Here is a 231,746-nt window from a genome sequence, read left to right as displayed (position 1 = left end):
GACCATTCAGGGGGCGCACTGCAATACCCCCCAGAGCGGGTGTCACTGACAGTGGTCGCATGCTGCACTCTCCACAATCTGGCACTGGAAAGGGGCGACCCAGTGGAAAAAGAGGATGTTGACACAGCTGCGTAGGACACACAGATGATGAGTCCAGTAGTGAGTCCGAGGACAAGCACGGTCAGGAGAACACTGAGGGCATGGACACTGACCTGGGTAACCTCCAGGGAGGCAGGGACACCCGGGAGGCTTTGATCCAATGCTCCTTCAGCTAGCCTACCAAATACGAACCACCACCACATGCCAGGGCTGCAGGCTCCATACTCGATCCCTGACAGGACCAGTTCATTGGCCACCAACATACACCCTGTGCCTGTGCAATAAAGTTTCAGGAGACACACATCCATCATTACATAATGGCTTACCCTGCACATACAGAACAAATGAAGCATACAGAGGCCAATAGCACAAAATAAAATCTCATTTAATTGTGCATGTGAAACATAGCTGAAATAAACATTAACCGGTGCTGTTTATCACACCATTAAAAGAATTAAAGCAAAATGGGGGAACAAAATATCACCTGTGATAAGGCCACCTTGTGCTTAAGGTGCTTTACATTTACGTTTGCGGGTGCTATGTCTAGGTGCTCCCCCCATCGCTGGCACCGGCATTGGAGACAGCCTGCTCACTCTGCTGTCCTGTTGGTCTTGATGACCTTGGCGGTCGCCCTCTGGTCCGTGGAGCCTGTGCTGGCCCTGCCTGGGACGGAGCGGCTAGTGCCAGGGCTGGTATCTCCCCAGTCGCCGCAGTCTCATCAGATGCCACGGCCACTGGCAGAGGGGCGGAGGAGCTGCTGCCGTCATCTATAGAGGAGCCCGCAGAGATGACAGGCAGCTCGTGTACCAACGTGAGGTTGCTTTGGACCTCCCTGCTCACCATTGATGGACAGGCACCTAGCTAGGATACTGGGTGCCCAATCCATTTCGCACATGACACTGACCAGCTGAGGTCGTTGCCGGTGTGAACATTTGCACATTCGAGCGCATCCCCAGGAACCCCTGACTGTGTCCCTGGAGGAGCCTCTCCCTGAGAGTCACCACTCTCTCTATGGAGGAGGCATTGCGCTCGGCCATGAGAGTCAATGCAGTTGACGTGCTCCGCAGGGACTCTTCCCAAACCGAGACCATAGCATGCATTCCCTCATGTATCTCCGCCAGATACTCCCGCACACCTTGCTGGACTTCCAGCACCTGCTGCCTCATGGACAACTCCAGAGGCTTATCATCAGCCACTGACTGAGCATGTTCCGGGTCCCCTCCAGCTGCTGGCGCCCTGGGCACTCTCTGCCTCCGCCTGCACCTCAAGTGAGCGTGAAGTGCCCTCACCAATGTGCATCGAGATACTAGACGGCAATCTTATGCCCACCGAGGTGCTGGTATCTGCACTGGTGCCTGCTTGAGAGAGAGGATGTGACGCAGGTGCATGCTGAGCATAGTGGTCCTCCGGGGTCAGGGGTGGGCCTTCAGGGTCCTTATTGCTGGTGAAACTAAAAGGGAGAAGAAGGACATGTCATTAGTTTAAGTCATGACACTGTCACTGTGCATGCCAAGCACCCTGGTGAAACAACAGAGATCAGCATCATGGTGCCCTCATCTTTCGATTATCAATGGAGACTCCAGTTTCAAAGCTCACATCAATGTAGCGATTACACTACAATGGGTGCAATAGCCGACATTCTCGCCTCAGTGCACTTACCTTCATCTGGCACCCCAACCTCACCACAGCCGGTTGACCGAGGTGCATGTCACCTCTCGAGCTCCAGTGCCTCCTGCTCATTGCGGGTGAGGGTTAGGAGGTGTGGGGATATCCCGCCAGTCCGCGAGCTCTCTATGTTGTTATGGGATGTCTTCTCCTGAAAGGACAGAGGAACATTGGTTAGCCCACCCTGTACCTGGATTGCCATTGCAGCCTGGCAACCCCACCTGAGGAACACCTGGCAGGGCTCAGCCGTGGCCCTTGAGCCGCAGTGTATTCAGTGCAAGCAGCCAGGGTGCACACCCTTGGCCAGCTCCGATGTCATTGACAGTTGCCACTCAGACTCTAATACCCCTCATGTCCACAGGGAAGTGGCCAGCCATTAACTGTTCTGCACACTGACCCATGCCAACCCGGTACTCACCCTTCCCGATCACAGCAGATCATTGAAGCGCTTCCGGCTCTGCGTGTGCACCTCACCACGTTGTGGCTACTCACCCTGGATGCCACCTCCTCCCAGGCCTTTTTGGTGAGGTGCGGGTGCCTCCTCCTCCCGTCTCTGGGGCAAGGGTTTCCCTTCTGGCTGCCACCTCCTCCAGGAGAGCAGCAAGGCACTCATCCGAGAAACACGGGAACCCCGCCTCTGCCCTCCCACCTGCCGTGTCCAAGCAACTGGAATCCATTAAGACTTCAGCGTCCTTCCATGACAGCCCTCCAGGGGCTGCCTGGGCTGCTTTTGAATTGGCTGCCGGGTCGCCATTGGACCCAGTGGGCATCATGCCCTCCCCCCCGCCTGCCCCTTATTGGAGCTTCCCCAGCCATCTTTCAAGCTGGGCAGGCCTTAATTGGCCCGCCCAGCATGAAATCGCGGTGCCATGCCGATCGCGGATGGCAGTCGGCTTCCCGACCACCCCCGCCAATCCCGCCCGCCAATGGCAAAATTCTGCCCTGTGTCTATTTCTGAAGCATTCCTCAAGAGAGACTACAGACCTCTCCATGAGTGTCTGGTATCAATTAACAAATGTTATGTTGAAGGTGGTGGCAGATAAATTAGAAATAGATTTTAAAGTAAGTGCTGGAGAGACGAAATTGTTGAGGTATTGGCTCAACATCTGATTCTTGGGAAGAAAAGATTCCGATAAGTGAAGCAACTCGAATTGGAAAGGGATAGAGAAAAACAAAAATTTGAGTTAGAGAAACAAAGGGAAATGCAAAAAAACTTGAATTAGGATTCTAAAGAGCACAAGAAAAAGAAAACGTTGCATTGCAAAGAGAGAGAAGCCAGACAATTTGAACTGGAGGCTTCAATTACATGAACAGGGAGTAGTAAGGAGACTTGATGATGAGTCTCCCTGGAGGGGGAGAGCAGAAATGAAAGGCCCGAGGCTCCTCAGAGCAGTAAAAAAAGAGACAATATGGAAGATAAGTATGATTCAAGGGGGCCAACATGTTATTTTTGCCATACGAGAGGTCATGTGAAGGCAGATTGCTGGAGTTTAAAACCCCAAACTGCAAAGCATTTGTGAGCACGCAGAGAGTGACTACAGAAAATGTTGCACCAGTAGGTGGCGCTAGCAACAAACCAAGATCTTCGAGTGTATTTACTTTTGGTAAACATCAGAACATAGAGGATTAGAAAAATGTTGTATTCATAGGTGAGGCTTCCACATCTTTAGCTGGTGAAGCAGGCAAACAAATAAATATTCTAAGAAATATGGAGTCAGCTCAATCACTGACCTGATATTGGAAGGAAGGTCATTGATAAAGCAGCTGAAGATGGTTGGACTTAGGACACTGACTGGTGGAACTCCTGCAGCGAAGTCTTGGGACTGAAATGATCGATTTCCAACAATCACAACCATCTTCCTTCGTTCTAGTTCTCACTCTTTAGTCCATGCTTGGACCATGAGGTCTGAAGCTGAGTGGCCTCGGTGGAACCCAAACTGAACATCAGTGAGCAGGTTATTTCTGAGTAAGTGCTGCTTGATAGCACTGTCGACGATATCTTCCATCACTTTACTGATGATGGAGAGTAGACTGATGGGGTGGTAATTGGCCGGGTTGGATTTGTCCTGCTTTTTGTGACAAGACAAATCTGGGCAATTTTGCACATTGCTGGGTAGAAGCCAGTGTCGTAGCTGTACTGGAACAGCTTGGCTAGGGGCGCAGCAAGTTCTGGAGCACAAGGCTTCAGTACTACAATTGGGATGTCGTCAAGGCCCTTAGCCTTTGCTGTAACCCGTGCCTTCAGCTGTTTCTTGATATCACGTGGAATGAATCGAATTGCCTGAAGACTGACATCTGTGATGCTGGGGATGTCAGAAGGAGGCCAAGATGAAACATCCTGGGGGTTACCATTGACCAGGAGCTGAACTGGACTAGCCAATGCTGTGGCGACAAGAGCAGGTCAGAGGCTGGAAATGAACAGGGAGTAGCAAGGAGACTTGAAGATGAGTCAGCTTTAATCCTAGGAGGGGGATAGCAGAAATGAAAGGGCAGAAGCTCCTCAGAGCAGTAAAGAAAAAGATAAGTATGATTCGAGGGGATTTGAGTGATTGAGCTGACTCCATATTTCTTAAGAATATTTATTTGTTTGCCTGCTTCACCAGCCAAAGATGTGGAAGCCTCACCTATGAATACAACATTTTTCTAATCCTCTATGTTCTGATGTTTACCAAAAGTAAATACACTCGAAGATCTTGGTTTATCGCTAGTGCCACCTACTGGTGCAACATTTTCTGTAGTCACTCTGCGTGCTCACAAATGTTTTGGAGTTTGTGGTGAGTAACTCAGCTCCTGACTCCCCGAAGCTTGTTCACCATCTAAAAGGCACAAGTTAGGATTGTGATGGAATACTCTCCACTTGCCTGGATGAGCGTGGCTCCAACAACACTCAAGAAGGTTGACACCATCCAGAACAAAGCAGCCCACTTGATTGGCATCTCATATACCACCTTAAATATCGTTCCCTCTTCCACTGCTGCACAGTGGCAGCAGTGTGTATCACCTAAAAGATGCACTACAGCAGCTCAGCAAGGCACCTTTGACAGCACCTTCTAAAGCTGCAATCTCTACCACCTAAAAGGACAAAGGCAGCAGTTGCATGGGAACATCATGGGAACAAGTTCTCCTCCAAGTCACACACCATCCTGGCTTGGAACTATATTGCCATCCCTTCACTGTCACTGGGTCAAAATCCTGGAACTCCCTTCCTAACAGCACTGTGGGTGTACCTATACCATATGAACCGCAGCAGTTCAAGAAGGCAGTTCACCAACACCTTCTCAGGGGCAATTAGGGATAGGCAATAAATGCTGACCTAGCCTGCAATCCCCACATTCCATGAAAGAATAAAAAAACATTACATGCTGTTTGGCATACACATGCTCCTGTGTTGTAGCTTCACCAAGCTGGCATCTCATTTTTAGGCATGCCACATTCTTCTCATGGCATGCTTTACAGTATACACAAAAGCTGTGTCTCATAAATAGATCATAACAAAACTTACTAATGATTTGAATGATTCATAAAATGATCACAGTTAGAATACCCTTTCAATCTCTTTAAAATTGAAATACTTATTCGTTTTGCATTTTATATCAAAGCAATGTGCATAAAATATTTAAATATTATTAGGAGACATTCCATCTTTTTATATTTAAGCAAAAAGTAATAGTGTACTCTCCTGATTATTATGATAAACACATACTATGTATAGTATCTCTTTGCTATTTAAAACTTTAACTTGGCTCTAAGTTTGAGTGAGCCTGTGCAGAACTGTCAAGGTATCAGCAGTCATTGTCATGATATCAAGATAGTTTAATAAAACACAATTTGCATATTACTGCACTACTGTCTTGTGGGGGCTGTGAATTTGGCAAAAGTTATTATGTGTAGTTCTATTTGACGTTGTTTGTTTCAATTCGGGTTAAAGAACAGTTCTTTCTAAATGTCAGTGTCCAGTGAAGCAGCTGTTTTGGATGTGAGTGCTGACAGGTGTAAGTTTGGAGAGAAAGAAAGAAGATAGACAGCAGCTCTGGCAGTCAGTCTCATTCGGTGCCAGTTTCATATAAGGACATAGCAGTGCAAGGCAAACATAGCAACGGCTGACGTACTGTTGCTAAAAACAACACCAAATCCACCAGTCCAATCCAAGATACTGTGACCCATGCAGAAACAGTGAGAAGTGCTCTAGTCTCTCAGGTCACAACCTCAGTCCAAGCCAGGAAAAAAGGGAAAAGAGAAGCTGGACACGGTTTAATTTCTGAAGTTAAATTTAGTAGTTAGACCTAATCTTGGAAACTTCCTGACATGACCACTTCCATGGACTACAACCTTTTGACCAATGATCGGCAAACCATGGACAACCTGGAAAAGCAACTGATTTGTCCGATCTGTTTAGAAATGTTTTCCAAACCCGTTGTTATTCTCCCATGCCAGCATAACTTGTGCCGGAAGTGTGCGAATGACATGTTTCAGGTAAGCTGATGGCTGCTGGGACTGTGTATATATCACTTGAAAGAGAAAGCACTAAATTAACTAATTTGTAGAGCTGTGATCACAAAGTAAGCTTTCTATTGTTGATATAAAGGAGAGAATGGCCTCCCATATCAGACAACAGGTCTTGGGGAACATTTATCCCAGCAAAGGCTGGAGTGGGATGAGGTGCTAGCCTATGTTCTGTGCAAGATCTTTTTCTTTACCCAACTTTTTCAAAGGAATTCCATAGGAAAATAGCTTTCATGTGGAACGTAGTTTAAGGAAGCTTTTTCAAGGAGTTAGAATGATGAGCAAAGGGGTTAAGTGATTTAGGCCTTTCTTAATGATCCATGCTTTAGTTACCTCTAGATTTGACTATTCAGTGCATGCCTGCCCTGCCTCTCAACTTCCGCCTTTCATAACTTGAGGCATCCAAACACCCGCTGCCCATGTCCTAATTCATACCAAGTCGCGTTCACCCATCACCCTCATTTTTGCTGACCTATGTTGACTCCCGGTTAAGCAACATCTCAATTTTAAAATTCTCATCCTTGTTTTCAAATCTCTACATGGCGTTGCCCCTCCTTATCTCTGTCATCTCCTCCAGCCCCACAATCCTCCAACATATCTGCACTACTCCAGTTCACACTTCTCATGCATTCCTGATTTTAATCATTCCACCATTGGCAGTTGTGGCTTCAGCTGCCTAGGCCCCAAGCTCTGGAATTCCCTCCCTCTACCTCGCTGCCGCTCTACTTTGCTTTCATCCTTTCAGATGCTCCTAAAAACCTACCTCGGCTGCTCTCGCACTCCCTTATGTAGCTCGGTGTCAAATTTTGTTTTATAATGCACCTTTAAGCACCTTAGAATGTTTTGCTACATTAAAGGCACTATATAATGCAAGTTGTTGTTATTTACTTTTTTGAAAATCTTCATTAATATTCATGTGAGTTGATAAGATATATTTTATTCCACCTTGACCATAAAGCTTGGCATCACATCCCTAATACTGATCCAAAAATTCCGCAGGACTTGACCCCAGCCTTCAGAATGGGATTGTACCTCCAATGCATTCTTGTGCCTTCTCTGCCAGAGTTACAGGATCAGTGGGAAGCACAAACTCCATTACAATTGAATCCCTGGTGCAGTATACCCGTTGAGACGGAAATCCTACTGCCACCCTCCAGGCTTTGAGCCAGCCCTGGCTAGTTCCTCCCCAGTTCCATGTATAAGGGGGCCAATTTATTTCCTGCTCCATTTTCTTCGGTGGGGGTTGTGAGGGGTAGTGGCAGGAGAAGGTAATCCAAGTCATATCCTTGACATGAAGCCCACCCATTAGGCCAGCATGGCTCAACACACTATGATCACTAGTCTCTGAAGATGCCAAATCACAACCAAGCCAGTGGATGGGAACTCTTGGCATGGGGCTTCCCTGGCCCTGTCTCTTCTTCACAATAATAATTGTCTTGCAAGCAATGGATGGAGCTACCACCCCTTACAAACCTTTGTAAATGGTGGAGACCTGGCAGTTAGTTCTCTGCCATTTTCTGGGAGATTTTGTTAGGCTTTAGGCCATAAGACAATAAGACGTAGGAGCAGAAGTAGGCCATTCAGCCCATCAAGTCTGCTCAGCCATTCAAAGAGATCATGGCCGATCTGATCTGATAATCCTCAACTCCACTTTCCTGCCTTTTCCCCATAACCCTTGATTCCCTTACTGATTAAAAATCTGTCTATCTCTGTCTTGAAAATACTTAACGACCCAACTTCTGCAGCCCTCTGCAGTATAGAATTTCACAGATTAACTACCCTCAGAGAAGAAATTCCTCCTTATCTGTTTTAAATGGGCGACCCCTTACTCTGAGATTATGCCCCCTGGTCCTAGACTCTCCCACAAGGTGAACAACCTCTCAGCATCTACCCTGTCAAGCTCCCTAAGAACCTTATATGTTTCATTAAGGTCACCTCTCATTCTTCTAAACTCCAATGAGTTCAGGCCCAACCTACTCAACTTCTCCTCATAAGAAAATCCCCCCATACCTGGAATCAGCCTAGTGACCCTTCTCTGGACTGCCTCTAATGCCAGTATATCTTTCCTTAGATAAGGGAACCAAAGCTGTTCACAGTATTCTAAGTGTGGTCTAACTAGTGCCTTGTGTAGTTTTAGCAAGACTTCCCTAATTTCATACTCCATTCCCTTTGAAATTAAGGCCAACATTCCATTTACCTTCCCTATTACCTGCTGAACTTGTACGTTAACTTTTTGGGATTCATGCACAAGGACTCCCAAATCCCTCTGTGCTGCAGCCTTCTGCAGTCTTTCTCCATTTAAATAATATTCAGCTCCTCTATCCTTCCTGCCAAAGTGCATAACCTCACATTTTCCCACATTATATTCCATCTGCCACTTTTTCCCACTCACTTAACCTGTCTATACTCCTCTGTAGACTCCTTGTGTCATCCTCACCATTTGCCTTCCCACCTATTTTTGTATCATCCGCAAATTTGGCAATAGTGCATTCACTTCCCTCATCCAAGTCATTGATATATATTGTAAATAACTGAGGCTGCAGCACTGATCCCTGTGGCACTCCACTAGTTACAGGTTGCCATCCTGAAAATGCCCACTTATCCCAACTTTCTGTCTTCTATTAGTTAGCCAATCCTCTATCCATGCTAATATACAGCCCACAACTTTCACTATAACTGGTAAGAAACCACTGGGGTCTCTGAACAATTTTATCACCACAAGATCTTAAATAGACTTTCAGTGCAGCCCACAGCACAACTCACAATTCCTACTAAATCTATTTCCACCATTAGATCTCAAGCAGGGCAAGAGAACGTCTTATACCCCTGGTAATTCCTGCATGCTTACAACTCACACCATGGACATGCCAGCTTCTTACAACTCAAAAAATGAAAATGAAATGAAAGTTGTCATAATCCCAGGGGGCTATAAACTGCTCCCTCATTAGAGAGAGACAACTGGTGGTGAGTTTAACCTGAGGATCACCACACCTCAGGTGAGGAGCGAGGTTGAGAAGGTGGGGCCTTCATGGATGACCTCAGCTGGTACGGGAATTGAACCCATGCTGTTGGCTTCACTCTGCATCACAATCCAGCCAACATAAGTAATATAAGCACCTACATAATTTTATGTAAAAACTGCCAATGCTTGACATATTCTTTGTGTTATATTGTCTCTTCTTCCCTCTTTGTCCTTTTTTAGGTTTACTGTCTTGTAACTAATATATCCTATCACACCTATTCTAAACTTCCTGTTCTTTTCATCTTCCTGCCCCAACTCTCCATTTTGAAAATGAGTGTAACTTTGCAAAATAGTCCCGTATGTCTGGCCAAAATCCATCTCCAAATGTTCATTCTTCAGCCATTCAAAAAGTGAAAAATTGACAGGGTCACATCATAAAGACTACTAAGTAGTCCGATAGTCCCAGAATGTCCGGCCACATAGACTTGTCTACAATGCTTCTAGAATTAATACACTGATCTCTTCCTTATAATTTTATTAATGTTGGCAGTGTTTTCAAATGAATGCTTAAAGTGCTTGTATCAAATTTCTGTCTCCACTATTTTACAGGAGGTATTAAAACATTTCAAATAAATGGGTTAAAGCATCGTTAAATTAATTGGAAGAGAGATTTAAATAAGCACAGTAAATTCTCATACAATTGCCTTACCAACAGTTAATTTTATTCATAATGCCTTTATGTTAATTGTGCATAATAGTTTTCTTTAATTCATGTCAGCTAATCTGCCAAGAGGGAGTTATTAGCAGTAAAACAGGAATATATCCAGTCCCCTGTTGTTAGTATTTGCAGTTTCATGATTACTTCTTTTCTTCCTATATAAAAAATATTAAAAATTAAAAGAGGATCTTGAAAATGCATAAGTGTTTCAAAGCCTGCACAAGACCTTTAATAGGAGCCAATTCTGGTAGCTGCAGCTACATTTCTACTCCCCGACCTGAATTTCCCTGACAGTTCATAGTGTCAGGACAATTGCCAAAGATACACTACCAAGTGTATCAACATGCCTGACTACTTTGGAAGCCAGCAATGTCAGCAAAAATGGGTGTATGCTGAGCAGAAAACAGCATCTTCTGGAGTGCCTTTAAGAGAAGTAGCTTTTTATATTTTTAAAAAGTAAAGTACTTTACTCTTTTAATAATCTTTATCCAATCTGAAACTATAGCAATGATTTATTAATTAACTTACTCAACTTGATTCCAGTATAAATTGACTATTTTTAGCAGGTATGTCATATATTGCACAGCCTCTCCTTATGCTTGAAGCAAATAATCTGACATTCAAAAGAACAGATGGTGTAGCTTTCAAGTAAAAAGACCACAATGGTTTTCCTCTATATGTTATCCCATTTTCACCCTCATTTCTGAGCAGGAAGATCATGGGTTGAAGCCTCGCTCCATGGTTTGAGCATATAATCTAGACTAACTGACACACAGTTCTCAATTGACAGAGTGCTGCATTACCAGATAGGTCAACTTCAACATCAGATATTAAAGCCAGCCACTGCCTTTCTGTTCAGGTGGCTGCAAAAGATTGCATGCTGCTATTCAAAGAGTAGAGAGTTCTTCTGGTGCCCTGATCAACATTCCTCCCTCAAAAAAAAACACCAAAATTGATTAACTACTCATTCATCTAATTTGTCGGATCTTGCTGTGTACAACTGGGCTGTTGAGGTTGCCTGCAAGTCACTATATTTTGAAAATAATACTTGGGATTTGTTGTACTTTGGAATGTGATAACATGCCTTCTAAACTCAAAATCTTTCTTTACACCTACATTTTAAGTTAAAAACTATGGTGGTCAATTTTCTAGCCTCTGCTTAAGTGTTGGGCAGAAAGATCACACTTGAAGCTGGGGTGTGGGGTTTATGGATCCTGCAAGAGTGGGAAATGTGCCATGCAGAGTGTCTGAATTAAGGGAGAGATGAAATTTCAATTTCCCGATGAGGGGTTGAGTTGCCGAGATTAAGGGTGGGATTTTCCATGCCTGCCGGTGTCAGGCGTGTTCGGTGGCGTGAGTGGATAATGTGGCGCAATTGGTTTCATGATGGCGTGAAACCAGTTAGTGATTGTCCGCTCAGCCTGCCAATGACGTGTCGCGTTCTCCGCCATCGGATGTCAGGAACTTAATCGGAATACATCGGCATATCATTATTAGGCTTGCCACCGGATCATACCCGCACCACCCCCCCCCAACCTACACCACCCCCCACCCCACTGGATCGTCCGCCCACGTTGGCGGGAAAACACACCAACATGTTTCACAACAGCACCTAAGCAGCATGCACCTGGCGGGCTGCACTTCGCTCAGGACTTCAAGGTTTGTTTGCCCACCTTACTTTGGGCAGCACTCACAATCATCAGCACCAGGCTTCACAGACAGCACCACATCACTTCTGGGAGGCTCACAGGCAGGTCTCTACCTACCAGATCAGTAATATGTGGGTGACTTTTCAATGATTGTAGAGCTAGGGCTTTCTTGGCAAAGGGGGTGAAGTGGCCTCAGGCAAGGGAAGAAGCTGCAGGACGAGAGCTGTGCTGGGGAAGGAGGGTATCCCAGGGTGTGTGTGGGGACACATGTTGATCTTTGCAAGTGGCGTCAAGATGGTGAAGGCTGAGGAAACAGTGAACAGAGGAGATGAGGCCAGATGGACATGTGAGGGTAAATGTGTGAGGATGGATGGTGATGTCCCTTGAGCTGGCAGTGAGTGAGATGCCAGTGAATGTGCGATGGGCTTAAGTGTGTGAGAGAGTGTGAAGAGATGGTTGCCATACCCTGGCTGCACAGATGAGATCATTCATCCTCTATCTGCATTGGATGGCCAACCTCTTCTGTGCCGCATTGGCACTGATCACCACTGCCACCGCCTCCCAAGCCTGGCTGCTGCCCATCCTATGTCCAGAGCTGGGTAGAGGACATTATTGCAGGCCTCCACGGCATCCACAAGGTGTACCAGTGACCCGAGACTAAACCTGGGGGCTGCAGTCTTTTTGCCTCATGTGGACATCTTCCCCGCAGCAGTCATGGGCTGAAAACACTTGAGATGTTTGCGTGCGGCTGGACTTTAAATATGGCACCCGGCGTGATGAAGCGGCGAGACGATGGCATGATGGCGTCCACTATGGAAATGGTGTTTCCCGGGAATGCATAACTTATGCGGCAGGTTTGGGATAATACAGCGTGAAAGCCTGCCATTGCGGCAACGGGTAAAACATCATTTTACCCACTCGCTACCGCACTTAGTACAAATCTGGGACGATTCCGCCTTAAGTCAGCGGTGTTTTTGTGGTGAGTCAGGCCTCACCCTGGCCTGTGGCAGGTTCCCACTTGTAATACACTGCATACCATGAATACTCATTAGCGTAAAACATTTTTAAAATTACGTCCTACCTTCAGATAAAGTCAGCGCCGCACGAGAATCTCATGGCAACCAATTAGTGTTTATTTAAAGGTGGCAATTAACCAGTTATAGAATCATAGAAAAATTACGCTGCAGAAAGAGGCCATTCAGCCCATCGTGTCTGCACTGACCAAAAAGAGAAAAAAGAAACCAGCCGCTCATTTTAATCCCACTTTCCAGCACCTTGCCCGTAGCCTTGCAGGTTACAGCACTTCAGATGCAGATCCAGGTACCTTTTAAATGAGTTGAGCATTTCAGCCTCAACCACCAACTTAGGCAATGAATTCCAGACACCCTCCACCCTCTGGGTGAAAAAGATTTTCCTCATGTCCCCCCTAATCCTTCTACTAATCACCTTAAATCTATGTCCCCTGGTAATTGACACCTCAGATGGGAAAACAAGTCTCTCCTGTCTATCCTAACTAGGCCCCTCATAATTTTGTACACCTCAATTAAGTCACCTCTTAGCCTCCTCTGTTCTAAGGAAAACAGCCCTAGCCTATCCAATCTCTCCTCATAGCTACAATTTTCATGCCCTGGCAACATTGTTAAAAATCTCCTCTGCACTCTCTCCAGAGCAATCATGTCCTTCCTGTAATGTGGTGACCAGAACTGTACACAAAATTCCAGCTGTAGCCTAACCTGCATTTTATACAGTTCCAGCATTACATCCCTGCTTTTGTAGTCAATACATTGCCCAATAAAAGAAAACATTCCATATACTTTCTTGACCATGTTGTCCACCTGTTCTGCCACCTTCAAGGACCTGTGGACATGCACTCCAAGGTCTCTCACTTCCTCAACCCCTCTCAATAACTTCTCATTTCTTGAGTGTTCCCTTGCTCTGTTTGCTTTCCCCAAATGCGTTACCTCACACTTTTCTGGATTAAATTCCATTCGCCACTTCTCTGCCCACTCAACCTTTGTATTGATAACATTCTGGAGTTGACAGCTACCCTCTTCATTATCAACTACACGGCCAATTTTTATGTCATTTGCAAATTTCCCAATCATGCCTCCCACCATCACCTTTGTGCAGTTGTGTCTGGGATCATAGCTTTTCCTTGTTTAATTCTGTGCCACAAGGGAGAGGAACAGGAGAATAGTTGCTTGCCTGGAGGCTTGGGTCCAGCAAGAGTAAGTCAGTGGTCAGGGGGGATGCATGTGAAGTGGGGTGGAGGGCACGAAAGAGTGGAAGAGCGATTCAAGGGAGGACAGAAGATGGGGTCAGGGGCACGGAGGAGGGGAAGAGGGAAAGTCTTGGCGTCCTGGGTGTGGTGGGGGGCAGTAGTGGGAACCGTCACTCAAGGTAAGAATATTAGAGGCTTAAAGGGTGACGTAAGTACTGTCCCAATGTGGGTCCATCTCAGAGTGTTGACTGACAGAGTCCTTCCACGGCTTTGAGTTCACCTACAACATTTCAATTACCCCCACTGAGTGTGATCTTGGACAACGTCCCTTATAATGCATGAACGGATGGCCAACTGAGCCTACAAGTTTAACCATGTCCCACAGAGTGGTGAGTTCAACACTGGACACTAGCATGAACATTCAATACAGAATGAAAGTAAAAATACAACATTGTTTCTTCCACAATAAAGGAAATATTGTGAACATACAAACATATGGGCCAGAATTTTACACCTCACGCGCCAGACCTGAATGGACGTGAAATATCGCGAGATGATGCCAGGCGAGCGTCCCGACGTCATCACGTGCTTGCGCAATATTTCACTCGGCAGGCGTGCACGGCAGTTGGAACCGCGCCCGCCAACAATTAAGCGGCCAATTAAGCTCATTAACGATGCAATCAACAGCGTTTTACGTGGTCCGTCCATTTTTACAGTTGGCGGACGGGCCACTCTCCCAGGCGGCATTCACATTTTTGCTGAAACCTCAATCCAGAGCGGGATGAAGTCTCTGTGGGGAAATAAAATAAAAAGAGATATCTGGATACTGTTTTTTTATGAGGTTTGCTTTCAGATACTTGATTGTGCTGCATGGACGTATTTTGCAGCATTTTTGTCGTGTCCTTTATTCTGTGGAGGTCTGCAGCTCCCTGGGGCAGCTGTCTGCCTTCCGGGGGCTCTCTCGAAGCGCTCACCCACACCCTCGGTTACCTCGGTGCCCGCCCTCTTCCCGCCCCCACCCCAGCAGTGCTGAGCATTAATTGTCCAGCCAGCATGAAATCACGGTCGGGGACCGATTGTGGCCGATGGCCCATTCCCTGTCCGCACCAGGGCCCACCAATCACATGCGTCCGAAGTCTGAAAAATTCAGGCCATGTATTAGGAGCAGGAGTAGGCAACTCAGCCCCTCGAGCCTGCACCACCATTCAAAAAGATCATGGTTGATCTGATTATAAACTCAGCTCCACATTCCTGCCTACACTCGATAACCTTTCACACCCTTGCTTATCACGATGCTATCTACCTCTGCCTTAAAAATATTCAAAGACTCTACTTCCACTGACTTTTGAAGAAGAGAGTTCCAAAGACTCATTACCCTCAGAGAAAAAAATTTTCCTCATCTCTGTATTAAATGGATGACCCCTTACTTTTAAACAGTGATCCCTAGTTCCAGATTCTCCCACAAGAGGAAACATCCTCTCCACATCCACCCAGTCAAGACCCTTCAGGATCTTAAAAGTTTCAATTAAGTCACCTCTTACTCTTCTAAACTCCAGGGGATACAAGCTTAACCTGTGCAACTGTGGTAATCCGATGTGAAATATACCTTTAAGAAGAATGTTGTAATGGAAGATCATATGACCTTAGTATGCAATAGAAGAGTAGCGCGGGCTACCTCAGTTGTCAGTAATCCATAGTTAGAATCTGTAGTGTAGAGACAGGGTTTGAGTTGAAAGCACACAAATGTAGCTGCTGAATACCTTTGTAAATAAACATAACGTGTTCCACCTAAGAAGTGTCTGCTGACCGACTCTGTCTATTATACTAACTCGACCATCCCAAAACAAGCGTGCAACTTGGATCCATAAGTCCCAACAAACTGGTGACCAGGGCCCAACAAACTGGTGAGGATGAAAAAGCAAGAAAAAGCGAGGAAAACAGTGAAGATACAATAATCTAGCTTCAAGAATAAAACAAGTTAATGAAAGAAATCAAGAGAAACGAATTCGGGCTGTACCTCGCACGACCATTGTGAATAGAATTTCTGTTCTAATCATCGCAGCAATCCCCTCACAGAATGCCGCAATGCGGAAGAATTGATCCTTTTGATCCTGCCACGGACGATAGGCCTCATTTCACTGAACGCCTCACATTCTTTTTCCAAGTGAACGACATTGCGGGGAAAGAGAAGAGGCGAGCGATCCTCTTAACCACGTGTGGGAGTAAAACCTATGGATTGATTCAAAGTCTGAAAGCACCCGGTGCTCCTGATTTAAAAGTTTTAAGGAACTGGTGAACCTTGTAAAAGGTCATTACCAGCCAAAGCCCTCGGTTATGATGCAATTGTTCAAATTTAACTCAAGAAATAGAGCTCTGGGAGAGCCAGTTGCTTGTTATGTGGCAAGTTTGAACCAATTATCAGAACATTATGAGTTTGATACATCTTTAATTGACATGCTCAGAGATCGTTTAGTGTGTAGTGTAAATGCGGACACGATTCAGAAGACTGAAACAAATTTGGATTTTAAGAAGGCGCTAGAGATAGCACTGGCCATGGAAAGCGCAGTAAGGGATTCGAAAGCCATACAGGGAGCACAAAATGGCGCCATCCTCCATGTTGGGTGGGAAGCTCCAGCCAGAAAGAGCGGGAAAATGCAAGGCTCTACTGAGAAGCGGGAAACAGCCACCGCTAGCAGACAAATAAAAAGAAACGACTTGGCAGCGAAACATGGAATAATCGCAACAGAGGTGGAAAAAGACAACCTTATAATGATCAGCAGTTTAAAAAAATCGTATGTTTTTATTATCATTGACACAGACTTCTAATGAGACAGTGCAAGGAAAGAAGCAGGCAGACTTTCAAACAAAAGGAAAAACCCTGTGAGATCTACAATGTAGAAGAGCCTGAGTAACAGATTCAGATATTTATTCATTGTATAACATGAAGGTTGGGAAAACAGAACCAATATATGTAATAGTAAAGGTAAATGACAGACCTATTAGAATGGAAGTGGACATAGAAGTTCCACTATAGTGATTGGTGAACGCACCTTCAAATATCTGAATTATGGTGAACAAAAATTAAACTTGGAAGAAACAGATGCCAAATTAAAAACTTTCACGGGAGAAGACATCCAAGTCAAAGGCATAAGCAGAGTTACTGTTCATTACGGAAGCCAATCGATAAAGCTACCCTTGACGATGGTAGCAGGTGAGTGGCCAAGCCTCCTTGGATGAAACTGGCTAAAGGAGATTAAGTTAAAATAGGCTAAAATTTTCCAGCTGAAAGAAAGTGGGTTACCAAGGCTATTACAAAAATACACCTCAGTCTTCAAGGATGAACTTGGGAAGATCCAGGGGCTGCAAACAAAAATTCATGTGGACCCAGAGGCAACCTCCCGGTTCATGAAGGTAAGATCGGTACCTTATGCATTGCGGGAAGAAGTTGACAGCGAATTGGACAAATTAGAGAAACTGGGAGTTATACAACCTGTGCAGTTCTCTGAATGGGCTGCACTAATAGTCCATGTTCTTAAACCCGACCAAAGCGTTCAAATTTGTGGAGATTACAAATTGACAGTTAATAAAGTGGCTAAACTGAACAGACACCCCATACCAAAAATTGAAGATCTGTATGCTAAGCTGGCAGGTGGAACCGCCTACACGAAGCTTGAAGCTTGAGTCATGCTTATCAACAATTAGAGTTAGAGAAGGCCTCACGGGAATGTGTCACAATTAATACACACAAAGGGTTGTACCAATATATCCATTTGCCTTTCGGTGTCTCCTCAGCTTGCGCCATATTCCAGAGAACAATGGAAAGTTTACTGCAGGGACTGCCCCAAATTCTGGTTTATTTAAATGATGTTCTGGTGACAGGACTCACTGAAAAGGAGCATTTGGGAAACTTTGAAGACGTCTTAAAATGTTTCTTGCAGGTTCCAGTGCATTTAAAAAAAGAAAAGTACACATTCCAAGTGAGGGAGGGAGTCTATTTGGGTCACTGGGTAAATTCACAGGGCCTCCACCCGGGTTGAGGAAAAAGTGAGAGCCACAAGAGAGGCACCTGCGCCAAAGAACACCTGCAAGCTCAAAGCATTCTTAGGGATGATCAATTACTATGGGCATTTCTTACCTAATTTGTCTACAGAATTGGCACCTCTGTATTACCTACTCAAGAAAAATCAACATTGTTCTTGGCAAACACCACAAAAAGGTTTCATAAAGATAAAAAAATTGTTGCACTCATTCAATCTATTAGTACATTATGACCAGAGGAAAGAATTGGTGTTGACATGTGATGCATGTCCCTATGGAGTTGGGGCAGTGCTCTCTCATCGAATGGATGATGGCACGGAAAGGCCTATAGGATATGTATCAAGAATGCTCATCACAGCGGAAAAGGGATACTCACAGATAGGAAAAGAAGGCCTGTCAATCATCTTTGGTGTCAAGAAATTTCACCTTTACGCACACGACTGTTATTTTATTATCATTTCAGACCACAAGCCATTGCTAGGATTGTTCAGCGAGGACAAGGCTATACCCATAGCCTCAGCAAGAATACAAAGATAGACGTTGATCCTGGCAGCATATGAGCGTACTTTCATCCACAGGCCTGTAAGTCAAATTGTGAACGCTGATACACTTAGTAATTTGCCCTTACGAGAAAAAGATGAAGATGTCCCAGTCCCTCAAGAACTCATTTTATTATTGAACATTCTTAGATTCATCACTGGTATGTGCTAGAGAGATCAGAGACTGGACAAGTCGAGACCCAGTCTTATCCAAAGTACGAGAGCAAATTCTTCATGGTTGGTCAGAAGAGCAGGTATCTGACAAAATGAAACTGTGTTTTAACAGAAGGCACGAAATAACCAGCCAGTATGGTTTCTTAATTGTGGGGAGCATGAGTGATTGTTCTGCCAAAAGGAAGAAAGCCATTGTTAATTGAACTACATAGTGCATCTCCAGGAATTTCCTGAATGAAGACCATAACATGCAACTATCTATGGTGGCCTGGAATGGATAGAAAAATAGAGAGCTTAGTGAAGAATTGTATGCTGTGTTAGCAAGTGCAAAAGTTACCTTCAACTTCTCCATTACGCACTTTGGATTGGCCAAGAAGGCCATAGGTACAATTACATATTGACCTTCCATGGGAACAATGTTTTGCTTATTGTTGATGCCCACTCAAAATGGATGTACCTATATGAGGTGAAGTTACAAACATCTTCTGCTACAATTGAGAAGCTACGTCAAAGTTTTGCCATTCACGGATACCAGAAGTGGTCGTATCTGATAATGACACAGCATTTATGAGTGCTGAGTTTCAACGGTTTATCAGCCTCAACAGTATCACCCATGTAAAAACTTCACCATACCATCCTTCTTCAAATGGACTGGCCGAAAGGGTGGTTCAAGCATTCAAGTCTGGCATGAAGAAGTCAACTGGAGATTCCATAGCAACCAAGCTAGCACGTTTTCTTTTCCTTTACAGGATCACCCCTCACACAAGGACAGGTGTCACGCCTGCGGAATTATTGATGAAACGCTGTTCTCAGAGCGAGATTGAGCTTAATAACGCCACATTTAGGGGGAAGGTGGAAAGAAATCAGGGAAGTCAGGAAACAAGACATGACTGGCATAGTCATGACAGAAAGTTTACCACAGGAGAGATGGTATATGTGAAGAATTTTGGAGAAGGACCAAAGTGATTATCAGGTGAAATAAGTGCAGTGACTGGACCTCATTCTTACTACGTGAAGGCGGAAGACTGAGTCATATGGAGATATGTGGATCATATCAGGGGGAGAGAAATCATTCACCAAGAAATGATTCCACCAGTGTTCACGACCGAGTCACCATTTCCTGTTGAGAGAACTCAACCAGGTACAGATGTCTGAAGGGTCCGCTGTATCTGCAAGAGTTGAGGAAACAGATTTGCAGGTACCCACTGGAGAACCTAATGTTCAGAAAACTCTAGAAAAGGAGGTTCCTGACAAAGCATCTGAAGTTCTAGAACTGAGACGTTCTACACACATAAGGAAACCCCCAGAAAGACTGAATTTGCAAATTACTTATCTGTGTAAATAATTTGATATTTTGAGAGAAATTGTAATTGTAACTGTAAAATATATTTCTCAGTAAAGGGGGAGGGATGTGGTAATCTGATGTGTAATATATCTTTAAGAAGAATGCTATCGTGGAAGATCACTTGATCTTAGTATCTAATAGAAGAGTGGAGCGGGCTACCTCAGTAGTCAGTAATCTATAGCTAGAGTCTGTAGTGTAGAGACAGGGTTTGAGTTGAAAGCACATAAATATAGCTGCTGAATGCCTTTATAAATAAACAGAATATGCTCCACCTAAGAAGTGTCTGCTGACCCACTGTATTGTACCAACTTGGCCATCCCAAAACAAGCATGCAACCTGGATCCATAAGTCCCAACAAACTGGTGGCCAGGATCCAACAGCAACCTTTCCTCATAAGACAACCTGCCCATTCCTGCTTTTGGTCTAGTAAACCTTCACTGAACTGCTTCCAACTCATTTACATCCTTCCTTAAATAAGGAGACCAATACTGTACACAGTATTCGAGATATGATCTCACTAATGCCCTGTATAACAGAAGCATAACCTTCCTACTTTTGTAATCAATTCCCCTCACAATAGATGATAACATTCTATTAGCTTTCTTAATTACTTGCTGTACCTTTTGTGATTCATGCACTAGGACACCCAGACTCCGCTGCATCTCACAGCTCTGCAATCTCTCACCATTTAGATAATAAGCTTCTTTTTTATTCTCCTTGCCAAAATGGACAATTTCACATTTTCCCACATTATATTCAATTTGCCATTTACTTAACCTATCTATATCCCTTTGTAGCCTCCTTACGTCCTCTTCACAACTTACTTTCCTCCCTATCGTTGCGTCATCAGCAACCAGCCATACCTTTGGTCCAAGTCATTTATATAAACTGTAAAAAGCTGAGGCCCCAGCACTGATCCCTATGGCGCACCAGTCATTACATCTTGCCAACCAGAAACTGACCCATTTATGTCTACTCTCTGTCTTCCATCCATGCCAAAATGTCACCCTCTACAACGTGAGCTTTTATTTTCTGTAATGACCTTTGATGTGGCACCTTTTCAAATGATTTCTAGGAATCTAAGTACAGTACATTCACCAGTTTCCCTTGATCCACAGCACATGTGACTTCTTCAAAGAACGCCAATAAATTGCTTAAACGTGATTTCCCTTTCACAAAATCATGTTGATGCTGCATGATTACCTTAATTTTTTCTAAGTGCCTTGCTATAACTTTAATGATAGCTTCTAACATTTTCCCTCTGATAGATGTTAAGCTAACTGGTCTGTAGTTTCCTGATTTCTGTCTCCCTCTCTTTTCTAATAAAGGAGTTACATATACTATTTTCCAATCTAATGGAACTTTCCCTGAATCTAGGGAATTTTGGAAAATTAAAACCAACACATCAACTATCTCACTAACCACTTCTTTTAAGATCCTAGGGTGAAATCCATCAGGACCTGGGGACTTGTTAGCCCGCAGCTCCAACAATTTGCTCATTACCACTTCTCTGGTGATTGTAATTTTCTTGAGTTCCTCCCTCCCTTCTATTTCCTGATTTATAGCCAATTCCAGGATGTTACTTGTAGCTCCTGGAGTGAAGATCGATACAAAATACCTGTTCAATTCATCTACCATCTCCTTACTTTCCATTATTAATATCCCAGACTCACTTTCGATAGGATCAATGCTCGCTTTGTTAACTCTTTTCATTTTAAGTAGCTATAGAAACTCTTACTATCTGCCTTTATATTTCTAGATAGCCTTCTCTCATACTCTAGTTTTTCCCTCCTTATTAATCTCTTAGTCATTCTTTGCAGTTTTTTATATTTTGTCCAGCTGGATTGACAGACCAAGTATTTAATTGAAAACAGCTTTAGAGTGCGGACATAAACAGGCCTCCCACTTTCTCCAAACTAACAAGTTGAGTCAATATTCCCTTGCCCTTACTCCATATTCTTTCTAAGAAGGAATCATCCTGAAACGCTCAAAAGAAGGTGCAGTTTCTTTTTCTACCTCATGGGCAGATTTTTATGGTCCCCAATGGGCTGGTTTACAACTGGGGATCCCGTAAAGTTCTGCAGGTGACTTTCCTGCCACCTACTTGTCCACCCACAACCTGTCTGTAATTTTACGGGAGGCAGGCAAGGCCTAGTGCGGCCCTCCTGCCTCACCCCAATTGTTGCCTTTAAATATCCATTAAAGGCCTACTTCATGTCCCAGCTGCAATTTTCCAGCTGGCCTGTGGAGATCAGGTGCCCCCTCCCACCTTGGTCTTTGCACCCCATTCCCAACCCCAGTCGCTACCATTCCCCCCACCCCCACCCCACCCGGGGCCTCCTGTCTTGGCCTCACTGAGAAGCCTTCAGACCTTGCTTCTGGTTCCTGGTTCTTCTTCACTGTGATTGGATGCAGTCCAAGCAGTTGTCACACTCCCAGTGGCACTGCAAGGACCAGGGAGCTGCCGGCTAATCAGATGGCTGTTAACTCTTGGAGGCAAAACCTCTTCCCAGGATGGGAGCAGAAAGCCAGTCGTCAGCCAATTAGTAATCCATAGAGTGGGCGTAAATTCCCACTGACTTTTTCGGTGGTGGGATGGGAAAACCTGCCAACTATTAAATCCTGCCTCACGTGTCTCAAGTCAATGTTTTCTTCTCTGCTGCTTTCCCTTGGGGAAAACTTAGGGTGTTTATTGCCTACTTAGCAGCCTTTTTTTTCCTTCTAAGAGTGCGACCTCAGTGATTGATGCAGGTTTGACACTGCTGCTCATGAAGTGAATCCTTTGACTCAGCCATTCACTACAGTTGGGTCTTTCTGCTGGGTCAAGAAATGGTCCTTCTTTCACTGTCAGCAATTTGGCATCTGTGCTGGTTGATAGGTGCTGACCCTCTTCTACAGTCTTCTGAGACAGCCAATTCTGAGGACTGAAATTCTCCCAACTCTCCACCTGCTACATCCCAGCTCTCAGCTTGTCGATGTCCAGAAATCCACATTAGGACAGACCTTTGTGCAGTATAAGGGTCTGGCTTAATATAGGGCTGAGTACAGTACTGCCCATACAGTGTGTCAGAGGACATACGCCCGCATCTAGGGGTCAGTCTATTGTTGGACAGAGCCATGTGCACAAGCAAGCATGGAGTCATTTCCTAGCTTGAACCCTTTACTGCATATATGTACATAGTTCTTGTAGTTAATAAATACATACAGTTAGCCTACTTAAGACTACAAAGATTTCATTAAGACCTACTGAACAGTATCCAACACCCTACAGCATGGTGGCAGTGAATGGAAAAACCCAAAGCCTCACAAAAATTGCAGGGAAGAACTAAAATCCTGCAAGACTAAAGAAATATTCAAAGAAGCATTCTGACCTTAAGAAAAGCTCGAGAAGCAGACGTTCAGAAGCAGATGAGGAAAGTGCTCCGATGAAAGGCTTGGAAGCTGAAGGCAGAAATTTAAAATTCCTCACTGCAGCAGAAAACTCCATGGGATCTCTTGCAACTCCAGCTTCAATCCCCAGAGTGCAGAGTCAGCAGGGGTGAGCGAAAACTTTTAAATTCCAGGATAAAGCAAGCCTTGAGAAATTTTTAAATAGTTCAGTGGTCAGAAATTGTTATTTAAAATTTCTGTTGGAAAACCCTGATTCCCGAGTTGGCACCAGAAGACATGGCATCCGAGCTCGCCCTGAAAAAAGAAAAGAAATTAATTAATTCAGAAGAATCGCAACTAAGGAATCAGCTTTAAAGACTGGCAAAGGTCAGGATTTGACGCTTTTGTGACCCTAAAGCATAGCGCTGAAGCGGAGAAGTCTGCAGCTCATCGATCCAAGCAGCCTTTGGCTTCAAGCAAATGATTGTGCCATCTTGAATTTCAGCAACTTCTAACCTACACTTTAAAATTTTTCAACCATGGATCATAAATCCACTCTTCCAAGTCAATTTGGATTTATCCTAGCCCAGATCAATCACAGGATTGGAGACTTTGGAGAAAAAGATTCCTTAGATACAAGATTGCTTCAGGTCTGGATAAAAGACAGAGAAGCTGAACAAGTTAACACACTACTTTATTTGGTAGGTTCGATAATGGATGACATTATTGCTAGATAAGGAATCAACGAATCATCTGCTAAATTTGAAGAAGCACTAAAATCTTTGATGTTCATTTTAACCTATGATGCGCCAAAGTCCTCAAAAGGGCTAAATTTAATAAGCGTGTCCAGCAGCCAGGAGAATCCGTCAACTCATTTATTAATGATCTGTACAGGATGGCTGAAGGCTGCGATTACAGAAACCTAAAATCTGAACTTATCAGGAACTAAAATCTGAACTTAACAGGGATAGAATAGTTGTAGGAGTAGCGGACGACGCACTCTCAGACATGCTGCAAGCGAAGGAAGATCTAACCCTCGAGAAAGCTTTCCAGATTGTTAGGCAGTCTGAACTCTGTGTGCAGCACAGGCCCAATTTAAATGGAGAAAATAAACCGTGGTACAAAGGGCACCTCACAGGTCCAGTTAGTGAAACAGGGAAACTCCAGGACAAGGGAAGCCGACCAGTAAAGCGACCATGCCAGCGCTGTAGAGCAAGGCGCCCCCACAGGCAAAATCAATGTCCTGCAATTTCAACCCAATGCTTTCAATGTAAAAGAATTGGACACTTCAGCAAACTGTACAAGGCCAAAACATCTACATGCACAGAAGACCCAAAGATGATTCATGACACTGAGACTTCACACTAAGAGGATGCACAGCCATGCTTCTTAGGCGAGGTCAAAGATCCAGGACTTTTGCATTGGAATGACATTTCGGTTAACTGCCATTTCACAAACTTTAAATTGGATATGGGAGCCAGTGTTATGGTTCTATTGGACAAAGAACCATGGCTGAGAGACCTCTGGCTTTGAACAACAGGCTATGGGCCTGCAGGAATCTGACCTCCAGTCATAGGCATGATTCTGGAATCGCTAAGATAGGGCAGCAAACAATTATTCGAGCTGATGTACATCATCCATAACCAGTCTTTTTCTCTCTTGAGCAGAGATGCCTGTGTAGCTGTGAATCTCCTCAAAACGGCAGAAGATGTTAAGACAACCACTGTCATAAATTATACAGAACTGCAAGTTCAGGAGAGCTCAAACAAGAAAGGGTATCCTGACTGGGACTTCAGCTCTGAACTGTCTTCTCTCTCTGCAGGGCAGGTTTGTCCATTTTTGTTACAGGTGCTGGAAAGCCCTTATTGGTCAGGGCAGCCTCGCACTCAGATGGTAACCACGACGCCTCAAGTGAATGATAGACTAGCGAACAACCAACAACCAGAAGAGCCTCAACCTCCGGTTCAACTGACTATTGATGAGGTAACACTGCGACCACAGGGGAAGTACTGCACCAACCAATCAGAATGACACTGCTACAGATGTTGCTGGAACCAAGTAGCAATCATCAGTTGGTGCTGACAGCGCACCACACGGCCAAACGCAAAGGTGAGCTTACTAAAAAAAAACCACATCCTCAGAACAGGAAAGGCCAACTTCTGTCACAGAAGACATCGCGATGACCCATACGATGAAGGAAGAAGAGGAAAAAATGACATGGAGATGAGTACAGCATTCAACAACCCCGAAAGAAACGGGATTGGAAAACAACCACCCATCACCACAACTGCTGAATCTACAAAGAGTGGTTTAATACCAAAGAGGGCGAAAAGATACCCAGATGTCAGAATGACCTCCAAACCAACAGGGTTTACCTGCAATGACAGAGCCTGCCATTTCTCTGACAGCAGTATGAACAAGATATGAAAGTGTTACAAGTGTTAGACCGCCTAAACCTATGAACTCAGAGACTTGAAGGGGGCGATGGGGTAGTAACAAAGATGGAACTACCTGAGTAAACGAGAATAACTTGAAATATGTTGGATAAAGACTTGGGGGGAGGTGTAGTATAAGGGTCAGGCACATATAGGGTTAATGTGGGACTGAGTACATTACAGCCCACACATTAAGATAACACATGACCCACACCTAGTGATCAGTCTAGTGTTGGACATAGCCGTGTGCACAAGCAAGCTTGAAGACAGCTCCTAGCTTGAACCCTTTACTGTCACAGTTCTTATCGTTAATAAATGCATACAGTTAACCTACTTAAGACTGCGAAGACCTCATTAAGATCTACCAAACAGTACCCAACACCCTACAACATTTTGCCTACCCTTGATGAGCAAAGTGCCTGCCATAAAGATCATCTCAAGCCAGTCTCCCAGTCTCTTTAGATCAGAAGTGAGACCTTCCTGTAAACTGAAGCCCAGACTGTCAACAACAGGCACAGCCTTGTTGAACAAAATCCCATCTGCACTTTGGCTCTCTATCCTTGGGGGATCCTTAATAGGATGTCCTGGAGTTATCATTCACTCTATTGGGCTTACCAAGTCCATGAAACCCTCTCAGGTGCCAACTCAGATGTTGGAGCTGCATTGTCGCAGATGCATCTTTCCATGACAGTATCGGTAGGAGTGACCACCGCACAATCCTTGTGGAGGCAAAGTCCCGTCTTCACTTTGAGGTCACCCTCCATCATGTTGTGTGGCACTACCACCGTGCTAAATGGGCTAAATTTTGAACAGATCTAAGAACTCACAACTGGGCATCCATGAGGTGCTGTGGGCCATCAGCAGCAGCAGAATTGTCTACATCCACAATCTGAAGCCTCATGGCCTGACATATCCCCCACTCTACCATTATCAAGCCAGGGGATCAACCCTGGTTCAATGAAGAGTGCAGGAGGGTATACCAGGAGCAGCACCAAGCATAACTAAAAATGAGGTGTCAACCTGCTGAAGTTACAACATAGGACCATTTACATGCCAAACAGCAGAAGCAGCATGCGATAAACAGAGCTAAGCGATTCCACAACCAACAGATTAGACCTAAGCTCTGCAGTCCTGCCCACATCCTGTCATGAATGGTGGTGGACAATTAAACAACCCACTGGAGGAGGAGGCTCCACAAATATCCCCATCCTCAACGATGAAGGAGCCCAGCACAGCAGTGCAAAAGATAAGGCTGAAGAATTTGCAACAATCTGCAGCCAGAAGTGCAAAGTGGATGATTCATCTTCTGAGGCCCTCAGCGTCACAGATGCTAGTCTTCAGCCAATTCGATTCACTCCACGTGACATCAAGAAATGGCTGAAGGCACTGGATAGTGCAAAGGTTATGGGCCCTGACAATATTCCAGCATAATAGTACTGAAGACTTGTGCTCCAGAACTTGCCGCGCCCCTAGCCAAGCTGTTCCAGTACAGCTACGACACTGGCATCTACCCAGCTATGTGGAATATTGCCCAGGTATGACTTGTCCACAAAAAGCAGGACAAATCCAACCTGGCCAATTACAGCTCCATCTGTCTGCTCTTGATCATCAGCAAAGTTGTGGAAGGGATTGTCGACTGTACCATCAAGTGATACTTACTCAGCAATAACCTGCTCACTGAGCTCAGTTGCATTCCACCGGGGCCACTCAGCTCCTCACCTCATTACAGCCTTGGTCCATAAATGGATAAAAGAGCTGAACCCAAGTGGCAAGGTAAGAGTGACTGCCCTTGACATCACGGCAGCATTTGACCAAGTGTGGCCTCAAGGAGCACTGGCAAAATTGGAGTCAATGGGGATCGGGAGGAAAACTCTCCACTGGTTGGAGTCATACCTAGCACAAAGGAACATGGTTGTGGTTGTTGGAGATCAATCATCTCAGTCCCAGGACATCACTGCAGGAGTTCCTCAGGGTAGTGCCCTACGCCCAACCATCTTCAGCTGCTTCAGTGACTTTCCCTCCATCATAAGGTCAGAAGTGGGGATGATCGCTGACGATTACACAATGTTCAGCACCATTCCTGACTCCTCAGATACTGAAGCAGTCCGTGTCCATAACCAGCACGACCTGGACAACATTCGGGTTTGGCTGACAAGTGGCAAGTAACATTTGCACCATGCAAGTGTCAGGCAATGACCATCTCCGAAAAGAGAGAATCTAACCATCTCTCCTTGACATTCAATGGCATTACCATTGCTGAGTCCCCCACTATCAACATCCTGGGAGTTTCCATTGACCAAAAACGGAAATGGACTAGCCATATAAATGTTATAGCTACAAGAGCAGGTCAGAGGTTGGGTGTCCTGCAGTAACCTACCTCCTGACTCCCCAAAGCCTATCCACCATCTACAAGGCACAAGTCAGGAGGGTGATGAAATACTCTCCAATACCTGGATGAGTGCAAATCCAACAACACTCAAGAAGCTTGACGCCATCCAGGACAAAATAGCTGGCTTGATTAGCACCCCTTCCATGATCAATGCACAGTGGCAGCAGTGTGTACCATCTATAAGATGCACTACAGCAACTCACCAAGGCCCCTTCGGCAGCGCTTTCCAAACCTGCAACCTCTACCAACTAGAAGGGCAAGGGCATCAGATATATGGGAACAGCACCACCTGGAATTTCCCCTTCAAGCCACTCACCATCCTGACTTGGAAATGTATCGTTGCTCCTTCACTGTCACTGGGTCAAAATCCTGGAACTCCCTCCCTATCAGCACTGTGGGTGTACCTGCACCACATGGACTGCAGTGGTTCAAGAAGGTGGCTCACCACCACCTTCTCAAGCACAGTTATGGATAAGGGCAATAAATGCTGACCTAAGCCAGAATTGCCCACATACCCATGAACATGAATAAATAAAAACAGTTAAATGCTCACTGAATTGGCAAGTATATCCTTTTAAAAAAAAGCCCTATTGCCGTCAAATAAGGAGTGCGAAAGCGGGGTGCCAATGTGCCCCTCCTCACCTGATCATAACAATGCGAATCATCCAATTTAGACCTGAGATTGTCAGAGATATCAGTGCATTGTTGGAATTGCCTATCATTTTCTGACCATTAAAATTAATGAAAGATTTTATTTAACGTATTATTTAATGTATGCTGAAAGACAGCAAGGTAATCTCACAGTGATATGTAGCACTTTACCATCCAATAGTGCTTTACAAGCAGTGCATTACTTTTGAAGTGTGGTCACTGTGATTCTGTGGACAGATATAACAACCAACCGTCTGTATATATTTGGAAATACTGTGTAAACTGTAACATATCCTGACAATGAGCTTCCAGAAACAGCAAAAATGATAAACGGCCGGTTAATTTGTTTTGAATGCTATAGTCGAGAGATTTAAAGGTGTCTTCCAGCTGATGCTTTCTTGGTGTGCACTATCTGAGAGTACCTGGTTGTGGTTTAAGCTCAGTGGACACACACTATCCTTGAATTTCCTTGGGCGTTTTACCTGCCGGAAGTAAAGCGAGAATCGTGTGTAACCAAGATTCCCACTGCACTTTTAGCAATGCTGTGCAAAAAAGTCAGAGGAAATTCAGAACCTTTGAAGTTATTCTGCCTTGTCTTTCTCCTGCCTATTTTGAAGATTATACTTGCTTCATTATGTTTTTTTTCAAACCACAGTATACATCAACTTTCAGGAAAAAAAATGCCATGAAATCATACTTCATCAGGTATTCATTTTTTCACGCAACGGCATGGAATATCCTTGGGCTTATGCTGCTTTGTTGCGTATGAAGCAAAGGTACAGCTGTGCGACAGCAGGATGTCCCAGGAAATCCAAGGCCATTACTGTAACTTCAATAGTAAATGTGACAGATGGCATGCTTAATTTGTTCATTCAAAAATACGTATGTTTTATTTGTTCATTCCAAAATACATTTCTTTGAATTGTACTGAGTTTTCACACTTTGTTAAGTCAGGATGTGTTACAGATTACACAATACTTGCAAACTATTTAAAGAATACCAATTTGTATCCCATTGTGCATATTTGTGTAGCATTGCGCATGAGCACAGTAATATTTGTTCCTTGGCTTAGCTCATGCAGGGGTGCATGAAGAGACACAGTAACTAGAACAGAAGTAGTACATAAGTGTATTGTGCTTGTCTTTATAAAGACAGGCAATGTACCAATAGAAGTTTTTGATTCTTACAATGGCAGCAGTTTGTTCTGATAGAAAACTCTCAGTTCCCCCTCTAGTGTCCAGATGAATACACTACATTCCTTCCCTACCTTGAATGCACACTAATTTTTAATTAAGTAGACTTTCCAAAACATTCAAACTTTCAAACAACATAGTCCTTCAGGTACAACAAGGGTCACGTGAACAGGAGGTGGTTGATCTGTTGTCAAGGATTGCATCACCAGACTCCCCAAAGCCTGTCCACCATCTCCAAGGCACAAGTCAGGAGTGTAATGGAATAATCTTCACTTGCCTGGATAAACACAGTTCCAACCGCAGCCAAGCAGCTGGAGACCATCCAGGACAAAACAGTCCATTTGTCTGGCACCCCCTCCACCACCTTCAACATTCACTCCCTCCACTACTGGTGAATTATGGCAGCAGTGTGTGCCATCCATAAGATGCACTGCAGCAACTCACAAAAGCTCCTTTGACAACACCTTCCAAACCTGTGACCTCTACCACCTATGACTCTATGTCACCTAGAAGAAGAAGAGTAGCTGGAGCATGGAAACATCATCTACACTTTCCCCTCCAGGTCACACACGATTCCAATTTGGAACTATACCGCCCTTCTGTCACTGTCACTGGGTCAAAATCCTGGAACTCACTCCCTAACAGCACTGTGGGTGTGCCTACACCACATGGACAGTAGCAGTTCAGGAAGGCAGCTCATTACCACCTTCTCAAGGGCAATTAGGGATGGGCAATAAATGCCTGCCTAGCCAGCGACACCCATATTCCATGAACGGATAAAAAAAAACTTCTTCATTTGTGACTTTGCATTCTGATCTTATTCATGATCATATCATTGTATTTGGAAGTGATATCTTGTGGTTCTCAATTTGTGATGCCATGTTGAATGACACCAAAATAGCCAGACACAAATTCTGTGAAACCTATTAGCCAGAATTTTTGGCTCGGCGGGTGGGCGCGCACCTGACCCAACTGAGGGTGAAATGACGTGCGATGAAGTCAGCCGAGCATGCCAATGTCCATGCGCAGTTGTGCGATAGCTCAGTCAGCTGGTGCGTGCTCGCCAACAATTAAAAGGCCTGTTAAGGTCATTAAGTTATCAATTCACGTTAATTTTTCACTGCCCATTCAACCCAACGGCTGGCGGGCAAACAAATTGTTTTGGGTACCTCATCCACGGGCAGGATGAGGTTTCCAAAGGCAAATACAAATAAAATAAAAAATTATACTTTTTAATTAAAAACATGTCCTTGCTCATGTGACGGAGTCACATGAGGGGACATGTTTCATTTCATTTTTCTGCTCTTTATTATTTTTAAAAATATATTTTCATCTCCCTGAGGCAGCTACGTGCCTCAGGGAGATTATTCAGCGCTCTCTCAAGCGCATGCATGAAGTTCGCACTTGGCCTGCTCGCCCTCCTCCCCCCGCCCGCAGAGGTAGCGCTCAGCACTGCCGCTCGCATATCACGCTGGGTGGACCTTAATTGGCCCACCAGTGTGATATGGCAGTGCACTGTCGATCGCGGGCGGCTTCCTGACTGGCTCCGCTTGCCCCTGACGATCCCGCATGCCAAGGGCGAAATTCTGCCCCTTAAGTAGTAGGTCCAGTCTGCTCAGTTGGATGGCTTATGTTGACAGCAATGATTTTGTGCATTCCTCAGTAACTGCAGCATTTGGCTTTATTCCACTGCAGATGATAAGACATCAATTTCTTGATCTGAAGGGTGGGTGTGATCACGTTTGGCTTTCCACTTAAAGGTGCTATCGTCAGCTGTTAGATCTCACAAAAGTTTTGTAACTGTAGGCCTCAAGGCAATTAAATGGAAACAGTAAGTAACCATATCTAGAAGACTTTGGCCTGCATATTAACAGGGCCAGGTTATGTAGACAGGGAGGTGGCAGATTTGGAGGTGGAGTTTCAGACAAGAAATTGAGAGTTCCCCGCCTGCTGTGGAGTCTTTTGTATTTGACCAGTTCCCCATTATGTCAACCTGATTGACAGGCTTGCCTTACAGGTGGATGAGGAGTACTCTGAAGCAGACGATAGGAGCGGGTAGGTTCAATGGGTAGGGTGGGCAGGGGTTGTGGTGTGGTGGGGGTGTGGTTGTCCAATCTCAAGCTGTGGGGAGTTTCCAATTCCTGAATTTACAAGGGGGAGGAGGTCTGATTCTGGGCCTGGGTCTAATCCCAGGGTGACTGTTCCCTGACCTCAGGTGGGCTCTGGCTGATGCCTTGGGGGTAGGGCCGATTCCTGGATCTTTGTATTGTTGTGGGGGGTAGGGTAGGGGGGGTGCGGGGTGCTGCTCAGCTGGAAGTAGGAAGATTGGGGCCTTGGTAGAAGCATGCCTGCTCCTCCTGGTCCACCTGTAAAGCTGTAAAAGCTTTTTCCCAAAGCAGTCCTCACTTCCCTTCACCTGCCAAGTTTCCCAAAGTCTGGAGTACCTGGTCAACCACTGCAGAATTTGCAAAGCGGGTTAAACCAAGGACTGGCAGCCTCCTTAAAATAATCCTGGGAGCAGGTAGACTCCCCATCCCTTGACCCACCTCTGTTACGCCCAGTGGGTGGGTTGGAGATCTGTTGGCGTTGTGTTTCAGATTTTGAAAATTTTCGTGTCTGCCCTGACGCTAACCCACCTCTTCTCAGCTGCTAAAATTCAGCCCTCTCTGACAGAAATTCACAAGGGGAAAGGGTACACCCTACTGTAAATAGTGACACTTCCGAATTGATCTCTTGGACATTTCTAAGCTCTGGGGACGTCCCTTCATTATCAATAGCAGGGGCTTACACCATTAAGGATGCATCTAGTGCACCTATCTTGTTGTGGATGTTGCACACTGTGCTGCAAGTTACCAGTGCAGGATTTTCCACCCCCACCCTTTGTCCCCAACCCCACACCTCCCTCACCCCTGATGAACATCTGACTATTGACCCCAGGGGGGAGCAGATGTTCAAAATATTTATCTCGATCTTCAAAGCTCCAGGCATATTATGGGCATGGCCCACAAGCTGGTCCCTACATTTGCCATTCACCAGGTTTCACCAGGTATAACATTACCTAAGATTTGCTGGACTTCTATATGGCCATGGACATGAGAACAGGTGTTGGCTGACCTTTCCTTTCCCTGCTTCCTTGGGTCTACGGTCCTCCCCACCCTCCTATATGAATAGACATCTTTTGGGCAGGCAAAGATTCTGCCCTTTACGAGGCCCCAATGTAGGGCTGAGACTTGGCATATCCAGTTCATGCCTGGAAAGATTTAAAGAACTGGTCAGATTTCATAATGAAGCACCTCTGCTACAACAGATATATTGAACATTAGAGATTTGTATTATTTCAGACCAATGATGGTAATTTTAGCTTTTATCGCTGGGCATAAAATGAGTGCTCCCAAATCCATTGGGGTTAAAAAATCAAGGAGGTATCAGGTAGTCTGCTGATTCTTGAAAATTATCCCTAAAATATGCATTGCCTCCCCATCCTGCTGGTTTCAGGTTTCTGGCCCAACTTTGAGACAATGCTTGTTTTCCTCTTGAATAAGCTCATCCAGACTTGGAGCATTAAATTGTTTACTCTTAATTGTTTTGCTTGCTGCTAGCATATCAACATAAGTCATTAAGTTTCATGAGCTTGAAGTTCCAAAGTATTGGGTCATATGCATCATAGGATTACACAGGATATACAGCACAGATATAGGCCATTCGGCCCAACAAGTCCATTCCAGTAATCATTTATTTATTTGTTCATGGGATGTGGGCATTGCTGGCTAGACCAGCATTTATTGCCCATCCCTAACTGCCCTTGAGAAGGTGGTGGTGAGCTGCCTTCTTGAACCGCTGCAGTCCATGTGGTGTAGGTATACCCACAGTGCTGTTAGGGAGGGAGTTCCAGGATTTTGACACAGCAACTGTGAAGGAACAGTGATATATTTCCAAGTCAGGATGGTGAATGGCTTGGGGGGGAACTTCCAGATGGTGCTATTCCCATGTGTCTGTTGCCCTTGTCCTTCCAGGTTTTTATGCTTCATTCAAGTTTCCTCCTATCTTTCCTCATCTAAATCTACCAACGTAACCATCTATTCCATTCTTCTTATGCTTGACTATTTTCTCCTTAAAAGCATCCATACAATTTGCTTCAACCTCCCCCTGTGGTAGTGAGTTCCACAATCTTTCCACTCTTTGGGTAAAGAAGCTTCTTCTAAATTCCCTATTGGATTTCTTGGTGATTATCTTATATTGATGGCCAATAGTTATGCTCTTCACCACAAGAGGAAACACTCTCCCTGTATCCACTCCATTAAAACCTTTCATAATTTTAAATACCTCTATCAGGTCACCCTTCAGCCTTCTTTTTTCAAAAGAAAAGAGACGCAGCCTGTCAACCCTTTCCTGATATGTATACTCACATATTTCTGATATCTTGTGAATCTTCTCTGCACCCTCTCTAGTGTCTCTATATAATATGGTGAGCAGCACTACATGCAGTGCTCTAAGTATCATTTAACCAAGGCTCAATGTAGATTTAGCATAACTTACTTACTTTTCAATTCCAACTCTCTAGAATTAAAGTCCAGTGCTTGGTTTTCTTTTTTTATGACCTTGCTAACCTATGGCACAAATTTTAATGATTGTTGTATTTAAACTTCGAGATCTCTTTGTTTCTCTACCCCACCTAGATTTGCACTTTCCAAGTAATAAGTTACCTCCCTATTCTTCATACCAAATTGTACTACTTCACAGTTATCTGTGTTGAACTCCATTTGTCAATTATTTGCCCATTCTGTAAGTTTATTAATGCCCATTCTGTAAGTTTATTAATGCCCTTCTGTAATTTATTGCAAGTTCCCCCCCATCCCAACCATCCACGAATTTAGAAATTATGATTTTGATTCCAAAGTCCAAATCATTAATGTAAATTGTGAACTACAGTGGTCCCAGCACGGATCCTGTGGAACTGCACTTCCCATCTTCTGCCATTCTACCTTTTATTCCCACTCTCTGCTTTCTGTCTTGAAGCCAGCCAGCAATCCATTCTGCCACTTGTCCCCCAACTCCACATGCTGCTAACCTCCAGCCTCACTCAACTCTCCGTTGTGGAGAATATGGTATTGTGCAATGACACTGAGCAACAGGAATAACAGAGTTAAAAACAAAATACTGCAGGCGCTGGAAATCTGAAACAAAAACAGGAAATGTTGGAAAAACTCAGCAGGCCCAACAGCATATGTGGAGAGGGAAACAGAATTAACATTTTGAGTCCATATGACCCTTCTTCAGAATAACAGAATGGCCAGTATGTGCTCTGACTTGAATGTCCTTCAGGTTGCCTACACCATCAAATACTTGAGTGAATTCACTGCAAAAATTACTCTATGATGTCGGCACATTGATGCGACGTTCTGCCAAGAGTAAACTAATGAATTGTATTGCTTGAGCTGTATGTTGACCAAGTAGATGAATACACTTCATTCACAACAAGTGTATCTGCTAAATTGATTGCTTGTCTTCAAACAAAAAAAGCACCCAGAGATATCAAAGGGGAATAATTGGGCCTGCATGTAGTGAAACTTTATGTGAGATTCAGAATCAGCAACAATAGATTGGTAACTGGATTCAACAATAATATCCCGTAGAGACACAGAAACAACAAATAGTTTAAATTCAAAGCCATTAAAAATGTACGACTGATATTCTGATGAACTGCCCGACATAGGCCAAAGGTTGTCAATGCATGAGGGGCTACATAAGATCATTGATGGATTTGTGCAACAAAATGCTTGGTGCGTTGGCAGGCCAGTTTGAAAGCCTACAGTCAATGTCAGGAGCATGGAAAGGTCGGGATACTAACTTTACGCAGAGCTTGGATCCCATCCTTTCCAGCATGGGAGCATTAGTCATTCTGTTTGCACAGTTGTGGATCCCATGATGCAGCCTCTGATGACCATGACCAGTGTTGCAGTTTCCAGTGGAGCAGAAGCAGAAACCACTTAATATATGGATGCTGCAGTGGGATCTCAGACTGCTGCCGTCATGGCTGTGAATAACAATTTTAAAAGGGACTGACTGATGCCAAAGGCTGTCCTCTCATCATGGTGAGGTTGTCCAGCATACAGTAGACCACAAAGAATTTTGACACCCATTTGGACTCCTCCAGCATGGTCTACAAATTATTTCAGTATGTTAATAAGCTGCTCTATATGTGCACCAGCATAGCTTTCATTGTATCCAAGCTACCCATGTGTGCGCGGGTTACGCACCAGAGTCTAGAGCCATGTTGTCAGCAGGCGGCCCTTCTTGCCTAATAGTCAGCCTTTGGGTTGCTGTGATCACTCAAATGCAGTTAGCATAGCAGACCACTGCAGAATGAAGACATCACAACAGCTGACGTGATACCAAGCATTGACCTGCATGATTTGCTGCCTATATGTACTCACCAGCTGGAGGTTGAGAAAGTGGAATTCCTTTCAGCTCTGGTACAGGGCAAAGTTGGCATGCGCTGCCTGCAAAATGATGTACATGTAACCAATGGCACCCTGCACCATGGGGAGGCCAGCAATCCCAGTGAAGCCACATGCTCGCTCTACCTGCTTCTCTCTGGCAAGAAAGAATGAAATGTACTTAACTCTCATTAAGTAGAGAATCTCAGTGACTTCCTGTACACAACAGTGGATGGAAAACAGCAAGACATTGCAAATATCTCCAGCTTGGAAGAGATTAGACACATTCAAATTCGTTGCCAGGGTCACCTTCACAGCCACTGGTAATGTGGGCCTTGTCGTGCTCTGAGGTTGCATTTGTGGTTGCAGCAGGTGGCAGATTTCAGTGAAGGCATCCTTACTGAATTGCAGATGTCTCACACACACTATTCCTCTGAGAGCCATGATGCAGCCTCTGATGACCAATGTTGCTGCTTCCAGTGATGCAGTGGGATCTCAGACTGCTGTAGTGCAAGCTCAGACTCGGGCAGGTGAATTGCTCTCTGGACACTCTGGATAGATATAGCCTCCTGCTGAGAGCCCTTCTCCTCTCCTCCTCTTCCCTCCTCGAGCAGCTTGTCCTATCTGAGTGACCTCTGTTCATTCTCCAAGTTATGCTGTATTCCAAGGGAATGCCAACTGGTGTACCCATATCTGGGAGAACTAGTTTGTGCAGAGGACTTGAAGTTAGCAAAAATCTGTTTTGCACCTGTCACTCCACTCCCTGTAATCTTAGGCAACTTGAAACAGCTATACAAAGTACCAATCACTTGTCATATCACAGAAACAGTCAGAAGAAATCAACCAGCAACTAACCTGTATGTAGTTGATGATTCCTTTAAGTAGCACTGGTGAGGGGACCTTCCTGCTGCTAAATATATGTCCAGCTACACAAGGTTAAGAGAGCATGTTCGCTGTAGTGTTGAGATCGACTAGTGTCAAACCAGCACTGCATGCTAACGTTTGTCATGATTTGTTTGCCCTGCACAATTGCAGCAGATGTTCACTCCACGGTCTAACATAGTCACCAATATGGCTGAACTCAGGCACTTGTAATGCACTAAACAACGGACACTAACAAACTCAATTTCTCTTCCTATGATTCTATAACACAAAAGCAATGCTGTCCTACCATAGCATTAATGAAGTTGTTTTATTGGTCACCTCAAAACTTGTGACGGCACACTCAACCCACTTCACCCACTGCCCTCAACTTGAATGTACTGAAGTAAGGCCATAGCTAGCATCAAGAAAACAAGAAATTGTAATATTTTCTTCTGGTAATAACCTTGGATTATTTTCTTATGTACTGGAAGTCAAGCTGTAATTGGATTCAGGGTTATAGTGACAGCAACGGTCTAAAGTCAACGGTATGAAGTGGTTTTGATATGTTAATGAACCCAGAGGAACTTCAATCAGAGTTTTACATAAAGCAATAACAAGAATAGTTTGAATTAAATTGTTTTAGTTCAAAGGGGGATATTTGCAGGTTATAAAAAGGTGTAAGGGAGTGAGGTAAAGATAGGGTAAGTTTGTTTTTACAAGCCTAAGAGCTAAAGTTAAGAACAATTTAATCAATTCTGGAAAGAAAGCATTTCTGAAGAGGCTGGTTGAAGCAATAGAGAGATCAAAGGAAGAAATGCATTTAAGGAAACACTGAAGCCGATGTGAGGGGGTAGCTGCTTAGATCATCCAGAAGACAGTGTGAACAAGGCCAGACTGAAAGAACCAGTTGCTGTCAGCCTCAGAGAACACCCCAAGGAGAAAGCACAGTGTGGTATAATTACTGGACTTCTATAGATTTTAAAATCTATAAGGATAATTGCTGAACAGAAAAGGGAAAGGTTAGCTCTGAGGTTAGTTATATTAAGATTTGTGGAACTGTTTTAAAGCACTGTTTACTGTGTGAAGCAATTCTTAAGTTTAAATGTAATTGTGTTTTTATTTTTTTCCTTTCGTCTTTTAATAAATGTTTAATTTACTATAAAATCATTACAAGTAGTTGGGGAAGACATTTCCTGGGCCAGAATTTTGCCCTCACCATTTGGATTCGGTGGGGGTGGGCAGGAGTGGCCGGGGAGCTGCCCACCGCCCGTGATCGGAGCCAGAGCGTAATTTCACACTGAAGGGCCAATTTAGGCCCACCCAGTGTGAAACGCACGTGGCAGCGCTGCCTGTGCGGTGGGGGGAGGAGGAGTGCGAACCTCCGCACATGAATGCAGGTGCATGTGGGAAAAGCTCCCTGAGGCACAGAGCTGTTTCAGGGAGATGAAGATTTTAAGAAATAAAAATAAAAACTTTTAAATTGTTAAAAAAGTCTCCTCATGTGACTCTTATTAATGAAATGTTTAAATTTTGATTTAATTTTTAATAGCTGTTGGGAACCTCATCCCGTCCATGGGTGTGATTTCCTAAAAAATACAAAGGCCGCTTGGCCTTTCCGCCTGCCCGCCAACCATTAAGGTTGAACGGGCAGAGAAAGATTTCTTTCGATTATGACTTTAATGGCTTTAATAGGCCTTTAAATTGTCGGTGGGTGCACTGCTAACTCCCGCACATGCCCGCTGACTGAAATACCGCGTGTCATTTTAAGCTTGTTCAGGTCGGCGTCGTGCCCACCTGACGAACATAATATTCTGGCCCTGATTTCAGAACCACTCCTCATACTGTACAAATTGCAAAAACCGTTTTGGCAGCTGTTTCAAGTTTCCCTCTGGGATTTAAGCAGCCTGGCATTTACCATCTGCCATGCCATAACACTAGATTGAATGAACATTAATTCAGTCAATCTGGGCAATATTATTAGTGGAACAGTATTGTTACTTAGACAGATATAGTGAATTTATTGTTTATTGACTAATTCCAGAGACGTATAGGGCCTACAGCTAAGCAAAGTCTGTGTAAACTATAGGACTAATTAATCCTGCCAATACCTCTTGGATTCATCCTTACTTCCATCAAATTATTTACAAATCTTTTCAATTTGCTTGAACAAGAAAATTAACTTGAGGTTCTTACAATTCCAGTAAAGTTTTTGTTCCAACAGAAAACTCTCAAATCACCTTCTACTGTCCAAATGAAAACGCTATTGGGTTAACAGCTGCAAAATGGCTGATAAATTTAAACAAAAAAAGCGCTGGGAAAGAATTGTTGGTCTGTTTTTGTAAAATACCTAAGGATCATATCACAAGCTAAATGTAAAATTGCAGCAGATACAAAAACATGCACTAAAAAATAAGTAGATATTGGTCAGGATTTTTCCTATGGCGGGCAGGCTGGGCGGGCAGGCTGGGCGGGGGCGGGCACGGAGCCAATCGCCGCCCGCGATCAGTTCCACGCCGCCATTTTACACGGGTGGGCCAATTAAGGCCTGCCCAGCATAATGTGCAGCCGGTAACGCTCAGTGCTACCCGTGCGGGCGGGGTGAGGAGGGAGAGTTGGGGCCAGCGCTCTTTCATACATGAAAGAGCGCAGAAATCTCCCTGAGGCATGGAACTGCCTCAGAGAGATTGAATGGATAAGGATTGAATAAATGATTTAAACATTTATTTAAGCATGTCCCCTCTTGTGACTGTCACATGAGTTGGGACGTGTTTTTAAATTTATGAAAATCTATTTACTTATTTAATAAAAGCTTCAGGAAACCTCATCCCACCTGTTGATGAGGTTTCCTGAAAAACGCGAAAGCCACTTGGGCTTTTCGCCTGCCCGCCAACCTTAAGTTTGGACAGACAGTATTCTTCAGTGATTTAATTAATTTCTTAATGGCCTAATAAGCCGTTTACATTTCAGCGGGCGCGGAGCCGACTCCGGTGCGCGCGCGCCTAACGAAATATCGCGATGCCACGTGATGATGTTGGGATGCACACCCGACGTCATCATGCATCATTTTACACGTTGGCGTGTCGGGCCCGCTCCCGCACGCTGACCAGAAAATTCTGCCCATTGTATTTAAATATTTTTTTCAATTTTAATCAGGCAACTAATCCATACTGGTCAACCCGTGGCTGTACCACAGTAGGGTCAGGGGGTCGTTTCCATTGTCCTTCCTGTCGACATGAGGTGATTCTGGACAGACATGGTGTCTACGGGCTACAAAGGAACCTACTCGTTGAAAACATAATTGACTTATACAAGCAGGAGTCAATCAGGTAAAGCTCCAGTATTAGTGTCAACTCGTTCCATAAATCATCATTAAAACCTGACACTTGAAGTTGAATATAAAAGTAATGTATTTTTTAAAATAGATTTGTCATTTCAATTTGGAAGTTACGTATCAACAAAGCTTTCAGTGAAATACACAAGAGCAAGATCAATGGTGTCTGTTGCTGTTGATAGCTAGCACATATAGTGTGGTTCCATGTAAGGGAACTTAATTAATATACACAATTTGAATGAGAAAGATAACAGGAGTTCTCAGGTTAATGACAAAACCTGCTGATGATGGTTCTGTTCCCTTACAAGGTTGGACAGATATTGTTTCCAGGCCATATTCCCCTTTTTACCCTAATGAAGTTATTAAAAGTTGAGTATTGCTGAAAAAAGAGACACGTCGAAGCTTTTTGTCTTGCATTCATCAAGACATTTCGCAAGAATACTGATGTAAGATAAGGGGAAAACAACAATTTATACTGTATGTGAAGGGAATGTTGATTGATTAGCAAATGGACTCTGATTTGTAGAGGCATTGCCATGGAGAATGTACCAGTGATGGTGACTGACAGTTAACAGCCAAGCATCTTCTTCACATACAGTATAAATTATTTCCCCCTTATATTGGTATTCTTGTGAAGTGTCCTGATGAGTGCAGGACAAAAAGTCTCCTTTTTCAGCAACACTCAAGTTATGTACCGCCAAACAACTATTTATCGAAAGCTGTTGAATAGCAAAAATATTTTTTTAAATCAACAAAAATAGCCAAAAATGTTAGTATTAATCATATTTCTCCCTAGCAATTTGATTTTTTAAAGAAAATATGATGACAGTGAGATACACAATCTTTTGAGAATAACCGATTTTTAAGATAATGATCGCAAAGTTGATATTCAGCCCCCCGATAAGTTTATATATTAAGTATCGGAGCCACTCAGAACTGATCTACAGCACGTTCTGTGTTTACTAATCTCAGCTGAGGTGTGACAAGGGTCCTTAGCACCCTGGGATTAGCAATTGAAAAATCATAAAATGTTCATGCTCTTAATATCTGCTGGAAAGTATAAGAACCTCAGGAATGCCAAATTAGATTTGACTGTGATGTATCCCATGGTGGAACAGCCTGTTTAAATTGACTCAAGGTGAGTGAGGTCTTGAGGTGCCAAGGCCTGAAACATTGCTGAGGGCAAGTGGGATTGCCATAGGGGTGATGTTGCTGCAGGAGGCCTCCTCATGGGCCAAAGAATGCACGAATAGGAGGGCACCGCTGAACCTGTGGTGAAATGTCAGTAGCAGAGGGAAGAGGCCCTTAATTGGCCACTTAAATGGCTCAATTGGCTTCTGGGCAAGATAGCATCGTGGCAGGAAGACGATGGGAACTGTAATAACACAAAGAGTTGAAGTTGGAAATTTCTGCCACCCACAGCCAGCCATCCATTTAGCCTGCATCATTCAGCACAGGTACAAACATATTATGTTTATTGCTAATTGTACATTAGGTAAGAGTATATGCTCCAACACCTCTTCGCCAATTGCAAATTATTTCTTACAATACAACTGGAAGTCGAGGTTGAGTACTGTTATGTATTTGCTGGATTGTTGTATATCTTATTCATCTCAGAGCAATGCAGAGATGACTCTGGTTCTAAATCTTTATTTATAATACTTTAAAACATCTCAGAATTTACAGGATTTGTATGTATACATGGTCTTTTCTAGATCCCAGATGCTTTCCAGGACATTCCCAGTCCAGTATCAGTACTTAACTCTCTACCTCCACCCACAGGCTTAAACAATCAAGCAAGTGTACAAGGATCAGTTACCAGACTGGCAAAATCAAACACAGATGAAACCATTGAACACTACATTTTTCCCCATTTTTAACTAAAGACCTTGTTTTGAATTAAATCATTCTAAATAACAAGCATATATACATCAAGTCATTTCTTAGAGTTTAACTTGTTTGTTTCTTACAAGTACAGAAATAGTCTTTGAGGTAAGAAGGCCTCTTCAATCTGCAATTAGATCTGATGTTGTGATTCTGTGTGATCAGTTGATAAGGTGGATGATCAACATCACTCACAGGAAAAGGAAATATATCCTCATCACCACTGTCCTCGAAATATCCTGGTCTGCTTGCTATCAAGCGTCTCACCTGTTGTCATCCAACACATAAGCGTTGCAACGGTTGATCTGCCTTGGACCTGATAGAAATGATGCTGTCAATGCCAGTTAATGAGAATGTCAGAGCATTGCAGAGATGACTCTAGTTCTAAATCTTTATTTCTAATACTTTAAAACTCCTCAGAGTTTACAGGCTTTGTACACACCCATGATCTCCTTTCCAGAATATTCCCAGTCTGGTATCAGTACTTAACTCTCTACCTCCACCCACAGGCTCTAGGAATCAGCAAGTGTACAAGGATCAGCTACCAGACTAGCATAATCAAACACAGATGACATCACTGAACATGACACGCACCATGATAGTACTGAGTTAAAAAAGTCTTGTTCATGGATTTGAATATTTTCCTGTAGAAGATAACTCAAAGGGTACATTAGTTAGACGATCCACTTGCTTGAAGTTCTTGTGCTGAACTGCTTGAGGAACAGTAAAGGCAGCAGCATGTTTCCCTTCCCACTCCCACCAACCAGTCCAGCCCAGCCCAGCCTGAGCAAATTCCCTGTTGTATTGGTACCACAGCCTTAAACGGGGACAGTTTATTTAAAACCAGCTTACTTCAGAAAAATGTTCTACAGGTTGGCATGAGCTCAGCTTATGTTACTGACATTTCAAATGTGTGACAAATTTACTAAAAATAATCAGTTTGCTACCAGTTTTATTTAGGGTCTATTTTTATATGTTGCTGTTAGCATCTCTCGTCAGCACAATGTGTATGACGTGCTAAAGTAAACTAGACAAGGTGCTAATTTGGGCATCTGTCATGTCGCTTAAGCTCTCCTACATTTCTTTTTCTGAACCAGTTCACATTATTTCAGAATCACTCAATAAAAAATTGGTTGAAGGCAGTCTATTGAATTTTCAGGGTAATGATGGCTTCTCACTTAGTCACAGCCAGGTTTGAGTTCCCAAGCTGACTTAATATTCAGATTTCCCTGCTGCACTTGTGATATAAATGTATTAACTGTTGTTGGATGCTCTTACCATAGTGCCTGCAGAAAATTTTTGAGTACAAACTGTGTACTCTTAAGCTTGTTATAATGTACTTTCAATCCTCAGTAAATATAACAGTCTCAAACTCCTGACGGTAATTTAAGGTTAACTCAACATTGGCGGGGTCTGAGAGCACCCATTGGCTTGAGGAACGTGCCTTGCTGAAATGGGTGAGCAGTCTTGAGTGTGGAAGTGTGAGCTGTTCAATGAAATAAGGCAAAATATTTCTAAACTTTTGGAGGGCTTTCAATGAGTTTACTGATCATCCATGATTCAATCCTCCAGACTTTGAGAATTTGCATCTCAAATATGGGTTTGTACTGTTGAATAGTACTGGCTCTAAAGGTCTTTTTTGCCTTTTGGATATAATTTCCTGCCTGATCATTACTAAATTAATTCCTGCTGCTTTAGCACCATGAGCAGAATCATCACAGGTTTGCACTAAGTGCAGTAGAGGGCGGGAAAAAGAACATGTTACCTGGCAGCCGCAGTGGCGGTTTTCTACGCCATATCGTCCCAATCCCGCCACATTAATCATGCATTCCCAGGAAACATGCCGTTTCACTGGTGGGCGGCCTCCATTTCACCCACCACGCCATCACCTCGCCTCTTCCCCACACTGGGCGCCATATTTAAAGTGCAGTCATGTGCATACCTCTCAATGCTTCCAGCCTAGGACTGCTGCATGGAAGACATTGCCCCAAAAGGCAAGAAGACTGCAGCCCCCCTGACTCAGTGACGTATCTCTGGAGCACCTTTTGGACACCGTGGAAGCCTGCCATGATGTCCTCTACCCCCGCTCTGGCCACAGGAGGGGCAACAACATCATCAATCCGGCTTGGGAGATGTTGGCAGCAGTGGAAAGTGCCAATGCCCTGCAAAAGAGGACAGCCACCCAGTGCTGAAAGAGGATGAATGATCTATTCCATTCCGCCAGGGTAACTCACTCTTCTCATCACTCTCAACTCACACACTCACAAACCCATCACACATCCACAGGGATCTCACTCACTGCCAGTTCAAGGGACATCACCATTCACTCTCTCACACATAAATTCATTGTCTTCATCCCATCCATGGCACCACTCACCACCCACACATGCCAGGCATACTTATCATCTGCCCTGGCAGAGTCCTGCTTACACTCTCTCCATCTGTCTTCATGCAGGACAAGCTGGCACACAGCAAAAGGGGGAGGTTGCAGACTGGTGGAGGAACGCCTGAAATCAAGGTCCTCATGGACTTTGAAAATAGAGTCATCCAGCTGGCTGGCGAAGATCTGGACCATTCCTCTGCTGACAGTGAGGTTGGCGGTGCTCAATCAAGGGAGGGTCCAGCAGTGCAAAATCCATCAGGCAACAACCCTGTGAGTGATGTATCCTGCTTCACAAGCCACTGCCATGCACTAATTATCTCTCCTTGCTTTCGCAGACACATCTGGGAAACAGCCGACGGAGTCCATGACCCAGGTCCTCAACACAAGCCCTGAAGACACCTCAAAAGAGGAATCTGCTGAAACCCTCATTGAAGACCCATCACAGTACTCACCCACACCCTCCACCAGTGCAGAAACACATGCCTCAGTTGGACCAAGCTTTAGAGTAACCTCAGGGCCTAGTGAGCACAACGCATTGTCTGACTCACAGCAGGTGGAGGCAGGGAATTCTCAGGTTTCCGGCACTCGGAGAACGGCTGGAGACCAGAAAAATACCAAAACAGAGTCAGATGATGAGTCTCTGGACTCGGTCATGTCACAGTTGCTGGAGCTGCAAAGGCAAGCTCGGGAACATCAGGAAGAGATGTCTGCTGCACTCCTCAGATTGCAAGGCACAATGGAGGAGTCCATCCGCCTTAAGTCTGAGGTGATAGTGCCGGCATGCCAATGCACTGAGGTCAACACTGGTAGGATGGCGGCCTCCATGAGACTTTGGTCCAGGACATTTGTCCTGTACTGCTGCGTGAGCTGAACTCCATCGCTGACACCATAGTTGGCCTCCAACGTTGTCAACGTGAGAGGGATGCGGGGCAGCTCGATCTCACTCCAGCTTCTCTTTCTCCTCAAGGAGTCAGCCAAGGGCCCTTGGGCATCCATAGGGAGGAGGATCAGCAGATACACACCTCAGGGCCATCCATCCAGGTGACTCTGGGAGTGTTAGGCTCATCTGAATCCCCTCTTCCTGTGACCCAGAAAATCCAGCTCCACAAGCCGAGGGGAGTGCCACTGCCACACAGGAGGGCCCTCAAAGCAGGCTGAAGCTCTCCAGGTTTCATCCCACCAGAGGACGCCCATCCAGGTCATCACAGATAGGGCGTAGCAGTCAGCAGGCTACCTTCACCTCCGCCGTGAATGTCCGGGGTGCACCAAGACTTAGTGACAGGGTTAGGAAGGTTAAGGAGATGTAACTCTTTTGAGTCAACCGATTAGACTAAATCAACAAAAGAAGGGATAAAGCAAATACAGCCCCTAAGTCAGGTCATCTGTAAAACCAAGGACAAAGTTTAAAGGAAACTTACAAACATTAAACCAAAATGTGATTAAAGGGGTCGATAAAACACCCCAGTCCCCATGGTTCCCACCGGGCACGGAAGGCCTCGATGGTGCCAGCAGACACCGTGTGCTCCCTCTCCAGGGACACCCGGCCGCGAACGTAGCCGCGGAAGAGGGACAAACAATCGGGCGAGATTACCCCCTCGATCACCCGCTGCCTGGACCTGTTAATGGCTAACTTGGCCAAGCCCAGGAGCAGGTTCACAAGGAGGTCCTCCTCCTTCCCGACCCCCCTCCCCACCGGGTGTCCGTAGATCAGGAGCGTGGGACTGAAATGCAAACAAAACATTAATAAAAGGTTTTTCAAGTAACTGAAAAGGGAGTGCAGCCTATCACACCCTATATATACGTGGTCCATGGACTCCACAAGACCACAAAAAGGGCAGGTGTCTTGGGAGTCCGTGAACCTATACATTCTTCGATTATAGGGGACTGCTGCGTACAACGCCCTCCAACCCAGGTTCCCGATGGAAAGTGGGAGGACACCTCCGTAGAGGGCCTCCCAACGGGGACCTCCGCCACCGGATGGCAACAAGGCACGCCAGGGCGTGTCCGGGCGGCGGGCGAGGGTGAGAAAATGAAAGGTGTGCAGCAACAGTCCATATAGAAAGCGCCTCCGCACCGTGCCAAATGGCACGGAGGGCATGTCCCCAAAGCGACTCATATTGCGGGGCACCGGCACCCGAGGGAGTGTTCGGGGCTGGGGCCAACGTGCAATTCCGTCTGAACAAGGGAACGTTCAGATGGAAGACCACCGCGCACCTGGGCCACCTCGAGACCTAAAATTACATCAGGTCCGAGCATGACCATCCTTAGGTCTCGGATGGCTTCAGCCGCGAGCCGGACACTCACAGACGCGCAACGCGCCAACTCCTGTGGGAGCATCCAGCCCAGTCCTCTGCCACCCAGCACGTCCCCGATCCTGGTCACCCCGGCAGCCACAGCCCTCCTCTCCGCCAGCCACTGAAAAGGACGGAGGGGTGGATTCCTGAGCAGCGGCTCTCTGATGATAGCTGCTACTCCTGACGGGGGAGAGCTGCATCGCGAGGCGACCATGTTCCAGACTTTGATCAGGACCTGGTAAAAGACGGGCAACACCTGCAAGGAGCCACTGAGGCCCCTCTGCTCTATAAACAGGAGCTGCACATCATAATTCAGGCCATGCACCTGGCGGAAGAAATATGTCGCCAGGGCACACCATCTCGGAGGAGGCTCGACGTAAAGGTATCGCTGCAGGGTCTGAAGACGGAAAGTCGCCATCTATGTGCGTAGGCACCCTAGTGCCTGACCGCCCTCCTTAAGCAGGAGACTCAGAAACTCTGCAGCGACCCAGTGTAGCCTTTTGTCCCAGAAGAAGTCGACGAGCATTCTCTGGATTTTTGCGACAAAGTCTGGGGGAGGGGTCAAAGTGACCAGCCGGTACCACAACATGGCGGCGATCAGCTGGTTTATGACTAGAACTCGACCCCGGTAAGACAGCACACGGAGCAGTCCTGTCCAGCGCCGCAGGCGAGCGGTGACTTTCGTCTCCAGTTCCTGCCAGTTCGCCGGACAGGATTCCTCAGCAGGGCAGAGATGGACCCCCAGGTAGAGGAGGCTGGTGCTGCTCCAGGTGAAAGGCCTGAGCTCCTCGGGTAGGGGATCCATCTGCCACAGGCCGACCAGGAGTCCAGAACATTTATCCCAGTTGATCCTGGCAGAAGAAGCGGCAGAGTAGACCTCCTGGCACTCACGCATCCTCCGCAGGTCAGCCGGGTCGCTAAACATAAGGAGCACGTCATTGGTGTAAGCCGAAAGGACCACCCCAATGCCCGGCCCATGCAGACAACCTCCTCCGCAAGAGGCGCAGGAAAGGCTCCATGCAAATAGAATACAACTGGCCAGACAGGGGGCAGCCCTGACGTACCCCTCTCCCAAAGCGAAGGGGCGCCGTCAGGGACCCGTTAACCTTAACTAGACACTCCGCGGCGGTGTACAGAAGTCGGATCCGGGTGACAAAATGCGTCCTGAACCCGAACGCTCGCAGAGTCCCGAGTAAATATTTGTGATCCACTCTGTTGAACGCCTTCTCCTGGTCAAGAGACAAGAAGGCGCTTGACAGACCAGCCCTCTGGGAAAAGTGGATAATGTCCCGGACCAGATGGATGTTATCATAAATTGTGCGGTCCGGGACGGTGTAGGACTGGTCAGGGTGGATCATGTGGTCCAGCACGGTGCCGAGCCGAGAAGACATGGCTCTGGCAAAGATTTTATAGTCCGTGCTGAGGAGGGAGACCGGGCGCCAGTTTTTAAGGTGTCGGAGATCCCCCTTCTTCGGCAACAGGGCAATCACGGCCCTGCGCCACGAAAGGGGCATCTCCCCGGTAGCGATACTCTCCCCCAGGACCCCCGCGAAGTCGCACCCCAGAACGTCCCAGAACGTCCTGAAGAACTCCACAGTCAGCCCGTCTAGTCCCGGGGATTTGCCCCTCGAGAGACCGTCGAGGGCGCTGGTCAGCTCCCCCAGACTTATAGGGGAGTCAAGCTTTCCGGCGCCCTCCAGGCCGACCTGCGGCAGGTCCTCCCACAAAACTCTGCAAGCATCCTCGCTGGACGGATCCGAAGAGAACAGGGCAGTGTAATAGTCTCGGGCGATGGCCCTGATGCCCTCTGGATCCGAGACAAGGGATCCGTTGTCAGCCAGCAGCTTAAGGAGCTGCTGACGGACCCCGTGCCTTTATTCCAGTGAGTAGAAGAAGGGGGAGCCACGGTCCAAGTCCTTGAGGAACCGGATCCGTGACCTCACATACGCGCCACTCAACCCGACGAGTTGCAGGTCCCGCAGCGCACCCTTCTTCTCTTCATACACCGACCGCAGGGCCGGGTTCCACATCGGGCTGACGGAAACGTGCCTCCAGGTCGAGCACCTCCTTCTCCAACTCCTCGACCCTGGATTTCCGCCTCTTTGTCGACCCCCTCGCGTACTCCTGACAGAAAACTCGGACGTGAGTCTTGCCCACGTCCCACCATAGCCTCAAGGAGGGGAAGCCTCCCTGCTTCCTTCTCCAGCCGGCCCAGAAACAACGAAACGAGTCCAGGAACCGCTCGTCCTCCAGCAGCAGGTTGTTAAAGTGCCAGTACGCGGACCCCGCCCGAGCGCAGAACGGAGTGAGCTCCATCCACACCAGACGGTGGTCCGTGCACGGCACCTGCTGCACAGAAGCCGACCGAATGCAGGACACGTACGCCTTCGAAACGTAAAGAATGGTCGAGTCTGGACGCTCCGACTCCAGGTGACACAAAGGTGAAAACGCTGGAATCGGGATGGAGATTTCACCAGACATCCACCAAGTCAAAGGACCTGACCAGGTCCCGTAACTTAATCGCACCTAGCATGCGCTGCTGGGTACCGTGATGGTCCCGGGCCTCGAGGGTGCAATTAAAATCCCCTCCCAAGGATGATGCACTCGCCCGCGTTGATGGAGCCAAGATGAGTGGACACTTCCTCAAAGAAGCTCGCTTGCTGCTGCGCGCCCAGGGGAGCATACACATTCACACAGTGAAGCGCCGCGCCCCCCAGGCGCACAGTAAGGTGCAGCAACCGGCCTGGCACCGGCTCCTTGACCTCCAAGATCTCCGGCTGAAAACATGGGGCCAACAAGATAGCCACCACGCCAGAATTGGAGGCTAGGTGACTCATGTAGACCCTCCCTCGCCACTCCAGGAGCCACGTAGCTTCGTCTCCCGGAACGATATGGGTTTCCTGCAGGAAGCACACCACATACTTCCTGTCCCTGAGGACCGAGAAGTTCTGGAACCTGCGCTGTGTGTCCCTGCTGCTGTGTATGTTGAGGCTGGCTATAGTTGTCTTCATTGTCAAAAGTATGTGCAACCTTCACCTTAAGTAAAAGGAGAGGACTTTTAATCCTTCCTCTCCTTCAGGAGCCCAGCAAGAAACGTATGGACCCTCCGCCGAGCGTTCCTGTCCAACTCGGGAGCCTTGAGAGCCTCGCGAGTGGACCAGAACACCAGCGGAAAAGAATGCCGCCAGTCCATGGCCAACTGGACTGTCTCGGTGACCGCGATTACTCGCTAGAAAGTCCTGGAGTTCCCGTGGGGGGATGAGGGGAGAGTCAGTGGAGGGCACCAGGGGATCCATCACCTCACCCGATAACGACTCAACATCGTCCCCGGCGCTCACCACCGAAACTCTGTCCTCCTCCAGGTCGTCGCCTCCGGCTTCCAACCCCTCCCCCGCATTGAGTACGGGGTCTGGTCCGGAACTGCCAGTTGGCTCCACCTCCACCTCGATCCCACCCCCAGGATCAAGGCCAGAGGGGTCCTCTCTGGTCTCCAATAATGGTTTCGGGTCAGAGGGTTGCGGCATCTCGGATACTCACTCTCCGCCCGGCACCGGGTCATCCAGGGAGCTCAGACAAGCTCCTGACCTAAAACTAGGACACCCGGTGCTAAATTTTGGGAGGGAGCGGGAAGGCCTTCCTCGCCACCACCACCCAATGACCCAGACAATTTTTTAAATTTGGGGGTGCTGCAGTCCCCCGACGGGCCAGAGGATACCTCGGGGGTATTTAATGTGTCCAAGGTTAGCACCCCCACAAGGGAGGTGCCATCAGCGACCCCCGAGGGGCCCTGCTCAGGGGACTGCAGCAGGTTCATGGGGGGAACAATGGGTGTGGGGGTAAGTGCTTGGCTTTCCCCCAGAGGGCAGAGCGAGGTTTTACTAGGCGGAGACGCCACCACCTCTTCATCAGGGGAGGGGACAGACCCAACCTCTTCAGATTGGGCATCGCCCTCCCCCTCCTCTTCCTCCTCCGAGAGGTGACATCTCTTCTGGGGTAGGCTGGGGGCTAGAGAGACCTCCATCTGTGAGGCCTCCTCCACCTCATCCAGCCCTCCCGGACGCCCCACCCTCTGGGGTTTGGGTTTATCCACCGGCTCAGGGGCACGAGTCTCGCCCCCGCCGGCCCCGGGAACCCACGCAGGTACGACGCCGGGCCCAGCACATGGCGCCTCAGCGCCCACGGGCCCGGGAGCTCACGGGGAGACGACGCCGGGGCCGGATGTTAATATTTCCCCCGAGCAAATGCCAGCAGGGGTTTGGGGATCTTGGGTGGTTTGGGGAGTTTGGGAGGTTTGGGGTGTCTCAGGGGCCGCCCCCGGGTTGCGGGTCTTCCTCCACACCTCCTTAAGGCGCGGAGGCTCTCCCCCCACTTCACCGGCAGCCGAGATGGCAGTGGCTGCCGGCGACGCCTCCCCTTGCGGGGAGGGAGATGGAGTAGTGGCGGGGGGAGGAGGGGCGGTGCCAGCCGCGGCCGCTTGGGTGGAATCAGCGGCCTTGGAGGACGGGGCAGTTCTTCCTCACATGCCCCGCCTCCTTACAAGCATGGCACCGCACGCCTTCCGCAGTCCAAAACACCCGGTAGGTGGTCCCTTCATAGTTTATTGTGAAGGCCCCCTCCAGGCACTGCTCCTGGGCCAAGCGGATGAATACTTGGTGCCGGAAGGAGTACACGTGGTGGAGGGCCGTGTCCTTGAGGCCGAGCGGGATCGGTGCTATCCCTGACCTGACCTCCCCCAGTTTACAGAGGTTGGGGAGGAGGAGCTCACTGGATAAAAAGGGCGGGACGTTCGAAATAATGATCCTCTGGGCGGTGGCCTCAAGGGGGTCCACCGCCAGAAAAGTCCCGCCCACAGTGAGCCCCTTTTCCAGGGCCAGGCGCACCGCCCGCTTGGACCTCAGGAAAAATATGGCCCCATACATTTTCGAGGCTGCAACTATGGCCGAGGGGCCAACGACCCCAGCCATAGCCTTCACGCAGGCCTCGATAGTCATGTCGGGGTGAGCATAGCTCTTTACCCCCAGGGCCCTCGTGAGGAGGCGGAATGGCAACAGGGCCGCGGGAGCAGCAGGAGCCGCAGAAGCAGCCACCCCCGCATAGGTCTTTTTAGGAGGCCCTGCCACCGGTGACAACACCGCCTCCACATTTACCCTCGAGGGCCCGGCCACAGGCAATGGTGAGCTGGCCTTTGGGCCTGAGGCACACCCACCCTGAGAAAGATTGGCCATTATTTTATGTTTGTTTTTATTAATTTATATTATTTTTTTAAAGCTCCTCCCTGGGGAGGGATAAAGGGGGAGAAAGGTGAAAATAACCTCCCCCTTTTAGATATGTATAGAGGAGAAGAGAGGAAGGAGAGGGGTAGAGGACAGGGAGGCACAGGAGGGAAAGGGGAAAGTCTAGGTGGGTGTCTCTGGGTGGAAGATGGACGGTGGATGGGGGCCTTGATGATCTTCTGGTAGGGGGAGGGCGATGTCTTCACCAGCCAACACTGGCCACTGGGAAAAGGCTGGGCGGGGGAGGGGTGGCAGCAAGATGGTTTTAACACACACACACACCTCCCCCCACCCTTTTTCTTCCCCAAGTCCTTTGGCAGTCTTCTGCCCTCCCCCTACAAAGCACAGTCTTTAACAGCCCCCACCTGAACAAAATAGAAAGTCCAGACACCCACTTAGGATGTTATAAGTCACAGCCGTGGCCTCCTGGCCTTCCTGTCCTGTAGCAGCAGCAACAGCAGCAGTTGTTCTTCCTCTCCCTCTCTCTCCTTCTCCTCTTTTGGCCCCTCCAAAAGAAGGCCCTCTAACTCCCCCAGGCAATGGAGGAGGACGATGATGAAATGAAGCCAAGGGTACAGGAACAGCAGGAGCAGCAGCAGGAGCAGGAGCAGAAGCAGAAGCAGCACACAGCCTCATCTCCTCATTCCCTAGATCCAACTGAAGCAACAACGATTCCAACGAGCTCGTTAAGAAGATGAAACTTCTTCGAGTTATCAACAGTCACAGATTGTAACTCTTTTGAGTACATTCACAGTTCTTGGTTTCCAGGAGTGGGACATGAACCCACAACCTGCTGATTCAAAGGCGAGGGTGCTATGAACTGAGCCACAGCTGACACCTCATTAATAAATGCTGGGCTGTCCTGCCCCATCCGCATCCTGTGAATGAATAATAAGTGAAGTGGAGATGCCAGGGATTGAACCCAGGACCTCACACATGCAAAGCATGCACTCTACCGCTGAGCTACATCCCCAGTTTACAAAGATGTAGCTTGCACAGCCTGGGCATGGGTGTTAATCATTTGTACATAATGTTCACTTTGTTAATAAACTCCCAAGAATGTCTCCCTACCTATGGCTCCTTGTTCTGATGAGCAGTGCTCGTGTCACTCAGATGTGAAACCATGGTCTCTGCACAAGATAAAGGCAGGTGTCTCAGTCCAGGACCTCTTCCCTGTGCTTTGTGCAACCTTCCCAGCACACTGATGGTGTGCCTTCACTGTCACTGGTCACATAAGTCATGCCTGCACCTCAATGGGGCTTATCAATGCTGCCAGAATGTCCTGGACCAGCGGCACAGAGTTTCATCATTGTGTGTGTGCTCCCAGCACCTTCAAGGTGCAGCTGGCTCCCAAATCTTCAGCATCTGTATCCGGTGACAGTGAGGTCCTGAAGGGTTCAGCTCATGAAGGATGCCATGGGAATCAGGAGAAGTTAAAGTTTCCCCGCTGCATCTCCATGATATGACCCTGTTCACAGAGCGCAAGTGAGATGCCATCAGCCAGGCAGGAGTCAGACATTTACATAAGCAATGTGAGGATCTATGGAGTGTCGCCACTGCACATTGTCATCATCCTCCAGGAATGCCAGGACTATGAGCATCTGCTGCGTCTCCATGACATGAGCCTTATCACAGAGGGTATGTGCACTGCCATCAGCCAAACAGGAGTCAGATGTTCACAGATGCAATTTGAAGATCTATGGTGTCTCCTCACTGCATGTCATCATCATCCTCCACAAATCTAGCAGCTATGAGGGCCTCCTGAGCGTGCCTGCCTCATCTGGCCAGTGCAATTGCCTCATCACCAACATGCTCGCCTTCGAGGACCTCCTCAAGCTCATCACCATCAATGTCCTCATCGGAGGAGACGTGCAGCTCCTCCAGCTCCTTCTCAGCCAGCTCCTCTCCCTGTTGCAGCACCAGGTTGTAAAGGGTGCAACAAGTGACGATGATGCGTGACACCTTCTGCGGACTGTATTCCAGGGTTCCACCAGTCCGGCCCTGGCACCGGAACTTCATTTTCAACATCCCAATGGTTTGCTCCACCAAAGCACGAGTTGCAGCATGAGCCTCGATGTACCTTCTCTCTGCTGCAGTCTGAGGCCGCGGGACGGGTGTCATCAGCCACATCATCTGTGGGTAACACTTGTCCCTGAGGAGCCATCCCTGCAGCCTCTGTGGACCTGGTAGATGTCAGGGATCTGAGACCTGCTAAGGATGTAGGAGTCGTGGACGCTCCCTGGGAACTGTGCGCAGACCTGCAGGATGCATTTGCGGTGGTCGCACACCAGCTGTACATTCAGCGAATGGAAGCCTTTGCGGTTGACATAGTTAACCACTTGTTGCCATGGAGATCAGAGCACCACGTGAGTGCAGCTGATTGCACCCTGCGCCTGTGAGAAAGCTGAGATCTGGGCAAATCCCAGCACTCTTGCATCCTGGCTCTCCTGATCTCGGACAAAATGCACAAAGTTGTGTGCCTTTGCAAAGATGGCGTCCATGACCTTGTAGATGGATTTTTGGGTGGAGGCTTGTGATATCCCACGGAGGTCACCTGTGGGGCCCTGAAAGGAGCCACTGGTGTAAAAATTGAGTGCCACGGTCACTTTCACAGGCACTGGCAGTGGATGCCCTCCATGTCCCTGTGATGCCAAATCCAGCAGGTGGCAGTTGTGACTGACCAGTTCCCTAGCCATGCGCAGTCTATGATGACACTGGTTCTTGGTCATCTGCAGGAATGACAGGTGGTGTCTATAGACCCTGAGTCTAGCTAGGTGCTGACCAATGACAGCTCACTGTGGCTTTTCAGCGGTGTGTGCAGGAGCCCCAGCGACCCCTTCTTCCTGAGGGTACTGCTTCTCCCTCTGCGCAGCCAGGCACCTCCGTCACTCTCTTTTCCTTCATCTCTGCTCTCTGTAAGCCACAAAGCATACAGCTAGGTCACCAGGTTCCATGTTCCTGATGTACTCCTCCTGCAGCATGAAAGACAGAGATGCATGGGTTAGCTTGGGTTTTCTGAGAACCTTTCTTTGTTACATCTGAAAGCCCCTTAACACACCTCGGAGAGTGCTGGCCACCACTTGGATGGCCAGAGTTTAGTGCGCTGCATGGCTGCCCAAAACCCCACCTTCCTCCGCCCCACTCCACCTGATCGATTGGCAGCAGCTTTGCCCATTGGACTGCATACTGTGCTCTTGGCTCAGGTGCAGTCATTCTCCTAACCCGTACTGCAAGGCTGCACTGTTAGCTTGAACCATGGGGGAGACTGGTCCAAACCAGGATGATGACTTTGCAAGGGGCTGTGAGCACCTCTAGCAGTGACTGCTCCATGGCCAGCTTTAGCAAGGAGATTGTACAACGTGCCCAGTCAACCAATTGTTCTGCAGTCCACTAAAGCATTCATTAGTTTGCAGTCTGTTCGCAAGAGGTAGAAAGATCTGGAGCACTTGGTGGCACTTTCAGCCAGATAAGCTAGAGGCCTGACTCCCAGCACACCAATGTGGCTGCGCCTGAACTTTCTCAGCTGCGAAGAAATGGTCATTTTATACAGGGTTTCCCTAATGTATGGTCGCTTCCCTCCCGCCACCCCCCCACACGTGCTTGTGCACTACCATCAACCTCAGTGCAGCCCTTGCCCCCTAAACTCACCTCAACCGCAGGGTAGCCCTTGCCCTGGCACCACACTGTCAGCCAGCTGAGAAAACGCGACTTGCCTGTGCCCTCGCCAGAGTGCGTGATGCCTCAACCTTGAGGTCCAACAGGCGACTCTTGCGAGCACTGCACAATCTTACTCTGCACTTACCTCCCAGTTACCCTCGCCAGGGGCACCCCTTTCTAAATGCTTTTGTGAAACATGTTGGTGTGCGATCATGCCGACGTGCTCGATTGATCCAGCATCGGGGGATGATTCCAGCAAGCTGGTCTTATAACGATATGTGGATGTATTACATTGAAGTTCCCAACATGCAGCGGTGGGAAGCATGGCCTGCCATTGGTGGGCGGAGCGGGCGATTACAAACTGGTTTCATGGCATCGTGAAACCGATTTTTGGCCTTCCCGCCATATTTTCTGCTCACACTGCCGAACAAGCCCGACACCAGTGGGCACGGAAAATTCCAACTCCATGTTTTTGATTCACAACTCTATTCCCACAACAATGGTGCTGACAGCTGCCATTGCAGCAAGCAAATTGCTCAGCATGAGTTTCATTCGGACAGGCTTATGGCACTCTTGGATTTGGAGAGTTAAAAGAGGTTTCTATGGAGGGAGAAGTGTAAGTGTGACTGTGTCTGAGGCATTTAGCACCTCCTCGTGCTTGACCCAAGACTCACATGTTCAGTCCTAGGTACACCTACCTGGGCATGTCAAAGTTTTTGTTGGTGTTTTTTGAGGCAGGTAGTCACCAAGTTGTTGCCTTCCTCTCAAGCCTGACTTCTTGACTACTTCCATCCCAGGTACAGCTGCAGCTGTAAAGTTCACCTCAACACTGAAGTTCTACACTAACGTTTTTTCCCGAACTACCACCAACATCATTTGTCAAAACAGTCTTCTGTGCACCAGCATTCAAACAAATACCAGACGCTTGTTTGCCAGTGGAAGCACTTTCACCACTTTTCCCATGGAAAGGAGGCAGCAGCAGGAGAAGGCAGAACATTTCTTCCAAGTGACAGGTTTCCAAAAACACTGGGTGTTATCAATAGCACAGCAGCAACAACCCATAGCGTACACGAATAGGAAAGACTTCAATAGCATAATGGTGGTCCCAGATCACCAGAACTGAATTATTCAAATGAATGTGTCTTAACCTGTTATCAGCCACAATGATTTCTTTTGATAAAAACAAAAAGCTACTGCGGATGCTGGAAATCCAAAACAAAAACAGAATTACCTGGGAAAACTCAGCAGGTCTGGCAGCATCGGTGGAGAAGAAAAGAGTTGACGTTTCGAGTCCAACATGACCCTACAACAGTTCTGTTGAAGGGTCATGTTGGACTCGAAACGTCAACTCTTTTCTTCTCCACCGATGCTGCCAGACCTGCTGAGTTTTTCCAGGTAATTCTGTTTATGATTTCTTTTGAGTCAGTACACCATGGCTCCACAATTTTGAAGGAGGTTGGCTTCTAGACAGCAAGGGTATCACCAGGCATCTGGCTGGTGACCTATGCATACCAACCTAGGCAACTAACAAAAGCTGATCAACAGCTTCAAAAAATCTGACAAAGCCCCAAAAGGCTGACAATTCCGAATACCCTTGAAAAAATGAAAACAATTTCACCTCCTGCTCAAGTTGGTGATTAAAAAAATAAGCAGGCGAAAGCCTGAATGGGAAACCCAAATGTTGAAGGCCTCCCTCCTGCCACCCCAGAAAATAGTATTTCTATTTGAAATAATGTATTATTGTTCATTTTAAGCACTTTCAAATATTAAAACTATACAAAAGAAAGGCTGAGATCAGTAGATGTTCCAACCCTGAAAGAATTGGATATGAGGATCAGACAGGAAAGTGGAGTTGAGATCGAAGATCAGCCAACTTTCTATCTGCGAACTTGTTAACGGTGAAGCAGGCACATGGGGCCAATTGACCTATTCCCTTTTTTGTATTCTTATGAAAAAAACAAAATGATGTTTTGATTTTCAACTCAGCCACCAAAATATTTCCCTGAGTTTTACCTCAACATTTACTACCTCACATCCAACTCTCCACTGCTTCAATTCACAAAGGTTCTCTACTCCTTGGGTTCAGTTAATAAAAGCAGTCTTTCCCACCTAACTACCCACATTTGTAGCATGACTCAGCAATGTGGAGTCCTCACCAAGATTTTGTAAAATGTTGTTGCAGCCAATTTTTTCAATGCTTGGCATTTAAAAGGGAACAAGGCTGTTGGTGTACACCTTTAATTGGGTGTGGTTATGGTTTCTGTATACCTCACTAGAGGGGAAATGAAGCAATGTATTATCTGATTCAGACTTAGGCTGGAATCACCCGGCCCTGTTGCCGTCGGGCGTCATGGTGGGCGTGAGCGGACAATATGGCGAGAATGCCAAAAATTGGTTTCACACTGTCCTGAAACCAGTTTGCCATTGTCTGCTCCACCTGACAATGGCGGGCCGCCTTTCCCACTGCTGGATGCCGGGAACCTAATTTTAATACATTTGCATCTTATCATCTTGCCTGCTGGCTGGAATCACCCCCTCACGGCAAATTTACTGCCCACGTTGGTGAGAAAACACACCAGCCCAGAACACGTCTTGACAAAAGTGACGTGCAGAAGTTGGGATTAGCATTAGGGCTTTGCTCACATCGCAGACATCCGAGGAGCAGAAGATGCTGGAGCCCGACAGCTACCGGACCCGGGAGGAACACTTGCAACACATGCTGGGTGGATTGTCATGGATATGGCTCCGCCAAGAAGCAGCTCACGGAGGGTGGGAGGGCTCTGTTGATGCCTGGGGTCTGCTTTGGGACATCAGGGTATTGGCCATTGTCTACTATGGATGATCATCAAGGGGGGGAGAGGAAGGTCCAGATGTGAGTGGGAGAGGAAGGTGTACTATGGTGGGGGGACGGGTGGGAGAGGAATATCTAGGTTTGACTGGGAGAGGAAGTTGTACCAGTGGGGGCGGGATGGTGAGATTGGGAGAGGGGGATCGATGGTGTCCGGGGTGGGGGTGTGAGGTTGGGAGGGGGGAACAAAGGTGTCATGAGTTAAGGTTGGGAGGGGCGGATTAGGGTGGAACAGGAAGAATGTGGCAACTGGGGAGGTAGATGTTAGGGGGAAGGAAGGTGTAAGGGAAGAAGTTCGGAGGAAGTAAGGAGCTCGGGGGAGGGAAGGACTTCACTGGGAGGAAGGAGTTTAGGGGGAGAAAGGAGTTTTGGGGGAGGAAGGAGTTCAGAGAGGGGCAGGACTTCAGGAGAGGAAAGAGTTCGGAGGGGGGGAAGGAGTCCAGCTGGAGGAAAGAGTCCAGGAAGAGGAAGGAGTAAGGGTGGAGGAGGGAGTAAGGGTGGAGGAGGGAGTAAGGGGGGAATGTCCAGGTGAACATGCAATGGAGGGGCCTGTGGAGTCAATGACTGCCTCTTGTGGAGCGAACTGAGGGTGGGCGTGGTAGCAGGGAATGGTGAGTATGAGAAGGGGCAGAGTGAGCTGGAAAGGTGGGAGGGTAGAAAAGATAGCGAGGATGGTTGGTGGGGGCTTGGAGGCAGACATGGTCCCTGGGGGTGGGAATGAAGAGGTTGGGGAGGCCAACGTGGATGGGGGTGGGATTCTCGAAGATGTAGGGAATGTACACCTTCACCCAGACATCCTGGAAAGAAAAGGGTTCTGGTTGGTAGAGGACAGTAGAGAGGTGGAAGTTGCTGCCCTGACATCTGCAGGAAGGGTGGAGATAGCCTGTGCAATGGTTGATCCTGTTGCCTCTTATGACTTTGGCATGGGTCTTCTGGACAGCCGAGGCCATGAGGGCCCTGGTTTGCTTTGGCTGCCCTCCTGTGGGCCAACTGCTCCCTCTGCAATGACAGAGGACGCGGTTGAGGGGTCACTGGCAAAGGGGACTCGGAAGGAGAGGACAGCCTCTGAGATTCCTGATTGGATGACCAGGGGTGTCTAGCTGTCACTTCCTTCGGGTGCCCAAGGGCCCCAGTCTGACTTGAGGAGAAGGAGCACCTGGAGGGACATCGAGATGCCCAATTTCCCTTTCACGTTGCCACTGCAGGAACTCACCCATGGCTACTGCGATGGAGTGCAGGTCTGCGTGCATCTCTACATTCTTCTGGATCAGGATCTCCATGGCGCCTGCCATCCTCCCCAAGGAGATCTCAATGTGCGCACGTCAGAGAGCAGGCAAATGCACTCCTCTGACTCACTTGTTACTTTGTTGAGGGCTTCCAATAGCTCTGTTTGATGATCCCCCACCTTCTGCTGAATCTCCACGATGAGCTGTAAGGCCGAATCCAGAAGCTCGTCATCTGACTCAGACCTCACAGATGCCTCTTACCCAGCAGTCCTCCCAGTGCCGGGGAGCTCACATGAACCTGCCTCCTCCTGCTGCGGACACGTGTCCAAGTGGTGACCAGCAGATTGTGAACCTAAGTCTGCTCCAGATCTAGGCTGCACCGAAGTGTGTGTCTCTGTGCTGGTGGGGGCTGTGGGTAAGCACTGTGATGGATCTTTCAGGCTGCTTATTTCCAGCTCTTCAATAGAGGAGGTGTCCTCTTGGCTAGAGGTGAGGACCTGGATGGAGCTGGGGGACTGGCTGGCTGATGGTGTTGGTTGCTTGGTAGAGCTCCCTGTGAAGCAGAGTAGAGATAAGTAGTGCATGGCAGCACTGTCAAAAGCAGGAGAGAGAGCACTCACAGATGCGTTGAGAGAGGGATGATGTGGTGCAGGATCCTCATATGGGTGTTTGCCGCCGGCATCTCCGTCGCCACCAGCATGGTCTGTGTCCTCACCAGTCAGTGCGATGGCATGGTCCTCAAATTGAGTGAGGGACCTAATGTGGGCCACTCCACCCCTGGCCTGGGACCTCTCCCTGCTGATGTGAGCCAGCTTCTCCTACACGAAAATACATGGAGAGTGTGAGCAGGACACATGGCAATGCGTGGAATTTGGTGTGTGGTGAATGGAGCCAAGAATGGGATGAGGACACGAGCTCCAGAGGACATGAGCCTGATAGAGATGTGAGGATGTAAGTGAGAGTTAGTGGTGTTGCCCCTTGAGGTGTGAGATCCCTGCGGATGTGTAATGGGTTTGTGAGTGTGTGAGTTGAGAGTGTCAAGAAGAGTGACTTACCTGGGAATGAATGACACCATTCATCCTCTTTCTGCAATGGATGGCTGTCATCTTTTGCAGGGCGTTGGCACTGGCTACCGCCTCCCATGCTGAATTGGTGACCTTGCTTGCTGGTCTTCCTCCAGAATAGGGGTACAGGAATTTGTGGCAGGCCTCCACTGCATCCAGTAGGCACTGGAGGGAGGTGCTACTAAATTTGGGGGCAGCATGATTCCTCCCTTTGGAGGAATCAGTCATCAGTTCCCAGCATCTTCCTGTCCCTTGAAGAGCGCTCACTCTGTACATGGGTGGCCTTTTAAGTATGGCACTTGGTTTACTAAAGGCCTGAGGTGACAGCGGAGCAGGCAAATCAGAGGCCATCCCACCAGCGACCCGGCGTGTTTCCTGAGAATGCATTATTAATGAGGTGTGACACGCCTGGAATGGGACGATGCAGCATGAAGAGCTGCCATTGAGGCTGCGAGTAAAATATCCTTTTTCCCACCCGTTACCACACTTATCGCAAATCTGGGACGATTCCACCCTTAGTCTCAATTTGTTCTGAAGAAACTAGCAGCTCAGACATGTGTACAAGTTCTTCAGCTGCGTAATACTGCTAACAACTTCTCAACTCCTTAATAAATAAACTGGTGTGTTTTTGTATTAACCAGTCCCTTATGTATTCTTTCACGGGTTGGCAAGGCCAGCATTTGTTGCCCATTCCTAATTGTCCTTGAACTGAGTGGCTTGCTAGGCCATTTCAGAGGGTAGTTAAGAGTCAATCACATTGCTGTGGATCTGGAATCACATGTAGGCCAGATTAGGTAAGGATAGCAGATTTCCTTCCCTAAAGGGCATTAGTGAACTAGATGGGTTTTTACAACAATCATTGATAGTTTCATGGTCAGCATTACTAAATTTATAATTCCAGATTAATTAATCCACTAGTTGGTGGGATTTGAACCCATGTCCCAAAAGCATTAGCCTGGGTCTCTAGATTACTAGTCCAGTGATATTCCCATCACACAACCATCTACCCTTCATGTTTAGCTACTAAGTAAGCACAACAACACAACATTGTGCCAGCTGTGGAGATTGTTTTCCATTTTCAAGCACATTGTTGTGCCAGTGCTGATGGAGGAAGCTGGTAAGCAGATAAGTCTGAAGTTTAAAACCCCTCAATCAATGCAAAGGGTGTGATTTCTAACCGAAGCTTGTTGTGCACAGTCTGTGTGTTAAACAGGCAGATAAAGCACATTGAGAGGTTCAGCACTGGGCAGTGCTCAGTCGGGAAAGGCAAGTAGCTGAGATGCAGCTCAGATCAATTGTGGGCAAGGAAGAACCAAGAAACACTGCAGAAATCAGGCTGAGAAATGTTGCAAAAACAACAGGAAAAATTGAGAGTTGATGAAAGCTGGAAAAAGCCTTCGGCACCATTGTTCGTTTTGTGGACTCTTGTGGTGTGTTTCTGCAAGAACTCAGCTTCATGGGCAGAGTTTCAGAAACACACGCATAACTTGCAACAGCACCACTCATCCCAAGTGCTGTGTTGAGTAGAGGAACTGCAAACAACTGACACGTTAAAGTGAAGTGTTCACTGTATTCAAATCCTGATCAGTGAAACAGCAGGAATATTCATTTAAATGGCAGAGAAGAAAAAAGGTCCAGAAAATTCCCAAGGTTAAATTGGAAGGTGGCTGACCTACTCTTTGAGTTTAAATGATTTAAACAGCGCACAGAATTATAGTTTGTCAACTCGGGTGCATTTGATCCAGACAAACTGACCATAAAGATTCGTTTAGCCATTGGAAATGAAGGTTTACATAGGCTCAACACATCTGGGCTCATAAAAAAAATCCCAAAAAGATTTGGACAATTTTGGAAGACCAATTCAGAGTCAAATTGAATTTCTGTATCCAATGCCTGGAGTTTACGTCATACTGTCAACAGCCTAGGGAATCCATTGATCACTTTATCAGTTGATGCAGAGTAAAGGGTGCCTATTGCGATTTTTCAGAAGCAGAACTGGCAGAGAAAATCGTCAAATTGCATCAACTCCAATTGACACACTTCAAAAAGATTTGTTAGACAAACCCAAAAACTACAGCAATGAGTTACTCAAAGATGGACAGAAGTATAAATCGGTTATTGCAGGCTGACAAATCTTATAGGTCCTATATGCAACCCCGACCACCAACACAGTGAATAGAATAGCCAAATACGAGAAGACATGTGGAATGCAGACTTCTACATGCACCAAAGAGATGTTCATCATTTCATGGGACAGGATCTTCCGGTCGGCAAGCGGGGGTGGGGCTCGCTCGCCAATGCGTAAAATGACGCGGGATGTTGTTGGGTGGAACTCCCGACGGCACCCTGCGTCATTTCCATTTTCAGGTCAGCGGGGGCGCAGCTGAGTCAGCTATGCACCCGCCGACCTGTCAACGGCCTATTGAGGCCATTGATAAACTAATTAAGGTAATTAATGGACCTGCCTGTCCAACCTTAAGGTTGGCGGGCAGGCCGGGACCCTTGGCGGGCTTCGGAAAAAGCATGAAACCTCATCCACGGGCGGGATGAGGTTTCATGAGGGTATTTGAATTTTAATCAACTCTTTCAATAAAAGTTATGGACATGTCCCAACTTATGTGACAGTGTCACAAGAGGGGACATGTCAGGGAAATGTTTTTATCATTTCTATTAAAAATTTTAATTTCAAGCCGATCTCCCTGAGGCAGCACTTAGCCTCAGGGAGATCTGTGCGCTATTTCGCACACATGCACGAAAGAGCGCACACCCGGCTGAGGGAATCACCCCCGCCTGCACAGGGAACACATAGCGCTTCCTGGCGGACGTCACGCTGGTTGGACCTTAATTGGCACGCCCACGTAAAATGACGGTGTGCCCCCAATCGGGGGTACCGATCAGAGGTGCGCCCACCCGCGCCCGCTCCCATTCCCGCATTTCCCCCCCAACGGGGGGATAATTTTTCCCATGATTTCTGTAATGTGTCAAAAAGGGTCACTGACAGCGGCAATGCAGAAGAACAAAGGCCGAAGGAGCTATGAGAAGTTGTGCAAAGGCTCAAGCAGACCATAAAGAGGCCACACCTTCGAGCAGCAACAACAACCATATCAGACCTTGTAGGAAAAGCATACACGAGCTGGTGGAGGAAACGGACAATGACGATGATATTTAAGACAGTGTGAGGCACAGTGAGCACACATTCCACACTGTCCATACAGCAGAACATATAGATGCCATTACATTGTCAGAAGTATTTGCCACGCTTCAGAGCATCTGCCTTCAGAAAGCCGGTGAGCATTTGTTATTGGCAAAAGTAGCCACAGGGGCAAGTGCCAACATACTACTTCTGAGAATTCCGCAAGAAATATACCCACAGAAGTGGAAGGCCATGGTGAAACCTTCTACCATGATGCTTTCAGCATATAATGACTTGGTAATTCCATCTGTAGAATCAATCATGGTACAGTGTAAATACAATCAACCACCCTGGGTGTCACCGATATTCTACATAGTCCGAAGCCAAAGGCCTAGCGTTTCCAGGTCTACCGGCATGCCAGGATCTCACGTTGGCTATCATACATGGAATCAGCCAGATACTGCAGGGTGGATCAGCATCAGAAGATACGCCCGTCACTTCAGTTAGTGATCTGACATCATAATATCCTGAGTATATTGATAAAATTGGCAATTTTCAGGGAGATGCAATGTTATGCTTGAGAGAGGATGCTATACCATCGATTGATCTACTACACATGTGCAATGAAGATGTTCTACACTGACCTGTGTTGACCTGATGAATTTCATACAACAGAAGTGTCAGTAGCTATAGGGAGAGACAGAAAAAGATCCAATGCTGCAGGAACTCTGAAAGACTATTAGCAAAGGTTGACCAGACTCCATTCAGGATGTCCATGAACACAAGAGGCAGTTTTGGGCTTACCAGGACAAGCTAGACATATCCGGGGGAATCATCTTTAACGGCAAGGAGGTCATCGTACCAGAGTCATTGCGAAGTGACATACTACAGCAACTTCATCAGTCACACTTGGGCATAGATCATACAAGGAGGTCCACAAGAGAAACAGTTTATTGGCCGGGTATGAACAATGACATTGAGGTCACAGTTAAGGAGTGTAAGGCATGTCAGGAAAATATGCCAATTCACGCCAAGGAACTGCTTTTACCACAAAAAGTTTCTACTCATTTTTGGGGCAAAATTGCTTCCAACCTCTTCCACATCCACAGGAATCATTTCTTAGTTGTCACTGATTATTTTTCTAAGTATCCTATCATCCATCAATTGTGCAATATGTCCAGCACAACTGGAGCACCCATTCTAGGTGCTATTTTCAGTTTATTTGGGACACCCAGGGAAATAGTCTCAAAAAATGATCCTCAATTTACTGGTAAGTCACTCAGGGACATGTGTGAGAAGTGAATAGATCACACTACTTCTCCACACTACCCCAGATCTAACAGAATAGCCAAAAGAATGATTTGAATGGTGAAATCTTTAATCTTAAAGTGCAGACAGACCAAACATACCAAAGCTGCACCTTAGGGCAACACTTCCGAGTGCAGCCATTCCATGACTGCCGGAACACGTGTTTGGCAGACCAGTGTGGAACAAATCTCCCTGGTTTTTATCAATCTGCCCTGTCAGATGCCAGAGAAGAACTTTTGAAAAAAGATGGGGAGGGTGAAAGATGTGCATGACAGGAATGCAGGTAAAGCTTTGCCAAGTTTAAAGATAGGACAACAGGTTTGAATTCAGGATCCCAAGGAAGGTACGTCACAACCAGCCAAAGTGACAAGGCTCTGTCCAGAGCCAAGGCCATATGAGGTCATCACACCCTATGAAACAGTGAGACAGAACAGAGAACAAATCAGGGAAGTACCAGTCCTCATGCAACTCCATTGCATCCAGGACAGGATCCAAAGCAAAATCCAAAGCAACATCCAAGCACGACACTCCCACAAACCGCTGTGAGAAAATTCAACAATCTCAAGCTAACCTTATAGTTACTAAGTCAGGGCATAAATGCATATCACCTCTCCACTTCAGGGACTTATAAGTCTAAGGGCAGAATTTTCTGCTTGTCGGGCAGGCAGGCCCGACCCAATCTCCGGTGAGCGGGGAGCCGATCCCCACCAGAGAAGCGGGCCCCGCCGCCATTTTACGTGGGCGGGCCAATTAAGGCCCGCCCAGCGTGACGTCCGGTGGGAAGCGCTATGCGCTTCCTGTGCGAGCGGGAGGGATTCCCCAAAAGCAAGAGTGCGCACGAAAGACCGCACATCTCCCTGAGGCTAAGTGCTGCCTCAGGGAGATCGCTGACACTTTTAAAAAGATTAAAAATAGAAAAGAAAAATCCCCAACATGTCCCCCTCATGTGACAATGTCACACAAGATGTGACATGTTCATAAATTACAGTAAAACTTTATTAAACTTTTTAGAACCCTACATGAAAACTTATCCCGCCGGTGGATGAGGTTTCATGTTTTGTCTATTGCCCTCTGGGGCTCCTGGCCTGCCCATCAACCTTAAGGTTGGACGGGCAGGTCCTTTAATTGTTTAAATGATCCTGTCAATGGCCTCAATTGGCCATTGACAGGTTAGTTGCCCCGCAGCTGATTTTGCTGTGCCCCCGCCTTCCTGAAAATTTAAATGGGGCGGGATGACATTGGGGGTTCCGCCCGATGTCATCCCAGGTCATTTTATGCGTCAGCGAGCAGGCCCTGCCCTCTGCTCACCAATGGCAAAATTCTGCCCTAAGAGTTTCTTAATTCATAACTCTGTCATGTGTAATTGAGCATTTCCATGTATTATACAAAGTTATGGCTATTGGTAAGAGGGATTTATTTATTTGTAAAAGGGAGATGTTATGGTACACCTTAAAGTGTGTGGTTATGTTTTCTGTTACATCATTAGAGGGGAAATGATACAATGTATCATGTGATTCAGACTTCATCTCAGTTTGTTCTGAGGAAGGCACCAGCTAAGACATGTGTAAAGTTCTCCAGTTGTGTAATACTGCTACCCACTTCTCAAATCCTTAATAAATCAACCTATGTATTATTGTGTTAACCAAGCCCTTCTGCGTGGTTGGTGCCTTGATGTTTATCTACTAAGTAAGCACAAGGAGAAGAAAAACACAACAAAGGCCTATATGATATCTTCTAGGTTGCTGCATGGCTGTGTACATGTGCAGCTCAGTGGAAACATTGGTCACCATCCCTTGTCCTGGTCAGAAACATTCCTCCAAATTCACTCAAACAATGCTGATGCAAAGGGTATGCGAATGTTGCTGGTGTACAGCACTGGTGAGAGATTGGGGGAGGGAGAGTTCGAGTTTAAATTTAAATAGACTAGTGACCCAAAAGCAAAGCATTGTCTTCCTCATTGGTGTGATGCCCCCAGGTAACATTGGGAAGAATTTAATGTTTGCAGCAGCGGACCTGTCCACTGGCTGGAGAGCCAGGAGTAATCCTGCCATGTCCATTCTGTTCCTGCTGACCTGATTTAGTGCCAATCAGGCATTTAGCTGGTCGGCGTCAGGATCCTCATTGTGTTCAGGGTATTACACCTCCGAGAGTTACTGGCCATTCAGAAGCCAGCAGTTCTCTAGTACTGGCTGCGCTACCGGGAGCAGTGGTCACTGCCAGTACTGCAGAAGGCTCAGGCTGGAGGATTGTTGCCTGGAGTGACATTAGGTAAGGCAGTCTGTGAGTGACCCTTGCCTCAGTGGGCCTTGCCATTGGGCATGGGCTATCAAACTAGACACCCAGTTTACCTGGCAGGTTGCCCACATGGCCTGGCCTGTGCCCGCCACTGGTTGGGTGAGGATCTCAATTAGCTTCTGGGTGGGAAGACCATCCTTGAGCCTTCCTTCACTGGATTTAATCAGCCTTGGTAAGATAAATGAAAACTGACAGAGACTCCATGAGTTTTACTGCTACCAAAAGCTTTGTGTAATAGCACCTTCTTTCAGAACAAACCGTGTCAAAGGGTGTCCTGAAGACATCCAAGATCAGAGCATTGACAGCAGCTGAAGCTGATCATCACCAAACATGTCTCTTTGAATGGCATTCTCAACACATGTGGTTACCACAGCACTGACTATGACATAGATCACTCACCTGGTGTGCATTCAGGTTAGGATGCACACTTGAAGTTTTTTCTTTCAAAGCAGGAATATTGTCCTTGTATCAACATCAGCCACAGTGCCTACCCAGATAAAAATTAACAGTTCCTCAACTTGATTAAGCAGACACTCTCGGCTATGACGGGGCAACATCGCAACACTTGAGATCCATTGATGGGATCAAACAGGGTTGTGTTCTAGCATTGGCATTCTTTGGCATATTCTTCTCTTTGCTGCTGTCATATGCCTTCAGATCATTTACAGAGGCTGTCTACTTACATACCAGAACTGACAGAAAGTCTTGCTCGCCTGAGATCCAAGACAAAGATGCACCAAGTCCTCATCAGAGAGTTGCTGTAGGCTGATGATGCTGCCCTAATGTTCCACACCAAGAAATGCCTTCAGCGGCAAATGGACAGGCTCTGTCATGCCAGTAGAGAGTTTGGTTTGACCATCAGCATCAGGAAGGCAAATGTCATGTACCAGAATGTTGCCATACCATCATCTATCAGCATTGCCAATGTGACACTGAAGGTTGATGATAGCTTTGATGCTGAAACAAACACATGAATCACAAAAGCTGCAGATGTTATGTCCAAGCTGAGTAAGAGAGTATGGGACAAGAGATCTGACTGAGAAAACCAAACACGAGTCTACCGAGCCTGAATCCTCAGTGCACTTGTCAACCATGGTCAGACCTGGACCTAGGCAAGAGAAAAGGCTGAACAGTTTCCACCTTCAGTGTTTCAGGTGTATCCTCAGCATTTCTTGGTAGGACAAAGTCACCAACTCAGAGGTCCTGAAGGATGCTAATTCACCAGCAGATGCTCATTATTAAGCCAATGACATTTGCGCTGGCTCAGCCACGTTCATCAGATGGCTGATGGACTTGTACCCACAGTTCTTCTGTACAGTGAACTGGCCACTGGGTCACAAACTGTTGGATGTCCATACCTTTGCTGCAAGGACACCTGCAAGTGACATATGAAGACGGGGAACATTGACACTAACAACTGAGAGACAGTCACTGATGACTGTAACCTCTGAAGGCTGATCATTTGGAAAGATATTGGAAGAGGTGAACAGGAATAAAAAGCCCAGCTGGTCGAGATGAGAGCCCAGAGAAGACAGAGGCCAGCAAATCCTGTACCTTCTCAGCCCTCTGTCTTACTCTGCAGAAAATGTGGCAGAGACTGCCATGCCAGTGTGGGGCCTCTGAGCCACACCAGGGAATGGTTAACACTGAGTTGACCTCCACAGCGCAAACCATCGTCTCATGAGACAGAAGGCTGCCACACTGATTTTATATTACATCTCCTTGTTCTTCCTACCAAAATGTATCATCTCACGCTCCTCTGCATTAAATTTCATGTGCCACCTGCCTGCCCATCCCACTTGTCTATGTCTTTTTGAAGTTTATTATTATACTTCTTACAGTATAATAATTTCAGGTTTTGTAGATCTGCAAATTTTGAAATTGTGTCCTGTACACCTAAGTCTTGCCCGTAAATATAGATCAAGAGAACAAGTGATCCAGTACTGACTCTACTGGAAACTCCACTGTATACATTTCTACAGTCTGAGAAACAACCATTCATCACTACTCTTTGATTCCTAACACTCAGCCTGTTTTGCCACTGTCCTTTTTTATTCCATGAGATTTAACTTTACTAACAAGCCTGTTATGTGGCACTTTACCAAACACCTTTTGGAAGTCCATGTACACCACATGGTGTACATGGACTCTCAGTTTTCTCATCAAAAACTGAATCAAGTTAGTTAAACACAATTTACCTTTAACAAGTCTGGCTGGCATCATCCACACTTGTCTAAGTGACTTTTAATTTTGTCCCGGATTATTGTTTCTAAAAGCTTTCCTACCACCAAGGTTAAACTAACAGGCCCTTTTTTTTAAACAAGGGTGTAACATGTGCAATTCTCCAGTCCTCTGGCACCACCCCTGGATCCATGAAGGATTAGAAAAATATGGCAATTTTCTATGCAATTCCCACCCTTACTTCCCTCAGAATCCTTAGATGCATCTGATCCTGTCTTGGGTACCTTATCAGCTTTAATACAGCCAGTCTTTCTAATACATCTCTCTATCCATTTTTAGCCTGCCCAGTGTCTCAACTTCTTGCCCTTTCATTATGATTTTGGCAGCACCTTCTTCCTTGGTATAAACAGTTGCAAAATATTCATTTAGTACTCAGCCATGCCCTCTGACTTCATGAATAATTCAGGATTGTTCAACAAGTACTGCCCAATCACAGAATCATACCTAACATAAGGCATTGTGTTTTGGGTTTTGCAAACACGGGCTGGTTAGCACTGGGTATTCTAATATATACACTAACAACCAATTTAAGGTAATCAGTCGAGCTCTTAATATGGGTCATGCTATCTGACCTGCTGAGTATTTCCAGCATTTTCTGTTTTTATTTCAGATTTCCAGCATCCGCAGTATTTTGCTTTTACATTAGAAAAATATCCTTGCCAAACATTTTATATGGAATAGGAATTAATATGGGAAATTTGTGCCTTTATACATACTTAACATTTATGTACGTACATAACTATATGTTCATACTTACCTGGTGTATTGTTAAGGGGGAATATACTGTATCAGGCTGATTTTCTGAATGTACCGTCCAAGAGGGGAGAGCCTTACCACTGAAAGTACATTGGAAAATCATAGGTGGATTGTCTGTGATTATTCAATCCATTGATTTTAACATATAACCAGGGATTTCTGGCAGGAAGCATGGATTTTGAAAATCATCCATTAATGTTAGGTCCCCATTCCATTTTTTAATTTCTCTCTCATGCATTCTTCTTGTGTTATGTAGTGTTCCCAGATATAATCCATATATTTCATCCTGGACTGAACCATTGCTACTCTTGATCCGGTCAGAAGGCGTTATATAAAAGTGATTTGAAGTCATTTATCCATCATTTTCTCCTGCATTTTCTGTCCAGGTTTTCTCTAAGCTTCCGCATATTGGAAAAGTGGGGCAATTTCCTAAATTGTTCCATCAGGAAATGTGCCAAAGAAAGTCCAGCCAATTTCTAGGAGGAAATGAGATGAAATGATAGGTTGTGTCATGTTGGGGCACCCACCTAGTAACTGGAAAAGGACAGATCAATAAAATGATCAGTCAGTGTTGTGGGTTCTATGTATTGTGTTGAATCAAAGAGTACGAATTCATTCAGTTTTGTTTGCAGACCTGAAAAGAAGAGTGAGCAACCCATGTGTGAAGAACACGATGATGAACGAATCAACATTTATTGTCTGACATGTGAAGTGCCAACATGCTCCATGTGTAAAGTGTTTGGTGCTCATAAAGACTGTGAGGTGGCTCCACTCAATAATGTTTATAAAAGGCAAAAGGTATGACTTATTTTCTCTTCTCCGCAGATTTTTTTAAAGAAAGGTTTCTTCTTTCTAGTGATTCTGATAGAATATAGAAAAATTCTATAATAGGATAGAAAAATAACCAGTTCCCAGGACTATTTCAGTGTAATTTTTGTCACTCAGTGGAGCAGCCAAGGGTTACCCATTTCTTTACCCAGTTTTCACTTTAATGCTTGTCCTTCTTAAGACAACAATGGTGTCACATTTTTATTTGCTGGTTGCTGTTTATTTTTAAAGGGAAGTAAGCAACACAAGCACAAATGTTTGAATGGCTTCTGTTTGGAGCTACAGCTTCTAAGTGGAATATCAGGCATTAACCAGTCCCTCCTTTGACAAACCACACTGCTGTTTCAGGCCTGCACATAATTGTGGGATTATCACTGTCAATTGCCACAGCACTGCCTACCCATTGATGAGTTACTAACCCATTATAATATACCTGATGCTAGAGACAGCAAGCATATGTACAAAGCCTGTATTTGGGTCACCATTATGAATCAACCCTGAATTTATTTTGCTACTGCTTCAGCCAAGTGACTGTTTGCTCAGAGAGACTAACAACAATCTCACAAAAGGTTTATGATTTTGTTTTTGCTCTGGTCATCACAGAGTCATTGGTTAGAGTTGAACCAAGCTAAGTTCAATCACAGCAAGGAAGCCTTTTACCTACAAGTAATTAGGTGCCTAGGCCCATTGTATTGTACCATTGTGATAGCTGCAAAGTTTCAAGATATTGGTGATATTGACATAAACAATCCTTGGAAAAACTGTATAATCTGAGATAGACATGGGCATAAATGGCTCACTGTTCCTCACATTGATTAAAATGCAATTAGTGCATTTTATTACCTTTATAAATCATTAATTACTGCTGCTATCCCTGATGCACCAAACATATTTTTTTTGCAGTTGTAATGATGGCAAAACTATCAGTGCTCACTGCTGTTACAACTGTGAAACTACTGGTGTCCACTTATGCAGTTAAACACAGATCCAGAAGTTGTTTGCAGTGATTTCCTTCTTCTCTACAGGGTGCATTGTCTTAGAAATCACTCGATTTGACTTGACATTCCACTTTTCATGCTATTAGCCTCACTGTAAAAATCTTTGAAAAAGTTACATCTTGTTGAATTAAGTGTAAATGGGTTTGTAACAATGTACTAAATTACAAATACTTATGAAAAGCTTCTCTGGCCCTGAAAACCTAATTTTATATTTGTGGAATGTCAAATTTCTCCATTATGATTAAACAATTCTATAGATTTTTAAAATATTTAAAAATATTTTATTTCTTTTTAAAGTTTATCTATGACATTTCATCTTCTACCTTAATCCCATCAGTATGCCCCAACTTTGATTTAGCTTTCTGTAAAATGATTAAAAAGTGAAAGATAATCAGTGCTTTTTATTTTCTGGTTTGCTGACTCTGAGAATTCTTCAATGTGATTGGCTACTTAGCCAGCTTGATGAGATCACTGTTCTAGGGCACCAGAAATCCCATATAGCTGACACTTGAATGAAAATAATGTTGGGAAAGATGAAACCCATACCAAAGGTCTTCTAATTCTTGATTAACTAATTTAGCATTTTCTGATTTCTTTTTTGTTCAGTCTGAGTTCAGTGATGGAATTGCGATGCTAGTAGCAAGCAATGACCGGGTTCAGACAGCAATCACTCAGATGGAAGAGACATGCAAAAATATTGAGGTAATTCTGATTTTTGTAAAGTTGTATCATAAATACAAACAGCTAAAATGCAAATATGCCAGAAGTATTACGAAAATACATTTTTCAAATTTTCACCAAATGTATTCAGAAGTTAAACTCTTATTTTGTCCTGTTTTTGGGGCACAGTTCAGCTGTCCCTTGGAGACCTATTATCAAGCCTCCTACAATGCTGCTCTGAACTATTAGAAAATGCAAAAGTTATCTCAGTATGAGTAGCTCATCGATCCTCTTATCTTTATGAGGGAAGAACAACCCTATTTCTGCTCAAGATCTCCTGACAACATGAGATCAAGAGCTCAGCGTGTGGCCAATCAAACCTGCGTCCACCACACTATGGCATGTGTGCTGGTGCTCCAATGTACTAAATCCCCAGATTTTCTGCATATGTCATAAAAATAACTTTTTACCCCTGAATATTTTCATACTGATAGATGTAATACATTGATCCAATAGAAAGAAAGAAGATTTGGTCTCTGAAGCCATCCCCTGCAAATATTAGCAAGCAAGCCCTTAAGCCTTTGTATAAAATAAAGTGTTTGCCCACTTAATAAAGTTATTAGCATGTTTGCAATAAAAATGTTAACACTTCTGTTAAAATTGCAGGCAAAGGGTTAATATTCACACAACATAATTCCAAGGTATTAAAAGCCAGGAGTCTTTTGTACATTGTTTTTTTGTTTGTGGATGCAGATAGTTAGAATTTGAAGAAGTGTGGCTTGTGAAAAGTAACTAGTGCCTCAATGTTCCAGGATAACAGTCGCAGGCAAAAGGAACTGATGTGTGAAAAGTTTGATAGCCTGTATGGGATGTTGGAGGAAAAGAAAAAGGATATGATGCAACATATCACAGTGGAACAGGAAGAAAAGACACAACACATTCGCTCATTGATGAGGAAATATGGAGAATATCTTGAGGGGGTATCCAAGACCATTGAGTCTGGATTGCAATGTATGGAGGACCCTGAAATAGCAATCTTCTTACAGGTACTGGCTTAATCAATCTGACTTAGGCAACAGTACATATATGTAGGCATATCTCAAGAGTGATACTGTACATTTTTTTGGCAGAAAGTGCTTAGTACTACCCCTCCGTTTATTATTAGCGATAATAATTAAAATATTCTGGTATAATATTTTGTCAGATTTGGAGTTCTTACAAAAAGTAGCATTGCCATTTTAAATGTTTGTCTATTAGTCCTGAAGGCAACCTTGGAAATCCATAATAATGTAAGAAATGTAATAAAATACCTTCTGATCCAAAAAGGTAGGCAAGAGCACACATTGTTCATGTGTAGCAGACAAGCATTGGTGCACATAGAATTTGAGAAGTAGCTTAATATAAATGTTGACTTTAACATTTCTGTGGAGTTACAATCACATAATCATAAAATGGTTACAGCATAGAAAGAGACCACTCAGCCTGTTGTGCCCATGCTGGCCTCCTGCAAGAGGAACTCGGCTAGTCCCACACTCCTATCCTTTCCCCATAGCCCTGCAAATGTTTTCTCTTCGGGTCCTTATCTAATTTATTTTGAAAGCACAATTCAATCTGTCTCCACCACATTCTCAGGCAATGCATTCCAGACCCTACCCACTTGCTGCATAAAAATGTTTTTCCTCATGTTGTTGTTGCTTCTTTTGCCTATCACCTTAAATGGCTATCCTCTTGTTCTTAACCTCAATGGAAACAGTTTCTCTCTATCTACTCTGTCTAGACCCCTCATGATTTTGAACATCTCTATCAAATATCCCCTCAGCTATCAGCGTATGTCCTCTTGAACTCTATCACTATCCTCCTCACAGATCATTTGTGAATTTTGAAATTGTGCCCAGTGCATCCAAGTCTAGGTCATTAATATATATCAAGGAAAACGGTGGTCCTAAGTACTGATCCCTGGGCCTATTGTATACCTTCCTCAGTCCAAAAAACAACACTGTGATTCTGTTTTTCTGTCACTCAGTCAAAGTTGCATCCATGCTGCAACTGGCCCTTTTATTCGAGGGACTTCAAATTTCATTTTAAGCCTATTATGTGGCACTTCATCAAACACCTATTGGAAGTTCATATAAACCACATCAGCCTCATTACCTTCATCGATCCTCTCTGTTACCTTATCAAAAAACTCAGTTAAGTTAGTTAAACATGACTGGCCTTTGACGAAGATAAAGGCAAAACACTGTGGATGCTGGAAATCTGAAACAAAAACAAAAAATGCTGGAAAAGACTCGACAGGTCTGACAGCATCTGTGGAGAGAGAGGCAGAGTTAATGTTTTGAGTCCATATGACTCTTCTTTGGAGCTAAAGAGAAGTAAAAATGTGGTGAAATATATACTGTTTAAGTCGGGTGGAACAGATGAAGCTGGACAGAAGGCCAGCAATAAGTGGAGGCAAAGGAGAGATTGCAAAAGATGTCATAAACAAAAGGTCAAAGGGATGTTAATGGTGGTGGTTCTGGCTAAAGGAGCTGCTACTGGTAACATTAAGAGTAGCAAGCAGAATGTGATAATAGCTGGACCAGGGTAAGCACTCTGGAAAGAACAACATGAGAAAGTGACAGATGGCCCTAGTGGGGGTGGGGTGGGGAGAGGGGACAGTAGTGGGAAAAAAGATCGAAAATAGGCTAAAAGCTGGGGATAAAACAATGAATAAAAATGGAAATAAATATTATTTATTAAATTATATTATTAATTATTAATTATATTATTATTAAATTATTTCCATTTTTATTCTCTTTAGCTCTAAAGAAGGGTCGTACAGACTCGAAACGTTAACTCTCCACAGATGCTGTCAGACCTGCTGAGTTTTTCCAGCATTTTTTGTTTTTGTGACCTTTGACAAATCTGTGCTGCCTTTTCTTAATTAATTTACAGTTGTCCAAGTGACAGTTCTGTCCAGGATTTTTGGCTCTAGAAGCTTTCCCACCACTGAGGTTAAACTGATTCACATATAGTTGTGGGATTTAGAACCTTTTTTGAACAAGTGCACAACATTTGCAATTCTGCAGTCCTCTTATACCACTTCCATATCTAATGTGGATTGGAAGATTATGGCCATTGCTTACGCAATTTTCATCTGCATTCCCCTCAGTTTCCTTGGGTGCATTCCATCTGGTCCTGGTGACTTATCAACTTTAAGTACAGCCAACCTTTCTTTATCAATTTTTAGCCCATCCAGTATCTCAACTAGCTCCTCTTTCACTATGACTTTTGCAGCATTTTCTTCCTTAGTAATGGCAGATACAATGTATTCATTTAATAGTTCAGCCATGCCCTGTATCTCCATGTGTGGATCTTTGTTTTGGTCCTTAATCAACCCACTGCTCAGCTTACTACCCTTTTACTATTTATGTGCCTATAGAAGACTTCTGGATTTCATTTTATGTTAGCTGCCAGCCTCTTCTCATACTTCCTATTTGCCTTTCTTGTTTCCTTTCTCACGTCCCCTCTGAACTTTCTATTTTCAGCCTGCTTCTCACTTAAATTATCAACCTAACACCTATCATATGTCCTCTTTCTCTATTTCATCTTATTCTCTAACTCTTTCGTCATCTAGGGAGCTCTAGCTTTGTTTGTTCTATTGTTCCCCTTTTACAGAATGCAGCCCAACTGTTCCTGAACCATCACCTCTTTAAAGGTAGCCGTTGTTCCATTACAGTATTACTTGCCAATCTTTGATTCTAATTTACCTGGGTCAGGTCGATTCTCACCCCATTGAAATTGACCCTCTTTCAGTTAAGTATTTTTACTCAAGGTTGCTCCTTCTTCTTTTCCATAACTAACCTATAATTATGATACTATGATTGCTGTTCCCCAAATGTTCCCCTACTGACACTCCAATTAACCCACCTCATTCTGCAGAACCAAATCCAGCGACATCTTTTCATCATTGAACCAGAAATATGCTGATCAAGAAAATTCTCCTGAACAGACGTCAGAAACTCTTCCTCTCCTCTGCTCTTTGCACTATTACTTGCCCAGGATAATTAAAATTCCCTAATATCACTACTCTATAGTTTTTGCATCTTTTGCATCGTTCTGGAATTTCCCTGTAAATTATTCCTCTAGATCTTTCTGAATAGTTGGTGGTCTGTGGAATACACCTGGTAGTGTCATGGTAGCTCTAATGTTTTTAACTCTAACCAAATAGATTCTTTCCTTCATTGTTCCAGGACATCCTCTCTTTAAAGCACTAAAGGCACTATAATATTCCCCTTAATCAATACTGTTACCCTTCCTTCTTTCTTCTCTCCCCTATCTTTCTTGAACACTTTGTACCCAGAAATGTTTAGTACCCAGTCCTGTCCTTTTTGAGTTAGGTCTCTGTTATTGCCAGAACACCATATTCCACTGTGACTATCTGTGCCTGCAGCTCACCAACCTTTCTTACCATGCTTTGTGTGTTTACATAAATGCACTTTAAACCTAATTTACATCTTATTGCATTCCAAACACTCTGACCCCACCTAATATCTTACTACTTTATACTCAAATGCTATCTGTCTCTCCCAATTCGTCATGCACCGTGCTAATGCTACATCCAGGTTCCCAACCCTTGCCAAGTTTAAGCCCTCCCCAACACCAAGAGCAAATCACCCTGCAGGGACATTGGGAAAAATTTTGAAATTAAAGTAGAGAATGCTGGAAAAACTCAGCAGGTCTGGCAGCATCTGTGGAGAGAGAAACAGAGCTAATGTTTCGAAACTGTATGACTCTTCTTCAGAATCGAAACATTGGGCAGAAATTTCCACCTGTCGGGGGGGTTGTGCGGGGGCGGGTGGGGGCGGGGCCAATTAAGGCCCATCCAGCGTGACGCGCACCCAGAAGCGCTGAGCGCTCCCTGTGCAGGCGGTGAGAGAGATTTCCTGAGTTGGGGCCTGCGCTCTTTCGCGCTTGTGCACGAAACAGCTCAGAAATTTCCCTGAAGCACAGAGGTGCCTTAGGGAGATTAGTTTAAGGATTAAAAGTTTAAATAAAGAAAAGAAAATATTTTAAGACATGTCACCTCATGTGACAGTGTCACATGAGCTGGGACATGTCAAGGAACATTAATGAAAAAATGTATTTAATTTATAAACCCTACATGAAACCTGATCCCGCCCATGGATGAGGTTCCATGAAAAATGCAAAGGCTGCCAGGGCTCTTCGCCTACCCGTCAACCTTAAGGTTGGACGAGTAGCTCAGCTAATAACTTTAATTGATATATAAATGGCCTTAATAGGCCTTTGACAGTTCAATGGGTGTGCGCGCCTGCCGAACTAAAAGTCTGAATGACGCGCCGTGATGTTGGGAAGCACGCCCGACATCACCGCGCGTCATTTTACCCGTCGGCGAGTGGACCCCGCCCCCGCTCGCCGACCCAAAAATTCTTCCCATTAACTCTGTTTCTCTCTCCACAGATGCTGCCAGACCTGCTGAGTTTTTCCAGCGTTCTCTGTTTTTATTCAGATTTCCAGCATCCGCAGTATTCTGCTTTTATTTTAATTTATTATAGTACTAGAATTTCAATGTGTTTTAACAATTGAACCTGAAAAAAGGGAAATCTTGGTAATAACTTTATAATATCAAAAGCCTTGTGACTGTGTCAATATTATCTATGTAGTTTTGTAAGAGACTCAACAATCATTTTAACTGCAGAGTCAATTAACTCTGTTCACATTCTAGGACTTCAACTAACACAGTTGCCAAGACCAAGGTCAACAAAGGTCTCTGTCAGTTATTTCACAAAAGTGACCAATTATATTCTACCAAAAATAAAATTTACCCCAAACACCTTCTATGTCATTTCCTCACTAAAGCTACTATATACTCTGAAAGTAATATTGTGGCCATAAAATTCAATAAAGCCTATAAATGGGTGTGGAGATCAATTAAGATGAGCCAATTGATTCTGATGCAGGCAGATCACAAGCTTCATAATAATGAGCAAAATACTGTGGATGCTGGAGATCTGAAATAAAAACAAAAAATTATGGAAAAGCTCAGCAGGTCTGGCAGCATCTATGGAGAGGGAAACAGAGTTAGCTTTTTGAGTTCAATATGACTCTTCTTCAGAACTGCCTTCACCAGCTTCGTGCTGCCTGCTCATTTACTTGATTCCAGTGCGCAGCTCAATTTGAAACATGGGGCAGCATTTTCCCCCCATCGGAGGGTGTGTGCAGGAGCGGGCACAGGCGCAGGTGGGTGAGTTCCCGATCGGCGCCCTTGATTGGGTGCGCACCGCCATTTTACGTGGGCGGGCCAATGAAGGCCCGCCCAGCGTGCCGTCCGCCAGGAAGCGCTCCCTGTGCGGTCGGAAGGGGGAGTGATTCCCTGAGCCGGGAGTGCGCTCTTTCACACATGCGTGCAAAGGGCACACAGATCTCCCTGAAGCAAGGTGCCACCTCAGGGAGACCACTGGAAGTTTTAAAAATTTGTGGAAGTGTGGAAAAAAAATTCCTGACATGTCCCCTCATGTGTCACTGTCACATGAGCTGGGGACATGTCGATTTCTTTTATTTCAACATTTCATAAACCTTTTAAAGCCCTCATGACACCTCACCCCACCTGTGGATGAGGTTTCATCTTTTTCCTAAAGGCCGCCTCGCCTGCCCACCATCCTTAAGGTTGGACGGGCAGGTCCTTTAATTAGCTCAATTATTTTTTTAAAGGCCTTAAGTGGCTGTTGACAGTTCAGCGGTTGCGCAGCCGAGTCGGCTGTGCACCTGCCGACCTGAAAATGTAAATGACGCGGGACAACATCGGGACACCCGCCCGATATCACCCCACATCATTGTGTATGTCGGCGAATGGGCCCCGCCCCCTGCTCACTGACTGGAAGATGCAGCCCATGATGTTGAGTGACTGCATCCCTGAACAGGGGGTGCAAAATTGTGAGAGGCTAGCCCAAGTTAAAGCTGTCCTGTACCACTTGAAGCCAGCCTGCACTTTTTAAAGGAGAGGTGCATGTTGACTGGAGCAAATGCTGAAAACCATTCTAGTAGTGATTTTCCCATGAGAAAGAGATAAGAACGGCACAACATTGAAGAGAGTGGGCTCCAAGGTTCTCCAAAGCAGCAGTGGAGACGTCAGTGCAGGATACGAGGCGAGAGGTCCTCTATCCACAGGAATGCAGGTGGTCCTCCATACAGATACTGAGCTAGGCAGCCGTGCAGGTCAATACCAGCACTGTAGCCCCAAGAACCTGGTTGAGCTGCTGCAAAAGATTCAGTGACCGCACACAAATGGTCAAGGTCAGAGAATGTATCTTCCAATGCTATATCCCACCAACTGCACCACCACCCTCACACACTGCACAATGCACCACACACCCATCACTCGCCTACTAACATTTCTATCAATCATGACCCATACCTCACATTCATAGCTCCACCTCACCCTCATACACTTATTACTACAAACCTCACACCCACCTCTCACAGCTTGTGCACAGTACCAGCTATTCAATCATGACATGCACCTCAGCCAAACACAGTGCACCACACTCACTGACCTTCCCTCTCTCTTGCAGGACAAAGTGGCACATAACCCACACAACCACAGCTGCATGTCTTCACCACAATGTTGGAGACAGTGCTCACCATCACTGGAACCGTCATTGCTGAGGTTTTTGTCAGTGGCACGGCCAAAACCATTGAAGGTGATGATATCCTCACACCTAATCCTGCTCCTCACATCTCACTGACCCCTCGCTCTAAAATCTCTTTTGCTTCACAGACTGCAACTGGTCAAAGCACGTTTCTCCCCCTCCCCTTATTGCATATACCCAATGACTGTGACCTGATCAGGCAGTGGTACAGGAGTAAAATGAAGACAAGGAAGATATTGATGATGAAGAAGCACCGTCATTTACTCTTACACTTGCAGCCACCAGCTTGGATACTAACACTGCAGATACTTTAGAGCTTAACTTAGATCTGCACGTAGTAAGACACTGGATGAGAGGCCTGCAGCCAGGAACAGGGGGAAAGGGTAGTGCAGGTGCCAACTCCATGGAGGGTGAGGTTGCAGACAAATTCTGCTGCAGAGGACTCAGATGAGGACTTCAGTGGACTGGTGAACAGAAAAAGCCTGATGGGTATGCACATAGAAATGTTTGGTGCATTGACAGGTCCGCCAGAAGGGCTGCAGGCATTGTCAAGAACCACGGAGGAGTCCAGCACTAACCTAGCACATGGCAGTGTCCATCCTTTCCAGTATGGAATTGGTGACCAACATCATTACCATACTTGTCGACCCAACCATGATGAGTGACTGATGGCCAATGTCTCAGTTTGTACTGCAACACAAGAAGCCACACAAAGTCTGAGTGCCACAGTGGAAGCTCACACAGCTCCTGCATTGTTGCGGTACCAGCAATGGCCATTGCTCCTGGTGGTGCTGCTGGGTCTGAAAAGCTGCCAGCCCTCCAAGTTGGCAGCTCTTTGTGAGTGGGACATCATACCTTAAAGGGATGCCAGGCAGTTAATTTTCAGCTGCACATAAAATCAGGTCGGGGCTCCCATAACTGGCTGAGGCAGGGTTGCCCTCGACTTTCTGGTTTGTCGACAAGGCCACCACTGCCCCATAAGATCCAGGCCCTCCAGTGCCCTTGCTGTTGCTGGTCAGACCTACAGCTCAGGCTGCTGTCTCTCTTACCGAGCTGGAGCAGCCTAAAGCTAGGCCCTCAAGGCCCAGAGCTATGTGGGATCATCCTGCAAGGCCACCTTGGACTCCCCCATTAAACGTCAGCAGTTTTCCACCAGCCATCCTGCTGTAAATGAGGTATCACTGTGTAGGAGCACAGGGATAGGCAAAGGCACATGAAAAATAGGGACTATCGGAATTCACAAGGGTAATTTAGCTAACTTTCGTATGGCATATTGCATGATTTGATTGTTCAAGTTGGTTTGGAACGTTTGCTCTGAGCTGGATTTCATTTCAGCATTGTGGTCAAGAGGACACTGTGATGGTCAATAACTGGGGACGATAAGGCATGACACTGTTGGTGAATTGGGAATTGGGATTACGTTCACTGTAGTCGGATGAAGCGATCATGGACTCACGACTGGAAAGGAGCCTTGTTGGTTGCCTCCTCTCTCTCTCCTCCTCCTCCTTTTTCCTCCTTCTCTTCCTCAGCTGCTTGAAATGTACCTGGTGCCTTCACAATGCCAAGGTTGTGAAGGATGCAGCAGACCATGATACATACTCTGGAGAGTACTGCAATTCTCCTCCACAGCAGTTGAGACAGCAGAAGGTTTCCTTAAGCACCCCAATGTTCTGTCCTCATTATATACATACTGCCCACTTGTACAAGGATTGCACACCACAGTCATGAGCCAGGTGGGTTAGTGGTTGGTCTTTTGATGCTCAGTAGCCACCCTCTGGTTTCTTGTGGTGGTTCAAACGCTGATGGTGCAGTGGACCGCCACAGAATAAAGGCACCATGACTGCTGCCAGGGTACTAGGCATTGACCTGCATGATACACTGAGCATGGTCACACACCAGCTGCACATCATGGGAGTTGAACCCTTTGTGGCTGTGATACATCTCTAAATTTCCATGCCTGTAAAGCAAAGTGTATGCAGTCAATGGCACTTCACATCATGGGAAAGGTTGCAGTCCTCACAAAGCCATGTGCTCACGTCTCCTGCTTCTCGCTGGAAAGAGAGAATGCAACATGTTCCCATCTCTTTGCATACAGAGACCTCCCTCATACAGCAGTGGACGACAAACTGCAAGCTGTTGGAGATTTCTCCTGCTCCAACCTGGGAAGAGCCTGATGTAAAGAACTTGAAGGTCATGATCGTTTTCACAGCCACTGACAATATTGCCCTCATCCTGCTCTGAGGCGGCAGCTCAGCCTATAACAGGCAGCAGATTTCAGTGACAATCTCCTTAGTGAAATGGAGATGGCTACACTGTCTCTTACTCAGGGTGTGATAGGAAAAATACCTCTTGAAGAGCCTGGGTAGATACGGCCGCCTGCTAACGGCCCTTCTCCCCCCCTCCTCCTCCTCCCTCTTCCAGCAACTTATCCTCCTCTATGTTGCCTTTGGTCATCCTCCCTGTCATGCTGCAGGCCAAGGGGGATGGAAACAATAGCACCCATGGCTAGAAACAAGGGGAATGCGCTGAACCCTTGAAATGAGAGCCAAAGCCTTCACCAAGTGCCATACCATCCCCCGTAGACTTCAGCAACTTTAAGTCGCAGTAAAAACCTCGCCGCAATTCTACTAACTCAGCAACAGCCAGTAGAAATCAATCACCAACTAAAATATTTGATGATCCATTTAGATAATACTAGCAGATGGGTCCTTCCTGCTGCTGAACACATGTTGAGCTGCACGAGATTAAAGGAATGTGTAGCTAGAGTTAATATTGTGATTAAATTAAGAGAAGAAAAATGTGAAAATGAAAAGCAAAAGAAAGGAATGCCAGCAGAGGAAGGAGGGAGAAATAACAGTGAAGCAGGAAATGGAAAGCAAGTAAAGAATGGTAGAGAGAGAGGGCTGGATTTTCTTGTGGCACCAAATGGGGGTCCCGTGCCCATACTTGCCAGCATAAACACCACCTCAGCAATCTTCCGGGAGGAGATCTCACAATAGGCTACCTCTGAGTTTGCCGGGTGGTCTCTTCAAGCTGTTGGCCCAATCAGGGCTGGCAAGGATAGAGCGTACCATATTTCTACAATCTCTGCTCCATCTCCCTGTTGTGTTAAGGACCCAGAGGCCTTGCCACTGCTGCCCCCATAACCTGTTGCAGTCATTGTGTGTTCAGGTCACCAAATCCTCTGCCCCCTCCCAGCGATGATGCAGGAACACTCCCTGCCAAATCCTCTTCCCCCCCCACAAGGATACAGGAACATTCCCTGTCAAATCCTCTGCATGCCCCCCACCCCCACAGCGAGGATGTAGTAACACTCCCTGTCAAATCCAGGAACTCACCACAACAGCTCCAAACACATTCCATAGGACTTCCAGAGACTTTGCAATAGCAGAAGTTATTCTTACTTACCTTACCTATAAATTGGGTCCCAGGCCCTTTAAATAACATTAGTGCTGGGTCTCTCTTGCAGTTGAATGGATTTTCTTTAATGAATGACAAGCAAATGTGTTGCATGGACCTGGTTGTTTCAAATTCGCAAATAGAGCATCAAATCAGTCAATAGGGCTGAGTGATATTATGATGGCGCTAGCTCTGAGTCTTCTGGTCGGGATGCCCATGCAAGCACCTTCCCAACATGGGGTGCCACATTGGCCACAGTCTAAAGTATTCCTGCAGGACCTCATCCCAGTGTTTAGAGACCGTACTCTAGTCTCCATATTCTGGGGATGCCTGAAATGGGCTGAAACCTTTCAGGGGTGGGAATCCCACCAATAAACCAAAGGCTCACTCCATACCCTATGGTAATGTACAACAAAGAAATACATAGGCTGGAATTTTCTGGCCCCATTAGCATCAAGCATCATGATGGGCTGACGGGGGACAATATGGCAAGAAGGCCAAAAATCGGTTTCACGCCATCGTGAAATCAGTTTGCGATCATCGGCTCCACCCGTCAATGTTGGGCCGTGTTTCCCACCGCCGCATGTCGGGAACCTCATTTTAATACATTTGCATCTAAGTATAAGCTCCTTTCGCCAGAATCATCACCCACACTGGATCATCTGGGCACATTGGCGTGATTGCACGCTGACGTGTTTCACAATCGGATGTATGCGGCATGCACCTGGCGAGCTGCACTTTGCTCGGAACTTTGAGGTTTGTTTGCCGACCTTGCTTCGGGCAGCACTCACAGTCATCAGCGCCAGGCTTCACAGACAGAACCGCGTCACTTTTAAGGGGGATTCAGGGGCAGGTCTCTACCTACCAGATCAGCTGTAAGGCGGGGGTGGCTTTTCAATGGCTGCAGGGCTAGGGCTTGCTTGGGGAAGGGGGAGAAGTGGTCTCAGGCAAGGGTAGAGGCTGTAGGGTAAGGCTGTACTGGGGAAGGGGTGTATCCCAGGGTGTGTATGTGTCGAGGCACATGTTGATCAGTGCAAGTGGCCTCAAGATGGTGAGGGCTGAGAAGGCAGTCTCCAGAGGAGATGAGGCCAGGTGGAGATGTGAGGGTGTGTGTGAGAGAGTGAGTGGTGATGTCCCTTGAGCTGGCAGTGAGTGAGATGCCAGTGAATATGTGATAGCCTTGTGAGTGTGTGAGTTTAGAGTGATGAGATGTTTGCCTTACCCTGGCAGCACAGATGAGATCATTCACCTGTTTTCTGCACTGGATGGTCTACCTCTTGTGTGCAGCGTTGACATTGACCACCACTGCCACTGCCTCCCAAGCCGGAGTGGTCAGGTGAAGGGCCTCCTGTAGTTGGAGCAGGGGTACAGAACATCGCAGCGGGGCTCCACGATGTCCAGAAGGTGTCCCAGGGATGCATCACTGAATTGGAGGCTGCACTCTTCTTGGCTTTAGGGCCATGTATTCACTGGAGCAGTCCTGGGCTGTAAGCATTGAGAAGTGTGCAAGCAGCTTCAGATAAATATAGCACCCTGTGTGAGGAAGAGGCGAGGTAATGGCATGGTGGGCAAATTGGAAACCACTTGCCAGCGAGAGTATTTTCTGTGGCTGCATAATTAATGAGGTGGGAATGGGACGATACTGTGCGGGGACCCGCCACTGCGGCCGGCGGGTAAAGTGACTTTTGTCCTGCTCCTACTGCACCTTGAGCAAACCTGGGACAATTCTGCTCATAATCTTAACACGAAGAGTGTTTCCTCTTGCCTGCTGATTTTACTTTTCTCTTTATCCTTAGATTGTGGGCGATGCTGGTAAACTCACATTTGTTGCCTGTCCCTCATTGCCTAACAAAAAATGTTGGGCCCCCAGTGCTGACTGTGGCACTGTGATGATGCTTTGTAGGGAGTGCCAAGATTTTGACTCAGTGGCAGGTGAAGGGAATGTAGTATGTATCCAAGTTAGGGTGGTGTGTAGAGAACTTAAAGGTGCTGGTGTTGCCATGGTGCAACTGCTTTTGTCCTTATAGGTAGCTGAGAATGCAAAGGGCAGTGAGGTGCTGGTTGAAAACTTTTCTAACGGATGGTGACTTTTTGGCCAATCATATTTGATGCTTTGCTCCAAAAATATTGTATAGGAATATAAACGATCTTTTCTTCAGTTCTGTTCTCCTCTATCTTGTTTGCCATATTCTTCTCTGTTAAGTTGTCATTGCTCAAGGTGATGCATCACGATGCTCCAGCCATTGTGGTGTGAGGCTAGGTTGATGTTGATGTTGAGGGCTGTAGAGGCTGGGTCGTTAAGTATATTCAAGGCTGAGTTAGACAGATTTTTAATCAGTAAGGGAATCAAGGGTTATGGGGAAAAGGCAGGAAAGTGGAGTTGAGGATCATCAGATCAGCCATGATCTCACCGAATGGTGGAGCAACTCGATGGACCAAATGGCCTACTTCTGCTCCCACGTCTTATGGTCTTATGAACCTGCTACCTGTCAAGTTTGTATGCTTTACAAACAGGCAGTTTCAGGTTTGAAATGATGCTGTGGGATACAGGATACTAGAAGCTTAAGGTTGGATTCAGTTAAATTCCTCTTCCATTATTTTAGCAGAGGTTTAGTGCCACCAGTAAAACAGCAGAGAAGGAACTTCTGATAAACGTTAATTGATCACCCTCTCATATTTCACAGCGTCGTTGCAAGTCTATCCTTCTTGATGAGTTAAATGTTTGTTTTGAAGGGGTATTTTGAATATTTAACAAAAATATATTTTCTTTTACAGAATGCAAAACCTCTTATTAAAAAGTAAGTACCCAGCTGCACAGGGCTGATATTTAACAATTTTCTTATAAAATTTGGATTGTTATGTTTAAACCTACTTTCAATGCAGATATACAATTATTATATGACTTTTCTTAGGATTTCTGAAGCATCGAAAATATCGCACATGGAGAAAATAGAACACGGCTTTGAGAATATGGATCACTTTTCAACGGAATTTAAGAAGGAAGAAAGGCTTCTCAGGATGATTGACTTCCAGAAATGTGAGGACATGCTCCATAACAAAGTTAGATCATTTACTTCTCATGGTAAACAATAGGCAGCCTAAGTGTATTTTGTGCTCATTAAGATTTTGGTGCCAGAAAATGATCAGAAAACTAGTTAGTCAATACTCATTTTGTTACAACCAGAATGGGGGGAGTGCACAGTTTGACTAGACCACTACTCCAGAGGTCACACCATAAGTTTAAAAGTTTGATTCACTCACCAAAATGGCCAATTATTTATCTTCGCTACTGCGACAAATAATAAAAGAGACTTTAACCAGGCTTCTTTCAATAAGCAACAAATATATTAGTTTATCATAAAACCAGTATTGTCAAACAGGAAGGCAAAGCATATTACATACAGTATGAAAAATGAAAGTATAGCAATTGCGCTTTCAAGATACACTAAGTCACACATGCATGCACGCACAAGCACACATACACACTCTCACCAAAATAAGAGGAATTCTGCCAAAGATTAAAAGTCGATGGTTATAGGGAAAAGGAAAGATGATGGAGTCCTTGAAATGGCATCTGGGTTATGCCTTTGGTCTCTCTGCACTGATCTGCAAAACATTCAGTGATTCTTGCATTGCTTTTCAGGCAGACTCGAGGAACACTTGCTGGTACTCAATTCCAGCAAGTAGAGCAACTTAGAAGCAGCTTATATTCTATTTTGGCTGCGGACTGGCTCTGGACTTCAAAAAGGCTGCTGTCTTCCTTCACAAGCAGTTGGTTCTTCTTAAAGCAAAACAAAACCAACTTTTAAACACAATTCCAGACCCCTTTTGTACACAGTCCACCAGGGTCAAGAGGTTTCCAGCTTCTTTACAACTGCTTAATTACCTTTTCTTGTAAATGGATGTCTCTTCCAAGAAAAGCAATCAGAGTTCTTGCTTTGACCCTTTAAGGAATAGATTTGCACTAAGTGCGGTAGCGGTGGGAAAAGAGTGTTTTTCATAATCCCACCTCATTAATTATGCATTCTAGGGCAACGCACCATTTCGATGGTGGACAGGCTCTCATTTGCCCGCCACTCCATCACCTCACCGCTTCATCACGCCAGGCGCCAAATTTAAAATGCAGCCACATGCAGAGCTCTCAGTGCTTCCAGCCCAGGACTGCAGCACAGAAGACATGGCCCTGAAAGGCAAGAAGACTGCAGCCCTGCTATTCAGTGATACCTCCCTCGAGCACCTTTTGGACACAGTGGAGGCTCGCCGTGATGCCCTGCAGCCTCCGCTCTGTCCGGCCTCACACTTACTGGACACATCAGTGATGCCTGCACCTCAACAGTGCTTGCCATTGCTGCCAGAATGTTGTGGGCAGGAGTCACAGAGTTCCGTCATTCTCTCTGCTCTCAACATCTTTGAGGTGGGGTGGGCCCCATGTAGTCAACATCTGTGACCAGTGCTACTGTGTTCCTGAAGGGATCAGGTGCTGAAGGCTGACAAAGTATCAGGGTGCATTTAAAGTTTCATGGCTGTGTCTGATCACAAAGTGCAAGCGAGCTGCCCTCAGACAAAGAGGAGTCAGACATTTACAGAGGCTATGTGAAGATCTGTGGAGTGTCCTCACTACATGTCGTCATCATCCTCCTGGAATCAGGTGACTATTAGGGCCTCTGCCACGTCTCCATGACGGGAGCATTCTCACAAAGGATATGGGTGCTGCCGTAAACCAGACTGGAGTCAAAAGTTTACAGATGCAATGTGAGGATCTATGGTGTCTCCTCACTGCATGTCACCATCATTCTCTACAAATCTAACAGCTATGAGGCCTCCGAAATGCCTGCCTAATCTGGTCAGTGCAAGGGCCTCATCCCCGTCATTGTCACCTTCGAGGACCTCCTCACCCTCATCCAAGTTAACGTCCTCCTAATCGGAGGAGACATCCAGCTTCTTCATCTCCTCCTTAGCCAGCTCCCTTCCCCGTTGCAGCGCCAGGTTGTAAAGGGCACAGCAAGGAATGACGATGCGTGACACTCTCTGCGGGCAGTATTGCAGGGCTCCGCCAGACTGGTCCAGGCACCGGAATCTCATTTCCAGCATCCTGATGGTTTGCTCCACCAAGTTGCGAGTTACAGCATGAGCCTCATTATAGCGTCGCTCTGCTGCAGTCTGAGGCCGCTGCACACGTGTCATCAGCCACAGCCTCTGTGGGCAGCCCTTGTCACCAAGGAACCAATCCTGCAGCCTCTGTGGACACTGGAAGATGTCAGGGATCTGAGACCAGCTAAGGATGTAGGAGTCATGGACACTCCCTGGGAACCATGCGCACACCTATAGGATGCGTTTGTGGTGGTTGCACACCAGCTGAACATTCAGCGAGTGGAAGCTCTTGTGGTTGACATAGTTGACCATGTGTTGTGACAGAGATCTAAGTGCCACATGAGTGCAGTCGATGGTACCCTGCACCTGAGATCTGGGCAAATCCCTGCGGTCTTGCATCCTGGCTTTCCTGATTCCAGGTGAAATGCACAAAGATGGCATCGTGACCTCTTGGATGCATTTGTGGGTTGAGCCTTGTAATATTCCACAGAGGTCACCTGTGGAGCCCTGAAAGGAGCCACTGGCATAGAAATTGAGCGCCATGGTCACTTTCACGGCCACTGGCAGTGGATGCCCTCCATGTCTGGTTGGCACCAAACCCTGCAGCAGCTGGCAGATGTGACTGACCAGTTCCCTAGACATACGCATCTTTGGCTACACTTGGTTCTTGGTTATCTGCAGGAATGAAAGGCGGCATCTATAGACCCTGGGTCTAGCTTTGTGCCAACCAGTAATGGCTCGCTGTGGCTCTTCAGTGGCGTGTGTGGGTGCACCAGCCACCCCTTCTTCCTGATGGTGCTGCTCCTCCCTCTGCCCAGCCAGGCACCTCCATTGCTCTCTTCGCCCTCATCTCTGCTCTCTGTAAGCCATGAGGCATACAACTAAGTCACCAGGCTCCATGCTCCTGATGTACTTCTCCTGCAGGATGAAAGAGGGAGATGTGTAGGTTAGCATGGGTGTGCTAAGAACCTCTCTTGGTTAAGTCTGAAGGCACCTTAAACATGCCAGAGAGTGCTGACCACCACTTAGATGGCCAGAGTTTAGTGTGCTGCATGGCTGCCTGAAACCCCACCTACCTCCACCCCACCCCACCTGACTGATTGGCAGCAGCTTCACCCACTGGACTGCATGCTGTGCTCTCTGCTCATGCACAGGCATTCTCCTAACCTGCACTGCAGTGATGTCACTGTTAGCTTGAACCATAGGGGAGACTGTTCCAAAACAGGAGATGACATTGCAAGGGGCTGTGAGTGCCTCCACCAGTGACTGCTCCATGCCCAACTTTCGCAAGGAGATTGTACAATGTGCCCAGTCATCCAACAGTTCTGCAGTCCACCAAAACGCTCATTACTTTGCAGTCTGTGCCCAAAGGATAAAAATCTCTGGAGCATTTGGTGGCACTTTGATGCCTCTGCATTGCTCGAGTGGGCAGATAAGCTAGAGGCCCAACTCCAAGCATGTCAATGTGGCTGCACCTGAACTGTCTCAGCTGCAGAGGAATGGTCACTTTACGCAAGGTTTCCCGAATGTGTGGCAGCTTCCCTGCCCTCACCACCCTGCCCATGCTTGTGTGCTACCATCAGCCACAGTGCAGCCCTTGACCCCCCCAACTCACCTCAACTGCAGTGCAGCCCTTGCCCCCACCCCATCAAGTCATCTCAACCTTGAAGTCCAACAGGCGACCCTCGCGAGCACTGCGCAACGTTACTGTGCACTCACCTCTGAGTTCTCCTCGAAGTGCAGACCGCCAAGCGCAGGCCTTATATATGCTGTTGTGAAACACGTTGGTGTGCAATCATGCCGACATAGGTGGATAATCCAGCGTGGGGGGATGATTCTGGCGGGCTGGGCTTATAATGATATACAGATGTATTACAATGAAGTTCCCAATGTCTGACGGTGGGAATCGCAGCCCACCATTGACAGGCAGAGTGGACGATTGCAAATGGGTTTCATGACATCATGAAACTGATTTTTGGGCTTCTCGCCATATTTTCCGCTCATGCTGCTGAACACACCTGATGCCAGCAGGCACAGAAAACTCCAGCCAGTGTTTTTTAAAACACATTCTTCCAGCATGTTCTTATCCTTAAAGATGAACCATTTTCTTTGATTAAAATGTTCATCCCAGTTTCATTTAAAATTGGAACTGCTCTCAAGTAAAATTAGAAAATACTGCTCAATCAGATCACAGCTTGTATTGTATCTAATCCTTCAACTAAACACTGCGGGTACGTTTTCATCTTCACCGCATGGGTGGTAATCCAGCAGAGCAGATCCTCTGCCTGTTATAGAATTCCAATTCACCACCACCCACCAACCCCTTCCATTTCATTCCATTGAAAACAATGGAGTGATATCAGGCGGGTTCTGCAAAGAATGGGTGTTCTTTTTTTATTCATTCATGGGGTGTGGGCTTCGCTGGCTGGGCCAGCATTTATTGCCCATCCCTAATTGCCCTTGAGAAGGTGGTGGTGAGCAGCCTTCTTGAACTGCTGCAGTCCATGTGGTGTAGGTACACCCACAGTGCTGTTAGGGAGGGAGTTCCATGATTTTGACCCAGCGGCAGTGAAGGAACAGCGATATATTTCCAAGTCAGGATGGTGAGTGGTTTGGAGGGGAACTTCCAGGTAGTGGTGTTCCCATCTATCTGCTGCCTTTGTCCTTCTAGATGGTAGTAGTCGTGGGCTTGGAAGGTGCTGTCAAAGGAGCCTTGGTGAGTTTCTGCAGTACATCTTATAGATGGTACACACTGCTGCTACAGTGCTTCTGTGGTTGGAGGGAGTGAATGTTTGTGGATGGGGTGCCAATCAAGTAGGCTGCTTTGCCCTGGATAGTGTCAAGCTTCTTGGTGTTGTTGGAGCTTCACTCATCCAGGCAAGTGGGGAGTATCCATCACATTCCTGACTTGTGCCTTGTAGATGTTGGGCAGGCTTTGGGGAATCAGGTGGTGAGTTACTCACCGCAGGATTCCTAGTCTCTGACCTGCTCTTGTAGCCATAGTATTTATATGGCTAGTCCAGTTCAGCTTCTGGTCAATAGTAACCCCTGGGGTGTTGATAGTGAGGGATTCAGCAAATGTAATGTCATTGTTTGTCAAGGGGCGATGGTTAGATTCTCTCATGTTGGAGATGGTCATTGCCTGGCACTTTTGTGGTGCAAATGTTACTGGCCACTTGTGAGCCCAAGCCTGGATATTGTCCAGGTCTTGCTGCATTTGGACATGGATTGATTCAGTACCTGAGGAGTCACTAATGGTGCTGAACATTGTGCAATCATCAGTGAACTTCCCCACTTCTGATCTTATGATGGAAGGAAGGTCATTGATGAAGCAGCTGAAGATGGTTGGGCCCAGGACACTACCCTGAGAAACTCCTGCAGTGATGTCCTGGAGCTGAGATGATTGAGATCAAACAACCACAGTCACCTTCCTTTGTGCTTGGTATGACTCCAACCAGCAGAACATTTTCCACCTGATTCCCACTGACTACAGTTTTGCTCCACCAGATTACAGGCCAGGCAGTGAAAATAAAAATTTACCTGTTCTTTCAGGTGTTGATTGACTTGTATATTTTATGTAGAATTTAGGCAGAATTTTTCCCTCGCCGGGCCCGCCCACTACACCTGCCCACCACACCTGCCCAACAAGGGGAAAATCCTCCCCTATAACACATTCCCAGCGCAGGGTGAATGCACAGACCTGTTCCCCTAGTGGTGAGCCAAGCTTGGAGGGAAAGTGGGTTGGCAATAGTGCTACAACACTGCAACATTTTTCCTCCAACCTGCATACCCTTCATGGTCAATTCTCTGCACAGAGTAATTGAAGTGCAAAGTTTACAATTATGTGCATTTTCTCCTTTCTATGGAATGGCTCTTTTCATAGAGCTTTCTTTTTGGTTATAATGAATTTTGTAGAGGATGTCAGTGTTAGGGAAGAGAATATTTGCACTATTTCCAGGCAATGGTAACATTAAACATTTTCAAGTTTCATGCAGTACAGGTGAAAGTTCCTTTCACACTACTCAAACAAGACAACATAACTCCATTTGATTTTCTATTGCCCTGGACTTTGTAGACTTTCTAGGTCAGGTTGAAAATTTAGTACAAGTCAGTGCTGGGTAATTTTGTATTGCAGAGATGGAACTGCTAAAATCATTTCATGTTAGGCTCTTATAGTCATCAAGATCTTGTCAGGTAATGCAGAATTGCAGCCCAGGTCATAGGGCTGAAAGGATAATGGATGAAGAAAATTATGTTTCTCATATTGCATCTATAGAAGTTGATTATTATCTCAATTTTCCGGTTAGGTTAATAGATTTTTATTGAAACGATCAATTGTAATTTGCCTTAGAATATGCAATACAATATACAAATGAAGATCCAATAATTCCAAGAATAAAATTCTCATTTAAAATACACATTGCCACTTCACTAAGAAACTCCTCCTTGCGTAGCTTGTTTGGTTTGTTGATCTACACAGGGGCAGATGGGGACATTATAAGTCATTGATAAGAACATAAAAAATAGGAACAGGAGAAGGACATACACCCCTCAAGCCTAAGTTCATGGCTGACCTGATCTTGGCCTCAACTCTATTTTCATGCCTGTTCTCCAGAACCCCTGGCTCCAAAATAGTTGAAGAATCTGTCTATCTCAGCTTTGAATATATTCAATGACCCAGCTCCACTGCTCTCTGAGGTAAAGAATTCCAAAGATTCACGTCCCCCGATAGAAGAAATTCCTCCCCATCTCCCATTTTAAATGGTTGATCTCTTATTCTGAAATCAAGCCACCCGAGTTCTCGATTCCAACACAAAGGGAGTCATCCTCTCAGCATCTACTTGTCAAAACCCCTCAGAATCTTATATGTTTCAATAAGATAACCTTTCATTTTTCTAAACTCCAGAGTATAAGGTCAACCTGCTCCACTTTTCCCCCTAAGACGACCCCTTCATCGCAGGAATCAACCTAGTGAGCCTTCTCTAAGCTGCGTAAAATACAAGTAGATTCCTCCTTAGATAAGGGGACCAAAACTATATGCAGCACTCCAGATGTGGTCTCACCAACACCCTGTACAGTTGTAGCAAGATTTCCCTACTTTTATACTCCGTTCACCTTGCAACAAAGGTAGACATTCCATTTGACTTCCTAATTATTTGCTGCACCGGTATACTAAGTTCTTGTGTTTTATTTATGAGAACAACTGGATTCCTCTGGTTGACAAAGAAATTAAAATGTTGAGTAAATTATAAGGAGGGAACATGGAGCAGAATGAGTCAAGTTCAGAAATAGACCAATGTAAAGCACAAAAAAAACCAAGAAGTGCAAATCTAGGAAATAGAAATAAAAACAAAATTCTTCAAATGCACAGATGTCAATCACCACCTGAAAAATAATATTTGTTTAAAATTCTGGAGTAGCCTCCCACCAGAAATTTTAGCATTCTCTTTAAGATGTATCACTGGGCTGATGCAGGAACTACAAAACATTTAAGTACTGTGCAATGGGCTTCACATTTTCTTGCTTTCGGCAAGGTATAGGTCTCACTGAGCCTAAACAGATAGTGAACTGGGCTGAAGTCCCAGGGCATCCTGGGAACCCCCTCAGACATGACCCCACAATCCTCCATCGACTTAATGGGGAAAGACTAAGAAGCACCACCTTACACCGAAATGCATTTTGGGAGGGAAGATACGAGGGATGGAAACCTGGTAGATCTGTGTTCCTGCTCAGATTGCAGCCTGTTGCTGGCATCTCAGAGTTGCACAGGTTAACTGCCCTTACCAGGCCCTGGAACTTTGGGCCCAATGTCTTGTTGGGCAAAATTCCTCTGTTGTGATGTGGATAGCAAAATTATAAATCACTTGTAAAGATCATGTTCATGATTTTGCTGGGCATAGCACACAATGAAAATTATCCACCAATATCTCGGAATTGCTGATTGTTTACTCAGCTCCAAGCTGATTTTATATTATGCTGAGTGTTATGTTAGTGCCACCTGCTCCTGATGTCTGGATTTTGTGCAGCTGGCGGCAACACTATGACAGGATTTGCTGCGGCCACTGCCAGGGAGAGCCAGCAATTTTGCCAAGTTGTTGCTGCCAGCTGATTGATATTCATGCATCAGGAGGTGACAACGCTAGCACAGCACTAAAGTAGTATAAATCAGGTCTATGTGAGAACTTGTATTCTTTAAACCCATAGTTGAAGAGGAGGCAACTGAACTCGAAGAAGAAGAAGTGGAAGCAGAAAACACTGAAGACATTCACGCTGAAGTGGAACAACCTCAACAACAGGAGGATGCTGCTAGAGCTACATCACCATCCATAAATCCAACAGGTCCAATACCCCCAAGCACAGCTGCATTGGCATCAGAAGAGGGAACTGATCCATTGCCAACAGATACTGTTCAGCAGGTAATATTTATTCATTTATTGATGTTAACAACTCGTGACAAACATTAAAACTTTCCAGAAACTGTAGATTATTTTATTGGTATATTTTCTTAGGGACAGATGGATGCTTTCTTTAGCTAATAAATGTTTTAATGTTTTCAGTGAAATGAGTTTTCCTTTACATCAAGATTCCTCAGAAGAAAAAGGATAGACTATAAGCAAGGACAAAAAGCAGTCATCTAAGCCCTGTTGATCCCTAATTTTTATATTATTTCGGTAGGCGTTTCAGAGCTATGATAAACTCATAAAGATGGAAACCACTTGGCTGGTCTACCTTTCATTTTGTAAGTTTCCCCTTCCTATAGTGATTTACAAAGCTCAGTGATATTGCAACTTCAATAAAAACCTAACCAGTTGCTAAGTACAAGGGATAATGTTTCTAGGAAAAACCTTGCATATGCTTGGCATATATAGCCTAGAATTCTACTAATGGCACAATTAAAGTGTTTTTTGCTGTTGTACTGAAGCAGAGCCAGCCAGTGGAACATGTTTCTTAAGTTTCCTAACTGCATTTGAATAACTATTTGCAGTTGCAAATGCAGCTTTAGCCTTGCTCATGGAGCAAGCCCAATGTGGCAAAAGCTGAAAATTTAGAATGAACACTCAAGTCAAAAGCATATGCACAATTTAAGGTTCTACCGGATATACAGGTGTGCATAGCAATGATGTCGTACAATTAGCAACATTTCCCACATGGTGGGAAATATGGGACGAGAAAGTCCCAACTCAAGTCCTGTCAAATTATTCCTTTTAAAGAGTTTAGTGTCCTGGAGCAGCCCAAGCCTGCTGTTCTGCCAGCATTGTCTTGCTGGATAAACAATACTTATAGAGCACAAGGTCTTGGTCCCGATTTCCGTTCCCTGCCTTCTTGCCCAGAGTAGACATGCTACTTGATCAGAGTGTGGAACTCAATATGATTTAATATAAACTAAGGTTATATGCTTGTATTTTAGTTACCTGCCTTGGTACTTTGATTGGTCTGTTAGTAATTATTTAAATTTGTAATATATATGTGAAACTTAGTTTTGATCTCACTTTTACAAAGTAACTGTAAGATAATTCAGAGCAAGTGACTATTAATTTCTAGCTGCAATTTTCACAATTTTTATTACCACAGTAAGAAATCCCACTATGTCAGTGGTTCAGTGGCAACCCACTAAATACGACCCAGAATGATCCTAGGGCAATCCCATACCTGTGTTGAGTTAGCTGACATCAATGGGACAGGCATTGGGGGATACAGTTGGTCCTTCGAGTCCCTCGGCTAAGGAGGGAAAGTTAGATGGAATCTGCCTTCCTAACTGGAGTGATCTAGCTGGAAAGTACACATGCATGGGCGTTGGATGCAGTTTGGGCTCAGCTATCATAGCTTCCCTCTGCAAAATAGAATAACTTCCCATAAGTCTGGACTTTCCTCTCTGATGGGATCACTATGATGGAATAGACTTTCTGATCATCTGACTGTCCCAATGTTGACTCTGCCAAATTTACCAAGTTTCATTTACATATTATAGGGTTTATCAACTCTATTTGGGAGCTCACCATTATGGGATGGGAAATAGTTGTAATTTCTTTAAAATATTTGAGGAATCTGTAGTTGTTTTAAGAATGGTTGAAAAAGACGTTGACGAGTTTGCATCAATTGTAAAGGCATCAACTGTAATTTTCTTGGATAATAAGAAACACTGGTCCATGTGATCTGGTGACCCTTGACCTGGAAGCAGCACCAAACAGGAAGGAAGTTAACTAAAAAGCTGTTTGACCAAACACAGAGAAGACTGACAAAAAAGCTACTGTTGCAAAGAACAAAGGAGACCTATGCAGAGGGGAGAACAGAGAAGGTACATTCACAACCCAGAACGAGAAAACAGTAGAAACTTGGAAACAAGAATATTGGTCTGAACTGATCTTGTATACCTTAAAATGGCACACCAGTAAAAACTCCAAAATAAGAGTATAGGTCCAAACTGTTTTTTCCCGCTGAGTCCATGTGGATATCAACTACATAGTTGGGACTAAGAAAGAGGTTCTGCTGAGGGAGTATGAGCAGCTAGGGGCTAAATTAAAAAGTAGAATCACACAGTTAATAATCTCTAGATTACTAACTAGACCACGAGCAAATTGGCATAGGATAAATAAGATCAGAGAGTTGAATATGTGGTTCAAAGAATGGTGTGGGAGAAATGGGTTTCAATTCATGAGGCACAGGCACCAGTGCTGGGCAAGAGAAAGATGTACCACTGGGACTTCCTTTCACCTGAACCATGTTGGGGCCAATAACCTGTCAAATCATATAAGTAGGGCTGCAGAGAGGGCTTTAAACTAAATAGTTAGGTTCATTTTTTTTATTCGTTCATGGGACGTGGGCATTGCTGGCTAGGCCAGCATTTATTGCCCACCCCTAATTGCCCTTGAGAAGATGGTGCTGAGCTGCCTTCTTGAACCGCTGCAGCCTATGTGAGGGGAAATTTGGAAAGTTAAAGTGAAAGGACAAGGCAGTAGTGCAGGATAATGTTATGGGTAGTGATAACCGCAGTTTAACAGGAAGGGACAGAGTGTACAAACATAACAGTGCACCAGCAAATAAGGTCAGAATAGGCAGAATTAAAGACTCCTTATCTGAATACGTGTAGCATTCATAACAAGATGGATGAATTGATAGCAAATGGAAATAAATGAGGATGATATGGCAGCCATTACAGAGGCATGGTTGCAAGGTGACCAAGACTGGGACCAGAATATTCAAAGGTATTTGACATTTAGAAGGATGGGAAGAAAGGAAAAGGAGGTGGGGTAGCTCTGTTAATACAAGATGAGATCAGTACAATAGTGAGAAATTATCTTGGTTCAGAAGATCAAGATGTAGAATCTGGATGGAGATAATGAATACCAAAGGAAAACATTACTAGTGGAAGTAGTTTAAAGGCCTCTAACGGTTGCTACATAATAATGGGAGATTTTAACCCTTGTTCCGATTAGATGAATCAAATTGGCAAATTTAGCTTGGAGCTTGAGTTCATAGAGCATTTGGGACAATTTTCTAGAACAGTACATTCTAGAATCAACCAGGGAGCTGGCTATTTTAGACCCAGTAATATGTAATTAGACAGGATTAATTAATGACCTCATAGGAAAGGATTCTCTAGGCGAGAGTAATCATAACATGGTAAAATTTCACATTCGGTTTGAAGGTCAGAATGTGGGTCTGAAACTAATGCCTTAAACTTAAATAAAGGCATTTAGAAGGTATAAATATAGAATTGATTAATGTGGACTGGGAAAATAAATTAAAAGGTAAAACAGTAGAGATGCAGTGGCAGACATTTAAGGATACATTTTGTAACTCTCAATATATATTCCAGTGAGAAAGGAAGACTCTAGAAGAAGGATGCACCATCCGTGGGTAACTAAGGGAGCTAAGGATGGTATCAGATTGAAGGGAAAGATGTACAATGCTGCAATGGGTCGTGGTAGGCCAGAAGATTGGGAAAAGTTTAGAAACCAGCCAAGGGTGACTAAAAGAAAGAGAGGAAACTAAAGTATGAGAGAAAACTAGCAAGAAATATAACAACAGATATTAAGAGTTTCTACAATTATGTAAAAAAGAAGAGTAGGTAAAGTGAGCATTGGTACATTAAAGGGTAACACTGGGGGCTAATAATTAGAAACAAGGGAATGGCAGAGATTTTGGACAAGTATTTTATGTCCGCCTTCAGAGTAGAAGACACAAAAAAAACATCCCAAGATTAGAAGAAAATCAAGAGACAAAAAGGAGGAACTTAAGATAATCACGGCTGCTGGAGAAAAAGTGCTGGGAAAGCTAATGGGACCAAAGGCTGACAAGTTCCCAGCATCTGATGGCCTGCATCCTAGGGTCTTATAAGAAGTGACTGCAGAGAGAGTACATGTAGTGGTTGTGATCTTCTAAAATTCCTGAGATTCAGTAAAGGACCCAGAGGATGGAAAACCACAGATGTAACACCTCTGTTCAAGAAAAGAGGGAGGCAGAAAGTAGGAACTATAGGCTAGTTAGCCTATTGTCTATCATTGGGAAAATGCTGCCATGACCCCCCCTTGCACTGTAGCCCTTATCCCGAGGTTTCCTTCCCCAATTGGCACTGTCGCCCTTGCCCCACCACCACAAGCCAGCCATGGCAAAGCCGATGTGGAGTCATGCCTGTGGTCCCCACAGAATCCACAGAGCCACTTCCTTGAATTGGGATCATTGTGAGTGCTGCGCAAAGTTCTGTACGCTCACCTCCGAGTCCCCCTCGAAATTCAGGTCATCAGGTGCACGCCTTTTAAAGGTAGTTGTAAATCACGCCTTCATAAAATCACACTGACGTGGGCTTTAAATTTGACTGGGGGGGGGGGGGGGGGGGGGCGGCGGTGGGGTGGGGGGGGGGGGGGTGTTGGGGGGGTGATTCAAGCATGTGGCCACAATAATGGATGCATTTCCCAATGTTTGACTGCGGGAAACATGGCCTGCCATTGATGGAGGGAGGGGACAATCGCTTCCTGGATTCACATCACCAGGAAATGCGCTTAGGGTCTTCTCGTGAGATTTCCCGATCCTGCCACCAAGCCCACCCACCACGATTGAGCACTGAATATCCTTGTGGGACGTTCGACGGTGGAAAACGCAGCCTGTCATTGACGGGGGGAGGGGACAATCGCTTCCTGGATTTAAAAGCGGACTGTTATTTAAATGGGGAGAGATTGCAGAATGCTGCAGTTCAGAGGGACCTGGGTGTCCTTGTACATGAGTCACAAAAAGTTATCATGCAGGAACAGCAAGTAATTAGGAAGGCAACTGAAACGTTGGCCTTTATTGCAAAGGGAATGAAATATAAAGCTAGGGTGAGACTTCACTTAGAGCACTGTATACAGTACTCCTTACTTAAGGAGCGATATACTTGCATTGGAAGCAATTCAGAGAAGGTTCATCAGGCTGATTCCTGGGATGAAGGGGTTGTCTTATGAAGAAACGTTGAGCAAATTGGGCCTATACTCATTGGACTTTGGAAGAATGAGAGCTGATCTTATTACAACAAATAGGCTTGGATTTTTATAATGGTGAGGTTTCTCTTCCCGCCATTCGAGGAGTCAGTGACAAACACATCCCTACCAATACTGGCTAGCCTACAGCCATTTAAAGCTCCTACAAGCACTAATTGACTGACTATAGGACTTCCACCCTCACTCTGGAGAAAGTCCTGTCTCATAGAGCTGCTGGCCAATCTTGTTGGTCAGCCATTTCTAGCCCCAGCAGTGCCAGAGTTGCAGTGGATAGGACTGGGACTGCAATCAGTCCTCAGTGTCTAAGTCCCGGGAGTCCAGGACCAAATAAATTGTGGGCTCTCAGTGAGGAGGGGTGGTGAGGCTTGGGGAGGGCTGGTGGGCAGAGGGGTGTGGGTGGGGTGTTGTTGGAGAGATCAGGGGGTGAGGGGGCGCCTGCAGGTGCCAGGCCTTGTGTGGAGGTGGGAAGGGCAGCCAATGTTGAAAGGAGGTTGTTGATGGAAGCGCTCCCCCTCCTCCCTGCCCGAGGCCTGGGCTGGGTCATTTTCTGAGTTAAACCTGCCCCTGAACTCCTCTCGCCAGCCTGAAAATTTAGGCTGGGCAGAAACGGTCGTTAGATGGTCATTAAGGCCTCTTAAGGGCCTCATTTGGGGCAAGGGCGGGTGGGCTGGTCTAGGCCTTGCCTGTGCCTCAGTAATATTACGGAGAGATCGGGGCAGGCAGGAGTCTAGTGGGAAGGAATTGTACAAGCTCCTGCCCGACCACCCACTGCCTAAACCTGCTGACAGGGGAACATAAAATTCTTCCCATTAGATTCTGAAGGGGCTTGATAGGGTCAATGCTGAGAGGACACTCCCCCTCATGGGGGAATCTAGAACTAGGGGGTACAGTTTCAAAATAAGGGCGTGCCCATTTAAAATGGATATGAGCAGGGATTTCTGCTTTCAAAGGACCGTTATTATTTGGAACCCTCTTCCACAGACAGCAGTGGATGTCATTGAATATATTTACTGCTGAGTGAGACAGATTTTTGATCTACAAGGGAGTAAAGGGTCTTGGGGTGATGGGGGTGGGGGGTGGGGGGTGGGGGATGGGGGCGTGCAGGCAGGAAAGTGGATTAAAGCCACAATCAGATCAACCATAATCTTATTAAATGGTGGAGCAGACTTGAGATGCTGAATGGCCTATTCCTGCCCCTGTTACTTATGATATCACGATCCATCCAAACATTTGTCTTGCTGGACCAAGGAGAATGAATACAGTTGGCTACCTTAAAATAAAAGAGTTTTATTAACTTCCAGAAGAATGAGCATTCACTTTTATGATTTGGTACTGCTGGTTTTGAAAGTGTGAAAGCTTTTTCTATTGCTTTAGATGATAGACTTGATCACAAATGGCCATATGGCCACAATCTAAAATTCCTGGGATATAAACAGAAAATGCTGGAAATATTCAACAGGCCTTCCAGAATCTGTGGAGAGAGAAACAAAGGGCTGGATTTTTAAACCGGTCAGAGTCCAGATCAGAGGCAGGGTTGGGGGAGTGGGGGGAGTGGGCATGCAATTTGGCACGCCCAGCCTCTGTACCAGATCCCTGCCACGATCTGAACCCTGAGTGATTTTGAAAGAGGTCAACTTGGGGTTGGAAGAGCTACTTTCTGGCAAGTAGTGGGTAGTCAATTGAAGCCAATTAGAATGAATTAAGGGGCCTCTTAAGGCCTGTTCCCATGCTAACTGGAACTTCCAGTCAACAATGAGGCATTAAAATTTTGCCCAGCATGACCGGGCGCTGCAATTTCAGAGTGGCAGGATTCTCTGAAGTCCAAAGAGCTTGGTGAAAGGCCACAGGCCTGAAACATTAACTCTGGGCTGAATTTTTAATCATGGGTCAGGAAACAGGAATGGGTCAGGAGGCGTTAGTGGTGATCTTTCAGGAATCACTCGCGTCAGGGAGGGTCCCAGAGGACTGGAAAATCGCTAATGTAACCCCCCTGTTTAAGAAGGGGGTGAGGCAAAAGACAGGAAATTACAGGCCGATTAGCCTGACCTCGGTCATTGGTAAGATTTTAGAGTCCATTATTAAGGGTGAGATTTCAGAATACTTGGAAGTGCATGGTAAAATTGGGCAAAGTCAGCATGGTTTCATCAAGGGGAGGTCATGCCTGACAAATCTGTTAGAATTCTTTGAGGAGGTAACAAGTAGGTTAGACAAAGGAGAGCCAATGGATGTTATCTATTTGGACTTCCAGAAGGCCTTTGACAAGGTGCCGCACAGAAGGCTGCTCGGTACGATAGGAGCCCATGGTGTTAGAGGCAAGGTATTAGCATGGATAGAAGATTGGCTGTCTGGCAGGAGGCAGAGAGTGGGGATAAGGGGGTCCTTCTCAGGATGGCAGCTGGTGACTAGTGGAGTTACGCAGGGGTCAGTGTTGGGACCACAACTTTTCACTTTATACATTAATGATCTAGTTGAAGGAACTGAGGACATCCTGGCTAAGTTTGCAGATGATACAAAGATAGGTGGAGAGACAGTTAGTACTGAGGAGGCGGGGAGGCTGCAGAAGGATTTGGACAGGTTAGGAGAATGGGCAAAGAATTGGCAGAAGGAAAACAACGTGGGGAAGTGTGAGGTCATGCACTTTGGTAGGAAGAATAGAGGCATGGACTATTTTCTAAATGGGGAGAGAATTCAGAAACCTGGAGTGCAAAGGGACTTGGGAGTCCTAGTCCAGGATTCTCTTAAGGTTAACTTGCAGGTTGAGTCGGTAGTTAGGAAGGCAAATGCAATGTTGGCATTTATTTCGAGAGGACTAGAATATAAAAGCAGGGATAAGCTGCTGAGGCTTTATAAGGCTCTGGTCAGACCACATTTAGAATATTGTGAGCAATTTTGGGCCCTGTATCTCAGGAAGGATGTGCTGGCCCTGGAGAGGGTCCAGAGGAGGTTCACGAGAATGATCCCAGGAATGAAAGGCTTAACATATGAGGAACGTTTGAGGACTCTGGGTCTATACTCGATGGAATTTAGAAGGATGAGGGGGGATCTGATTGAAACTTACAGAATACTGAAAGGCCTGGATAGAGTGGACGTGGGGAAGATGTTTCCATTAGTAGGAGAGACTAGGACCCGAGGGCACAGCCTCAGAGTAAAGGGAAGACCTTTTAGAACAGAGATGAGGAGAAACTTCTTTAGCCAGAGAGTGGTGAATCTATGGAATTCATTGCCACAGAAGGCTGTGGAGGCCAGTTCATTGAGTGTGTTTAAGACCGAGATAGATAGGTTCTTGATTGGTAAGGGGATCAAAGGTTATGGGGAGAAGGCAGGAGAATGGGGTTGAGAAACTTATCAGCCATGATTGAATGGCGGAGCAGTCTCGATGTGCCGATTGGCCTAATTTCTGCTCCTATGTCTTATGGTCTTATGGTAACAGAAACCAGGACCAGGTTGATATGGTGGGCTCGGGGCCGGAAAGGGGGCGTGGCACAATGGATCAATGAAGGAGCACCCCCACTCCCTCCACAACACCACAACATGAATGGTAGCTGGCCATCCCCTGGAGGAGTTGCCCCTCTGGGATCATGGCCAAGGAGACATTTAAAAAACAAAATGACTTACTGGCATTTATCCCTCGCTCTCTGCACCCTCACATTCGCAGCTCCCACCTCAGCAGATGGGAATGCCAATCTCTGAACGCTGGAGGACCCCCATTGGCCTTCCAGCATCCGGAGCCTGCATGCTGTCCCTGATTGGATGGCAAGACCACTCCCCGGCCTTTAATTGGTTGGAATATTGGAAATTGTGATGGGCGTGTTTAAAGCATGTTGTGAGGGATGAGAACCCAGAACCCAAAACCAACCACCATTTCTGTTTCCTGACCCCTGATTAAAAATTCAGCCCAGAGTTAATGTTTCAGGCCTGTGGCCGTTAACCAGGCTCTTTGGACTTCAGAAAATCCTGCCACTCTGAAATTGCAACGCCCGGTCATGCTGGGCCAAATTTTAACTCTTTTAAAATACACCCAATTACACAGCATTAAAATTGGGCTCACTGTCTCAGGTTGTCTGTAGAAAACATAACAAACTGACAAACAATGCATCTATCACCCGCTTTATACAAATGCGCACAATGGCTAATGGTACAGATGCTTTGGCACCACCAATTGGTTTTCAATCAGTTTTCATCCTCGCCTGCTCTGAAAATCAAGCTGTAAATATACTTTTAATTTCATGGAAGTAGTGTGTGCTCACTTCTCAGCTACTGAGAACATTGGAATCTGCTTCATATGTCAGTTTTTAATCAGCAAACATTGAGCAAGCCCACCTCCCTTCAGAGCATGCCTCAAGTACTACTGCTAATGGAAACTCCAGGATAACCATGGAGGGTTGGCAACACTAAGAGGCAGAGACTGACATCTGAAGATAAAGGGCTCGAGTCTATTAATTGCAAGATTTGGGGAGGGCATGAAGGGGAGCAGTGCTCAGTCTCGGTGCATTAGTAACCACAACTGTGTTGGAGCTGCACTGAAAGCAGAAAGGAGGGGAAAAATAAATCATAGAAAAGGAAAAGAAAGAACCTAGGGTGGCATTTTAGGGCTGGTGGTGAAAGGAGATGGAATAGGTAGGGAGAGTGTCAGCATGAACTATGGCTGACAGGTAGCATGGAAGTAGTAAAATATGGATTGGGACATAGAAGGATGACAAAATCACCAGCTTAATCTGGATCATAAAAGGAACAGAGTGCCAGCTTGAATTGAATTGAAGGAAAACAGTGTCGGTGTGAACTGGGATGGTTGAAACATGATTCTCCGTGAAAGAGTGGGTAAGTTTTTTTTTATTCTTTCACAGGATGTGGGCATTGCTGGCTTGGCGAATATTGAGTGCCTAGCCCTAACTGCCCTTGAGAAGGCGGTGGTGAGCTGCCTTCTTGAACTGCTGCAGTCCATGTGCTTAGGTACACCCACAGTGCTGTTAGGGAAGGAGTTTCAGGACTTTGACCCAGTGATAGTAAAGGAACAGTGATATATTTCCAAGTCAGGATGGTGAGTGGCTTGGAGGAGAGCTTGCAAGTGGTGGTGTTTCCATGCATCTGCTGCCCTTGTCCTTCTAGGTGCTAGAGTTCATGGGCTTGGAAGGTGCTGCAGAAGAAGCCTGGGTGAGTTGCTGCAGTTCATCTTGTAGATGGTACATACTGTTGCTACGGTGTGTCGATGGTGGAGGGAGTGAATGTTTGTGGATGGGGTGCCAATCAAGTGGACTGCTTTCTCCTGGATGGTGTAAAACTTCTTGAGTGTTGTTGGGGTTGCACTCATCCAGGCAAGTGGAAAGTATTCCATCACACTCCTGCCTTGCGCCTTGTAGATGGCGGACAGGCTTTTGGGAGTCAGGAAGTGAGTTACTCACTGCAGAATTCCCCACCTCTGACCTGCTCTTGTAGCCACAGCATTTATATGGCTGATCCAGTTCAGTTTCTGGTCAATGGTAACCCCAAGATGTTGATAGTGGGGGATTCAGCAATGGTAATGCCATTGAATGTCAAGGGACGATGGTTAGATTCTCTTTTGTTGGAGATGGTCATTGCCTGGCACTTTTGTGGCACAAATGTAACTTGCCACTTGTCAGCCCAAGCCTGGATACACCAAGTCTAGCTGCACATGGGCATGGACTGCTTCAGTATCTGAGGAGTCGCGAATGGTGCTGACTATCGTGCAATCATCAGCGAATATGCCCACTTCTTACCTTATGATGGGTGGAAGGTCATTGATGAAGCAGCTGAAGATGGTTGGGCCTAGGACACTACCCTGAGGAACTCCTCCAATGATGTCCTGGGACTGAGATGACGGACCTCCAGCAGCCACAACCATCTTCCTCTGTGCTAGGTATGACTAGGTGACAGTTTTGCGAGGGTTCCTTGATGTCACACTTGGTCAAATGCTGCCTTGATGTCTAAAGCAATCACTCTCACCTCACCTCTTGAATCCAGCTCTTTTGTCCATATTTAGGCTAAGGCTGTAATGAGGTCAGGAGCTGAGTGGCCCTGGTGGAACCCAAACTGAGCATCAGTGAGCGGGTTATTTCTGAACAAGTGCCACTTGATAGCACTGTCGATCCCCTTCCATCACTTTACTGATGATCAGGAGTTGACTGATGGGGTGGTAATTGGCCGGTTTAAATTAGTCCTGCTGTTTGTGGACAGGACATACCTGGGCAATTTTCCACAAAGTCAGGTAGATGCCAGTGTTGTAGCTGACTACAACAACTTGGCTAGGGACACAACTAGTTCTGGAGCACAAGTCTTCAGTACTATTGCCAGAATGTTGCCAGGGCCCATAGCCTTTGCAGTATCCAGTGCCATCAGCCATTTCTTGATATCATATGACTACCACCCTGCCACCCAATTACACCCCCCCAACTAGACATGACTACCCCCACCCCCAATGACCTGGATCCCTCGGCTACCTGACTAACTCCCAACCAGACTTGACAAACCCCCCGACCACCTGACTACCACCCCAGACCAGACCCAACTACCAACCTGACCATTCGACAACCCCCAACCATCTAATTAGCCCCCAACCAGACCCGATTTCCCCCATGTCTCAACTTATCATTCTTTCCACCTCACCCATCTCACTCACCTCACCCCCTATCCACCTCACCCACTCACTCATCTACCCACCTCCCTCACCTACCCACACCATCCACCTACCCACCTCACCCACTCACCCACATACCAACCTCACCTCCTCAGTCACCTACCCATTCACTCATTCATCCATTCACTAACCCAGTGCAAGATTTGGACCTGAATTTTCCCCTCGTCGGGTGCGCGCGATTGGCGGGCCCGGGAGCGGTCGGGAAACGGCCCCCCAACCACAGTCAACCCCCCCACTTCAATTTCACATGGGCTGGCCAATTACCGGCCAGCCAGCGTGAAACACATACTGAAAAGCTCAGCGCTGCCAGGGTGGGGGCGGGAAGAGGGCGGGTGACGACATCACCGCGGGTGCTGGCGAATGCTTCCAGTGAGCTACCTAAAGGCAGACAGCTGCCTCAGGGAGCTGCAGAGCTCTGAATAATAAAATGAAGCATGAAAAAGCTGTAAAAAATGTCCATGCAGCGCTATCAAGCACCTGAAAGCATACCTCATAAAAATGCTGTCCCCAGGCATTTCTTTTTATTTTACTTCCTAATGGAGATTTCATCCCACCCTGAGGGATTCATCAAAAACATAAATGCCACCTGGTCGACTGGCCCATCTGCCAACCATAAGGTTGGATGGGCCACGAAAAATCGTGTTCAATTGTGCCGTTAATGGGCTGAATTCCCTTTTAATTGTCAGCAGGAGCTCTTCCCACTGCCGTACGCACCTACCGGGCGAAATGTGATGTCGGGATATTCGCCCAGCATCATTTCGTGCAATTTTACACCCGATCAGGTTGTGCGTGTGCCCACCTGCGGAACATAAAATTCTGCCCTTGGACCTTTAAAAACTTACCTGAAGCTATTTGTTGTGAAAAGGGGGCATTTCCCCCCCTTTTCCAAATCTTCTTGCATCCAACCAATCTTCTCCACGAATGGCTGAGCAGACCATTCAATGCTTCAGACGGAATCAGAAGACATGGTTGAAAAATCGTTAAAGTGTCAGGTCGCAAAAATCTTCATGGGCAGCAAGAGTGTGAACATAAGGACATAAGGAATAGGAGCAGGAGTAGGCCATTCGGCCCCTCAAACCTGCCCCACCATTCAATAAGATCATGGCTGATATGCTCCAGGCCTCAACTCCTCTTTCGTGCCAGCTCCTCATAGCCCTCAACATCCTGATATTTCAAAAATCTATCTACCTCCTCTTTAAATACTTTGTGATCTAACCCCCACAACTCTCTGGAGTAGAGAATTCCAGACATTCACTATCCTCTGAAAGAAGAAATTCCTTCGCATCTCAGTTTTAAATGAGTGTCCCCTTATTCTGTAACTATGTCCCCTATTTCGAGATTCCTCCACTAGTGAAAACATCTTCTTAACACCTACCCTGTCAAGCCCCCTCAGAATCTTGTACGTTTCAATAAGATCACCCCTCATTCTTCTAAGCTCCAATGAATAAAGGCCCAATCTGTTTAACCGTTCTTGATAAGTCAACCCCTTCATCCCAGGAATCAGTCTAGTGAATGTCCTTTGAACTGCCTCCAATGCCAGTATATCCTTTCTTAAATACGGGGACAAAACTGTACACAGCACTCCAGGTGCTGCCTCACCAACACCCTGTACGGTTGTAACAAGACTTCCCCATTTTTTAACTCCAACCTACCTCCTAGCAATATAGGCCAAAATTCCATTTGCCTTCTTAATTTCTTTCTGCACCTGCATGCTAACTTTTTGTGTTTCATGCACAAGAATACCCAGATCCCTCTGTGCTGCACTTTTTTGGAGTCTCTCTCCATTTAAATATTAGTCTGCCTTTTGATTCTTCCTACCAAAGTGCATGACCTCACATTCTCCTATATTAAACTCCATCTGCCAAGTTTTTGCCCAATCACTCAACCTATCTATATCCCTTGCAGATTTCTTATGTCCTCACCATAACATACCGTCCCATCTATTTTTATATTGTCAGCAAATTTGGATACATTACACTCTGACCCCTCCTCCAAGATAGACATAGATAGTAAATAATTGAAGCCCTAGAGCTGATCCTTGTGGCACTCCACTCGTTACGTCTTTCCAACCTGAAAAAGACCTATTAATCCTGACTCTATGTCTCTTGTGTGTTAACCAATCCTCAGTCCATGCTAATGCGTTACCTCCAATACCATGATCTCCTATCTTGTGCAATGACCTTTTATGTGGCACCTTATTGAATGCCTTCTGGAAATCCAAACACACTACATCTACCAGTTCCCCTTTATCCATTCTGCTTGTTAAATCCTCAAAAAATTCTAGCAAATTTGTCAAGCATGATTTCCTTTTCACAAAACCATGTTGACTCTGTTTGATTGCGTTAAGCTTTTCTAAATGTCCTGCTATTTCTTCCTTAATAATGGACTCTAATGTGCTCAGCGTCCACACTGACTGGAGGTTTTGGGCCTACATCTTACATCAAAATGTAAAATGCTGTAAAATACACCCAATGAAGTATTATAAAGGAATACTTTCTAGGGGATTTTACCCCAAACTCCAAAGCGTACAGTACATCTATTTCTAAAAATGCTAATACACTATTGTGAGGCAATGCCTATGAAGTCATTTCCAATCTTCAGGAGAGAAAGGGTGAGCATTGTGGCAACAATTTATAACTATTAAAGGTAAAGCTAATAATCTGGACAGCTGTAATAACCTCTGAGCATCAAATGATGAAAACTGGTGACACAATGACTGATTTCACACCATATTCATTTTGTTTGTATTTGTCCTGCTGAAACTCTTTCGAGTTATCAACAGTCACAGATTGCAACTCTTTCGAGTACAATCACAGTTCTTGGTTTCTGGGAGTGGGACATGAACCCACAACCCTCTGATTCAAAGGCGAGGGTGCTATGAACTGAGCCACAGCTGACACCTCCTTGTCCTGCTGAAGATATGCAAGTGTTTTGTTCCCATTAACAAGTCTAATAATAGGATTAAAAAAGAAATATTAACATAACAAGAAGGACCTTTTACTCCTAATTCTTTTAAATATACATTTCCTTAAGGAACAATTTAATATATGAATGGTAATCAATTAATTGTATCCTAAATTCTTGTTTTAACAATTAGGTTGTTAATATTGCAATTCCAGATTACTTTGTGAGGCTTTGTAGGAATCTGTTTCAGCAATGACACAGTGGTATAGTTGTGATCTTGACCATGATATGCTCGCTTTTTATCATGGACATCATTTTGTAGATCTTAGGCATTTTTGTTCAGTGAGAATTTACACATTTAGTTGATATATAGTAGAAACAGAAAAAAAAGACAACTCATGATTTGGTGCGTACACATAAGACTCAAGTATTTTCCAAAGAAGGTTTTGGTAACTCAGGACTAAACAAGGAGTAAGCATTTATCACTAATGTTCCCTTAAAAATAATACAATGGTAAATAATCCATTTATTATAAACTAAATGTTAATTCTTATTTATAATTCATTACTATGCATGGATAACAGAATATTGTCTATTCTCTGTTCTGTCCTGTTTGTCCCTATAAAGGCCGTGGTTGAGTTGAGTGAGGCTCGTGATGCTCAGAAGTCTGAAAATCAGTTGCTATCAACAGCAACAGCTGCAGATGCCCTGTTTTACCCAGCTTGGCATACAACTCATACATTGGACAAGATCAGCCCCAATTTGAACCTAATGAGCAACAGTTCAGGTGATAGTAACAGTCAGATTGGATCAGTAGTTTCCATTGACAAAGATGCAAAGAAACCGGCAGCAGACTACAATTCAGCTGCATTGGAGGTGGATGGTAATGAAGCTGGTTCAGCTGCAGCTTTGTCACAGGTCAGTGGAGATTTAAATGTTTGAAAAAGAATTCTGCTCTTATGGTAGACCAGCTTGACCATAATATCATGCACCTCACTGTCATGCTCAATCATGCATCTAAATGAGTTTTGTGCATGGTGACAGTAGACTGTATTTTTTGCTTGCTACTAATGAAGAATTTTTTGGCAGTTGGATGTGTTTCCTGATGGCTCAAAGGATAAGTGCATCACATGGCGTGGAACTGAGCCAAACAAATTAAGAAGACCATAAATTTATTCCTTGTGCTAAATTAGTCGATTTCAACCTAGGACAGCAGGACTGGGGAGGGTAAAAGCCAACTGGTATTCCACTTTGATAAATCTTAAATTTTAATAACACATTTTACAATATATATTAATGACTTGGAAGAACAGACAGAGTTTAATGTATCTAAGTTTGTTGATAATATCAAGCTAGGTGGAAAGGTAAGCTATGGGGAGGATACAGAAAGGCTGCAAAGAGATACAGGCAGATTAGGTAAGTGGGCAATAAGATGGCAGATGGGGTGTAATATAGGGAAGTGTGAAGTTTTCCACTTTGGTCGTAAGAATAAAAAAGCAGAATATTTTTTAAAAGGTGAGAAACTTGTAAGTGTTGATGTTTAAAGAGACCTGGGTGTGCTTGTACAAGGAACGCAGGAAGTTAACATGCAGGTGCAGCAAGCTGAGGAAGGCAAATGGCATGTTGGCCTTTATTGCAAGGGGATTGGAGTACAAGAATAAAGAAGTCTTGCTACAATTGTACAGAGTTTTGGTGAGACCACATCTGGAATGTTGCATGCAGTTTTGGTCTCCACATTTAAGAAAGGATAGATTTGCTTTGGAGGCGGTACAGCGGAGAGTCACTAATTTGGTCCCTGGGATGAGGGGTTGTCCTATGATGAGAGACTGAGTAAATTGAGCTTATATTCTCTGGAATTTAGAAGAATGAGAGGCAATCTCATTGTATTCTACAAAATTCTGATTGGGCCTGATAGGGTAAATGCTGAGAGATTGTTTCCATTCGACAGGGAATCTAAAACATGGGGGCACAGTCTCAGGATAAGGGGTCGATCATTTAGGACTGAGATGAGGAGAAATTACTTCATTCTTTAGAATTCTCTGCCCCAGAGAGCTGTAGAAGCTCCATCGTTGAATACTTTTAAGGCTGGTATAGACAGATTTTTGGTCTCTCAGGGAATTAAGGGATCGGGGGGTGGGCAGGAAAATGGAGTTGAAACCCAAGATTAGCCATGGTGGTATTGAATGGCAGAGCAGGCTCGATGGGCCACGTGGTCTACTTCTGCTCTTATTTCTTAGGTTTTCATGTTCTTATGACTATCTAATGGTTCCAGTTGAAAAGTGCACATAAACGTTTCTTGTGTGAGGGTAAGATCAGTTTGGGCTGTGATGACCCACATAGTTAAATAGGCTGCTGACAAATTAAGTCTAGGTTTTCTGATTATCAAGCAGCAGTAAATGGGTTGACACTGATGCTTAAATAATGCTAACCATAAAATCTAGACTTTGCTGTCTTTGTTCACAAAGGGGAAAACAACACGTGGGCAAGGAAGTGGAGGGCTGCTGGTGCCCATGAAGCTTCATGAATCACTGTCTTTAGGAATGCTGGGCAGTAGGGGAGGGTGAGGAAATTCACTGTCACTCTTCCTTTGATACCTAAAGGATATCACCCTAAACAGATCAGTAGATAGAAAGGCTATTCTGCCTTTGAATGAATAATTTCATGTTATCTTCATGTACTTACACAAATGCTTCACTAAGGATAACATTTTTGCATTATTTCATGTAATCGCCTTCTCACCACTCTGCACAGTTGTGCATTGACTAAACTATTTAAAGGATAAGTTATGAACAAAAGTGCAGACCCAGTGTATCTTATTTTCTCACAGGGTCTAGCGCTCTTCATTTCAGTTTTGGGTTTGATGATCGTACTTCGCCATCTTTGGAATCTGATTCAGTACATGATTTTTTCTTTACTGGGTAGGAGGAATATTTTTCAAATATGGTATCTTAAAGACACAAAGTAGTTTCTCATACTCTCAGCTGGTTTAAAGAATTATAACCAGTCAATTCTAATATCACTGAATCATTTTTACATCAAACTTGGAGTAAATAAATTTCCTCCACAATGGCACACTTCCTCTGACTGTAAGAGATTGCCTAGGCTGCCTTTTTACTATTACTGCTTTCAATGTTGCACTACAATTGACTAACTGAAATTCTACATCATTGGTTCTGATTGGTTCTATCATATTTTTCTTCACAAACTTGAAATCATAAAGCAATGAGAGGAGATGTGAATGAATTTCTAACCACCTGGATTGGAAAACCATTTATTTGGCACCAAGGCTGCCTGGCCATTAAACAGCCAAGTATAGAATATGTATTCAATTGCAAAGATTCAGGATTTAAGTTTTCATAAGCTGACAACTGCTGTCTTTTAATTTCTTGCTAACTACTTTTCTTTCCATATTTGCCCAGCTATTACAGAGACACTTGGAAATCTTGCAGCTGGCATGTTGATGAATAATCTAACTGCTGACGTTTCCTTGGTTTAATTTCTTCATAAATTAACTGAGTTACTCAGATTCTGTTACTGATCTTAAACCCTGAAGCTCACTTTTCATTTCAATTCGCACTTGTGAGAGTGAGAAACTACTTTAACGTGGCATATAAGGCAATCCCAAAATTTGATGAGTGAGTGGTGAAATAAAGTCCTAAAGATCCTCTCTGGATGAAAAAGTGTTTTCTTTTACAAAAAAAATCAGCATTTTATAATCAGTGTTGCTCATGAGATTCACATGAATTTGGAAAATGTCTCACATGAGTATGAGTCACTAATTTGTTCATTAATTTTGATAAATATAGAACATATTAAAAATTATGCTTTTAAATCATACAAAAACTGGTTACCAGGAAAACACGCTGATAACACAGTAAGGTGAAGGCTAACTGCTAGTTTGTGTTCTTTCTCTTCATGCTTGAAAAATTTTCCGTAGGTAATTCTTTTTCTATTCATTTATTTTCTTCCTATCTGTGTAAATTTCTTTTGCTAGCCATGCAGCTGGATTGGGTAGGTGGGTGAGCAGACAAGTTCTGCTCAGTCTGTGATGTTTCAAACTCTCTTCAAGAGCACATGGAGATGTCCAAGGGCAGCCTTTGAATGATACTCCTAGTACCCTTTATACCATTTATATCACAGGTTTAGCACAGATATGACCTGTTTTCACCTCCACATACATTTTTAAAATTAGGGAACAGGCAGCAGTAGCACTACTACTTGAACATACAAATTTAGTAGAATGGAGAATAGTGCCAGAGGACTAATGGATAGCCAATGTTATTCCTATATTTAAGAAGGAGGATAGAAAGTCCAAGAAACTGTAGACCAGTTAGTTTAATGTCAGTGAGAGGAAAGATAATGGAATCTTTACCCAAAAATGTATTAGAAAAAACACCACGAAACTGAAAATATAATGGAGTAGTCAACACAGATTTAAAAAAGATATCATACTTGACTAACCTTATTGAATTCTTTAAAGAAGTAATAGAAAGAGTAGACATGATTAATTTAGATTTCCTAAGAGGCCTTTGATTAGGTACTGCAGAGTAAACTCATGACTAACGCCGGAGCATATAGAGTTAAGGAGCAAGTTGAATACATAGTAAGCTGGCTGCAAAACAAAAAGCAAAGTGTAGGGAGTAAGGGTAGCTGCTCAAATTAGCAAAAGGAGAGAAATGGCATTCCACAAAGATCAATGGTGGGAACATTGTTGTTCACAACTTACAAGCTTACTAAGTTTGGGCTCAGGAATCAGAAATGCAATTTGAAACTTTTCAGATGATACAAAATTGGGGAAATAGTTAATACTGAGGATTCATGCACCACAATACTAGACATTAATAAATGTGTGGATTGGTAATATGATTGACAAATGAATTTTGATTATAGATACGTGTGAGGTGATATATTTTGCTGGAAGAACAAAGAGGCCACTTACTGCTTGAATAATAAGAGTCTAAATGGGGAAGAAAAGATAAGGAATCTAGGAGTACAGATGCACAAATCACTAAAAGTAGCAATGCAGGTTAATATGGTCATAAAAAATAATGTTGTTCATTTCTGGAGGGATAGAATTGAAAAACAGAGAAATTATGTTAAACTTGTATAGAACATTGGTTAGAGAACACTTTACTGTGCACGGCTCTGGTCTCCATATTATAAAAATAATATAGAAGGACTAGAAAAAGTGCAAAAATATGATACCAGAACTAAGATGATATGCTTATCATAAAAGGCTGAACAGGCTGGAGGTCTTTTCTCCGGAACATAAAACACTGAGGGATGATCTGATAGAGATCTTTTAGATTATGAAAGGGCTTGATAGTGTAGACATAAAGAAATTATTTCCACTTCTGGGGAGTCCAAAGCTAGAGGTCATATACCAATAGGGAGTTCAAGAGATTGTTTTTTCTCCAAAATGTGGTATGAAAGGAACTCCTACCACAAGGAGTAGTTGAGGTAAATATCATGAGGAATTAAAGAATAAGTTAGATAAGTATGTGAGGGAAAAAAGAATAGAGAAAGATACTGATAGGGCTAGATGAAGAGGAGTGGCAGGAGGCTCTGGTGGAACATAAACACCTTATAGATCAGTTGAATGGTTTCTGTGCTATGAGCTTAATCTAATTCTGTAATGCCAATGCTAAACCAACGCAGTGTACATCATGTATTAAGGTCCAAACTGACTCCAAAGCAAAATGAAGTGAGATTCATTTAGCCAGGGAGTCTCACTGTGCCTTGCTCTGAACTTGAGTTCTGACTCTCGATGCACACTTCATTTACACTACAATTGTAGTTTCAATAAAAAGTGAAACACTTATGCAACCACACTGCTGTTCTCATGTAAATATACCCTCAGGTTATTCTTCGTTTTCAGTTGGGAACTTCCTATCCTCAATTTGACTCTTCCTCATAGATAAAGCATATTGGAATCATTGATACAAATTTACCTGTATTGATAGTAGGTTAGGATTCCAAAATGCTATATCAGCATGCTATCTTCCATCCTGTGGATAATTTACTGGAAAAGTCTTGTTTAGGGGAATGGAATAGTACAGAAGATTAGGAGCTGGTTTTTCACCTCTAGTTGTTACTTTCAGTAGAGAACATTATGGATAAAGAAAACCCTTTTCTTTAGGACTTTGGTATTTTTGGATGCACTGATATAATAGCAGTTAAATGTTTCAGAGATTGGTTGTTTGCTTAAAAAGCTGTTGTGCTTCATCTTGTCCTCAATTATAACATTATCTGCATTATTCTAATAAAACGTTCAGGATAATTACCAGAAGTTGCATTTTCACTTGTTTCCTATGACAAAGTTTTCTCTCAAACTATGTTGACAATCATTGACATGTGCTTTGTAAATTTTCTAACACAATGAACTTAAAAGGACTAAACTTATGTTGATGTTGAAAATTTCACTTTGATGCTGACTAAATGAATTCACAGCAAAACAATCAGTTAAAATATTGATCTGCTTAGTGTATTAGTAGAGAATGCCATAATAATCAATTATCCAACAATTATATAACAATGTTTGTCTGAAATTGTACTTTGAGAGAGGCAATGTTAATTATAGCAAAGCTTTGAAAATTGCTTGGTTGTAGCATGTTTGCATCACTGAAATATCAGTGTGATTCTACATTGAATAATAGCTCAATGAAAGTGTTTTTACATGGATGTCTAATATTATTTGACCTCATGAAAAGTTTGATTTTTTCTATCCCATTAAACGCTGAAATATCCTGCTCAACAATAACTGATACATTCCACTCCATGGCTCCTTCTCAGACAATCCAATGGAGGGTTTTAAGGTATCATATATAAACTAAGTTATGTTCGACTTGTTGAAGTTGAACCTGCAGCTGGCAGTTTACAGGTCTGCCCTAATAATAGACCTAAACTTCAGATATTGAAGTGTTTACAAGATGTAACGAAAGAAGTCACTTCACTGCTGGAATACTGTTGATCTTTGACTGCTTAGCTCGCAGTTGCAAATACCGATCTATCTTCATTCAGTATTATCAGGGGCTCCATTCCCTATTCTGAGCTTTATGTTTTAGAATCCATCGTGGATGATTTAACTGTCTGCTCCATTAATGTATCTCTGCAGTGCTTCTTGTTATTACTGCCAAAAATTTGTTACATTGAAAACGATACAACCGCTCAGAGTCACAAACACTGTGCCAACAAATAATCGCAGGTTGAGAATAAAAATTGACTGTTCCACAGACAGATTCCATTACCCAGACTGAGTCATGAGGATATGTTAGATTAAAAGCAATAGGATGCAACAATTAACATAGTGACACACAGCTGGGGAGATGACTCAGAAAAATGTGTCTCAGAAAATCCAGTATTAATAAGAGAAAACATGATCAATTGATTTGAGAATTGTGAGATGATCAGTCAAAGGGCAACAGAATTCCAGCAGTGAACTGACTTCTTTCATTACATCTTGTAAACACTTCAATATCTGAAGTTTAGGTCTATTATTAGGACAGACATGTAAACTGCCAGCTGCAGGTTCAACTTCAACAAGTTGAACATAACTTAGTTTATAACACATGTTACTTTAAAACCCTGTATTAGATTGTTTGAGAAGCAACCATGGTTTGGAATATATCTGTTATTATTCTTCTCCTCTAGGGGTTCGTCAAGATAATGTCTGTCGGTGGCATCAACATAGATTGTCAACATTTTCAAAATGTTTCATTTCTCCTTGTTTAATTGTATTCCTTAATTTTTCTGACTGTTTTCTTTCCTTCTTCCCTCTCCTGAGGATGGTTTGTTCTGAGCTATTTTTCCATGGAGGTTAGGGGGTATTTTAGCACCTCTGTCAAAATTCCTCATAATTTTAAAGCCCTTTATAAATATGTTCTTAGTTGTTGCTGCTCAAATAGAAATAGTCCCAGCTTCTCACCTCTCTGCTTCTAATTATATTTTCCTGTCCTATGTATCATCCTGCTCAATCTATAATATGCATTTTCTGTGGCTTTCATGTCCTCGAGTATATGTCCATTACATGTATATTCTCATTCCTGTGTTTTTTTTTCTCCTAAAATGCTTGCCTCACACTCACCCACATTAACTTGCATCTGCTGTCTGTCCATTCCCCTGATACGTTTATAACTTCCAGGAGTATTTTACACTCCTCAAAATGTTTGCCAAATGTCCTACTTTCATATATTCCATAGATTTTAAGATTGTGTTCCCTGTGCTCAATGCAAATAATCTATAAAGACCATGAACAAAACTGAACCCAACACTGACCCCTGGATCCCTTCAACCCATCCCTAGTCCGAGTGAGCAACATCCATTTAGCTTAACCCTGTCCATTTGACAACATTCTCTCCATGCTGCTGCATTTCCTCTTGTAGCATACGCCTGAATTTTTCCAACACCCCTTTTATGAGATATTTTATTGAGCAATTTTCTGAAAATTAATATACACTACATCAATTACATCCCCTTAATCGGTACAATCTGTGACTTCTTAAAAAGCCCTATTAAAGTTGTCAAACATCACTTCCCCTTAACTGCCTGGCAACATTTGATTAACCAATGTACTTCTAAATGTGCACTAACTTTATCTCAAATTATATGTTTTTTTTTCCTAATCCAAGGGCTCTGAGGTCAATTTTCCACACCACAATGTTACCTCCACTGCCTTAGAGGGACTAGAGTAGTACAAGAGTGGGATTAAACATTAAATCCCTCTGGTCTGCATGACTCAGCTACTCAATGGAAAAATTCAAGAGCCACAGTGGGTTAAGCAAAACATTGCTGATGAAGTCATAAAATTGAAATTGCACGGAGGACCACTTTGGTTTGTTTACATCAAATCTTTCCGTTTGATATTTTAAATGGGTTAAGACTTTTGTAAAACTAATGGACAAAATAATTTCATAGGAACAATTTGTTCATCTCGCACAGTGTGATTTCACTCTAAAATAATGAGTGCTTGCTAAAAGAGGTGGAAAAGTTCCTCCATTTAAAGTACTGTATCTAAATATGAATTGGATCATTAGCCAGCCATGACTTGCAATTCCCAATCTATAACTGCTAAAGTATTGTCCGTTTGGCCATTCAGTTTAACAGCAGAAGTGGAGAAGCCTATAGAAACAAACATTCCAGAGAAAATTAACAGTCACTTGGACAAGTATGAACAAATAAAAAGACAGCCCAGATTTGTTGAGAGAAAATTGTGTTTGACTAACTCGATTGAGTTTTTTGATAAGGTAACGGAGAGGGTGGAAGAGAGCAGTGCAGTTGATGTGTATATGGAATTCCAAAAGGTGTTTGATAAAGTATCACATTTTATACTTGTTAGTAAAATTGCAGCCCATGGGATAAGACGGACAGTAGCAACATGAATACAAACTTGGATAAGAGTTAGAAAGCAGAGAGTTGTGCTAAATAATGTTTTTCAGGCTTGAGGTGGTATATAGTTGAGATCCCCAGAGGTCAGAACTGGGATCACTGCTCTTTTTCATTCAATAAGGACTTGCATTTGGGGTTACAGGGTACAATTTCAAAATTTGTAAATGACATGAAACTTGGAACTGCAGTGAACAGTGAGAAGATTATAATAAGTTCAAGAAGATGTAGACAACCTAGTGGAATGGGTGGGCACATAGCAACTGAAGTTTAAAGCAAAAACGTATGAGGTAAAATATTTCGGAAGAAAGAATGAGGAGAGCTATAGGTCCAGATCTTCCGGGTCTCCGGATCGTTGAAGACTAGATGTACTCCCCAAAATGCGCGTTGGGAACTCACAGAGGTCCTGAGGCGTTGACCTACGTGGGTATTGCCTGGGAGCTTCAGATGGGCAATTTCCCTGCTCCCTAAGATCCTAAGCAAAAGTCTCCAACTCTGAGCTAGAGTTGGAGACTTTGGACAGTTCTGCTGTACTTACCTGAATAGTTACCTTGGAAATGTTAGATAGAAAACTCCTAATCTAACTCCTGGGTAACTACACAACTGACACCGCTAATCACTCACACTGACTCCTTGACTCCCTACTCAATACTCTGACTACTCCTCCTGACACCTAGCTACCCCTCTGACCTCCTGACTACACCCTGACCCCCGACCAACCCACTGACCTGACCCAACCAGACTCTACTAGCCCCCATCTCCCAACTACCTCCCCGACCAGACCTGACTAACCCCCGCCACCCAACTGCACCCCCCCACCAGACATGACTATCCCCCAGCCACCCAACTAATCCCCATCCTGGCCTGACTACTCCTCCTAACCCATCCCAACTACCCCCAACCCACCTACCCACACACCCACCTATCACACCTGACTGCCACACTAATCACCTACCACACTACCCACCGGCCACCCACTGATCTACCACTGCACCCACTTGCCACCCTATTCACCTGCCACATTACCCACCTACCACCCTACCTACCTGCCATCCTACCCACTGACCACTGCACTCCAATTGCCCTTGAGGAGGTGGTGGTGAGCTGCCTTCTTGAACTGCTGTAGTCTGTGTGGTGTAGGTACACCCGCAGTGCAGTTATGGAGGGAGTTCCTAGATGTTGACCCTGCAACAGTGAAGGAATGGCGATATAGGACATCAAGCAGCCCTAGCAAAACTGGAGTCAATGGGAATCAGGGGGAAAACTCTCCGCTAGTTGGAGTCATACCTAGCTCAAAGGAAGATGTTTGTGGTTGTTGGCGGCCATCCATCTCAGTTCCAGGACATCACTACAGAAGTTCCTCAGGGTAGTGTCCTCGGCCCAACCATCTTTAGCTGCCTCATCAATGACCTCTCTTCCATCATAAGGTCAGAAGTGGGGATGTTGACTGATGATTGCACAATGTTCAGCACCATTCCTCAGATAGTGAAGCAGTCCATGTCCAAATGCAGCAAGACCTGGATAATATCCAGGCTTGGGCTCACAGGTGGCAAATAACATTCGTTCCACACATGTGCCATTCAACGGCGTTAACATCACTGAATCCCCCACTATCAACATCCTGGGGGTTACCATTGACCAGAAACTGAACTGGACTGGCCATATAAATACTGTGGCTACAAGAGCAGGTCAGAGACTAGGAATCCTGCGACAAGTAACTCACCCCCTGACTCCCCAAAGCCTGTCCACCATCTACAAGGCACAAGTCAGGAGTGTGATGGAATACTCCCCACTTGCCTGGATGAGTGCAGCTCCCACAACACTCAAGAAGCTTAACACCATCCAGGACAAAGCAGCCCATTTGATTGGCACCCCATCCACAAACATTCACTCCCTCCACCGCCGATGCACAGTAGCAACAGTGTGTACCATCTACAAGATGCACTGCAGGAACTCACCAAGCCTCCTTAGTCAGCACCTTCCAAACCCACAACCACTACCATCTAGAAGGACAAGGGCAGCAGACACATGGGAACACCACCATCTGGAAATTCCCCTCCAAGTCACTCACCATCCTGACTTGGAAATATATTGCCATTCCTTCACTGTCACTGGGTCAAAATCCTGGAACTCCCTTCCTAACAGCACTGTGGGTGCACCTACACCATAGGGATTGCAGCAGTTCGAGAAGGCAGCTCACCACCACCTTCTAGAGGGCAATTAGGGTTGGGCAATAATTGCTGGCCTAGCCAGTGATGCCCACATCCCGTGAACAAATTAAGAAAACCTCCCTGCCATCCTACCCACCTAACACCCTAGCCGCCCTACCCATCTCCTATCCTACCCACCTGCCACCTCACTCACCGAGCACCTCACCAACCTGCCACCCTACCCATCACCTCACCCACCTGCCATCCTACATACCTGCCAACCAACCCACCTGCCACCTTACCCTCCTGCCACCCTACCCACTTACCTCACCCACCCTACCACTTACCCACACTATCAACTTACCCATTCTCCCATTCATCCATTCACCCATTCATTAACATTCACACTCGCCCTTTAAACTTACCATACAGCAGTTATGGGATCATGTCCTGTTTTCCCCCAATGCTACAGCGCTGCGATGGAACTCTCCATGGGACACTGTGCTCCACATCTCAGGAGAAGCCAGGCTCGGAAGACCCGGTAAGAAATGCAGAGCAGCATCGGGGTGTGGAACAGTTCGAGCGGAACGACAACCCAATGCTGATCCTGCTCCGTGGAAGAGTGATACAGTTTTTAATAGGGGTGCAGAAAGAGAAACACCTGGAGGTGCTTGTACATGAATCATTGAAAGTAGGACCGGTTAATACAGTACTTACTAAAGAATAGTGATCCTAGGCTTTATAAATAGAGGTTTTTGGTGAGAAATGTGGATCATGGTGGGCACTACACGTGTCCTGAGGAGTTCCAAAATGGTTTCTGCAACACGCACAAACACTTTTGGGGCAAATCAGTCCGGATATTGTATTGACCAGTTAATGCGCATGATGAACAACATTCAAAGCATGCGAAGCAGGTAAATCGTCTAATCAATCAGCGTGTAACCCAGGTATGACCACAGCGGTGCCATTTTAGAGCTGCTTGTCCCAGCGAACACCCTCTCTCAACCTCATCATCATGAGGGAACGGCCCTTGCCACCAGCTATGTGGCAAGCAGCTGAGAAGCAGGGGGAGGAGGAAGACGAGGATGTGATGAAGCAGCCTATACAACTCCTTTCTGGCTGGCTGTTTGAAAAGAACTCATTTGAGTGCAATACCATTAACCACAACCCCATTCGTCACCTCACCGTCTCCCTGTCATTGACCATTACAGCATCCAACTGGCCACAATGCAAAAAGCTGGAAAGGATGGGCTGCAAGTTTTCAGCAAAACCCTGGGCCAGGTTGATGCTGGACACCTCTGTGCTCCTTGACATAGACCTCAAGCTTACTAATATACTTCCTAATGCATCAATCATTTCAATGTGCACACCAACAGCATTCTTCTGTAGGCTTCCCCCATTGAAGCTTTCATTTGAGTTCTTGGCAGCAGAACCCCTGTGTCACCTCACTGTCCAATGAGCTGGCATCTTTCCTACCCTTGCCCCTTGCCCTGCCTGTAAGCCATTATTGCCAGTGTTTCACCACACGCAGAATCCAGCTCTATGCAAGCCTCTAAGTTGCCTGCAGAGTCGTTGGCTGCAAATGTGAAATCTAGTGATGCTGAATCTTCATATCACTGTCTTCTTGGTGCCCCTTAACTGCCTGTCCCATGTTGCTGTTCTTGAATATCTGAAATGAAAGAGGCACAAGGGTATGGTTGTGCCTATGTGAGGGAGAAAATAAGAGCTACTTGCTAACACTAATATGTAGCTAGTAAACCAGAACAATATATGATGAGGGGGGAGATGGGTTGTGAGAAGAAGGATTAAGTATGAGGATACCATCATCTTCAATGGTTTCAGACCCATTGCTGGCCACAGTCCCAGCAATAGATGTTCCACTAATGGCCAGCACTGTCTCCTCCATGGGCTTAGAACATGTAGGTGCACCTCTATTCCTCCAGTTAGCTCCTGGTACATTTGGCTGTACACCAGCTTCTCTTGGAAGAGATAGGGATGTGTGTCAGTGAATGTGGTACAATCTGTTTGGCTGATGTCATAGTTGAAGAGTGACAGTGTGTACAAGCTGTGAGATGTTGCTGTGAGATTGGAGTAACTGAGGATGCAATGGAACATATGAATGTCAGGAATGAGCCCTGATTGATAGAGATTGTTGACAGATGAACGATGGGGGTGTGGTGAATTGACCAGTGTCTGAGGCTGGCGGGGTATGTCATTCTAAGATGAATTCACTTAACTTGACCATTAATGTGAGGCCACTGAAATTCTTGTAGCACTGCGTGCAGGTCTTCAGAGCCTGACTCCTGGAATTGTTCTCTTCAGCTATCAATCCCCACTGCCTTCTGAACATGAGGTCCCCGGAGGTCTCTGGGGATCACTAGCGGATACCGGAATATTACCTTTTTCCCACTTTCTGCAGCGCCCAAAAACCTTGGAGGCCAGTCTCTCCACTGTCGAGCCATTCGCCAATGTTTCCCAGGTCAGCTTCACTTCCTGTACATATTCCAGCCAATAAACACCTCGCCTTTAAGAGGTGCATGTTAAGCCATTCCCTGCTGATGAGTCCAGATAATTAATAGTATTGTTGGCACTGGCTGGATGCTAAAAGCGATGAAGTGAGCAGGCAGCATGAAGGTGGTGTGCTGCCCGAACCCAATCAGCAGGCGTGGGCTATTTGTCCATCTTGACCCCCATGCTGTTTTTAGATGCCGTCGAATTTAATCTCCAATGAATGCAAAAGGCAGGAAGTCATATCAACCTATAAACGCACTGGTTCTGTCCCAGCTGGAGAATTGTGTCCAATTCTGGACACCACACTTCAGGAAGGATGTCAAGGGTTTGGAGAGAAGGGATCCACTGGAATGGCCCTGGGGATGAGGGAAAGACTGAAAAAACTGGTGTTGTTCTCAGAGCACAGATGACTGAGGGGATTTGATAGAGGTGTTTGAAATCATGAAGGGATTAGAAAGAGTAAATAAAGATAAACGATATGGCTGAATCGTCTCGCACAGATTTAAGGTGGCTGGTGAAAACCTTTTTGCACAATGAATGGTTGGGATTTGGAATGCACTGTCTGAGAGAGAGCTGGATATAGATTCAATAATAGCCTTGAAAGGGGAATGAAAGTGCAGGAGTAGGGGAAAGGGGAGAAGTGGGGCTAACTGGATTGCTCTATGAAAAAGATGGAAGGGGCATGATGGGCCGAGTGGTCTCTTTCTGTGGTTATACTGTTTTATGATTCTATGGAGAGCAGAGCACCCTGTGACAAACCTCAAGTAATATTCTATCCCGGTGATCTTTCAATGCCACCTCCAGCATCCCAGCCACCCAGCAGTGGCTGTTTATTGACTGGAACATGTAGGTCAGGGGATGAGGGGCGCGGAGGAATGGACACAGGAGTTTTTTGCAAAGCGGGAACGTGCCGCTGAAAAATGCCCCCTCGCCTTTTGGAAATTCAACTTCGTTACTTGTGAGGTGTCTACAGATGACAGAGAAGAAGCTTAAGTATTTGAAAAGTGTGCAAAATTATACAGAAATGAGAACAGGGATCGAAAAAAAGCATGCTTTAAATCTATAGTTTTTTCCCTAAGAAAACCGCGGTAGGAAATTAGCAGTCGGATTTTTGAAGTAAGCCGAATGTGTAATTTTAACGAGAGGGGTTGCTGGATCTTATGACACATGAACGTTGGGTAAATACACAAGTTCCGAGCTTCTCAGAGAGAAACGAGCCGCTATCCTTTGCTCAAGCAGGTACGTGGATTACGTGCGAGTCAAACATGCCAAAAACTTCCTCTCCCTAGCGCGAATTCTCCCAGGTGACGGTTATTCGAAGCCCCCGGTATAAACTATGAATGAAGCTTTTAGCTTTTAGCTTTTTAGCTATGAATGAAGCTGTGCTAGTGTTTGTTAGAGCCAAAGGGATTGTGACTGGTGTGGTTGGAGGGGGGGTGATCAAATTGCAAGGCTGCGGGGGAGATTTTAGTGTCACGTTTGGAAGTAAGTGAGCCTCTTTGTGTTTCCTTCTTGCAGGCTGGTTCTGAAAGTTCCGCCCCCGGCCAAACTGAAGATGAAAGCGGCGGCGGAGCAAAGAGCGGCGAGGCAGCGCGCCACGTCTTCTCCTTCTCCTGGTTAAACTCACTGGCTAAATAGAGAAATTAGACCCCCGATAAAGTCAAAGAGAAGCATCTTAACCCTTCCAAAATAACATCAACAATTGGTTGAAGATATGGGATCTCTGGATTTCTATTCAAGCTTTGAAACTGTTGATCTTTGAATTTGAGGATTATTTATTTCATTCTGTGCCCTACTGAAAGTGGACTCATTTCACTACAGGCAGCGTAGGTCTGCAAACGATTACAACATGTTAATGTGATTGTGATGGCAATTTCCTCTATGGTTTCGGATCATGTCCAGTGAACTGTGGCGTCCGCAAATTTTAACTATTTTAATGTTAACCCCTAACACGAGCCCGGTGAGACGGCGATGTTAGGGTGGGTGAGGTAAAGGCTTACGGTAAAACGTGTAACATGTGAGTAGTGACGGGTTGTATTCCCAATTAGCAGTGATCTGGGCGCTTTACTGTTTCATGAATGAATGCCCGACGGCGTCTTCTTGTGATCTGAGCAGCAGGCGGTCCGAGGGGTTCCCGCGTTCTCACTTCATTGATGAAAATTGTTTGCCCCACACAAGTAAAACACACAATTCCGGCGCAAGAATGTACGAAACGGTAACACAGCAACACGCGATGTTTATTCAGGGTTTTTTTTCCCGCGCCTCGTGTGTTCGCAGACAATCCCCTTTGACATTTGAGTAACTGAACTATCACTGTCTCCACAATAAAGCATAAAGCAAGCATCACTTTGCAGCTTTTATTAAAAATATAAATATTAGACAATCTCTTACACAAGAAAAATGATTGGCACCGATGTGTTTTTATTTAGAATTCTACAATGTAAATTGACCGTTAAATACAGTGTTAACTTGGTTGAAATGCACACCTTAATAATTTAGCGCTATAAAAATAAACGGCTAGTGCCAGAGCAGCGCTATGATATATGTGTTTTTGAAGTGATCGATGTCAGATCTTTGGTGACTGCTATCTATTTGCCGATTAGCTCCATTATTTTCCTGTTGCTGTGTGCTTGCTGCGCCAGTTGCTCAGCTCTGGCCATCTCTAGCACTTCTCTTAGAAGGTGGAATGTTAGATCCAGGGAAATGGGGGGGTCGTCTAGCCTTTTTCCTCGTTCTAACATCTGATCCACTTCATCCTGGAATCCACTGTCAACTTCGTCCAATTCTCCAACTTGGTCTTGCAGAAGGCGCTGGAGCTGGGCCGGTTGCATTGGGAACTCTCGGTCGGAAAGGGCCATTCCCCGCGGGCTTGGAGCAACGGGAGAACGATCCTTGGATGTTTTGCCCAGGTGCGTAAGGTATTCCTCTCCAATGCGAATCCAAAGTGGTAGAATGGACTGTTGGATTTTTGATTGTGGATCTGGGCCGTTTTTAGCTGACGCTGGGCTCTCAAAGGCTCGACAGTCACCGCTGGGTAGGAAAGCAACAAGACAGATAGCAGTGCACAGCAACATGGGGGTCTTCATAGCAGGGGAGCTGGGAATCTGCAAGACAAAACGACAATACAATTGCACAAAGTTCTAGCTCTCTATAGAATTTATGCAACTATTAAGAAGAGTAACTAAGAAAACATTTGGTTCGAGTAGTTTTTTTTTGGTTATTTGGCAACTGGTCGTTAAGGGGCGCAAATAGCACAGGACGTTGGAACTGGAAATGCAAGTCAGAGAGTAAATTAAATGAACTTCTGAGTTTTCACCATCCAGCGTGAAAATGTTTCAAAAAGGAACAACGTTTTACTTCTCACTCCTTGTCTGCCCTGGACTGGTATGTTGCTTTGACCATCAAATCAGGAGATGAAATCATTCATACTAAATTAAACAGGATTCATTCCCAGTGAGGACTCATTTCCGTTTGATGTTATATGTATAGGAAGTTAAACGCAGGATGAACAGGGCATGGCACACACACACACAGACACGCGTACAGACGCACACACAGACAGACACCGACGCACATACAACAGACATAAACGCACACAGGCACAGACACAGAAACAGAGAGATAGAAAGATACATACACAGAAAGACAGACAGAGACGCACACAGACGCACGCAAACAGAGGCACACACAGACATACACACAGACACACACAGGCACATCCGACATGGTCAAGGCTTTGTGTGGCTTTACATCCAAAACTTCATTTTTAAATAAATTATCTGAACCATCTTTATATATAATATACCAATATTTATATATAATGCATATATACATCATATTCAAAACCGCAACCAATTCTGGAATCCAATGTAAATTGTAAGACACAATGGCATCATCAATCTTGTGACACAACACGAATCGAAGTCATAGAAAACAAAATACTCAGAATGCTGAGAATCTAAATACTAAAAATGCTGGAAACACGCTGAGTGTTTCTGATAGAAAATGCCATTTAAATTATCTCATCGATTTCCTCCACATAAAACCTGCTTCTTTTTAGCAATTCCCTAATCGACTCTGGTAATCGACTGTGTCCTGTAACATTAAGGTAGAATAAGATTAAACTTCAAATGACTGTACATGTTTTTAAAAAGTAACAACTCGTTAGCCGCTACGGAGGGGACACCGGGAGTGGGTAAAAAATACACACCTCAACGACAACTGGTGGCTCTGGTCAGTCCCGCAGCCTTGCTCCCTCCAGACGAGATTGCAAAGTGGTAGGAAGTTATTTGGGGTACAGACTGGCTCTTGCACTTTTATACTTCCTTCGGAGCTTTGGGTATCACGTCCACAGCCTGGTTAGTGACGCAGAGCATTGGAATATGGTGTCGGCGCACTTATGAATGAAGAGTGAGGGGGAGGAAGCCACAGACCCCACCCCCCAACACACATACACAAACATACACACAAAGTACTCACACTCACGACAAGCTACGGGTGACTCAGCTCCCGAACAATCGGTGACCGTGAAACCGAAAGCTGCATCTTTCTAACCAGCGGCCCCGCTCTCACTCGCAAGACGGCTGGACCCAGCTCCATCCTGAGGTTTTTCCCCAAAGAAATATCTCAGAATGACAGCAGTACTGGACGTCAATTCATGGTTATGATTTCAATAGTGTCCTGTATAGAATATCCTCCATTTAAAAGCGTTTGGGATTTCTTTGAAGGAATGTCACTAGGACTACGAGTTACTGAAACTGGAACCAGAAAGGAAATCGGGTTGTTATGGAATTGGACTTTGATCGGAATTAGGACAAAGTTAGGATTGGAGTCTTACTGTGCTTATAACTGGAGGATTATTGGGGTTGTATTAGTTGGGGTTGGAAGTTAAAGTTGTTTGAGGCCGGATAAAAGCAAAATACTGCGGATGCTGGAAATCTGAAACAAAAACAGAAATGCTGGAAAAACTCAGCAGGTCTGACAGCATCTGTGAAGAGAAAGACAGAGTTAACGTTTCGAGTCCGTGTCAAACGTTAACTCTGTCTTTCCACAGATGCTGCTGAGTTTTTCCAGCAATCTTTGTTTTTGTTTGAGGCTGGGTGGAATTGGAATAAAGTGTAGGAGCTGTCCGACGTGCTGAAAGTATAAATCAGCCGCCTCTCCCTGACGAAAATTAATTCAGAAGCCGCGGGTCGCTATTTCCCTCATTTCGATTGATCCCGAAGCCACTCGGTTCTGTATATAGTGCCTTTAAAAATATATTTGTATCGAGACAGTTACCTCTCTCGCGGGGTGGGAGGCGGGGGGGGGGTGGGGGTTGGTGGTAAACTGAAGCTAGGGTTTGGTACCAAAACAAAAAGTGCTGGAAAAACTCAGCAGGTCTGACAGCATCTGTGGAGAGAAAGACAGAGTTAACGTTTCGAGTCTGTATGACTGTTCTTCAGAGCTCTGTCTTTCCACAGATGCTGTCAGACCTGCTGAGTTTTTCCAGCACTTTTTGTTTTTGTTTCAGATTTCCAGCATCCACAGTATTTTGCCTTTATCCTAGGGTTTTGTACGAAAGGGAATTGTACATTCCGGAGGAATTCAGTGGTAGGTGGTGTGCAGTACTATTGCTGCTGCAAGGCTATTGATTGAAGACGAGGAACCCGCCTCTGACAGAGGTACCAAGAGTTTTTCCCATGCAGTTTGAGATGATAGTGGCTTGAGCCAGTTTGGCGGTGATCTCTTGGAAGATCTCAAACGTTTACTTGAACTCTGCTCAACTGATGCAATAGTGTCAGGAATTACTGTTTGTTTACTTCAAATCGTGGAGTTTCCCCCCTTTAGGGCCGAGCACATTCCAGCACGATATTCCCTTTTCACCTGTAAATCAGGTTCACATTCAGTTCGGGAGGTTTTTATTTGGACGAGTGAATCAACCCGAACATTCAATGCGGAGGTTTCAAGATTCAGTTGAGAGTTTAATTGTAGAGACAATGATTGATCTTAAAATTCTGTTTGTATCATTAAAACACACGGGTGTATGGCACATGAAAGAGTTCTGCGTTTTTCTTTCAATAACTTTTCCTCTTTATGATTTTTATTGCTTCCATAGAACATTTTGCATATTTCCCAGTGATGATTGCCAAGTTGTTGCCGAATCTTCCATGTTGCAGATATCTGACACACTTTCTAATGACCTCTGGAAAAGGCCAATGTTCCACTGCTTCTTCATCATGGAGATCGGTAGCGTTGCTCCTAACTGGAAAACGGTAGTAATATCACTGCATCACGGACTTCTGGCACGAGGCAGGCCAGATACAACAGAGTCCGATTGAAGCTGTAAAAGTTGTGATAGGGCTACTGAAAATTAGGATCCTAGAATAGTTACAGCACAGAAGGAGGCCATTCACCCGTCGTATCCCTGCCGGCTAAAGCAATGCAGCTAGTCCCAGCCTCCCGCCCTTTCTCCTGTAGCGGGCAATTTCTTTTTCTTCAGACAATTATCCAATTACCTTTTGAAAGCTACAGTTGAATCCCCAGCACCGCACTCCCATGCAGAACATTCCAGATCCTAACTATTGGCTGCATAAAGAAATTTCTCCTCATGTGGCCTCTGGTTCTTTTGCCAATCATCTTAAAACAGTGTATTCTGGTTCTGGGCTCTTCTGCTAATGGGAAGTTTCTCCCCATCTATTCTGACCAGACCCCTCATGGTTTTAAACACCTCTATTAAATCTCCCATCAATCGCCTCTTCTCCAAGGAGAACAGTCTCGGTTTCCCCAGTCTAACCACATAACTGAAGTCTCTAATCCCTGGAACCATTCTTGTAAATCTTTTCCACAACTTCTCCAATGCCTTCACATCCTATGGAGCCCAGATCTGGACACAATTTCCAGTTGAGGCTGAACCAGTGTGTTATACAGGTTCACCATAGCTTCCTGCTTTTATACTCTACACTTCTGTTTATAAAGTTCATAAGAATATAGAACATAAGAAATAGCAACAGGAGTAGGCCATTCAACCCCTCAAGCTTGTTCTGCCATTTAGTAAGACCATGGCTGATCTGTTTGTGTTTTGAGTTCCACATTCCCATCTATCCCCGATAACCTTTGATTCCCTTGCCTAACAAGAATCTATCTACCTCTGCCTTAAAAATACATAAGGATCCCGCCTCCACCACCTTCTGAGGCAGGGAATTCCAAAGTTGCACAACCCTCTGAGAGAAAAAATTCTCCTCATCTCTGTCCTAAAAGGGTAACTCCTAATTTTAAACAGTGCCCCCAAGTTCTGCACTCACCCACAAGAGGAAACAACCTTTCCATGTCCACCTTGTCAAGACAATTCAGGATCTTGTATACTTCAATCAAATCACCCCTCACTCTTCTAAACTCAAGTGGAAACAAGCCCAGTCTGTCCAATCTTTCATCTTAAGACAACCCACTCAATCCAGGTGTCAATCTAGTAAACTCCTTTGAACCACCTCCAATGCATTTACATCCTTCCTTAAATAAGGAGGCCAAAACTGCACACTGTATTCAAGATGCGATCTCACCAATGCCCTGTATAACTGAAGCATAACATCCTTACTTTTATGTTTGATTCCTCTTGTAATAAAGGATAGCATTCCATTAGCCTTCTTAATTACTTGCTGTACCTCCATACTAACTTGTTGTGACTCATATATTAGAACAGCTAGATCCCTCTGCACCTCAGAATTTTGCAGCTGTTCTCCAATTAGCAATACTCTGCTTTTTTTATTCTTCCTGCCAAAGTGAACAATTTCACATTTTCCCACACTATACTCCATTTGCCAGATTTTTGCCCACTCACTCAACCTATCTATATCCGTCTGCAACCTCCTTATGTGCTCTTCACCACACACCTATCTTTGTGTCATCTGCAAATTTAGCTATCATGCCATCACTCCCCTCATCAAAGTCATTGATGTAAATTGTAAAAAGTTAAGGCTCCAGCAGAGACCCCTGCGGTACTCCATTCATCACATCCTGCCAATCAGAAAAAAAACCATTTATGCATACTCTGTTTTTTGCCAGCCAGCCAATCTTCTATCCTTGCCAATATGTTACTCCTTACACGATGAGCTTTTATTTTCTGTAATAACCTTTGATGCGACACCTTATCAAATGTCTTCTGGAAATCCAAGTACAGCACATCTACAGCCTTCCCTTTACCCTCAGCGCATGTCACCCCTTCAAAAAACTCCAATAAATTGGTTAAATATGATTTCCCCTTCACAAAACCATGCTGACTCTTCCGATTACCTTGAGCTTTTCTAAGTGCCCAGCTATAGCCTCCTCAATGATTGATTCTAGCAACTTCCCTGCAACAGACGTCAAGCTAACTGGCCTAAAGTTTCCTGTTTTCTGCCTTGCACTCTTCTTGAATAGAGGGGTTATATTTTCTACTTTCCAGTCTGATGGAACCTTTCCAGAATCTAGAGATTTAACACCAGTACATCTATTACATCATTAGCCACCTCTTTTAAGACTCTAGGATATAGTCCATCAGGACTGGGAGACTTGTCAGCCTGCAGCTCCATCATATAAGTTTGCTCAGTACCGCTTCCCTAGTGATTGCAATTTCACCAAGTTTCTCTCTCCCTTTCACCCCTTTGATTTACAGCTATTACTGGAATGTTTTTTGTATCCTCTATAGTGAAGACAGAAGTAACACATTAGTTCATTTCTTCAGCCATTTCCTTATTATCTACTATTAACTCCCCATTGTTACTCTCTAGAGGACCAACACTCACTTTACTTACTCTTTTCCTTTTTAAATACCTGTAGAATCTTCTGCTATCCATTTTTACATTTCTAGCTGGTTTCCTCTCATATTCTAATTTATTTCCCCTGATTAACCTTTTAGTCATTCTTTGCTATTCTTTATATTATGAGCAATCATCTGTCCTTCCATACATCTTTACACAGTTATATGCTTTTTCTTTAAGTTTGATGCTTTCCTTAACTTCTTTAGTTAACCACAAATGGTGGGTCCTCCCCTTCGAATTTTTCTTTATTGTAGGAATATACTTATCCTGAATATTCTGAAACCTCCACTTAAATGTTTGCCACTGCTTCTCTATTGATCTATCCTCTAGCCCAGTATCCCAGTACACTTCAGCTAGCTCAGCTTTAATGCCCACATAGCTGCCCTTATTTAAATTTAAGATACTAGCCTTAGACCCACTCCTCCTTTTCAAACTGGATGTAAAATTCAATCATATTGCGGTCGCTGCTACTCAGGGATATCTTTACTCTGAGGTCATTAATTAATCCTGTCACATTACACAATACCAAGTTTAGTATAACCTGCTCTTTGGTTGGTTCGACAACATGCTGCTCTAATAAACTATTTCAAAAGCATTCTAAGAACTCCTCATCCAGGCTACTGCCAATCTAATTTTTCCAGCTAAAATCACCCATGGTTATTGCTGCCCCTTTATCAAAAGCACCTAATATTTCTTCCTGAATACTTTGTCTTACATTTTGGATACTGATGGAGGCCTGTAGACCAATCCCACTAGTGACTTTTTTCCCTTGCTATTCCTCATCTCTACCCATACCAATTCTACATCCTGATCTCCTGAACCAATGTCATCTCTAACTATTGCACCAATGCCATCTTTGATTAACAGTGCTACCCCTCCACCTTTACCTAGCTTCCTATTCTTCTTGAATGTCATATACCCCTCAATATTCAGGACCCAATCCTTGTTGTCTTGCAGCCACATCTCCATAATGGCTATCAGATCATATTTATTTACTTCAATGTGGGCCATCAATTCATTTACTCTGTTATGAATGCTATGTACATTCAGATACAGAGCCTTCAGCTTTGATTTTTAGTTACCTTTGTAACATCCAGTCTTGACTGTTGGTGTATTCTTAGGTTTTTTTCCCTCTGTCCCTTCCTGCCATTCCCTGACCCCCATTTCCCATATTATTATTTTGCTCTCCTGTCTTGACTCTACCCCTTAATTTGCTACATCTACCCAAACTTGACCCCTCACCCCTCTTGTTTAGTTTGAAGCCCTCTCTAGTTCCTGAGCTAAGCGATTTGTGAGAACACTTCCCCAGAATGGTTCAGTGTAAACCATTCTAACGGTACAGCCCCCACACTTTCCCCAGTACTGATGCTAGTGCCCCACAAGCTGGAACCCACTTCCCCCAACACCAGTCTTTGAGTCACGCATTCATCTCTCTAATCCTATTTGCCTTATGTCAATTTTCACATGGCTCAGGTAATAATCCAGAGATTATTAGCTTTGAGGTTCTGATTCTTAATTTGATACTTAGCTCCTCATACTAACTTTGCAGAACCTCTTTCTTTGACCTGCCTATGTCATTGGTACCTACATGGACCATAACAACTGGGTCCTCCCCCTCCCACTGCAAGTTCCTCTCCAGCCCTGAGCAGATGTCCCGAACCCTGGCACCGGGCAGGCAACATAGCCTTCTGGACTCTCGCTCTTCATTACAGAGAACAGTGTCAATCCCCCTCACTATACTATCCCCTACTACCACTACATTCCTTTTTGCTCCCCCAACTTGAACAGCTTCCTGTACCATGGTGTCATGGCCTGCCTGCTCATCCACATTGCAGACCTCCCTTTCATTCACACAGGTTGCGAGTACCTCAAACCTGTTTGACAATTGTAAAGTCTGAGGCTCCACCATTTCTGTCTGCTTGGTCCCATTATCTAACTCATTGATGGTCACATCCTCCTGTCCCTCACTGCTGACCAAAACAGACGACCCTATTCCAAGAGGTGTGACCATCTTCTGGAACAAAGTGTCCACGTATTTCTCCCCCTCCCTTATGTTGTGCAGTGTGTTTGTAGTTCAGCTTCCAGATCAAAAACCCTGATCTGAAATTCCTCTAGCTGCTTACTCTTCCTGCAAATGTGTTTGTCATGGATCGCCTTGGCATCCAAAAGCACCCGCATTCCACAGCTGCAACTTAACACCTGATCCGCCATTTTAACTTACGTTATTTAGTTAATTTATTTTAATTACTTTCTTCCTATATATGTTACAATTTACTGTGCTTATTGAATGCTAGTACCACTGACTACTGTAAGTTAAATGCTTCTTAACTACACAGGTGTGTGTCTAAGATGCTTGTCTTAATTATTTTATTTTCATTGCTTTTTATTTTTATTGTTATATTTTAATTTTAAAGTTTTAAGTCTTTTTTTTTTATTTTAAAGTTTTAGTTCTTTTTATTTGTAGATCTACCTTTTATTTATAGATCTACCTTAACTCGGGTGTCCCAAGCTGGTTTTTCACACACTGTCCCTTAGACTGAGCACTTACCGGCCAATCAACTTGCTAGCTTCCTGTGACATCACAGTTGCTTTTTTCCACCCCCCACTCCTGCCTGACAGTAGCTGAAATGGTGAAACAATGCACTCTTCAGCTCCCGACTATCTCCCGCAGGCCCGCGCCGACTCTCAGCAAGACAGACCACTCTGCCATGCCCGGTCTTTATTTATAGGCGCTCCTCAGCTCCCACAGGTCCGTGCTGACTCCCAGGATCCCATATGTCTTATTAAGCATTTTGTCAATCTGCCTCGCCACCTTCAACAATTTGTACACACATACCCCCAGGGCCCTCTGCTCCTGCACCCCTTTTTAGAATTGTATCTTTTAGTTTGTATTGTCTTTCCTCATTCTTCCTAATAAAATGTATCATAGAATCACAGAAAGTTTATGGCATGGAAAGAGGCCACTTGGCCCATTGTGTCTGTGCCAGTCGAGAAATGAGCCACCCAACCTAATCCCACTTTCCAGCATTTGGTCCGTACCCCTGCAGGTTACGGCACTGGAGGTGCATATCCAGACACCTTTTAAATGAGTTGAGGGTTTCTGCCTCTACTACCCTTTCGGGCTGAGAGTTCCAGACCCCCTCTGGATGAAAAAGTTTTTTCTCATCTCCCCTTTAATCTTTCTACCAATCACTTTAAATCTATGCCCCCTAGTCACTGAACTCTCTGCTAAGGGAAATAGGCCCTTCCCTTCCACCTATCCAGGCCCCTCACAGTTTTGTATACCTCAATCAAATTTCCCCTCAGCCTCCTCTGTTCCAAGGAGAACAACCCCAGCCTGTCCAATCTTTCCTCATAGCTGCAATTTTCTAGTCCTGGCAACATTCTCATAAATCTCCTCTGTGTCCTCTCTCGTGCAATTACATCCTTTCTGTAATGAGGTGACCAGAACTGCACACAGTACTCATATTATGGCCTAACTAATTTTTTATACAGTTCCAGCAGTGCCTCCCTGCTCTTGTATTCTATACCATGGCTAGTAAAAGAAAGGATTCCATTGGTCTTCATAACCACATTATCAACCTCTTCTGCAACCTTCAGGGACCTGAGGACATTCACTCCAAGGTCCCTCACTTCCGCTACACCCATCAATATCCTCCTATTTACTGTTTAATCCTTCACCTTGTTTGACCTCCCCAAATGCATCACCTCACACTTCCCTGGGTTGAATTCCATTTGCCACTTTTCTGCCCACCTGACCAGCCTATTGATATCCTCGCTTCACAATTCTTTGCATTAAATTTCCTCTGCGATGTGTCCACCAATTCCACCAGCCTGTTAGGTCCTCTTGTAGTTTACCACTATCCTCTCACAATTCAAAATACTTCCAAGTTTTGTGTTGTCTGGGAATTTTGAAATTGTGCCCTGCACACCCAAGTCATTAATATAGATCAAGAAAAGGTTTCGTAATAACAACTCCTGCTATATAGCTTCCTCCAGTCTGATAAACAGCCGGTCACCACTATTCCCCATTCCCTGCCACTCAACCAATTTCATATCTACTGTCCCTTTTATTCCCCGTGCTTCAACCTTGCTGAGAAGCCTGTTATGTCGCATTTTAACAAATGCCTTTTGGAAGTCCATGTACACCGCATCAACCTTATTGCCCTCATCAACTTATCTGTTATCTCATCAAAAACTCAATAAATTTAGCTAAGCGTAATTTGCTCTCAAGAAATTGATGTTGGGTTTCCTTAATTGATCCATCCTTGTTCAAGTGGCTGTTAATTTTGTCCCGGATTATCATTTATTAAATCTTTCCCTTCACTGAGGTTAAACTGTCAGGCCTGCAGTTGATGGGTTTATCATTATAGTCTTTTTTAAACAAGGGTGTAACATTTGCAATTCTTCAGTCCTCTGTCACCGTCCCTGTATCTAAGGAGCATTGGAAGATTGTAGCCAGTGCCTCTGAAATTTCCAGCCTTACTTCCTTCAGTGTCCTTGGATGCATCTGATCCAGTCTTGGAGACTTTTCAAGCTAAGTGCAGAATGCCATTCTAATACCTCCCTTTTGTCAATTTTTATCCCATCCAGTGTCTCAGCTGCCTCCTCTTTCATTATGCCTTTGGCAACATCTTCTTTCTTGGTGAAGGCAGATGCAAAGCACTCAATTAGTACTTTGGCCTTGCCTCCCCCTCCATGCTTAAAATCCCTTTTTCATTCCTAATTAATCCCAGTTCTCATTTCACTACCCTTTTACTACTTATATGTCCACAGATGACTTTTGTATTCCCTTTTATGTTAGCTGCCAGTCTCTTCTCGTACTCTGTCTTTGATGTTCTTTTCACTTCCCCTCTGAACTTTCTACATTCAGCCCAATTCTCAATTGTATTACCAACATGATACCTGTCATAAGCACACTATTTCTGCTTCATCTTACTCTCTGTTACAGTCTTCATCCAAGGAGATCTGGCTTTGCTGGTCCTATCATTCCCCCTCATGGGAATGTACTTCAACCGTGTCTGAACTATCTCCTCTTTAAAAGTACTCATTGTTTCATTATAGTTTTTCCTGCCAATCTTTGACTCCAATTTATCTGGACAAATCCATTCTCACCTCATTGAAATTGGCCCTCCATCAATTTTTTTTAACTCTGGATTGCTCCTTGTCCTCCCCCACAGCTAACCTAAACCTTATGATGCCATGATCACTGTCCCCTAAAAGTTCCCCCTACTGACACTTGATTCACTTGACCCACCTCATTCCTGAGAACCAGATCCAGCAACCCTCCTTCCTCACTGGGTTAGAAACATACTGATGAAGAAAATTCTCCTGAACACACTTCAAAAACTCTAACCCCATTCTGCCTTTTATGCTGTTACTATTCCTGTCCAAATTAAGATAATTAAAGTCCCCTATTATAACTACTCTATAGTGTTTGCACCTTTTTGTAATTTCCTTGAAAATTAGCTCCTCTCTATCTTTACCATTAGTTGCTGGTCTATAGAATAAAATCAGAAGTGTAATGTTACCTCTATTATTTCTTAACTCTAATCAAATAAATTTTCTTGTTGATCCCTCTGGGACACCCTCTCTGTCCAGCATTGTGTTATTATCCTTAATCAGTGCCACCTCCTCCTTTTGTTCCTTTCCTATCTTTCCGAAATATCTTGCAGCTACAAATATTTAGCATCTAGTTCTGCCCTTTATTGAGCTAGGTCTCCATATCGCCAAAGCATCAGTTTCCCAAATGGCTACCTGTGCCTGTAGCTCACTAACTTTATTTACCATATTCCGTGGGCTCACATAAAGGCATAGTACACCTAATTTAGGCCTTATTAGATTCCCTCCTACTCTGGCCCCATCTAATACTCGACTATTTCTTACTCTATTGCTAATTGTCTCTCCAAGATGGTTCCCATCTCACTACCAAATTAATTTAAACCCTCTCCAACAGCACTGGCAATTTGCCATGCAGGAACATTGGTCCTGGCTCTGTTCAGGTGCAATCCCTTCTGACCTGTATAGGGCCCATGTTCCCCAGATCAAGTTCCAATATCCCAGAAATCTGATACTCTCCCTGCTTCACCATTTCTTCAGCCTTGCATTAATGTTCTCTAGCCTCTTATTTCTATATGCACTAACACATGCCAGAAGGAGTAATCCGGAGAAGACTACCTTTGAGGTCTTGCTTGCTAGTTTCTTTCCTAGATTCCTAAAATCTGCCTACAGGACGTCACTCCTCTTTCTACCTATGTTGTTGGTCCCTTTATGAACCACAACCACTGGCTAGGAGTGCTCTTCAGCTGTTCAGTGACATCTTTGACAAGGCAACATGGCATATATAAACAGAAAAGGCTGGGAATTCTCAGCAGGTCAGGCAGCATCTGTGGGGAGAAACAGAATTAACATTTCAGGTCAATGGCCCTTCATCAATGTTCTAAATGTTAACTCTGTTTCCCTCTCCACATATGCTGCCAGAACTGCTGAGTATTTCCAGCATTTTCTTTTTTTTATTCCAGATTTCCTACATCAGCAGTATTTTCCTTTCTCATTTTGCAAACTAGCATCCTGGATTCATGTCAGCAGCTGCAGAAATGCCTGTCTGTTCCCCTAACTATCAAATCCATGGTCACTATTGCTTTCCCAATCTTCCTCCTGTTCAGTTGAGCCAGCCATGGTCTAGTGGGCCTGGCTGTGGCTGCACACCCCAGAGGAACCATCACTCTCAGTCATATTCAGAACTGAATACGGAGTGAAGAGTGAGATAAATTCAGGGAACTCCTGCATATCCTGCCTGGTCCTCCTTGATTACCTCTACCTGCATTTCCTTAAGCTGCGGGGTGACCGCATCCAGAATGCTATCCACATAGCTCTCAATCTTGTGGATGCACTGCATTGACGCCAACTGTTGCTTGAGCTCCAAAACCTGGAGCTTGAGTTGCTCCAGCTGACAAAATGTCATGCACCTGTGTTTTTCCAGGACACAAGAGGCATCCTGGAGTTCCTACATGGTACAGGATGTACATTCCACAGGACTGAGGATTCCTACAATGCCTCTATATATTAGGCTAACTAAACTGAACAGAAATAAACTAAAGACTTAAGTAATAAAAATTCCAGTCAGAACCCTCTTTTGCATTGATGATATTTTTAGTTAGTTTCATCGTACCCACTGATGCTCAGTCCACTCTATTGCCTGAACTCCTAGCTATGTGCTCCTCATCTCAGGGCTCTCCAATCCCCTACTTGCTGCCCTCCTTGATTTTTTAATTGATTTGCTCTCTCAATTCACTGTCTTCTGCTCCACTGCCGTCCTGCCGTCTGCCCCCCTGCCCCCCACCGCCCCCCTGCCGTCCTGCCGCCCTTCCCCCCCAGCCGTCCTGCCACCCTTCCCCCCTGCCATCCTGCCCCCCTGTCATGCTGCTGACCTGCCCCCCTGCCACCCTTCCCCCCTGCCCTCCTGCTGCCCTGCCACCCTGCCAACGTGCCCCCTGCCCCCTGCCCTCCTGCTGCCCTGCCACCCTGCCCCCTGCCCTCCTGCCCCCTGCCGCCCTTCCCCCCTGCCCTCCTGCTGCCCTGCCGTCCTCCCCCCTGCCCCCCAGCCCCCCTGCCGTCCTCCCCCCTGCCCCCCCGCCCCCCCTGCCGTCCTGCCATCCTGCCGTCCTGCCCCCCTGCCCCCCGCCGCCCCATTGCCGTCCTGCCGCCCTTCCCCCCCAGCCGTCCTGCCACCCTTCCCCCCTGCCGTCCTGCCCCCCTGCCATGCTGCTGTCCTGCCCCCTGCCGCCCTGCCTCCGTGCCCCCTGCCCTCCTGCCCCCTGCTGCCCTTCCCCCTGCCCTCCTGCTGCCCTGCCACCCTGCCGTCCAGCCCCCTGCCCCCCCTACTATCCAGCCCCCTGCCCCCTGCCCCCCTGCCCCTCTACTGTCCAGCCCCCTTGCCACCCTGCTGTCCTCCCTCCTGCCCCCCTGCCCCTGGCCCCCTGCCCCCCTACCGTCCAGCCCCCTGCCCCCCTGCCGTCCTGCCATCCTCCCCCCGCCCCCCCGCCCCCTGCCCCCCTGCCCTTCTGCCCCCCTGCCCCCCTGCCCCCGCCCCCCTACCGTCCAGCCCCTGACCCCCTGCCTTCCTCCCCCTTCCCCCTGCCCCCTGCTGCCCTGCCATCCTCCCCCCTGCCCCCCTGCCCCCTGCCCCCCTACCGTCCAGCCCCCTGCCGTCCTGCCATCCTCCCCCTACCCTCTGCCCCCTGTCCCCCTGCCCCCCTGCCCTCCTGCCCCCTGCTGCCCTTCTCCCCTGCCCCCTGTCCCCTGCCATCCTGCCCCCTGCCCCCCTGCCATCCTGCCGTCCTCCCCCCTGCCCCCCGCCCCCCTGCCCCCCTAGCGTCCTCCCCCCTGCCCCCCTGCTGCCCTGCCGTCCTCCCCCCTGCCCCCCTGCTGCCCTGCCGTCCTCCCCCCTGCCCCCCTGCTGCCCTGCCGTCCTCCCCCCTGCCCCCGCTGCCCTTCTTCCCTGCCCCCTGCCCCCTGCCGTCCTCCCCCCTGCCCCCCTGCTGCCCTGCCGTCCTCCCCCCTGCCCCCCTGCTGCCCTGCCATCCAGCCCCCTGCCCCCCTGCTGCCCTGCCTTCCTCCCCCTGCCCCCCTGCCCCCTGCCCCCCTACCGTCCAGCCCCCTGTCCCCCTGCCGCCCTGCCATCCTCCTCCCTACCGTCCAGCCCCCCTGCCCCCCTGCCCCCCCTACTGTCCAGCCCCCTGCCCTCCTGCCGCCCTGCCGCCACTTTTATCTGTTGGTCTCAAACTTTGTTTCACTCAAGCTCCCTCTCTCCCTCTCTCTTTCTCTCTCCTTCACATGGGATGTTGTTTTACAGGTTTTTATATAGAAACATACAATTAAGTGTGGGCCATTCAGGCCCTCTAGCCTGTTCTATTGGACTACGCTGATCAGTATTTTAACTCCATCTACCTGCCTTGGTTCAATAAAACCCTGGCACAAAAAATCTATCAAATTTAGTCCTGAACAGCCTAATTCTAATTTGAAGGTTCTGGACTTTCGCACCAGAGGGAATAGTTTCCCTCTATCAACCCTGTCAAATCTTTCAATCATCTTAAACACTTCAATTGCAGCATTCCTCAATCTTCTATAATCTCTAGAATTTAGAAGAGTAAGAGGTGATCGAATTGAAACATATAACATTTTTAAGGGGCTCAAGAGGGGAGATGCTGGCAGGATATTTCTCCTGGTTGGGAGTCTAGAATCCAGGGTTACAGTCTCAGAATAAGGGGTAGACTATTTAGGGCTAAGATGAGGACAAATTTCTTCATTCAAGGGGTTGCGAATCTTTGGAATTCTCTACCTCAGAGAGTAGTGGATGTTCATTCATTGGGCAATTCAAGGCAGAGATTAACAGATTTTTGGGTACCAAGGGAATCAAGGGGTATGGAAACAGAGTGGGAAGGAGGAGTTGAGACAGATGATCAGCCATGATCTTATTGAATGTCAGAGCAGGCTTGACGGGCCAAATGGCCTTTTTCTGCTCCTATTTCTTATGTTCTCATGTTGAGAGAACGCCAGCCTCATCTATACTACCTGTCTTCATAGTGTAATCCTTTTAGCTCCATATCATCCTGGTGAATCTGCACCGCACCCCCTCCAAGGTCTGTCTATCTTTCCTGAGGTGCAATGCCCAGAATTGAATGCAGTGCTCCAGGTGCAGTGAATTCAGAGCGCTGTACAGCTGCAACATAACATCTACTATATTGTATTCCAGACCCCTTGAGATAAAGGCCAACATTTCATTAGCCTTTTAAATTACATTTTACACCTTTCAACTCTCTGTTCATCCACAGTTCCTAACTTCACACCTTTTAGAAAGTGCTCTGGTCTATCATTCTTAGGTCCAAAATGGATGACCTCACACATTCTATGCTGAACTCCATCTGCCACTGTCCACTTACTAAATCTATCTATGTTCCTTTGCAATTTTCTGTTCCTATGTACACGATTTAATGTGCCACCTAATTTTCTGTTATCAGCGTGCATACTTAGGTTTATGGTTCTCCATTTATCCAAGTCATTTATAAATATAGTGAAAAAAGTTTTGGCCCCGGGACAGATCTCCAGGACACCATTAGTCACATCATGCCCACCTGAGTACATATCCATTATTTGCTCTCTCTCTTCTACCTCCTAACTAATTCCCTACCCAAGCCAGTAGATTGCCTTCAATTCCACGTGCTCTCATTTCCGTCTCATTCTAGTCTGTTAAGTGGAATTCTGTTGAATACCTTCTGAGAATCCATATAAATAATATACATAGGCACTTCCTTATCTACCACATTGGTTACTTCCTCAAAAACTTCACATTGGTTTGTTTGAAATAATTCACCCTTTGTAAAGCCATGCTCGCTCTCTCTGAAATGCTCACATTTGTCCAAATGCTTAGTCAACCAGTTCTTAACGGTAGATTCTAATACCTTCCCTACAACTAACATTAGAAAAATAGGCTGATAGTTTCCTAGTTTATCTCTCTTACCCTTCTTACGTAGTGAAATGCCATTGTCAATTTTCCAATCCAAGCAATCAATTCCTGCATAGAGATAGTTTTGAAAGTCTAATGTGTCAACAATTTTCTCACTTGCTTCTTTCAATACCCTGAGATAAAAACCATTGAGTTCTGGAGACTTGTCGTAGAGGCAGATGGTGGCATTTGAATTCAATTAATTAAAAGAAATCTGGAATTAAAAATGCAAAGATGACCATGGAACCATTGTCAATTGTCATAAAAACCCATCTGGTTCACTGATGTCCTTTACAGAAGGGAATCTACTGTCCTTACCTGGGCTGACTAACATGTGACTCCAAATCTACAGCAATGTGGCTGACTCTTAAATACCCTCTGAAATGGCCTAGCAAACCATTCACTTGCATCAAAACTGCTAGAAACTCTGTAAGGATTGAAACTAGACGGACTACCCTGCATTGCCTAGGCACCAGAAACGATAATGGCAAACTCAGCCTTGTCGACCCTGCAAAGGCCTCCCTCATTCACTGCCACTGGGTCAAAATCCTGGAACAGCTCTGTGGGTGTACCTACACTACATGGGCTGCAGTGGTTCAAGAAAGCAGCTCACCACCACCTTCTAAAGGGCAATTACGGAAGGACAATAAATGCTGGCCTAGCCAGCAATGCCCAAATCTTATGAGAGGATTAAATAAATTAAATTCCACATGCCATTGTCTGCCCATTCTGCTGGCCTATGTCCTGTTGTAGTTGATTTGTATCATCCTCATTATTTGCCACACTTACAAGTTTGATATCATGAGCGTATATTGAAATTTATCCAATTAATTTAAATATATCCAAACAAAGCACAATGATCCTACAACTGACCCTTGGGGAACACCAATATCTACCATCCTCCAGTCTGAAAAACAACCATTTAGCACAACTTGTTGTTTTCTGTTGTTGGGAATACCTAGGGAAGAATTTCCCCCCTGTCGAGGGGGATGTTGAGGAGTGGCACGCCGCCATTTTATATGGGTGGGCCAATTAAGGCCCACCCAGCGTGACATCTGCCAGGAAGCGCTATGCACTCCCTGCGCGGGCAGGGGTGGGGAGGATTCCCTAAGCCGAGAGTGCGCACTCATCTCCCTGAGGCTACGTGCTGCCTCAGGGAGATCGGTGCCAAATTCAAAAATGTGAAATATAGAAAAATAAAATTCCCCTGACATGTCCCCTCATGTGACACTGTCACATGAGTTGGGACATGTCCATCAGTTTTAATTAAACTTTTATTAAATTTTTAAAAACCTACATGAAACCTCATCCCATCCATGGATGAGGTTTTCATGCTTTTTCTGAAGCCCGCCAGGATTCCTGGCCTGCCCACCAACTTTAAGGTTGGACGGGCAGGTCCTTTAACTACTTTAATTAGATTTTAAATAGCCTTAATTAGCTGTTGACAGGTCGGCGGGCGCACAGCTGATTCGGCTGCGCCCCCGCCGACCTGAAAATTGACATGATGCGGGATGACATCGGGAATTCTGCCCGACGTCTCACATGTCATTTCATGTGTTGGTGAATGGGCCCCGAACTCAATATCCTGCCCCTAGTTCATGGTTCATTTGTTTTAGAAAATAACTTCTAGTTTTAGGAATTAAAGTTTTAACTGTAGAAAATGGGGTAAATACAATTAAACAAACTTGCAGTCTGTTACACTTAGGAGGTTGGGGCCATGTTGACTTAAGAGGCTAACAGCTAGAAAGATAAGATCCTAAAATAGTAGGTGGAGAATCTTAAACAATGCATGAGCTATCTCCGGGCCTTTGGGTAGAGACATGGTATCTGCAATCATTTCAATATGGGCCATCCAGAGAGATGTTTTTGTTTTGGGAGTTAGAGCTAAATTAGTTTAAAAGCATTCAGTAACCCCTGAAGATCAACTTCTTTCATCAGATAAAAGAAGGAAGTTTAAATGAGGAATACATAACCTAAAGGTCTGTTCGAGGACATCCCAGAGCATGCTACATTGTCATGGAGGTGGGAAGAGCTTAAGGAAATTCTCTGATTTCAACTTATCTGGGTGTTTGCTGAGAGTTAGGTGCAGCTTGGGCCTTGTGTCACAACAATGGGAAACTGTGACTGAGTGAGTCACCTACTTATAATTTCACCAGCTAACCAAAAAAAATTGAACTTTTTTTTTAAATAAAAGAAAAGACACTAACCAAAGATGGCTACCGCCAGTCACCTGATTCTGGTATTGTAAGTTGACCACTTTTCTGGAAAGTTCTTATATGGATTGCACCGCAGACCTGCCCTGATATGTTGCATGAAATTTCAAACCTAATCAAGGTCCACTTCAAAAAGGAACCTTTGAAAGGAAGGTATTAAAAATGCAGAGTGCTGAATTTTAATAAACAGTAATTCTGTCAAGATAATGGGAACTACTAACCAGCCAGATATACCCAACAACACCCTGTGGAGGATGAAATAACCCCACTTCTTGTTGGTTTCTACTATTTTGAAATGTGTTAAACGTTCCTGAGATGCAAGATCAAAAATGTGATTACTTGTTCTACAACAACGGCGGCAAGACATTTTAATCAAATTCCTTTCATGAAATACACAGACAGGTTGTTTAAGAACTGGTTTTTCCAAGCCAGGCACAGAGAGAAGTCATCGAAGTAATCTGGGGAAACTGGTGAAAGAAGCAGTAAGGGGCCTTTTTATTTATATTCATTTAAGGGGTGTGGGTCTCGCTAGTTGGCCCGCATTTATTGTCCATCCATAATTGTCCTTGTGAAGATGGTGGTGAGCTGCCTTCTTGAAACGCTGCTGTCCTTGTGGTGTAGGTACAGCCACAGTGCTGTTAGGGAGGGAGTTCCAGGATTTTGACCCAGCGACAGTGAAGGAACGGCGATATATTTCTGTGTCAGGATGGTGAGTGGCTTGGAGGGGAACTTCCAAGTGGTGGTGTTCCCATGTACCTGCTGCCCTTGCCCTTCTAGGTGGTAGCAGTCGTGGATTTGGAAGGTGTTGCCTAAGGAGCCTTGGTGAATTGCTACAGTGCACCTTGTAGAGGTGGAGGAGGGAGTGAATGTTTGTGGATGGGGTGCCACTCAAGAAAGCTGATTTGTCCTAGATGGTGTCAATGTTCTTGACTGTTGAGTTCTGAAGAAGAGTCATATGGACTCGAAATGTTAACTCTGTTTCTTTCTCCACAGATGCTGCCAGACTTGCTGACTTTTTCCATCATTTTCTGTTTGAATTTCAGATTTCCAGCATCTGCAGTATTTTGCTTTTATCTTCTTGAATGTTGTTGGAGCTGCACTCATCCAGGCAAGTGGGGAGTATTCCATTACACACCTGACTTGTGCCTTGTAGATGGTGGACAGGCTTTGAGGAGTCAGGAGGTGAGTTACACACCGCAGGATTCTTAGCCTCTGACCTGCTCAGCACAGTTTCTTCACAGCCTCTCATCTTAGTCTCAGCCTACTCAGTCATTTCCAGGTAGCTCTCCCAATAGGTTGCATGTGCTAGAATTGTGTGTGAACTAGAATTAAATAGAAATTCTGCCAATGTCTGTAGCAGTAACACAGAGGCTCAATGTTGCTGAATAGAGAACTTGGGGCTGATTTTGACTGACTCACACCCACACCTGCTTTGAAAAGGAAGATCTGGCCTCTTTAGCATTTGGTCAGGGAACTACAGGGTACCAAATAGACATCCCTTGTGCAGCCTGCTGGTTTGAGGCCTTCCAACATCAGGGGTGCCAGCAAGTTAGGTGTGAAGTTAATGGTGGAGATTCACAACTCAGACAGCAGCTTTTGGAAATGTAATTGAACCACATATCTGCTTCTTACCTGAGTTTGCTGTACCATTCATGCTTAAATTTCAGTAAATGCCATTAGTCTCCTCGTTATTTTGACAGCAAAATCTTGCCCATTTTAAGATGCCTGTTCTTTCCACAGATAATAAGCATTTCCATTATTTTTTATTTCAAATTTCAAGCATCTTTTTTATTCACATTAACTTTGCTTCCATCTATTTGTTACAAATGTTAGAGTTCTATAAGTACACTTTACAGACAAATTGCAATAATATGGAATAATAATATGCAATATGCAATAATAATATGCAATAATCAGCTCTGAAGAAGGGTCATACAGACTCAAAACGTTACCTTTGTTTTTCTCTCTCCACAGATGCTGTCAGACCTGTTGAGTTTTTCCAGCATTTTCTGTTATTGTTTCAGATTTCCAGCATCCACAGTATTTTGCTTTTATCTTAGTGTTTAATTCACTGCCACTTCTCTTCCAGGAACGCCTATCTTGAAGAAGTACTGCTCTTCTCTCCGACAGGATTTCCACTAGTCTCTTTCGCCCTGTTCACCTTCATTGCTTTCCATTTCCCTCCAGGTGTTTGACAAGGTGTTTACCGAAACTCGCTTTCACAGCCACATTTCCTTCCTCAGCAATTGTATCCATCTCCAACTTACCCCACATGTAGCAGGGCATCTAATGGTATCTGCCATTAATTAAGCTTTCCCTTGTACTTGTGGATTCCAACTGACGTTCCATCCCTCATGTTTCGAATCCACCCAGGATTATAGGTATCTACGGGGCATACAACGTTCCTCGGTCTGCTGTTCTCACCTCATTCTGAGATCCACACTCAATGCCATGCACCGTCATATTAACACACTCGACCTCTCTCTCCAGCAGCACTGACTCATCCTATCTCAAAGCTGTCCTTGTCTCCAGTTTCATTTTATTCTTCATCTCATCCGATGCCTTAACAGGAAACATTTCCTCCTCCAGCTCTGAAGAAGGGTCATATGGACTCGAAACATTAACTTTGTTTTTCTCTCTCCACAGATGCTGTCAGACCTGCTGAGTTTTTCCAGAATTTTCTGTTTTTGTTGCAATAATAAGGCTTCTTGTGTCTCTAAAAACAATTGATCCTAAGGTATATTAGTCATTTGAAGACTAAACAAAAACTTCATAATTGAACCATCATATCTCCTTATTAGATCTAAGGCCCAGAAATTTGTCATCAATGCTAACGGTGATGTGATGGTTCAATAATGAACATTTCTTTTAGTCTTCAAATGACTAAAATACCCAAGGAGCAATTGTTTTACTGCTGCTCTGTTTTGAGTTATGGCAAGTGATTTCTTTTGAATGCTTAGAGCTTATATTTTGTTCAGTTTTATCACACCTGTCTTATAAAAGTACTTTGAGCATGAAGGAGTTAATTTTTGCACAAGTGGCTGTGCACTCGTTGACCAGCTCCTTGCGCATTGTAGCCCAAGAGACCCGGTCATGGTAAATTTGGATTACTTTTGTGGACTCCCATAAAGATAATTGGGGCCGCTGCTATACTAATTCCCATCCTCCATGATAGCAAAAGTCCACCCTGCACTTCAATCTGATTAGTTAAGGATTGTTACATGCCCAGTTCACCCAGGTCCCAGGTACCCTGTACCCTCACTGCACCATTACTAGTTCATACTTGCAGCAATTAGCCACTCCAAAAACTTAAAAACCACAAGTACAAGGGAAAGCTTAATTAATGGCAGATACCATTAGATGCCCTGCTACAGCAAAATTTGGCTCAATATTTGACTATAGGTATGAATACAAAGTATTCATTTAATATTGAATGACTTCAGTCATTTTCAATCATCTTAAAAGAGCCTTCCTTGTATATTTGAAAAATCTATGTGATCATCCTAATTGAGAAATGAATGCAATCAAGACCAATGCATAACCTGAGTATTATTCTGCAATTTGGTTTCATCGGAATGTACAAAAGCAGCTTATTTCCAAAATAACATCATATCACAACAAATTGAAAAGCATTGCTGAAAAAAGAGACTCGTCAAAGCTTTTCATCTTGCACTCATCAGGACATTATGCAAGAATATCAATATAAGGGGAAAACAACAATTTATACTGTATGAGAAGGATGCCTTTGATGGGCCAATGAGTATTGTGGTATATGAATTTCAGTGCCAGTGTGATGCTAGATATGTAGGCCATATGTCCCAAAGGCTGGCAGATCATATCAAACAGCATGTCCCAGCCAGGACATTCCTCAGGGCAAAACCTTGACCAGTCAGGGTCAAGCTGCCTGGTTTAAATTTTAAACAATACTTGGCAGTTAACTGTCAACCACCATCACTAGTGCATTCTCCATGGCAACACCTCTACCAATCAGAGTCCACTTTCCAACCAATCAGCGCTCTCTTCTCATACAGTATAAATTGTTCTTTTCCCCAATATTGGTATTCTTGAGTGGTGTCCTGATGAGTGCAAGACAAAAGGCTTTGACATGTCTCTTTTTTCAGAAATACTCAAGTTCTGTACTACCAAACGACTATTTGCAAATTGAAAAGTCATGTTTTTATAACTTTCTCATTTTGACTATTGCAGCTAGGATCCAGTTCGTATCTACTGTGCAACTACAGCAACATCATGCCAGTTAATGGGTGGAATTTTCCCTGAATTGCACTAAGTGCAGTGGTGGGCATGAAAAAAGAGATTTTTTCCATCAGTTGCAATGGCGGGTTTTTGTGCCATATTGTCCACTTCCCAGTGTGTCCCACCTCATTAATAATACACGTACAGGAAATACGCTGGATCGCTGGCGGGCAGGCTCGGATTTGCCCTCCGTGATGTGACCTCAGTGCTTCCTCACTCCAGGTGCCATAACTAAAGTGCACCAGAGCACAGCCTACTTCATGTCTACAGACCAGAGGACTGTTGCAGGTGACAGATGCCCCGAAGGAAGACAGCAGGACCCAAATTTAGTGACGCCTCTCTGGGGTGCCTGCTGGATGCAGTGGAAGCCTGCTGCAACTCTTCTACCCCACTTTGGGCAAAGACCAGCCACCAAACTCACCAATCCAGCATGGGAGGTTATGGCAGTGGTGAGCACCAAGGCTTTCCAAAAGTGGACAACCACCCAGTTCCGCAAGAGGATGAATGATCTCCTCAATCCTGCCAGGGTGAGTCATTGTTCTCATCACTCTCAACTCACTCACAAACTCATCACATGTCCACAGGGTTCACACTCACTGCCAGTTCAAGGGACATCCCACTCACTCTCTCACAGACACCCTCATCTCCCTTGCCCATCATGTCCTCATGCTGTCTATGGCACCATTTACACTTCACACATGCCAGGCTTCCTTCTCAACTGGCCTAGCAGGCATCTTTCTTACACCTCTCTCCATCAGCCTCCATGCAGGATAAGCTAGCCCCCAACAACAGGGAGGCATCCCAGATTGGGGAAGGAATGCCCGACATCAAGGCCCTCACGGCCTTTGAAAATAGAGCCATCCAGCTGGTTGGTGAGGATGTAAACCATTCCTGCACAGACGGTGAGGTTGGTGGTGCTCAACCAAGTGAGGATCCTGCACTGCAACATCCATCAGGCAACCATATTGTGAGTGATGTCTCCTGTTTCACTGTCCCCTGCCATGCACTAATTATCTCTCTTTTCTCTCACAGACACATCCGGGAAGCCACCAAGGGCAGCCACAAGCCAGGTCATTGGCTCCAGCCCCGAGGACAATTCAGAAGAGGAATTCACAGACACCGACATTGAAGACTAGTCATAGCGCTCACCACACTCTCCACCAGCTCAGACACACACCTTGGTAGGACCAAGATTTGCAATCTGGTGTGCAGGCTGTACTGTCTGATCCACAGCAGGCGGAGACAGGGAAATCCAAGGGAGCCAGCATGCAGAGGACAATTGGAGGACAGGAATCTGCTGAGTCTGAGTCAGATGAGGAGCCTCTGAACTTGGTCATATCTCAGTTGCTGGAGCAGCAAAGACAAGCTCAGGAACATCAGGAAGGATGTCTACTGCACTCCTCAGATTGCAAGGCATGATGGAGGACTCTGAGGTGATAGCATCGGCATGTTAATGCACCGAGGTAAGGTGGCTGCCACCATGGAGACTTTGGTCCAGAACATTGGTCCTGCACTGCTGCAGGAGCTGCACTCTATCACTGAGGCACTTGCTGGCATCCACCAGTGTCAAAGCAAGAGAGAGGTGGGGCATCTTGAACTCATTCCAGCTGCCCCTTCCTTTCAAGGAGTCAGCCAGGGACTCTCGGGCACCCACAGGGAGGAGGACCAGCAAGTGAATACCCTGGGACCATCTACCCAGGTGATTTCGGGAGTGTCCGGCCCATCTGATTCTCCTCTTCCTGTGAGCCCTGCAGCTCCAGCTCTGCAGGGTCCTGCCATTCAGCAGGACTCTGAATGCCGGCCGGGCCCTCCAGGTCTCAGCCCTCCAGAGGACACCCTCCAAGGTCATCACAGGCAGGGCGTAGCAGTCAGCAGGCTGCCTCCACCTCCACTGTGGATGTGAGAAGAGCACCAAGACGTAGCGGCAGGGTTAGGGAGGTTAAGAAGATGTGGTTGCACAGCCTGGGCATGGGCATTGATCACTTCTACATAACATTCACAATTGTAAATAAACTCCCAAGGATATCTCCTTGTTTATAGCTCCTTATTATAATGGGCAGTGTTTGTGTCACTCAGAGGCGAAACATTGGTTCCTGTACAAGATGAAAGCAAGTGTCTCAGTCCAGGGCCTCTTCCTTGTGCATTATGTAACCTTCAGAGCAGAGTGATTGTCCAGCTTCACAGTCATTCGACACATTAGTGATGCCTGCACCTCAATGTGCCTTGTCATTGCTGCCAAAATGTCGTGGGCAGGGCATCACAGAGTTCCATTGTCTCTGTGTGCTCTCAGCACCTTTGAGGTTGAGTTGGCCCCCCCATCTCTTCAACATCTGTGTCTGGTGCCAGTGCAGTCCTGAATTGATGAAGGCGGCCAAATGATCAGGTGCTCAATGATCATCACTGTGTCTCCATGATATGAACCTGATCACAGAGCACAAGTGAGCTGCCCTCAGCCAGACAGGAGTCAGACATTCACTGAGGCAAAGTGAAAATCTAGGAAGTGCCCTCACTGCGTGTAATGTGCAAGGTTGTATTCACTCACCCCTGAGTTCCCCTTGAAGTTCAGCTCACCAGGTGCACGCCTTTTAAAGGCAGTCATAAATCACTCCATTCGGAAGTCGCACTGATGTGGGAATTAAATTTGACATGGAAGGATTAAGTCTGACATGTGGGCACAATAATGAAAAGCAAATCATTAAGATTAACTTCCTGACATTGGACAACAGGGAACATGGCCTGCCACTGATGGGGGTAGCAGGCAATCACATCCTGGATTTATGTCGCCGGGAAGCGCAACTAGGGCCACCTCACGACATTTTCCACTGTAAGGAACATATATTTTTATTTTCTGTTGGACTGTGGATTAGAATTACAATGGCTGCAGTTTAAAGGACATGTCCCCTGGAACAGGATGAGAGATATATACAGTGTTGCAGTCATGGAACAGAGAGTGCCATGAAAGACAGGATGGTGCTGGAAAGGAGTCCTGGATCAAGGGACCTGCCTGACAACAGCATTTTAATTGGCTCATGACCAGGTGACCAAGGTTTTGTGTGAAGAGCAGGGCTGCAGAACGCTCCTGGCCTGCAAAGAGAAAACATCTAAAATCTCTTTTCCTCATATCTCTCTCTGAGGAAACCTCTGTAAAAAGGAAAAGGGGAAAACCACTGTTAGAGGCACTGAAAAGCAAGTTCTGAACCAGTGAACTAAATACTGAAACTGCTGGAAGACCATTTCATGTCATCAACAGGAACTGAAAGGAATTTAGAAGACATTGATCAAAATCATCCCATCGGATCCTGTACTCCGGATTGGTGCTATTGAACTGATTTATCTCACCCTTAAAATCCATGTTTTGTGTGTCTTGTGTGTGCGCGTGTATATATAGGGATTTAAGAAGGGGGTAGAGTTTAAGTTATAGATTTGGAAGTTAGCCGTTCATATTTCTTTCTTTTGCCAATAGTTAAAGATAATTTGTTCAATAAAACAGTTATTTACTTATTAAGTTTACAAACCTGGTGCTAATTCTGTTAACCTAAATTAAACAGTTCGGTAGAATTGGGGAAATCTGTTGGTTTGGTCAAACTTTTCACATTTCTCGCGGCTTGGGGAACGTTGTGGCTTAATATTACAGCGCACTATCCCCAGTGAGTCCTGACAATGTTTGGGGGCTCAGATCTGGGATATTTTGGAACAAAAGACAATGGCGATTTGGGTGTAGATTTAGTAAGTAATAAAAGCTAAAAGGAAACATCAGGTTTGTACTGTCAAAAAATAAGATGGCACTGGAAACTGCTAAAGCTTTCCTGCAAGTGGAAGAGGTGTCCCTGACGATTTTACAAGGGATCCCAAAAGCCAGGTTAATTGAATTGGCAAATAAATGAAGAATAAGATTGTCTGCTAAAGCTAAGAAGGCAGAGATAATCGAAGAGGTGGCACAGCATTTGAAATTGGAAGGAATACCCGAGAGACCTCCAAGGGGCGGTCCATTGGAATGGGCTCAAATCCAGTTGCAAATGAAAAAAAATAGAACTAGAGACATCAGAAAAAGAAAGAGCATTTCAAAGGGAACAGGCAGGAAGGCAGGGGAGAGAAATAAAACAAGCAAGGGAATTAGAAATGGTAAGGTTAGAAAAGGAGGAAAAAGAGAAAGAGGGAGACAGAAAATTCCAGCTTAGAATGCTGGAGTTAAAAAAGAGACACCAGTAGGTGAGGCAGGACTTATTTCCAGATCAGAGCCCAGTGGGAAGATGTTTAAATTTGTACAAGCTCTTCCAAAGTTTGAGGAAAGGGATGTTGAAGCATTCATTATTTCATTTGAGAAGATAGCTGAATGGATGAACAGGCCAAAGGAAAGCTGGACATTGCCCATGCAGAGCAAGTTGACAGGAAATTTATGTTTCACTATCAGAGGAGGTTTTTAGGGATTATGATGTGATGGAAAAGGTCAGTTTGAGTGCATATGAGTTGGTCCCTGAAGCATACAGACAAAAGTTTCGAAATTTAAGGCAACAGCCTGGGCAAACTTACATTGAATTTGAAAGGATTAAGCAAAATAATTTTGACAGGCAAATACAAGCAGTAGGAGTTGAAACTACCTATAAAGTTTTCTTGGAAGAGTTTAAAAACTCCCTATCTTCTGTAATAAGAACCCATGTTGAAGACAAAAGGATTGCAACTGCTAGACAGGCAGCAGTAACGGCTGACAATTATGAGCTGATCCATAAAAGTAAATCTATTTTCCATCACCCCCATAAATTTGAAATGGGTGGGAGAGTGAAAGGAAGGCGAGTAGCTAGGGCAAAGAATGGATAGTTGGGAATACCATGAGATCTCCTCTCCAGATCAGGAAGGAAAGTATTGAGGGTGGAGGTGAAACTCGAAGACATAAGTGTTTCCATTGTAATTAAGTGGGACACATTCGTTCAGAATGCTGGAAGTTGCGAGGGAAGCCCAAGGGACTTATTGGAGTTTATAAGAGTGTGTTTGAAAAGGGAACTCATAAAGAAAGTGCTAAAGATCAAATTGTAGCTTTAACTACAAATAAGGGTCTGGAGGTAAACGTTGCTGTGAATGCAGGTGAAGTGGTTAAGGAAGATGAAAGATATAAAGGGTTTTTGGCTAAAGGAAAGATAACCCCCTTTTCATCAAATTATGCAGCTAAACCCATAACTATATTAAGGGACACAGGAGCTACTCAAATTCTCTTTCTGGAGAAGGACCTAGTTTCCCCTCTAAAGAGTTCAATGAAAGCAAAAGTATTGATAAATGGGATAAGTGGAGCGTATATCCCAGTTCCATTGTACAAAGTGCAATTGGAGTGTGATTTGTTGTCTGCATCGGTGGTTGTAGGAGTGGTTAAGAAATTACCCGTGGATGGAGTTGATTTACTCCTGGGGAATTATTTGGCAGGAGTGAAGGTTATAGCTTCTCCCATGATTATGAAAAGTCCAAGAGAGGCTAAAGAGACAGACAGAGCAGTTACAAGAACAAGTTCCTGGTATTTTTCCATTGTGCATGGTCACCTGAGCAATGGCTAAACAAAGTCCATCACCAGAGATCAACGTAATACCACGAGCAGATGTTAGAGTAGTTGAAACTTACTTTAGGGATAAGGATAATTCAAAGGAATTGTTTGGCAGGTCTTCATTAATTGAGGCTCAGAAAGCAGATCCAGAATTAAACAAGTTAACACAGTCAGCTCACACTGAAGCTGAGGCTGAAGAAGTTCCAGAGTGCTATTACATCAAAAGCTGAGTTTTGATGAGGAAGTGGAGACACCCTCACAGACCTGCAGATGAAGAATGGACGTTTGTTCATCAGATAGTGGCACCACCCAAATATCGTAAGGAGATATTGTGGGTAGCGCATGAAATTCCTATGGCAGGACATGTAGGAATACAGAAAACCCAAGCATCGAAAGAAAGGGATTTTACCTGGCCAAGACTTCATAAGGACATAGGACAATTTTGTAAAACGTGTCATACATGTCAGGTAGTAGGTAAACATCAACATGTAATCAAACCAGCACCTTTAATACCCATACCAGTTTTTGAAGAACCATTAAATCGGTTATTAGTAGATTGTATAGAACCATTACCCAAAATGAAAGTAGGACATCAGTGTTTCCTTCCAATCATGGATATGACAGCCCGATTTCCAGAAGCTGTTCCTTTAAGAACAATTACAGGTAAGGTGGTAGTGGAAAAGTTAACTCAGTTTTTCACTTGTTATGGCCTACCAATTGAACTACAATCTGACCAAGGTTCTAACTTCATATCTAAAATTTTCCAGGACATAATCAGCAGTTTGGGTTTCAAACAAATAAAGTCTACCCCTATCATCCACAGACACAGGGAGCTTTAGAGAGATACCACCAGACTCTCAAAACCATGATTAAGACCTATTTCTATGAATACCCAAAGGACTGGGACAAAGGATTAGACTTCTTACTATTTGCTACCAGAGATTCGCCAAATTAATCTACTGGATTTAGTCCTTCGAATTGATTTATGGTCATGAAGTAAGAGGTCCATTAAAAGTGATTAAGGAAAAGTTCCTAAAGCAGAAAGATGAATGCTCCATGTTGGATTACATGTCCATGTTTCTAGAAAGACTCACAGGGGCGTGTAAAGTAGCACGAAAGCATTTAAAAATTTCAGAAGCCAAAATGAAAGAATGGACAGACAAACATGCTACAACTGGAACATTTCAAGCAGGAGATGAAGTATTGGTATTATTGCCTTTGCAGGGTGAACCCCTGAAAGCAAAATTCAGTGGCCCCTACAAGATCGTTAGGAGAGTTAGTAAAGCAACTCATCTGATAGAAACTCCAGAGTGTAGGAAGAAAAAACGGTTATGTCACATAAACATGTTGAAGCAATATCATCGTTGAGAAGATGATAGGACAGATCAAGTGTGTCAGATGGTAGGTGTAGTGGAGGATGACATAGACAGTAAGGGCAAGGTAGAAGGAGAAGTAGACAGTGCCCAAAGTGAACCTTCTACAATTTGACTAGCCAATATGACAATACTGGGACAGTTAGACACTGTGCTCTCATATTTAGAGGAAGGACCAAGGGAAGATCTACCAAGGTTACTGAGGAAATATAAGGGAATTGGTAGGGATACACCTGGATGTACTATGTTAGCTAAACATGATGTAAACGTAGGAGACTCAGTGCCGATACAACATCATTATCAGTTGAGCCCAGAAAGACATGCTCAGTCAGAAACAGAGATCCAATGTATGCTGGACAATCAATTGATTGAGCCTAGCCAAAGTGGCTGGAGTTCACCGTTAGTATTTGTTCCTAAGCCGGATGGATCCACTGGATTTTGTATAGACTACCGGAAAGTGAATGTAGTAACGAGGACAGATTCGTACCCAATTCCTCGGTTATAAGATTATATCGATAGGGTTGGCAGTGCCTCATTTCTTTCTAAAATTGATCTATTGAAAGGGTACTGGAAAGTTCCATTAACATCAAGGGCTAAAGAAATATCTGCCTTTGTTACACCAAGTGGGTTGTATCAATGTCCAGTCATTTCGTTTGCATTTAAAAACACCCCAGCTACATTTCAGAGATTTATGAATCAAGTCGTAGCTGAAGTATCTAACTGTGTGTTTTATTTATACGATGTCGTAATAAATAGTAACACATGGGAAGAACATATAAACCAATTAGAGGACCGGTTTAAGCAATAGCAGTTGGCTGGCTCACTCATAAATCTGGCCAAAAGAGAATTTACAAAAGCAAGGGTCACTTACCTAGGACACATCGTATGACAAGCGCAAGTGTTGCCAAGAACAGTAAAAGCGAATGCTTTAATAGAATTTCCCATTACTAAAACTAAATGAGAAATCATGAGGTTTTTGGGAATGTATGGGTTTTATAGGAAGTTTGTGCCTAACTTCAGCACAATAGCAGTACCTCTCACCAATTTGTTAAGAAAACAGGCAAAAGTGGTATGATCAGCAGAATGTCAAGCAGCCTTTGAACAGCTGAAGGCAATTAGTGCTTGCCGCCCCTGATTTTACCAAACCTTTTAAAATGGCAATTGATGCTAGTGGCTTGGGGGTAGATGCGGTCCTATTACAAGATGATAAATTAGGGATAGAGAAGTCGGTGGGGTACTTTTCCAAGAAGCTAAATCAATATTAGAGGAAGTATTCTACAGTAGAAGAAAAAGCTTTAGCATTGTTGTTGTTTCTTCAACACTTTGAAGTTTATGTCTGACACAACACCAAAGAAACACTAATCTACATTGAGCATAATCCACTGGCGTTCATTAAAAAGTTTAAAACTTGAAATGCAAAACTGTAAAAATGGAGTCTATTGTTTCAATGTAAAAATTGTTCATATTGCTGGTAAAGATGATGTGAACGTAGGTGCATTGTCCCGGGTGTAAAATACTAAAATAAGTTAAAGGGGTAAGGAATGCTGAAGATTGTATAAGGGGAAGGAAGGATGAATGAAAGTAAGTCTTGTGGTTTGTTGTCCACATGTCACATACCTTGTGACGAAACACATTTTTTAAATGGTGTTTCATCTCTTTTAAGGGTGGAGACATGTAAGGAACATATCTTTTTATTTCTGTTGGACTGTTGTAAAGAATATATCTTTTTATTTTCTGTTGAACTGTGGATTAGAAGTACAATGGCTGCAGTTTAAAGGACATGTCCACTGGAACAGGATGAAAGATATATACAGTGTTTCAGTCCTGGAACAGAGTGTGCCATGAAAGACAGGATGATGCTGGAAAGGAGCTCTGGACCAAGGGACCTGCCTGACAACAGCATTTTAATTTGCTCATGACCAGGTGATCAAGGTTTTGTGTGAAGAGCAGGGCTGTAGAACACTCCTGGCCTGCAAAGAGAAAACATCTAAAATCTCTTTTCCTCATATTTCTATAACCTGTTCTCTCTCTGAGGAAACCCCTGTAAAAAGGAAAAGGAGAATACCACTGTTAGAGACATTGAAAAGCAAGTTCTCAACCGTGAACTAAATACTGGAAGACCACCTCGTGCCATCAACAGGAACTGAAAGGAACATTGATCAAAATCAACCCATCAAATCTTGTACTCCGGAATTGGTGCTATTGAACTGTTTTATCCCAGCCTTAAAATCCATTGTGTGTATGTGTGTGTGCGTGTGTATGTGTATAGAGGGATTTAAGAAGAGGGTAGAGTTTAAGTTACTGAGTTAGAAGTTAGCAGTTCATATTTCTTTTGCCACTAGCTAAAGACAATTAAAGACAATTTGTTCAATAAACACTTATTTACATATTAAATTTACAAACCTGGTGTTCGTATTCTGTTAACCTAGATTAAACAGTTCGGTAGAATTGGGGCAATCTGGTGGTTTGATCCAACTTTTCACATTTGTCGCAGTTCAGGGAATATTGGGGCTGATATTACAGTGCATTATCCCCAGTGAGCCGTGATACCGCTCACGCTGCCAAACATGCCTGCCACAAACGGGAGCAGAATATTCCGGCTATTGTGTTTCAATGGTGAGACAAACAGCGAGATGCTGTTTTCACAAAGCTAACAACACAGCAATACAACTTGGACAGCAACTTTTTGGATATTGGTATTTAACCATGCCTCTGCCCCTCACCTGAAATTACTGTACTACTTGTGCATAAATAACAGCAAGCATGATTAGCCTCACCATAACTTTGGCAGGAAAATCTGAGCTATCACTTTCCCTAATGTGGGCAATATTAAAATGTAGCACTTCGATCAATGTTCATATGGTTGGGTTTTTAGCATTTTCTCCTACATTTTCTTTAGGTGCCTGATTTGTGAACACATAGCACATGGCCCAGAGCTTCTGATCTCTGAATGGTCATACCCTGGAGGCATCCCCCAAGATGCACTAGGGGACCCCTTGGATATCCCCATGCACTGACTATGTGGGACTTTCCTGGGAAATTTGGAGTTCCAATGGGCAATTCCCCTGCATCTGGAATTCTCCTAAACTCTGAGTTAGAGTGAGAGAATTTGGATGATGCCTACTCATTTACCAGAATAGATACACAGGAAAAGTTAGAAGGATTAAGGCCAGTTCTAACTCCTGGCACCACACCCCCCAACTCCCCATTGGACCCCGAACTATTCCCCCAGACCCGACTACCTCCCGGCTCACCTGACTTTCCCCTAAACCAACTACCACCTAACCACCCAACTATCCCCTGACCCCCCTGCTACCACCAGACCCGACTACACCCCAACCAACCAACTATACCCCAGCCATCTGATTACACCTCCGACACAATTAAATCTCCAACCCTCAGGCTACCCCACTGACCCAGTTACCACCTAACCAACCAACTATACGCTGACCACCTGAAAACTTCCCCTGATAACCCCCGCAACTTCCCGCCTACCCCACTGACCCCCGACCCACAAAACCCCCTTACCCACCCACCTGCCATCCTACCCCCTCACTAACCTACCACCCTACCCCCTCACTCACCCACCTGTTACCCTACCCCCTCATCCACCCACCTTTTACCCTACCCCCTCATCAACCTGCCAGCCTACTCCCTCACCCACACACCTTCTACCTCACCCCTCACCCACTTACCTGACACCCTACCCCCTCACCCACTTACCATATACACTTAGCTTTTCTCCATAGGTTCTCAAGTTGGCTTTGGGACATTTAAACTTACTGTAATATGGCAGCTAGCGCTGTAAAAAAGGGGTGTGACTTGGCTTCCCCTTACAAGCCTGCACTCCAAAGGAAGGACTTCCAGAACAAGTAAGATCCACATTTCTAAAGAGGCCCAGTTGGAAGTCAGGGTGAGAAATGCTGAGTTCCAGTGTCATTTAAGTAAATAGGTGCGGGATGGCAATCCAACAATGAAAATTCTTTAGTAGCAGGAAATTCTTTAGTAACCTGACCAACATTCCTACCTCACACATTCACACCAAAAGCAGATTACCTGGTTATTTATTCATTTGTTATTTATAAGACCTAACTGTGTGCAACATTGACAACAGCATTAGCCTAGCTAACAACAGTGACTATATTTCAAAAGTAATTTGGTGGTTATAAAGTGGCTTTCCTTTGAATTCGTTCATAGGATGTGGGCAACGCCAGTGATGCCAGCACTTATTGCCGTCCCTAATTGCCCTTGAGCTGGTGCTGGTGAGTCTTCTTGAAGCATTGCTGCCCATGTGGTGTAGGTACACCCACAATGCTATTAGGGAGGGAGTTCCAGGATCTTGACCCAGTGCCAGTGAAGGAACCATGATATAGTTTAAGTCAAACTGATGTGTGACTTGGAGGAGAACTTGAATATGGTCATGTTCCTATCTGTCCGCTGTTCTTGTTCTTCTCAGTGTTAGAGGCCAGCAGTTTGGAACATTCTGTGGAAGGAACTTTGGTGAGTAGCTGTAATGCATTTTGTTAATGATACACATTGTAGCCATTGTGTACTGGTGGTGGAGGGAATGAATGTTTAAAGGTGATGGATGGGGCTGTTTTGTCTTCTATAGTGTTGAGCTTCTTGAGTGTTGTTGCTGCTGCAATCACCCAGGCAAGTGCAGAGTCTTCCATGACACTCCTGACTCCTGCCTGAGAGATGGTGGACAGTCTTCGGGGAGTCAGGAGGTGAGTTAATCGCCGCGGAATTCCCAGCCTCTGACTTGCCCCTGCAGTCTTAGGTTGTATGTGGCTGATCCAGTAATATTTCTGTTTAACTGCAACTTCCAGGATGTTAATAGTGGGCGATTCAGCGACGTTAATGCCGTTGAATGTCAAGGGGAGATGGTTAGATTCTCTTGTTGGAGATGGTCCGTGCCTGGTATTTGTGTGGTGCAAGTTACTTGCCACTTATCAGCCTAAGCTGATAACCCACATAGAACCAATGTTGTGATGTCCTGGGGATGTGAAGATGCTATAGGATGCAATTTTCTTTCCCTTAGATTGCTGAAAGGGGCAAGTGTGGTCAAGGCAATAATTAATTTCAAAGGCTGACCATATCCATGTTTAACTTGATTTTTGTCCCACTCCAAAGAATGTACCCACAACAAATATTAAAAACTGCTCTTTATTTCTATAGGGAGTTAACAACTTTTATGACACAAAATGGAGAATGCATATTCTTCTATACATCTCAGTCGATATTTTAGTAAAAAGCGCTATCAGACTTAAAACATGATTACGAAATATTTGCCTCCTTCATTTCTTTTGTTATGCACCATTTCTGGTCAAGAGAAGGTGATTTACTCCAGGTTTTACATCCACTCTATATTCAGCTGCAAGGAGAAATATAAAAGTTATCTGGGTGATTGGATGTCCAATTATCAATCATTCTACTTGTGGAATGATCCTAGCTGTGTTCATATATCACTCTGCAAAGAATTCTGAATATAAACCTGCAGCATAACATATCTGCAGGTGGGACTAGATGCATTGGGGAACAGATCTATCAGCGGCATGTCTTACAGTGTTGGCAAGTGAAGTGTAATGTGTTTGTGCCATGGTAATTCTGGGCTGCTGAGTGGACGGAGGACCTGGGTTGTTGTAGTTCATGAAATTTGAAGATCCATAAAGTGCATCATGAGAATGTTGCAAAAGAGGTTAGGATGTGTAACTAGGATAATTAAATATGAAACTAGAAGGCCAAATCTTACATTGTACAAGACTTTTGTTCAGCTGTATCTCGAATACTGTGCCCAATTTTAACATGTGAGATACCAAGACCTTCAGAAAGGTCCAGAGGAAGGCTACTTGGTTGCCACATAGTTAAGGCCCTTAGTTATCATGATAGGCTTGGAAGACTGGAAATTTTTACTGTAGAAAAGTATAGCCTTCAATGGGATATGATTTATGTCTTTAAAATAGCTGCAGTCTCCCCAGTGTCCTACCCAATATTTTCCCTTCAACTAACTCCATCAGAACTGATTATCTGGTCATTATTGCATTGAAGTTTGTGGGACCATGCTATGCATAAATTGACTTCTGCATTTTGTACATTACAGTGGAGTGAATAGACTCGAAAATACTTAGTTGGCTGTACAGCAGTGGAGGATATCCTGAGATCCTGATAAAGGTGACAAATGCATTTTTTTCCTTTTTCCCTTTTCCCTTTTTCCCTTTTCTTTAATATAGAGGGATTAGATTCGGTCCAAGTTTAGCAAGAAGGTTGGAGAAGGATGATCTGGGGCATCACGACTAATTATTAAAGTATAGAGTTAGTTTAAATGCTAGAAAGTAATTTTTTTGCAAAACATTGATAGTCTTTTGCATAGGTTGCATATATGCAGTGAGCCATGGATTCAATGCACGCTTCCAGAGGGAGCTGGATGATTAGTGAAGGTATCTGTGTTAATTTGAATTAGTGATATCAATCACAATGATATCCTAGAATTGCTCGATTACCTTTGAGAGTTAAGAAAATTCCCAAAGCTTGCTCCAAAACTTGCTTCATGCTTCTACTCTAGATTTTTTTTGCCTTTCCTGGTAGATTGACTGACTTGGAGGTATGTGATTGTGACAATGTAAACTATCACTCCTTACTCTTCTTGACCTGTCTGCAGCTTTTGACATGGTTGATCACACCATTCTCCACAAATGCTTCTCCACTGTCCCCCAGCTGGGTGGGACTGCACTTACTGGTTCCATTCTTATCTACTAATCGCAGCCAGAGTATCACCTTCCTGCTCCTGCATTTCCACCTCTGGTGTACCTCAAGGATCTATCCTGGGCCCTCCACTATTTCTCATCTACATGCTTTCCCTTGGCGACATCACCTGACCGCACGGCATTAGTTTTCAATGTATGCTGATGACACCCAGCTCTAACTCATTATCGCCTCTCTTGACACCTCCACTGTTGCTAAATTGTCAGACTGCTTGTCCAACATCCAGTACAAGATGAGTAGAAATTTCATCCACTTAAATAGTAAGAAGACCAAAGCCATAAACTCTCTTCCCCAGCTACTGGATCCACCCCTTTCCCTGGCAACTGTCTGAAGCTGAACCAGGCTTTTCACAATCTTGGTGTCATATTTGATCCCAAAATGAGTTTCTGACCATCCAGCATAATCACTAAGACCATCTATTTTGACCTCCATAACATCATCTAATTCTGCCCCAGCCTCAACACATACATCTAGACTTGACTATTCCACTTCACTCCTGGCCAGCCATTCAACACTCCATAAACTGGAGGTTATCCAAAACTCTATTACTGACACCCAGCCACACTTACCATTTCCCCTGTTCTCGCTGAACTACACTGGCACCATGTTAAGCAATGACTCAATTTTAAAATTCTCATCCTTATTTTCAAATTCCTCCATGGCCTCGCCCTCCCTGTCTCTGTAACTTCCTCCAGCCCCACAATGCACTGAGATCCCTGTATTCATTTAAGTTTGACCTCTTGAGCATCCCTGATTGATCCCCTTGTTTTCAGCTACCTAGGTTCAAAACTATTCCATTTATTTATTCATTGGTCACTTATGTATTATAAGTCAGATATGCTCCTCATTGACTTTGAACAGGAAATTTGAAGAAACATGTCCTCCATTGATATTTCCAATTCAGTATTAATCTTACAGGATTCATTCTTGATCCAATGCATGTGACTGATTCCTTTGAATTTTAACACATCTTCAAAATTCATTTAAGAGCATCATGCACAATGATGAACTACTACATGATTCATGAATTTAATTGCATTTACGTGAGCTATCAATCCCCTGGGAAATAGTACAGCTTCTTTAGTGATGTAAGGAAATGAATAGAAGAAAGAAATAGGTGTTTTTGCCCACCCTTTGGTAAATGCACTGATCAATATGGAACTGAGTCATACAGAGAGAATCAACTAGAGTCTATGATTAAGGTTAGGGTGACTGAACACCTTGATAATTTTTACCTGGTCAGAGTGAGCCAGCATAGATTTGTAAAGGGTTGGCCAAACCTGACAAACCTGACTGAATGTTTTTAAGAGGTGACTAAAGCAGTGGACAGAGGTATGTCTATGGATGTTATTTATATGGACTTCCAGAAGACATTTTTTAAAGCCCTTCATTAGAGACTCTCAGCTAAAGTTGAATGTCATGGAATTGAAGGCAATTAAATTCCTTCAATTCTGGTTAGGGAACTTGCTGAGCTGCAGGAGACAGAGAGTAGGAATAATGGGCAGATACTCTAATTGACAGGATGTGACTAATGATGTTCGCAAGGATCTGTGTTGGAGCCTGAACTATTCGCCACGCTTAGCAATGACTTAAATGATGGGATAAATGCCACATATCCAAATTTGCTGTTGATCAAAGATAGGTGGCATTATAAGCAGTATAGGTCAAAACATAAAATTACGAAGTGATATGAATAGATTAAGTAAATGGGTAGAACTGTGGCAGATGAATTTAAATGCAAGCAAATGTGAGGTCATCCCTTGTGGACTTCAAAAGTATGAAATAGAGTGCTTTCTAAATGGTGAAGAGCCAAAAACAGTGAAGGTCCAAAGAGACTTGGGGATCCAGGTCAACTGATGAAATGCCATCAACCTATAACATTGGAGTGAGTTTTACATTTTGTTTTAGTGGGTGCAGGAAGCCAACCCAGAAGTGCACGGTCCACCGGCTCCCACTCCCAGCCTTCATACATGCTGAATAAAGAGTGTGGCAGCCAATTAGCGGGCTGCCCAGTGGGAATTATAGCCACTTAGGTATCTTGCTTCCCAACTACAAACCCTTCTCCTTGCTCCTTACAAGTTTGCAGTCAGTATCAGAGCCAGTTTCTCATGCCTGTTTTTAGATGCCACAATATAGTCAGCTCTTGTGACTTTGAGTTAATATAAAAAATAATATGGTGTTGATTTTTACTGCAACTACAGTCACATTGTAATATGAATGACACTTTGTTGTGAGGCTTCTGAGAAATTGGCACTGCAGGCTGGTATGTCATGCGGCAGAGGGGTAATGCCGTGGTCATGGTTAGAGAGCCCCTGCTCTCAGAATCAGTCTTAATTAATCATAGATAGATTTTTTAAAATGTCATTGAAGGTCATACTGATGCTGCCATCTTCCCCAGTAAAATCTGCTGGTACATTCAATCTTGGGCCCATGTGGCAGGCTTTGTCTGTCACCTTCATGTGGCCTAATTTTAGCTGGCATAAAAGACTCCCAAACAATTTTAGATCTGACACCCGAAAAACCCAGCAAACGATTGGGTTGCTAACAAGCTTAATAGATTGTTAATTCATTTTTTAAAAATGGCTGCCAATTTCGGTGCCTGTCCCACTTGCATATTATCGAAGGCATGATGTCATCAAGCCGGATTTTACGTAAGGATGGGGCACCTGATTTTGGAATGTAAAATTCACCCCATTAACTCCATTTCTCTCCACAGATGCTCCCTGACCTGTTGAGTGTTTCCAGCATTTTTTGTTTTTATATTAAAATGTCATGAACAGGTACAGAGAATAATCAAAAAGGCTAATGGGATTCCGGCCTTTATATCTAGAGGACTAGAATAGAAAGAAGTAAAAGTCATGCCTCAGCTATTCAGCTGGTTATACTATATTTGCAGTACGGCAAGCAGTTCTGGGCACCACACCTTAGAAATAATATATTAGCTAGGGAGTGCTATATAGATTTACCAGAATGAGACCTGGACTCCAAGGGTTAAATTGTGAGAAGAGGTTATACACATTCGGGTTATATTCCATAAATTTTCAAGGTTAAGTGATGGTTTGATCCAAGTTTCGAAGATATTGAGGGGAATTGGGTAGATAGGCCAGGATTTTTCAGTTGGCATGCGGGGGCGGGTCCAACACACCGATGTGTAAAATGACGCACGATGACATTGAGCATGTGTCCTGACATCATCACGCTGTCTCACGATGTTTCGTTCGGTGGGCATAAGCCAGAGTCGCCTGCACGCCCGCCGACAATTAATAGGCCTATTAAGGCCATTAACGAAGTAATTAATGTCCAGTTTACGCTGACCGTCCAACCTTACGGTTGGCGGGCAGGCAAAAAGGTTAAGCAGCCTTTATGTTTTTTAGGAAACCTCATCCACGGGTGGGATGAGGTTTCCTAAAGCTTTTACTACTTAAATAAAGAATTTTTATGAAAAATAAAAACATGTCCCATCTCATGTGACACAGTCACTCAAGGGGACAAGTTTCATTAAATTTTTAATGTCTTTAAAAAATTTTTTAAAAACCTCTTCAATCTCCCTGAGGCAGCTCCGTGCCTCAGGGAGATTGAAGCGCTCTTTCACACGCATGCGCAAAAGAGTGTTGGACCCGACTCTCCCTCCTCCCCCCGCCCACACAGGTAGCGCTCACCACTCGCATATTACGCTGGGCGGGCCTTAGTTGGCCCACCCATGTAAAATGGTGGTGCGGAGCGCCCGCTCCCGCCCCAGCCTGCTCCCGCCCCCGCCCACATCCGTCGAGGCTGCCGGACACGGGAAAAATTCAGGCCATAGAAATCATTCCCACTGGTTTCAGAGACTAGGACCAGGGGGTATAGAGTAAAAGTTAAAGCCAGACCTTTCAGGAATGAAATTAAGAAACACTTTTACCCATAAAAGGTGGTAGAAGTTGAGAACTCTCTTCCATGAAAGGTAATTGATGATAGATCAATCGGTAATTTTAAACCTGAGGTTGATACATTTTTATTAGCCAAAGGTATTAACGGGATATGGGGCAAAGGTGGGTATTTTGAATTAAGTCGTAGGTCAACCACGATCTCATTGAATGGCAGGACAGGCTCGAGGGGCTAAGTGGCCTACTCCTGTTCCTATGTGCCTAAGCATAATGGTCAGCCCAGTCTGTGCTGAGTTAGATGATAATAATAGGAGTAGCAGTATGACACCTTGCACAAGGGATAGAACAAAATCGTATGAGAATTCCATCTCTTGATTGCTCTTCAGTGAATCATGCTCACATGTTTAGGATGTATCAGTAGATCTTTTTCTGTCCATCATTTTCCTACCTTCCCATGAATAATCCATTCACAAAAAAACCCATTAAATTGCATGTTCCACACCTCTTACTGAACCACGAGTTATGATGTGGCAGAGATGTGTGCCAGGTAGACCAAATCCACAAGAAAAACTTGGCTGCGCTATCACAATGTTTTTGCAATTTAATTTATGACGAGATGCATGCACTGAATTCAGAAGTAATAAGTCCATCAGGACCTTTAGAGATTTAAAAAATTAAATTAAAATATTTATTGACAAAAGATTTCAAGTACATACTTAAGAATACAATTACATACTACTATAATAACTCGTAAAAATCCTAATTAACCTGTCCCCCAGTTACACCCGCTTTAAGGCAACAGTCCAAAATAGATTTTAGATTTATAACAGAACCAGCAAGTTAACACATTACCCACTTGACAGTGGAATTCCAAAGCGCTTTTCCCCAGCTTAAGTTTTGTTATATAGCAGACTTATGAACAAATGGCTGGAGGCTTCATTAAGGCTATTTCACACACACCTGTTAGATCTTACATTGCCTTCTTCCCACATAGCTTTTCATTCTCCTTGATATAAAGTTCTCTCTTTTTAATATGTAAATTCTATTGTTCCATATGTCTTTGAAACTGTACCTTCCTCATGATATAAAAACTGTTAATTCATGTTGCCAATATTGTCAATAGCCTATGGGAATAATAAATACACTCCTTAGCCTTGCTGATCTGGCTAGTTTTAAACAGACTAAGATCCCTTTGAAATCCAAATCCCTTCATTTATCTAAAAATGCAAATTCCCTTCACACCTTACATGCTAAGCTAGCATTTACTCATTAGCATGTCAAGATATAGCTTCTTTTGATGATTTAAAGCTTACAGTCTACTTGACTCCAAATGTAATTAAATCACACAGACAGACCCAACTATACTTACCCTCATAAACCTACTTCACAATAAACCAGAAAAATATTATGAAAATTATTATACTTTAATCACACATGGACCAACATTGCTCCTGATAGGGCAATTAGCTAGCTTTTACTTGTTGGGTATACCAATGATATAAAATTATGCAGCCCAGCAAGAATGTTAGCTGACCTAGCTTCAGCTATTCATCCAGGTTAATCACCTTGCTGACTGGGTTAGATGAAATGGGATGGGAGGAGGCTCATTTACAGTGTGAATGGTTGAAGTTGGGCCGAATGGCCTTTCCTTTGCCGTAGCTTTGTTGTAATTCTATAGAATTGCAGCGTTTTGTCCCGTTCACTATCTTCTCAATAACAAGTTGCATGATTTATTTAAAAAGATGAACAAAGTCACAGCAAGCAGAGGTAATTATCACATGGAGAAAATAATTCACAATTCAGATGATGTTTAAAAGATGTATGAAATTCTTTAATGGGATGTTTTACAATTTCACCAATGTTTTTCACAAATGAATACTGATAAGTGAAAAAAATGTAGAGGCAGATTGATCCCTTAACAACAGTTAAAGGGATGATTTACAATCTGGTGCTTTCAGCTGGAGTTGTGCATCCCAGGAAGTCGCAGATACATAGCCAGTGATTTTTCTTCCATTAATTTTAGTTACGGGCAGCTTCTGGCAAAAGATGGTGTTTCACAGAGATTGATGCTAGCACTACTGTTGTTCACAATTTGACCAGGATGGGAGTCAATTAGAGGAGACAGAGGTGATTGATAGAGGAGAGGAAAGGGAGGTCAAAGGCAGGAGGGGAGGCAGTGCACTCCTGACCCCGGGGTCTAGGGGGAGGGTAGAGGCCTCGGTGGGTGGTGGTTGGCACAAGATGAGCAGTAGCCTTTTAGGTAGGGGATGGGGTTGGGGGCGTGAGGTCAGTAGTCTGAGAAGGAGCTCGGAGGCTTGGGGCATCAAGGTCTTTGAGGGGGGGATGGTGAGGGAGGGATCAGAGACCATGGGAAAGGGAACTGGAGGCCTAGTGGGGAATAAGGGAGATCTGAGATGGGGACTCAGAGGCATGAGGTCGTTGAGAGTGGGGGTGGGGTGGGGGGGTGTGAGGGGGTGTGGTGGTGGGTTGGTCGAAGGGCCCAGGGGAAGCTGGAGGCCTGGGTGAAAATCAGAAACCCAGGGGAATGAGTGAGATCAGAATCCTCTTGGCAAAGTTCAGGGGTTGGGGGTGCAGTGGTACCTGATCATGGGCAGGGTGTGTGTTGGTGGAGGGAGGCTCTTCGGACAGACAGGCTGGATTCAGGAGATGAGTGCCACTGGATCAGCCAAGTCCTTATCTGGTTGTAGATGTCAGGTTTCCCAAGCATTAGGAAACCTAGCTATCTATAGTTAAAGTCTGAAAGCTGAGTAATAATGAGGCTCTCAGTCTCATTATGATATTTAAAGTACCAGCCAGCCTTCTTTAAGCATATTCTTTGCTCACTCTGCTTTGCCGCCTCAGTTAAAGCTGGGGGCAGGTTTAGGTCAGAATCCGATTTTTACAATTTTAATGCCCCTCCTCACCTAAACCAAATCTCCCCCTTTTTTGGGTAAAAATTGCCCCTTAGTGTCCAAATGGGGCAAAGGAGCAAAGGGAACTAGGGGTAGAGACACACAAATCACTAAATGTGGCTATGCAGGTTAATAGGGCCATATTGTCGATGGTACACACATCTGCCTCTGTGAGTCAGTGGTGGAGGGAGGGAATGTTTAAGATGGCGGCAAATGGGGTGTTGATCAAGTGGGCTGCTTTGTCCCGGATGGTGTCAAGCTTCTTGAGTTTAGTTGGAGTCACACTCATCCATCACACTCCTGGCTTGTGCCTTGTAGATAGTGGACAGGCTTTGGGAAGTCAGGAAGTGAGTTACTTGCCATAGAATTCCCAGCCTCTGACCAGCTTAAATAGCCACAGTATTTCTATGGTTGGTCCAGTTCAGTTTCTGGTCAATAGTAACCCCCTAGGATGTTGAAAGTGGGGGATTCAGTGATAGTAATGTCATCGAATGTCATAGGCAGATGATTAGATTCTCTCTTGTTGGAGATGGCAATTGTCTGGTACTTGCGTGGCGTGAATGTTACTTGCTATTTATCAGCTCAAGCCTGAATGTTGTCCAGGTCTTGCTGCATATTGGCATGGATTGCTTCAGTACCTGAGGAGCCACGAATGGTGCTGAACATTGTGCAATCATCAGTGAATATTCCCACTTCTGTCCTTATGATGGAAGGAAGGTCATTGGTGAAGCAGCTGAAGGTGGTTGGGCCTAGGACACTACCCTGAGGAACTCCTGCAGTGATATCCTGGTACTGAGATGATTGGCCTCCAACAACCACATCCACCTTCCTTTGTGCTAGGAATGCCTCCAAGCAGTGGAGAGTTTCCCCCCTGATTCCCATTGACTTCAATTTTGCTAGGGCTCCTTGATGCCACACTTGGGTCAAATCTTGCCTTAATGTCAAGGGTAGTCACTCTCATCTCACCTCCCCCCAATTTTATTTCTAGCCAATGGCGGCTCCCAGGGCTTTAATGATGGGAGATTCAACTTTGGTAATAACATTAAATGCCAAGGGGAGATAGTTAGATTGCCTCTTGTTGGAGATAGCCATTGCCTGGCACTTGTGCGGCACAAATGTTACTTGACACTCTTCGATCCAAGCCTGGATGTTGTCCAGGTTTTGCTGCATGTGGACATGGACTGCTTCATTATCTGAGGAATTGCAAATGGAACTGAACACTGTGCAGTTTTCAGCCCACATCCCCATTTCTGACCTTATGATGGAGGGAAAGAGCTGAAGCCACTGAAGATGGTTCACCCTAAGTCACTGCCTGTGGAACTCCTGCAGTGATATCCTGGGACACTGATGGAGTCAAAGCCTCTGCAGTGCACAATTGTCATGCTGTCACCTTAATTGGTGCAGATGGCTACATGGCACTGGTCAGTAATCACCAACCCCCACCAACACCACTCCCACCCCACCAACCCTGCACCAGATTTCGGAGATGCCTGCCGTATGAAAGAATAACTATTGCCATATACCAGCAATGAAACAATAACTTTAAATAGACAAAAACAATAACTAATCCAAAATACTCAATAGTTAAATTTGTCCAGGCCATGATTTTTCAAAAGTTGTAAGCTCACCTCTGTAGTGTTTCCTAACCACTGAAATTGGCAGAGGGACAATAAAAAACAAAAATGAGCAAACATGACATACTTTTCTGTTTTCTGGTCTTTTCAGTTTGCTGCTTTGCTTTGTAATAATTTAAAACATAAGTTTATCTTGAGTTTCAAAAATATATTAATATAAAGCTGTCTGAACTTATAAATTTTGCAAATCCATGATGCAATTAAGAACTGATTTAACTTTATAATTTTTGTCTCCTTCAATTTCCCTTTCCTTAGCTGAGAAGGCAAGTGCACTGTATACTGCCAAAATCTATCAATTCCTACTTGTGACCACTAGGAGGTGCATGAGAGCAGCCTGTATTGGCTCACCTGTAGTTTGCTTTCCTTCTCTGTGGGGAACTCTTTTCAAGTTACCAACAGTCACAGATTGCAACTTCTTTCGAGTACAATCACAGTTCTTGGTTTTCCAGGAGTGGGACATGAACCCACAACCCTCTGATTCAAAGGCAAGGGTGCTATGAACTGAGCCACAGCTGATGATATATACTCCCTTGATTTCTCTGCTAAGGAGCTCGTCATGTGGAATAGTGCATGTGAAGCTGAATCCTAACACTCTGTATTCACTGATAGAGGACAGAAACAGCAGTTGATGTTTTAGGAATATTCCAACCCTACCACACAAACACTGGAGAATAGTGAAAAGTATTAATGTGTTTGTGCAATGTTTTTTTTAAAATAAGCTACAAATGCTGTAGAACTTGAGAAATGATCTATTTTCCAGAATCCCTTATGATAAATAATTACATAATAATAATTACAGAAGTTCTTTATATGTGCCAGAGAAATTCAAGCGGGTCACACCAGGACTTTATTGATTTATTCAACTCTTTACTATGTAAAGCAATGTTTTCTAAACTGTTGATAAAATATAATATTTTAGTTTCACCTCACCTCTGACATTCTACATTATCATGTTTTAAAATGTACAGAATGTAACACAACATTTCTGATATAAATATGAAATGATTTCCCTTTCTAGAAATCTGTGAATCATTTGCTAATGTACATATGCAAACTATAACTAAAGGTCAAATTGAGACTAATGGATTCCTGGGACCAATGATGGCTAGAGCCATACCAAGAGGATTCAGAGCTTAAAATCAATGGACCTGAGCAACAGCTTGGGCCACTCTGCCCCATAAATGGGGGAGGCTGGTGGCATAGAGGTATTGTCACTGGACTAGTTATCCAGAGGCCCAGGTTAATGCACTCAGGGATGTGGGCTCAAATCTGACCATGGAAACTGGCGAAATTTAAATTTACTCAATAAAATCTGGAATTGAAAACTAGTCTCAATAATGATGACCATGAAACTGTCATTGATTGCTGTTGGTAATGCCCTTTAGGGAAAGGGAAATCTGCTGTCCTTACCTGGTCTGACTCCAGAACCAAAGCAATGTGGTTGACTCTTAACTGCCCTCTGGAATAGTTGAGAAAGTCACTCAGTTCAAGGGCAATTAGGGATGGGCAACAAATTCTGGCCTTGCCAGTGATACCCACATCCCGTAAAAGAATAAAACATGAGAACAAAGGCTTAGAGGGAGCAAAAGAATGAAGCATAGGGGGTACAGTGGGTGAGTATCAATTGAGAAAGGACAGGTACAGGAATGCCTCATGAGCCTGGAATTGTCCAAAAGCTGAGGTTGATGAAGCCAGGAATAGTAACCACGTGTAACTGTGCAACAAGTTATTAACCATGGAGTTGAAAGTGAAGGCACTAAGAAGTATTTGCGAGTGGCAATTATGAATGACTAGAGGAATATAAAGTCTCTTGCAACTCTGACTGAGAGTTGTGTGTGTTGTGATGCCTCCCAGGCAATAGGGTAAGGAAAATACTGGAGTGGGTTGAAATATTTCTGGAAAAGATGTGATAAGACCCAGAAGTGATTGGATCAGTGACATAGTAAAGAGTTGAATCAAACTCTTACAAAGACAATTTGAAGAGTTACATAGAATTTACACCACAGAAACAGGCCATTTGCCCCAAGTACTTTTTGCCGGTGTTATGTCCCACATGTGCCTCCACCCACCCTACTTACCTAATCCAATCAGTTTATCCTTATATTCCTTATGCAGATAAGCGGAAGTTGACCATATAGTAGATAACATGGCACTGTTCCTTTTTAATTAGTGTTTTTTTTAACATTACAGTTGAACATAAGAAATAGCAACAGGAGTAGACCATCTGACTCTTCAAGCATACTCTGCCATTCAACAAGATCATAATAGATCATCTATCTCAATTCTTCCTTCCTGCACTAACCCCATATCCTTTAATTCCCTTATTACTCAAATTCTATCGACATGTACATGGATCACAGAAAGGTTACATGCAGGTACAGCAAGCAATTAGGAAGGCAAATTGTATGTTAGCTTTTGTTACAAAGGAATTGGAGTATAAGCTTAGTAAAGAAGTCTTAGGCCTGGATTTTTGCCGTGATGGAGAGGCTCTATGTCAAGACCAAAATCCAGGAAATGGCCAAAATTCTAAGCCCCACCCGTGATCCCAGCAGTTCCTATCTTCACGGAGGTGAAACTGGAATTGGGGCGGGTTTCGCGCATGTGCAATTCACGTAGGCAGCTGGCCATTTAAATCACCAACTGCCTCCATTGAAATGGGAATTTGGAAGAACAGGAGTGTGGAATACAGAGTGTGCCGATTAGAACAGATAAGAAGTGCTTAGTGGATTCTTATGGATAGCCAACGCCGGTTTGGAGAGGTAAGGTACCCCTTTGGATAGGGTTCCGGAACATCTTTGGGAGTGGTAAAGCATCCTTTGGAAGAGGTAAGGCACCCTTTGGGGGAGATAAGGCGCCCTCCGAGATTGTTAAAAATGAACATAATTATGCACTTTTTACTCATTGAACAAATTGAGTATGTACAAAATCATTGGAACTATCAAGCTGTAAAAGAGCTATACATCTTTCAAGGAACTGTCCAGCTGCTAAAAGACTGTGAAAGAACTGTCCAGCTGTCAAGGAACTGGCCAGCTGTCAAGAAAGTTTCCAGCCATCAAGGAAATGTTAAGGAGCTGTCCAGCTATCAAATCTATCAAAGCTATCCAGGAAGCGTCAAAGCTGTCAAGCAAATGTCCAAGGATACTAGGTGAGTTGGCATGGAGAGGGTAAGGGTAAAGGGTGGTGGGTGAGGAGCATGGGTGACATGAGTTAGTATCAAGTTAGCATGGGAGTATGGCAGTGGGTAGAGCAGCAGTAAGTTAGCATGGAGCGTATATGGGCCATGAGGGTGAGTGGGGAGCATGTGTTGGCAGAGGTTGGCATGGGTGGAGCATAGGATGTGCATGAGAGGTGAGGGCTGGAGGAATGTTTTTTGTTTTATTATTATTTTCTATTTATTTAAACACAGTGCTGGAATACAGAGGCAGGCCTTGCGCCCATCCTGCCTCTGCATCCGGCAGCTTTCTCACTCATTTTGGGATCGCCTGCCATGACTCCTACTTCAGCCCACCCCACCCACCACCGCCAACAACCCCCCAACCCCGACTGAAAATCCGGCCTGCGGGCGGACATTTTTGAAGGTCGGGTTCACCAAGCTGGGAAATCTCCCAACTCTGTGAGCCCAACTCAGGATGAAAATCTGGGCCTTACTACAATTATACAGGGCACTGGTGAGGCCATACCTGGAATACTTTGTGCAGTTTTGTCTCATTGGTTCCCTCATCCTTCCTATTAGTTACATCCTCAAAAAACTCAAATTTATCAAACACAAGTTCCCTTTCATACATCTGCCTGTGATCTGATTAATCATTTGCTGATTTCCTAAGTGCCCTGTTATCATGTGCCTAATTCTAGCATTTCATCTTTAGTTATTAAGCTAGCTGGCCTATCATTCCCCATTTTCTCTCTTCCTCCTTTCTTAAATAGTGGAGTTATGTTTGCTACCTTCCAATCCTTGGGATCTGTTATAGAATTGAAGGACTTTTGAGAAATGAAAACCAATGTACCCACTTTCTTCGCAGCTACTTTTTTTATAAGCAAAACACTGTGGAAGCTGGAAATTTGAAGTAAAAACAGAAATTGCTGGAAATACTCAGGAGATCTGGAGGCATCTGCGGAGAGAGAAACAGAGTTAACATCTCTGGTCATCACCTTTCATCAGTACTGCAAAGTTTTGATGAAAGGTCACAGCCTGAAACATTAACTCTGTTTCTCTCCCCACAGATGTTTTCGGGTCTGCCAAGCATTTCCAGCATTTTCTCTTCTTATTACTTCTTTCAAAACCATAGGATCCAGACCATCAGGTCCAGGAGTTCTGTTGTCACCCAGTCCTATTACTTTCTCCAGTATTTACTTAGATTGATTTCTTTAAGTTCCTCATTCTTGCTAGACCCTTGGTTCCCCATTATTTCCAGAATGTTTATATATCTTCTACCATAAGGATAGATACAATAATGTCTCTGCCATTTTCTTATTCTCTATTATAACTTCACTTCTTTCTGCCTCTTATGGACCCACATTTACTTGCACTAATTTCTTCCTATTTATGAACTACAGAAATCTTTACAATCTGTTTTCATATATCTTGCCAGTCTACTCTCAAATTCTCTTTCCTCATCAATTTCTTGGTCCTTCTTTGCTGAGTTCTGAAATACTCCAATCCTCAAGTTTACAAGGCTTTTTGACAAGATCATATGCCTCTTCCTTTGATCCAATCCTATCTTTAACGCCTCTTGTTAGCCATAGTTGGACTACTTTTTCTCTGTGGTTTTTGTTCCTTCAAAGAATGTCTATTTGTTGTATTTTATGTATTAAATGTTTATATGTTAACCATTGCTTGTATACTGTCATATCTTTTAATGCAGTTTCCCAGTCTACCTTAGCCAACTCACCCCTCATACCCACATAGTTTCTTTTGTTTAGATTTAAGAGAGGTTTGAGATTTAAGTCTCAAACTTTACTCAATCACTTTCAAACTCAACATAAAGGTCACTCTTCCCTGGAAGCCCCTTTACTACAAGTTATTAATTAACCCTTTCTCATTGCACAATACTAAATCCAAAATAGCCTGTGTTCTCTAGTTAGTTCCTTGACATACTGATCTAGAAAACTATCTTGTACACATTCCATAAACTCGTCTTTTGGTGGACTCAGTCCTGCTGATGTAAACGGCCCTTTCGTGTTCATTTACGAATAAAGCATTTGATTCAACCAGGTACAAATAGGATTCAAACATTTATCTATAAAAAGGCATTATAAAAGGTGATGCTGAAAGATGACACCCGAGGTGTACAGGACAGATACACATATGACATGCATTATTATATGAAGACTGGTAGATATACAGATTTTTGTCTACATCTCTGAATGGGGATAAATATGCTGCAGTGAAAACATTTCCCCTATAATTGTATTAAGAGTCATAAATAGAATATGTATTTCATGAGTTTCCTTAAAAAAAGCAAACAAAACATGTATTTTTGTTAAGTGTTTGATTTTGGCACAGAATTACTTCCGCAGACCTCAAAGCAACTTTCTACACAGATTAAACAAGTAGTTGATGAATCTAAGTGACAGCTACTGAAAATCCAACCCAATGGCTATTTCAGACTGTCATTATGACTTTCTTTCTTTCTTTCTATAGATTGCTTTATGTGTGTTTCATCTGTGATTGTGGGCATATTAACTGTTTTGATACAAACAAAGACCTTATTTAAAGTTGTAGCAAACTCGCTAATTGTGAAAAGAAGGAAACTGACCACTTTTGGTCAAGTGTGGCCAAATTTAATTATGAAAATACATGTAGATAAGCACAAGACAATAATATCTCATCACATCCATAAGAAGCAGAGCATTTGTTATCATTTTATGATGTACGTCTAAAAATGATTGAGGATAGAGTATTACCCCATCACTGGTGTAATGATACTTCTTATTTAACAAGTCTGCTCTTCTGCTAACTTGAAGTTACTTAATATCTGTTTCAAAACATTACTTTAGTTTGGAATCAATTTTCACTAGTTCTCAGACTAACATCTATGCAATCTTTGGTTATTATTCCTTGCCTTTTTCCCTTTCCACTTTTTCTGAAAATATTGCCTCCTTAGTAGGGTAAAGCTCCACTGGTAATGGGCATGCTTCAATTTCTTGTCCAAATGGTTATTATTCATTGACAATCAGTACAGTGTTTGACAAGGGCACCGCAGCCCAGCCCAACATTGTCTTCACCCAGCATCCACACTCTTTTAGACAGTAGTGAGTAGAAAGTTTGCCTAATTTTCAAAGTCCCTACAGCAGAGACACTAAGGACAATTTTAGCATTGCTACTTCCACCTCAGTTCAGATCAGCAAATGCAGCTGTGGATCAAACCAATGACCTTGGTGGTTCCTATGGTTTAGATTAGCTGCTCACTGGATAAATTTAATGAGTAATGTAGCTTTCTAAACTCCATCTGCAGCAAGCAGTATACTTATCATGGATGCTCTAATTGCTCTCTGTCAAAATCAAAGAAGATTAGAGCTGTTGTGGTTAATTTGAGATGGGCCTTGAGGATGATGGCCCTGTGCAAAATATCTTCCTGTAACTCTCTGAAAAAGAGTGACATGGGACTAAATTTAATGTTGCCACATCCATTTTGTGCAGCAAAATATGATGACCAACAATCAATTTAGGAGGACAAAGTTTGCACCTAATCTGCATAGGCATCTTGGCCACTTCTAAATTGGCCAGTGACTTTATTTTTAAGCATCCTATGCCAGCTGTCTGACATGAGCACAATTCTCATTTTAGTATTGAAATGAGGTTACTGAGGCCATTTCAGATCAGAATGGCCAAATCTGTTAGCCCTAGTAAGAGCTTGCACTGAACAAGCTCTGACTAGTATTTCTAGGCGTTAACCACCAGTCCCTCGAGGTTCCTAAAACAAGACCCTAAACCCTAAACTTATAGGAGAGCAGCTTCTTGTGGAATTGAGAAGAGCATGAATGTTCCTCTTGGCTCCACAAAACAACTGCAGGCAACTGTTGACCTGCCTTTGCTTCTCTCCTGATTGCCTCCCCAGGCCCATTCCAGATTTATCTGTGGGTTTCAGCGTAGGTTATGTTTATAGTCTGCATTACTAGTAAGTTTCAGTATTAAGAGTATCCCTTAAGTGTCACCTGTGGCTCAGTTGGTAACACTCAGGCCTCAGAGTCACAGGGCGGAATCTTACAGCCCCGTTGCGGGGGTAGGGCTGTAAAATGCGGCAAGCCATTCAAAACTCAATTGACTTTGGTGGAACTGGAAAATCCCACCTTCGTAAGAGGCTGTAAAATTCCGCTCATAATGTTCTAGGTTCAATTCCCACTTAAGGACTTGAACACAAAAATCTACACTGACACTCCAAGCAGTACCGAGGGAATGCTGCACTGTCAGAGGTTCAGTCTTCCAGATGAGATGTTAAACCAAGGTCCCATCTCCCTTCTTGGGTAGATATAAAACATCCCATGCACTAGTTTGAAGAAGAACAGGGGAGTTATCCCTGGTGTCCTAGCCAATATTTATCCCTCAATCAACATCACAAAAAATAGACTGTCAGGTCATTATCACATTGCTCTTTGTGGGAGCTTTCTGTGCGCAAATTGGTTGCTATGCTTCCGACATCACAACAGTGACCACACTTAAAAAAAAGTATGTCATTGGCTGTCAAGCACATTGGGATGTCCAGTGGTTGCGGGAAGCACTTTGTAAGTGCAAGTCTTTCTTTACGATTTGATCATAATTAAAAAGATACAAAGTACTACAAAGTACGTACAGCACAGAAACCATTTGGCTCGACAGGTCTCTGCTGGTGTTTACAGTCCACATGTCCTCCCACTATTCTCCATTTAATCCCATCAAAATATCCTTCTATGCTTTTATCTCTCATGTCTTTACCTAGCTTGTCATTAAATCCATCTGTGCTGTTAACCTCAACTACTTCTTGTGGTAGCAAGTTCCACACTCTAGCCACTCTATAGGTAAAGAAGTTTCTCCGGAATTCCCCGAGCTTATATTAATTCCAGACTTAACATTGAGTTCAACAACTTCAGGCCATGAATTTTCTCCTCTATCCTCACCCCTCTTTTAATCATTTTTTCAACATTCATTTTTATTTTTTATCCACTTACTTTTATTTTTAGTTTTATTCATTAATTTATTGTTTTATCCCCCTTTTTTAATCCCCCTTTTATCCCATTTTTTTATCCTTTTGTCCCCCACCACTGCCCCTCCCCCAAAAGGGCTATCTGTTACTTGTTCCATGTTGTTCTTTCACACAATGCTTACCCTTGTTCTGCTTTTATCACGTTCTGCTTTCTTACCTTAATACCGCCATCAGCACCGTTTTTAGCCCTTACCACTGCCATTAACACCCCCTTTGTTCTTTTGTTCATAACATCTTTGTCAATCTCTCCCTTGTCCCCAACTATCACTGGCCTCCTATCCAGCTTCACCTCCTCCACCTGCTTTAAACAGTGTAAATTTCATCACATTTCTACTTCTCTTTAGCTCTGAAGAAGGGTCATACAGACTCAAAATGTTAACTCTGTTTCTCTCTCCACAGATGCTACCAGACCTGCTGAGTTTTTCCAGAATTTTCTGTTTTTGTATCTTATATTAATGGCTCCTAGTTATGGTTTTGCCTGCAAATTGGAACAACATGTCCAAACTTAATGAACAAGCTCCCTTTTAAAAGATTAAAAACCTCCATCAGGTTACCCCTCAATCTCTTCTTCTGGAGAAAAGAACACCAACTTGTTCAGCCTTTGCTGATAAGTCCAACTTCTTAGTTGTGATATCATTCTAGTTAATTTTTTTTGTATCTTCTTCAGTGTCTTTATATCCTTTTCATAACATGGAGACCAGAATTTTTCACAGTACTCCAAGTGTTGTCCACCCAAAGTTCTATAGAAGTTTAGCATAACTTCTCTGTTTTTCAACTCTATCCCTATTTGTTTGTCAATCTTGTAAACTTCGATCAAGTCATCCCTTAGCTTCCTAAATTCCAGAGAATACAATCCTAGTTTGTGTAACCTCTCCTCACAGCTTAACCCTTGGAGTCCAGGTATCATTCTGGTAAATCAAAGCTACACTCCCTCCAAGGCCAATATATCCTTCCTAAGGTAGGGTTTATAGAACTGCTCACAGTACTCCATAGCTCCCCAAAGCCTGTCCACCATCCACAAGGTACAAGTCAGGAGTGTGATGGAATACTCTCCACTTGCCTGGATGAGTGCAGCTCTAACAACACTCAAGAAGCTCGACACCATCCAGTACAAAGCAACCCGTTTATTGGCACCACATCCACAAACATTCACTCCCTCTACCACCAATGCACAGTGGCAGCAGTGTGCACCATCTGCAAGATGCACAGCAGGAACTCACCAAGCCTCCTTAGGCAGCACCTCCCAAACTCATGTCCACTGCCATCTAGAAGGACAAGGCAGCAGACACATGGGAACACCATCACCTGGAAGTTCCCTTCCAAGCCACTCACCATCCTGCCTTAGAAATATATCACCATTCATTCACTGTCGCTGGGTCAAAATCCTGGAACTCCCTCCCTAACAGCACTGTGGGTGTACCTACATTACATAGACTGCAGCAGTTCAAGAAGGCAGCTCACCACCACCTTCTCAAGGGCAATTAGGGATGGGCAATAACTGCTGGCCTCGCCATCGAAGCCTACATCCCATGGATGAATAAAGAAAAATGTGTGGCCTAATCAGGACTTTGTAAAGCTGTAGCATAATGTCTACCCCATTGTATTCTAGTCCATCTAGATATAAAAGGCAGGATTTTCTCAGCCTTTTCAATTATTTCTGTACCTGTTCATGACATCCTAATGATCTATTTACCTGAACATCTTTTTGGACCTTCACTGTTTCTAACTCTTCATTATTTAGGAAATACTCTGTTCCGGAAAGATGGCCTCACATTTGCCTACATTGAAATCCATTTGCTGCAGTTTTGCCCATGCACACAATCTATTAATACCTCTTTGTAATGTTATGCTTCTATCCACACCGCTTGCCATCTATCTTTGAGCCATAGGCAAACTTAGGTATGTGGCTTTCTGTCCCATCATCCCTTTATAAATCCATGCTGACTTTCTCTGATCAGCTAAAAATGTTCAAGGTGCTCAGCCACCCTACCCTTAATTGTAGACTCTAATAATTTCCTGACAACAAATGTTAGGCCAACTGTATTGTAATTCCCTGGCTTTCCTCTGTTGCCTTTCAAGCTAGAGTGTTTATTTGAAGTAATTTTTAATGTTGTCATGTTACCCAGTGTATTCCTCATATTAAAATGCATTAGATTATCATGAAAAGGGTTTTTTCCATTGTTTAGAAACACATAATGGTGAAATGTATTCTTCTATCATGTTGACATTATGCCATCATAAATGTCTCGCATTAGCCTCAGGTAATGAGATTGTATTTGAATTTGTGACTATTTTCGTTTAGGAGCCACAGTGTTGAACCCCGAGACTCCAAATGTTTGTCAATTCTTAACACAAACAATATGATATTGGTCTTAACATTCTCTATTCTGCAACTCAGCAAATACACAAACTGATCTATGGTACAAATGCAAAAGAAAAGTGTTGATCTATTTCTTAATTATAGAATATTAAATTTAAATTGTTATCAATTGGGAGGCAGATTGTACATAAAAGAAATTAAGTTTGGTCATGGAAACACCTCATTTCTCCCCTTGAGAAACATTGAAATGCCTTTCATGTATAATAGTTACTTTGGGGAACAATGAATGAGTAAGTAAGGTAAAACTCAGTGCAGCAATACTCTACACGGAAGTTCTTTCAATTATTCAGTTGTATTAGTAATGAAGGGGCTTCTAAATAGTAGTTTGAACTTCGTTAGTAGGACCACTCTACATCACGTGGAGACCTGATGCCATGTGCAAACGTAACATAAATTATAAGTTCCACCTTGAGGGCCATTATTGATAATCTTATGTCAGCACTGAAAAAGAGTTTTAGAATTTATTCAGTATGGAAGGTGAAAGGTAGGTTATGAAATTAAATCGTTTAGATCAGCATGGTGAATAATAGTCTTTTTCAATCATAATCACTATTGTTATGGTAGAATACTAATCACTCAAAAAATCAAAGTTGAAGAAATATGAAAAAGCCACCAAAACAGTTAAAGAAGTTGGCGAACAGTCTGATTTAAGAAAACAACAGGCAATGAAATGTGACAACAGTAATATAGATGAGTGTGCGTTTAATAGATAAATCAGGAGAAATGTTTCTGCAAAATAATTATAAATTAAAAGGCCTGATAAAAGGCACTTCAGTTTCTACAATAACTAAAAAGCAGTACTTAATTGTGTACCTGCAGATAGAGAGAAAATAAATTGTTTTCTAGGTACCCTACTCAGTATTATGGAGCTTGAGAAAATGAAAAAGTGTGTGGGATTGGTGATGTCGTGATGTGAAAGGTGTACAATTTAAATGACTTTCTAATGGAAGCCAGTTAGATGAGTCACACTCAGCCTATCATAAATACTTCTCGACCACTTAAACTCTTTACTTTAAATTGCTTAATGGGCATTGAAAGAATTTTTGTATCTTTAAACATGAAATTACATTTTGCAAATATATCCTTGAAAGAATGGCTGTCATTTTCCTCAAAGTGAGGAATTCTAAATAGTATAAAAATGATTGAGATATGAGGAGCATTAATCATTGCAATTTGCACATTGTTGGTAAAAGAGAGTCATCAGAGCACATCCCAGTAACTACAATGGTAAAACTTATGCTGCACTCTGTGTGGCAGCAATACATATTTGTCCTGAAAACTGACTTTACTATTTCATATCTTAAAAGTGTGTAGGAACCATTTGCTATCTTTTCGCTGAAAAACAATGGTAGCATTTATTAATGTTATCCCTTATCCATATCTCCTTCAAGGATAATCCACCATATATTATTGATCAAAATGCTTCAAATTATGAAAATATGTCCTGAATCATAAAAAAGTGCATCACAAGCCTGAGTAGACTTGCACCAGTGCATGACTACCTTTGTGATGCCTACAAATCAATGTAGTTCCACATATTCAACATAAAGTGAACTGGGACTAATTTAGTAAAATCTTTCCTAAATATAAATGTGATAGACTTAAGTGTCAAAACAAATTTAAGGAAAGAAATAGCCAAAATGTTTGTTATTAATGAATCTGAAGACGTTCAAGTACGACATAGCTCGACTCTTGACAGTCTATCAACAGAAAGCCTGCTGACCTTTAGGTTTGTCTGAAATCAACAATGACATTTCGATGCTACAACTCTATTTGAAACTAGGTGTGATCTAAATGTGTGGGAGAGATATCTCCCATTAAACAACTTCATAATTAGTATGCTAATAATAGTAAAATATATTTGTCCCTGGGCTAAATAACAGTAATAATCGTTCTGAAATTTGAGTCGTAGTTACACATTTTGACATAACTGATTTGAAGCCTTTGGCCTGATTAGGCTAAATTTTACTGTGAAGATTAGTGGCAGGTCAGAAGATTGGACAGACTATAAATACAGCAAAGAATGACTAAAAGAATAATGAAGAAGAAATTAGAGTATGAGAAAAAGCTAACTAGAAATATAAAAACAGATAGTAAGAGTTTCTACAGATATTTAAAAAGAAAAAAAGTAAAGTTATCATCGGTCCTCTAGAGAGTGAATCTGGGAAGTTAATAATGGAAAATAAGGAAATAGTGGATAAATTGAACAGATATTTTGCATCTGTCTTCACTGTAGAGGATACAATTAACATCCCAGAAATAATTCTGAGTCAAAGGGTGAAAGGGAGAAACTTAAAACAATCATCAGGGAAAGGGTATTGAGAAAATTATTAGAACTAAAAGCTGACAAGTCCCCAGGGCTTGATGGGGCAGAATTTCCCCCCCGTTGTGGGGGAAGTTCAGGAGCGGGCACGTGCAGGCACGCCTCCAATTGGCGCCCCTGATCAGGGGTGTGCTACTATTTTACGTGGGCGGGAAAATTAAGGCCCGCCCAGTGTGACGTCCACCAGAAAGCGCTATGCGCTCCCTGTGCAGGCGGGGGGAAGGATTCCCTAAGCCGAGAGTGCGCATGCGCGAAAGAGTGCACTCATCTCCCTGAGGCTAAGTGCTGCCTCAGGGAGATTGGCGCCAAATTCAAAAATGTTAAATATAGAAAAATAAAATTTCCCTGACATGTCCCCTCGTGTGACACTGTCACATGAGTTGGGACATGTCCATCACTTTTAGTTAACCTTTTATTAAATTTTTAAAAACCTACATGAAACCTCATCCCGCCTGTGGATGAGGTTTCATGCTTTTTCTGAAGCCCCTCAGGGTTCCTGGCCTGCCAGCCAACCTTAAGGTTGGACGGGCAGGTCCTTTAATGAGTTCAATTACTTTTTAAATGGCCTCAATTGGCCGTTGACAGGTCAGCGGGTGCACAGCTGATTCGGCTGCGCCACTGCCGACCTGAAAATTGAAATGACGCGGGGTGATGTCGGAAGTTCCGCCCAATGTCATCCTGCAACATTTTACGCATCTGCAAGCGGGACCCATGCCCCCCGCTTGCCGACCTCAATATCCTGCCCATGGACCTCATCGTAGAGTCTTAAAAGAAATGGCTGCTTAGATAGTAGACACATTGGTTTTAATTTTCCAAAATTCCTTAGATTCTGGAAGGGTCCCATCAGATTATAAATTAGCAAATGTAACTCCTCTATTCAAGAAAGGAGGGAAACAGAAAGCTGGAAACTGCAGGCCAGTTAGCTTAACATCTGTCATAGGAAAAACGCTGGAATCTATTATTAAGGAGGTTATAGCAGGTTATAGAAAATCTCAATGCAATTATGCAGGGTCAACATGGTTTTGTGAACGGGAAATCATGTTTGACTAATTTATTACAGTGCTTTGAGGAAGTAACAAGCAATGTGGATAAAGGGGAACCTGTGGATGTGGTGTACTTAGATTTCCAGAAGCATTTGACAAGGTTCATCAAAGGTTACCACACAAAATAAAAGCTCATGGTGTAGGGGTACAGTGGCGTGGATAGAGGATTGGTTAACTAACAGGAAACAGAGGGTAGGCATAAATAGGTCATTTATATGGAGATGGTGGAGTAGTGGTAAAGTCATTAGACTAGTAATTCAGAGGCCCAAGCTCAATGGTGACCATGAAACTATCATTGATTGCCATAAACCCATCTGATTTACTAATGGCCTTTAGGGAAGGAAATCTGCCATCCTTACCTTGTCTGGCCTAGCTGTAACTCCAGACCCACAGCAATGTGGTTGGCTCTTAATGCTCTCTGAAATGGCTGAGCAAGCCACTCAGTTTAAGAGCAATTAGGGATGGGCAACAAATTCTGGCCTTGCCAGTGGCACCCACATCTCAAGAAAGAATAAATACGTTTTTGGGTTGGCAAGATATAACAAGTGAAGTGCCACAGGGATCAGTGCTGTGGCCTCATGTATATCTATATTAATGACTTGGATGAAGGGACCAAATGTATAGTTGCTAAATTAATTGAAGACACAAAGTTAGGTAGGAAATTAAATTGTGAAGAGGACATAAGGAGTCTGCAAAGGGATATAAATAGGTTAAGTGAGTGGGAAAAAACTTGGCAGATGGAGTAAAATGTGGGAAAATGTGAACTTGTTCACTTTGGCAGGAAGAATAAAAAAGCAGCACATTATTTAAATGGAGAGAGATTGCAGAATTCTGAGGCACAGAGTGATCTGGGTGTCCTGGTACATGAATCAAAAAAAGTTAGTATGCAGATACAGCAAGTGATTAGGAAGGCAAATGGAATGTTGTTGTTTATTGAAAGGAGAATGGAAAATAAAAGTAGAGATGTTTTGCTGCAATTGTACAGGGCATTGGTGAGACCACATCTGGAGTAATGTGTACAGTTCTGGTCTCCTTATTTAAGAAAGGACATAATTGCAATTAGAAGCAGTTCAGGGAAGGTTCACTCAGCTGATTCCTAGGGTGAGGGGGTTATTATATGAAGAAAAATTGGATAGTTTGGGCCTGTATCCATTGTAGTTCAGGAGAATGAGAGGTGATCTGACTGAAACATCTGAGATCCTGAGGGGAGGGCTGCTGAAAGGATGTTTCCCCTGGTGGAAGAGACTAGAACTAGGGGACACAGTTTAAAAATAAGGGGTCTCCCATTTAAGATGGAGATGAGGAGAAATTTTGCCTCTCAGAGGGTTGAATCTGTGGAACTCTCTACCCCAGAGAGCGGTGGTGGCTGGGTCACTGAATATTTTTAAGGAAGAGGTAGATATGTTCTTGATTAACAAGGGAGTCAAAGGGTATCGGGGGTACGCAGGAAAGTGGCGTTGAGGCCACAATCAGATTAGCCCATGACGTATTGAATGGCAGAGCAGGTTTGAGGGCCTGACTGACCTACTCCTGCTCCTAATTCATATGTTGACATGATCACTGTCGCTTTCAGGGTCCAGAGCTACTGAAGTTGAGACTGCTAACACCAACCACACTCCATGTTCAACTCCTCTGAACAGTGTTCATCACTCATACACTGGGAAACCACCTGCAAAGCAATAACAACAGGCTCGCAAACAGAGTTGTGAATTGTCCAAAAGATGTTTCCTGAGCAGTGGTGCTTACCCACACCAGACAGAGTGTCCTGCTACTGGCATGCAGTGTAATGCTTGTAGAACACCCAACCACTTTGCTTGTGTTTGTTACCCATCAGCAAAATCAACCACTAAGACCAGTGCCAGCAAAAAGGTGCCACGAATGTATACAACAGCAAAAGGATGAGAAAGTGTAGCCAGTGAAGAGGAAGGTGACCCTGAATATATTTTTATGCCCTCTTTTGGACACAGGAATCAGTGAGGTGTGACAGTGACCATTAGCTACTCAGATGTAGATGCTCTCATAGATTCTGAGCATCTGTCAATGTCATGGCCAGACAAAAGGTTCAACAAACTTCAGGATTGCTCCATTTTCTGCAAACCAGGAAATACAAAAAAATTTCCCTTGGAAGAGCAACAAACCAATGAAAGTTCTCGGGACTTTTGAAACCCAGGGCAGAACCTTCTGGTCGGGGCGCAGGGGCGGGCCTGACACACCAACATGTGAAAAGACGTACGATGACGTCGGGCATGCGTCCCAATGTCATTGCATGCCATTGCGATATTTTATTCGGCGGGCTTGCGCCAGTCAGCTGCGCGCCCACCGAATTGTAAACAGTCTATTAAGGCCATTAAGAAATTAATTGAGCCACTTGAAAATGTGAAAAGCCTTAAGATTGGCGGGAAGGCGGAAAGCCCAAGTGGTCTTCGCGTTTTTCAGGGAACCTCATCCAGGAGCGGGATGAGCTTTCCTGAAGCTTTTATTAAATAAATTAATTAATTTTCATAAATATAAAAACATGTCCCCACTCATGTGACATAGTCACATGAGGGGACATGTTTAAATAAATTTTAAAATCATTTATTTAACCGTTTAATCTCCATTCAATCTCCCTGAGGCAGCTCCGTGCATGCGTGCGGAAGAGCACTGGCCCCGACTTTCTCTCTTGCCCCCGCCCGCACAGGTAGCGTTGAGCGCTACCGGCTGCGTATTATGCTGGGCGGGCCTTAATTGGCCCACCCGTGTAAAACGGCGGCACGCAGCTGATTGCGGGCGGCGATTGGCTCTGCACCCACCCCCGCCCGCTCCCGCCCAGCCCACTCGCCATAGGAAAAATCCTGGCCACAGTCTCATTCAAAGACAGTGGTATGATTGCTGCATTCTATGTCATATCTGGAGAAGGTGACATTCTTGTCAGTTTCCACACAGCAATAAACCTGCAAATGATTACAGCCACATAAGTGATTTTTATGCATCCCAACAACATTCTTGAATTGCATGTTGACTGCCTCACTGGTGTCGACAAACTGAAAGGTCTCACATACAAGCTGCATGTAGACTCAGTGTACCCCCAGTAACCATCAAAGGCAACAAATACCATTTGATGTCAAGAAATGGACAGAGAAGTAACTTCAGCGCCAACTTGACTTTGACATTAATGAGAAAGCTGGGGATGATCCTACTCCTGGGTCTCACCCATACAAGAAAAACAAGAGAGAGAACCAGATTAGAATCTACTTTGTATGTGGTCAGAAAATCAAGCCATACAGCGAGAAAGACACTTGACAGCAACAATTGATGACATCATATAGATATTGCATGGTGCTAAATTCTTCACTAAACTTGACCTCAATGCAGGCGACCATCAAATCTAGCTTGCAAAAGATTCGAGGTATCTTACAGTATTCTCCACTCACTTTGGACTTGCTCAATACAAGGGCTCACTTTGGAGTCAGTTCAGCAGCTGAGGTATTTCAGCACATGATTCAGTCCGCGCTTCATGGCCCTGAAGGCACTTTGAACATCAGTGATGACATTCTTGTCACACTGAAAGTGAACTTGAGTCATGCATTCCTATAACGTCTTAGAGAATGTGACCTCACCGTTAACAAAGACAAGTCCCTGCTCAATGAAAGCAGAATCAAATTCTTTGGTCATGTGTTCAGTGGTGAAGGAGCATCACCTGATCCATGGAAAATTGAAGCCATTGCAAAAGCTACAGATCATACAAACATGCAGGACATGTGGAGTCTGCTAGTACGGTAGTCTGCTAGTCTGCACGTACAGTAGTTGTTTCATTCCTGACCTCGCCAACCTATCTGCCCCCCTACACAATCTGACAAAAGAGATCACCAAGTGAGAGTGGGCTACATCACACAAACAAGCTGTACACCAGATCAGACAGTGGTTTTCAGCAAGTTGCACAAATGCCCATGAGAAAACTGCCCAGCTGGTCACGGATGCATGCCCGGTTGACTTATAGGCGCAGTTCTTGTGCAGAAAGTCAAGGCAGGCAATCCATCAATCATTGCGATGGCAAGTGGATCGCTAATGCCAGTAGAGCAACATTATTCACAGAGAGAGAGAAGCTCTCTCAATCACATGGGGTATCTTACACCTTCATCCCTACTTGTAGGGAAGCAAGTTTGAAGTCATAACTGATCATAGGTCATTAGTAAGCTTGTTCAACAATCCACATTGCAAACCACCTACTTGAATAGAGCGTTAGATAAGTAAACTATAAGCATAAGAGTTCCATGTTGAGTATTAGCCAGGCAAGCTCAACCCAACAGACTATCTTTCATGGCAGCTGTTACCAAAAGTCAGTCCTACTAGTCGTGAGGAAAAGGTTGCTGAACAACATCTTAACTATGTAAGACTAAACGCGGTGCCAAAGTCGCCAAAACTAGCTGACATCAAAGTGACAACAAAACAAGATGAGGCATTACAACTATGTATGACAGCTATTAAATCACAAAACTGGAAACTCATAATCAAAAGAGCATCTACAAATGAAATCGCTCACACATTAGAAGGTTTTCACCATGTTCGAAATGAGTGCACCATTACAACCGCACTTGATCTCATGTTACACAACCACTGTACTGTTGTTCCACAATCATTGAGGGAATGTGTTGTCGATGTAGCACATGAAGGTCAGCAGGGAATTGGTAAAGCCAAACAACTCCTTGGGGCAAAGGTATGGTCCCCAGGAATTGACCGTGTGGTAGGGCACAAAATCAAACAGTGTTTGCCATGTCAAGCAACCTCAATGTGAAATCTTCATGATCCTCTCAAGATGTCAGAACTAGCTCCAGCTAGATTCATCTTTGCACATCCTACGCATACACGTTTTCCTAAGCTACCCCACAGTGCTAATGATCAACATTTATATGAACGCAACCAAGAACAGAAGGATCGAGTGAGGATAAATGCAGAGCGAAACATGAGATTTAGAGATACACCAGTAAAATCAGGAAATAAAGTGCTCGTGACTCATCATGGTTATGTTGGAAAACAAACAACCCCTTATGACACCCAGTGATTTGTTGTGACCAACACAAAATGATGAATGATCACTGCAAAGTGAGGTTCGCAAATCATCGCACAGAACGTGTTATTCTTCAAAGCACTGAAAACACCATTCATAGGCATTGAATCCAATTCTGACATCAACATCTCAGGTGAAGAACATGAGTTAAATAAAACCACTCCTGATGTCAGATGATGTTCCACCCTGAGAGAAAATGTACTTAAATGATTGTGTTAAGGAGTGAAGTATTGTCAGTTGGTGAACAAATCTTTCATCCAATCGTGTGTAAGTAAGTGCATTGTGAAATTAATGCAAAAGTTAGAATAAAAGGTGAATGTTCAAATTATTTTTAAATGTATTGCTTACAGTTGGGAAACAAGCCATGAAATATACTATGGGCTGAATTTTATGCCCCCCGCCCCTGCCCTCCACCGGGCGTGTTTTGAGTGGGTGGGTGGCACATAAAATATGTTGGGTGCCTCACATTCTTGTCCAGCCTCACCCCCAACTAGGTCCACATAATATGGGGGCAAGGCGGGGAGTAGCAAGGCGCCCACTTAAGGCTCTGTCTCCACTGCCACAAAAAGCTAAACAGTGGCAGGCAGGCAAGAGTGAGAAAGTCGCTTTTTAACAAACTTTGTTGAAAAGGCAGGATAGAAGGAGGGAAACACCATTTTGGGGGTGCCCTGTGCACATCCCCCTCCACCTTGGTCCTCCCCACATTGCCTACAAAGCCCAGTGCCCACCACCCTCGCACAACCCTGTCTAGGCTCCCCAATCCCTCCCGTCCATAGCTCCAGACTTAACTCTCTCCAATGGTCATGTCCTTTACTTCCAGACCGGCTTGCAATTCCAGCACTGTCAACCACTGAGTTCTGGTGCTGCTGGGGCTGCTAGAGCTGCCACCAATCAGATTGGCCTGTAGGTCTTGAGAGTGGGACTTCCTGCCACTGAGGGGTGGAAGTCCAATCATAGTTTGTTTAGGCCACCAGCATCATGTTATCACTGTGGGGCAGCCTTTTATAAAACCAGTCAGTTTGAAACCAACTTTCCTTCCGGAGAGGGGGGCAAGCAATATGCACTGTTGCCACCCTGTAAAATCCAGCCTTATGTCTGGAGTAGAAATCCTGCCTGATTTTCCCTCCCTCATATAGGAATGGAGCCCAATTGTAGAAATATCAGACTGAAATCAGCTAATTCTGCATAGACCAGGAGTCAAAACATGAGGCCTTCCAGGTTGATATGGCTTACTTGGTCACGTAATAAACTCACTGGGGAGAATTTTCTGGGGACAGGAGCGGGCATGGGCGGGTGCGCAGCTGATCTCTGCCCGCCATCGGCTGTGCGCCACAATTTTACGTGGGTGGGCCAATTAAGGCCCGCCCAGTGTGACACGCACCCAGAAGCTCTGAGCGTTCCCTGTGCAAGCTGGGGGAGGAGGCTGAGTCGGGGCCTGCTGGCATGCACGCGAAAGAGTGCAGAAATCTCCCTGAGGCACAGAGCTGCTTCAGGGAGATTAGTTGGATTTTTTAAAGTTTTAATAAAGGAAAAAAATGTTTTTAAGACATGTCCCCTCATGTGACAGTATCACATGAGCTGGGACATGTCTATGAATTTTATTAAAAATTTTTATTAATGTTTTAAAACCTTCATGAAACCTCATCCCGCCCGTGGGTGGGGTTTCATGATAAATGCAAAGGCCACTTGGGCTCTTCGCCTGCCCGTCAACCCTAAGGTTGGACGGGAAGCTCAGCTAATTATTTCAGTTGGAATTTAAATGTCCTTAATAGTTCTTTGACAGTTCAGTGGGCGTGCAGCCGACTCCGGTGCGCACCCACCGAACTCAAGATCTGGATGACATGCGGTGACATCAGGACGCACCCCCGACGTCACCGCGCAGCATTTTACGCGTCGGCGAGCGGGCCCCACCCACACTCATCGACCTGAAGATTCTGGCCACTGAATTATTTGCGAACACTTTCAAATTAATTATTTTGAAATACCTGACTATTAAAACCTCATAAAATTGAACACAAGTTTTTGTTGCTCTTTCATGCCTTAAGTGATATTCTGCGAGTTCGATTTGAAAAAAAGAGATGAGTTTTAGGGCGTGATTTAGTAGCTAGCTAGATTAAAGCCATTTGCACCTAGGAATATTAACTATACAGGCTACTGTTTCTGTGGTGGATTTGTAAACGAATTGTATCAGCTACAGCAAATTCTCTTTGGCTTAATTAGAAAACACAGTAGATTTACACACAAAGTGATGCCAATGTAGATATTTTTCGATAGAATCTGTTTCTAGTTGTGGATTAAATTATTGATACGAAAAAGACATCATTGATTCAACCTGCTTAAATGATTGAAGAGCCATTATTCCTTCATGCATTGCTGCAATTAAGCCATTGCACTGCATTACTATATTGAATTAAATAGAACACCTGTTTTAAACAGCTATTTCACATCAATCACATATTCTCAATAAATAAAACGCACTGAGATAAGAGTTCCTCGAAGTAAGATAATTCCTTTCATTAAATCCATTGCATTTGAAATGTGTTAAAGAGCAGAGAATAACAGACTCTGATAACTCTTATAAAAACAGAAAGTTCTGGAAAAACTTGCAGTTGGCAGCATCTGTGGAGAGAGAAACAGAGTTAACGTTTCGAATCCAAGGTGACTCTTCTTCTAAGCTTATGACTTGAAATGTTAACTCTGTTTCTCTCTCCACAGATGCTGCCAGGCCTGCTGAGATTTTCCAGCATTTCCTGTTTTTATTTCAGATTTCCTGCATCCGCAGTGTTATGCTTTTGTTTTACTGATTACTGTTATATAGGCTATATTTGATGTATAATTCTTCAATAATAAAAACAACCAAAGTAATTTATATTTTTGTTTTTTGAATGAGCAAGCATTGCGATATCGTAATACAATGATTGAAACTGAATCCATAAAAATACCAAAAATACTTTCACTAATATCTGTATTAAAATTAAACAACACCTCTATATGAAGGCCCATTAAGAATCAGGTAACAGAGTCTGTGACTTCCAGAAAACAATGCAAACATAGTTATGTGCATAGAACAGTATCCATAAGCATAATGCTCAGCATGTGTCTGTCCGGACTGCTTTGTTTGGTCAGTTTAAGGGGCATGTCTGTTGGTGGGTATAGTTGGTGGATAATGCCTGGCACACACAGAAGCATGTGGGGCACAGAGTCTTTGGTGAAAGAATGACTAGAAATCCTGCATTTAAAGAAGTACTTTTGCAATAAAGGGCAGAAATTTTCACGTCGACACTTAAAATGAAGCATGGCGACGTCGGGCGAGCTTCCCAATGTCACCTTGTGCCATCACGATATTTCAGTGGGCGGGCACGCGATGATCTACAATGCACACCCGCCATTAATTAACGGTCCTTGAGGCACCAATTGATGCAGATTATTCGAGGCCCGTGCGATCTTCGGGTTGTCGCACGGGCGCAACGGGCAGGCAGGTAGGAGACATTTGTATAAACCTCATCCAAGGGCGGGATAAGAGGGCTCAGTGGGGTTGCGAGTGTGCTCTGTCAAATATTTAATTTGTAATGTTACTGATACTTGCCTGTGTGATCTGTAATACTTCAAAACACATACCAGCTGCTCGGACTGGACTCACAACCTTCAGGTCAGCACTCTGCAGTGAGGAATCTTTTTTGGGCCTGCAGGTTTCAGGAAACCTTCCCTTAGCCTGGGAATGGGAGCTGAACTCTCCACTGGAGGCACCTCCTCTGCGGAGGAAGGGAGTGCCAGAAGGGGGAGGAGGCCAGAAGTGCACATTCAGCCTCTAGGGAAGCCACCTTTGGGAGGACAGGTGCAGGCACAAGGGGTGCAGGGCCAAGAGGTAGTCCAAGGCAGAAGGGGCCACAGAAGACGCCACTATCCTGCTGCCAGGGTATACAGGTGGCGAAGCAGCTACCTGTGGGTGGACACCCCAGCCAGTGGCTCTGAAGGTCACAGCTGCCCTCAACTTCTACACCTCTGGCTCCTTCCAGGGCTCGGTGGGTGATCTTTGCGGTGTCTCCCAATCAGCTGTCCACACTTGTGTCAAGCAGATAACAGACACTCTGCTCACACCTTCAAACACTACCGCAGGGACGAGGCCAGCCAGACAGTGTGAGCCAGAGGCTTCACGGCGATTGCTGGCTTCCCCCACATCCAGAGTGCAATAGACTGTACACATGTGGCCATCAAGGCGCCAGCAGGTGATCCCGGTGCCTTCGTCAACAGGAAGGGCTTCCACTCCATGAACGTGCAGATAGTGTGTGATCACAAGATGCTGATTCTACAAGTCTGTGCAAGGTACCCAGGCAGCTCCCACGATGCCTACATCCTCAGACACTCCCAGGGGCTGGAGCTCTTCAGTGCTCCAGCCCGGCTGGATGGTTGGCTGCTGGATGACAAGGGCTATCCCCTGCGAAGGTGGCTCATGATGCCTCTCCACCATCCAAGAAAAGAAGCTGAGGAGTGCTACAATAGGAGCCACACTTCCATAAGGGCTGTGGTGGAGAGAGCCATTGGTCTTCTCAAGATGCGCTTCCAATGCCTGGACCGCTCAGGGGACGCACTCCAGTACCCCCGAGATCATGTGTTGCTGATAGTGGTTGCATGCTGCACTCTGCACAATCTTGCGCTGGAAAGGGGGGGATGCAGTGGGCAAAGAAAATGTAGGCGCAGTGGCTGCGGCTGCACACGATGAGTCCAGCAGTGAGTCCGAGGATGAGCACGCACAGGGAAATGCTGAGGGGGTAGACACTGACCTTTTTCCAGGGAGGCAGGGACACACAGGAAGCTTTAATCCAACCAACTTTCAGCTAGCACACCACATATGAACCTCTAGGACAAGCCTGGGCTGCAGGCTCCATTCTCGATTCCTGAGTGCTAAATCTGCCTGGATAGGAACAGTAACTAAGGGCCTTGTTAATAAAGCTGAATGTCCCACAAATCACTCATAACATTATTGGAAACCATCCACCTGCAGAAGAAAAGAGGCACCCTCAGCCATGGTGACATGTCTGAATTTAATATTACAACCAAAAGAACTTAAGAAAACAAAATGACAAAGGTGTTAAAAATCACACCAACTCATGAAGACCTCATTGCGAGCCAACACAAAAGCACCAGCGATAAACCCATTGTGTGCCTAAGGTGCCTTGTGTTTACATTTTCCGGTTCTACATCTTGGTGCTGCCCTATCACTAGAAGTAGCATCTGAGACAGCCTGATGACTCTGCTGTCCTGTTGGCCTCGATGCCCTTGTCAGTTGTCCTCTGGCCCGTGGAGCCTGTGCTGGCCCCGCCTGGGAGGATCTGCCAGTTCCACAGCTGGCATCTCCCCAATTGTCGCAGCCTCATCGGATGCAACGGTCACTGGCAGAGGGGTGGAGGAGCTGCCGCCCTCATCCGGAGCGCCCTGAGAGGTACCCGCAGAGACGACAGGTAGCTGCTGCACCGACATGAGGTTGCTTCGGACCTCCCTGCTCACCATGGACGGATGGGCACGGAGCTGGGAAACTTGGTGCCCAAACCATCTCCCACACTGGCACTGACCAGCTGAGGTCAATGCCAATGTGAGGGATTGCTGATCCGAGCACATCCCTAGTAAGCCCTGATTGGTCTCCTGGAGGAGCCTTTCCACGGGAGTCACCACTCTCTCCATGGAGCACGCACGGCGCTCGGCCATGAGGCTCATTGCATCAACAATGGTCCAAGTAGATTCCTCCACCACGGACGCCAAGCCAAGCATAGTCTCATGTATCTCTGCCAGATGCTCCCGCACACCCGGCCGCATTTCCTGCATTTGCTGCATCGCGGACAACTCCAGAGGCACATCATCAGGCACCGACTGAGCATGTGCCTGGTCCCCTGCTGTCCTCCGACTGCTGGCACCATGGGTACACTCTGTCTCCGCCAGCTCCTCCAGTGACTGTGAAGTGCCCTCACCGCTGTGCCCCGGGACACTAGCTGATGTTCAAATTCCCAACGAGGATCTAGTATCTGCGCTGGTGCCTGCCTAACAGAGATGGTGTGACGCTGGTGAGACTTCAGGGCCCTCAGGTGTGAGATGGGGCCCCTGCTGCTCCTCCTCCTCCTGGCCCTGCTCCGATGATGCTGAAAGGAAGAACAAGGACGTTGGATCAGTTAACATGGAGACAATGACAAAGTGCATCACCTGCACCACGTACAGCAACACTGAGAGTGCCTCACACCCGATGACCAGGTTCTTACCCGCAATGGAGAGACCCCCGGATCATTATGCGCTCATCCTTCCATAAGCAACGGTCAAGCCATGTTGCAAACTTCAATCACTGAACATTCAGCACTGCCATGGCTATTGGGAGAACAATGGTGACCTAAGTGCTGGGCAAACATATCTGCCCGTGGCACCCCAGCCTCACCGACACCGGTGGACCTGGGCGCATGCCGCTTCTCCAGATCTAGGACCTCCTGCTCGAACCGGGTAAACATCGCCACCTGGGCCGGCCCTCCGCCAGTCCTCACCCGCTCGGCAGCATTATGTGCATTCTTCTCCTGAAAAGGAGAGAAGAGCATTGATTAGTGCTACTTGTACCTGGAATCTCTTGGCGGACGGCCCAACCCAACCAGAGTGGGACATTGCAGGGCTCCAGTGCCTCCTCACCCTGCTGCTGCCGAACACTCTCACAAAGATGCCAGGCCTGTCCGCTCCCTTTCTTTGCCAAATGCTGCCTACATCACATGTGGCACCACATGATATATCCTTCCACAGCAAGGAGGTGCAAGCACGTGGAGCGCAGAGGGCAGCAAATGGTTTGGTGACACGCCACCTTGAAGCTCCCCTCCCAGCATGTCATCACCCTGACTTTGACATGTCCTGGAGTTCCAGCACTGCGCCTGGGTGCAGCTCCTCCAGGTTGCCCCCAAACCAGTCATGTGACTCTCAGTCCACTACATGCTGCGGTGCAGAACCCATCTCTTCACCCTCTCAGGCTGACCTCGGCCTGGGCAATATCTGCTGGCCCACCCAGCGAAGGACACATGCCATCAATGATTCAATGCAGTCACTACTCTCAGGCTTCGGAGGGTGCCGCCAGCGGGGGAAGCCTACCTGCTGGGTTAAGTGACCAATGCCAACATGGTACTCACCCTTAAATAAAAACAAAAAACTACTGCGGATGCTGGAAATCCAAAACAAAAACAAAACTACCTGGAAAAACTCAGCAGGTCTGGCAGCATCGGCGGAGAAGAAAAGAGTTGACGTTTCGAGTCCTCACGACCCTTCAACAGAATTGAGTATAGTTAGGAGAGGGGTGAAATATAAGCTGGTTTAAGGTGGGGGAGGGGGGGCGGTCCGGGGAGAGAGAAGTTGAGGGGGTGGGTGGTTGTAGGGACAAGCAAGCAGTGATAGGAGCAGTTAATCAAAAGATGTCACAGACAAAAGGATCAAAGAGGTGTTGAAGGTGGTGATATTATCTAAGAAAATGTGCTAATTAAGAATGGATGGCAGGACACTCAAGGTACAGCTCTAGTGGGGGTGGGGTGGAAAGACTGACAAGGTATTAGTTGTAGATTTAAAAATAATGGAAATAGGTGGGAAAAGAAAAATCTATATAAATTATTGAAAAAAACAAAAGGGAGGGGGAAGAAACAGGGTGGGGATGGGGGGAGGGAATTTAAGATCTAAAGTTGTTGAATTCAATATTCAGCCTGGAAGGCTGTAAAGTGCCTAGTTGGAAGGTGAGGTGCTGTTCCTCCAGTTTGCGTTGGGCTTCACTGGAACAATGCAGCAAGCCAAGGACAGACATCTGGGCAAGAGAGCAGGGTGGAGTGTTAAAATGGCAAGCGACAGGGAGGTTTGGGTCTTTCTTGCAGACAGACCGCAGGTGTTCTGCAAAGCGGTCGCCCAGTTTGCGTTTGGTCTCTCCAATGTAGAGGAGACCACATTGGGAGCAACGAATACAGTAGACTAAGTTAGGGGAAATGCAAGTGAAATGCTGCTTCACTTGAAAGGAGTGTTTGGGCCCTTGGATGGTGAGGAGAGAGGAAGTGAAGGGGCAGGTGTTGCATCTTCTGCGTGGGCATGAAGAGGTGCCATAGGTGGGGGTTGAGGAGTAGGGGGTGATGGAGGAGTGGACCAGGGTGTCCCGGAGGGAACGATCCCTACGGAATGCCGCCGGGGGGGTGAAGGGAAGATGTGTTTGGGTACCATGCGGGTACCCATAGCCACACCTTTTCCCCAGCTATGCCTGTCTCTTTATGGGGTATGTGGAACATTCCTTGTTCCAGTCCTACTCCGGCCCCCTCCCACAACTCTTTCTCCGGTACATCGATGATTACTTTGGTGCAGCTTCATGCTCTCGCCTGGACCTGGAAAAATGTATTAATTTTGCTTCCAATCTCCACCCCTCCATCATTTTCACATGGTCCATCTCTGACACTTCCCTTCCCTTCCTTGACCTCTCTGTCTCAATTTCTGATGATAGACTGTCCACCAATATCCATTACAAGCCTACCGACTCCCACAGCTACCTCGACTACAGCTCCTCACACCCCGCTTCCTGTAAGGACTCCATCCCATTCTCTCAGTTCCTTCGCCTCCGTTGCATCTGTTCTGATGACGCTACCTTCAAAAACAGTTCCTCTGACATGTCCTCCTTCTTCCTTAACCGAGGTTTTCCACCCACGGTCGTTGACAGGGCCCTCAACCGTGTCCGGCCCATCTCCCGTGCATCCGCCCTCACGCCTTCTCCTTCCTCCCAGAAACATGATAGGGTCCCCCTTGTCCTTACTTATCACGCCACCAGCCTCCGCATTCAAAGGATCATCCTCCGCCATTTCCGCCAACTCCAGCATGATGCCACCACCAATCACGTCTTCCCTTCACCCCCCCTGGCGGCATTCCGTAGGGATCGTTCCCTCCGGGACACCCTGGTCCACTCCTCCATCACGCCCTACTCCTCAACCCCCACCTATGGCACCTCCCCATGCCCACACAGAAGATGCAACACCTGTCCCTTCACTTCCTCTCTCCTCACCGTCCAAGGGCCCAAACACTCCTTTCAAGTGAAGCAGCATTTCACTTGCATTTCCCCTAACTTAGTCTACTGTATTCGTTGCTCCCAATGCGGTCTCCTCTAAATTGGAGAGACCAAACGCAAACTGGGTGACCGCTTTGCAGAACACCTGCGGTCTGTCTGCAAGAAAGACCCAAACCTCCCTGTCGCTTGCCATTTTAACACTCCACCCTGCTCTCTTGCCCAGATGTCTGTCCTTGGCTTGCTGCATTGTTCCAGTGAAGCCCAACGCAAACTGGAGGAACAGCACCTCATCTTCCGACTAGGCACTTTACAGCCTTCCAGGCTGAATATTGAATTCAACAACTTTAGATCTTAAACCCCCTCCCCCATCCCCTTTCCGTTTCTTCCCCCTCCCTTTTGTTTTTTTCAATAATTTATACAGATTTTTCTTTTCCCACCTATTTCCATTATTTTTAAATCTACAACTAATACCTTGTCAGTCTTTCCACCCCACCCCCACTAGAGCTGTACCTTGAGTGTCCTGCCATCCATTCTTAATTAGCACATTTTCTTAGATAATATCACCACCTGCAACACCTCTTTGATCCTTTTGTCTGTGACATCTTTTGATTATCTGCTCCTATCACTGCTTGCTTGTCCCTACAACCACCCACCCCCTCAACTTCTCTCTCCCCGCACCCCCCCCCCCACCACCTTAAACCAGCTTATATTTCACCCCTCTCCTAACTATACTCAGTTCTGTTGAAGGGTCGTGAGGACTCGAAACGTCAATTCTTTTCTTCTCCGCCAATGCTGCCAGACCTGCTGAGTTTTTCCAGGTAGTTTTGTTTTTGTTATGGTACTCACCCTTCCTGAGCGCAACAGGTCGTTGAAGCGCTTGCGGCTCTGGATCCATATGCGTTGCACCACGTCGCGGGTGCTCACCACCTCCGCAAGCTCCTCCCAGGCATGTTTAGTCATGTGGGGGGTTCTCCTCCTCCCGTCCCTGGGATTGAGGACCTCCCGCCATGCTGCCACCTCCTCAAGGAGGGCAGCAAGGCAATCGTCCGAAAAGCGAGGGGCACAGTGCCCCCCTGTCCTACCCTCCTGCCTGGTCTGCTCACCAGCAGCGCTCTGGGGAACCCTTCCAGTAACCATGTTTCACAGCTTTGAAAGGCTGCAGCAGTTTTTTCAAACAGGCCACCGGGTTGTCATTGGACCCAAAGGTCATTGCAGTCCCGCCACCACCTGCCCTCTCCCGCTGTCCTCGGGAGCCGCGATACATGCTGGGCGGGCCTTAATTGGCCCGCCTGTGTAAAATGGCAGTGCGGACCTGATCACGGGTGGCAATCAGGTGTGCCCGCTCCTACTCTGCCAACCCAACAGGCAGAAAATTCTGGCCAAAGATTCTAATTTGACGACAAATATTTTACGGGTATCTGCTAATTTCTAATAATAGGTACAATTAATAATGTTGATGTAAATCAACAACTGTAATGGCACTGTGCCTTCCACCTCTCTCCATATCTCTTTTTACACAGAATCTTCTGGGATAGAATTTTCTCCCCGTCGGGTTGTGCAGGGGCGGGCACGGGGGAGTGGGGGGGCACAGACCCGATTGGCACCCCCAATTGGGTCCGCGGCGCCATTTTACGTGGGTGGGTTTTAATTGGCCCGTGACGCGCACCCGGAAGTGCTGAGCGCTCCCTGTGCAGGCGGTGGGGGGTGGGGGTGGGGGGGGGGGGGGGGGTGGGGGGGGTGGTGGAGGGGGAGGGATGCGGGTGTTCCCTGAGTCAGGAGCGTGCTCTTCCACAGAGGTGCCTCAGGGAGTTAAGTTTTAAATTTTAAAACTTTTAATAGAGAAAAAAAAATTAAGACATGTCGCCTCATGTGACAGTGTCACATGAGCTGGGACATGTCAACGAGCTTTAATGAAAAAATGTATTTAATTTATAAACCCTACATGAAACCTCATCCCGCCCATGGATGAGGTTCCATGAAAAATGTGAAAGCCGCCTGGGCTCTTCGCCTGCCCACCGACCTTAAGGTTGGACAGGCAGCTTTCTCAATAGGGTTAATTAGTTCATTAATGGCCTTAACGGGCCTCTAACAGTTCGGCTGCATACCTGCCAAACTGAAAATCTAAATGACGCGTGGTAGCATCAGGACGCTCGCCCAATGTCACCCCGCATCATTTACACCTTGGCGAGCAGGCCCCGCCCTCGCTCGCTGAGCCGAAGATTTAGCTCCTGGGGTTTGGCCTACATGCCCAATTTTCAGCTTCCCTTTCCTATGGGAAAGAGGAACCACAAACTTCACATTCCTATGGAATCATTAAAAATGTCATGTAAGTTTTCAGTGTCAGTTTGGCTTAGCCTGTAGCACCCAGTGTTAAAAGGCCAACTTCAGCTTTTGATCCACACTGCCACTTCAGTACAGTAATTGAGGGTGAGCAGCATTGTCAGAGATGTTGAGCTGAATTTTCCCCCCAGGGCTGGGAAACAAGAGTTTGGAATGGTTTCAGGGTCTCAAACCTGCCCCCAGGGGGAAGCAGTTACTCATTGTGATTTACTTAATTGTTCTGGAGGTGGGCTTGTCATCTAATTAAGGACTGTGGATGGACTCTCGAAGCTGGAGGGTGCTTCAAGATGGAGGTAACCTCTCCCCAACGTTTCTAAACTTTAAATTTAAAAAATGGGTTTTACAGGCGGGTCACCACTGTGGGAGGTGGAGCCCCTTAACAGGGAGGCCTGCACCCTAGCGTTGGGGAGGCTACCTCCAGACAGCTAAACAGGCCCTCACTGTCTGCAGGAGCCTGGAGGAGGACTGGAAAATCCCAGTCATCTCCTTTAATTGGATTTAATTGACCCTTAACGAGACATGTTGGCTACCCGCCACGTGCAGCTGAATAGACCTGCCGCCCCTCATCCTACCTCCATGAAAATGACCCAGAGCCAGAATGGAGCTGGGGAATCAACATGCCGACCAGGGGTGCTATGTTTGTTAACTCCCACCTGCCTCCAATTCCAGTCCCGTGAATTGGGGGTTGAGGGGGTGGGGTGGGGTGCGTGATGCTGAAAATCCAGTACATTGTCTTTTGGGTGAAATGGTAAACTGGGCCTCATTATGTTCAGGTAGATGGAAAAGATCACAACATCATTATTTGAAGAGGAGTAGGGGGTCCTGGTCTTTCTTCCTTCAGCATCACCAAGACCTGAATATTTCGGATGGCGGTGTTTCGCTTCCGGGGAACACATCCCTGTCGATTCTGACTGCCCTGCAGCCATTTCATGCTTGAATGAGTGTTGATTGGCTGTAGGCGGGGCTTCTGCCCTTCCCTTGGGAGGGAGTCCTGCCTTAGAGAGCTGTCAGCAAATCTAATTGGCCAGCAGTTCTCTAGTCCCTGCAGTGACTGGAGCTGCAGTGGACAGAAGAGGAAGTGCTTCAACGTGCCAGAGCCTAAGTCCCAGGACCGGATCGCAAGGCAAGTTTTGGGTGTCCCAGGGCGGGCAGGGCATGGAAGGCCCGGGGAGTAAAAAGTGGGTGTTTGGGGTTCTGGGGGAGAGCCGGGGAGAGGGAAATCCAGCAGCCACTGGACCTTAGTTGAGGGAGGGGTGCCCAAAGTCAGAAGGGGACTTCTGATAGAGGCACCCCCACCTTCCCGCCTGAGATCTAGTCCTGTTCATTTTCCGGCTTCCCCCATGCCAGGTAAATCCTCTCGCCAGCCTAAAAATTGAGGCTGGGCAGGGAACGTCCCTTGAGTGGCCAATAATTGGAGCAAAGGCGAGCAGTCTGCCTAAGGCCTTGCCAGCCCCAGCATAAAATCACTACGAGGTTGGGGCGGACGGTAACCTAGAGGGAATCCCATTCTTTCAATTTCACACTCCCCCCCCACACCACCTACAAACCTACTGGTGGGCGAGCATGAAATTCTGGCCCAAAACAGATTACCTGGTCATTTATTCCATCTGATATTTGTGGAACTGGCTGTTTACAAATTGGTATTACTTTCCCTACATAGCAACAGTGATTATAGTTCAAAAGTAATTTATTAGTTTTGAATCATTTTGGGGTGTCTTGAGAACATGAAAGGTGACACTGTATTTGAATAAAATTCTTCTACTGAGGGAGTGTTTACAAAAGGGCTTCATTAGCTCTAAAGTGCTTTGAGATGTCAGGTGGTTGTGAAAAGTGCTATAAGAATGCAAGTCTTTCTTTTCTTACAGGACAAGCTGGCAAGTAAGATTTCAAAAAGGTTTATCACTTTCCTGGATCACACAAATGCCGATATATGAATTATCACCCATACTTGAGCTTATAATACCTTTCTTTAGCAATCTCTTTCTTACTCTACTACTCATTTAAGGTGCTCCCCCAGTGCCTACCACATGGAAAGTGGAAGTCTGCTGTGAACATAAGCAGATCAAGGAACATTGCAAGCTCTAACATTAATAAGTGACATGGTCATCAGTATCATTGGTAGAGAGACAGCACGCAGAATTGAGATGGTGGGAGAAAGGCCACATGCAGCAGGGTGTTTGGCCATTTTTCTTTCCTTCACTCTTTCTCCTTAACTCTCATTCAAATATGCACATGCACATATGCACATGCGCAGATGCACAGATACACACACACATGCACACGCTCACATGTACACATTTGAGGCAGAATTTAATGTTGGTGACAGGGGTCTCGCCCAATAGCTGGAGAACCGACAGGAACCCCATGTCACCTCCATTGGGGAAGGCCCGAAAGAATTAAATGCCCATCAAGCACTTAACTTGCCAGCGTTGGGCCTTTACAGAATTTAGCACCCCAGACGTGGAAATCCTGCCCCCGAGAGCTATCAACCAATCAGAGGCTGGAAGCTCTCTATTGCCCGTCAGTGCCACCAGGAGCGATGGCTGATGCTAGTAATGCACCCACCAGAGGCCTAGGATCATCGAGGGACCCAGGCCACAAGTAAATGAGGGTGGGGCGGGGGTTGCGAGGAGGAGTTCGCTGGCTGCAGAGGTAGGAGGTTGGAAGAAAGGGTAGGAGGTGGCCCTCAGCAGGCCTTCCCCACCCTGATACTGGGTCCTTTGATCAGGCAATGAGTGCCTTTGAATGAGGGACCCCCACCCCCTTCCCCCAGAAGCCCACAAACAAATCCAACAGGGCTGGCTTTTTGGGCTCCCCATGTGGCGATTCCCCCACCCGCCACTAGTTGAATACCAGTAGTGATGAGATGAGGCCCACAAATGGGCATTAATTGCCCACTTAGGGCCTCAGTTAGCATCTGGATGGGAAGGCCGTCCACAAGCTTTCCCGCCTGGACTTAATCGGGTGGAGGCAGAAAAGCAACGGTGTTTCCACTCCGCGTCCCCCCGCCCAATTAAATGCCTCCCAGCTCCAGATTTGCTGCCGAGAGGACATTAAATTCTGCCCTTGGTTTCTTCCCTCCTGCTATTTTTCCAAAAGTTCATCACCATAATGATGGAAACACTTGAAAGGGGGACTCAGGAATAAACAGTAAAGTATTCTCAGCAAATTGGACCTCCAATTTGATTTTAAATTTTAGTGTTGTCTCCTATTTTCCTTGGATGCCTTGCCAAGTAAATTTTCAATAACTTGTTCTTTGGTACTTTGTTGCCTGGCTGTTAGTTTCTTTTTCACAGAGGATAATATTGATGCTTATCTATCATTTTTAAATACTTGTAATATTGCAAAAACTGCTAATTTCGCAAAGGCTTAAAAGGCAAGGGGTTGGATGCATCCACTACCTCTAGGCTGCCACAATATTGTATTAAATAAAACAAACAAATCAAACAAATGGGATGGGACCAAACAAATAAATAGAGTAATAGAAGAACTATCATCAGAAACACAAGGGCCAGAATTTTCCCGTTGGCGTACAGGGGCGGGCCCCACACGCTGACACATAAAATAACACGCGGTGACCTCAGGCGAGTGTCCCGATGCCACCATGCGCCATCGCGATATTTAGGCAGGCAGGCACGTGATGTTCTTGGATGCACGCCCACCATTAATTATTCATGTACTTAAGGCCCTTGAGGCAGCAATTGACTACAATTTTTTGGGGCCTAAACGGTCTTCTGGATGTTGCATGGGCGCCATGGGCAGGCGGGTAGGAGACATTTGTACAAATCCCATCCACAGGCGGGATAAGAGGGGTGAGTGGGGTCGTGAATGTGACCTTTCAGGTATTTATGTACGAAAGTTACTGATACTTGCCTGTGTGAGCAGGAATACTTCAAAACTCATACCAGCTGCTTGGACAGGAGTAAAAGCCTTCAGGTCAGGACTTTACACTAAAGATCATTTTGGGGCCTGCAGCTTTCAGTAAACCTTCCCTTAGCCTGGGAATGGGAGTTGTGCTCTCCACTGGAGGCAGCTCCTCTGAGGAGGAAGGGAGGGCTAGAAGGGGGAGGAGGCCAGGAGTCCACATTCAGTCTCCAGGGGAGCCACCTATGGGAGGAGAGGCACAGGCACAAGGGGCGCAGGGCCAACAGGAAGTCTAAGGCAGAAGGGGCTTGCTCGGCCATTTCAAAGGGCATTTAAGAGTCAACCACATTGCTGTGGGTCTGGAGTCACATGTAGGCCAGACCAGGTAAGGACAGCGGATTTCCTTCCCTAAAGGATATTAGTGAACCAGATGGATTTTTACAACAATCAACAATGGTTTCATGGTCATCATTAGGCTTTTAATTCCAGGTTTTTAAAAATTAAATTCAAATGTCACCATCTGTCATGATGGGATTCAAACCCGGGTCCCCAGGTCACCAACCTGGGTCTCTGGATTACTAAGATAAAAACAAAATGCTGCAGATGCCGGAAACCTGAAACAAGAAGAGTCATACAGACACAAAACATTAACTCTGTTCTTCTTGCCACAGATGCTGTCAGACCTGCTGAGTTTTTTGAGCTTTTTTTTGTTTTGTCTCTAGATTACTAGTCCAGCAACAATACCACTACACCACCACCTCCCCAATGCCTTGTCCTTTATCTTGCATTCTTATGTTACTTTTCAATTCCAAGCAGTACAGGCAGACGTGATCTGATGGAAAGTCATCAACCTGAAACATTGTGAGCTCTGTTTCTCTCTCCACAGATGCTGTCAGGTCTGCTGACTATTTCCAGCAATTTCTCTCTTTAGTTCAGATTTGCAACATCCACAGTATTTTGCTCTGCAATTAATTTCCGTGTGTGGGAAAGATATTTTGAATTGCACGCTCATTCTAATTTTAATTAAACAATTTTGTGCAAAAAGGGCATTTTATCATTTTTTTTAAAAAAACCTTTGAAATCAATGTGTCATCAGAAACATTACACAACATGCTTTTTAATGGATGCTTAACAGTAATAGGTACGGTAACTACTATTCTTACCATTGTCCGAGTTTTACATAGAAAGCTAAAAGAGGGTGCTGAGAGCTCTGTTATTATGATTGTCCAATACACCAAGAGTGCAATTAATGTAATTTTTTTGACAGGTTTAAACGTTATCTGCTCTTTATAAATTTTAAGAACACAATATAAATAATTTGGGTCAAATGCACTCAAAAGAGGCAACTAACTTTTAGAATACTCACTGAGCACATTGGACTTATACTGAAGAAGTTATCCTAGACTTAAATTATAATTGAGTCACAGATTTTGTGTACTTTATTAGAACCTTGCAATAATGTGCAATATTTAAAAGCTGCTGTATCTTTGACAATGCTAATTTGGGCAGCAAATTAAAAATAGTTCAATTGATAGACTTGGTTGTTCTTTTGGGATTACTTTGTAAAGAAGTTTTAGTAACTTTATTTATTTAAGTCATTAAATTTGATAGAAAATACTCAAGATAGATATAGCTGATTGCTCAGTGCCTGGAAAGAGAAAATATAAAGTCACATTTCCAGAGCAAGAATGAATAATCCTATACCCAAATATTACCCCGTCTTTCCTCTCTGCAGATGCTATATCACCTGTATTTTCTGCTGTTGTTTTAGACTTCCAAAATTTTCAGTGTTTTTCCGTGAATTTGTACTGTTGAATATGACAGCTTAATATTTACTGATAAGTAAAGGAGGCGTGGCAAGACAAACTGTTTATATAATAATAAAAATAAAATACTGCATGCTGGAAATCTGAAAGAAAAACAGAAAATGCTGGAAAAACTCAGCAAGTCTAGCAGCATCTGTGGAGAGAGGAACAGATGTTTCAAATCGAATACAACTCTTCTTCGGAGCTTTATGTATGATTTTCTTGTGAGCAGTGATTGTGAATCACAAACCCATTCATTTCTACAATATATTAATTTTTGGAAATATAGTGGGCCTTAACTTCTGAGCTCCCCAGCATCAGATTTTGGGTTGGGGGGGGGGGGGGAGCGGGGGATGCCCCGACGATGCGCTGGGGAATTCCTTTCGGAGGTTCACAGGTAAGGTTTGAATGGCAATTGGACAGAAGTACAAACTTCCCCTGGGCAATGCCCTGCACTGGGAGCCATCTGAAAATGCAATTTAAATCACAAACTTCAGTCCGACTGGGTTATATCGATATTTAGCCAGAAAAAGTTAGAAGGATTAAAACCACTTCTAACTTCTGTGCATCTGTTGTACAAACCCAGGCTGACCCCCTACAGGAGTCACTCCATTCCCGACCCCCCAGGGGAGACCTCCCCCACCCCCTAACTACCCCTTCCACAGGACTTTCCTGTGCCCCCTGACCCTCCAGGGGTCTCCCCTCGCCCCTGACTGTCCCATCCACGGAACTACCCCCAAACCCTTAGCCCCTCACAAGACTCTCCCCATTCTCTGACTACACTCCCCATGAGAATCCTCCAGTCCACTGACCCCTCCCAGGGGTCTCTCACAGCCCCCCCACTAGGGTACACCCCCCAACCGCACGGGGCTTCTCCAGCTCTCGGTGGACCCAACTTTCATCCCCACCCTGCCCCCTGAGGCCGACACCCTCTCGAGGCCCAGCCTCTCTCCCCTGAGGCCCGACACCCTTCCCCTAGGCCTGAACCAACCCAAAGCCCTGCATCCCATCCCCGAGGCCCAAACACCCCCACCCCCCCACTTCCTCCCCATACCCCCAAGGCCCGACACCCTTCCCCCACACCCCTGAAGGCCCGACCCAACCCGAGGCCCAACTCCCCGACCTCCGAACTCCCACTCCCAAAATCCTATCCACTTACCTTAGAGACTTACCTTTTCCCTGGCCTATCATGGACCTTTATATTACACTGGACCTTTAAACTTACCTGGTTTACAGCAGCTATTGCCGTAGAAATGGGGGCTTGGCCTCCTTCACTTTGACTGTCCTGCTCTTCGAGGCTGGACCCCCAAGGATGCGCTGCGCTGCCTGGATCTCATCCAGCCTGTGTCGGAAGGTCAGGCGAGACAGGATCGAAGAAAAATTGTGGTAAGTAATTGGGCACGGAGTGGCAATCCAACCCTGACTGCCAGTCCGAGGAAGCTCAGCTGTGTTTGCCATTTTAGAACTCAGAGAAAATTAGCTGTTCCTTTAGGATTAATAGAATTTTCTTTTCACTGTTTCATTTGCCTTTTCACATCTTAACTTAATTTAATCATAATGTCTTTAGCCCAGTGGCACAGAGCATCTTAGTTGAAATTCAAGAATAGTTTATGCATTTAGTACTGAGGACTTTCAAATGTATTCCCTTTGTTTATCGTGCAGAGGGCACACGAGTTGCTTCAGTGACTCATTTCCACCAGTTCATTTGAAAATACATCATTGCTGCTGTCAATCTGCCGAACACACGTAAGTTAAAATCTTTAAAGCTGTGTATTTCTTCGCTGTGGGTTTGGGTCTATTAAGAATATTTGAATTTGTTCTTCTTTAAATTATGCAAATTCTACTTCTCCCTTCAGTCTGAATCTTGAGGTCTGGGAAATGCAGTGACGTAATACCTTTGTGCTCATGCATTTGAAAGAGCAATAATCAAAGAGGGAAAGACTGAGCTTATTTCCTGAAGGACAAAATTCCAAGCCAAGTAAAGCTCGTTAACGTATCAGTGATTTAGTAATGCTATCAGGGGGCAGCTTCGAATGTTTTAATGCAGAACTGGATTTAAAACGCTGACCTCCGTTAACTAATATGTACAGACACTGAAAGTACTTTTAGAACTCCATATTCCAGCTTCACGAAGCAAAGATTATACTTTATTGTAAATGACACGTTAAATGAACAGCGACCTTAATCATGTCTAGCATGCTGTTACGTTCTTTAATGATGTTCAATTAAAAAATAATTTTCAAACTCTTATTTACAGATGCATAAGAATAGCAACTGATTTTATCGGTCAGATTTAGTGATAATGTGACAAATAATTGAGACCAGTATTGATCGATTCATGTGTTTATTCCAAACCTGTCCTCATCTGAAAATGCTGATTCTTGCTGCAGTACTGTTCCACAAGCATTGGCAGTCCTCCGGTATTTAGTTGAAGAGGTTATTCTTCCTGGTAAACTCAAAAGGGAGGACTTTAATCTGGATAAATGGGTTGGGTGTTGGTGGAAGGTTAAATGGGTAGAGAATGGAAGCACTTCAGGAAACCTGCTCCACTGTCTCTGGTTTTACTCAGGCTGGACAAGGAAGGAGCAGTCAAACTCTTCCCAAGGGGGCAAGTTGGGATTTTCAATATGTTGTAGATTTAACATGCTTTGCAGATTTATCATGGTTTCCTGGGCTTCAGAAACCCAGCAGTTGCAGTGAGGAAAAGGCAGCCTCCGGACGAAGGCAACTGGCTTCACAGCATCGCTTGTGGGCCGGGAGGAACAGGAGCACTCTCACCCAGACCCCATAAGGCCAAAAACTCCTCCATGTTCAGACAACCCCCACATAAAAACAACCTAGTAGCGCCCCCCACCCCCACCCCCACCACCCCCACCCCCAGCCCCCTGAATCCCCTGAACAGACCCACTCCAGGATCACTGAACAGATTTCCCAACCAGAGGTCAGGGATCAGACACCCCACTGAGAATGGACAACCCCTGGGGTCATGGATCAGACACCTGTTGTGTTGTTGGCTCTTAGCACAAATGTACCAAACAACGTAACAATGATTGTTAAACTAAATGAAGGGTTCTTTATTAAAGAATAACAAGGTTCAGGAGAGCCCTTCTATGTGCTAGCTGCTGACGAACACTGCTCCAACAACTGTATCACATGTTAGCTTGCATCGCTTCCTGTGATGATGTATATTAAACTATTTACATATTCAGTGGTATGTTAATCAGTATTAAAGAAATAAAAACAATATCACAACAACATCCCCCTTGGGATTTGACAAGTCCCCCTGGGGTTAGGGGTTGAACCTCAGGCAACAGGAATCTGCCAACCCACCCCCCTTTCAATCAGACCCACTTTAGGCTCAAGAATCAGTTCCCCTCTTTCGATTGTACCCCAGCCAGGCTCAGCATTTAGATCCCAATTGGGTTCAGACGCCTTTCAAAATCATGATTTAGACAGTCCTTGGGATTGGACACATTTCCCTGCCCCAGGTCGGCAACTGTGCCTACCTGGCCCTGTATCCTTCGCCACCTGACTGGAAACCAAGCTTGTCAATCAGGCTGGGCAGGCAACATGCCAAGCAGAAAGATGCATGCTGTGGATTCTGGAACTCCACAGCATGAGGGAAAACCCAGTCTTTTGGATTTCCCATGAATTACTGGGGCCCACAAACACCCAGCATCAGAATGTTAAAATTCCATCTAAGGTGCCAGAGGACATGGAGACATCACAAACAGGTCATAGAAACATAGAAACATAGAAAGTAGGAGTAGGAGTAGGCCATTCGGCCCTTCAAGCCTGCTCCACCATTCATTATGATCATGGCTGATCATCCAACTCAATAGCCTGCTCCCGCTTTCTCCCCATACCCTTTGATCCCTTTCGCCCCAGGAGCTATATCTAACTCCTTCTTGAAAACATACAATGTTTTGGTCTCAACTACTTTCTGTGGTAACGAATTCCACAGGCTCACCACTCTCTGGGTGAAGAAATTTCTCCTCATCTCAGTCCTAAATGGTCTACCCCACATCCTCAGACTGTGACCCCTGGTTCTGGACTCCCCCACCATCGGGAACATCCTTCCTGCACCTACCCTGTCTAGTCCTGTTATAATTTTATAGGCTTCTATGAGATCCCCCCTCATTCTTCTGAACTCCAGCAAATAAAATCCTAATCGACTCAATCTCTCCTCATATGTCATTTCCGCCATCCCAGGAATCAGCTGGGTAAACCTTCATTGCGCTCCCTGTATAACAAGTACATCCTTCCTCAGATAAGGAGACCAAAACTGCACACAATATTTCAGGTGTGGTCTCACCAAGACCCTGTACAATTGCAGCAAGACATCCCTGTTCCTGTACTCGAATCCTCTGGCTATGAAGGCCAACACACCATTTGCCTTCTTTACCGCCTGCTGCACCTGCATGCTTACCTTCAGCGGCTAGTGCACAAGGACACCCAGGTCTCATTGCACATTCCCCTCTCTCAATTTATAGCCATTCAGATAATAATCTGCCTTCCTGTTTTTGCTACCAAAATGGATAACCTCACATTTAGCCACATTATGCTGCATCTGTTATGCATTTGCCCACTCACTCAGCTTGTCCAAATCACACTGAAGCACCTCTGCATCCTCCTCAATGCTCACCCTCCCACCCAGCTTTGTGTCATCTGCAAATTTGGAGATGTTACATTTAATTCCCTCATCTAAATCATTAATATATATTGTGAATAACTGGGTTCCCAGCACCGATCCCTGCGGTACCCCACTCGTCACTGCCTGCCATTCGGAAAAAGTCCCATTTATTCCTACTCTTTGTTTCCTGTCTGCCAACCAGTTTTCTATCCATCTCAATACACTACCCACAATCCCATGTGCTTTAATTTTACACCCAATCTCTTGTGTCGGACTTTGTCGAAAGCCTTCTGAAAGTCCAAATAAACCTCATCCACTGGCTCTCCCTCATCAACTCTACTAGTTACATTCTCAAAAAATTCCAGTAGATTTGTCAAGCATGATTTCCCTTTCATAAATCCATGCTGACTCTGTCTGATTCTGCCACTGGTTTCCACGTGCTCAGCTATTAAATCTTTTATAATTGACTCTAGAATTTTCCCCACTACCGACGTCAGGCTGACTGGTCTATAATTCCCTGTTTTCTCTCTGCCTCCCTTTTTAAATAGTGGGGTTACATTAGCTACCCTCCAATCTGTAGGAACTGTTCCAGAGTCTATAGAATCTCGGAAGATGACCACCAATGCATTCACTATTTCTAGGGCCATTTCCTTAAGTACTCTGGGATGTAGATTATCAGGCCCCAGGGATTTATCGGTCTTCAATCCCATCAATTTCCCCAACACCATTTCCCTACTAATACTGATTTCTTTCAGTTCCTCCCTCTCACTAAACTCTCTGTTCCCCAACATTTCTGGTATGTTATTTGTGTCCTCCTTTGTGAAGACAGAACCAAAGTATGTATTTAGTTGGTCGAAACCTGTCTTTGCTAACCTTCGCACAAACCTTCCAGAAGAGGTCAGGATTCAGGACCAAGAACACTATTTGTTTCAACCAGGTGAGGAACTATAGCTATGAAGAGAGACTTAATCCATGGGACTATGTCCAGTCAGAGAAGTGTTTTGACACAGCAGTTGGTAAAGGCTGTTATTTAAAATCCCAGAGGGAAACTTTAAACAAGTCATAATCTATATTTTCAATTGGTATGTTTGAGATGCAGCTCTAAATTCAGGAATAAAACCACCAGGCCTCGAGAGGTTTTTTAATATAAATTAACTTAAACAATAATTCATAGACTTTAAACAGGCATCAGGCAAAGTACATTTTATCTTACAAATTCAAAATGAGGTTCCTTTCAATTTGTTCCTTCGCAGACACAGTGGTAGGGCTTAGAGACCTTTAAATATTACGTGCCTCTGACCCACACCCAAAACTCTTTTCTGTATATTCCTAGCCTTCCCTTTGAATGCAAATTCTCATTGTATCACCAGGCCCTTTGAACACCATCTCTTCTAACAATAAAACCCCTTTCATTGTACCAATTTTATTAGTAATATAAACATATTGCTTGGTGTCTCCTAGATAGGTACAAGATTTCACACCCAGTCTTTGAATGGTTTACTCACAAAATGCAAACGTACCCTCTACTTTACTGTTTAACATCTCAAAACTACTACACATCAAAGCATCCAGACTAGCTGTCTTTAATCCAATTAAGACACACACTCATACTCACAGGCACAGACCCTACTACAAGTCCAATTTAAAATTACTTTCAATAACATTATAGACATTAATATCTTCATGACAAGAAGGTTAAGAGGAGATTTAATGGAAGCATTTCTTTACACAGAGCAAGGCTGATTAATTTGATTGCAAATTGATGCTATTTTTGCTGCTAGATATTCATGAATGGGCTGCCAGAGAAAAGAACAATAAATATGCGTTGCATAGCACCACTTGTAACGGTACGTCAGATACATTGTACCACGCTACCTGTCTGCCCCTCGCTCATGGTTGCTTCCTACAGGCTTTGTGGCATTGTTGAATAAGAAGGGCACATGCAGGGGCATCTCCTGAGTGTACCAGAGGACTTTGGAAAGACACTATCTTGATGTTACACAGACCAACCAGCTGATGTGATGCCAGGCGTCCAAATTTGGCCAACAAATGTGCAGGCCGTCGCTTTGTTGTTCAATCTACCAACAACAAGTGCCAAGCTGAAGATGAGCCCTTCATTAGCATCATTAACATTATTTAAAGGGACTTGCACCAACTTTCAAGGAGGTTAACTTTTTGAAATACATCCTATTGTAAGGTTTCTGGACATGTTGTGGTAAGTTCCTGGATTTGCCAGAGAATGTTGCCGAATCTTCACGGATTAGCATAGGATTAGGTGACCTGTCCACACAGGGACTGCTCCAGGTAGGGGGCAGCAGACACAGTGCCTCTGGGTCTGCAGGATGACAAAGAGATGGAGCAGAGGGTGTGGACAGGGAAAGCTCTGCGCTGTCCCCTCTGCCAAGTTGGAGCTAGTCATAGTCATAGTCATAGTCATAGAATCATAGATGTTTACAGCTCAGAAGGAGGTGATTTGTCCCATTGTGTCTGCACCAGTCAGCAAAGATCTGACTACACTGATCTCTTTGTTCAGCGCGTGGCCCATAGCCCTGGAGGCTATGGCAATGCAAGTGAATATCTAAATACTTCTTAAATGTTACGAGAGTTTCTAACTCAACCACCCTTTCAGACAGTGAGTTCCAGACTCCCACCACCCTCTGGGCAGAATTTTGCCCTTGATGTGCAGGCGGACCCCACCGGCTCAGCGGCAGGCGGCAGCCGATCGCTGCCGCCGAACTGGGCCCCGCCGCCATTTTGATTGGGCGGGCCAATTAAGGCCTGCCCGACGGGAAGCGCTATGCGCTTCCTGTGCAGGGGGGGACAGATTCCTCAACTGTCAAAGTGCGCTCATTCGACATGCGCGCGAAAGAGCGCACATCTCCCTGGGACTAACTGCTGTCTCAGGGAGAGCACTGACAGTTTGATAAACTTAAAAAATAGAAAAATAAAAAAATTATTAACATGTCACTCTCATGTGACAATGTCACACAAGATGGGACATGTTAAAAAATATCACATAAAGTTTATTAAAGTTTTTTAAAACAGACATGAAACCTCATCCCTCCAGCGGATGGGGTTTCATGTTTTTTCAGAAGCCTGCTGGGGCTTAAGGTTGGACGGGCAGGGCCTTTAGTTGACTTAATTATCCTGTCAATGGCCTCAATTGGCCATTGACAGGTCAGCGGGCGGACAACTGATCGTGCTGTCCGCCCGCCGACCTGAATATTTAAATGGGGCGGGATGACGTCGGGGGTTCCTCCCAACGTCATCCTGTGTCATTTTTGCGTCAGCGAGCGGGCCCCACCCCCAAATCGCCGACGGAAAAATCTGGCCTCTGAGTGAAAAAATTTCTCCTCAACTCCCCTCTTAGCCTTCTACCCCTTACCTTAAATCTATGCCCCCTGGTTATTGACCCCTCTACTAATGGAAAAAGTGCCTTCCTACCCAGCCTATCTATGGCCCTCATAATCTTATATACCTCTTTCAGGTCCCTTCTCAACCTTCACTACTCCAAGGAAAACAACCCCAGCCTATCCAATCTTTCCTCATAGCTCAGACCCTCCAGCCCAGGCAGTATCCTGGTAAATCTCCTGTGCAGCCTCTCCAGTGCAATCACATCCTTCCTATAATGTGGTGACCAGAACTGCACGCAATACTCTAGTTGTGGCCTAACCAGCGTTTTATACATTTCCAGCATAGCCTCCCTGCTCTTGTAATCTATGCCTTGGCTAATAAAGGCAAGTATCCCATATGCCTTCTTAATCACCTTATCTACCTACCCTGCTACCTTCAGGGATCTGTGGATATGCACACCAAGGTGCCTCTGATCTTCAGTACTTTCCAGGGTCCTACCATTGTTAGTGTAATCCCTTGCCTTGTTAGCCCTCCCCAAGTATATTACCTCACACTTTTCCAGGTTGAATTCCATTTGCCACTGCTCTGCCCACCTGACCAGTCCATTGATATCCTCCTGCAGTTTACGGCTATCCTCATCACTGTTTACCACCCGACCCATTTTCGTGTCATCCGCAAACTTCTTGATAATGCCCCCTACATTTAAGTCCAAATCATTTATGTACACCATAAACAGCAAGGGCCCCAGCACTGAGCCCTGCGGAACCCTACTGCAAACAGACTTCCAATCACAGAAACATCCCTCTACCATCACCCTCTGCTTCCTGCCTCTCAGCCAATTTTGAATCCCACATGTCACTTTGCCTTAGATCCCATGGGCTCTTACTTTCTTGACCAGTCTGCATGAGGGACCTTATCAAAAGCCTTGCTAAAGTCCATGTAGATCACATCAAATACATTACCTTCATCAATACTCCTGGTTACCTACTCAAAAAATTTGATCAAATTTGTCAAACACGATCTTCCCTTAACAAATCCGTGCTGACTATCCCTGATTAATTCCTGTCTCTCCAAGTGTAGATATATTCTGTCCCTCAGAATTCTTCCTAGTAACTTCTCCACCACCGAGGTTAGACTGACTGGCCTGTAATTTCCTGATCTATCCCTTCCTCCATTTTTTAATAATGGGACAACGTTAGCAGTCCTCCAGTCCCCTGGCACCTCAACTGTGGCCAGACAGGATTTGAAAATTGCTGCCAGGGCCCCTGATATCTCTTCCCTTGACTCCCTCAACAGCCTGGGATACATCTTATCCAGGCCTGCGGATTTATCCACTTTTAAGGCCACTAAACCCACTAGTACATTCCCTCTCTCTCTGTGATAACTTTCTCTAATATTTCACAGTCCTCCACACTGATGTCTATACCTGCGTCATCCTTTTCCATTATGAAGACTGCCACGAAGTATTCATTGAGGACTGTACCCATGTCTTCCGGGTCCACACACAGATCACCTCTTTGGTCCCCAATTGGCCCTACTCTTTCCCTAGTTATTCTCTTGCTCTTTATATATTTAAAAAACCCCTTTGGGTTTCCTTTATTCTACCCACCAATGCTTTTTCATGCACTCTCTTAGCTTTCCTAATTTCCTTTTTAAGTTCCCCCTGCACTTTTTAGACTCCTCTAGGGACTCTGCCATATTGAGCCCTCAGTATCTGCCATAAGCTTCTCTTTTTTTCTTAATCCTAATCTTTATATCCCTTGACATCCAGGGTTCTCTGGACTTGGTCCCCCCCCCCCCCCCCCCACCCCTTGTCTTTACGGGAACATATTTGCCCTGTACTCTCGCTATTTCCTCTTTGAATGCCTCCCACTGCTCTGACAGTTTCATCTGCAAGTAGCTGCTCCCAGTCCACTTGGGCCAAATCGTATCTCATCTTAGTAAAATTAGCCTTTCCCCAGTTTAGAACTTTTATTTCTGGCCCAACCTTATCCTTTTCCATAACTATCCTAAATATAACCGAGTTATGGTCACTATCTCCAAAATGCTCCCCTACTGATACGCCTTTCACCTGCACGAGCTCATTTCCAAATATTAGGTCCAGATTTGAACCTCCCGTGTTGGGCTTTCTACATACTGGCTAAAAAAGTTCTCCCAGATGCAACTTAAGAATCTTGCTCCCTCCCTACCTTGCACACTAAAACTATCCCAGTTAATATTTGGGTAGTTAAAATCCTCTACTATTACTGCCTTATTATTCTTACAATTCTCTGAAATTTGATTACATATTTGACCCTCTATCTCTCCCTGATCTTTTGGGGACCTATAGTACACACCCAACAGCATTTTTGCCTCTTTTGTGTTTTTTACTTCTACCAATATGGCCTCATTTGATGATCCTTCTAAGATATCATCCCTCCTCACTGCTATGATTGATTCCTTGATCAATATTGCGACCCCCTCTCCTCTTCTATCCCCCTCTCTATCTCGTCTGAATACCTTACAACCAGGAATGTTGAGCTGCCAATCCTGCCCTTCTTTTAGTCAAGTCTCGGTTATAGCTATGATATCATTCTCCCAAGTGCCTATCTGTGCCCTCAGCTTGTCTGTCTTATTACTCAGGCTCCTTGCATTAAAATATATTCCATTTAACCTTGCTGAATTCACTACTTTCTTATCTAGCCTATGTTTCCTCTGCCTTCCAGACTCATTTCTAGCATTTTAACTTCTAATTCCATCTCAACTTCTCTCCCCTCTGAACTATTTTTCAGGATCCCAACCCCCTGCCTGCTGGTCTCATCCATGCTCTTTCACAGTGACTGGAGGCTGCCTGACAGGCCAGCCAATGCACCCAGCATCTCAGTATGCATGCCCATCAAGTGCTCCCCTGTGTGCCTCCTGATTTGAGGTTCCAACCTGAGACCCCTGTAGCTCTGTGGCTTTGGCCTTTGGTGAATTGGAAAATGAACCATCCTTTACCCCTTGCCTGGTTGCAATCCACTCATGTCCAGATGACTCACCACGTGCTGATCTCAACCCCAAACTAGCCTCCAAGGGTATGTGCAGTGTCAGTAGCTGAGCCAGTGGCTGAGTGTCAGGTTACATGACAGGTGTGGTAACTGGATATATAGTCACTCCTTCCTGCCAATCATAGCTCATGTGATGTATTGTGGGGGCTCTGACCAGTGAGCTCTTAGCACGAGCAATCCACAGGGCAGGGCTTTTCCGATGAGAGATCTGGTCGAGCGCGCAAGCACTGAAAATGTCTCTGGAATAAATTTTAATTGTTTCTTGACGAATCCAGTCTGCTCCATAGAGTCATCACATTCGGCGACGAGGGTAAAATCAACTTTGACCCTGCACCTCACTCTGTTACTGTGAGTAAGCTGAATTTTAAAAAAATACTCACCAACCATACTGCTGTTTGGAGGAATTGCTCCTTATGATGCTATTATTGAAGACTGGAGCCATTTTGTTGAGCAACTTGGATTTTACTTTGTAGCAAATGAAATAACCACTGAAGAAAAGCAGAAAGCAATCTTCTTAAATGTGTGTGGCAGTAAAACATATAACTTGATTCATAACCTGATTGCCCCAAGCGCACCCAATTCCAAGTCATATAGCGAATTAGTGGACCTAGTGAAAACACACTTCCAGCCGAAGCCATCCGTGATAATCCAGCGCTTTAAATTCAATTCAAGAGTTCAGGCCCCGGGAGAGTCCATCACAACCTATGTAGTGAACCTCAAGCAGTTGAGAGAATACTGCGATTTCAGAGATGTGTTAAACGCTATGCTGCGGGATCGATTGGTATGCGGAGCCAAGGACGACTCTATTCAGTGCCGATTGCTTGCCGAGGTCAAAATCGATTTTAAACGCGCCCTAGAAATCTGCCTCGGCATGGAAAGTGCTGCGAGAGACTCGCAGGCTTTGCAACACATGGATATTGGTGCTGTGCTTCATGTTGGGTGGGAACCTGCTGGCAAGCGTGACGTGAAAGCCAGACATGTAGAATTAAAACACAATTCAATAGCCACTGTGCGAAACATTAAGAAGCCTAATTGAAATGTTTCATCATCGGTTTCAAGACAAAATTATTATAGATGTGGAGATGACCACGGAGCAGATACCTGTAAATTCAAAGAGACAGAATGTCATTACTGTCATCAACAGGATCATGTGGTTAGGCAATGGCGGGCAAAGTTGAAGCAGTCTGAAAACAGTAAAGCTCCATGAAGGCAGCGAGCTGCCTCAGGGAGCTGACAAATTTAAAATCAATAAAAACAGAACTTAAAATCCGGAAAAAATGTCCTCATATCAGAATGTCTCACTTCAACATTCGAATGCTGAAAATTCTATCCAAACATTTTAATCTTTCTTTAAATTAATTTCAGAAACCTCATCCTGAACTTGGATGAGGTTTCCTCAAAAAGGCAAAGGTGGCAAAGGCCAGTTTGCCCGCTCGCCAACAGTAATGTTAGACAGGCAGCAAAAAATCGCCGTCAATCGCTATTTTAATGGCCTTAATAGGTCTCTTAATTGTCAGTGGGTGTGCTGCTAACTCTCATGGTGCCCGCTGATCAATGACATCGGGACGCTCGCCTGAAGTCATCACGTGCTATTTCACACTTGAATGTGTCGGCATGCACCCGCACACCAATTGAAAAATTCTACCCTTGGTGTTTCCGAATTTAGAGGGGAAGGTAGCAGAGAACCAGAGTAATCAGAAATTTAACCGTGACATACACAGTAAGGCTTGCACATTCAGTGTAGGTGACATGGTATACATACAAAATTTTGGCAGTGGGCACTGCTGGGCTCTGGGAGGCATTGTTTCAGAGATTGGTCCATTATCTTTCCAGGTACAAGTGGGAAATAGAATCGTCCATAAGCATGTAGATCACATGTGCCAGAGAAACATTCCAGATGTCAACCTTTGATTAACGTTGAACTGTCGGCTTCTGGGGTGTGTGATTGACCTAGAATAGACATTCCAGATGTTTCAGAAGAGTTGCCAAGTCCTGAATTGCCAAGTTCCAGTGATGTGCCTCATAGTGCAGCTTCAGATCCTGTCCATCCTGTTCAGGAACCTCCAGTGGTAGAGCTACATTGCTCTAGCCATATAAGAAGAGAACCTCAGAGACTTGATTTCTAATCACCTGAAATTGTATATATGTTTGTTGGATTGTTTAAATGCTTTTCTGTAAAGAATTATTGTAAAAAACTAAAGGGGGAGGAAATTTGGTAACTGGATATATGGTCACTCCTTCCTGCCAATCTCGGGTCATGTGATGTGCTGTGCGGGCACCAACCAGTGAGCTCTTAGCACAGGAAATCCACGGGGCAGGCCGTTTCTGATGAGAGTTCTGGTCGAGTGTGCAAGCACTAAAAATGTCTCTGTAATACAGTTTAACTTTTTCTTGACAAAACCAGTCTACTCTGGAGACTGGCTCCTCAGCCCTCACCACCTTGAGGCCACTTGCACAGCACAACATTTGCCCCCACACACATCCTGGGATAGCCCCCTTCCCCAGTCCAGGCCTCGCCCTGCAGCCTCTTCCATTGCGTGAGGCCACTTCTCCCCATTCCCCAAGCAAGACCTAGCCCTGTAGCGATTGAAAAGCCGCCCCCACCCTACAGCTGGTCTGGTAGGTAGAGACCTGCCCTTGAGCCCACCTAAAAGTGATGTTGTGCTGTCTGTGAAGCCTGGCGAGTGCTGCCCGAAGCAAGGTAGGCAAACAAACCTCAAAGTCCTGAGCGAAGTGCAGCTCACCAGGTGCACATCGCTTATGTACATTTGTGAAACACATCAGCCTGCAATCACACCAACATGCCCAGATGATCCAGCATAGGGAGATGATTCCAGCGAGCAGGGCTTATAATGAGACGCTAAAGTATTGAAGTTAGGTTCCCAACATGTGGTGGCAGGAAACGCGGCCCCGCCATTGACAGACGGAGTGGACAATCGCAAATTGGTTTCATGACAGCGTATGACCGATTTTTGGCCGTCTCGCCATATTGTCCACTCGTGCCTGCCATGACGCCCGCCACAAATGGGATCGGAAAATTCCAGCCTTAAAATTCCTTACTGCAGGAGAAGACTCCATTGCATTTCCTTTGGGAGTCCAGCTTCAGAGTGCAGAGCCGGCAGAGATTGCAAGGGTGAGCTAAATCTTTAAAAATTCTAGGCTGAGAAATCTTTAAGGTCATTCGAGGTCAGAAGCACAGTTTGAAAGAAACCCATTGCTAAAACCCGATCCCCAGGTCATAGCCTGAACATGTGGTGAAGAAGCATCTCTGAAAGAAAAGAGAAAGAATGAATTGAATACTTTGGGAACATCGTGACTGTTTAGCACGATAAAAAGCAAGCAGAAGCTCAAATTCGATGGATTGAACAAGAGAACTCTGCAGGGAGCTGATCCAGGCAGTCATTGCTAAATATTTCTTTCAAGCTAAGTGACATCGCCATTCTTGTGGAGCCCACCAAAACCAGCAAGCGTGCGAAATCCTTTTGTCTCTAAGTGAATGGCGACACCATCTTGAAATTCAGACAACTCTTAAAGCAGAACATACACTTTTAAAATTTTGAAAATGGATCAGAATTCCATACTTCCAAGTCTATCCGGGCTAATACAAGGCCCGGCTCAATCACAAAATTGGGGACTTTGGAGGAAAAGATTCTTAAGATACAGCATTGCTTTAGGTTTAAATAAAAAGTCAGAAGAAGAGCAGGTGAACATGCTGCTTTACCTGGTAGGCCTGATTGCGGACGACATTATTGCAAGACAGGGAATTAATGAATTAATGACCAAAGCAGCCCCACAGGCAAGATCAATGTCCTGCGAGTTCAGCCCAATGCTTCCAAAGCAACAGGATTGGACACTACGGCAAACTGTGCAAGGCAAAAACTCTGGAATGCACAGAAGGCCCAAAGATTAACCACAAGGTTGAGATTGCAAGCTCAGAAAACACACAGCCATGCTTCTTGGGTGAGGGCAAAGATATTGGTTTCTCATTTTGGAATGCGGACATTTCTGTCCATGGCCATTTAGCAAATTTTAAATTGATACAGGAGCCAGTGTAACAGTCCTGTAGACAAAGAACCATGGCTAAAAGACCTCTGGCTTCAAATAACGGACACACCACTTTACAGGCATGATTCTGGAACCACTAAGGCATGGCGGCAAACAAATCTTCAAGCTTATTTATGTTATTTGTAATCAGCCTTTCTCTCTCTTGAGCAGAGATGCCTGTTTAGCCTTGGATCTCTTCAAAATGGCAGAAGATATCAAGACAACCATTGTCGTTAATCATACAGAACTGCAAGTTCCTTGGTACTCAAACAGAAAAAGAGAACCCTGACTAAGACTTAGGCCCTGAATTGTCTTCTCTCTTCGCCATGCAGATTTGTCCATTCTCGTTATAGGTGCCAGAAAACCTTCAATGGTGTTAGGAAATAGAGATAATTTAAGTAAGTTATATTTGTATTTTTGAGTGCTAAGAATGAGTTTTAGCTTTAAAGTTTAAGTTTGATTTGTATTCTGTATCTGTGTGTTAAGGAAAGGTCAAGTTGAGTTTTAGTTTTACTTTAAAAGGTGCCTACATTTCTACTGAGAGTTTTATGACTGTTGCAGCAAATTAAACAAACAAGAGTGGAGAAAGTGGGCTGTTGCCTAGCAACAGGGGCCCAGAGTGGCAGGTCCCTCCCACAGACACACACAAAAGAAACTAAAGACAGTAGTTTGATTTGCAAGCTGTTTGAGTTCAGTTGATTTTGAAAGTAGCTGTCAGGAGAGACTGGAGCAAAGGGGACAGACAGCCAGTCCCAAGCTAAAGAAAAGGCCCAAAAACCCAGGGGAGTGGAACAGGAGAAAGACTTTCTAGTCAAAGGAAGGACAGGAACCTGGGAAAAGTTTCTGTTAAGTGAAGTTAAGAATGAGGGGCAGAGAAAGGTTCCAAGCTTCAAGTTTAAAGCTTCAAGCTTAATAAGTTAAAGGCTTGAGAAGTCAGAAGGTCCATAGAGACAACTGAAGGTCTGTAACTCTTTGCTACGGGCATGTGAAGCACTGGTGTACTGTTGATTGCTGAGTCGGTCAGAGAGTGTGTGGACGACAGCTTGAATGCATTGGAAGAAGAGTTCAAAACCCTGCACTTGAACCCTTGTAGAAGGCGGCTGAGAGAAAGTGTCGGTTTGGGAGAAGATTCCAAAGCGACTTCTTGGAGAGTGGAGATTGGAGACCCTTGAGTGAAAGACGAAGTTCAGTGAGACTGGTTGGCTCATAGTGACAAGAGCCTGGGGGGAGTTGAGGAGAGATCCATGGCATTTGTCTGGGGTGGCATCTGTCACTTGGTTTCAGAGTGTGGTGTGTCACCAAGGTTGCCAATTAGTTTACATGGACTGTGTACTCACTGTGAACATTAGAGTATAAGAAAGCTTTTGTAACTTCTGTTATCCTTACAAATCTGTATATATCTGTAAAGGTGTAGTTGTGTGGCTGAAGGAGTTGTAATATAGTTATTTTTTCTTGTTAAATAAATGTTTTATTATTTTGTTAAAAGTTTATCAGCTGACTTCCTGACTCTGTTCAGTAGCTACTCTCCACACACCTAAACCAACAATTAAAAGTTAGGATCTATCAAGCTGGGTTCCACTCTGGGATCAGGCTTGTCCAGGGGTAACCTCAGCTGGGGATCCTAACAATGGTCAGACCAGCCAACCACCCGGGATGTAACCACAACATCTCCAGTGGAGAATGTAAATGAGAGCGACCAGCAGTCCAATTAGCCTCAACCCCTGGCTGCAATGACAGTACAGCAGGTCAACACTGCAACCACCAAGAATACGCTGCAGTTCCCAGCCAGCATGTTATGACTTGCTGGAACCAGGTAGCCGTCCATGGCCGACAACGAAAAGCAGAGGTGAACATACCACTAAACCTTCTCACCACAGGAATGCTCTTCCTCAGCCATAGTGGACATCGAGATGACCCACATGCCGACGGAAAAAGCGTAAGAAGCGAAAAAGATGAACACAATGTTCTTCCATCCCACAAGGAATGAGTTAGTGTAGCAGCAACCACCGAGCAGTGCAATAGCTAGACCGACCAAGTGCAGTTCAACATGAAGAAATGAAAGAAAGGAATGAAAACATACCCAGATGCCAGCTCAACCTCCAGAACAACAGGAAGAACCAGCAACGACACAGCCTACCACTCCTCCAACAGAAATGGAAGAGATGTAAGGCTTCCAGACCGCCTGAATCTTTAAATTCAAGGACTTGAAGGAGGGACATGGGGTAGTGATAATGTTGTAACAATGATAGTGTAGTAATGCTGATAATATAGCAATAACAAGGTCCCACTTGGGAGACTTACAAAATGCACATGGGATACAGGGTAATTTGATAAGGTGGATTCAAAATTGTCTTAGCTGTAGGAGACAGAGGGTGATGACAGAAGGATGCTTTAGTGACTGGAAGCCAGTGTCCAGTGGCGTACCACAGGGATCTGTGCTCGGTCCCCTATTATTTGTCATTTATATAAATGACATAGATGACTATGTGGGGGGTAGGATTAGTAAGTTTGCGGATGACACAAAGATTGGCCGGGTGGTTAACAGTGAGGTTGAGTGTCTTGGGCTACAGGAACATATAGACGGGATGGTCAAATGGGCAGATAAGTGGCAGATGGAATTTAACCCTGAAAAGTGTGAGGTGATACACTTTGGAAGGAGTAATTTGACAAGGAAGTATTCAATGAACGGCATGACACTAGGAAGTTCTGAGGAACAAAGGGACCTTGGCGTATGTGTCCGTAGATCTCTGAAGGCGGAGGGGCATGTTAGTGGGGTGGTGAAAAAGGCATATGGGACACTTGCCTTTATCAATCGAGGCATAGATTACAAAAGTAAGGAGGGCATGTTGGAGTTGTATAGAACCTTGGTGAGGCCACAGCTGGAGTACTGTGTGCAGTTCTGGTCGCCACATTATAGGAAGGATGTGATTGCACTGGAGGGAGGTGCAGAGGAGATTCACCAGGATGTTGCCTGGGATGAAACATTTAAGTTATGAAGAGAGGTTGGGTAGACTTGGGTTGTTTTCTTTGGAGCAGAGAAGACTGAGGGGCGACCTGATCGAGGTGTACAAGATTATGAAGGGCATGGACAGGGTGGATGGGAAGCAGCTGTTCCCCTTAGTTGAAGGGTCAGTCACAAGGGGGCATAAGTTCAAGGTGAGGGGCAGGAGGTTTAGGGGAGATGTGAAGAAAAACTTTTTTACCCAGAGGGTGGTGACGGTCTGGAATGCACTGCCTGGGAGGGTGGTGGAGGCGGGTTGCCTCACAGCCTTTAAAAAGTACCTGGATGAGCACTTGGCACGGCATAACATTCAAGGCTATGGGCCAAGTGCTGGTAAATGGGATTAGGTAGGTAGGTCAGGTGTTTCTCACGTGTCGGTGCAGACTCGATGGGCCAAAGGGCCTCTTCTGCACTCTGTGATTCTGTGATTCTGTGAACAATGTAAGACTTGAAGTAAACTAGTATAACACTAAATACATTGGATAAAAACTTAGGGAGAAGTGTAATATAAGGTTCTGGCATATATAAGATTAATGAGAGACTGAGTACAGTACCACCCACACAGTGATGTAAGAGAGCAGATGACCCTTACCCAGGGTCAGTGTGGTGTTGGACAGAGCCGTGTACACCAGCAAGCATGGAGATATCTCCTAGCTTGTACCCTTTACTGTATATTTGTAAATAGTTCTAAGAGTCAATAAAGACTTACAGTATGACTATGAAGGCTGGGATTTTCCAGCCCTGTCGTGGCAGGACATGTCCCATGGCGGGAGATTCAGCAGCCCAGCCAAAGGTCCATTGACTTTCAATGAGACTGAATGATCCCAGAAGCGGGCGGGAGTGGAAAATCCAGCCCGAAGACTTCTTCAGACCTACCGAACAGTAACCAAAACCCCACAACAGATTCAAACTGCCACTGTCTTTAAAGGACAAAAGGACACGTTTGAGACTAAGAAGTGTCAATACCTACATTCTGAGACCATCCAGAAGAGATTTCCTAACACTGAGTCTTTGGGAAGAATTTTCCGGTTGGCGAGCAGGGGCAGGGTCCACTCGTGATGCGTTAAATGATGCACAGTGACATCAGGCGGGCGTCCCGATGTCACAGCACATCATTTAGATTTTCAGTTCGGTGGGCACGCAGCTGGGTTAGCTGTGCACCCCCCAACTGTCAAAGGCCTATTAAGGCCTGTTAAAAACTAATTAAAATAATTAAATGAGCTGCCCGTCCAACCTTAAGGTTGGTGGGCAGGCGAAGAGCCCAGGCGGCCTTCACATTTTTCTTGGAACCTCATCCACGAGTGGGATGAGGTTTCATGAAGTTTTTATAAATTAAATTAAATTTTCCATTAAAGTTCATTGACACTATCACATGAGGGGACATGTCTTAAAATATTTTCTTTTCTGTATTTAGCTTTTAAAAACTTTAACTAATCTCCCTGAGGCACCTCCGTGCCTAGATTTCTGTGCTCTTTCATACGCATACGCGAAAGAGCACATGTCCCAACTCAGGGAATCCCCCCTGCGCGCACAGGGAGCGCTCAGTGCTTCCGGGTGTGTGTCACGCTGGGCGGGCCTTAATTGGCCCACCCACGTGAAATGGCAGCGCAGACCCAATCGGGGCACCGACTGAGTTCGTGCCCGCTCCTACCCGCCCCCACACAATTCCCCCGACAGGGGAAATATTTTGGCCTTTGTTTCTGAAAAAGGCCTGAATTTTCTCATCGGTGATTTGGGGGCGGGGCCCGCTCGCTGATGGGAAAATGATGTGGGATGATGTCGGGAAAAATCCGCAACGTCATCCCGGTCCATTTAAATTTTTAGTAAGGCGGGCGGACAGGGAAATCAGCTGTCCATTCTCTGACCTGTCAATGGCCAATTAAGGCCATTGACAGAGTAATTAAGATAATTAAAGACCTGACCATCCAACCTTAAGGCTGGCAGGCAGGTCAGGAGCCCCAGCGGGCTCCTGATAATACATGAAACCTCATCCACTGGCGGGATGAGGTTTCATGTCCGTTTTTAAAAGCTTTAATACATTTTATGTGATATTTATTAACATGTCCCATTTCGTGTGACATTGTCATAAGAGGGGGACATGTTAATAATTTAATAATTTTTTAATTTTTCTATTTTTAAAGTTTTTTGGACTGTCAGTAATCTCCCTGAGACAGCACTTAGTCTCAGATGGGGAATCCCTCCCCTCCATGCACAGGAAGCGCATAGCCTTAATTGGCCCACCCACTCAAAATGGCGGCAGGCTCCATTTTGGTGGCGGGGGTCGGTTGTCCGCCCACCGCCAAGCTGATGGGGCCCGTGTGCCCACCAAGGGCAAAATTCTGCCCCATATTTGGAAAGTAGATGTGAAGGACCACAGGGCCCCCCTCAGCCTCCCCTTTAACTAAAGGCTTTAAGTGCTCTCTGCAGGACAGAGAACAACAACTGCAGCGCCAGCAGCAGCAGAAAGTGCAGCAATATCTATGCCTTCAAAAACTGGAGAGTACAACATCTTAAGGTCTCTAAACCTGTTCCTTTGCAAGTCCGCCAGTATAGAAAACTGACCCCCTGGGGGTAATGGGACTTTGTGACCTGCTGAAAATCCATCTCTTCGAGGGAATCCTGCACCAATTCTGATATATGACACCAGTTGACTATATTGACTACCCTTCAGGGGTGAAAATGCCTTCTTCACCAGGCCTGCAACACATGCCTTTTTCCAAATCAGGTGAATTACGAACAGTTCTTTTGTTTATAACTTGTAAAAGCGCAATATTCTCTTTTTAACTGTATTTTTCCACGTGTGTGGGGTGAGTGACTGATGTAGTGTTAGACTTTTGGGGTGAACGTGTGAATAAACAATTCTCTTTATTTAAACCCACAAAAAGCTGGGTGCTGGTCATTCAAGTTGTCCACACAGTGAAGGTTAGGAAGCGCACACACCTTCCTTTTCAAAAACACACTGATTACGGACAGTAAGGGAAAGGAACACAAGTTTCAGTAATTCTCTCTCATTCCTGTCCATGACAATCGGTAAAAAGAAAGACTTGCATTTATGTGGTACTTTCCCTGACCACTGGATGTTCCAGGAAAAGAATTCCTTTTCCTCCAGGCCACAAGGAGGGCCACAGACTCCCTGGCCTGGACTTTTCTCTTCAGACTCGCGAGAACTTCTCAAAAACCCTTCGCCACCATCAGGAAGCCGGCCATGAGGCAACTGACTTTTCCATTAGTGACGGCCATGTAGAATTTTAACCACTTGTAGAATTTAAACCTCACTGTGGTTAAAATCACTATGACTTTCTGCTGCCTCTGGTAAACCAGAGATTAACCCAAGGGAGTGACTAACCCACTTGGAGTTAAAATCCCCATCTAAGGTTTTTTTCCCACCTTACTGGCTGTCGTGTTTACCTGGATATTATGTAAGCAGTTTCTGTCATGTTGTCGTTTAGTGCAGTTTTTCATATAATAATATTCTCAGCAACCCCATTGCAGTCTAAAGCTACTCCATAGTGTCTTTGCTAAAATAAACAACAGAATTCTAGTGTGATGTCTTGGCATTGTTACAAAAAGATTAATGGCATGAATTATTCCATAACTTGAATCACTAATAGCTTTAGAGCTTTTAGACAACACAATTTAGATGAATTGTGTTGCTTGTATCTGGAAGGAAGAGTGAAACACATTTTTATCTTTAATATTGTGCGCATTCACTTATTTTTGGCCTATTAACTGCAAATGTATCTTTTAGATTTTCTATTTCCAGTCTGCCCATTCACAATTACTCCTTCCATTACCCACAGCTGAAAAAGCTGTGTGCATAGATAAGATTTTCTTCATTCTAACGAATGACAATGGAGATTATAAATGTTTAATTCTGCCAGAAAATTTAGCAGTAGTTCAGATAGGGAGCAGGGGAGGAATTTTAGCTGCTAAGGAGGGGTGGCCTTGGTTGCATGTGGGGAGTTAAATCCCCGAAAAATTACAGCATGCATCATGTTCCCACTGTCTTCCACATTTTAACAGGGGCACGTTCAGAAGCGAGTGGGAAATCCCCTTGAAGGCGTCGGGCCAGATATTTAAATATGTTAAATGCCAATGGCAATTTAACTTTCTGTTCTGGCTTTAGCAACCATTGCATGGATTTCCTGACCAGTGTGGATCTTGCCTGGGTGCACAAGGTGAGAGCACAGCAGGGAGTCACTAATGAATGAAACTGATATCCTAGAAATTGAGTAAACAGGGAAACAGCAATGTCAAAGGGAAAAGTTTGTAATCTCAGCAAAAACAGAATTATCTGGAAAAACTCAGCAGGTCTGGCAGCATCGGCGGAGAAGAAAAGAGTTGACGTTTCGAGTCCTCATGACTCTTCAACAGAACTGCACTTGGCCTGAGAGCATGATTTCCCTGGCTTGCAGGGCAGGATCAACTTTTGGGAAGTCTTTTGAATTACCTTTGATCTTGCTTACCTTGTTAAAAAATCTGCTCTCAGCCTTCATTGCAGAATGGGAGCAGCTTATGCAGCCTTTATAATTGACCTCTGAAGAGTAAAGGGAGGACCAGCAACACCGGCACCAACAGCAGTTGCCTTCTCCACAGCCACGTGATGCTCCATGAGGCAGAAAGGATAGACACAGAGTTCCAGTTCAAAGGAGACGATGCACCCCAAATAAGGCCTTTACTCAGAAGGTTAATTTTCTCGATGTAACTGAGCAACAATGCCTCAAGTGGTGAATGCTCTCATGGAAACTCATTGCAGATACCTGCAGTCTCCTAGAACGACCTCCTTCCAAGAGGGCCAGGTTCTTCCATTGACCATCAAGGTCAGCACAGCCCTGAATTACTTTGCCTCTGGCTTCTTTCAGGAATCAGCTGGGGATAGCTATAGGATCTCACAATCTCAAATCAATCTCCCAATTCACTGATGCCATGGCTGTCCAATATGTGCACTTGGACGCTGATGAGTGTAGTAAGACTCAGAGAGTTGCAGTGGCTGGATTTCCACAGGTCCAGGGAATCATAGATGTGGCAGTCATGGTGCCATCAGGTAATCCTGCAGTGTCCATCAACTGGAAATGATTCCACTCCCTCAATGTGCAGATCTTTTGTGATCACTATTAAGTTTATTATGCATTGTTACAGAAAGGAAGGGGATTAATTTAAACAGCCCTGATTTCTCCTCTCACTACCTGTCCGTAAACAGAAAGGTGTT

The 231,746-nt window shown here is 44.8% G+C and overlaps 2 protein-coding genes and 1 non-coding gene across 3 annotated transcripts; 1 reads left to right on the top strand and 2 right to left on the bottom strand.

The window, feature by feature from the left end:
* The first annotated feature begins 5,907 nt into the window (after positions 1-5,907).
* trim55a (tripartite motif containing 55a) lies at positions 5,908-126,987 on the top strand. The gene is made up of 10 exons (XM_078540408.1): positions 5,908-6,237; positions 40,405-40,577; positions 71,577-71,742; positions 73,377-73,472; positions 74,243-74,476; positions 87,254-87,276; positions 87,391-87,515; positions 95,774-95,985; positions 111,227-111,517; positions 126,160-126,987. The coding sequence occupies exons 1-10, from the start codon at positions 6,070-6,072 to the stop codon at positions 126,277-126,279; spliced, it is 1,608 nt and encodes a 535-aa protein (XP_078396534.1). The 5' UTR covers positions 5,908-6,069; the 3' UTR covers positions 126,280-126,987.
* trnaa-ugc (transfer RNA alanine (anticodon UGC)) lies at positions 53,318-53,389 on the bottom strand. The gene has a single exon. It is a non-coding gene; the product is annotated as a tRNA-Ala (tRNA).
* Positions 126,988-127,087: 100 nt separating the features above from the next.
* crha (corticotropin releasing hormone a) lies at positions 127,088-127,748 on the bottom strand. The gene has a single exon (XM_078540407.1). It carries the CDS (start codon positions 127,725-127,727, stop codon positions 127,230-127,232), a length of 498 nt encoding a protein of 165 aa, XP_078396533.1. The 5' UTR covers positions 127,728-127,748; the 3' UTR covers positions 127,088-127,229.
* Positions 127,749-231,746: the final 103,998 nt, after the last annotated feature.

This window comes from Cetorhinus maximus, chromosome 4 (assembly GCF_964194155.1).
Source record: "Cetorhinus maximus chromosome 4, sCetMax3.hap1.1, whole genome shotgun sequence".
NCBI lineage: Eukaryota > Metazoa > Chordata > Chondrichthyes > Lamniformes > Cetorhinidae > Cetorhinus > Cetorhinus maximus.
Note: the sequence above shows the minus strand (reverse complement) of the source record. Positions and strands in the feature narration are given on the sequence as shown.

Coding starts and splice junctions, on each gene's coding strand:
- crha (XM_078540407.1), bottom strand. CDS start 127,727: ATGAAGACCCCCATGTTGCTGTGCACTGCTATCTGTCTTGTTGCTTTC.
- trim55a (XM_078540408.1), top strand. CDS start 6,070: ATGACCACTTCCATGGACTACAACCTTTTGACCAATGATCGGCAAACC. Junction 87,277..87,390: donor GCAAAACCTCTTATTAAAAA/GTAAGTACCCAG, acceptor GACTTTTCTTAG/GATTTCTGAAGCATCGAAAA. Junction 111,518..126,159: donor CAGCTGCAGCTTTGTCACAG/GTCAGTGGAGAT, acceptor TCCTTCTTGCAG/GCTGGTTCTGAAAGTTCCGC.